Source organism: Sparus aurata, chromosome 10, assembly GCF_900880675.1.
Source record: "Sparus aurata chromosome 10, fSpaAur1.1, whole genome shotgun sequence".
In the NCBI taxonomy this organism is placed as follows: domain Eukaryota; kingdom Metazoa; phylum Chordata; class Actinopteri; order Spariformes; family Sparidae; genus Sparus; species Sparus aurata.
In genome coordinates, this window is record NC_044196.1 from 7,788,412 (window position 1) to 8,076,769 (window position 288,358).

General features: G+C 41.0%; 2 protein-coding genes and 4 long non-coding RNA genes across 7 annotated transcripts; all 6 read left to right on the top strand.

Moving 5' to 3' along the window:
• The first annotated feature begins 43,870 nt into the window (after positions 1-43,870).
• Positions 43,871-44,274, top strand: LOC115589908 (uncharacterized). The gene is made up of 3 exons (XR_003985641.1): positions 43,871-43,924; positions 44,023-44,136; positions 44,259-44,274. It is a non-coding gene; the product is annotated as an uncharacterized LOC115589908 (long non-coding RNA).
• A 651-nt stretch (positions 44,275-44,925) lies between these two features.
• On the top strand, positions 44,926-49,726 carry LOC115589907 (uncharacterized). The gene is made up of 3 exons (XR_003985640.1): positions 44,926-44,958; positions 48,902-48,952; positions 49,225-49,726. It is a non-coding gene; the product is annotated as an uncharacterized LOC115589907 (long non-coding RNA).
• Positions 49,727-68,416: 18,690 nt separating this feature from the next.
• On the top strand, positions 68,417-85,314 carry LOC115589906 (uncharacterized). Its single transcript, XR_003985639.1, has 4 exons — positions 68,417-68,433; positions 68,527-68,600; positions 84,791-84,841; positions 85,093-85,314. It is a non-coding gene; the product is annotated as an uncharacterized LOC115589906 (long non-coding RNA).
• Positions 85,315-95,664: 10,350 nt separating this feature from the next.
• Positions 95,665-97,306, top strand: LOC115589904 (carcinoembryonic antigen-related cell adhesion molecule 20-like). Of its 2 annotated transcripts, XM_030431061.1 has the most exons (4): positions 95,665-95,908; positions 96,000-96,248; positions 96,743-96,865; positions 96,982-97,306. In XM_030431061.1, the coding sequence occupies exons 1-4, from the start codon at positions 95,902-95,904 to the stop codon at positions 97,059-97,061; spliced, it is 459 nt and encodes a 152-aa protein (XP_030286921.1). In that variant the 5' UTR covers positions 95,665-95,901; the 3' UTR covers positions 97,062-97,306. The 2 variants fall into 2 exon arrangements, with proteins under 2 accessions (XP_030286921.1, XP_030286920.1); XM_030431060.1 differs by having other exon boundaries at positions 95,902-96,248; positions 96,746-96,865.
• Positions 97,307-97,510: 204 nt separating this feature from the next.
• LOC115589333 (Fc receptor-like protein 5) lies at positions 97,511-194,000 on the top strand. Its single transcript, XM_030430177.1, has 6 exons — positions 97,511-97,581; positions 97,679-97,720; positions 192,633-192,896; positions 192,988-193,236; positions 193,682-193,804; positions 193,921-194,000. Exons 1-6 carry the CDS (start codon positions 97,551-97,553, stop codon positions 193,998-194,000), a joined length of 789 nt encoding a protein of 262 aa, XP_030286037.1. The 5' UTR covers positions 97,511-97,550.
• A 42,306-nt stretch (positions 194,001-236,306) lies between these two features.
• Positions 236,307-241,950, top strand: LOC115589905 (uncharacterized). Its single transcript, XR_003985638.1, has 4 exons — positions 236,307-236,356; positions 241,558-241,668; positions 241,789-241,804; positions 241,898-241,950. It is a non-coding gene; the product is annotated as an uncharacterized LOC115589905 (long non-coding RNA).
• The last annotated feature ends 46,408 nt before the right edge of the window (positions 241,951-288,358 follow it).

Sequence of the window (288,358 nt, forward strand, 5' to 3'; positions counted from 1 at the left end):
ATTGTGCGAGTAGAAAAAATAAAAAGGGAGCACACGTGCAAGTACGGATTTTTCTCAGTAACAGGTAATCTACTCATCTACTACTTACTATTTCCATCGTTACAACGCCGTTACCGTTACCGACTATTAAATGTGGTGCATTACAAACTGAAGCTGATCATTGAAGCTGTTTTCATCCGACTCGGCTCTCAGCCACCGGAGCTGCAGAGCTGTATTTTTTTTTCTCAGGTGAGGGAGGAGGGAGGGGCGGGACAACCGCATAAGTGATGATGATTGGCTCTCTAACGTTGAGTGAGAGTTCTTAAGCCAATCAGTGGCAATGTTCGGTTTACACACAAGTCACACACGCACTCAGCAGCCTCACACACAAACTAGCAGAGGTGAACTGCAGCAATGAAGAGTCCGGAGGGAAAGTTTACGTTTTCAAAGTGGAAGTACAGACACTACTTTAATCTCCTTTGTCCACGTCTGTTGTAAGCAACTCTGATCTAATGAAGCATCTCTCAACGGCACACGCTTCTACAAAACTAACACTGGCCAAAAACTGCATTGCTGACGCTGTTGATGATGACAGCAGGCCAGGTGTGGCTAACGTGAGCTCCGCTAACAGCTTCACAAAAACTTGTGACACAGACTGAACTGAATGCAATGATAGACAGGTATGTTGTTGAGAACTTGCTCCCGTTATCAACAGTTGACTCAGACTCCTTCAGAGCACTCATTGGCAAAATATCGGGGAGAACAGGAGCCGGTCCGCCATGCAGAAATACATTTTCTAAATACATAAGTAGATGCCGAGTACGCTAAAATGACTGCCGAGCTCAAAAGGAGGAAGAAATAAAAGTAACGCAATAGTTACTTTTCCTGGTAACTAATTACTTTTATAGTGGAGTAATTCAGTTACTAACTCAGTTAGTCAGTCAGTTTAAAAGTAACGTGCCCAACACTGGTCATAGCTTACAACTTTTTTCTTTTTTCACACGCTGGATAAACTCAGCCAAGAGTGCCAGGCGACCTGACTACAAAAAGATGCGGGACAGGGATGTTCTCTGTGTTTAATTGAGGGTTGTAGTAGGCCTTATGATGGCACTGTGTTTATATGTTTGAGTGCACATGTGTGTTACTGTGTACGTGATTTGAGTGTTAATAATAAAATTGTGTTATTTAAGAAATTTCATAGTGCTCCTAAATTTTTTCTGTGCTCCTAATTTAGGAGCACAGAAAAAATTTAGGAGCACTATGAAATTTGTTTTTTCTTAGCTTTTTCACTAGGAGCACCTGTGCTCCTAGTGAAAAAGCTAAGCGTACAGCCCTGTGATGGTGTGTTGAGGTGTGCAGACTAGTGGAGAACTATTATTATCTCATATTAGACAAAGTGGTAAATCAAAGGGAGTAATATTTAAGTATTTCAGACCAGTGTTCATGGTCTAGCTTACATACGAGGTGTCTCAAGCTTTAGGAAAATCTTTAAAACAATTATTGACAATAATTTAACAAAAAGTATATTAACAACCAACCATATACAATAAAATCACATAACACAAATACTAGAACAATCCAAAAGGTCTGTACCTCCAACCTCTGCATCTTCCCACTCCCTCCCCTGTCCCCATCACAATCCTCCCCTCCACCCATTGTTTACACCTCCGGCCCTCCCAACATTTCTACCGTCTCCCCTCCATCTCAGTCCCCTCCATTCCCTCCCTCCCACTTCTTTAAACTCCTTACCCTACCCTGCCCTTGTCCCTAGATTAACCACAGTTGGCCACCTATAGAGACTTTAAAGCATGTTACGCTATGTCTTGCAGCTGTTATCTTGGTTGCTTGGCAACTATCATTGTCTCTGTCAAAGAAACTTTGCAAGCGGTCTCCTACATACAAATCATCCAGATATACTGTTACCGGTTGATGCAGGTGATGCGCCGCGCTAAACTCCACTATTCCGTGCCGTGCTGCGCCGTCTCTCAGCACACACCACAATGGAGGTAACGTTAGCGCCAGGTTTGGAGAAGGTGCAACGAGAAACCTTGAGCTTACTTGAAAATGTCGGCACCAGAATTCTAACAAGCACCGGGTAGATCTCAACCATGAAGCAAGCAACACTGATCACGGATTCAGGATTTTCATTCGCCGAAGGGAAAACAGTCCTGCAACTTCACGTGAGTATTGCACAGTAACATTACAGGAAACCCAATCATTTGATGGAAATAGCAAGGAAACACATCATCTGGCTTATCTGTGAAAAAAACATCATTTGGAAGATCTATCTTGATACAAAGATTGTAGGTATTCCACATGCTTGTTTACTTTTTCCTGGAGCGGGCCTTATGCTGTGTTCCAGACAAAATCAGAGGTCTGGTTGAACTGAATAAAATGTACAAGCGATTGCTACTTACAAGGTCCAGATTCTGCAGTCAGACAAAGGGAAACACTGAGCACTGAGCTGTACAGGGAGTCTTCTTCTTCTTAAAGGACGGAAACACAGTGTACCAGTGTGAGGTTAACAGGTAGCAATGATAAGGACATGTGATTTAAGTTAATACAGAGACAGGTCAATGAAACGTCTTAAACTTTATTATAAATGAACACTATCAGGTGGATGAGTCAGTCAGTCAGTGTACTTGATAGACCCCAGTCACTGTGCAGGTGAAATAAAAGCTTCTTCCACAGATCACCACAGGGGGCGCCAAACCACACTAACTGATGCCGACACAATGCATGTGCTCCTTTTTACCTCTGAGACGAGGACAGCTGTAGAGTTACCTGAGAGCCTCATTCTCATAAAGTTGTTGTACTCTCTAAGTAATAGTCATCAGATTTTACACTTTTCATGTTCTTTGACTCTTTTGCAGCTGAAAATGTCACCCTGCTTTACTCGGCTCAACTTCTGCCACAAGAGGAAAAAACACTTATGAGGTGTGAATGGGGAACCTGTCAAAATCTGTCCATCACAGCATCACATCTATGTGTGAAACTGAACTGGAAACACATTTCAGTCATGCTGATCACGTGTTCTTCTCACTGTAAGACACAGGCAGGTTATTTTAGTATTTTGTTCATATTTTATTTTCCCTCTTGATGATCCACTTTGAAAACTTAAGAAATTCCTTATTTTCTGAAGCCAAACAAGAAAACAGCTGTTTTACTCTGGTGAGAATTTGCTGATGTAGTATTTAAAAAAAGATTGTATTGGTGACATAGCGTACACATAACACAGTCCCACACCAAAACACAGGCAGTGTGGATGCGCAAACATACCTGTAATATAATGTTAGTATATGGTCTGATATGATTAATAATCATGTTTCATGTATGTGCAATAATTACTGTTAATGCCTCTTTTATATTTCACATTTAAGGGACCAGCAAGAAACCTTTACATGTCGTAACTTTATGGTGGTTGTGTCCCAATTTCAACCACAGGAAGTTACTGAGCTCAGAGAAGCTCAGTTCTTACGAACAGAAGTGAGCATAAAGAGAGCAGAAAGCCGTCTCTCACAGCTCCTCTCTGTTTCTTTGTCTCTCATCAGTCACTACTGTACATGTTCTTTCTGTAATAACGTCCCATTATGTCGACCAGAAGGAGCCCGACTGCCTTTTTGGTGTGACATCATGAGTTACTGAGTGTACATTGATGAGGGAAAATGGAATTTATTTGACTTTATGTTATGCCAACAGTTCTTGAAACCACACTGCCTGTATTTCAATGAGGGTGCGTGTTTTGTGTCGACACAGTGCAGTCAGAAAGTATTCTGGTACCTCCACCTTTATCACATTTTGTTATGATGCAGCCTTATACTACAGATTAGCTCTTGAAATGTTATTGTGATGTAATATAATTGATCCAATGATTTTATGATTGTATGTGAGATGAAGATGAGGAACAAACCTTTGTCAGGGAGATGAGCTTATAATTTATTCACAGTGGACCAGAAATGTAAATATGTCAAAATCTCCTGCGTTCAACACGTCTGCAGTGGTTTGAGCTTCATGTTAAAGTGAAGCAAGAACAGTGTCAGACAGACATTCTGAAGAAGAAGATGATGAAAATCTCTGCTCTTACATTTCTAAGAAATGTAACTTCTCTTTTTTCTCTGCTGCATATTAATCAATACAAAGTAGGAAGTTTGATCAGAAGCAGAGTGACAGTGTCGGTGCTGGATGTGAAGATGGGTCACGCTCTGCTCGGTGTGCTCGGGTTATTCTGTGAGTACATCTGTGACTTTCTATGTGATTGTCAGTATTTATATCAGTGTAGTAGTTGTGTAGTCATGAACTTTGTGGCTGTTTGTCTTGGTTCAGATTGGAGGATTATGTTAAGTTACTTACGCACTAGTTTTTGGACATGTACCTGGACAATGCATGTAAAGTTGATCTTAGTAGGGATGTCTCGATCTGATCAGTAGGATCGGAATCAGCACTTTTGAACTTGGACCCAAGTCTGAATTTTTCATTGATTTATTTTTGCGTCAGTTTTGCACAATTTGTGGCAGAACACAGACACGTGCGTAGCGTTACTCTGGCAAACTTGTGGATAAATTGTCTGCAGTGTGGAAATAACTAGAAAGCGAAAGCAGTCCAACGGCGACATGTAACATCTGCAATACGACCATTTTGCGGAGCTGCATTTAATACTACTCATTTGATGCGGCAAATAAAAAACAAACACTCAAAGAACACAATGAGTTCAGTCAAGCAATACAGGCAAAGACACTAAAGCAGCAAACTCACGGATACTCTCAAAAGTCAAGAGAAATATCCTTGAGACAGCAACAAAAACAGAGAAGGTCATTTAATTAATCACTCTGGATAACCAGCTCATCTCCCTGCTGTCACAGTGCGGCTTCACAGACTCACCTGCTAACACAAGGAAGGTGGTCGGCCAATGTTGCTATAGCATATGCAGAATAAGAAAGAGCCATATGAAAGTATGTACTGTCATTTAAGAGAAAATATATTATAATCATTTTTGTTATCATTATGAATGAAATGTTGAAATAGGAAGTGAAGAGGAAAGGGCAACACGGGGTGTCTGTGAAAAAGAGGAAGTGTTACACTCAAGGCTCTGTCTGTCATTCTGTCTCTGATGATCATTTTTGACTTAGTATTAACTTTGCAAAGTTAAAGGAGGTGTAAGGGGTAACCATGATGTACTGAAGTTTAGAGATGTAATGAAAATCAGTAAAGAAACAGTGTTGAGCTGAGGTCATGAGAAAGTGTTCAAGAACTGGTCAGGTCAATGTGAGGCCAAAAGGATGTGTCAAAATCTGATCACGCGTTGGGCACGGGCACAGACCGTAACAGAAGTTACGAGACCTTGGCCAGGGTGGTGATTTGCCTCATGGACTTGGACTTTCAGCAGGAAGGGAAAGGCAAGCCATTGGATAGACCTGACCCTCTCCATCTTACCTAAATTTAAGTATTTCTAACCAGGCCTCAGCTCTTTTAGATTAATTGGTTATTTAAAGTATTGTGATTTATCAAGAAGTATTTTTGATAATGAGTGATAGTAATTGAAATAAGTATTGAGCTGTATGCTTTGCCCTTGCTAAAATCTATGCAATAAAACCTACATAATATAGTTAACGTTAAAGTTGTGGACATTGATTTTATGTCTCTTTGATTGGAAGTAAAAGTCAGTTGTTAAGTGTGCATAATATCTTGAAGGTTCTTAAAGGTTACTCTAGCCTAAAAAATTGAAACAGTCCCTTAGGGTTTACCAAAAGCCCTTAAAATCAAACCTAGCACCCTACCAAGAGCCCAGATCATTTAGAGGAGAGCTGCCATTAACGGGCGTGGCTGGTGGCCGTATCTGACTCAAGGGCTATTCATGTCAGGTGCCAAACCAGAGGAAGCAGGGAAGGCATTCGGATTCAGGCAGTTAGAAGCTAGGCGAGTCTCCTCATTACCAGCTTAAAATCCCTATTTAAAATTCCCACTTTTTAGCAAACTTTTATAGGTTATAGGGATCTAACCCTTTATAACGGAGAGCTGGTCGAGTACCTCCTGGACAGGGGTAAAGCTCGGGATCTAACAGTACTCTGTTTCGACAAAATAAAAATACTATTAAGGAACAGCTTGGATGCAGTTACGTTTTTTTCTTAATTTAGCTGTATCATCCAGGAAAATAGTAGTTAAGGCTAGGTATCGGATCGAGACTCGATATATCCGATACTCCCGGATCGGGATCGGGGTAAAAAATACCTGATCGGTACATCCCTAGATCTTAGGTACTATGTATAGCTGTAGAATTACATGTATTGCTTATTTACCAGGCTTTTATATATTGAAGATGTTTTTAAATGCGTTTCCCACCTCTGTAGCTCCTCTGGTACATCTGCTAGCCATTTTGGTGCCCTAAGCTTAATTCCTTTAGGACCCCCCTTAAGTGACATTCCTGGCAGCGTCCTGGCTTCGTTTTCTCAGCTATGAAGCCCAAACCCACACCTCAACCCTAGTCCTGCTACCAGCCCAGGCCTCAGCCTCAGCCCCAGACAAGCCCTCTGCAGACCCTTTTTGGGGAACCCGCCTTGCCTATAAAGTGCCCCACCAAGAAAGCGACATTCTGGGCCATGTCCTGGCTCCCTGAAGTCTGGTTCTGGAGCCCCAGTTCCATTGTTGGCGGCCCGGTTGACATCTGCCAGTGGTTTCCAGTCGGCGGTCCAGACGGCGCCTATTCCTGTTCCTCAGTCGGAGGCTTGACCGACACCGGTTCCTGTCCCTTACCCCTCGGTCGGAGGCCCAGCCGAGGCCTGTCCCCGCCCCTTGGTCAGAGGCCTGGCCGAGTTTGGTTCCTGCCACCGACACCTCTTAGTGGTCCTCCTCCACTGGGTCCCAGCCTACATCAGCCTCCTGAGTGTCTCAGCCATCGCCCCCGTCGTCGGCTTCATGATTTTTGTATATTGGAATTAAAGCTCACTTTTTGTTCTCCCAATCTTGGCTCCTGCTTGTCTTCATTTGGATTCACATTTTTCCCCTGTGAGAGATTCTGGTCTAATGAAGTTTTTATCTTTTTTTTAGTGTTGAATACACTCCTATGCGGACATGCTGAAGGTGACTAGATATCTTTTCTATATTTACTGATTATGTTTTCCTATATGTCACCTGCTGTTTCACTCTTGATCACTTGTTTTAGCAGCTGTGTTTTTACATGTGTCATTTTACTCAGTTCACATTATGAAATGACTGGATTAGTGTTCAGTTGTTCAGGGAAGCTACTTGGAAAGTGTAGCTCTGCATTATGCCACTGACTTCCCACTGGAATAAGTTTAGCGACTGTAAAGCTACTTTAGTTTGGTTCACTAAAGCTGTGTAGAAGCAGCTTTTCAAACTGTGAAAAATTAAAATATTAAATCTAATCCTAAATTATTACAGAATATTACATAATAAAATAAAAAGAATGCCATTCAGTTGAGTTTTACTACAAAATAGTCCACTTGTTCATAGTTTAAACAAAGAAAATAACAAAACAATAAAGCTCACTATTTATAGGGAAGTGCAGAATGTCTGGTTTTGTAATGTCCAACAGACACTTGGCTTCCAAAAACTAGAGTCCAGATGAGTTTTTGCCTCAACAAGCCTTCACTGCAGTCAGGATCAAAGAAACAGTGAGAGCAGGGCTGGTACAGTAAAAGAGGACAGAGAGGAGAAGCAATGGTGAAATAAAAGAAACACTAAATTATTATTATTATTATTATGGCCCAACACTGTGTATAGTTGTGTGATACAGTCACTTTTTACAGTATGTCACTCACTCAGTCATTGTGGGCATTGACGTGGTGTGTTTGCTGCCACACTGTGTTTCTCGTTATGACCTCTGGGAGCTGCAACAGTCACAATTTGTCAAATGCTTCACAAACAGATGATGACAAATTAATAACCAAACCGAAGTGTCTGATGTAATCAAAGTAATCATAAACTACAAACCTGCAGAAGAGTTTCACTGCTCTTTGGCATAATTTCTGTACGTTTTTAAACTTTATTTCTCTATATATTCTATGTATGAGTAATAAAATCACTCTTAACTGTATCCAGCAGCTCTGTAAAGTACTTGTTACTGTCACTGAGTTCAGCAGCAGCAGTATAACTTATTTATAAGCCATGTTGATGTAATCATGTTTTGCGCCGTGTGATTCAGTACATGCGTAGTGGTGCACTTCTGCCTCTGGTGGACAAAATGAGTATTACAGAAAGAAACACTGAATTTCCATTATGAACATTTCTGCACAGTTATTCACACATGAAAAAAGAAAATGAATGTATAACTTAGAAAATGAAGCACCAGAATAAAAAAATTCTCACTTGGCCCTCTGGGCTTCTGTACATTTTTGTTTCCTTTCTGTGAATTCTTGAACATGAACAGTTCCAAACAAGGCTGTTGTGACTCTGCAGCCAAACTGGACTGAAGTATACAGAGGAGAGAGGATCACTCTCAGATGTGAGATCAAAGATGGAGGAGACACTGAGTGGGAGTATGAATGGAGAACAACCAGCTCAAAAAAACCTTCAGATCAAAATGAACACAGTATGAATGTGACTGAATCCCACAGTGGAGACTACAGGTGTAAGGGCAGAAAGAAACATACGCAGCATTCTTCAACAGATTGGAGTGATCCCATCAAACTGAAAGTATCATACCGTAGGTCACATCACATTTCTTTCAAAGTGAAGATTATACAGCTCATTAAAGTAAATCTTTAGTATGTGCTGATTGTGCGGAATGAATCTGATCCACTATCAATACATGTTTTCACTTAAAAAATCATTTTCCAACAGATCCCCAGCCTGTCCTCACTGTGTCTCCATCATGGCTGAGTGCTGGAGCCTCAGTAACTCTGAACTGCAGAGTTAAAGATCCATCTGCAGGATGGAGGTTCTACTGGTATAGGTTTATTCCTCGTCCATCAGACAACTCCACCTCGTTCTCATATAGCCTTGAGCAGCTACCTGGCAGCAGCAGTGGGACTGAACAGGATTCCTACATTGTTCATGGACAGACACACACAGCAGGATATAGTTGCAGAGCTGGAAGAGGAGATCCAGTGTATTTGACTTATAACAGTGCCCCTAAGTATGTCTGGTCTGCAGGTCAGTTTGTTTTTTATCTCTTAATAAACAGATGTTATATCAGCTCTGTTTATCATTTTTCTAAATGATGATGAACAAACAGTATCTTGAAAAAAAACATTATTTTACAGTGGTCTTGTGATCTTGTCTTTCTCGCTAACGTCAAGCTAAACTTAATGCTTTCCACCTTACTGGGTGGAATTTACTTGTTTCCTTCTGTCCTCACTCTTTAACACAACACACAAAAAGACATATGATATCTTGGCTAAAACTCTGCTCTCATTTACAAAAACTACTTTTAGTCTGGATACTTAAGCTCTTCTTCTGCTTACAGCAGCTGAAGTCACTTGAATCATTTTAAAATGTACTCAAAATTCTAACAAGAGGTCAAAGTAGAAATCAGAATGTATTTTACCAAAATACTGAACTTTGTTACAATAAAAACAAAGCTAAGGACTATTTGAATGGAGGCATTTTCTATCTGAAGATCTCTGTGCTCTGTTTAGTCTCTTATCACATGTTGTATTTCAGATATTCACTCATCAGCATCTCTCACAGTGAGTCCTGACAGAGCTCAACACTTCACCTCTGAGTCTGTCTCACTGAGCTGTGAGGGAAACTCTGAGTGGAGAGTGTGGAGGTTTTCAACTGAGGGAAGCTACCCATCAGACTGCAAATGGTGGGGGACAATGACTGGATCAACATGCAACATTGACACTAACAGGACCAGTGATGCAGTGTACTGGTGTGAGTCTAGATCAGGAGACTCCAGCAATGCAGTCAACATCATTGTACAGGGTATGATTTCATTACATTTAGTTTTTCTTTGACTTATTATTTCAATCATCCCGTTGTGTGTTGAGGAGAAATTTGGATAATTATTATTTTCCTATTCATTCCAACAGCGTCCAGGCCTGACAGCTCTTCATTTCCTGTACTGTTGATTGTTGGGCTGGTTTGTGGAATCGTTCTTGTTATTCCTCTGCTCGTTTTGTTTTGCTACAGAGTGTCCAAGAGTAAGATGTTCTTCTTCTATTATTACATGTTCTTTAATTATTCTAATACACTCACATACTCTGACCTCATGAGAGAGAACAGCAGTATAACAACCATCTAACAACAAGTGTCTCTTTCACAGATTCAGGCTTCGTCAGGTAGGTGCAACACTCTCACTCTCATCTCATGTTGAACGTAACATCAACACATTTTTATGTTCCTGTTTAAATGTTCTGTATCTGATACGTGTTGTAGACCAGTCCAGTCTGAGAGCACCAACGCAGATCGTGTCAACTACGAGAATGATCATTACCCTGCTCTTCACCATGGTAAGCAATTACACTAATCTTTATTTGTTACATATTATATTTTAGATCATCTAATGACATCTACCTTTGTTTAATAAGTATTGTAAACTCACCTTGAACCGCTTAAAATGTATTTCTCTATAGTTGATGTTTGTCTCTATGACACAATCGGAGACTGTCAAGAAGCTGAACATGGTACAGTTTATACCTTTTATTCACCATAGAGCTGTAAGAAATACTGGAATAAGACAATTTGATTTAACTGTAAGTTACTTATTGACAATCATTGAGCATATTTATTTGTCTGAATTTACATATTTTAGACAGAGTTACAGATCTAACAACAAGTGTTTCTTTCACAGACTTATGCTTCGTCAGGTAGGTGCAACACTCTCTCATCTCATGTTGAAGGTAACATCAACACATTTTTATGTTCCTGTTTAAATGTTCTGTATCTGATACGTGTTGTAGGCCAGTCAAATTTGAGAGCACCAATGCACATCTTGTGGACTACGGAAATGATCATTACCCTGCTCTTCACCATGGTAAGCAGTTGCACTAATCTTTATTTGTTACATATTATATTTTAATTAAACTAATACAATCTTAGTTTGTTTAATAATTGTTTTAAACTCACCTTGGCTTGATATTTATTTCTCTGTAGATGATTTTTGTCTCTATGACACAATCGGAGACTGTCAAGAAGCTGAACATGGTACAGTTTATACCTTGTATTCACCATGGAGCTGTTAGAAATACTAGAATGAGACAATTTAATTTAGCTGTAATAAACTCATTGGCGATCATTGAGCATATTTATTTTTCTGAAATGACATATTTTAGACTAAGTTACACATCTAACAACAAGTGTCTCTTTCACAGACTCATGCTACGTCAGGTAGGTGCAACACTCCCTCATCTCATGTTGAACGTAACATCAACACTAGGGCTGTCAAACGATTAATTTTTTTAATCGCGATTAATCGCATTTTGTCCATAGTTAACTCGCGATTAATCGCAATTTTTTTGGCACATTTTTTTCTGTTCTAAATGTACCTTGATGTATTTTTTAATGTTCTTAATACTTGTAACAACATAAGAAAGGGCAAATATGCTTGCATTATGAACATTTTTGGCGGGGGGGGGGGGGGCTCTCTGCATCTGCCCTGTGTTTGGCTTGCAAGTGATATTTGAGACTCAATGTACTTCGATGGTAACTCATTTCATGTCGATAGTACATGCAGATTACTTTTGTCCTATCGACCGAACCATCTGGCAGTGTTTCGAAAGTAGTTTGCCGTTCACACCGTAAATGACCAAATAATATACGGGTTTCAATTATCCACAGGGTCCCTTTAAACGCCGGTGCAGATGTATATTTTGGTAAATAACCGCCGGTTCCAAATAAATGTTGGGTCTAATTTTTTATTTTTTTAAAAATTAAGGAAGAAGAGGTGTCCACTGACACTGCACGTTTTTCTTCTTCGCCTTTTTCACGCAGTGTGCTGCTTTCTGTCAGTCAGTATCACACTGATGATCGCCATGGCTCCGGTGCAGCAAAACAATAAAAAGTACCACTTGAAATTCAAACTTTCTGTTAAAATATGCAGAGGAAAACTCGGGAGAAGCAGCCGCTAGATGCTTCTCTGTCGACCAGAAGAGAGTGAGAGAAACGGAGCTTCAGCGTCTGTCCGAGGAGGACATCAACAGGGCCAGGCTGCCTGCTGGAGGGAGGAAGAAGGCTAGCGAGGAGCCTGAGATAAACATGCGGGGATGAGTTATCAGCAAACGGGCACGCCACGAGAGAGTGTCCCGCAGAATGATCAGGACGATGGAGAAACAAATGTCCGCCACCGTGAGTGACAGCAGAGATGAGGAGTTTGCAGCGAGTGCTGGTTGGCTGAATCGTTTCCTCCGCCGCAACAACTTCACTTACAGGAGGATGCCAGAGAATTCACCGAGAAGCTGGAGAAGTTTGTACTGTTTTCATCCAGGATTATTGTGAGGAAGGAATTAAACGCCTGTCCCAAATTGCCTTTTGGTCTGTTAAGAGATTGAAACAACTAAACCCCCCGGCTATTATTTGGTATTTTACGGTAAGTCCTTTCTCCATTTCCTCACTTTTCAGTCCACCGTGTTTTTCCCGAACCGCCAACCCTGCTGCATCTTCTTCTGATTCCCTTTCTGCCACCCTCTGGATCAAGACTACAGGTGCCACTGACGGCCGTAAATCTTTCAATGCGCGTTTTGTTTTTTGTTTTTTTATACCGAGCGTTAATCGCGCGTTAAAAAAATTAACGGCGTTAAGAGGATGTTGCGTTAACGCGTTATTAACGCGTTAACTTTGACAGCCCTAATCAACACATTTTTATGTTCCTATTTAAATGTTCTGTATCTGATATGTGTTGTAGACCAGTCCAGTCTGAGAGCGCCAACACAGATCGTGTGGACCACAAGAATGATAATTACTCTGCTCTTCTCCACGGTAAGCAGTTAAACTAATATCATAAATCTTACCTCATAAACTTTTACAGTCGGGTCCAAAAGTCTGAGACAATTGAAAATCTCTGATATTGTCACGTGAACCTGGAAATAATCAGAAAGTGCTCCGAAAATCTGAGTCTGAGCATCAAACCATTTCCAGACTCAAGGTTTCTAAAGGGGCAGTGCATGTAACAATATAAACTGTGAAACCATCTGAGAGTGCACCTGAATGCATCGTTAGTTCTGCAGTGACTGGATAAACAGAGAAAATAAGCTGATTGCCCATTTTTAATGCCAGTTCCAGAGTTACTTGTTGCTGGAAGCTTCGGCTTTCGTCAGCGCAACCATTACACAGGGAGCAACCAAATGTCTGGATTTTAACCACCAAAGGCTGCAGTGTTTCTTCTCACTGGACAAGTCAAACTGCCCCGTGTTACCCAACACTCTCCGGATCTAGAATAAGTAGCTGTGAAACCAGCCGCTTTCACCGCCTGCAGAAGGAGGATTTTTCCAAATGCCCATGTCGAAAATGCTGTTTTAACACCAACGCATGACGCTGCAACCGCCACACCTGCCCTACCGTCAATTACCTATAATGGTGCCCCATGTGAGGACATCTTAAACCGATCTATTGCAGATTAAGCACTCACAACTTGCCAAATCTTTAATTGTGGTTTATAGATTGTTGTAGTGTACTATTGGTTAGTTTTCTTTCAACCCTAAATAGCTTGCATGCTATTTAGATTCTGTGGTCACTAACACAACTTAGCTATTATATCTCCAGAGGTGTCGAAACCACCTCATTAACATTCTAACAGGATAGGTTGCATGAGAGTTATTAGCATAACACCTCCTAACATGTAGGATAGTAAGTCAAAGGTACAACCGCTCACCTGTGCATCCGCAACATAACAGCCTCTCACTGAAGTTATTGAATCCATTGGCTGTCGCCGCTACCTCAGGAAAATGAGTAGACGGAGACCCCAGTGTGACAGGAGCCAGAGCTCCTTATGAGACGACACAGCCCTGCAGGATGCGATCACTGTCTCCTTCGCCTCTCCATAAAGGAGAGAGGCCACCTTAATAGCTATGACATTAGCACCTGTGATGAGAAAATACAGGAGCTAATAAGCTGTAAAACCCGGTAAGCTGCAACGCACCCTACCCAAGGCGCTTGGTCAAATATCGCTTCTCACCCAGCGCAAAGCCAAGCTGCAAGCGGCAGCGAGCCAAGATCGGCTTGCCCAGCTGCAGAACAGCTACCAGGCTGTGTAGTGTGATAACTCTCGCCTGCAACGCGATGTCCAGGTCGGGAAAAGTAAGTCTTCCTGTACACAGGATGGTCGGTTTGTGGTTCAACAGCCAGTTGAACTCCAAACCACACACAAGCAGGCCACCTCAGTCAACTCAGGGTTCACAACTGCTCCCAGTCGTGTCACCCCCAACCGGTTGACCGGCCATCCAGCACCACCAAGGGCCTGCTTGGTGGTCACTGGTCCTTCACCCAAGTGGAGGGTATTCCAGTCCAGGCGCAGCTGCACCACCATTTGATGTGACACTGCTGCCCTTGCCCAAAGGGACCAAGGTTATCACAGTGTCTGGAGCAGCATCACTGGTTCTGGACCCTATTCATGTGCGATTTCTATGCACATTGCAGTTCACATCCACCTCTTGAATGGACTTCATCCCCACCGGGAAGGGGGGACCACCATTCTCATCGCTTTAGCGATATAAGGGAGTCTAGCAGTTCAGGCGTCTCAGATGACACATGTCCAACCTGGGAACATGGCCTGCACATTCATGAGAATGAGTCCCTCGCAAGAGACATAGACTGGTCTGGATGTCGTCAATGAAGAGCGTCCATGTCTTCATGGAGACATTCCCACCAGGAACCAAGGACCACTATTCTGCCCTTTGTCATGCTCTGTTTGATGAGTACTCGGTGTACACTGACTCTGCCTCTGCCAACCTTTCTGCCTTAGCCTTCTTGCAAGAGAAGTATGAATCTCCCAACGCTGAGGTGGAGGGAGCTGAGGTGGAGGCTGTGCAGTCATACAAATACCTCGGACTGTGGCTGGATAATAAACTGGACTGGACAACACACACCAGCCACCTGTACAGGAAGACACAAAGCAGGTTGTACTTCCTGAGGAGATTGCGGTCTTTCAACATCTGCAGCAAACTGCTGTGGGTGTTTTACCAGACTGTGGTGACCAGCGTCCTCTTCTACACTGTGGTGTGCTTGGGGGGCAGCATATCCAAGACACCTCCAGACTGGATAAACTGATCAGGCGGGCCAGCTCTTTGGTCGGCATGAAGCTGGACTCACTGGTGACGGTGGCAGAGAGGAGGACACTGGACAAACTGTTGGACATTATTGACAATGCCAGCCACCCCCTGCACACCGTCATCAGCAACCAGAGGAGCCTGTTCAATGGAAGGCTGCTCCTTCCCAAGTGTAGGACCAACAGACTCAAGAACTCCTTTGTCCCTCATGCCATCATACTCTACAACTCCTCACTCGGGGGGAGGAGGAAATAGGGTAAAGAGGACAGAAGGGAAGGACTGGTAGCACTGTGCAATTAATAAATCTACTCATACGTACCTGGACACTCTTTTTGTGCAATAACTTGATCCACCACTTAAGTGCAATAATTTAATGTAATTTAACTGCTAATTTCTGCTAATGTCATTTATCCACTGCATAAAAACACAATGTCATATAGTCCATATTTTATCGTTATTTATCTATATTTATCCTCTATACAGTTCTCTACAGTTGCATGTCTTATTTGATTTTGTTTTCCGTGAATTCTATTTTATTTACTTTTATTCTTATCTCTACTTTATATATTTTATATATATAGCTAAGAGTTTATTGTTTACTGTTTATTCTAAGAGTTTATTGTTTATCTTATACTGTCTAAGAGTTTATTGTCTATTTTATACTGTATTTTTATACCTCTCTATTTTCTACTTGTAAGCTGCTGGAAATCCAATTTCCTTGCGGGAGTCAAAGGATCCAAAAGGATCGATAAAGAGAAGTCTAAGTCTCTCTAAGTCTAAAAAAAAAAAAAAAGAAAAAAAACTATAGGCACATAATTTCTGCATATTTCCAGGGATACAATACACCAGGGCTGGAGGAGGAATCCGCATTCAAGTAGTTTTTACACAACCTCCAGACCGAGAAACCTCAACATGCAGGAAATCCGAAAATATGGTAAAATGGGAGATACACATTGGCCCAGCCAGTGAGCCAGTGGACGATGCTGGAGTTTGGTGATTGAAGCATTAGATAACTCAACACAACCCAGAGCTAGGTAAGACAAAGACTTTAGAAATGCTGTCCTCTGACAAGGGGACACCTCCCCTCCTATTTCCACACAGTCTTCCAACCCTCTTGACCGCTTTCTTTCTTGAAGTCAGCATCTGCCACACACACACCTCAGCAGTGGTAAGGGGGTGTGTTAGAACCCTTGTTCTTGATGTCAGTCTGCTAGTCCCCGATGGACCAGTCACCTTGCCCAGGAGTCCAGAGGTCTCCCACCAAGGTCACTGTCTCTTTTAGAGTATGAGTCCAGTTCTGACCTTTCTCTACTGCCTGTGAGCACAAAGCCTCCACCGTCTGGCAGTCACAACTCATTTGACCACATCAGGTCTATTTTGTGCTCTTTTCTTGAGCTGAACACTTGTTCAGCTCACTTCTTAAGTGTGGATGTGATCTACAGTTTTCTGGACCACAACCGTCACCGGCCTCCTCATTGGCAACAGCCGGTACAAAACGAGGATAGCTTGTTTGACAGTTGTGCTGTTATTTTGTTCCTCCATGATCATGTAACACAGGAGTTTTATGATGTGTGTTTGAAAAGTTAAAATTGATTATGTTTAAAATCAGGTGGAAGAGCAGTCGTTAAAACCAAGAAACCACAATGTCAAACAGGATGCACACTGATATTTATTCACTGAATAAAATCAGGTTAAAATCACAGGTGAAAGTCCATAAAAACGTTAAGACGTGGGAGCTAGTAAAAGGGGCGCTGGAAAGTTAAAATGAAGGAGCTAAAACCTAAGGGGCGATAAAAGTCCAGTTCAAAGTCTTATCTGCAGGCGGAAGGCGGCAGCACACGTACAGCCACCAGTGGGGTTGGCTCTGTCGCTGGGGAAGGGGCACCAACACTTCCTTGGTTCGGTCCATAATCTCCAGGCCAGCGCCCACCGTCCCGAAGTCCTCGGTGCCACGGCGTCCGCCGTCCTCGGCATTCCCGGTGTCCTCGGTGCCATGGCATCCGCCGTCCTCGGCATTCCCGGCGTCTCGGTGCCATGGCGTCCGCTGTCCTCGGCATTCCCAGCGTCCTCGGTGCCACGGCGTCTGCCGTCCTCGGCATCTCTGGCGCTCACTATTCCAGGCCCCCGCCTCTTGGCATTCTGGTGCCGTTGGCGTTATGGCGCCGCCGTCCCCGGTGCTGCCATTCGCCCTCATGCCCTGTTGTCACGCCACCTCTGCGTTCATTTCTTCTCTCTTTCTTCTCCTTCTTTAGGTCCTTTTTAAAGACCGCCAATCTCTCTCAGGTGTAGTGATTAAATTGAGGGGTGTCAATCAGGATATGATTTTCAAAATAAAAGCACAACACAATCCCAGTATACACTTCATGCAATAAGAACAAAATAAAATCACACACTAAAAATAAGAATATACAAGTTAAAAACACTGGGAGTTAAAAATACACAAAATAAAATTACATGTGACAATCATGTTTGTATAAACTGCTGCAACGTAAGTCATCAGTGTCTCTGAGTTTTCTTCATATCTCAAGATCAATAAATCAAGCTTAGCTCCCTGAAACATAGAAAAGCAACTTCATCACAGATACAGAATTTGAACACACACAATAATCCAATCAGGTGAAGTGTGATAAAGGAAAGCTGTCTTGTAGTCGTCTCGAGGAGGATCAGCCATTCCTAAAACACTTCTTAGTTGGTGAACAAGACAAATGACTAGAGGTGGGTTAAGATATACCAGAATTCTGCAAAGAATCAACTTTTAACTCAAGCTGTTAAGGTGATTTTATCATTTTCAGAATAGAATTGTTATTTGTTATGTGGAATTTGAGGTCTCACATGATTCATTACTTGTTACAGTTAAAGTGATTAAACTCACCTTGTCTTGATTTTCATTTCTCTGTAGGTGATGTTTGTCTCTATGAAACAATCAGAGGCCGTCAAGAAGCTGAACATGGTACAGTTTATACCTTTTATTCACCATGGAGCGGTTAGAGATACTAGAATAAGACTTAACTGTCAATGATTTACTGATCAGTCCTTTCAGGTTAATCTAGTAATCTCACATATTCTTTCATTGATTGTAAAAACAGACAGCGAGTTCTTTATTGGAAGAGTGTGGGGGGAGAGATAGAGTGAAATGTGATAAAACTAGGGCTGTCAAAGTCAATGCGTTATTAACTTGTTAACGCAACATCCTCTTAACGCCGTTAATTTTTTTAACGCACGATTAACGCTTGGTATAAAAAATAAATAAATGCGCATTGTTTGATTTATGGCCGTCAATGGCACCTGTAGTCTTGATCCAGAGGGTGGCAGAAGAATAAGAAAGGGAATCAGAAGAAGAAGAAGCAGGCTTGGCGTTCGGGAAAAACACGGTGGACTGAAAAGCGAAAGCGAAAGTAAATGGAGAAAGGAATTATGAACGGCAAATTCACTTTCAAACCACTGCCAGATGGCTTGGTCGATAGGACAAAAGTTATCTGCACGGACTGTCGACATGAAATGAGTTACCATTGAAGTATGTCGAGTCTCAGATATCATTTGCAAGCCAAACACACGGCAGATGCAGGGAGCACACCGCCCCCCCCTCACCAAAAGCAGACATCACCATGTTTTGATCCCATTTAGGGTAAGGGGATATTTTTTGAGCTTTTTGTTTTCCCGCATGATTTGAAGTGTTGAATAAACATTTTCATAAAGCAAGCATGTTTGCCCTTTCTTATTTTTTTAAAAGTATAAAGAACATGAAAAAAACATACATTAAAATACATTCAGATCAGAAAGAAATGTACCAAAAAAATTTAGATTAATTTGCGATTAATCGCGAGTTAACCATGGACAAAATGCAATTAATCGCAATTAAAAAAATTAATCGTTTGACAGCCCTAGATAAAAAATGTTGATCGTGACGTCGACCTGAATCTTTTTGTTGACTTTCTGTTTCTTTCAGCTCAATAAAGAAATCTAAACCAACAGAACGGACGACAACATGAAAAACTCCGTCTGTACTTTGACAGCTTCTCTGTGATCACTGTGTGCAGCTGTGCTGAACAAATAACACACAGCATTTTGTAAAGTTAATCTAACAGCAGCTCATTTAAAATAAGTGTATCATATGGTTTTAATCTTCTGCTGTATTTGGTATAAAGAGTTTAGATCATCACATATAATCATTGAAATGTTTTGTTGTTTACGTCCGGAATGTTCAACACCTTTGTTGTTGTTTGTTGTCGCAGAGAACAAATATTATGTGTGGACACTTGGTACGAGGTGATAGTGCTACTTTAAAGTCAGCTTCTTTTGTAACTTCTGATTAAAAAGATTTAAAGATTTATAACATTTAATGTATTTTATGTAAAAAACATCCTGTTAACATACAAGCTTCTTGTGTCATTTTAAAAATGCTTAATATTCTCTATATTTTATGTTTTTATATATATAAATGCATTTTAAAAGGTGGTTGACCATTTTCTGCATCAATAAACTTGTTCCATCAATAAACTGTCAGCAGTGTTCCTCATAGATTTAGAGGGAACAAAAGGAATATAACTGGAGTTACTTTAGTTTGAAAAGTCTCTTCCTCTTTGTGTCACTACTCACTCTTCATCATGTGAATTAGAGTCGAGCCCGTTCAGACAAATGTTGTCCTGCATGTCAGTTATCTTCATGTCTCAACATGATGCTTCATACTGTGGAACTGTTTTATATCTCATTTACATTTCTTTATGTTTTTACTAAACTGGCACTAGAGGTAGTTTCAAAATAAAAGTCAGGAGACTAAACAAAACCATTTTAGGAGGTTTGAACATTCTTTGAAACATCTCTCTATAAAAGCAAGGAATCTCTGTCTGTGTGTGTGTGTGTTTATCAAATATCTCTGCGGATCAGGATCAGACTGACCTGAGACAACATGGCTGCTGCGTGTTTCAAGGGTGTGTGACTTCGCATTTGTTTGGAATGCAATGACACCGTTAATAAATTATTTCATAAATGCTTTCAAATTCGCGAGCATTGTCCACCGTGCCACCACAGTCACGTGCGCACCAGAGCCAATCACTGCAGAGCCCACCGCGACTCCCCACCTTAAGAAACAAGCAGATTTATACCTGCAGCTGCGCAAACTGGACTGGGATTTTGCCGGTGGTTCGGTCCCGTTCTGGTCAGTGCATCTAAACTGACTGTTGTGTATTAATGAGACTAAACGAGTCCGGACCGAGTCTGTTCGGGTCTGAGGAGATCCGGAGACGCGCGAACAACAAAGTGGAATCGGAATCTGTGGATGTTCGTGTGTAGCTAGCCGCTAGCTACACGGCCCACCTCCCGAGGCGACGGACCGGACCAACCGGCACGTCCAAAACCGGACTTGGGGTAAATAATGTCCGCCACGCTTTTTCGCGAACATTGCCATCACGTTTGCTTTGTGTCTGGTGCAGGAAGAAACGGTAAAAACGGGCTTTTGTCACGAAAGTGTCCAAGCAGCAAGTTTGGTTGTTGAGGAACAGGAAGTTATGTGAGGGACGGAGGCGGTGATGCAGACAGCGACAGAGATAGCGAGTTTTGAGAGTTGAGAGATTTGTGACATATAGCGTGTTTGGAGTGTATAGCTAGTATGTTATATAGTGTTTGGTGTGGTGTGTTTAGTGTGTAGTGGAGTCGTTTTTTGTGTTGTGAGTCAGAACAAGGAGGAGACGGCTGAATGTGGAGCAGGCAGTACAGCTCTTCATTGCTCTAAGGTGAGCGAGCCTGAGGCATTGCCTGCATTTAAATGTAAATAGTTACATATAACTTTGTAAATTCCAAAAACTTATGAAAACATTTAGCAAACAATTTATATTTGCATTATAACTAATGCAATTGGTTCATCAAACTGTTTGTGATTTTCACAGTAAAAAATGACTTTTTCCTACTCTGATTTTATGTTATTTTGTGATTTTAGGTCTGTAGTGTTAATATGATATGTCAAAATAAAAAAAATAACTGTACTGTCACATATGTGAGATTGTGCTGAAAATAATTACACCAAACAAGACAAGGTAAATAGTTCTTAAGGTGAAATAAAATAATGGTATAATCAAAAGTAGTCAAAAACAGTCAGTTATATCCCTGACGTCCCACCTTCAAACACAACCTCATTTTGCCATCCATGAAAAAGCTACTGAACCTCCCACTTTTCTATAGGAATACATGCTTCCTACGGGCAATGCACTAGTTTAAGATAATATTAGAACAAAACTTAACAAAGTATATGTAAAAGGTCAGTTCAGACATTTTAATGTGGAAATGTTTCATATTATTATATAAACTCGACACCAAATAAAAGTTCTGAGCTCATTTTATATTAAATCCAGTTTAGAGAGTATGAAGCTCACATACAGGATGTACAGACCTACACAGTGTAATCATACAACAACAACACACACATGAACACAATGAAATGTTACTGAGTTTATGATATGATGTAATGCACTCATGTTTCCTGGATGTGATATAATGACTTATTTTTTATTTAAATTCTTTGATTTTGGTAGGAAGCCTGACAGTTTTTTGAGACTTTAATCTATCTATAAATCCACCTAATGAATAACTTTAAAGTGCAGAGCGCCCTCTGCTGACCGTCATGTTAAAAACCTCTGAAGGACTTGATAAAGGAGTTTTTGGTCATAATGTCCTTTGAAGTCCAAAGTAGAGAGGCTAAAGTCAGTGAGAAGACTGAGGTGAGAAGAACGAGGACCACGGGGCTCATGGTTTATAAAAATATAAAATGTAATTATTCAAATAAACACAATAGATAAAATATACACTATAAATGTTGCGTATACATCGTAGTCATGTTTCTCAGCAGTATTTCAATAAAGTGACAAAGAGCAGATTTCAGATCAGTCAAGTTTGAGTTTGATGAGACATCCTGTCAGAATAATGAACAACATGAAGTAGGGCTGGGTGATATGGCCTCAAATCAATATCACGATATATTGAGCAACTCACCTCGATAACGATAAATGAACGATAAATAAGTAACCCCCCCCCCTCCACTTTGAAGGACTGTAGAACTACACTGTAGTTAAGATTTATATTATTTATTTAGTAATTAAAAACAACTGATAAGCACACGATTGAACAGCTGAAAAGCACAGATTACTTGAAATGACAGCTGAACAAGTTTAAAAGTATAAAATAACTTAAATTTCCTTCAAAGACAAAGTATTAAAAATACAGTCTCTTATAAACAAATTCTAACACTTTTAGCTGGTCCTGATCGCTTCTCGCTTTTTTTATTTCTTCGAACTGAATCACGTGGTTGTACTGCAGGTGGTGGAAGAGGTTGGATGTGTTATCTTGACTTGTCGCAACAGTCTTTTGGCACAGTTTACATTTGACATTTTTTTATTTTAGATTTCTGTATATTAATATTCATATAAAATAGAGGAAGCACTAAAGTACAATAAACATAGCTGGGTCTCATTCGTCCAGTTTACTAATACAATCTGCTGCTGGAGTCACTGGGCCCCATGACATGGAAGATATTGAAAGAACTGCAATTATTTTGTATTAACATATTTATGCTAAGTAATTTGATGAAGTTCCCTAAATCAGTTTCCAGCGATTCAGTGCCATGTTCTGGGAGGTGAGCTAACCGTCCTCCTGCTGCTCACACTGGGTGAACCTCAGTAAAGTCGCGGCTGGACCCGAGTAGAGCTTAGAATCAAGCCCGACCCGAGCCCGTGCACGTTGTGTCCGAACCCGGCCCGACACACTGAATGTAATTATGAGCCCGAGACCGATTTAAACCCGACAACAGTTTAATACGTGGGCTGTTATAACTGACGTTCTCGACTACAATTCCGAGTTGTTTGAACTACAGAAATCTTAATGAATAATGCAACAAGTGCCGCACTTAATGCACTCGACAAAGCCGACAAATGTTATTATCACGGCCCACGACTTGTTTAAAATGGGTCCACACCTCCGACTTTCCTCCAAACTTGCTCAAAGTTAATTCTACTGTTTTTATTTTTTTCTTTACATCTTCATGCTCCATGTTGCACTTAAGCTACACAATCAGTGATGCCGGTAACGCGTTACTAGTTTTGTCATTTTCCTTAGTAAAAATATATATTTTGCTTTCTTCTTGCGTCTCGGGGAGTGACGTCACGTACGCGAGAAGTCACGTTTTCCAGCATGAGGACACTCACGTGTCAGACCACGCAGAGACACAAATGCAAACAACAATGGAGGGAGGAGAGAGATGCGCGTTTTCTAGCTGGAAATACAGTCATTATTTTGAGTGAATAAAAAACAAAACACAAATGTTTGATCAATGGACCGGCCGGCCGAAGACAGTGGCCTGTTGCAGCCTTTGAACGCAGCATCATTACACAAACTGTCCGCGTCTCACAGCGAGAGTGGGTTCACTTGATTACTAACCTGGCATAGCTGGTGTTGCATCAGCGGGCGGAGTTTGCCATCAAATTAACGTAAAATAAGCACATAAACTGGGTATATTAATCAAGTAGACCTAATGTTTGAGTATCAGATGCTTGAGAGCTACTGCTCCGCTGGATTAAATAAAAGTGGGGGGGACAAAAACGGGATTTCGGAAAGTGGGGGGGGGGACATGTCCTCCTGTCCCTAGTGGATGTTAGGCCTATGACACCGAATATACCGACATGGGCAAAATGACGTCAGTTATCGTTGTAAATTTCGGTATCGGTAAATTTTCGGTTTATCGCCCAGGCCTAGCATGAAGGTGAAGAACATCATTTCCTCCGTCAGCTCCATCATTGTTGTGTCCTCTGACTCTGGACACTGAAGAACGTAAAGGCAGGATGTGTTTTCAACCATCAGCAACTTTTGCAGTTTGTAGCTGTTTTTTTTGTCATGTGTGTTCACAGCATCACAGTTGTTGCTATGGTTACCTGCTGGCCCTGATATAGTTTAATTACCTCACAAGTCTTTTCTGTGTCCATGGTGTCACACAAAGTGCTGTATCGTAGACAACTGGACTTTTTTCAGCTTCTTGAAGACACTCTGCCTTTCATCCAAGACGGTTCCTCAGTTCAGACTAACTGGAGGGGAGTTGCAGGGTTGACCAGGACCTGGATGACTGAGAACCTTCATCAGCATCCATCGTCTTACATAATCTCATCTACAGAGTCGAGTCTGACCAGAAATCTTGTTCATCAGGCAGACAGTGACTGAAGAAAACGTAACAAACAACAATCAAAACTACTGCTGCTGCTGTCAGTCAGTCAGTCTGAAGCATCAGAATTAAATCATAAAGAAGCTGCAGATGTTTCTCTTCTCTCCACAGAACACAGTGCATGATGGGAAACACTCCACTTTTCCCCTGATGGAAAGATGTTTGAACTTAAGTTTTATTTATGTTTAAATGTAACTACATGATTTTATTTGACCTATTAAATGATGCCATGTTAATAAATGTTCAGTGGTTGATGACCTCACATCTGATCCAGAGCAGGTTGTGAGCAGTAAAAAGTCCCTGAGGCTTCACGTCATTGATGTAGAAGATGTCTTCAGTGGACTGGAGGCCTCTCTGTCTGATGACTGAGCTCAACTACAACTGAGTCTTCCTGCAGTTTGCAGCTCATTGTTCTCTTCTCAGTCTGGTTCTGACCTCTGTCTGTTCAGGCCTGAAGAGAATCTTTAACTGGACTTGTCTGTCTCTTGAGTTGTGCTTTAGGAACGTTAACATCACTGATGTTTGGACACGCAGCAGTAAAATGTTGGTTTATAAACCTGCAGTCTTCACCACTGTGATGTCACTAGTCATTCATGTGGCCAGTAAAGCAGTTTTGCATCTGACTTCAGTTTATGTTTTCTCAAGAAGACTCAGAGAGACTCTGTGTCAAACTGGAAACACAAAGTGATGTTTTGGAAAATCAACTGCAGGCCTACAAACAATACAGGTCATGTTTTATAAGACTCTTTAATAAAGTGCAGGATATTGTCAGCTGTCATTAAGGTGAAGAAACCAAGAGCAACACACTCTTTATGTTTCACTGATCCTCCTCTTCCTGCACAGACTGAGAGTAAATCAAAATGAAGCTCACTGCTGATGATGTATCTGATCTTCTCTACAGCAGCAGCACCTGATCCACATGTTGTCACAGGTTGGTAACCACTGGAGCCCCCTGCTGACATTAATACATGACTGCAGCTGAGGAGGATTCATTTTACTCTCATGTTAGATGTCTGCAGCAACAACAACAGAGACAAGCAGAGATCCTTTATCTTCCATTACAGTGTTATTGATTAACTGTTTATACTTTTAATACCTCATACCAGCTACACAAACCTGCCTCCTGTGAAAGATACTCAGCTGTTTGACTCTTTAACTGGAGGAAAACTACATCTACTAAAAGCTGGAGTTGGTAATTCTGTTCAGAAGCATTTTTATTATATCTGTATAAAATCTCTCAACATCCAGACAGCCATCAGAATATAAGATAATGTGGAGAAAAACAATCCATGTTCTCTGTCAGTAACAGGTCCGTAATAACTTCATCCAATCAAATTTAGGGCCCGAAGATGTTGTATGGACAGACTACCTGTCAATCACTCTGTCCTGACCCGCCCCCAACAAAATGCTCATATATCAGAATACGAATAATGATAATATTACATATGAGGTCATAGCCTAGAATGTAAATCTTTGAGGTGACTTGCTGATAATACCCAGAACTCCAGCTGTGACACTGAGGGCAGGCTGGTGCCATGTTTGACATATTCCTCACCAAAAGAAACATGACAGTCATGTTACATAACTTATTAATATGCAATAGATGCACAGTGTTTCTCCTAGGATGGAGTTGTAGCAGTAGAGGTGAGTGTTAGCCCGCTTGCAAAAGCAAAGCACAAAGTGCACCCTGCAGGGAGGTTTCTATGTGTCTGCCGGCACCAGAGGGGCTCTTCAGGCTTAAGTACATAACAATACATTTGTGCACAGTAATGAGCAGGGAAATGTCTGTCTAGCTTACATACAAGGTGTCTCAAGCTTCAGGAAAATACACTTTTATTGAACACAATAAAAGTATAATTTGTAAAACAATTATTGACAATAATTTAACAAAAAGTATGTTAACAACCAACCATATACAGTAAAATCACATAACACAAATACTAGAACAATCCAAAAGGTCTGTGCCTCCAACCTCTGCATCTTCCCACTCCCTCCCCTGTCCCCATCACAATCCTCCCCTCCACCCATCGTTTACACCTCCACCCTCCCAAAATTTCTATCTTCTCCTCTCCATCTAAGTCCGCTCCATTCCCTCCCTCCCACTTCTTTAAACTCCTTACCCTACCTTGCCCTTGTCCCTAGATTGGGCCACCTATAGAGACCATGAAGTCTGTGACACTACTGCATGCAGCTGTGAGAATAACGAGCTTTGCCAGTATCCATGGTTCTATTGTTATATTATTTTGGTTGCTTGGCAACTATCATTGTCTCTGTCAAAGAAACTTTGCAAGCGGTCTTCTTTGCTACATACTAATCATCCAGATATACTGTTACCGGTGGATGCAGGTGATGCGCCGCGCTAAACTCCGCTATTCCATGCTGCGCTGCGCCGTCTCTCAGCATACACCACAATGGAGGTAACGTTAGCGCCAGGTTCGGAGAAGGTGCAACGAAAAACTTTGAGCTTACTTGCAAATGTCGGCACAATGATTTTAACAAGCACCAGGTAGATGTCAACCCTGAAGCAAGCAACACTGATCACGGATTCAGGATTATCATTCGCCGAAGGGAAAACAGTCCTGCAACTTCACGTGAGTATCGTACAGTAACATTACAGCAAGCGCAATCATTTGATGGAAATAGCAAGGAAACACATAGGCCTATAGCAGGGATTTCCCTGCCATTATACGGCTTAGGCGCGGCGCCCAAGCATTTTTGCCTCCTGCCTAAGCAGGGTTCTCCCCAGACGGTGGAACAGCAGCACTGCGCCGCTATACCGCTAGGTAGGTCAGCGCTGCTATACTCCCCGCGTGACGGCGATGAGCGTGCGTCCGTCCGTCCGTTCGTCTGTCCGTGCGCCGCTACACAAAAAATTTCTGAGGAGAACCCTGCTATAGGCTTATCTGTGAAATAAACATCATTTGGAAGATCCATCTTGATACAAAGATTGTAGGTATTCCACCTGCTTATTTGTTTACTTTTTCCTGGAGAGGGCCTTATGCTGCATTCCAGACAAAATCAGAGGTCTGGTTGAACTGAATTAAATGTACAAGCGATTGCTACTTACAAGGTCCAGATTCTGCAGTCAGACAAAGGGAAACACTGAGCACTGAGCTGTACAGGGAGTCTTCTTCTTCTTAAAGGATGGTAACACAGTGTACCAGTGTGAGGTTACCAGGTAGCAATGATAAGGACATGTGATTTAAGTTAATACAGAGACAGGTCGATGAAACATCTTAAACTTTATTATAAACAGGGTTGGGAGGGTTACTTTAAAAATGTAGTCCAATACAGTTACTAATTACCTGTTAAAAAATGTAGTCAGTAACGTAATCCAAGTACCACAATATTAAAGTAATGTAACTTGATTACTTTAAATTACTTTTGGATTACCTCAATGCACATGCAATTAAAGACTTCCTCTAAGGAACACATAAAGCAAATTAAATATTTAATTAATTGTAGGGTATGTTAGATTTATTCAGTTTTATTCATTGACTACTAACTATTCAGCCGTATTCAAGAATTACATGACATATTACAATAATAATAATAATAATAATAATGGTAACAGTTATTATTAGTGTTATTGTAACTACTAGGCCTATTTCTAGTAATAGCAGTAGTAAAATACCCCCACATATACAAGATTTCCACGATGAAGTCCGTGCAAATGTTTCACAATAAAAGCCTACTAAGCTATTTATGCTGGAGGACTTTAAATTTGAGACGGACACAGGAAGTGTTGAGTTTGTATTAACAATGTAATGTCTTAATTTTAACAGGGCAAACGGGAGCGAACCAAAACGAGACTTCAAAACTACCAAAAAACCTAAACACGTACCATCCCGGTCACCAGCAGCACCACCCACAGACCCAGTAGTAGTACCTAGTAGCAGCAGCAGCAGCAGCAGCAGTAGTAGAAACAATGACAGTCCGAGTCTGGTTAGCAGGCTAACTAATGTTAACTTTAGCTAACAGAATTTCTGTGTAGCTAGCTAACGTTCGCAGTTTCGCTTACCATTAAATGTTTCTTTAAATTAGATGTGGAGTCCTTGGACGATGGCACTGTGTGCACAGCTGGGAGGCATAGCTTGCACTGTGCAGTGATGTTGTTCCCTCTTACTTCTTTAGAAACAAAGTAATGGCGAAATTTCCACGCAGTGAAAGCATTTTTTTCTCTAGCGCTCGAGTCCATAATGAGCCGTCTGGCTTCACCTGAGAGCAGAGCGTCGTTGTGACTGACTTGTCTGAAGTGTAGTAATGTGTGCATGCGTGCATACGGCATTGCCGCATTGGCAAGTGTTAGATTCATTCATTAACATTTATTCATCATATATTTTAATTGTAATCCAACTAATAATCCCAATTTTTTTCCAAATGTATCTGTAATCTGATTACGTCTTTTTTTTCTGTAACTGTAACGGAATACAGTTACTGTTTTTTTGTATCCTAATTACGTAACGCCGTTACATGTAGTCCGTTACTCCCCAAGCCTGATTATAAATGAACACTATCAGGTGGATGAGTCAGTCAGTCAGTGTTCTTTATAGACCCCAGTCACTGTGCAGGTGAAATAAAAGCTTCTTCCACAGATCACCACAGGGGCGCCAAACCACACTGACTGATACCGACATGATGCATGTGCTCCTTTTTACCTCTGAGACAAGGGTGGCTGTAGTTGAGTCCCAGGATGCCAAGTCGAGGTTACCTGAGAGCCTCATTCTCATAAAGTTGTTGTACTCTCTAAGTAATAGTGATCTGATTTTAAACTTTTCATGTTCTTTGACTCTTTTGCAGCTGAAAATGTCACCCTGTTTTACTCGACTCAACTTCTACCACAAGAGGAAAAAATTCTCTGAGGTGTGAATGGTGATCCTGTCTAATTCTGTCTATCACAGCATCACATCTATATGTGTGAAACTTAACTGGAAACATATTTCAGTCATGCTGATTACGTGTTCTTCTCACTGTAAAGACACAGGCAGGTTATTTTAGTATTTTGTTCATGATATTTTATTTTCCCTCTTGATGATCCACTTTGAAAACTTAAGAAATTCCTTATTGTCTGAAGCCAAACAAGAAAACAGCTGTTTTACTCTGGTTAGAATTTGCTGATGTAGTATTTTAAAGAGGATTGTATGGGTGATATAGCGTACACATAACACAGTCCCACAACAAAACACAGGCAGGGTGGATGCGCAAACATACCTGTGATATAATGTTAGTATATGGTCTGATATGATTAATAATCATGTTTCATGTATGTGCAATAATTACTGTTAACCCGTTTGTGCCCAGATTTTTTCCAGATTTGTAAGGCATATCATTTTATCAGTTGAGTCCCTCTGAATCATGTTATGTATTTATTTTTTCCATTTTGTACATAAATAGCATTTTTATGACTGGCAACAATTGTTGCCAGTGGGCACACAGCTTGTCACTAGGTCAAATGTCACGTAATAATAACATAGAAATAATAATAATAATAATAATAATAATAATAATATAGTAATAACAAAATAATAATATAGTCATAATGAATAATAACAAAAAGATGGAGGGGGGTTTTGGGTGTAAAACAAAAAAAAAATATATAAAACTGTACATGGATACCAATGGATATACATCCCAGGAAGGTAGCTAATGATCATGGTTCAAACCTTGGTTCCCCCTGTATAAAATTCAAAAGAAACAATTTGAACTAGTTTCTTAATTTAAAATAACCTTTTTATCAGATATACATCTCAGCAGTGGCGTGCACAGACTTTTCGAAGGGCAGGGGCGAAAATACAGTGCGTTCTCGCCACTGAAGAGGGCACTTTAGCATGCGTTTTGGCTCCCAAGAGGGCACTTTTGCCCGCATTCTTGCCACCCAAGAGGGCAGTTTATCATGTTTTAACCAGCCAAGGGGGCAGTTTATTGTGTTTTGCCAAGCAAGAGGACACTTTAGCACGCGTTTTGGCTCCCAAGAGGTCACTTTAGTACTTGTTTTGGCTCCCAAGAGGACACTTTAGCGTGCTTTTTTGCTCCCAAGAGGGCAGTTTAGCGCACATTTTTGCCACCCAAGAGGGCAGTTTATCATGTTTTAACCAGCCAAGGGGGCAGTTTAGTGTGTTTTGCCAAGCAAGAGGGCACTTTAGCATGCGTTTTGGCTCCCAAGAGGTCACTTAAGTGCTCGTTTTGGCTCCCAAGAGGGCACTTTAGCGTGCGTTTAGGCTCCCAAAAGGGCACTTTAGCACGCGTTTTTCAACAATTGGGCCACGAGGGGGTGGCGACCGCCTAAAAATCTTATAGACACAGGCCTTGAATACCTGTGAATTTATTTAGCTAGGAAGAGTATTCTAAGAGGACTAAAATGAGCCGTTGTACATCATTCTACAATTTGAAATTATTAGTTAATTATGAGCAATCCTGCAGACAGTGTTTTCCTTTAGTTAGCGACAAGCTATGTGCCCACTGGCAACTTTTGTTGCCACTCACAGAAATAAGCCCATGAACAAAAAAATATTCATCCCAGGTAACATTTTTTGGGGGAGGGTTAATCTAGAGACTTAAATGATTAAATAATTATAAACATCTTCGGAGGGAAAATCATAAGAAATTTATGAAAATTGTCTCTTTCCAGGAGGATTTGCATCAACCATGTCTTCAGTCAGAAGTAGCAGGAAGCAGATGATGTCATGTGATAGGAAGCACTTGGAAACAATTTTTTATAAAACAAAACTTTTGTCTAAGTTGTCTACTAGCATATAAGTGGAAAAAGTTGCATAAGTACCTTTGAGATTTTTTATTATGAGTAGAAAATGACAGTGATACACTTTGGCAACAATTGTTGTTGCATTTCATGTTTAAGGGACCAGCTAGAAACCTTTGCATGTCTTCACTTTAAGGTGGTTGTGTCCCAACTTCACCCACAGGAAGTTACTGAGCTCAGATAAAAACAGTTTTGATGAACAGAAGTGAGCATGAAGAGAGCAGAAAGCTGTATCTCACAGCTCCTCTCTGTTTCTTTGTCTCTCATCAATCACTAGAAGAACTGTTGGATGGCATAACATGGACAGATTAGCTGACAAAATGTTATTGTGATGTAATATGATTGAATCCAATGATCTTATGTTTCTTGTATGTGAGATAAAGATGAGGAACAAACCTTTATGAGGGAGATGAGCTTTTAATTTATTCACAGTTGACAGGAAATGTTATCTTGTCAAAATCTGCTGTGGTCAGCACCTCCAGTAGTTTGAGCTTCGTGTTAAAGTGAAGTAAGAACACACTCTAAAGAAGAAGCTGATAAAAATCTCTGCCCTCACATTTCTAAGAAATGTAACTTGTCTTTTTTCTCTGCTGCATTTTTTTCAATACAAAGTAGGAAGTTTGATCAGAAACAGTGACAGTGTCGGTGCTGGATGTGAAGATGGGTCACGCTCTGCTCGGTGTGCTCGGGTTATTCTGTGAGTACATCTGTGACTTTCTATGTGATTGTCAGTATCTGTATCAGTGTAGTAGTTGTGTAAGCACGACTTTTGTTGCTGTTTGTCTTGGTTCAGATTGGAGGATTATGTTAAGTTTATTACTCAACTGGTTACTTATGCACTAGTTTGTGCATACTAGGGATGTACTGGTGTGAAAATTTCACACCGCGGTAATAGTGACCAAAATTATCACGGTTATCGGTATACCGGGGTATTTTTAAAATGTCTTCAAAATGTTGAAAAAACACTGATAAATTGAAATAATTTTACCAAGATTTATATTGAAGTAGTAGAAGTAATTATATATTAAAATAGTCCAAATCCAAACCCTTAACAAAACACTGCAAAATCAACATAAAATAAATATAAAAGAATGTATCAGAGCTGTGCAAAATAGGTCATTGGCTTTCTGTGATGGGGGCGCATAAGCAGCCTGTTTTTGAAACGTGTCCTTTAATGTCTGCGTTACAGAGGTAGAATGAAATGTACTGGCAGCAGCACTTGATTGGCCAGCAGATCCTCTCTGTGAAGAAATGAGTACAACATATAATTATTAATTATTACTGTCATGGAGAAGCAGGTTGGATATTCTTTAGATCAAACAAAAAGGATTATTGTTAAATGAATTATGAATATTTTGGCTCTTATCTCTATCTAGACACTTGTTATATTCACCATGTTATATTATTCTTTATATACAGTTTATTCTACAAATAATCCACATCATATATTTCTGATATTACTTATATATTGGCTGTCTGTCTCTCTGTCTGCCTGCTCGTCTGTTGTCAGTGGACTTGGTCAGTCTGATTGGTCAGATGGTTGCTGAGCCACAGGTAGATGCTGCTCCAGTGAACGGAGCTGAGATGAAAGTCAGTCATCTCAGTCAGTTTGTGTTCACTAATTCAGTCCACCCAGCTCACTGCAGCTCTGCATCGATGTTTGGGGAATTATTAGGTCGACTTTAAAAAGTGAAATCTACATTTAATAAGAGGTTCAGATAACGTGCCAAATCACAGATCAACTTCGTTCAGTTATACCACTATCTGGTAAGTTTACAATAGTGACAGCAGCAAATTGGACAGAGAAAACTTGACATGCATCATGCACCCAAGCCTAAGGTTAGCTTACCTTGCATTTGCTGAACAGTCGCGGGTGATGGTCGCACAAATAAATAAATAAAGTAAATTGGAGGTGTTGTCGCCCCTCACAACAACTTTCTTCTTGCAGCTCCTGCAGATAGGGCTGCCATCCTCGACCAGCTGTCCCTGAGCATTCTTATAATAAGCATGGCGGCGGTTACCATGGTAATTAAAACTTAAACGGTAACCTTCACCTTCGGGAATTTTACCATGGTTTATATATTACTGTGACACCGGTAACTGTTACATTCCTAGTGCACACTGCACACGTACCTGGACAATGCATGTACAGTATATGATCACAGGTATTATGTATATGGCTGTGGAATTACATGTATTGCTTATTTACCAGGCCTTTATATATTTTTTTTTTTGTGATTAACAGTTTTTATTGATTTCTTTTAAAACATTACAATGCAATATACTTAACATCACAATTACTTAACCCCCCCTCCCCTAACCCCACAAACCTGTTGTCACTACCCACACAGTCAGCCTTGGTTGTTAACACAAATACATTTTATGCAATAGGCAGAGAAGACAAGGGGAAAGCAAAAAAAAAAACAAAAACAAAAAGATGAAAATAAAAATAACAAATAAATAAATACATTGGTAGACTCTATCAACCTTCCTCTGCAGCAGGAGTCCAGACATGAACACAGTTCAAATATGCGTATTCCCCCCACATAGATTTATACAGCCATCACCTCGCTCAACACTCCCGCATGGTACATCCCAGGTCATTAGTCCTCTAGAGAGGTCAGGTATTTGCCCCACTTTTCAGCATACACACTCATTCTTCCCGACCGTTTGTATGACATTTTTTCGAAAGCTGCAACTCTTGCCATCTCTGCAGACCATTCTCGGAAAGGCGGAACCCCCTCTGTCTTCCAATTCCTGAGAAGAATCTGTCTGCCTATCATAAGACTAGTTTGAACCCAATTTTTAATGTATTTATCTCCCCCTGGTAGGATCGAGCCCTCACCTAGGACAAACACTCTTGGGCTAAGAGGAATTTGAGTCCCTGAGACCTGACAGATATTCTCACATATCCTTTCCCAAAATTCTTGAACCTTATCACAGGACCATAAAACGTGAATTAAATCACCTTGCTCCGACTTGCATCGCCAGCAATTTGGTGTTTGACTTAACCCAAGTCTATACAACCTAGAGGGAGTCCAATAAAAGCGGTGCATAATCTTAAACTGCATTAAACGAATTTTGGCATCCCTCGACATTAATTTAATATTTTTAAAAATATTCTCCAGGCCTTTATATATTAAAGAGGTTTTTAAATGTGTTTCCCACCTCTGTAGCTCTGTATATCACAGAACTGTGTGATACTGTTGATTGATAAACAATAGTTGTCACTGATGAAACTCCAGCTGGATTTTGTATTTGATTCTGGTCTAATGAAGTTTTAATCTTTATTTTAGTGCTGAATACACTCCTGTACGGACATGCTGAAGGTGACTAGTTATCTTTTCTATGTTTACTGATTATGTTTGTCCTGTATGTCACCTGCTGTATCACTCTTGATCACTTGTTTTAGCAGCTGTGTTTTTACATGTGTCATTTTACTCAGTGCACATCATGAAATTACTGGATTAGTGTTCAGTTGTTCAGGGAAGCTACTTGGAAAGTGTAGCTCTGCATGATGCCACTGACTTCACACTGGAATAAGTTTAGTGACTGTAAAGATACTTTAGTTTGGTTCACTGAAGCTGTGTAGAAACAACTTTTCAAACTGCTTTGTTAGAAATGAAAATATCATATCTAATCCTAAATTATGACAGAATGTTACACACAAGTCGCAAAAATGCCACTCAGGTGAGTTTTTCTACAAAAGAGTCCACTTGTTCACAGTTTAAACATAGAAAAGAACAAGACAATGAACCTCACTATTCATGGGGAAGTGCAAGAATGTCTGTTTGGTTTTGTATCTAATGTCCAACAGACACTTGACTTCCACAAACTAGAGTCCAGATGAGTTTTTGCCTCGACAAGCCTTCACTGCAGTCAGGATCAAAGTAACAGTGAGAGTATGGCTGGTACAGTAAAAGAGGACAGAGAGGAGAAACAATGGTGAAATAAAATAATCATTTAATCATTATTATTATTATTATTATTATTATTATTATTATTATTATTATTTAGGGCTGGGACGACGCGTCGACGTAATCGACGACATGAATTCATCAACATGAATAATTTGCGTCGACGCGTCGTCCCAAACAGGAAGTGTAAGTACCTGCGGAGGCTGAGAATAGCCCCTCTATCACAGAGATGCTGCATTAACGCAGCAGCGGCGGTTCATCAATTCTCCACCATTGGTCATTCACACAGGGCGAAGCACCGCTGGAATAAAGACGAGCCGCTGTGTAATTCACACAAGGCAAGGCAAGGCAAGGCAAGGCAAGTTTATTTGTATAGCACAATTCAGACACAAGGCAACTCAAAGTGCTTTACAGGCACACACAAATTACATTAAAAGACAAACATTTCATTTAAAAGACATTAAAAATTGCATTATAAAAAAAAAAAAAAAAAACAACTCAGAGTAATAATGCAGTTCAAAGACTTCAGTTAAAAGCAGTGGCAAAAAGAAATGTTTTAAGTCTTGATTTAAAAGAGGTGAGTGTTGGAGCAGACCTGCAATTTTCAGGGAGTTTGTTCCAAATATGTGGCGCATAGTAACTGAAAGCTGCTTCTCCATGTTTACTTCTGACTCTGGGGACTGAAAGCAGACCGGTACCTGACGATCTCAGAGGTCTGGATGGTTCATAACGCGGCAGCAGATCAGAAATGTATTTTGGCCCGAAACCATTCAATGCTTTATAAACCAACAACAGGACTTTGAAATCTATTCTTTGATAGACAGGAAGCCAGTGTAAAGATCTAAGAACTGGAGTGATGTGATCTACTTTTTTGGTTCTTGTTAGGACTCGAGCAGCAGCGTTCTGAATCAGCTGCAGCTGTCTGATGGAGTTTTTAGGGAGTCCTGTACGGACACCATTACAGTAGTCGAGTCTGCTGAAGATAAATGCGTGAACAAGTTTCTCCAAATCCTGCCGAGACATAAGCCCTCTTATCCTGGATATATTCTTAAGGTGATAGTAGGCTGACTTTGTAACTGTCTTAATATGGCTGCTGAAATTCATGTCTGAGTCCACAGTCACACCAAGGTTTCTGACTTGGTCTGTAGTTTTCAACATTACAGACTGAAGCTGAGCAGAGACTTTAAGTCGTTCTTCCTTGGATCCAAAAACAATTATTTCAGTCTTATCTTTGTTTAACTGAAGAAAACTCTGACACATCCAATCATTGATTTGTTCAATGCATCTACTCAGGGTATGTATGGGATTATAGTCCCCTGGTGATATGGTTATGTAAATTTGTGTGTCATCTGCATAACTATGGTAGCAAATTTCATTGTTTTCCATTATTTGAGCTAGAGGGAGCATGTAAATGTTGAATAGTAGAGGCCCCAGAATGGAGCCCTGGGGTACTCCGCTTGTCATTTTCATCCGTTCAGATGTGTAGTCACCAATAGACACAAAGTAATCTCTCTCATTTAGATAAGATTTAAACCACTTTAGTGTTGTACCAGAGAGTCCAACCCAGTTTTCCAGTCGGTCCAGTAGTATATTATGGTCGACTGTGTCAAACGCAGCACTGAGATCCAGTAATACTAAGACTGAGATTTTTCCGCTGTCAGTGTTTGAATGAATGTCGTTGAAGACCTTAACGAGGGCCGTCTCAGTGCTGTGATGTGGTCGAAATCCTGATTGGAAAGCATCAGAACAGCCATTTATTATTAAGTAATTGTTCAGCTGTTGAAAGACAGCTTTTTCAATTATTTTACTTAAAATTGGGAGGTTTGAAATGGGCCTATAGTTATTCATTACTAATGTGTCTAGAGTTCTCTTCTTCAGGAGTGGTTTAATGACTGCTGTCTTAATGGCTTGGGGGAAGACACCTGAGAGAAGAGATGTGTTAACAATCTGTAGCAGGTCTGGAATCATGCAGTCTGAAACTTTTTTGAAGAACCCTGCTGGTAAAATATCCAGGCTGCAGGAGGAAGACTTCAAATGCTGTATAATGTCTTGAAGGTTTTTGTCTTTAATTGGATCAAATTGTGTCAGGGTATTAGAGTTGGGTTTAGGTGGACAAAACGACAACACACCTCCAGTACCTGGTAGAGTGGCACTGACCGCTTGTCTAATGTTCTGAATTTTGGCAGTGAAGAATGATGCAAATTCATTACAGGCCCTGGTAGACAGATGTTCAGCTGCTACTGGCACAGGAGGGTTTGTTAACCTGTCGACAGTAGCAAACAAGGCACGAGCATTATTTTTGTTCTTGGTGATAATGTCTGAGAAGAAGGACTGCCTTGACTTTTTTAATTCTAAATTAAAAATGTAAAGTCTCTCTTTATAAATGTCAAAATGAACCTGGAGATTTGTTTTTCGCCACCTGCGCTCAGCTTTTCGACATTCCCTTTTTTCCATCTTGACAAGCGTGGCGTTTCTCCAAGGAGATTTTTTCTTACCAGAGACCACCTTCACTTTAGTGGGTGCAATGGCATTCATGACATTTGTAATTTTGTAATTGAAATGAAGTACAAGGTCATTGACAGAGAACCTAGAGAGGGGTGGTGTGGAAGAGAAAGCATCAATGAATATGTCACCAGTGTTTTCAGTGATGTATCGCTTTGAGACAACCTGAGTTTGAACATTTGTGTGCACTGATATATCACTCTCAAAGAAAACACAATAATGGTCGGAGAGAGCGACATCAGATACCAGAACCTTAGAAATGTTCAGACCCTTTGAGATAACTAAGTCCAGGATGTGGCCCCTGTTGTGTGTGGGTTGTGTCACATGCTGAGTGAGTCCAAAGTTATCAAGGACACAGCACAGTTCTTTAGTCCATCTGTCCTCAGGCTTGTCGACATGGATGTTAAAGTCACCAACAATTAACACACAATCAAAGTCAGTGCAGATAAGAGATAGTAACTCAACAAGGTCATCAAAGAAATATGTGCAGTATTTAGGTGGCCTGTAGATGTTTAGAAATATAGCTCGAGAAGATGAGTTTACCTGAAGAGCAACATATTCAAAAGAAGTAAAACTTCCATAAAACATCTGCTTGCATTTGAGTAACTCATTAAACAAAATACTAACACCTCCTCCTTTTTTATGCATTCTAGTTTCACTTATGAAAGAGAAATTTGGAGGACTTGATTCAATGTGAACAGCTGCACTGTTATCCTGGTCTAACCAAGTTTCAGTTAAAAACATAAAAGTAAGATTGTGTTTGATGATAAAGTCATGTATTAAAAAAGATTTTCCTGCTAGAGATCTGATGTTTAATAGAGCTACAGTTACAGTATCAAAACCAACTGTGCAGTTTTTTGCGACAGTTAGTGGCTGACGAGGAATGGGAGCTAAATTGAATGGATTGGCAGATTTAGTCCCGCATTTCCTGTTTCTCAACAAATTCACAATTTTTCTATTACCTGTAAGCACAGGAATTGAGGAGGCAGCCTGAACTCCAGGGGGCCCTGGCTTTTCTCGGGGGAAAACAGTAGTAATATCAACTTCATAGCCCGGACCCGGCACATATCAGTAAGCGTTAATTGTACTGTCAGCATGGACAGGATGTACTTCGCTGTTTTCAGACTGTAGAGGCCAAAGATTATTCAGAGGGGGCGGAGGGGCACGATGACGTTTTGGCGATGGTGGTTTCAAGCGTGGCAGATTTGGGCGGGGTGTGAGTCTGAGTCCAACATTGACCAGCTTTTTCATCTCATCCGTGAAATCGAGGAGGGGGGAAGAGGGGGAGAGGCTGAGGCTGAGGCTGGCTGGAGAGGGCGGAGAGTTGGTTGGGGTTGGTGGAGAGTGGATGTTCCCTCTTGTTGCGACTGGGGGGGACTCCTCCTTGCGGAGCGAAGATGGCAGCAAGGACTCCTCCTCCTGGCACAGCTGACTTGTCTGTTCGAAGCTTATCTCAGGCACAAGTATTTCTTCTTCCAAGGGCTGTCTTATCAGTTGTTTTAGTTTGTTTTGCCTGGTGTCCTTGAAGGGAGGAACTGGTGTGTGGTGCACAGAGTAGAATATGTTGGAGGTTAACAACCTTACTCCTGACTTGTTAAGGCAGAATCCATCTGCCTTAACGAGGTGTCTGCGTTCCCAGAAAATGTTAAAATTGTCAATAAAGTTCACCGATTGAGCGGCACATGTAGCTTTGAGCCATCTGTTCAACATCAACAACCTGCTGAATCTCTCATCACCTCTACGGACAGTTGGTAGAGGGCCACTGACAAACACCACAGTATCGAGAGATCTGACTTTGTTCAACAGATCAGTGAAGTCTTGTTTCAATACCTCAGATTGTTGTTTCACAACATCACAGGCCCCTGTGTGTAAGATGAGAGATTTCACTGTTGGATGTTCAGCGACAATGTCCAGAATTTTTTCTGAGACGTCAGAGACCATATCGTTGGTAAAACAGAGTACTTTGGTGTTCTTCTTGCTGCAAAAGCTGTTTACCTCCTTCACAGCAACATCACCCACAATCAGTGTTTGTGGTCCAGTCATTAGCTCTTTCTGTGGTCTTTTACTTTTGAATTTGGTCTCATAACTCTCCTTGTTCATTGACGGAGAGCTTGCACGGTCTTGATAAAGTGGAGCAAATCTGTTCTCCAGTTGTATTTTTGTTATTTGCGTAGGTACGCTCTTACTTTTTGTTTTCACCATTGTCCACGGTTGTTTCCGCTTTGGTACGGGCGTTGAGGAGGCACTCTTTTCCGAGGAAAGTGCAGGCCAACCAGTTGCATCACAGATCTCAGGACGCTGGGCTCTGCCTGTTACTCGTTCTCCCAAAAATGATTTAACTTTAGGCTTTGCTCCAAGAGTATTCCAGCAGGGATGATTGTTCCTGGGCTTTTTATCCAGTCCCCTGAACTCCTGTTTTGTCGAGTCATTGTCGGGGCTAATTAGCCGTGTGTTAGCAGGCTCTTGTCTGCTGTTTTGATTCCATGGGAGAGTAGTTTCGTTCCCAGATAGTCCATTCACTTCCACATTTACTTCTATCCGGTGGATCTTGGTTTCCAGCTCAGCAATTTTCTGTAGGATGCTCTGAAGGTTCAGGTTAACAAGAGGCATTTTGGTGCTAGTTAGCTTTAGCTGCTAATAGGCTTTAGCTGCTAATAGGCTTGTGCTACTTCGAAGGCCTCGTTCTGAAAGTGCGGAGTTCGGAAGAAAATTTTTTAAAAAAGTGAAATAAGGCAGCAGCAGTCAGTTAATTGTTGTCCCAGTGGTTTGTAAATATCCAGGAGTTGCTGCCTGTAATCTTTCAGTGAAGAAAAATAATAACAGTGGAAAAAAATAGCAAGCAGAAGCGAGAGCAAGCAGAAAAGCGTCTGCACCCAAGCAGATACAGGAAGCAAAGCAGAAAGCTGCGCTGCGGCTCCAAAAGAGACGTGATGGTACACATCATGATGATGCCGTTGGGGTGTTTCCAGGTGTCCCCCTGTCAATCTAAAACCACGGACCGTTTATAATGTGTAGTGATTGAGAACCCGGCCCCCTAAACATCCTGGAAGGAGTTACGTTTTTCGCGCTAAATTCCATAATTCCATAATTGCCATCAGTAAACTGGACGCTGTCTGACTCCCTCACTCACGGGACGGAGGCTGTTTTCTGGGCGAAAGTTCACTGAAGTCTCGGTCAGGAGGGCTGACCATCGCAGTGATTTATATCAACACAACCACTTGAGTGAGTTAAAGGTTTTTGCCGGTGACAGACGCTGTTTTTCGGGCAGAAATGCAACAAAGACTTGGTAGGACAGGCGGGAGGACGGACGCTGCGCCCCCTACAACTGCGGTATTTTTTCCTCATATTAGTTACCAACGACAGTTACAGTTACTACATTACTTTTGTTTGGCCATGTAACGTTAAATTAATCGTTAGATTAGTGGACTAATCGAAATAAAAATCACTAGATTAATCGTTTGAACAATGTGTTAGTTGTGTGATACAGTCACTTACAACAGTCTGTCACTCACCCAGTCATTGTGGGCGGTGACGTGGTGTGTTTGCTGCCACATGCTGTATTTCTCGTTATGACCTCTGGGAGCTGCAACAGTCAAAAGTTGTCAAATGCTTCACAAACAGATGATGACAAATTATTAACCAAACTAAAGTGTCTGATATAATCAAAGTAATCATAAACTACAAACCTCCATAACAGTTTCACTGCTCGTTCGCATAATTTCTGTACGTCTTTAAACTTTATTTCTCTATATTCTCTATGTATGAGTAATGAAATCACTCTTAACTGTATCCAGCAGCTCTGTAAAGTTATTGTTACTGTCACTGAGTTCAGCAGCAACAGTATAACTTATTATAAGCCATGTCGATATCATCATGTTTTGCACTGTGTACATGCACATGTATGATGTGTGATTCAGGACATGAGTAGTGGTGCACTTCTGCCTCTGGTGGTCAAAATGAGCATTACAGAAAGAGACACTGAATTTCCATTGTGAACATTTCTGCAGTTTTATGCACACATAATAAACGAAAATGAATGTGTAACTAAATTTAAGAATTCTCACTTGTCCCTCTGACCTTCTGTACATTTTTGTTTCCTTCCTGTGAATTCTTGAACATGAACAGGTCAAAACAAGGCTGTTGTGACTCTGCAGCCAAACTGGACTGAAGTATACAGAGGAGAGAGGATCACTCTCAGATGTGAGATCACAGATGGAGGAGACACTGAGTGGGAGTATGAATGGAGAACAACCAGCTCAGAAAAACCTTCAGATCAAAATGAACACAGCATTTATGTGACTAGATCCCACAGTGGAGACTACAGGTGTAAGGGCAGAAAGAAACACACGCAGCATTCTTCAACAGATTGGAGTGATCCCATCAAACTGACAGTATCAGACAGTAAGTAACATCACATTTCTTTCAGAGTGAAGATTATACAGCTCATTAAAAGGCTGTTTTGTTCATATATATATTTAAATTAAATCTTCAGTATGTACTGATTGTGCAGAATGTATCTGATCCACTATCAATACATGTTTTCTTTTAAAAAATCATTTTCCAACAGAACCTGATCCTGTCCTCACTGTGTCTCCATCATGGCTGAGTGCTGGAGCCTCAGTAACTCTGAACTGCAGTGTTAAAGATCCATCTGCAGGATGGAAGTTCTACTGGTTTAAGATTGTGCCTCGTCCATCAGACAAATCCTACAGAGCTGAGCAGCTACCTGGCAGCAGCAGTGAGACTGAACAGGATTCCTACATTGTTCATGGACAGACACACACAGCAGGATATCAGTTCAGAGCTGGAAGAGGAGATCCAGTGTATTACTCTTATTACAGTTACTCTAAGTTTGTCTGGTCTGCAGGTCAGTTTGTTTCTATCTCTTAAGAAACAGATGTTATATCCGCTCTGTTCATCTTGTTTCTAATTGATGATAAACAAACAGTATCTTGAAAAAAGAAGAAAATGAATTTACTGTGGTCTTATGATCTTGTCTCTCTTGCTAGCGTCAAGCTAAACATCATGCTTTCCACCTTACTGGATGGAATTTACTTGTTCCCTTCTGTCCTCACTCTTTAACACAACACACAAAAAGACAGATATGATATCTTGGCTGAAACTCTGCTCTAATTTACAAAAAGTACTTTTAGTCTGGATACTTAAGCTCTTCTTCTGCTTACAGCAGCTGGAGTAACTTGGTTGTCTATCATTTTGAAATGTTCTCAAAATTGTAGCAAGAGGTCAAAGTAGAAATCATAATTTTACCAAAATACTGAACTTTGTTTCAGTAAAAACAAAGCTAAGGACTATTTGAATGGAGGCATGTTCTATCTGAAGATCTCTGTGCTCTGTTTGACCTCTTATCACATGTTGTTTTTCAGATATTCACTCATCAGCATCTCTCACAGTGAGTCCTGACAGAGCTCAACACTTCACCTCTGACTCTGTCTCACTGAGCTGTGAGGGAAACTCTGCTGAGTGGAGAGTGATGAGGTCATCACCTGAGGAGAGATACCTGTTAGACTGCTCTGACTGGGGGACAATGACTGGATCAACATGCAACATAAACACTGACAGCACCAGTGATACAATGTACTGGTGTGAGTTTGGATCAGGAGAGTTCAGTAATGCAGTCAACATCACTGTACAGGGTATGATTTCAATACATTGTGTTTTTCTTTGAATTATTACTTCAAACATCCCGTTGTGTGTTGAGGAGGACAGCACACTGACATGTTAAGAGTTCTGCCCAACACTCTGCTTCATCATCTCTCCACTAATTAATGGTTTTCACTTAATAAACATAGTTGAGTATTTGATCACACTGTGATTTGAACCATGTATAAATATAGAATATAGATTTGTGGCTGATGAGTTATTCAGTTTTTAGGTCCATGATCACCATTTAAAGTCCAGTGTGAAGGATTTAGTGATATTTAGCTGTGAGTTTGCAGATTCAGCCAACTGAAAGGGTTCTTGAAAATTAGACACACAAGGTGTATGAAGATGGAACGGAAGATTTTATGATCATTGTTAAATCAGTGACAACAATGTAAAAGAAAAAAACCCAGTATGTCTTTTCTCATCTCTCTACATCAGCTCATTCTCAAGTTCCTCAACCAGCTGATCTCTGACTGAAACCTGGTATTCTTTGACTGTTTAACAGATGGAGATATGATCCTGCTGAGCCCTGCCCGTCCTGTGACTGAAGGACATTCTGTTAGTCTGAGCTGCAAATCAAGAAATCAAACATTTGACTCCATTGTGTTTTTCTATCACAATGAGAAGGTCATTCAAAGTGACAGCAGATGGGAGTTAAATATCTCTGCAGTGTCAAATTCAGATGAAGGATTCTACAAGTGTCAACACTCAGGACGAGAGTCAGCACAGAGCTGGATGTCAGTTCAGGGTGAGTAGGATTAAAACAATTGCTGCATTTTCTTATAAACTGTTTGTTTTTGACTGAGAAATAAATTTAGACAAATGTCTTTTTCCCATTTATTCCAGCGGTGTCCAGGCCTGACAGCTCTTCATTTCCTGTAAGGTTGATTGTTAGGCTGGTTTGTGGAATCGTTCTTGTTATTCCTCTGCTCGTTTTGTTTTGCTACAGAGCGTTCAAGGGTGAGACCTTCTTCTTCTATTATTACATGTATCTTACATATTCTAATACAATCACATACTCTGACCTCATGAGAGAGAACAGCAGTATGACAGCCATCTAACAACGAGTGTCTCTTTCACAGATTCATGCTTCGTCAGGTAGGTGCAACACTCTCTCATCTCATGTTGAACGTAACATCAACACATTTTTATGTTCCTATTTAAATGTTCTGTATCTGATACGTGTTGTAGACCAGTCCAGTATGAGAGCGCCACCGCAGATCATGTGGACTACGAGAATGATCATTACCCCACTCTTGTCCACGGTAAGCAGTTAAACTAATCTTTATTTGTTACAAATTATATTTTAAGTTATCTGATAAAATCTTAGTTTGTGTAATAAGTATCGAAACTCACCTTTGCTTGATTTTCATTTCTCTGTAGGTGATGTTTGTCTCTATGACACAATCAGAGGCCGTCAAGAAGCTGAACATGGTACAGTTTATACCTTTTATTCACCATAGAGCTGTTAGAAATACTAGAATAAGACAATTTCATTTAACTGTAAATGACTCATTGATGATCCATGAGCATGTTTATGTGTCTGAAATTACATTTTATACTGAGTTACACATCTAACAACAAGCGTCTCTTTCACAGATTCAGCCTTCTTCAGGTAGGTGCAACACTCTCTCATCTCATGTTGAACGTAACATCAACACATTTTTATGTTCCTATTTAAATGTTCTGTATCTGATACGTGTTGTAGACCAGTCCGGTCTGAGAGTGCCAATGCAGATCATGTGGACCAAGAGAATGATCATTACTCTGCTCTTCTCCACGGTAAGCAGTTAAACTAATATTATAAATCTAATCTTACATACTTATACAGTGGGGTCCAAAAGTCTGAGACCATTAAAAATCTCTAATATTGTCACGTGAACCTGGAAATAATCAGAAAGTGTGAGTCTGAGCATCAAATAATTTACAGACTCAAGGTTTCTAAAGGGGCAGTGCATGTAACAATATAAACTGTGAAATGCTTGGTCTGAGAGCGCACCTGAGTGCATCGTCAGTTCTGTAATGACCGGATGAACGGAAAAAATAAGAGGAACAAATTGCCCGCTTTTATCACCAGTCGGAAAACGCCGGCTTTGCTGCTTTCTCAATCTCCATGTAGACCACGCTGTTTTAACACCAACGCAGGACACTGCATCTGCCTTTTATCCATGCTGAGAAAACAAGCTGGATTATTGAAGACTTCAAGTTAGGCTTATGTAGTGTCTGGGCAAATACTAGAGTTTGTGGACCGCAGGGTCAGTTTTTCATTCACTGTTCCTTGAACTGTAAATAATTCAGGGTGGTGCCCCGTTTTAATGATTGAATCATGATTTGTATTTATTTGTAATGATTTATTTTAATGATTATTATCAATAATTATTCATTTCTTATAACCGCACCCTACCATCAATTACCAGCAATGGTGCCCCATGTGAGGACATCTTAAACCAGACGTATTGCAGATTAAAGTGAAACACTCGCCAACAAGCAACCAAGGCTTTATTTGTGGTTGAATATGAGTCAAACCTTCATGTAAATGCATAAATACGATAAAAGAGACACTTGGGATTGACACTTTTTGTCTGCCATGACGGTGACAAGCCAGAGATCCAGCTCCTATGGTGAGTACTTAAAGAATCTTATTTTTAGTAAACTCTGTGTACACAAACAATGTTCTCAATGTTCGTGTTCATGTGTAGAGACCCTGGTGATACTACGAGCAAAGTTTTATGTTGTGTCGAGCCCTCTTAGTGTTTTGAAAAATGTGATTTTGATGCTAGCATAAGAGTGCCCCTGCACTCCATTGAAAATTAGCGAAACTACGGTAAATCTTAAAAGTGCCTCTTTCGTCGTATTTATGCATTTACACGAAGGTTTGACTCATATTCAATCACAAATAAAGCCTTGGTTGCATTTTGGTGAGAGTTTCTCTTTAAGCACTCACAACGTGCTAAATCAACTGTGGTTTGTAGATTGTTGTAGTATACTATTGATGAGTTTTTTCTTTTAACCCTAAAATAGCTTGCATGCTATTTAGATTCTGCGATCACTAACACAACTTAGCTACTACATCTCCAGAGGTGTCGAAACCACCTCATTATTACAATCCTACTTGTTTGTAGGTGTGAGAGTAATTAGCATAACACCTACAAACAAGTAGGATTGCAAGTCACAGGTAAAGCCTCTCACCTGTGCATCAACATCATAACGGCCCCTCACACAAGTTATTGAACCGACTGGCTGTGGCCGGCACCTCAGTAAAATGAGTAGACCGAGACCTCAGAATGACAGGAGCCAGAGTTCCTTATGAGTCAGACGATGCAGCCCTGCAGGATGCGATCACTGGTCTTCTTCGCCTCTTCTTAAAGGAGAGAGGCCACCTTAATAGCTATGACATTAACACCTGTGATGAGAAAATACAGGAGCTAATAAGCTATGTCAACAACCCAGCTGGAAAGCTGCAACGCACCCTACCTGAGGTGCTTGGTCAAATAGCGCTACTCACCCAGCACAAAGCCAAGCTACAAGCCGCAGCAAACCAAGAACAGCTTGCCCAGCTGCAGATACCTCCTGCCTGCAACTCGACGTTCAGGTCGGAAAGATGAGACCTGCTGTACACGGGAAGATTGGTTTGGAGTTCAACAAACAGTTGAACTCCAAACCTCACACAAGCAGTCCACCTCAGTCAACACAGGGTTCACAACTGCTACCAGTGGTGTCACCCAGTTGACACTTTAAGGCCATCTAGCACCACCAAAGGCCCACTTGGTGGACACAGGTGCCCCACCCAAGTGTAGGTTGCCCCAGTCCATGCACAGCTGTGCCACCGGATGCTGTCACACTGTGGCCCTTGTCCAAAGGCAGCAAGGTTACCACAGTGTCAACTGCATCACTGGTTCTGGACCACCATTCATATGCAATTTGTAATCGCATTGCGGTTCACACCCGCCTCTTGAACAGACTTCATCCCCACCGCGAGGGGAGGCACCATTCTGATCGCTGATATCTTTAGCAATATGAGGGACTCTAGCAGTTCAGATGACATAGGTCCAACCTGGGAACATGGCCTGCGCATTCATCAGATTGAGTCCCTCGCAAAAGACATAGAGCACTTTGACTCAGACAGCCCTGAGTCAAACATTGTTGACTGTCTCCGGGAGGGTTGTCTCTTTGCTCTTCCTCACGCCTCAACACATAAGAAACTTAAGCTGGTCTGGAAGTCGACAACCAGGAGCATCCATGTCTTCATGGAGACACTCCCACCAGGAGCCCAAGACTACTATTCTGCACTTTGTCATGCTCTGTGGGATGATTACTCAGTGTACACCGACCCTGCCTCTGCCACCCTTTCTGCCTTAGCCATCATGCAAGAGAAGCATGAATCCCCCAAAGAATACTATAAGTGCCTGAGGGTCGCATATTTCCAGAGATATATTGCACCAGGGCTGGAGGAGGAACCCGCTTTCAAGTCGTCGTCCCTACAAAACCTCCATGAAACCGTATGCAATAGCATCATCATGCACCGCAGACTAAGAAACCTCAACATGCAAGAAATCCAAAAACTATGCAGAGGTAATATGGGAGATCCACCTTGGCCCAGCCAGAGAGCCTGTGGACGATGCTGGAGTTTGGTGATTGAAGCATTAGATAACTCAACACAACCCAGAGCGAGGTAAGACAAAGACTGCAGAAATGCTCTCCTCTGACAAGGGGACACCTCCCCTCATACTTCCACACAGTCTTCGAGCCCTCTTGACTGCTTTCTTTCTTGAAGTCAGCATCTGCCACACACACCTCAGCAGTGGTAGGGGGGTGCGTTAGCACCCTTATTCTTGATGTCAGTCTGTTAGTCCCAGACAGACCAGTCACCTTGTCCAGGAGTCCAGAGGTCTCCCACCAAGGTCACTGTCTCTTTCAGAGTCTGATTCCAGTTCTGACCTTTCTGTACTGCCTGTGAACACACAGCCTCCACTGGCTGGCAGCCACAACTCATTTGACCACAGCAGGTCTATCTTGTGCTCTTTTCTTGAGCTGAACACTCGTTCAGCCTACTTCTTAACTGTGGATGTGATCTACAGTTTTCTGGACCACAATGGTCACCTCAGCTTGTCTGTGCAAGCTGGCCTCCTCATTGGCAACAGCCAGTACAACATGAGGATAACTTGTTTGACAATGCTCTGTGCAGACAGTTGTGCTCTCATTTTGTTCCTCCATGATCATGTTTGTATAAACTGCTTCAACATAAGTCGTCGGTGTCTCTGAGTTCTCTTCATCTCTCCTGAAAGTCCACACCACAAACCATCAGAAGATCAATAAATCAAGCTTTGCTCCCTAAAAGATAGAAAAGCAACTTCATCACTGGTACAGAATTTGATAAACACATATACAAGAATGCAATCAGGGGAACAAAGCTGACAAAGGAAAGCTGTCTTGTGGTCGTCTTGAGGAAGATCAGACGTTCCTAAAACACTTCTTTGTTGGTGAACAAGACGAAAGGCTGGAGGTGGGTTAAGAAGTACCAGAATTCTGCAAAGAATCAACTTTTAACTCAAATTGTAAAGCTGATTTTATCACTTGCAGAATAGAATTGTTATGTGGTCTCAGTCTTTTTGAGCCTATAAACACATTTTAAATGATCCAAAGAATCTGAGGTCTCACATGATTCATTACTTGTTACAGTTAAAGTGCTTAAACTCATCTTGACTTGATTTTCATTTCTCTGTAGGTGATGTTTGTCTCTATGACACAATCAGAGGCCGTCAAGAAGCTGAACATGGTACAGTTTATACCTTTTATTCACCATGGAGCTGTTAGAATTACTAGAATAAGACTATTAACTGTCAATGATTCACTGATCAATTCTTTAAGATTAATCCAATAATCTTACATATTCTTTGATTGATCATAAAAACAGACAGAGGAAGCTCTTCATTGGGAGAGTGTGGGGGGAGAGAGAGAGAGGAGGGGTGGAGACAGAGTGAAATGTGATAAAACATGTTGATCGTGACATCGCCCTGAATCTTTTTGTTGACTTTCTGTTTCTTTCAGCTCAATAAAGAAATCTGTATCAACTAAACCAACAGAACAGACGACAACATGAAAAACTCCATTTGTACTTCAGCTTCTGACAGCTTCTCTGTGATCACTGTGTGCAGCTGTGCTGAACAAATAACACACAGCATTTTGTACAGTTAATCTAACAGCAGCTCATTTAAAAAAACTGTATCATATGGTTTTAATCTTCTGTTGTATTTGGTATGAAGAGTTTAGATCATCACATATCATCATTAAAATATTTGGTTGTTTACGTCCAGTATGTTCTGACAACTTTATTGTTGTTTGTTGTTGCAGAGAACAAATATTATGTGTGGACGCTCAGTACGAGGTGATAGTGCCACTTTAAAGTCAGCTTCTTTTGTAGCTTCTGATTAAATAGAGTTAAACATTTATAACATTTCATGTATTTTATGTGAAAAACACATCCTGTTAACATACAAGCTTCTTCTGTCATTTTAAAAATGCTTGATATTCTCTGTATTTCATGTTTTTATATATATTAATGTATTTTTAAAAGGTGTTTGACCATTTTCTGCATCAATAAACTTGTTCCATCAATAAGCTGTCAGCAGTGTTCCTCATAGATTTAGAGGGAACAAAAGGAATATAACTGGAGTTGCTTTAATTTGAAAAGTCTCATCCTCTTCATTATGTGTATCAGAGTCGAGCCCGTTCAGACAACTGTTGTCCTGCATGTCGGTTATCTTCATGTCTCAACATGACGCTTCATACTGTGGAACTGTTTTATATCTCATTTACATTTCCTTATGTTTTTTACTAAACTGGCACTAGAGGTAGTTTCAAAATAAAAGTCAGGAAACTAAACGAAACCATTTTAGGAGGTTTGAACATTCTTTGAAACATTCAAGATAATATTAGAACAAAACTTAACAAAGTATATGTAAAAGGTCAGTTTAGACATTTTAATGTAGAAATGTTTCATATTATTGTATGAACTCAACACCAAATAAAAGTTCTGAGCTCATTTTATATCAAATCCAGTTTAGAGAGTATGAAGCTCACATACAGGATGTACAGGCCAACACAGTGTGATCATACAACAACAACACACATGAACACAATGAAATGTTAGTGAGTTTATGATATGATGTAATGCTCTTTTGTTTCCTGGATGTGATATAATGACTTGTGTTTTATGTAATTTCTTATTCTTAGTAGGAAGCCTGACAGCTTTTTGAGACTTTAACCAATGGGAAACTAAACACACCTAATGAATAACTTTAAAGTGCAGAGCGCCCTCTGCTGACCTTTATGTTAAAAACCTCTCAAGAACTTGATAAAGGAGTTTTTGGTCATAATGTCCTTTGATGTCCAAAGTAGAGAGGCTAAAGTCAGTGAGAAGACTGAGGTGGGAAGAACGAGGACCATGGGGCACATGGTTTATAAAAATATAAAATTTTATTATTTAAATAAACACAGTAGATAAAATCTACACATAAATTTTGTGTATACATGGTATACATCGTAGTCATGCTTCTCAGCAGTATTTCAATAAAGTGACAAAGAGCAGATTTCAGATCTGTCCAGTTTGAGTTTGATGAGACGTCCTGTCAGAATAATGAACATGAAGGTGAAGAACAACGTTTCCTCCGTCAGCTCCATCATTGTTGTGTCCTCTGACTCTGGACACTGAAGAACATAAAGGCAGGATGTGTTTTCAACCATCAGCAACTTTTACAGCTTGTAGTTGGTTTGTTTGTAATGTGTGTTCACAGCATCACAGTTGTTGCTATGGTTACCTGCTGGCCCTGATATAGTTTAATTACCTCACAAGTCTTTTCTGTGTCCATGGTGTCACACAAAGTGCTGTAACGTAGACAACCGGACTTTCTTCAGCTTCTTGAAGACGCTCTGCCTTTCATCCAAGACGGTTCCTCAGTTCAGACTAACTGGAGGGAAGTTGCAGGCTTGACCAGGACCTGGATGACTGAGAACCTTCATCAGCATCGATCGTCTTACATAATCTCATCTACAGAGTCAAGTCTGACCAGAAATCTTGTTCATCAGGCAGACAGTGACTGAAGAAAACGTAACAAACAACAAACAAAACTACTGCTGCTGCTGCTGTCAGTCAGTCTGAAGCATCAGAATTAAATCATAAAGAAGCTGCAGATGTTTCTCTTCTCTCCACAGAACACAGTGCATGATGGGAAACACTCCACTTTTCCCCTGATGGAAAGATGTTTGAACTTAAGTTTTATTTATGTTTAAATGTAACTACATGATTTTATTTGACCTATTAAATGATACCATATTAATAAATGTTCAGTGGTTGATGACCTCACATCTGATCCAGAGCAGGTTGTGAGCAGTAAAAAGTCCCTGAGGCTTCACGTCATTGATGTAGAAGATGTCTTCAGTGGACTGGAGGCCTCTCTGTCTGATGACTGAGCTCAACTACAACTGAGTCTCATATATATGTGACTGTTCTCTTCTCAGTCTGGTTCTGTCCTCTGTCTGTTCAGGCCTGAAGCGGGTCTTTAACTGGTGTCTCTTGAGTTGTGCTTTAGGGACGTTAACATCAGTGATGTTTGGACACGCAGCAGTAAAATGTTGGTTTATAAACCTACAGTCTTCACCACTGTGATGTCACTAGTCATTAATGAGGCCGGTAAAGCAGTTTGTAAAAGACTTCAGTTTATGTTTTCTCAAGAAGACTCAGAGAGACTTTATGTTTGACTGGAAACACAACGTGATGTTTTGGAAAATCAACTACAGGCCTACAAACAATACAGGTCATGTTTTATAAGACTCTTTAATAAAGTGCAGGATATTGTCAGCCGTCAGTAAGGTGAAGAAACCAAGAGCAACACACTCTTTATGTTTCACTGACCCTCCTCTTCCTGCACAGACTGAGAGTAAATCAAAGTGAAGCTCACAGCTGATGATGTATCTGATCTTCTCTACAGCAGCAGCAGCTGATCCACATGTTGTCACAGGTTGGTAACCACTGGAGCCACCTGCTGACATTAATACATGACTGCAGCTGAGGAGGCTTCATTTTACTCTCATGTTAGATGTCTGCAGGAACAACAACAGAGACAAGAAGAGATCCTTTATCTTCCATTACAGTGTTATTGATTACATCATGACATGTTTATCCTGTTTGCTCCCAGTCAGCTCCAGTGGACGGCCTCATACCAGCTACACAAACCTGCCTCCTGTGAAAGATACTCAGCTGTTTGACACTTTAACTGGAGGGAAACAACATCTACTGAAAGCTAGAGTTGGTAATTCTGTTCAGAAGCGTTTTTTGGTGTCATCTGTATAACATCTCTCAACATCCAGACAGCCATCATAATATAAGATAATGTGGAGAAAAACAATCCATGTTCTCTGACAGCAACAGGTCTGTTAGAACTTCATCCAATCAAATTTAGGGCCCGGAGATGTTGTATGGACAGACTACCTGTCAATCATCCTGTCCTGGCCCGCCCACCCTGCGCTGACTCCGCCCATCGCTCACTGTGCGTGACCGGAGTGTCCTCACCACTGCGGCAGCCGTTAACGGACCAGAATGAGAGAGAAAGTACAGACACACTTTTCATTAGCAGCTGTAGCTACAGCAGCTTGTACTGACAAACAGAGCAAGAAAAGAAAGACGAGCTGGAGAAGCTACAGACAAAAAGACGTTGGTGGCTCAAGAGTTGAAACCAGAGTCAATGTTGGAGTAACTGTTCAAAGATGGCGAGTCGAAGTCCTGAAGACGGACGCCATGTTAGCTGTTTCTCTGTTGGACAGGTAATGAGCTGCTTTGTTTTGGTTAAGGAAATGTTTTATTACTCTGCAGTATGTAGTCAACGTAGCTAACGTTAGCTCTTTATGTTGCTTCGTGTGTATTAACCCAATACTGACATGTTAGCATCGTCAGTTTGTAGCTAACGTTAGCTAGCTAGCCAACGTATTTCCATGTGATGTCACCGTTTCCACGCAGACAAACGTTCACACGTACTGTGGCTCTGATCTATACAGCAGTGTTCACACATGCTCTGCTTCTCTGGACTGTTTTTACATTATCCAGATGAGCTGTGTGTGAGAGGACACTAATTCATGTGTGTTACACGTGTGAAAGGTCAAGTCCACTGTTCAGAGGTCATGAGGACATTACATATATCTGTGAATATGGTTGTGTTATATTTGTAAGCTGATGTCGTTAGATGGTGTGTAGCACATTCATATAGACCAAGTAATGTTGCCTGTGTTTAATTTCTTGGTTTGTGCAGTGGCAGTAAATAAAAAAAGGTAAATTGCCCCTCTGAATATTTAACAGCCCCACAGTCACTTCATCCTGCCACCAGGCCTGACCTCACACCGGTAGGATCAAACTGTTGGACACACAAGTCAAATGTGGACGTCCCTCTGGAGTGTTTAACAAGATAAGATGAGCTAATGGGCCTCAGTGGTGATTTAGATCTATCTAGGTGGTTCAGCTGTTAATTGAAGGACTGATTAAACAAGCATTGCATTATAATTGCTGTATACAATAAACAGCATCCAATTATATATCATAACTATGAATTATGTATATGTTATTTTTATTATTATACACATTCTCCTAAAGCACAGGTAAACCATTAACCCTTATTATAACAGCTGTTTGCTCCCCCTGCTGGAGCCCGCTGGTAACTACTACTGTTGATGTTAAATTGGCATTTTGATCATAAAACATGAGAAAACACAAACACACTGTACTCTAACTGCTGCAACTGACACTGAACACTATGACCATTAACTATTGTGTAACAACAAAATGCTCATATATCAGAATACGAATAATGATAATATTACGTATGATGTCATAAAATCTAAATCCTTGATGTGACTTGCTGATAGTACCAAGAACTCCAGCTGTGACACTGAGGGCAGACTGGTGCCATGTTTGACATATTCCTCACCAAAAGAAACATGACAGTCATGTTACATAACTTGTTAACATGCAATAGATGCACAGTGTTTCTCCTAGGATGGAGTTGTAGCAGTAGAGGTGAGTGTTAGCCCGCTTGCAAAAGCAAAGCACAATTTGCACCCTGCAGGGAGGTTTCTATGTGTCTGCCGGCACCAGAGTGGCTCTTTAGGCTTCAGTACATAACAATACATTTGTGCACAGTAATGAGCAGGGAAATGTCTGTCTAGCTTACATATGAGGTGTTTCAAGCTTTAGGAAAATACACTTTTAATGAACACAATAAAAGTATAATTTTTAAAACAATAATTGACATAATTTAACAAAAAATATTTTAACAACCAACCATATACAGTAAAATCACATAACACAAATACTAGAACAATCCAAAAGGTCTGTGCCTCCAACCTCTGCATCTTCCCACTCCCTCCCGTCTCCATCACAATCCTCCCCTCCACCCATCGTTTACACCTCCACCCTCCCAACATTTCTATCTTCTCCTCTTCATCTCAGTCCCCTCCATTCTCTCCCTCCCACTTCTTTAAACTCCTTACCCTACCCTGCCCTTGTCCCTAGATTGGGCCACTAGAGACCATGAAGTCTGTTACGCTATGTCTTGCAGCTGTTAGAATAATGAGCTTTGCCAGAATCAATGGTTCTATTGTTATATTATCTTAGTTGCTTGGCAACTATCATTGTCTCTGTCAAAGAAACTTTGCAAGCGGTCTTCTTTGCTAGATACAAATCATCCAGATACACTGTTATGGTTGATGCAGGTGATGCGCCGCGCTAAACTCCGCTATTCCGTGCCGTGCCGTGCCGCGCCGTCTCCCAGCATACGTCTCAATGGAGGTAACGTTAGCGCTAGGTTTGGACAAGGTGCAACGAAAAACCTTGAGCTTACTTGATAATGTCAGCACAACGATTTTAACAAGCACCAGATAGATGTCAACCATGAAGCAAGCAACGCTGATCACGGATTCATGATTTTCATTTGCTGAAGGGAAAACATTCCTGCAACTTCACGTGAGTATTGCACAGTAACATTACAGCAAACGCAATCATTTGATGGAAATAGCAAGAAAACACATAGGCCTATAGGCTTATCTGTGAAATAAACAACATTTGGAAGATCCATCTTGATACAAAGATTGTAGGTATTCCACATGCTTGTTTGTTCACTTTTTCCTGGAGCGGGCCTTATGCTGCATTCCAGACAAAATCAGAGGTCTGGTTGAACTGAATAAAATGTACAAGCGATTGCTACTTACAAGGTCCAGATTCTGCAGTCAGACAAAGGGAAACACTGAGCACTGAGCTGTACAGGGAGTCTTCTTCTTCTTAAAGGATGGTAACACAGTGTACCAGTGTGAGGTTACCAGGTAGCAATGATAAGGACATGTGATTTAAGTTAACACAGAGACAGGTCAATGAAACGTCTTAAACTTTATTATAAATGAACACTATCACGTGGATGAGTCAGTCAGTGAGTGTACTTGATAGACCCCAGTCACTGTGCAGGTGAAATAAAAGCTTCTTCCACAGATCACCACAGGGGGCGCCCAACCACACTAACTGATACCGACACAATGCATGTGCTCCGTTTTACCTCTGAGACGAGGGCGGCTGTAGTTGAGTCCCAGGACGCCAAGTCAAGGTTACCTGAGAGCCTCATTCTCATAAAGTTGTAGTACTCTCTAAGTAATAGTCATCAGATTTTAAACTTTTCATGTTCTTTGACTCTTTTGCAGCTGAAAATGTCACCCTGCTGTACTCGACTCAACTTCTACCACAAGAGAAAAAAACACTTATGAGGTGTGACTGATGTCATTGTCTAATTCTATCTATCTCACCATCACGTCATTATGTGTGAAACTAAACTGGAAACATATTTTAGTCATGCTGATGAGAACTGGCTTCACATGTTCTTCTCACGCTAAGACACGCCTCAGTTTATTTCAGTATTTTGTTCATGATATTTTATTTTCCGTCCTCATGATGATCCTATTTGATATCTTGAGTCATTGTAGTAACATGAGGCAAAAACAAAGTCATCTCAGTTTACAGATATCTTTACTCCATCTTATCAGGACTGCAGCTCACAGGACAGGTCACGTCTTACAGAGTAAAAGTTGTGGAACATTGATAGCTAATATAAAACTCTGCCTGAATAAAAAAGCACTGATATGTAATATGATTGAATCCAATGATCTTATGTTTTTTGGATGTGAGATAAAGATGAGGAACAAACGTTTATGAGGGAGAAGAGCTCTTAATTATTCACAGTGGACAGGAAATGTAACATGTCAAGTGTGCTGTGGTCAACACCTCTGCAGTAGTTTGAGCTTTGTGTGAAGGGGAAGTAAGAACAGAGTCAGGCATCCTGAAGAAGAGGCTGATGAAAATCTCTGCTCTCATGTTTCTAAGAAATGTAACTTCTCTTTTCTCTCTGCTGCATATTAATCAATACAAAGTAGGAAGTTTGATCAGAAGCAGAGTGACAGTGTCGGTGCTGGATGTGAAGATGGGTCACGCTCTGCTCGGTGTGCTCGGGTTATTCTGTGAGTACATCTGTGACTTTCTATGTGATTGTCAGTATTTATATCAGTGTAGTAGTTGTGTAGACATGAACTTTGTTGCTGTTTGTCTTGGTTCAGATTGGAGGATTATGTTAAGTTTATTACTGAACTGGTTACTTACTAGGGCATTAACAGAAAAGTCAACTTGTCCAATTGTCGACGTCAGTGGCACAGGTCGACGACCCCTGAGTGGGATCAACAAGTCAACAACTCTCTCTCTGTGCGCTTTGTACAGACTCAGTAGCCCTTTCTACACAGCCTCTCTGCATTATCTCCGGAGCGGTGGTTCGGCAATTCTCCGCCGATGGTGATTCACACAGAGCGAAGCATCTCCGCCTTGACGTGTGTAGTTCACACAGAAAGCTGCGCAGCGGCTCCTAAAGAGGCGTGACGGTACACGTCATGTTGATGACGTCGGTGTTTCCCAGGTGTTCCCCTGTTAATCAAAAACTGCAGACAGTTTATAATCATATGGATGCTGTTATAATGTGTAGTGATTGAGATCCTGACCCACCAAACATCCTGGAAAGTGACGGGGTGAAGTTTTTCGTGCTAAATTACATAATTATACATAATCACCATCAGTAAACAGGACGCTGTCTGACTGTCACTCGTGGGGACTGAGGCTGTTTTCTGGGGGAAAGTTCCCTGAAGTCTCAGTCAGGAGAGCTGACGGTCGCGGTGATTTATTTTCATCACAGACGCACGGTGAGTTAAAGTTTTTTGCCGGTGAGAGACGCTGTTTTTTGAGCAGAAATGTGACTAAGAGTCGTTAGGACAGACACACATCACATATATGGAGGTACTTCATTCTAGACCACACAAAACAGCACGGTGACCTGCACAATCTGCAAGTCGGTCTAAAAGTACAATAAAAATACTAGTGTTATGCACGGCCATCTGAATCGGCATCACTACAGGGAGTCGTCCAGTCCAGAGGTCCACTGTGTCAATGTGATGACGTCATCAAACGACTTGTTGACTCGACTTCGACTTTATTAACAGATAAGTCGACCTGAAAAAAAACTGAAGTCATTAATGCCCTATTACTTATGCACTAGTTTGTACACACGTACCTGGACAATGCATGTACGGTAGTGGTGGGAATCTCTTAGCAGCTCACGATTTGATTCGATTCTGATTCAGAGGTCAACGTTTTGAATCTAAACCGATTCTCGATGCAGCAATTGTTTTATGTACATTGCCATGCATGATTAAAAAAAATAATATTATTCAAATCTGAGTTTGCTAATCACTTCCTACTTTTTTCTCACTGTGTGAGTACTTGGTACTTCAAAGCGAAGTATTTGTAATGATCCATACTTAATTTACGTCCAATATATTTAATTAATACATCAAATGAAAGAAATGTCGCAAGTCAACTGAAAGGTTACATTTGCTAGCAAACATCCAGCTTTGCAAAGAACCAAAAGGAAAAGAAAAGTGTTCCTGTAGCAACACACATGTAGTACATTAATACAGCTGCAGCTGGTCGACGGTCGATACAGGTGTTTGTATCACAGGTTGATCAGGACGTCTCACACTTTGCCACAGCTGACTGACCTCACGCTGAGTTCGGGCTGGATTTCAACATACTGTGCGGGCTGTATGACCGTGTACAGTTTTCACATCGACTTAGATTCAGCTTAATAAAGATGTATGCGGCTGGGAACGCTGGCTTTAAGTAACCATTTTAACGCAGTACAGAATGACAAAAATACCCGATGGTAACTGGTGTCACAAATTAACCTGGACGCTGCGCACTAGGGCTGTCACTTTTTCAAAAAATCAAGTTTGGACAAATTTGAAATGACACACAATTTATTCGAATGAATTCAAATAAATCTTGTCAGTGATGGCATTTTTATGAGCTGCTCGCAAGGGGCCTAATGAAGCTGAGTGTGCCGAGCAGTAGGCAGTCAGACGAGGTTGTACACTCACCTGCTAACGTTAGCTTACGATGTTGTAAGCTAGCAGGTGAGTCCGCAGATTCGTTGTCATTGTAGAGTAAGACAGCTGCTTTGTACAAAGTGGACAAACAGCTTCGTTAGTTACTTTGGTGTCCTTTCTATGGTGTAGAACCCTAAATACTTCCATACACTACTTCACAGATGCTTTTGTGTCGTGATTGTCCACGCAGAACGGCTTTGCTCACTTGTATCCTCCATTTTCGTAGTGTGGTTTCTGGGCTCCCTTTCTTTCAGTGTCGGCGTGTAGTTTGATGATAAAAAGGAGTCTTAGGAGGCAAGGCGGGTGGAATGAAGAAGCAATCTTTATTGAACCAAAATCTAGCGCCTTGAGTCCTGATCAGAAGCGGCCGCATTCTGATATTATCAAATCTGTGGACAAAACAATGCCAAAATGCTCTGCCCTCTGCTCCCTCAAAACCTCAGCCTTTGCACCGGCCTTTAGAGCCTCTTTCCCAGTAAACACCCACTTCTTTTAATTGGTCATTTTGGCATATTATCCAATAGCCTAAAAGAGGAGTTGACCTGTTTCCCTACTCTTCTCCCCTAACTCATCTGACCTGGCTGCGGTCAACTGTAGGTCTTGTCCCCAAAATGACCCAAATAGGTTCCCCATCCCTCTATGGGAACATAAACGTTTGGGCATCTCCCACCATTTGGCGGGGGCCAACCTCAGGTTTTAGTACTTTATGATGGCCTGCCGTCTGCTAACCTTTAGCCTTCACCAGCTGAAAAACTACTTTAGGACCCCTGGGGCTGTGAGCCTTACTCTGTCTGCACTCTTTAACTCACATGAGGAGAGACAATTAGTCATCATTTAATCTACACTAAGTAAATTCAAAAAACAGAATGTGTTGCCATCGAGATACCTCAGTAGCAAACAACATAATATTACTAGTTGAATTGATAGGTCAAGAGTTAATAGGCTGTGTAATAGGTCATTACATTCGACTGAGAACATTTCCCTCCCACATTCGAACGAGTATTCGAATTTCTAATAAAAAGTGACAGCCCTACTGCGCACTCAACGCCACAGCTAACAGCTGACAGCCAACAACGGTCTCCACGCTGCTCTCGGGCTGCTCGGTGTGAACAAATGCCTCACACTGTTCCACTCATGAGTTGTTTGTGAGTACAGACATTCACGACACATCCCATGTTTTTTGTTGTGTGCATGCCGTCGACTGTCCGGGCGCTTCACTTCAGCACTTCTGAGTTCTGAGTTCCGCTTCTTGCGTTCCGTCAACATTACCTTGTTAATTAACATGTAGAAAATAGATTTTTGACATTTGTGAATTGATTCAGAATCATCCACGTCCAAATCGCGATTCATCTAAGAATCGAATATTTTTCCCACCCCTAATGTACAGTATATGATCACAGGTATTATGTATATAGCTGTGGAATTACATGTGTTGATTATTTACCAGGCCTTTATATATTGATGAGGTTTTTAAATGTGTTTCCCACCTCTGTGGCTCTGTATCATCACAGAACTGTGTGATACTGTTGATTGATAAACAATAGTTGTCACTGATGAAACTCCAGCTGGATTTTGTATTTGATTCTGGTCTGATGAAGTTTTCATCTTTATTTTAGTGCTGAATACACTCCTGTACGGACATGCTGAAGGTGACTAGTTATCTTTTCTATATTTACTGATTATGTTTGTCCTGTATGTCACCTGCTGTATCACTCTTGATCACTTGTTTTAGCAGCTGTGTTTTTCCATATATGTGTCATTTTACTCACTGCACATGATGAAATGACTTGATTAGTGCTCAGTTGTTCAGGGAAGCTACTTGGAAAGTGTAGCTCTGCATGATACCACTGACTTCATGATACTATTATTATCATTATTATTATGACCCAACACTGTGTATAGTTGTGTGATACAGTCACTTATAACAGTCTGTCACTCACTCATTCATTGTGGGCGGTGACGTGGTGTGTTTGCTGCCACATGCTGTGTTTCTCATTATGACCTCTGGGAGCTGCAACAGTCGCAAACTGTCAAATGCTTCACAAACAGATGATGACAAATTATTAACTAACTAACTAAATAACTAAAATGTCTAATATAATCAAAGTAATCAGAAACTACAAACCTCCAGAACAGTTTCACTGCTCTTTGGCATAATTTCTGTATGTCTTTAACTTTATTTCTCTATATTCTCTATGTATGAGTAATAAAATCACTCTTAACTGTATCCAGCAGCTGTAAAATTGTTGTTACTGTCACAGAGTTCAGCAGCAACAGTATAACTTATTTATAAACCAGGTTGATGTGTGATTCAGGACATGAGTAGTGGTGCACTTCTGCCTCCGGTGGACAAAATGAGTATTACAGAAAGAAACACTGAATTTCCACATTACCACAGACATTTTTGCAGTTTTATGCACACATGAAAAATGAAAAAAAAAAAGTATAACTTATAAAATGTACCACCAGAAGAAAATAATTCTCACTTGGCCCTCAACATGAACAGTTCCAAACAAGGCTGTTGTGACTCTGCAGCCAAACTGGACTGAAGTATACAGAGGAGAGAGGATCACTCTCAGATGTGAGATCAAAGATGGAGGAGACACTGAGTGGGAGTATGAATGGAGAACAACCAGCTCAGAAAAACCTTCAGCTCAAAATGAACACAGTATTACATCTGTGACTGGATCCCACAGTGGAGACTACAGGTGTAAGGGCAGAAAGAAACATACGCAGCATTCTTCAACAGATTGGAGTGATCCCATCAAACTGACAGTATCAGACAGTAAGTCACATCACATTTCTTTCAGAGTGAAGATTATACAGCTCATTAAAAGGCTGTTTTTGTTCATATACATGTTTAAAGCAAATCTTCAGTTGACTGATTGTGCAGAATGTATCTGATCCACTATCAATACATGTTTTCATTTAAAAAAATCATTTTCTTAACAGAACCCCAGCCTGTCCTCACTGTGTCTCCATCATGGCTGAGTGCTGGAGCCTCAGTGACTCTGAACTGCAGAGTTAAAGATCCATCTGCAGGATGGAGGTTCTACTGGTATAAGATGGTTCCTCATCCATCAGACTACAGCTATGAGCAGCTACCTGGCAGCAGCAGTGGGACTGAACAGGATTCCTACATTGTTCATGGACAGACACGCACAGCAGGATATCAGTGCAGAGCTGGAAGAGGAGATCCAGAGTATTTGACTTATTACAGTTACTCTAAGTATGTCTGGTCTGCAGGTCAGTTTGTTTCTATCTCTTAAGAAACAGATGTTATATCAGCTCTGTTCATCTTGTTTCTAAATGATGAGACACAAACAGTATCATGAAAAAAAGGAAATTAATTTACTGTGGTCTTATGATCTTGTCTCTCTCTCACTAGCATCAAGCTGAACTTCATGCTTTCCACCTTACTGGGTGGAATTTACTTGTTTCCTTCTGTCCTCACTCTTTAACACAACACACAAAAGACAGATATGATATCTTGGCTAAAACTCTGCTCTCATTTACAAAAAGTAGTAGTAGTCTGGATACTTAAGCTCTTCTTCTGCTTACAGCAGCTGGAGTCAATTTGTTGTCTATCATTTTAAAATGTACTCGAAATTGTAGCAAGAGGTCAAAGTGGAAATCATAGTTTTACCAAAATACTGAACTTTGTTACAATAAAAACAAAGCTAAGGACTTTTTGAATGGCGGCATTTTCTGTCTGAAGATCTCTGTGCTCTGTTTGACCTCTTATCACATGTGGTTTTTCAGATATTCACTCATCAGCATCTCTCACAGTGAGTCCTGACAAAGCTCAACACTTCACCTCTTACTCTGCCTCTGTCTCACTGAGCTGTGAGGGAAAATCTACTAAGTGGAGAGTGAGGAGGTTATTAACTGAGGACAGATACTGGTCAGCCTGCTCCACCTGGGGGACAATGAGTGGATCAACATGCAACATAAACACTGACAGGACCAGTGATGCAGTGTACTGGTGTGAGTCTAAATCAGGAGAGTTCAGCAACGCAGTCAACATCACTGTACAGGGTATGACTTCATTACATTATGTTTTCTTGGACTTATTATTTCAAACATCCCGTTGTGTGTTGAGGAGGACAGCACACTGACATGTTAAGAGTTCTGCCCAACACTCTGCTTCATCATCTCTCCAGTAATTAATGGTTTTCACTTAATAAACATAGTTGAGTATTTAATCACACTTCTATTTTAACCATGTATAAATATAGAAAACCCAGTATAACCTTCCTCATCTCTCTACATCAGCTCATTCTCAAGTTCCTCAACCAGCTGATCTCTGACTGAAACCTGGTATTCTTTGACTGTTTAACAGATGGAGATATGATCCTGCTGAGCCCTGCCCGTCCTGTGACTGAAGGACATTCTGTTAGTCTGAGCTGCAAATTAAGAAGACAAACATTTGACTCCATTGTGTTTTTCTATCACAATGAGAAAGTCATTCAGAGTGACAGCAGATGGGAGTTAAATATCTCTGCAGTGTCAAAGTCAGATGAAGGATTCTACAAGTGTCAACACTCAGGACGAGAGTCAGCACAGAGCTGGATGTCAGTTCAGGGTGAGTAGGATTAAAATAATTGCTGCTTTTTCTTGTAAACTGTATTTTTTGACTGGGAAATACATTTAGACGAATATTGTTTTCCTAGTTGATCAGTTGTATCTAAAGCACGATCAGACAGACCCAAAGTGACGACACTGTGGGAGACACAAGTCTGTGCTATGAGTTCACTCTGTGATGGACTGACAGTCTGTCCAGGATGTAACTTCGCTCTCATCACATGTGAGCTGGATAATCACCCTGTGACCTTGCAAAGGATAAGAGGCCACTGATAATTGATAATTTAACATTTGTCTTTCAACAATTAAAACCACAGTGAAAGAGTTCAAGTCGGCTCTTCAACAATTAAACAAGGTTTTGCCTTCACAAATGTAACATTCAGTAGTGGAACTTAAAAATTAGGCAAAGAAACACAGAAAAGAGAGACATGAGATGTAAGAGAGATCATTGACCAAGATTAAACTAATACCTCTCCAGTATTTATAAAGTAATTCAGTATTAATATTAATTTACTGTTTAAGTATTTCTGACCTGTGTGTGCTGCACTATATAAACTGGACTTAATCACAGTGACATTAATTTCCTTTTTTCTGTCTTTGTTCTTAATCAAACAACAAAAGTACCAAAGGCTGAACTGAGGGCTGATGACAGAGACATTCCTGTAGGGGGCAGTGTGACCCTGACCTGCTCTGTGAACCCATCATCATCTGGTTGGAAATACTTCTGGTACAGAGGAGAGAAAACCTCTGAACCTCTGACCTCTCAACTCTCATCTGGACCAATCAGAGTCTCAGAGGAAGGAGTCTACTGGTGCAGAGGAGGAAGAGGAGAGCCAGTTAACTACACAGAGTACAGTGATTCAGTCACTATCTACAAAATCAGTGAGTTTGACTTTTGTATTGGAAAGAGAATAAGAGATATATGTTGTATTCACTGATTGAAAAACATTGTATGTTTGATGTTGATTTAACTTTTCTTAATTTTTGTTTCCTTCCTGTGAATTCTTGAACATGAACAGGTCCAAACAAGGCTGTTGTGACTCTGCAGCCAAACTGGACTGAAGTATACAGAGGAGAGAAGATCACTCTCAGATGTGAGATCAAAGATGGAGGAGACACTGAGTGGGAGTATGAATGGAGAACAACCAGCTCAGAAAAACCTTCAGGTCAAAATGAACACAGTATTACATCTGTGACTGGATCCCACAGTGGAGACTACAGGTGTAAGGGCAGAAAGAAACATACGCAGCATTCTTCAACAGATTGGAGTGATCCCATCAAACTGACAGTATCAGACAGTAAGTCACATCACATTTCTTTCAAAGTGAAGATTATACAGCTCAGTAAAAGACTGTTTTTGTTCATATATATGTTTAAAGTAAATCTTCAGTATGTACTGATTGTGCAGAATGTTTCTGATCCACTATCAATACATGTTTTCATTTAAAAAATCATTTTCCAACAGAACCCTGGTCTTTCCTCACTGTGTCTCCATCATGGCTGAGTGCTGGAGCCTCAGTGACTCTGAACTGCAGTGTTAAAGATCCATCTGCAGGATGGAGGTTATACTGGTATAAGTTTGTTCCTGATCAGTCAGGTAACTTCTACAGACCTTAGCAGCTACCTGACAGCAGCAGTGGGACTAAACAGGATTACTACATTGTTCATGGACAGACACAAACAACCCGATATAGTTGCAGAGTTGGAAGAGGAGATCCAGTGTTTTACTCTGAGTACAGTTACTCTAAGCATGTCTGGTCTGCAGGTCAGTTTGTTTCTATCTCTTCTATCTCATCTCTGTTAATCTTTTTTCTAAATGATGATAAACAGACAGTATCTTGAAAAAAAGAAAATTAATTCACTGGTCTTATGATCTTGCCTCTCTCTCTCTCTAGCATCAAGCTAAACTTCATGCTTTCCACCTTACTGGATGGAATTTACTTGTTTCCTTCTGTCCTCACTCTTTAACACAACACACAAAAGACAGATATGATATCTTGGCTAAAACTCTGCTGTCATTTACAAAAAATACTTTTAGTCTGGATACTTGAGCTCTTCTTCTGCTTACAGCAGCTGGAGTCACTTGGTTGTCTATCATTTTAAAATGTACTCATAATTGTAGCAAGAGGTCAAAGTAGAAATCATAATTTTACCAAAATACTGAACTTTGTTACAATAAAAACAAAGCTAAGGACTATTTGAATGGAGGCATTTTCTATCTGAAGATCTCTGTGCTCTGTTTGACCTCTTATCACATGTTGTTTTTCAGATATTCACTCATCAGCATCTCTCACAGTGAGTCCTGACAGAGCTCAACACTTCACCTCTGACTCTGTCTCACTGAGCTGTGAGGGAAACTCTACTGAGTGGAGAGTGATGAGGTCATCACCCGAGGACAGAGACTGGTCAGTCTGCACCACCTGGGGGATAATGACTGGATCAACATGCAACATAAGCACTGACAGGACCAGTGATGCAGTGTACTGGTGTGAGTCTGGATCAGGAGAGTTCACCAACGCAGTCAACATCACTGTACAGGGTATGATTTCATTACATTGTGTTTTTCTTTTACTTATTACTTCAAACATCCCGTTGTGTGTTGAGGAGGACAGCACACTGACATGTTAAGAGTTCTGCCCAACACTCTGCTTCATCATCTCTCCAGTAATTAATGGTTTTCACTTAATAAACATAGTTGAGTATTTAATCACACTGTGATTTTAACCATGTATAAATATAGAATATAGATTTGAACTGCATGTTCATATTTAATAAATCTTTAAACTGTATTATGCCGGAGCCTGTCCATTGACAAGTATTGACCAAAGAGATTTGAGTGTTAAGGTCTGGATTTTGAAAGACTGGGGAGTGTATAGAGGTACAAGAGACTATTCCAATTTTTTTTTTACAGTCTTTCCACGTTTGAAGGGTGTTAGTTACCGTGAAACATTTGTCCATATTTTTTATCTTTTATCTTTTCATGTTAAGAGTTCTGCCCAACACTCTGCTTCATCATCTCTCCAGTAATTAATGGTTTTCACTTAATAAACATAGTTGAGTATTTAATCACACTGTGATTTTAACCATGTATAAATATAGAATATAGATTTGTGGCTGATGTGTTCTTCAGTTTTTAGGTCCATGATCACCATTTAAAGTCCAGTGTGAAGGATTTAGTGATATTTAGCTGTGAGTTTACAGATTCAGCCAACTGAAAGGGTTCTTGAACATTAGACACACAAGGTGTATAAAGATGAAACGTCAGGTTTTATGATCACTGTTAAACCAGTGACAACAATGTAAAAGAAAAAACCCAGTATGTCTTTTCTCATCTCTCTACATCAGCTCATTCTCAAGTTCCTCAACCAGCTGATCTCTGACTGAAACCTGGTATTCTTTGACTGTTTAACAGATGGAGATATGATCCTGCTGAGCCCTGCCCGTCCTGTGACTGAAGGACATTCTGTTAGTCTGTGCTGCAAATTAAGAAGTCAAACATTTGACTCCATTGTGTTTTTTTATCACAATGAGAAAGTCATTCAAAATGACAGCAGATGGGAGTTAAATATCTCTGCAGTGTCAAAGTCAGATGAAGGATTCTACAAGTGTCAACACTCAGGACGAGAGTCAGCACAGAGCTGGATGTCAGTTCAGGGTGAGTAGGATTAAAACAATTGCTGCTTTTTCTTGTAAACTGTTTCTGTTTTTGACGGAGAAATCAATTCAGATGAATATTGTTTTCCTTTTATTCCAGCGGTGTCCAGGCCTGACAGCTCTTCACTTCCTGTACTGTTGATTGTTGGGCTGGTTTGTGGAATCGTTCTTGTTATTCCTCTGCTCGTTTTGTTTTGCTACAGAGCGTCCAAGGGTGAGACCTTCTTCTTCTGTTATTACATGTTCTTTAATTATTCTAATACACACACATACTCTGACCTCATGAGAGAGAACAGCAGTATAACAACCATCTAACAAGTGTCTCTTTCACAGATTCAGTGCTGCACAAAAAATTGTTAAAAAATCGCGATCTCGATTCACACATACACGTGATCTCATTTCTACACACGGCGATTCTGAAGCATTTTATATCTCGAGCCGAATCACAAACAAATGCTCCTATTTTCCTCCCGGATTTTTTGAAGCGCCCCCAAACGCAGCACGGCCGCTGCCTCCGCCCTCAACCTGTGGTAAAGCGTCTTTACAACACGTGATTCAGTGGAGGAAGCACACTTGCAGTTAAGTGTTTGGAAGGAGTGAGTGAGAAGCCGTTTTTAGACGGGGCAACAAGCCGCCAATCTCCCCGTCCTATTGATGGCTAGGTCCACGGTTTTAGACAGAGCTAGGAACTGTCGCTACTTTCAAATTAAAAACCCCCCGCTAAGAACCCAGTTCTAAACTCCAATGGGGTGCAATGTAAAGCTCTTATTTTGAAGACAAATTCGTTGTCAACTGTTCGCAGCCCAACTTCGGGCTTCACGTCACGTCACATGTTTACGCCTACCTCAGAGGCAGCTTTTGGAAAAGGAAGAATATTATGCCTCCGTTTTAGAAAGCCGATCACAGCAGCTAACACATATCACCTAGCCAAAGATACGGCCCCAATAAACACTGTACAACATGAGGTATTAGAGGATGCCCTCTCATCTTGGAGACTATTTTTTTTTTTACTTTTGTAAAAATCATTTCTCATCCAATGATAGAACTAAGTTCATCAGTGCAATAAACATTTTGTGAAAAAAATCGTGCCAGAGAATCGTGATCTCAATTCTAAGCAAAAAAAACGTGATTCACATTTTTTCCAGAATCGTGCAGCCCTAGTAAGCAGTTAAACTAGTCTTTATTTGTTACATAATTGTATTTTAAGTTATCTAATAAAATCTTAGTTTGTTTAATAAGTATTGTAAACTAACCTTGGCTTGATTTTTATTTCTCTGTAGGTGATGTTTGTCTCTATGACACAATCGGAGACCGTCAAGAAGCTGAACATGGTACAGTTTATACCTTTTATTCACCATGGAGCTGTTAGAAATACTAGAATAAGACAATTTAGTTTAACTGTAAATGACTCATACGATCCTTGAGCATATTTATTCGTCTGAAATTACATATTTTAGACTGAGTTACACATCTGACAAGTGTCTCTTTCGCAGATTCAGGCTTCGTCAGGTAGGTGCAACACTCTCTCATCTCATGTTGAACGTAACATCAACACATTTTTATGATCCTGTTTAAATGTTCTGTATCTGATACGTGTTGTAGACCAGTCCAGTCTCAGAGCGCCAACGCAGATCATGGGGACTACGAGAATGATCATTACTCCACTCTTCGCCATGGTAAGCGTTTAAACTCTTATTAAAAATCTAATTTTACATGCATGTACAGTGGGGTCCAAAAGTCTAAGACCATTGACAATCTCTAGTATTGTCACGTGAACCTGGAAATAATCAGGAAGTGTGAGTCTATATAAACTGTGAAACACATTTATTTCATTTTTTTTAATATATTTTTGTTTCTCAAGAGAAAATCATTCATGTAATGTACAAACATACTGATAGTCGGTCTAACAGTTTTCAATTTTCTTTTGAGCAGTGTTTCCAGCCCCCCATCCTTAAAGGGATAAACCCACAAGCACACAAGCATAAAATTACAAATATAAATATAAATGAGTACAAATGAATGAAGAAGAAAAAAAAAGAGGAAGAAAAGAAAGAGAAAGTAAATAATATATAATAACAAAAAATAAAAGGAAAAAATAACAATAAAAGTAATAGTAATAGTAGCAATAATAAAAGTAATGATATGGAGCAGCAATATGAAAGTAAGCATCAGCAGAGTGATGCGTACAAACAAATTTGAAAGATTTTTTTTTTTTTAAAAAGGGGGGGGGGCAGCAGTAGCTCAGTCAGTAGAGACTTGGCTTGGCGACTGGAGGGTGGCTGGTTCAAGTCCAGCTACAGACCACAATATGGAAGTGGACTGGTGATACAATAGCATACAGCATTTGGCGTGCAGGTTCATGCTCTCGCCATGCCCAAGAGTATAGGGCACCAAAATTCCGTAAAGAGATGGCCACGATTATATTTCTCCAAAGTCAGTTTTTCTAAAGGTAAAAATGAAGACAGCTGATCAAGGAAAATCTTAAAAGATGGAGGGGAATCATTCTTCCAAAATATAAGTATACATTTCTTTGCGAAATAAGTTATCAAAATTAGTATCCTGCATTTTTTATGATCTAACTGTAAATTATTTGTTTCGTTCAGTAAATATAAACTGCTGCTTGAATCAAATTGTGTGTCCATAACTGATTGAGTCAAATAATGGATTGAGCTCCAATAGCTTTTTAAATGGACGCAGTCCCAAAACATATGCAAGAATGTCCCCTCCACCTTTTTGCATCTCTGACATACTGCTGAAATGTCTTTTGATATTTTATGCATTTTTATTGGAGTTAGGTAGGTTTTGTGAATGAATTTGAAATTAGCTTCCTTGATTTTATTACTTGTAAATGGAAAATGAATTTTATTACACATATTTAACCAGACATTGTCTTCAAAGGTTCTCCCCAAGTCCTTCTCCCATATCTTCTTTAGCAATTGGAAAGAAGATTGACCTTCTCCTGTCTGAATATGATAAAATTCTCTAATCTTTCCTTTTATTGTGTCTGAGGATATTAAGGTGTCTTCAAGTTCAGATATCCCAAGCCGTAATTTTGTTTCCTTAATGAGAGCAGTTGTAACGCTTCGAATTTGTAGATATTTAAAAAAGTGTTTATTAGAGATGTTATATTCTGATCTTAAATCAATAAATGATTTGAACTGCATGTTCATATTTAATAAATCTTTAAACTGTATTATGCCGGAGCCTGTCCATTGACAAGTATTGACCAAAGAGATTTGAGTGTTAAGGTCTGGATTTTGAAAGACTGGGGAGTGTATAGAGGTACAAGAGACTATTCCAATTTTTTTTTTACAGTCTTTCCACGTTTGAAGGGTGTTAGTTACCGTGAAACATTTGTCCATATTTTTTATCTTTTCAAAGTGGTTTATAAAGTGGAGGGAGATTAGAGGCAGTGGTTCGAATGGTTTTGATTCCATCTGCACCCACAAAGACTCTTGTCTATCCATTGACCATGAAATCATGTTCCTTATTTGGGCCGCCCAGAAATAGTATTGGAGATTGGGTAAACTCAGTCCTCCCATAGCTTCGGGCTTCATGAGAGTCATTAAACTGATCCGAGGCTTTTTATTTTTCCAAATGAATCTTTAGAGACAACTATTAATTGATTTGAAAAACTCTGCTGGTGAAGAACATGGAAGCATCTCGAAAAGAAAAATGAATCTCAGAGGAACATTCATTTTGATTACAGTTATTCTACCTAAGAGTGACAATGGCAGAGAGGATCACTTAAGCAGCTCTGATTTAACCTTAAGTGAGAGGGGGTTGTAATTTCCGTTAAAAAAATCATCCAAATCTGGAGTGATGAATATACCTAAATGTTTGAAGCCTTTTGGAGTAAAGTTAAAACCACAGGAAGAAAGCATTTTCTCAGTTGGTGTCATGTGCAAGAAAACAGCATTAGACTTGTTAAAATTGATCCTGTATCCTGAATATCTTTCAAATTCTTTAATTTTATTTAGAAGACTAGTGCAGTGCCCGTAAGAAAAGTGTATTCCTATAAAAAAGTGGGAGGTTAAGGAGCTTTTTCATGGATGGCCAAATGAGGCTGCGTCAGGGATATTTAGGTTTGTTGTGAAATCTGATATTCCAGGGTATAATTGGCTGTTTTTGACTATTTTTGATTTTGCCTTTATATTTCATCTTAAAAGCTATTTACTTGGTGTCATTATTTTCAGCACAACCTCACATATGTGACTGTACAGTAATTCTTTTTATTTTGACATACTGTATTAACACAATGGACCTAAAATCACAAAAAAAAACATGAAATCCGAGTAGAAAAAGTTCGATTTTTTTTAACCACAAATTTGTTTAACAATCCATTTTTTTAATTTTTTTTTTTACTTATAATGCAAAATAAATTGATCTAAATGTGTGCATACATTAAAAAATTTACAAAGTTATATGTAACTATTTACATTTAAATGCAGGCAATGCTCAGGTCTGCCTGTGCTCCTTCCAGCTGAATGAAGAGCTGCACTGCCTGATCCACATTCAGCTTCTCCTCATTAAACAAAAAAACGACTCCACTACTCACTAAACACACTACACCAAACACTACATAACACACTAACTACACACTCCAAACACGCTAAATGTCACAAATCTCTCAACTCTCACACACACCGACCGTCGTTGCATGTCAATCATCCGCCTAGGTCCCTCCCACAACTTCCTGTTCCTCAACAACCAAACTTGCTGCTTGGACACTTTCGTGACAAAAGCCCGTTTTTACCGTTTCTTCCTGCACCAGAAACAAAGCAAATGTGACGGCGATGTTCGCAAAAAAAGCGTGGCGGACATTATTTACCCTAGGTCCGGTTTTGGACGTGCCGATGCTTCCTGTCCGTCGCCTCGGGAGGTGGGCCGTGTAGCTAGCTAGCTACATCCACAGATTCCGATTCCACTTTGTTGTCTGCGCGTCTCCGGATCTCCACAGACCCGAACAGACTCGGTCCGGACTCGTTTAATCTCATTAATCCACAACAGTCAGTTTAGATGCACAGAACAGAACAGAACGGGACTGAACCGCCAGCAAAATCCCGGTCCAGCTCGCGCCGCTGCAGGTATAAATCTGCTTGTTTCTTAAGGGGGGGGGGGGGGTCGCGGTGGGCTCTGCAGTGATTGGCTCTGGTGCGCGCGTGGCCACGGTGTGCAGTGATTGGCTCTGGTGCGCACGTGACTGTAGTGGCTCCGGTGGACAATGCTGTGGAATTTGTAAAGCATTTATGAAATAATTTATTAACGGTATCATTGCAGTCCAAACAAATGCAAAATATCACACCATTGAACCACGCAGCAGCCATGTTGAAACTCTCATGTCAGTCTGATCCTGATCCGCAGAGATATTTGAGGAACACACATATACACACACACACACAGAGACAGACAGACAGAGGTTCCGTGTATTTATAGATAGATGAGGAATAGAATTCTCAAGATCAGTGATATATAAGAGAATGTCATCCGCATATAGGGACATTTTATGTTCATTATTATCAAACTTGAAACCTTGGATGTAAGTGTTGTTTCTAACAAGTGCAGCCAGTGGTTCAATCGCCAAGGTGAAAAGTAAAGGTGACAAAGGGCAGCCCTGCCTGGTTCCTCTGGTTAAGGAGAAGAAGTCAGAGCAAAAGCCATTCGTTATGACTGCAGCTTTAGGGCTATTATAAATAGTTTTAATCCAATCAGTACAGTTAACACCCATTTTAAATTTGTCTAGAACAGAAAAAAGACAACTCCACTCAACCCTGTCAAAAGCCTTCTCTGTGTCTAAGGATAGCAGAAGAGAAGGCTTCCGCTGGTTGTTAAATGCAGTTTATTACATTCAGGGTTCTCCTTATATTGTCCGCTGCATATCTCCCCTTTATGAACCTGACTGGTCTGGGTTGATAAATGTAGGTAGGATTGACTCCAGCTTTCTTGCTAAGAGTTTGGTGATAATCTTATAGTCATGGTCCAAGAGACTTATAGGCCTGAATGATGAGCACTGCTGGGGGTCTTTACCACCTTTAAGTAGAATACTAATGTGAGCCAGGTTCATTGTCTGAGGGAGTATTTTTTTCTTACAGAAGTTATTCACCATTGCCATAAAGATAGGACGGATCTCAGGCCAAAACTCTTTATAAAAGTCTACTGAGAAACCGTCTAGTCCTGGGCTTTTATTTAACAGCATTGAGTTAATTGTAACCAGTATTTCTACCTCTGTAAATGGTAAATTTAAGGAATGTTGGTCAGGGGCAAAAACTTCAACTTGATTTTACTGAGGTAATCTCCAATTTTTCCTGTGAGTGTCCTCTTTGTGATTTGTAAAGATTATTATAGAAGTTAAAAAAGGTTTGAATGATCTATTTAGGGTGATAGGATGTTTTATTATCCATAAAGTATACTGATTTTATAGTCTTTTCAGCTTGCTCCTTCTTTATTCTAATAATTTACCTGGTTTGTTACCAAATTCATAATCTTTTTGTTTGATAAGATTAATTTTTTGTATGATCTCATCTGATATCATAGTATTTAGTTTTGCTTTGGCAGCGGCTAGTTGTTTCCAGTTGTCCTCTGTAGGAGCTTTTTTATGAAGGTTTTCACTTTGTGTTACTTCTCTCTCTAGTTCTTTTCTTTTACTACATTTTTCACGATTTTTAATGAGATGTATGAGATAAGAAGTCCTCTTAATGTCGCTTTTGCTGCCTCCCAAATAATATTGGGCTCTAAAGAGGGGTCATTGTTTTCTTTAATAAAATGTAATATCCAGACACGTATGGTTGATTGAAATTTGTTATCTTTAAGAAGAGAAGAATTAAATCTCCATCGCTTAGAGATAAACTCTTTCTGATCGCATTGGATCATTAGGTGGATTCTGGAATGGTCTGAGAGGATAATTGGATTTATTCTACACTCTACAGATATTGTATACATATAATTGGAGGGAACAAAAAAGTAATCTAATCGAGAATAAGAGTTGTGAACATTAGAAAAAAAAAGTAATCTCTAACACCAGGATTTCATTCCCGCCAAACATCAGTTAGACCACAATCCGCACTCAGTTCAAAGAGGACCTAAGCAGATTTAGGTTTGGAGGCATTAACTTGATTAGATTTATCTCTTGAACACAAAGTTATGTTGAGGTCTCCCCCTAGACACCCTGCCCTGTACAATTCTCGTTAAACAGTAGTACCATATCCGAAATAAAGGACGGCTCATCTGAGTTAGGAGCATTAATGTTTAAGAAAGTCATTGGGGTACCATTAAGGGTGCCTGAAATCATAACAAACCTGCCATTTGGATCCGTAATTAATTTACCCAAAATAAAATGTACATCTCGATTCAATAAAATACATGTTCCTCTACTGTGAGATTTGTACAATGAAAAATAAACTTGACCAACCCAATCTGTTTTAAGTTTAATATGTTCATTATCATATAGGCAGGTTTCCTGTAAGAAGACGACATCTGCTTTATCGTCCGTCAGGACCGATACTATTTTCATCCTCTTAGAGAGGTTACCTAAACCTTTAACATTGCAAGAGATGATATTCAAGTCATTCATATTAGCTGCTATTCGACCTGGGTATCGCTGTTAGTACATACTGCTAAGAACAAATAACTATGTTGCAGTTTTTATTACTATTATTTGTTGCCCAAATAAATAAACAAAAATTACAGTGCAAAAAACGAAGACATATATAGGAAAATCCCTAACCCACCCCAGTTGTGAGGAACACAACAAAAAAATTCTGTTAGGCCAAAGGAAGTAAAGATCACGTAGAGACCAACCAAGAGAAGTAAACTAAAAAAGAAAGGAGACAGACATATCTTCCTAAGGCTCTGGCAACTTGGAGCACCCTTCCTCAGTGCTTTTTTTTTTATTCTCCCCTTTTTTTCACCCATTTAGACGAATGTGTGGGTAGAGCAGGGAACAGAACAATTAAAAAACAATATCATACTATGTTCCCCAGAAGACTGAAACTTTTACTGTTTGAAAATAATAGGTCATGATCGATCTTGTAAATGCAAAAGAAATTAAAGCTGCAAGCAGTGTTGAATGGGCCCTTGCAGTCCACGCGCGTCGGGGCATGCTGCCGTCGATGCATGCTGCCGCCGGGGCATGCTCAAGCAACACCTTCCATTGAGGACGTTTTTCCTGTGATTTGGTGGACTTCTCCCCCTGCCGGTATTAAACAATGTATGCTGAAATCAGAAGAACTCTCTTCAGTCTACATAAAGAACAAATAATGAGAGGAGTACAGTGTTTGGTCCTATAGACTGCTAAACAACATGATAGCTTTATATACTGACTGTTAACCACAGTAAATAATTCAACCTTTAAACTCTAATAAGCATGGTCACAATCACAACAAATAGACTGAGTTGCAAAATCAGCATTACAAATGAAATATTCATCATTAAGTCCTCACTATCCAAATGTAGCTGCAGTGCAAGCAAAGTGTAGCTAACTACTACTGAGACACAGGCTACTGAACTAACTCAAACTCATACAACATATTTCCATGTAAAATAACACAAACTGCAATAGTGATCAAATTATCCATAACTACGCACACATCATTAGAGAAAAACACAAATTCCATGCAGCTTCACAGGGTCTGCTCACTGACTGGTCTGCTGCATTTCAGTATGACTGACAGTGTTGCCAGATCAGTTTGACAGTTTCCAGCCCAATCACATCTTAGAACCCGCCCAATCCACTAAAAACCAGCCCAAACCACGAAGTTGCCAGACACCCTTGTGTGTGTGTGTGGGGGGGGGAGCCGCTCCTCGCCGTCAGCGGGGGGGGGGGAGAGAGAGAGAGAGAGAGAGAGAGAGATGCTCCTCACCGTTAGCTGGGGGGTGGGATTGTCGCTTTTTTTTTATTTAACTTGCTCCTCCGGCGCACCTGATGGGCTCCCGCAGTTCAGAGTGCTGTGTCACAATATTTAAATGTGGACAAAAGCAGCCCAAATTTTATTCACCCGCCCAATGTATTTTTTTCCCACCTGGCGTCAACAAAAATAGCCCAATTGGGCGGAAAACCACCCAATCTGGCAACACTGATGACTGAGCATGTCCTGACTTGTTAACTGCTAGTTGACTTTGCACCAGTAAAGGGTGCTTTAGGACCTTTACCTGTAGAGCTTTCTTACAGTTGCTGTGGCTGCACACATACTGGAGCAGTGGCAGAGGCAAAGCAGAAGATGTCCCCATAAGAATGAGTGGAAAATGCCCCCTAAACTCCTGCCATTTTTGTAGTGGTTATTGCCAAAATATTTTTTTTTCTAGCTGCTCTCCACTCTAGTGATGATGTCACGCACTCTAGCTCACGCAATACACACCCATTATAAAATCAGACGATGGCCTAAAAATCCGTAAAACTAAAACTGTGATGATTTCAAAATGGTAAAAGATTTTAAATAGCTGAATACATGCCCAATAGTTCAAGGTCTTCTGACTCTTTAAAAGGTGGAATGATGTCTGTAGCTCAAAGCATGAGGGAAAAGGAGAGGTTGAAAGTCGATGTGTTCGGAAGAGGATTTGAAGATTTTCCCATTGACTTTCCATTCACACTAATTAGACTGCGACCAGAGCGCCACCTATTAGCCGATTTGCACCAAATTTTACAAAGACCATCATTAGGCCATGGGACACATTGAATTGAATAAATTGAACATTTATGTGATAATCAGACAGTACTTTGTAAAGATATGCAAGATTGTCTGTTTTCAAGACACTATGCAGGAATTTGTCATTTTATATTTCGGGCAGTTTATGGACTATTAAAATTCTTTTGACAACTTTTTGTCAGGAGGGTCTACAGATGCTACATGCAAAGTTTGGTGCAAATTGGTCAAATCATCTAGGAGGAGTTCGAAAAAGTAGGTTTTTCATTGTTTGCAATTTTGCTGATGGAAAGTTACTGCAAAAGTGGGCGTGGCCTACATCAAACAATTCAGCTGAATTCAGGGAACAAATAGGTATGAGGTTTAATAATGTGCAACATATTAAGTGGGAGTTATGAGCGAAAAAGGCTTTTGCATTGAAAATAGCGCCACCTGCTGGTAATTTTTGGTGAGTGAGTCACAGGGGCCATTCTATAGCACCTCTATGAATTTCATTTCCATAAGTGTTATGGTGTGGGCACAGTGCCAAATATTAAATTAAACTGGCACCACAGCGCCATCTAATGTCAAATCCGTAAACCCTTCATCAGCTCTCCTCAGGAGGGCACTGACAATAAATGTACCAAGTTTCGTGTTAATCTGATGAACCAATGTGGAGATATAAAATACTTGAATTTAAAGAGCGCCACCTTGGGGTCATCGCATAGAATTTTGCACAGGGCCTCAGGGGCTCATGGGTAAGTAGTGACCTAAGTTTCATGTCATTAGACCACACCGCTGTGGAAATATCCAACACTTCCTGTTTTGAACCAAATCTGCAGGAAGTTGTTATTTAATAACTTTGAAATAATTTGTTCTAATAAGAATCCTTTAATAACTTTTCGTCAGGAGGGTCCACAGATACTGTGTGTCAGGTTTCGTGCAAATTGGTGAAATCGCCTGGGAGGAGTTCGAAAAAGTAGGTTTTTGACATTTTGCGATGTAGCGAAAAAAACCAATATGAGGAAATGGGCGTAATTTCATGGCCTATACCCCGAGATTTAGCACAATTCACTGAATGCGTGGATATAAGGTTTTTGAATGTTATTAGCCAAAACGCACTTTCCTTAATAACAGCGCCACCTAGTGGTGGAAATTCAGGACGACAATAGATTATAAAAATTTTCGCCAGGTGTGACTTATATTCCAAGTTTGGTGAGTTTTGTATATATAATATATAATGGAGTTCTCCCCAGACCAGTCTCTCTCGTGGAACCCCCTCCCCCCCGCAAATGGAACCGTCTGCTTTGACATCATGATATGTTTCCAGAAATAACCCGGTGCAGGCGTGGGTATCAAAGTTCTAACAGACTTCTTAACAGATTTGCAACTAAACAAAAAGTCGGGGGTTCGCCTCAGGTCATATTCCAAAGAATGATGATCGATCGTCTGTTACATCAGTCATTAAATGGGGAAGAGAACTTGTCTTACCTCCGCTCGATAATGAACTTTTAATTATCAGACTCCACGGAGTCTGTTTCAACTGGTCGCCTTTTTTAACTTGTCGATAAGAGCTTTTGCTTCTGAAGGGTTGTCAAAGAGTTCAATAGTGCCATTATGGTGAATCCGAAGAATTGTGAACGAAACCTCTGAACATGTCCTCACGGAGATTCGATCACTCCAGCGAATTTCTTAGGTTTGCGGCGAACCTCTGCTGACAGATCCTGGCGAAAGGTAAGATTAGCCTCACCCTCACGTATTGGAGCTGTCTTCTTTTTTGCTGCTTGGAGTATTATATCCCTGTCTCTGAACCGCAGTAAGCGGATCAGAATTGGTCTCGGTGGTTTACCCGGTTCTGGACATGGTTGTAGTAAGCGATGTGTGCGTTCAATCTCAAGTGGTTGATCCATTGGTATATTCAGCCATTCCAGTATCTTCTGTTGGATGAACTCGGGAAGGTGTTGGTGTTGAGATTGTTCAGGAAGTCCCATCAAAACCAAATTCTTCCTCCTCCCTCTGTTTTCTAAGTCATCTGTCTTAGCTTCGAGGGTTTTAATCAGCTTTTGGGCTCGGTACAAGTCTCTGTTGGTAGTTTGCAGAGTATCCTCAAGATCTGAGACCCTTTGTTCGGCTGCGTCCAGGCGCTGATGTTGTTTATTGAGTACCTCATTTGTTTGAGATGGTGCGCCCTTCATTGGCGCTGGGTTTTCGATTGAGCCATAATGTCAGCCAAGTCAAACTCACCCTCCGCGTTGTCTTCGCCTTGTTTGTTCTTTGATTTACCTCTCCTGGGTTCTCTTTTACTTTTCCCTTCATCCGGCATGATCCTTGCTGTTTAAAGAGCAGTGTAGCAAGAATAAGCTCTAATAAATTGCTGGGTGAAAGTATAAAACTTCAATTAGGCACTGAGGAAATGTGAAGCTCTGAGCTCAAGCGGCCATCTTCCTTCCACTGTGAAACACTTGACAGAACCTGGATCAGTTGTATTCAAAGACAGGCACGAAGTGACCACACTGGGAGTAAGATGTCGTACATACCCCGCATAAAGGTTAGCCCCGATAACGTATGGATGAGGACATAGTAACATCTGATCTATGGGTTGTCAAAATAGTTGAGATCCATTTACTCCTGTCTAATATAATTACCAGTATGTACACACATAGGGACAGTGTCAAGAAAGTTGGGAGTCATACACTCCTGTCAGACACAGATACAAGGAAGGGACATTATACTTAGCCCTAAAATGATTCTGCAATATATCAAAACTTTGCTTGCTGCATTGTGTTTGCCATAAATTCATTGGAAAGTGTTAAACCATTACATTAAAGATGTGGTGAAATAGGAAGTGAAGAGGAAAGGGCGACACGGGGTGTCTGTGAAAAAGAGGAAGTGTTACACTCAAGGCTCTGTCTGTCATTCTGTCTCTGATGATCATGTAAGGTGTAACCATGATGTATTGAAGTTTAGAGATCTAATGAAAATCAGTAAAGAAACAGTGTTGAGCTGAGGTCATGAGAAAGTGTTGAAGAACTGGTCAGGTCAACGTGAGGCCAAAAGGATGTGTCAAAATCTGATCACGCGTTGGGCACGTGCACGGACCGTGACCAGAGCGTGTTGGATCATTATGAAATCGTCAGCCGTCATCAAGGGACTATTAGTCATTGAACGGAGAGATGGTGGGAAAATGTCCTAATAAGGACATAAATCCGTGCCACCGTCCAAAGCAAGAGAGAAGCGTTATGAAATCTTAATCAAGGGGTTATCAACCAGTGAATGGAGAGATGCTGAAAACATGTCCTAATAAGACACAAAACCAAGCCAGTGTCCGAAGCAAGAGTCAATATAACCTGAGGAGCACGGACTAAAGTTCGTTCTTCCAATCGCTCAAGCCTTGAAGAAACACCTGAGATGGAGAATGTGAGCAGCCTAAACATCGCAGAAAGGACTTCAAGAAATCTTCAGCAGAAACAGACCAAGGAATTAAGAGCACAACGGATTAACCATTTTTGCCAACATGCTGTGGATTACAATTTGGATATTGGAGTACTTTTGTTCACGCTGCTGGCGTGAAGTTTGGACTTTGAGGAAGTTACGAGACCTCCGGCTGGGTTGGTGATTTGCCTCAAGGACTTGGACTTTCAGCAGGAATGGAAAGGCAAGCCATTGGATAGACCTGACCCTCTCCATCTCACCTAAATTTAAGTATTTCTAACCAAGCCTCAGCTCTTTTAGATTAATTTATTTAAAGTATTGTGATTTATCAAGAAGTATTTTTGATAATGAGTGATAGTAATTGAAATAAGTATTGCGCTGTATGCTTTGCCCTTGCTAAAATCTATGCAATAAAACCTACATAATATAGTTAAAGTTAAAGTTGTGGACATTGATTTTATGTCTCTTTGATTGGAAGTAAAAGTCAGGTGTTAAGTGTGCATAATATCTTGAAGGTTCTTCAAGGTTACTCTAGCCTACCAAATTGAAACAGGCCCTTAGGGTTTACCAAAAGCCCTTAAAATCAAACCTAGCACCATACCAAGAGCCCAGATCGTTTAGAGGAGAGCTGCCATTAACGGGCGTGGCTGGTGGCTGTATCTGACTCAAGGGCTATTCATGTCAGGTGCCAGACCAGAGGAAGCAGGGGAGACGTTCGGATTCAGGCAGTTAGAAGCTAGGTGAGTCTCCTCATTACCAGCTTAAAAATCCCTATTTAAAATTCCCACTTTTTAGTAACCTTTTATAGGTTATAGGGATCTAACCCTTTATAACGGAGAGCTGGTCGAGTACCTCCTGGACAGGGGTAGAACTCGGGATCTTACAGGGTTTATACTAGCAAACATTGCAGTTGGAAGTTGCTGTTGAAACATCTACAAGACGGATCTCTGACAAACCAAGGCTGCTGTTTATGTAAACTCATAGGATGGCCTTCGATCTATCTGCAGTAGCAGACTGACTGTCTTCTAGGTGTTTTCTTTTTATTCCTCACTAAGTCAGAGGTGAGAAGCTCTGCAGTAACTTCCCACTTATTTGTTGTTAACAAATTACCATGTATGTTACGGCTGCCTCCTGAGCTTAGGAACTTATTTCGACTTTTGTCAGCGCAGCCGTTACTCAAAAGGAGCAACCAAACATCTTGATTTTAACTGCCAAAGGCCGCAGTGTTTCATCTTGCCGGACGAGTCAAACTGTGTTACCAGAGCTGAAACAATTACTCGAGTAACTCGAATAATTCGATTACAAAAAATGGTTGCAGCAAAATCTCTGCCTCGAGGCTTCGTTTTATCCCTATCACCCGCGTTATGTGGCCTGCTTAGCTCAGGGATCATTTTTCCACATGGACTGTTATTGCGGACACACACCGCTGCGTTCAGAACTGAGTTAGCGCGATGGTGGAGAGCCAAGAAACCGTCTGTAAAAGACAGAGAATGTCCAAAGTTTGGGATCATTTCACACTTAAAAAAGAAGATAACAAAGTGCATGCGTCTACTGCAAGCTAGAATTGGCGTACCACAACAGCACATCAACAATGATTCAACATCTGAACCGAAAGAGAGTAATAGCCTACATCAAATAACTCCTTTCCACACACAGACACTCATCTCATCTCTCTCACTCTCCCTCACGCACGTATGCACACATAAACAAACACACCCCCTTACTCCCGATGTTAAGAATAGTTGGAATAAATACCTGTATGTTTTTTCCAGGAATAAAAGCCAATAGCTTGGTCTATTTAACAGGCCTGTCATTTACGTTCTGCACTATTTTGAATTGTTGTTTAATAATGCAAAATGATTTTTTATTAGATTACTCGATTAATCAATGGGATAATCGGTAGAATACTCGATTCTAAAAATATTCGATAGCTGCAGCCCTGTGTGTTACCTAACATGCTCCCGATCCAGAATAAGTAGCTGTGCAACCAGCCACTTTTACTGCCTGCAGAAGGAAGATTTTTCCCTCAGAAAATGCCCGCTTTGCCGTTTTCTCAATGCCCATTTCATTTCCTATAACCACACCTGCCCTACCATCAATTACAAGCAATGGTGCCCCATGTGAGGACATCTTAAACCAGATGTATTGCAGATTAAGCACTCACAACTTGCCAAATCTTCAATTGTGGTTTGTAGATTGTTGTCGTGTACTATTGGTTAGTTTTTCTTTCAACCCTAAAAAGCTTGCATGCTATTTGGATTCTGCGGTCACTAACACATCTTTGCGATTACATCTCCAGAGGTGTCGAAACCAACTCATTAATATCCTAACAGGATAGGTTGCATGAGAGTAATTAGCATAACACCTACTAACAAGTAGGATTGTAAGTCACACGTAAAGCCTCTCACCTGTGCATTGGCAACATAACAGCCACTCACATGAGTTATTGAACCCACTGGCTGTCTCTGCTACTTCAGTAAAGTGAGTAGACTGAGACCCCAGTGTGACAGGAGCCGGAGCTCCTTATGAGACAGACGACGCAGCCCTGCAGGATGCGATCGCTGGTCTGCTTTGCCTCTTCTTAAAGGAGAGAGACCACCTTAATAGCTATGACATTAGCACCTGTGATGAGAAAATACAGGAGCTAATGAGCTATATCAACGATCCAGCCGGAAAGCTGCAACACACCCTACCCGAGGTGCTTGGTCAAATAGCACCACTCACCCAGTGTAAAGCCAAGCTGCAAGCAGCAGTGAGCCAAGAACGGCTTGCCCAGCTGCAAAACAGCTACCACGCTGTGCAGCGTGATAACTCCCGCCTGTGACGCGACGTCCAGGTCGGGAAAGATAAGACACACAGATTGTTGAACTCCAAACCACACACAAGCAGGCCACTTCAGTCAACTCAGGATTCACAACTGCTCCCAGTGGTGTTGCCCAGTTGACACTTTAAGGCCATCCAGCACCACCAAGGGCCCGCTTGGTGGACACAGGTGCCCCACCCAAAGGTAGGGTAGGGTGCCCCAGTCCAGGCACCGTTGCCCAAAGGCAGCAAGGTTATCACAGTGTCCGCAGCATCACGGGTTCTGGACCCCCATTCCTGTGCGATTTGTATGCACATTGCGGTTCAAACCTGCCTCTTGAACAGACTTCATCCCCACCATGAGGGGGGGACCACCGTTCTGATTGCTTTAGCGATATGAGGGACAATAGCACTTCAGACGACTCAGATGACACAGGTCCAACCTGGGAACATGGCCTGCGCATTCATTTGTCTCTTTGATCTTCCTCCCGCTCAACACATCAGAAACCTAAGCTGGTCTGGAAGTCGACAACCAGGAGTTTCCATGTCTTCATGGAGACACTCCCATCAGGAATCCAAGACCACTATTCAGCACTTTGTCTTGCACTGTGGGATGAGTACTCAGTGTACACCGACCCTGCCTCGGCCCCCCTTTCTGCCTTGGCCATCATGAAGAGAAGCATGAATCTCCGAAAGAATATGTTAGGCGCCTGAGGGCCGCATATTTTCAGGGATATAATGCACCAGGGCTGGAGGAGGTACCCGCTTTTAAGTCGTTCCTACACAACCTCCATGAAACTGTACACTATAGCGTCATTGTGCTCCTCAGACCAAGAAACCTCAACATGCAGGAAATCCAAAAGAATGCACAGGTAGTATGAGAGATACACGTTGGCCCAGTCAGAGAGCCTGTGGACGATGCTAGAGTTTGGTGATTGAAGCATTAGATAACTCAACACAACCCAGAGCTAGGTAAGTCAAAGACTGCAGAAACGCTCTCCTCTGACAAGGGGACACCTCCCCTCATACTTCCACACAGTCTTCTAACCCTCTTGACTGCTTTCTTTCTTGAAGTCAGCATCTGCCACACACACCTCAGCAGTGGTAGGGGTGTGTGTTAGCACCCTTATTCTTGATGTCAGTCTGCTAGTCCCCAGCGGACCAGTCACCTTGCCCAGGAGTCCAGAGGTCTCCCACCAAGGTCACTGTCTCTTTCAGAGTCTGATTCCAGCTCTGACTTTTCTGTACTGCCCGTGAGCACACAGCCTCCACCGGCTGGCAGCCAGAACTCGTTTGACCACAGCAGGTCTATCTTGTGCTCTTTTCTTGAGTTGAACACTTGTTCAGCCTACTTCTTAACTGTGGATGTGATCTACAGTTTTCTGGACCACAACAGTCACCCCAGCTTGTCTGTGCAAGCTGGCCTCGTCATTGGCAACAGCCAGTACAACATGAGGATAGCTGCATTTGACAATGCACTGTGCAGACAGTTGTGCTGTTATTTTGTTCCTCCATGATCATGTTTGTATAAACTGCTTCAACATAAGTCATCGGTGTCCCTGAGTTCTCTTCATCTCTCCTGAAAGTCCACACCACAAACCATCAGAAGATCAATAAATCAAGCTTCGCTCCCTAAAAGATAGAAAAGCAACTTCATCACTGGTACACATGCACATACACAAGAATGCAATCAGGAGAAGTGTGACAAAGGAAAGCTGTCTTGTAGTCGTCTCGAGGAGGATCAGCCGTTCCTAAAACACTTCTTAGTTGGTGAACAAGACAAAGGACTGGAGGTGGTTTAAGAAATACCAGAATTCTGCAAAGAATCAACGTTTAACTCAAACTGTTAAGCTGATTTCATCATTTTCAGAATAGAATTGTTATGTGGTCTCAGTCTTTTTGAGCCTATAAACACATTTTAAATGATCCAAAGAATCTGAGGTCTCACATGATTCATTAGTTGTTACAGTTAAAGTAATTAAACTCACCTTGTCCTGATTTTCATTTCTCTGTAGGTGATGTTTGTCTCTATGACACAATCAGAGGCCATCAAGAAGCTGAACATGGTACAGTTTATACCTTTTATTCACCATGGAGCAGTTAGAAATACTAGAATAAGACTATTAACTGTCAGTGATTCACTGATCAGTCCTTTCAGGTTAATCTAGTAATCTCACATATTCTTTCATTGATTGTAAAAACAGACAGAGCAAGCTCTTTATTGGGAGAGTGTGGGGGGAGAGAGAGTGAAATGTGATAAAACATGTTGATCGTGACGTCATCCTGAATCTTTTTGTTGACTTTCTGTTTCTTTCAGCTCAATAAAGAAATCTGTATCAACTAAACCAACAGAACGGACGACAACATGAAAAACTCCATCTGTACTTTGACAGCTTCTCTGTGATCACTGTGTGCAGCTGTGCTGAACAAATAACACACAGCATTTTGTAAAGTTAATCTAACAGCAGCTCATTTAAAATAACTATCATATGGTTTTAATCTTCTGTTGTATTTGGTATAAAGAGTTTAGATCATCACATATAATCATTGAAATGTTTGGTTGTTTACGTCCGGTATGTTCCGTCACCTTTGTTGTTGTTTGTTGTTGCAGAGAACAAATATTATGTGTGGACGCTCAGTACGAGGTGATAGTGCCACTTTAAATTCAGCTTCTTTTGTAGCTTCTGATTAAAAATAGTGAAACATTTATAACATTTAATGTATTTTATGTAAAAAACATCCTGTTAACATACAAGCTTCTTCTGTGCTTTTTAAAAATGCTTAATATTCTCTATATTTCATGTTTTTGTATATATAAATGTTTTTTTAAAAGGTGTTTGACCATTTTCTGCATCAATAAACTTGTTCCATCAATAAGCTGTCAGCAGTGTTCCTCATAGATTTAGAGGGAACAAAAGGAATATAACTGGAGTTGCTTTAATTTGAAAAGTCTCTTCCTCTTCATCATGTGAATTAGAGTCAAGCCCGTTCAGACAAATGTTGTCCTGCATGTCGGTTATCTTCATGTCTCAACATGACGCTTCATACTGTGGAACTGTTTTATATCTATATCTTTTACTAAACTGGCACTAGAGGTAGTTTCAAAATAAAAGTCAGGAGACCAAATTGAACCATTTTAGGGGGTTTGAACATTGTTTGGAACATTTAAGATTATATTAGAACAAAACTCAACAAAGTATATGAAAAAGGTCATTTTAGACATTTTAATGTAGAAATGTTTTATATTATTATATAAACTCAGCACCAAGTAAAAGTTCTGACCTCATTAAATCCAGTTTAGAGAGTATGAAGCTCACATACAGGATGTACAGGCCTACACAGTATAATCATACAACAACAACACACACATGAACACAATGATGTTAGTGAGTTTATGATATGATTAGATTTAATGGTCTTATGTTTCCTGGATGTGATATAATGACTTATTCTTAATGTCATTTCTTATTTTTAGTAGGAAGCCTGACAGCTGTTTGAGACTTTACTTCTAGGAAACTAAATCCACTGAATAGAATAACTTTAAAGTGCAGAGCGCCCTCTGCTGACTTTTTATGTTAAAAACCTCTGAAGGACTTGATAAAGGACTTAGTTTGTTCATAATGTCCTTTAAAGTCCAGAGTAGAGAGGCTAAAGCCAGTGAGCAGCACCAAGGTGAGAAGAAGGACGACATGGTTGATAAAATAATAAAATGTTATTATTTAAATAAACACAATAGATGAAATATACACTATAAATGTTGTGTAAACATGGTATACATCGTAGTCATGCTTCTCAGCAGTATTTCAAAAAAGTGACAGGTGAGCAGATTTCAGATCAGTCAAGTTTGAGTTTGATGAGACGTCCTGTCAGAATAATGAACAACATGAAGGTGAAGGACAATGTTTCCTCCGTCAGCTCCATCATTGTTGTGTCCTCTGACTCTGGACACTGTGTACGTAAAGGCAGGATGTGTTTTAACCATCAGCAACTTTTACAGTTCGTAGCTGGTTTGTTTGAAATGTGTGTTCACAGCATCACAGTTGTTGCTATGGTTACCTGCTGGCCCTGATATAGCTTAATACCTTACAAGTCTTTTCTGTGTCCATGGTGTCACACAAAGTGCTGTATTGTAGACAACCGGACTTTTTCAGCTCCTTGAAAATGCTTCGCCTCACATCCAAGAGGGTTCTTCAGTTCTGACTAACTTGAGGGGAGTTGCAGGGTTGACCAGGACCTGGATGACTAAGAACCTTCATCAGCATCTATCGTATAACATAGTCTCATCTACAGAGTCGAGTCCGAAGTCTTACCAGAGACGTTGAGCCGACATTCACCATAGTTCCCATCATAGTTTGTCCTCACATCACACAGGTACTGTCCTGAGTCCTCAGTCCTGAGTCTGGACACATAAAGTCTGAGTCGTCCGTCTCTGAGGACGTCTTTGTCCCACTGGACTCGTCCTACAAACTGTCGATCCCGAGACTCTGGGACCTCAACACCTCCACGTAGACGAAACACAACTGAGCCTTTGTGATCAGTTTTCATCTGACAGAAGATATAAAGTGAGTCGGGGGAAGTGTCAGCTGTGGTTATGAACGTCCATTCCAGTGTGATGTTGTGGTTCTCCTCTGCCTGATAGGAGGTCTGTGTCACATTCACTACAAATGTTCCTGTTGAGGAGACAGAGAGGGAAAGTGAGGAGCAGACACACTGACAGCTTTAACATGGCAGCCTTTAAACTCCATCTCCATGTTTGTGTGGACAGTTTAGTGACGTCTCAGAGCTGCAGAGGCTCATCAACATCAGCTGTTTGCTCACATGTGGGCCACTTTAACTGCTTCATTGAATCACAGTGTCAGAAAGTGAAGCTGTAAACTGACCACAGACACAGTTGAGGCTGATGAGCAGCAGGATCCTGCAGATCATCTTCTCCCTGTGAGAGGAGACAGAGGTGAAGAGTCATGTGATCACAGTTCAGTCCTCACATGTACCACAACCAACATCTACAGTCTGTCTTTAGTCTTCTAAACACTCCTCTGTCTTCATCATCCTCATCATCACACACAAGGACTTCCTGACTGGACACAGTCTGGATGCTAACACTAAGCTGCTGTGTTATTCTTCTGACACAAGATGGCGCCAGTGGTCAAACTGTGAAGATGAAGAGTTCAGTCCAACAGTTTTGACAGTGACTCAGTAAAAACACATGAGAAGCTGTTTATTTCAATAGATTAAAATGAAAGAACAGAACATTTTAAGCCATCATAACCATTTTTGTATTGTGTTCGCTAGTATGTATAGAATCAAATCAATTCAAATCAATTTTATTTATATAGCCCAAAATCACAATCACATTGTCTCAATGGGCTTTACAATCTTGTACAGTGAATAACATCCCCTGTCCCTAGACCCTCAACTCGAGTGAGGAAAAACTTCACATGTGGTGTAGAAGTAGAAGTGGTGTGTTTGTGTGTGTGTGTTCACTGGCTGTAATTCCTTGGTTGTGCAGAATGAGGACAGGTACGAGTTGATGAGCAGTCATCACAGAGCAGGTGAGAAGCACCTTTGACCTTCAGAAGTATCACGCCATGAGGTCATTTGTTTGTTTTCACTCAAGTTACCAGTTAATATAAGTGAGTGTGGATCCCTATCTACGTTGACTGGACCTGATGGTGTACAAATAAAAACACCCAAGTATGACTGGATATTTGTGATCGTGGATTATTTAATCGATACATAAAGGCGACGTGTTAACTAGCTCCACGTGGCTTGTAGGTTTTTTGTTTGGTTCAGTTATTATAGAAGCTGTTTCTAGCATAAAGTCCATCACACAGATGACTGATCACAGTGACACCTGGTTCAAAAGTGATAGAAAAAGAGTTTTTGTTGTCAGGCTGCAACATGATGATACCCTCTTATTGACACATCAGATGATGAAAGTTGTTTGGAATAAAATAAATCTCTTTGATGGTACAAGAACCATCAGTGTTATATGAAAAACTCAAACAGGAAACGTTTTACAATCTGATTACCAAAGATCTTAAAATTATAATATCAATATAATACTATCCTTAACAAACACGTTAGCAACCAATTACTAAAGCTCAAACAGACACAGAAGATGATATACCAGAGAAATTACTAGCAAGTCAGATTAGAGGTGAGCAAGCTAATCAAACCATTCATAGGACTGAATCTAAATCAGGGACATTGGTTACCAAACCAAAGCAGATAAATGCCTGCTTCACTGACTTCTATACAGAACTTTATTCCAGCAAATTAAGCCCATTGAAATAGATTTCTGTCATTTTTCACTAACCTAAATATTCCACAACTAGATGGCGTATCTAGAGATGACACTGAAACCCCAATCTCCAAAAATGACCTTTTGGAAGCTATTCGAACGTTCCCTCTGGGAAAGCAGCAGGCCCAGATGGCTTTGGCTGTAAATTTTTCAAGGTGTTTCATGAACGAATAGTCCTTCTCATGTAAAGAATGTTTAATGATTCAGTGAAAAATAAGAGGCTCCCCAGCTCGCTCTATGAAGCTAGTAGGGTGACAGGGTGACCCCCTTTCCCCCCTGCTGTTTGATATTGCGTTGGAACCTCTTGCAATAGGAATCCGGGATCACCAAGGTATCCACAGTATAAAAATTAACCTACTGTCAGGATATACAATAAATTGGAATAAGAGTGAATTTATGCCCCTGACGAACAATTTGAGCCCTGCTCTCTTGAAATCCCTGCTATTTAAATTAGTTACCACCCACTTTTCCTATCATGGACTGAAGATCTCTTGAAACCCGATTTTTTATTTCAGTTGAATTTCCTGGACATGGTAGACAAATTAAAGGGTAACATCAGGAATTGGATTGTGCTTCCTCTTCAATGATCAGCCACATAAATGCTATAAAAATGGTTCCAAGGTTCTTGAACCTTTTTCAAAATCTTCCAGTCTATTTACCATTGGCTTTTTTTTTAAACACCTGGATTCAGTTATCCTTCTCATTTGTCCTGGCAGCTGAACTACCTCGCATTTCTAAAGCCCACCTGTAGAAGGATGTGAACAGGGGTAGCCTCGGCCTTCCAGTATTTAAACATTATTACTGGGCTGCGAATGCGAGGGCTCTCATTTTCTAGCATTGGGGCCTTCCTGAGGATGACTGGCCCGCACAGCTATCCTACAAATGAGTTGGTCGTAACCTCGTTCTCAAAAACTCCCTGAGGATTTAAAATCAAATAGAAAAATTCTTTGGACTGATAAATGTCTCAGTACACAGCCCTAAAGCATACAATCACTCTTTTAAGACGGCAATGATGGATAAAGTTTTTCTGGACTTGGGGGGAAGGAGGCTGTGTTTTATTGGTGGTTTTTACATAGATGATACATTTGCTTCATTTCAACAGCTCCAAACCAAATACCGCCGTCTCCAACAACACTTCTATCACTTCCTTCCAGTCAGGCACTTTGTACTGGAGCGTATTCCAGAATTCACAGTCAAACCGAACAATCAGATTTTTTACGATTTACTTCTTTCTCAGCCTGACTCTAAACATTAAATCTCCCACTTTGTTGCCGCCTGTATGACACCAGTGGAGGCCGGTCATCTCAGGGAGGCCTGGGCTGTGGAGCTGGGTACTTCCGTGTCGGACGAGCTGTGGGAGGAGGGTTTATCCAGTATACAGAGTCGCTCTATTAGCTCTAGATACAGATTAATCCAGTTTAATGTCTTACACTATTAATAAAACAAACTAAACAGGATTTCTTTATCAGTTTCCTCCCTGTGTTACAGATGTGGTGCTGCAGAAGGATCACTATCACATTCATTCTGGTACTGTCCGGTGGTCGAATGTATGTCTAAACATTTTCAAATGAATATCCAGCCAGATGGTAATCTAAAAAAGCTAGATGGTAATCTGGCTGGCATTGGTGACATTGCTAAGATGGAACAGATTTGTTTTAACAAAGGAAATTTTAATTTAATTTAATTTTAAATTTTTAAAAAACTACTTCCTGAAGGTGTGGAAACCATTTTGTTATTGCTGGACGAGACTTAACTGTCAGATATACAATATGTTTTGCTGCTATGCTATATCCCTAATCTGAACTAAACTCTGATTTTGCATTGTGGTTGATACTCTGTCTGCTGTCCTTCCTTGTGTATTTTGTTTGTGTGTTTCTTGAGTGTTGTTTTTTGTTTTCTTGTCTACTGTATTAATAAGTCCTCCATGTTATGTCATATTGTGAGATCGACACTTCTCGGCTGGCAGGAAGGCGGTGAACCAAACAAGCTACTGCTAACGTAAGTAGTTAGAAAACTCTCTTTTTAGTAAACTCTGTGTACACAAACAATGTTCTCAATGCTCGTGTTCATGTGTAGAGACCCTGGTGATACTACGAGCAAAGTTTCATGTTGTGTCGAGTCTTCTTACTGTTTTAAAAATAGAGATTTTGATGCTATCGTAAAAGTGCCCGTAGCACTCCAATTGAAAATGAGTTTGACCCAAAAAATTAAAATAAGGTAAATCTTGAAAGTGTCTCTTTCGTAATTATGCTTTTACACGAAGGTATGACTCATATTCATTCACAAATAAAGCCTCAGTTGCATTTTGGCGCGAGTTTCACTTTAATCCAAATTCAAGATTTTACTGTAGTAAGTAATATTAGTATGTTTTCTGTAACAGGAGTGTTGCAAAAAAATGTTTTTTTTTTTTAAACAACTCAAAATAAAACGAAAAGAGCAGTTAACCTAAGTTCACATAAAAGGTGATGTGAATATAAATAGCTGGCTAGTATCAAGATTTTACCTTTACCAGACATCCAGACAACCATCGAAGTCTGTCAGAAGTCCGAGGACAGTGAAAGTGCTTTAAGTGAAGTATTACATACTGGAAAGCCAGAGGAAAACTGCCGTGGGACGTTAATCAGACAGGTGCTGGAGTGTCGAGTGAGTCGTGTCAGTCCACAGCCTGACATCCTTATTTAAGAGGGAGCGCTGGAGAGTCGTCATGCTCAGTATCTGATTGATTACATTGTTGGTCGCTCAACGAGGAGAGCCAACCAGAGGCATAGAAGGGTGGGTCTTAACGAAATATACGGTGAGTTCTATGGTAGCGGCAGAGTAGAGTTTTTAAGTCTTTTTTCCATACGTTTTTTTTTTACTATGAACTGGATGATTCTCACTTAATATATGAAAGAACATGTGTTTTCTGTGTAAAGGCTTCCTCTCAGTGTATTTACTGAATATGTACCATTCCTTCATACTCTTATACATTCTAAAATGATTTTGTGTTCTTTTTTGTATGAGAGAAGAAAAACGAACACCATATCAAATCCCTTGGAAGAGAAAATCAAAGTTACACTGATCCTGTGAATGTGCAACTAATGTGTCAAAGCACAGCTTATAGACAAAGACTCGTTTGATTTTCAGTTCATCATTCAGTTTTTCTTGACGACCTTTGGTCTCTCATGCAAGAGGCGTCTTCAGTTCTGACTAACTGGAGGAGAGTTTGCAGGCTTTAACACTCTGGTTGGGAGTGGCCTTCATGAGAGTTGTTAGGGCTACAGGTATTTTTTTCATTCTTCACTGCAGTCACCATGAACTCCTTCCTCATACCTTAACTAGACACATAAATACACTGAGTCAGCAGTACAGTCCGTCCTGAAAGGAATATAAACATCTGAACCAAATTTCATGACAATCCTTTCAGTAGTTGTTGAGATATTTTACTCAAAACCGCAAAGCATGAACCTCCTGGTGGTGCGAGAGGTAAATTGAAGAGGATCGTCAAGTAAATCAGATTGATCCTCTCGGGAACATGAATGTCACCCTGATTGAATGTGTTTCTCATGTTTTTTTCTGATTGTCATTAAGCAGCAAAATACTAACAAGAGAATAATAAATAATGCATTAACTTTAAGTGCCAGTGAGCAGGTTTTTTCATCCAAAATATAATCATAAAGGTCTAGGATTAAGGTCTTTTAAGACTGTTTTTTGCTCTTCTTGGAAATGAGTTTGCTGACCTAGAAACAGTGGTCTGAGCATCACATCTCTCAAGGTGAAGAGGAAGTGGTGTGCAGAGGTGGTAAGTCAGTCATTTTCCATCCAGCAGTGAGAAGATGAAGTCCGCTGTGTTGCACCTCAGCCTCTGTGAGTATAACTTTGTCCTTTTTATATGTGCTTTGTCTTCTAACTCACCAGATGTCATCGATCATGTCTTCCTTCTCTCTCTGCTGTGTGTTTTTAGATGTGTTACTAAAGTTTGTTTCATCTGACACCAAACACAAAGGTAATGAGCTCTCTATCTCTGGATTTATTCACTTTCAGGGCTTTTAAGTGTAAAACTTGATTCATGTTTTGTCAGTGACGCTTTTATATGCAACAACTATACAAACAAAGTTGCCCACATGAAGAGAAGCAATATATTAAGAGCAGTTAGTTATTGATAGGGTTAGGGTTAGCTAATGTTATGCTAACAAAATGTCTTCCATTTGTGTCTATCTGATGATTAGTCAACAAAACAACTATAAAGAGACACAAAAAGACATTCAGCAACTACAAAGATCATTTTAAACTACTACAGAGACATGAAATGACTTCAAAGAGATTCAAAATGTCTACAAAGAAAAATAGTAAGACTACAAAGAGACAAACAACCAGTGTTGGGGAGTAACGAATTACATGTAACGACGTTACGTAATTTAATTACAAAATGTACGTAATTGTAATCCGTTACATTACTGGGAGAAAATATGTAATTAAATTACAGTTGCTTTTGGAAATTTCAATGATTACAACTTAAGTTACATTTGAAAAATCACAGCAAAAGCTCGGATTTATCAAATAGTTTTTCGCCCCTCCTGGATTCATGTTTGTTTTTAGTTTTTTTCATATCAATATCCTCCTTCCAAAACTGACGCTTGTGATTGGCTCTCTCTGGTCATGTGCCATTCGACTCAACCTACAAACCGTACGGCGGCAGTCAGACTCAGCAGCAACATTGTCGGCGGCGCACAAGATGTTCCTGTGCTGGAAACACAGAAAACACTTCATACAGACAGAGGCCAGGCTTCCCTGTATACAAAGGTGGCTCTCTGTTAACCCGGCTAGATCACCATGGTAACTTATGCTTAGCTCATAACCTGGTCCCGACCAGGTTCTGTTCAGAGTTTAATCATAAAATCGGCTCTAAAAGCGCCGCTGTTTCACTATTTAACTCATTTACAGCTGGCGTCACCTTTCCTTTGAAAGTCCAGTGGAGCTGGATCAGAACATTTGTACGGAGGGAGAGATCGCACAGATCCGCTGCTGTTTACTTTCTCTCTGAGCGTCTCCGCCTACAGATGTTCAGCTGAGGGGAAACGCTGCTCAGCTGATGATCCGACTCGCGTCAGGAGGTCATTTATTAGGCTGTAGCCTGTTTACTTTATATACAGTCAGTCACCACTGAAAGAAGTTGTGCGCTCGCAGCAGGACAGATAATTTAACTTAATGTGGCCATGAATAAATGAATAGTTTCGCCTGTTATGTGTTGCCCAAACGCAGTAAATCTTGAGTAGGTCTTCTCTGTTTTCTCACATTTAAAAAGGTCTTTGTACAGAGACAACATGAGATTTGCTTGTAGCTACAGCACCTAAAAAACCCACTGTAACCTATTTTCATATGCACACCAGCCTCGCTTTCAATAAAACACACACTGGCATTTTATAATTGCGATCAGTGAAATATATGAAAACAATATAAAACACAGTTTAAAACAACAGTTGTTGTTGCTCTAAAGCTTCATATTTAAAAGCAGCTCAGTGTAGAGCTGTCAGAAATTAAAATCAGCCTCCTCTTGTCATATTTGCAGCAACACTGTTGCTTCAGGCTGTGATCAGGCTTTTTATATCGCTCATACTCTCTCCATTAAAACAACCTGCTCCTCTTGGCTGAAATCAGCCCGTTGTCGCTCCATTTAGTGAGGAAGTGAGCCTCCTTCAGTACAGGCCGAAGGTCAGACTCATAATATATGGTTCAACCTTTGAACTGAAAGGTCTATCACACTATAGGTCTTAAAATGTGAAAATTCTAAATTAAGAAAAGTAATCAAAATGTAATCAAATGTAATTAGTTACATTACTTTGAGAAAGTAATTGAAATAGTTACACTACTATTACATTTTCAACAGGGTAACTTGTAATTGTAACCAACTACATTTCCAAAGTAATCTTCCCAACACTGCAAACAACAGCTACAACGAGATTCAAAACATCTACAAAAAGACATAAAATAACCATGGAGGGGAGTCGCAGGCTTTGAAACCCAGATGTGAATGGTTGTTAAGCTGTCTGGGGAGAGAATTTAGGACAACAAATTGTAGTTGAGTGATAAGTAATGTCGTAGGTCACTTCCTTTGTTCAAAGACGGTCATTGTAGTTTGACATAGATGGATTTAAAAGGATTTAAAACCCTGCAGCTCTCCTCCAGTTAATTAGAAATGAAGAAGAAACCTACGATACAGCAGTTAACATTTAACATGACCTGGATGACTGAGAACCTTCATCAAAATAAATCATATCTGGATGTCATATGAGACGTTTAACAGTGTAAATGGGTTCACTAACTATCATCATACATAGGTTATACTTACCATTCTGTCTGACAGCCAGCAGGTGGCTCTAACACCCTTTTAGATAATGATATTGTCTCTCACTGTGCAACAAATACTACTTTATATCCTACATAATTAGTTAAATGGATCATTTTAATTACCTACCTATATATTTTTAATATGTTCAATCTGCAGTGACACATTAAATCTTCTATTTGTTCGATGTGCATTCATGATGAAAATCTCACTTTGTCTCCATCTGTTTGTGTCTTGCAGCCGTTCTCAGAGTCGTTCCCAACAGATCCCAGTTCTTCTGGTATGAGTCTGTTTCTCTGATCTGTGAGCTGCAGGGAAACTCATCTGAGTGGACAATTAAGAGGAACACAACAAAAAATATTAATGAGGAGTGTCCCCCGTCTTTGAATAGAATAAATAAATCTTACTGCTACTTTGATGACGTCTACTCACGAGACACTGGAGTGTACTGGTGTGAGTCTGTAGCAGGAGAGAGCAGCAACACAGTTACCATCACTATGACTGGTGGGTTTGAACAACACAAACTGCTGCACACAAGAGACTTTGTTCACTGTAGCTGTTGCATTACATAATATAATGATGATCTGTCTCTCAGCTGGTGATGTGATCCTGGAGAGTCCTGTTCTTCCTGTGATGGAGGGAGATGATGTCACTTTGAGCTGCAGATCGAAGAAGACTGTTTCCTGTAATCACACTGCTGATTTCTATAAAGATGGACTTCTGATCAGAACCAGCTCGACAGGAAACATGACGATCCACAGCGTCTCAAGATCTGATGAAGATCTCTACAGGTGTAACATCTCTGGAACTGGAGCATCAATAGAGAGCGGGCTGAATGTCAGAGGTGAGATTGTGATTTGTAGCTGTCATTAATCATAAAACGACTACAAGGAGACACACAATGACTACAAAGAGATTTGAAATGACTACAAAAAGACAAAATGGCTAAAAAGAGACAGAAAATAGCTACAGAGACAAAATTACTGCAAAAGACATGCAAAGACTACAGAGAGACAAAAGGTTTAAAAAGAGACTCACAATAACTACAAACATTTCAAGTGACTACAAAAAGACAAAAGAACTACATAGAGACATAAAAGACTTCAAAGAGACGTTAAAAGGCTATTAAGAGATGTAAAAGACTACAAAGAGACAAAACAGACTACAAAAAGACAAAACAACTACAAAGACACAACAATGCCTGAAAGAGACATAAAATGACTTAAAAAGACACTGAATAACTACAAAGACACACAATAACTACAGACATTTCAAACGACTACAAAGATGAAGATATTATATATTTGTACGATGAAATCAAACTCTCTTCCTTGTCAGCAGTTGATGCTCCTGCAGCTCAGGTGATGTCCGTCTTCAGACTCATATGGCACGTCGTAGTGGCGACTCCATACCTTCTGTCCACCATCTTGTTGATACTCATATACAGAGACAACAGAAGAGGTGAGAACAAACAGTAAGGATCCAGGTTGGTCGCTTCGTCTGAGCCTGTTCAGGTCTGTGATTATTTCTGTGCTCATGACTTCTGTTTTTCTGTTTCTTCTTCCTTTTTGTTGCAGCTGCTCGGCTTGTTAGAGGAGACAGAAGCTACGATGTCGTCATGGAGACCGAAGAGGACAAAACCACATACAGATATTGAATATCATAGTGTTTATGTTCGTTTGTGTTACATTTTTATTGGTGTATATTCTCATTTCATGCTCATTAAAGAAAAAAATGGTTTTCTATTTGATTTAGTTGCCTGTGACAAAATACATTTCAATCATACAGCACAATTCATCACAGGCTAACTTAATGTGCTTTACATTACAGCGGCAATATGTAGGAATCACCCTGTAATGTAGCTGCTGTTAGATTAATGTTATAAACTATATAATGAAAGTTTCCGCCCCCTGGTGTCACATCACTGGTGTTACGTGTGAAGACGATAAGACATGGTTCAGACACTGTCACTGTCGGAAATAAAAGCTGTTAGAATGAAGATAACCTATCGTTAAGTATGTTTCTCTCCTTGGAAATGAAGTCAGATGATCTAGAAACAGTGGTCTGAGATTCACATCTCTCAAGGTTAAGAGGAAGTGGTGTGCAGAGGTGGTAAGTCAGTCATTTTCCATCCAGCAGTGAGAAGATGAAGTCCGCTGTGTTGCACCTCAGCCTCTGTGAGTATAACTTTGTCTTTTTTGTATGTGCTTTGTCTTCTAACTCACAGGATATCATCCATCATGTCTTCCTTCTCTCTCTGCTGTGTGTTTTTAGGTGTGCTTCTAAAGTTTGCCTCATCTGACGCCAAACACAAAGGTAATGAGCTCTTTATCTGTGGATTTATTCACTTTTACGTCTTTTAAGTATAAAACTTGATTTATGTTTTGTCCTTGACGCTTTTATATTTGGCAACTATACAAACAAAGTTGCCCACATAAAGAGAATGAATATAATAAGAACAGTTAGTTAGTGATAGGGTTAGGGTTAGTTATGTTATGCCAACTGGGTGCTAACAAAATGTCTTTCATTTGTGTCTATCTGATGATTAGTTAACAGAACAACTGCAAACAGACACAGAAAGACATTCAGCAACTACAAAGATCATTGTAAAATACTTCAGGGACATACAACAACTTCAAAGAGATTCAAAACATCTGCAAAGAGACATACAATAACCATGATGGGGAGTCGCAGGCTTTTAAACCCTGTGTGGGAGTATTCTTACAGAGTCGTTAAGGACACTTGTGAGTCGTTGATTTAAAGGGATATTCTGACGTAAATTTAATCCATGGTCTAACACACCGTGACACCTCCGACCGCTAGCTTATGTAGTTTTAGTAACCTCAGAAAAGACCGCACAATAACAATACATTGCAGTCTATGTACAGGGTATGTTTAATCCAGATTGACCTTTTCTTAATTTTTGTTTCCTCTCTGTGAATTCTTGAACATGAACAGTTCCAAACAAGGCTGTTGTGTACTGATTGTGCAGAATGTATCTGATCCACTATCAATACATGTTTTCATTTAAAAAATCATTTTCCAGCAGGACCCCGGCCTGTCCTCACTGTGTCTACATCATGGCTGAGTGCTGGAGCCTCAGTGACTCTGAACTGCAGAGTTTAAGATCCATCTGCAGGATGGAGGTTCTACTGGTATAAGATTGTTCCTGATCCATCACACAACTTCTACAGCTATGAGCAGCTACCTGGCAGCAGCAGTGGGACTGAACAGGATTCCTACATTGTTCATGGACAGACACACACAGAAGGATATAGTTGCAGAGCTGAAAGAGGAGATCCAGAGTATTCCACTTATTCCAGTCTATCTAAGTTTGTCTGGTCTGCAGGTCAGTTTGTTTCTATCTCTTAAGAGACAGATGTTGTATCAGCTCTGTTCATCTTGTTTCTAAATGATGACAAACAGTATCTTTAATAAAAAAAAGAACATTAATTTACTGTGGTCTTATGATCTTGTCTCTCTCTCTCTCTAGTGTCAAGCTAAACTTCATGCTTTCCACCTTACTGGGTGGAATTTACTTGTTTCCTTCTGTCCTCACTCTTTAACATAACACACAAAAAGACAGATATGATATCTTGGCTAAAACTCTGCTCTCATTTACAAGAACTACTTTTAGTCTGGGTACTACGGCTCTTCTTCTGCTTGCAGCAGCTGGAGTCACTTGGTTGTCCATCATTTTAAAATGTACTCAAAACTGTAACAAGAGGTCAAAGTAGAAATGAGAATTTCACCAAAATACTGAACTTTGTTACAATAAAAACAAAGCTAAGGAATATTTGAATGGAGGCATTTTCTATCTGAAGATCTCTGTGCTCTGTTTGACCTCTTATCACATGTTGTTTTTCAGATATTCACTCATCAGCATCTCTCACAGTGAGTCCTGACAGAGCTCAACACTTCACCTCTGACTCTGTCTCACTGAGCTGTGAGGGAAACTTTACTGAGTGGAGAGTGATGAGGTCATCACCTAAGGGCAGCTACTGGTCAGACTGCTCCACCTGGGGGACAATGACTGGATCAACATGCAACATAAACACTGACAGCACCAGTGATGCCGTGTACTGGTGTGAGTCTGAATCAGGAGAGTTCAGCAATGCAGTCAACATCACTGTACAGGGTATGATTTAATTACATTATGTTATTTCTTGACTTATTACTTCAAACATCCCGTTGTGTGTTGAGGAGGACAGCACACTGACATGTTAAGAGTTCTGCCCAACACTCTGCTTCATCATCTCTCCACTAATTAATGGTTTTCACTTGATAAACATAAGTGAGTATTTAATCACACTGTGATTTTAACCATGTATAAATATAGAATATAGATTTGTGGCTGATGTGTTCTTCAGTTTTTAGGTCCATGATCACCATTTAAAGTCCAGTGTGAAGGATTTAGTGATATTTAGCTGTGAGTTTACAGATTCAGCCAACTGAAAGAGTTCTTGAACATTAGACACACAAGGTGTATGAAGATGAAACGTCACATTTTATGATCACTGTTAAATCAGTGACAACAATGTGAAAGAAAAAAACCCAGTATGTCTTTTCTCATCTCTCTACATCAGCTCATTCTCAAGTTCCTCAACCAGCTGATCTCTGACTGAAACCTGGTATTCTTTGACTGTTTAACAGATGGAGATATGATCCTGCTGAGCCCTGCCCGTCCCGTGACTGAAGGACATTCTGTTAGTCTGAGCTGCAAATCAAGAAATCAAACATTTGACTCCATTGTGTTTTTCTATCACAATGAGAAAGTCACTCAAAGTGACAGCAGATGGGAGTTAAATATCTCTGCAGTGTCAAAGTCAGATGAAGGATTCTATAAGTGTCAACACTCAGGACGAGAGTCAGCACAGAGCTGGATGTCAGTTCAGGGTGAGTAGGATTAAAACAATTAATGCATTTTCTTGTAAACTGTTTGTTGTTGACTGGAGCAGAAATTTAGATGGATATAGTTTTCCCAGTTGATCAGTTGTATCCGAAGCACGATCAGACAGACCCAAAGAGACGACACTGTGGGAGACAGAAGTTTGTGTTACGAGTTCACTCTTTGATGGACTGACAGTCTGTCCAGGATGTAATGAGAGGCATTTGTTAATTGATCACAGTTGTCTTTCAACCAATAAAACCACAGCTAAAGTGTTCAACTTGGCTCTTCAACAATTAAACAAGGTTTTGCCTTCACAAATGTAACATTCAGTAGTGAAACTTAAAAACTGAATAAAGAAACCCAGAAAAGAGAGACATGAGATGTAAGAGAGGTTAGTGACCAAGTTTAAACTAACACGTCTCCAGTATTTATAAAATAATTCAGTGTTAATATTAATTTACAGTTCCAGTATTTCTGACTTGTGTGTGCTGCACTATATAAACTGGACTTAATCACAGTGACATTAGTTTCCTTTGTTCTGTCTTTGTTCTAAATCAAACAACAAAAGGACCAAAGGCTGAACTGAGGGCTGATGACAGAGACATTCCTGTAGGGGGCAGTGTGACCCTGACCTGCTCTGTGAACCCATCATCATCTGGTTGGAAATACTTCTGGTACAGAGGAGAGAAAACCTCTGAACCTCTGACCTCTCAACTCTCAGCTGGACCAATCAGAGTCTCAGAGGGAGGAGTCTACTGGTGCAGAGGAGGAAGAGGAGAGCCAGTTAACTACACAGAGTACAGTGATTCAGTCACTGTCAACAAAATCAGTGAGTTTGACTTTTGTATTGGAAACAGAATAAAGATATATGTTGTATTCACTGATTGAATAACATTTTATGTTTGATGTAGATTTAACTTTTCTTCTTTCTGTGAATTCTTGAACATGAACAGTTCCAAACAAGGCTGTTGTGACTCTGCGGCCAAACTGGACTGAAGTATACAGAGGAGAGAGGATCACTCTCAGATGTGAGATCAAAGATGGAGGAGACACTGAGTGGGAGTATGAATGGAGAACAACCAGCTCAGAACAACCTTCAGATCAAAATGAACACAGTATTACATCTGTGACTGAATCCCACAGTGGAGACTACAGGTGTAAGGGCAGAAAGAAACATACGCAGCATTCTTCAACAGATTGGAGTGATCCCATCAAACTGACAGTATCAGACAGTAAGTCACATCACGTTTCTTTCAAAGTGAAGATTATACAGCTCATTAAAAGGCTGTTTTTGTTCATATATATATTTAAAGTAAATCTTCAGGATGGACTGATTGTGCAGAATGTTTCTGATCCACTATCAATACATGTTTTCATTTAAAAAATCATTCTCTAACAGAACCTCTTCCTGTCCTCACTGTGTCTCCATCGTGGCTGAGAGCTGGAGCCTCAGTAACTCTGAAGTGCAGAGTTAAAGATCCATCTGCAGGATGGAGGTTCTACTGGTATACAAGGGTTCCTGATCCATCATATGGCTCCTACAGAGATGAGCAGCTACCTGGCAGCAGCAGTGGGACTGAACAGGATTCCTACATTGTTCATGTACAGACACACACAGCAGAATATTGGTGCAGATCTGGAAGAGGAGATCCAGAGTATTCCACTTATTACAGTGAACCTAAGTATGTCTGGTCTGCAGGTAAGTTTGTTTCTATCTCTTCTATCTCATCTCTGTTAATCTTTTTTTCGAAATGATGAGAAACAAACAGCATCTTGAAAAAAGAACATTAATTTACTGTGGTCTTATGATCTTGTTTCTCTCTCACTAGCATCAAGCTAACCTTCATGCTTTCCACCTTACTGAGTGGAATTTACTTGTTTCCTTCTGTCCTCATTCTTTAACATAACACACAAAAAGACAGATATGATATCTTGGCTAAAACTCTACTGTCATTTACAATAGTACTCAAAAATGAAAAACAGCTAAGGAATATTTGAATGGAGGCATTTTCTATCTGAAGATCTCTGTGCTCTGTTTGACCTCTTATCACATGTTGTTTTTCAGATATTCACTCATCAGCATCTCTCACAGTGAGTCCTGATAGAGCTCAACACTTCACCTCTGACTCTGTCTCACTGAGCTGTGAGGGAAACTCTACTGAGTGGAGGGTGATGAGGTTTTCAACTGGGGACAGCGACTCATCAACCTGCTCCACCTGGGGGACAATGACTGGATCAACATGCCACATAAACACTGACAGGACCAGTGATGCAGTGTACTGGTGTGAGTCTGGATCAGGAGAGTTCAGCAATGCAGTCAACATCACTGTACAGGGTATGATTTCATTACATTATGTTTTTCTTTGACTTATTACTACAAACATCCCGTTGTGTGTTGAGGAGGACAGCACACTGACATGTTAAAAGTTCTGCCCAACACTCTGCTTCATCATCTCACCACTAATGAATGGTTTTCACTTGATAAACATAGTTGAGTATTTAATCACACTGTGATTTTAACTATGTATAAATATAGAATATAGATTTGTGGCTGATGTGTTCTTCAGTTTTTAGGTCCATGATCACCATTTAAAGTCGAGTGTGAAGGATTTAGTGATATTTAACTGTGAGTTTACAGATTCAGCCAACTGAAAGGGTTCTTGAACATTAGACACACAAGGTGTATGAAGATGAAACGTCAGATTTTATGATCACTGTTAAATTAGTGACAACAATGTAAAAGAAAAAAACCCAGTATGTCTTTTCTCATCTCTCTACATCAGCTCATTCTTAAGTTCCTCAACCAGCTGATCTCTGACTGAAACCTCGTATTCTTTGACTGTTTAACAGATGGAGATATGATCCTGCTGAGCCCTGCCCGTCCTGTGACTGAAGGACATTCTGTAGGTCTGAGCTGCAAATTAAGAAATCAAACATTTGACTCCATTGTGTTTTTCTATCACAATGAGAAAGTCATTCAAAATGACAGCAGATGGGAGTTAAATATCTCTGCAGTGTCAAAGTCAGATGAAGGATTCTACAAGTGTCAACACTCAGGACGGGAGTCAGCACAGAGCTGGATGTCAGTTCAGGGTGAGTAGGATTAAAACAATTGCTGCATTTTCTTGTAAACTGTTTGTGACTAGGAAATACATTCAGATGAATATTGTTTTCCTATTTATTATAGAGGTGTCCAGGCCTGACAACTCTTCATTTCCTGTACTGTTGATTGTTGGGCTGGTTTGTGGAATCGTTCTTGTTATTCCTCTGCTCGTTTTGTTTTGCTACAGAGCGTCCAAGAGTGAGACCTTCTTCTTCTATTATTACATGTTCTTTAATTATTCTAATACACACACATACTCTGACCTCATGAGAGAGAACAGCAGTATAACAACCATCTAACAACAAGTGTCTCTTTCACAGATTCAGGCTTCGTCAGGTAGGTGCAACAATCTCTCATCTCATGTTGAACGTAACATCAACACATTTTATGTTCCTATTTAAATGTTCTGTATCTGATACATGTTGTAGACCAGTCCAGTCTGAGAGCACCAACGCAGATCATGGGGACTACGAGAATGATCATTACTCCGCTCTTCGCCATGGTAAGCAGTTAAACTAATCTTTATTTGTCACATATCATTTTTTAAGTTATCTATTAAAATCTTAGTTTGTTTAATAAGTATTGTAAACTCACCTTGGCTTGATATTTTTTTCTCTGTAGGTGATGTTTGTCTCTATGACACAATCGGAGACCGTCAAGAAGCTGAACATGGTACAGTTTATACCTTTTATTCACCATGCAGCTGTTAGAAATACTAGAATAATACAATTTAATTTAACTGTAAATGACTCAATGTTGGTCATTCAGCATATTTATTCGTCTGAAATGACATGTTTTAGACAGAGTTACACATCTAATAACAAGTGTCTCTTTCGCAGATTCGGGCTTCGTCAGGTAGGTGCAACACTCTCTTATCTCATGTTGAACGTAAAATCAATACATTTGTATGTTCCTGTTTAAATGCTCTGTATCTGATACATGTTGTAGACCAGTCCAGTCTGAGAGTGCCAACGCAGTTCGTGTGGACTATGAGAATGATCATTACTGTGCTCTTCTCCACGGTAAGCGGTTAAACTCGTATCAAAACTCTAATCTTATATACTGATACAGTGGGGTCCAAAAGTCAGATCATTGACAATCTTTAATATAATCACATAAACCTGGAAATAATCAGGAAATGCTTAGAAAGTCTGAGTCTATATAAACTGTGAAACACTTGACGGAAACTGGATCATTTGTATTCAAAGACAGATCCAAAGTGACCACACTGGGAGTAAGATGTCATACATACCCTGTATAAAGGTTCAGCCCGATAATGTATAAATGAGGACATAGTGACATCTGATCTATGAGTTTATATTAGAAAACTTAGCAGTTGGAAGCTGCTGTAGAAACGTCTACAAGACGGATCTCTGATAAACCAAGGCTGCGGTTAATGTAAACTCATAGGGTGGCCTTTGATCTATCTGTCTTCTGCATGTTTTCTTTTTATTTCTCACTAAGTCAGAGGTGACAAACTCTGCAGTAACTTCCCATTTATATGTTGTTAACAGATTACCATGTATGTTAGGGCTGCTTCCTGAGGTTAGAGGACAGAATCTAAACTAATGAAGGTTTGGGAGGATTTACTTGTGTTGGGACCGTCCACATGGTTCTGACATCAGAGGGGACTCATTACACTAACACAGGGGTTCTCAACCTTTTGCAAGCTGGGCCCCCCCCCCCCATCCCCGGTACACTACCTTGCATAGAAAGATAGATAGATAGATAGATAGATAGATAGATAGATAGATAGATAGATAGATAGATAGATAGATAGATAGATAGCCAGCCTAGGCTAGGCTAATATTATTATCATTATTATTATTATTATTATTATTATTATTATTATTATTATGAGTAGTATTAGGCCTATTATCATTACTAGGCTATTGCTATATACTTATATGAGGTTACATGCTTTATTATTATTACTATCATTATTATTATTATTATTATTATTATTATTATTATTATTATTATTATTATTATGAGTAGTAGTAGGCCTATTATCATTACTAGGCTATTGCTATATACTTATATGAGGTGACATGCTTTATTATTATTATTATTATTATTATTATTATTGTTATTATTACTAGGCCTAATAGCATATCATCTGCATTTTTTTACAGAAGCCTGCAGGTAGGCGATGTTAATGTGAGACCTGAGCCTGCTTTGCCTTGCAAAGATCATCAATTCTTGGCTCAATGTGTGATAAACATAGCCTCAAATCATCCTCGATTTGTGCACGGTTGCGGTATTTTGTTTTGAGTGCAGTCATTTTTGAGAATCCTGCCTCACACAAATATGTCGACGCGAAAGGGAGGAGAATCTTCAAGGCGACGTCACAGAGTTGTGGGTATTCCTGCATCAACGCTGCCCAGAATGACGAAAGCGGGCAGGAGGTGAAGAGTTCCTTCAGCCTACTGTCACTCTTCAGCTCAATAAGCTGTTCCTGCATATCAACTGACAGCTCGTTTGCTGCGCACACAAATGGGTCTCGAACCCACGCAAAAGAGCGATAATCCTCTTTAAAGTACATCGCAAACTGTGTTCTCATTGCTGACAGGTGCTCAGACGCTGATCGAAATAGAGAGGAGAAATCGTGTGACGTGCCTGCATCAGTGATGAAGTCTGCAAGGCTGGGGAACATGTCGCAGTTCCCTCGACTTATGCGGCCGTGCCAGAGGTCAAGTTTTTGAGTGAAGGCGTCCACTTTGTCTGCCAGGAGCAAAATATGAGTTTCACGGCCTTGCAAAGACAGATTGAGGCCATTCAAGCGGTCAAATATATCGACCAAATAGGACAGAGACGCAAGCCACATAGTGTCATCCAGATGCTTCGCCAGATCTGATTTGATTTCTGTCAAAAACAACTTCACCTCCTCTCGCAGCTCATACAACCGCTGTAACACCCGCCCCATGGAGAGCCAGCGAACTTCAGTGTGCAGAAGCAGCTGTTCGTGCCCTGACCCCATTTCCTGGCAGAGGAGTCCAAACAAGTGAGAGTTTAGCGGCCGTGATTTGATGACATTTATAATTTTCACGGATTGTTTCAGCACGGAGTCAAAGAGAACCGGCATGTTTTTAGCAGCTAGTGCTTCGCGATGGTCCATGCAATGTGTCCATTTCACAAGTGGAGCTACTTGCTGAACGCGAGCAGCTAGGCCACGCTCACGGCCCGTCATTGCCCGCGCACCATCCGTGCATAGGCCGACGCATCGGTCCCAAGCCAAACCATTTTCACGGAGAAACATATCAAGGACATTGAAGATGGCTTCTCCAGTAGTGTGCGACTGAAGAGGCCGGCAAAAGAGGACATCCTCCTCAATCGCCTTGTCCCGCAGATACCTGACATACACGAGGAGCTGTGCCTGCCCAGCAATATCAGTGGATTCGTCCAGCTGCAGCGCGTAGTAAGGACTCTTTTTAATGAACTCTATCAGTTGCTCTCTGATATCATTAGACATGTCTGAAATTCTCTTAGCGACTGTGTCATTGGACAGTGGTACTGCACTGAGTTTGGCTGCTGCACTATCTCCTATCATTATTCTGCACATGTCTTGCGCCGCCGGCAAAATGAGAGTCTCGGCAATTGTATGTGGTTTACCCAGCTGACCTATTCTTTTGGCCACTACATACGACGCCTCCAAACACTGTTTAGACATAGTGCTGTGCACTGACATGGTTGCCTGTTGCTGATGGAGGCCATCAAGCTTTCTTTTAAAATATTCAGCCGGTTTATCTTTAATGCCTGCATGCTTTGTTTCGAGGTGCCTTTTTAGTTTGCAGGGCTTCATGCTGTCGTTTGCCAGCACCTCTGCACACACGACACACTGGGGTCTCAGATCAGCCGTGACTGTGAACCCAAACTGCAGGTATGATTCATCGTACCTTCGAAGCTTTTTTGCAGCTGGTGGTGTGTCGGTTGCCTTGTTGGTCCTCACTAGAAATCTCTCCATTTCTGTTTGATTTTGAAATAATTTGAATGTGGATTAGTTGTGTGTTCAATAAAGTTATGCTATGATGTAACGATGTATGCGTGTGTTTGGCTATGTTGAGAGACTAGTATCGGGGTAATCAGTCTGGACTTAGGTACGATCTTTAATAAAAACGAACAAAATAACAGGCAGGCAATGCAGATTTTATTTTAAGACTTAATGACAGTAGTGTGTGTGTGTGTGTGTGTGTGTCTTAGTCGCATGGGTGTTGCAACACGGTGAAAAAGGTTAGCTAAATGCACTGCCTAGCTAGCAGTTAAAAAACTACTGGCTAGGGCTGAGATGGAATAATCTTTAAAAAGACAGTGGGATTAGTCTTTAAAAAGACTGTTTGGGTGTTTAAGTATAGACCTAAATAAATCGAGATTGACGACAGATAGACTAGCGAGAGCTGGCACAAGCGAACTTGGCAAGAGACTAGACTAGAGTGAATGGAGCTGCGTGAGTCAAATGCAGTGATTTATTTTTGTGTGAGAGTGAGTGAAGAAACTTTTTAATTTACACCCACTCTGTAAGCCACGGCGGGAACGGCGGCGGCCAAACGCATGCGCGATTCATTTGCATCCTGGACGCAGAGTGGCGTGTGTCTCCTCTCTGCTCTGGCTGCAGGCTGGACTGCTGCGCGAGGTACTGAGAGACTGACCGCCTGTCAGTGCTAGTGGACGGGGGAGGGACTCACGGCAGCACCCGCTGCTCGTTGAGCACAGTGACTGCAGATTGATACGTGCTTTCAAGTCAGCGTCTCCAAACACCACAAAAGTCTCCAATAACACCAGTTAAAGTCGCTAGATTCATCGCTAGTCACTTTTGACAAAACATTTCGACACAGGGGGAGGGCGGATTTTCGTGATTTTTTTTTTTTTTTTCAGATTTTTTTTTTTTTTGTCCAGATTTTTTTTTTTCCTCCCGTCCTGTTGCCTACTCACGCCCCCCCGGGGGAGTGTCCGCGCCCCCCTGGTTAAGAACCACTGCACTAACAAATGAAAGCGCATTGACCCTAACCTCCAGTTGGTGGCGCCTGCTTGATACAGCCCCCACAGGTTTGACAACTCCCATCTCCCATTGTCTGAGAGCGCACCTGAGAAAATGAGAGCAACTGCGTGCCCGTTTTTAACGGCAGTCCCAGAGTTACGAGTTGCTGGAAGCTTCGGCTTTTACTCAGCGCAACCGTTACTCAAAGGGAGCAACCAGACATCTGGATTTTGCCGTTTTCTCAATGCCCATGTCGATCACGCTGTTTTAATACCAATACAACCACCCTCTATCCATGCAGAGGAAGCACATGTATTGTATGCTTGTATTGTATGCTTGTGAGCTACAATGTTTTGTGAGTTTGTGGATCACATGATAATGATTTAATCATAATTTATATTAATTTTATTGATTTACTTTTAATAACTGTTATCAATAATGATCAATTTCTAAAAACTAGACCTGCCATACCATCAACTACCAACAACGGTGCCCCGTGTGAGGACATCTTGAACCAGATGTATTGCAGCGCTCACAACTTGCCAAATCTTTAATTGTGGTTTGTAGATTGTTGTAGTGTAATATTGGTTAGTCTTTCTTTTAACCTTAAATAGCTTGCATGATAGTTAAATTCTGCGGTCACTAACACATCTTAGCTATTACATCTCCAGAGGTGTCAAAACCACCTCATTAACATTCTAACAGGATAGGTTGACTGAGAGTAATTAGTATAACACCTACTAACATGTCGGATGGTAAGTCACAGGTAACGCCTCTCACCTGTGCATCCGCAACACAACAGCCACACAGAAGTTGTTGAACCAATTGGCTGTTGCCGCTACTTCAGTAAAATGAGTAGATGGAGACCCTAGTGTGACAGGAGCCGGAGCTCCTTATGAGACGACACAGCCCTGCAGAATGCACTCACTGGTCTTCTTTGCGTCTTCATGAAGGAGAGAGGCCACCTTAATAGCTATGACATTACCACCTGTGATGGGAAAATACAGGAGCTAATAAGCTACGTCAACAACCCAGCTGGAAAGCTGCAACACACCCTACCCGAGGTGCTTGGTCAAGTAGCGCTACTCGTACAGCGCAAAGCCAAGCTGCAAGCGGCAGTTAACCAAGAATGGCTTGCCCAGCTGCAGAACAGCTACCATGCTGTGCAGCATGATAACTGCGACAGCCAGGTTGGGAAAGATGAGACAGACAGATTGTTGAACTCCAAACCTTACACAAGCAGGCCACCTCAGTCAACTCAGGGTTCACAACTGCCCCCAGTGGTGTTGCCCCCAACCGGTTGACCGGCCATCCAGCACCACCAAGGGCCCGCTTGGTGGACACAGGTGCCCCACCCAAGAGTAGGGTGCATGAGTCCAGGCACAGCTGCGCCACCATTGCCCAAAGGAGCAAGGTTATCACAGTGTCAGACTTCATCCCCACCATGAAGGGGGGACCACCATACTGATTGCTTTAGCAATATGAGAGACTCTAGCAGTTCAGATGACTCAGATGACACAGATCCAGCCTGGGAACATGTCCTGCACATTCATCAGATTGAGTCCATCACAAGAGACATAGAGCGCTTTGACTCAGACAGCCCTGAGTCAAACATTGTTGACTATCTCCGGGAGCTTGTTGTCTCTTTGATCTTCCTCACGCTTCAACACATGAGGAACTTAAGCTGGTCTGGAAGTCGACAACCAGGAGCATCCTCATGGAGACACTCCCACCAGGAACCCAAGACCACTATTCTGCACTTTGTCATGCTCTGTGGGATGAGTACTCAGTGTACAACAACCCTGCCTCTGCCACCCTTTCTGCCTTAGCCATCATGCAATAGAAACATGAATCTCCCAAAGAATATTAAAGGTGCCTGAGGGCTGCAAATTTCAGGGATATAATGCACCAGGGCTGGAGGAAGAATCCGCTTTCAAGGCGTTGTTCCTACACAACTTCCATGAAACTGTACACTATAGCGTCATTGTGCACTTCAGACTAAGAAACCTCAACATGCAGGAAATCCAAAAGAATGCACAGGTAGTATGGGAGATACACGTTGGCCCAGCCAGAGAGTCTGTGAACGATGCTAGAGTTTGGTGATTGAAGCATTAGATAACTCAACACATCCCAGAGCTAGGTAAGTCAAAGACTGCAGAAATGCTCTCCTCTGACAAGGGGACACCTCCCCTCCTAGATCCACACAGTCTTCTAACCCTCTTGACTGCTTTCTTTCTTGAAGTCGGCATCTGCCACACAGACCTCAGCAGTGGTAGAGGGGTGTGTTAGCACCCATATTCTTGATGTCAATCTGCTAGTCCCCAGCGGACCAGCCACCTTGCCCACGAGTCCAGAGGTCTCCCACCAAGGTCATTGTCTCTTTCAGAGTCTGATTCCAGCTTTGACCTTTCTCTATTGCCTGTGAACACACAGCCTCCACCGGCTGGCAGCCAGAACTCGTTTAACGCATCAGGTCTATCTTGTGCTCTTTTCTTGAGCTTAACACTTGTTCAGCCTACTTCTTAACTTTGGATGTGATCTACAGTTTTCTGGACCACAACGGTCACCCAAGCATGTCAATTCAAGCTGGCCTTCTCATTGGCAACAGCCAGTACAATATGACAGTAGCTGCATTTGACAATGCACTGTGCAGAAAGTTGTGCTGTTATTTTGTTCCTCCATGAGTATGTTTGTAGTTATCTGAGTTCTCTTCATTTTTTCTGAAAATCCACAACACAAACCATCAGAAGATCAATAAATCAAGCTTTGCTCCCTGTAAGATAGAAAAGCAACTTCATCACAGATACAGAATTTGATAAACACACACAAGAATCTAATCAGGTAAAGTGTGACAAAGGAAAGCTGTCTTGTAGTCGTCTCGAGGAGGATCAGCTGGTCCTCAACTACTTCTGAGTTGGTGAACAAGACAGAAGACTGGAGGAAAGACTGATTTTATCATTTTCAGTATAGACTTGTTGCGTGGTCTCATTCATGAGTTGTTACAGTTAAAGTGATTAAACTCACGTTGTCTTGATTGTCATTTCTCTGTAGGTGATGTTTGTCTCTATGACACAATCAGAGGCCGTCAAGAAGCAGAACATGGTACAGTTTTTACTTTTTATTCACCATGGAGCTGTTAGAAATACTAAAATAAGACTATTGTCTGTCAGTGATTAAATGATCAATCCTGTAAAAATTAATCCAATAATCTCACATATTCTTTTATTGATCGTACACTGAGAGAGAGTTCTGTATCGGGGGGGGGGGAGTGAAATGTGATAAAACATGTTGATCGTGACATCGTCCTGAATCTCTCTGTTGACTTTCTGTTTCTTTCAGCTCAATAAAGAAATCTGTATCAACTAAACCAACAAAACAGACGACAACATGAAAAACTCCATCTGTACTTTGACAGCTTCTCTGGGATCGCTGTGTGCAGCTGTGCTGAACAGATAACACACAGTATTTTGTAAAGTTAATCTACCAGTAGCTCATTTGAAATAACTGTATCATATGGTTTTATTTTCCGTTGTATTTGGTATTAAGAGTTTAGATCAGCATATATAATCACTGAAATGTTTTGTTGTTTACGTCCGGTATGTTCTGACACCTTTGTTGTTGTTTGTTGTTGTAGAGAACAAATATTATGTGTGGACACTCGGTACGAGGTGATAGTGCCACTTTAAAGTCAGCTGCTTTTGTAGCTTCTGATTAAAAAGAGTTAAAGCATTTATAACATTTAATGTATTTTATGTGAAAAACACATCCTGTTAACATACAAGCTTCTTCTGTCATTTTAAAAATGCTTGATACTCTGTATTTCATGTTTTTACATATATGTATGTATTTTTAAAAGGTGGTTGACCATTTTCTGCATCAATAAACTGGTTCCATCAATAAGCTGTCAGCAGTGTTCATCATAGATTTAGAGGGAACAAAAGGAATACAACTGGAGTTACTTTAGTTTGAAAAGTCTCTTCCTCTTTGTGTCACTACTCACTCTTCATCATGTGAATTAGAGTCGAGCCCGTTCAGACAAATGTTGTCCTGCATGTCAGGTATCTTCGTGTCTCAACATGATGCTTCACAATGTGGAACTGTTTTATATCTCATTTACATTTCTGTATCTTTTTTGCTAAACTGGCACTGGAGATAGTTTCAAAATAAAATTTAGGAGAATAAGTGAAACCATTTTAGGCGGTTTGAATATTGTTTGGAACATTTAAGATAATATTAGCACAAAACTCAACAAAGTATATGAAAAAGGTCTTTTAGACATTTTAATGTAGAAATGTTACATATTATATAAACTCGACACCAAATAAAAGTTCTGAGCTCTTTTTATATTAAATCCAGTTTAGAGAGTATGAAGCTCACATACAGGATGTACAGGCCTACACAGTATAATCATACAAAAACAACACACACATGAACACAATGATGTTAGTGAGTTTATGATGTGATTAGATGTAATGCTCTTATGTTTCCTGGATGTGTTATAATGACTTATTCTTGATGCCATTTCTTATTTTTAGTAGGAAGCCTGACAGCTGTGTAGACTTTAACTTCTGGGAAACTAAATCCACTTAATAGAATAACTTTAAAGTGCAGAGCGCCCTCTGCTGACTTTTTATGTTAAAAACCTCTGAAGAACTTGATAAAGGAGTTTTTGGTCATAATGTCCCTTGAAGTCCAGAGTAGAGAGGCTAAAGTCAGTGAGAATACTGAGATGAGAAGATGGACAACATGGTTTATAAAAATATAAAATGTTATTATTTAAAAAAACACAATAGATAAAATATACACTGTAAATGTTGTGTATCATTGTCATGCTTCTCAGCAGTATTTCAATAAAGTGACAAAGAGCAGATTTTAGATCAGTCCAGTTTGAGTTTGATGACACGTCCTGTCAGAATAATAAACATGAAGGTGAAGAAGAGCGTTTTCCTCCATCAGCTCCATCACTGTCGTGTCCTCTGACTCTGGACATTGACGAACGTAAAGGCAGGATGTGTTTTAACCATCAGCAACTTTCACAGTTTGTAGCTCGTTTGTTTGAAATGTGTGTTCACAGCATCACAGTTGTTGCTATGGTTACCTGCTGGCCCTGATATAGTTTAATTACCTCACAAGTCTTTTCTGTGTCCATGGTGTCACACAAAGTGCTGTATCGTAGACAACCGGACTTGTTTCAGCTCCTTGAAAATGCTTCGCCTTACATCCAAGAGGCTTCTTCAGTTCTGACTAACTGGAGGGGAGTTGCAGGGTTGACCAGGACCTGGATGACTGAGAACCTTCATCAGCATCCATCGCATAACATAGTCTCATCTACAGAGTCGAGTGTGAAGTCTGACTAGAAATCTTGTTCATCAGGCAGACAGTGACTGAAGAAAATGTAACAAACAACAAACAAAACTACTGCTGCTCCTGTCAGTCCGCAGTAGAATCTTAGTTGATCTTTGCTTGACTTCCTGTGTTGGGTCTCTCCGGTTCGGGTTGATCCCTCGCTGCTGTAGAGAGACCAAACCCATCACATTTCATGACTAGGGCAAACAAAACATCCAGAACAAATTAAGTTGTAATTTATAGTTCCCAGATACTTGTGAGAAGGAAGTGGAAGGATAGAGTGCAACAATGCTTTTGTCATGTAAGCACCGACTCAATGTTAATTTTCATGACTTCTGATTGCTGTAATTCTGTGTATATTCCATATTTATCCATAGCCAGCAGTTTTAAGTTTGATTCTACGTCACCCGCTCTGACTCCAAGAAAACGTTGAAAGAAAGAAAGTGTCGTATTTTGAGATACAATCATGTTTTTCTACCATTTAAAACGCAATACTGTATATTAAAAAGTAAAATAAAGTTACTGCTGATGAAGATTACCTTTGACCTATTTTTTTCCTCATGACTTCACTTCTTTATCACATGATCACTAAAAAGCAACAGTCATTGTTATTATTTGCTGACTGCGGTTTGTTTGAGTCACCAAGTTTCTTGTCCACCAAAATGAAAGTACCCACAATCCCTCTGGTGACTCCTGGTAAAGCCCACACAGCTGAATTAGCATCTCATTTCATCGTCAGTTCATCTTTTGGTTATCTCAGCAGTTGTGAGTCTGCAGGCTAAAGATTAAAGGAGTAGTAACACAACCATGTGCGGATTAATGCACAGGCTTCCCTAGGCTGCAGCCTAGGGGCCCCACCCATGGAGGGGTCCTTGAATTGGTCAGATTATTTTTTAGAAATTTGAATACACTTTAATGGAAAAATTAATTGACCTCTATTAGAGCTGGGCGATAAATTGTCAAAAGCGATTACTTCTAGTTTGTGGTTCAGGACAATAAAAAAAGAAACATCGATTTTCTCTTTATTTTGCTCCACCACCGCTCCTCATGGGCTTCAGTAGTTCATAGTGGGCTCCGCCCTCCCCCCGCATTGACTTTCCACAGTGAAACAAACACAACATGCAACAAGACAAGTTTGCTCCAAAAAAATCATGACGTAAAGGTAAAACATGACCACAAAGACCGGGTCATTTGAGGGATGCAGACCCTGAATTGAGACAGCAGGGGTCTGCATCCTTAAGGGACTTGGCCTTTGCGGTCTTTGAAAGCGAGTCCTTCAGAGTGATCTTGTTAACCACGTCAGCTGTGGGACAGTCTAGCCTTTTAGTCCATGAGCCAGACCAGATTTTGGTACCACTCAAGGTGGCAAAACCAAGTAAAAAATTTTGAAATGGTACATGTACACAGATGATATTTTGGTATGATAACCCATCCTAAGAGGTAGCTTTGTGACAGTTATCAGCACATGAATTTAAACACCCCCTACTATATATAGGCCTCCAGATGCGGGTGCATATCCTACTTTATGCTCATTTTTCAGAGCTTTACTCATCTTTTATGAGGGCATTTTTGGTAGCATTTTAAAGGGTAGATTCAAAGCTTTCATTTAAACCAGGTTTTGGGCCTGTCTCTTCAAACTGTCAACAACAACTATTTTTCCACAATTTTCGCCTAAACTGTTGTGTTTTTCATAGCATTGTGACATGTAGGAACAACACTGACACAAATAACAAACACTGAAATAATCACAGGACTATAGCAATTCAGGAAATATAATCCTCCGATATTATCCTACTATGAGGGGTGATTGTGGGCCTTAAAGTGAAACATGGGCCAGGCGAGAATTATCAATAAATGCTGATTGTTTGGTATTTTCAAAGAGTCTTTATTTAGCAGGCAGATCAGATCTAGATTTTTGTCCTAATATTTAATATTTAAAGACTGCTCATCAGTTAAAATAAGTGGGTGTCCAGTTGGGTTGTTTTTCAACCTTTCAGGCGTTCTTTTTTTTCTTTTTTCGGTGTAATCCTTGGCATATGGGATAAAGTTCTGTGGTGGAGGAAGGCAGTTCAGGGCCTTGGCTGCTGCTAGTTTGCCTCTCAAGTTGCCTCGAGCCTGGCATGCTCCAGAAGATAAACGGGTATGGTTTATGATAGGAAGGACCTGATGAGTTTGTTCTTGTCAGGCTAGGAAGTTAACAATTGTGTGTGGCATCGGGCTTCAGTATTATCAAGTTTGCTGTGGTGATTGTGATTTGTTTTCCTTACCAGTCAGGTGTAGGAAGTTGGAGCTTAAAGGTGGGAGGCAAAGACTGCCTTTAAGATGAGCCAGCCAGAACTTCAGAAGGCCACAGTCTGTTTTCTTGTCGGTGCCCTGTCTTTTTCCTTATTCCTAAGTATTTATTTGGTCCCTGTGTCCGTGAGTGTTAAGTTGACATTTACATTTACCTTTAGGGCTTTTAGCAGATGCTTTTGTCCAAAGCGACTTACAATGAGAACATTTGTCACAAGAGAGAAACCAAGACATATCAACGTCGATGGAGTAAAAAGAAATATAGAAACAATTTTCAAGCCGTCATCTGCTATTTGTCAAAGATTCTTTAAGTGCATAAGTACTATGATACCAACATACAAGAGCATACATTTTCAAATGTTTTAAAACATTTTCGAAAGGGGATTTGGAGGGAGTCATGCTATGTGGGGTTGAGGTGAAATCTGAACAAGTGAGTCTTGAGTCTTTTGTGGAAGATGGAGAGTGACTCTGCTGTCCTGACATCGGTCAGTAATTCGTTCCACCACTTAGGTGCCAAAACATTTAAGAGTTGCGGCTTTGCTGAGTGGGCTTTGTTTGCGCTCAGCGATGGGGGTAACAACTGGCCAGCTGATGTAGAAGAGCAAAGTGCTCTCGCTGGGGCCAGTGACCAGTGTTTGGAGGTTGACAGGTGCCGTTCCGTTGATGTTCTTGAAGGCCAGCACCATCGTCTTGAATCAGATGCGGGCCGCTACAGGAAGCCAGTGGAGGTCACAGAGGAGGGGGTCACATTGGAGAATTTGGGAAGATTGTAAATGAGGCGCGCTGCAGTTTTCTGGATACACTGCAACGGTTTAGTCACAGATGCTGGGAGTCCAGCCAAGAGGGAGTTGCAGTAGTCCAGGCAGGAGAGGACCAGAGCTTGGACCAGGAGTTGCGTCGCGTCTTTTGTAATTAAGACCAGATCCTGCAGATGTTGTGCAGGATCAGGCCACAGTAGTGATGTTGTAGTGCTGAGGCTCCTTGATGTTGACGAAGGCCATACCGTGACATCCTCAACAGTGACTGACAGGTCTACGTGAGGGCAGTCTTTCCAGGGGATGAAGAGGAGTTCAGTTTTTCCAAGGTTGAGTTTGAGGTGATGCGCAGCTGTCCAAGTGGAGATGTCTGACAAACATTGCAAGATGCACATCAAAACGTGGGTGTTGGAGGAGGATGGAGAAAAGAGAGGAACAGTTGGGTGTTGTCAGCATAACAGTGGTAGGAAAATCCATGCGATGTGATTGAATCTGGTGATATAGTGTATAGTGAAAACAGATGCGGTCCTGATACTGAGCCTTGGGGACACCAGTTTCCAGAAAGTAGTTTTTGGACAAGGAGCCATTCCATGTGAGCTGACAGGTGCGATGACGTGAACCAGGTTAGAGCGGAGTCAGCAATGCCAAGTTCAGCCAAGTGTGGAGTGGAGGATTTGGTGGTTGACCGTATCAAACGCGAAGAATAAGTCGAGGAGAATGAGGACTGACGAGTTGGACAAAGCTCTGGCGGCACAAAGCGACTCAGTCACTGTGAGGAGGGCCTTTTCAGTGGAGTGACCAGTCCTGGAGTGGAGTGGTAGGGTGTCGTGAGAGATGTCTTGAAGAGGGGAGGAGGGAATTGGGTCCAGGGAACAGGTGCTGGCACGGTAAGACGTGACTAGTGTGAGAACATCTTCAGAGGGGAGAGGGCTGAAGCAGGTAAGGCCATCGGAGGTGAGGGTTGGAGAAGGTGCTTTCTGGATGGACATCAGAATATAGGTAAATGGAGTGCGAAAAGGAGTAGGCAGATGAGAGGGCAGCTGGAGTGGCAGTGTTTTCTGGGTTGATCCAGGTCTCAGTAAGGGCCAGGATGTGGAGAGTCTGCAGGGAGGCATAGGCAATGGTGTCTGCCTTCTTGACCACAGACAGGCAGTTCCATAGCCCACCCTAGTACTTCAAGTTCAGTACTGGTGGAGAATGTCGGATAGCAGAGATTGGCTGGGTTACAGCCTTAAGGAATGTGTCTGTAGTGAAACCTTATCTGGTTTGATGTCCTGACTGCAATTGGATAGACTTCATGGCTACCATAGGTGGTGGACAGTGAGTTATTTTGACTTCCTTGATAGACTCATATTTTAGTACATTTGAGCCTATTGCAGTTGCTTTGCAGTGGCCGAGGGATGTGTTATGCGGTTTTGTTACAGTGTAAATTAATTGGTAAGACTCAAGAGGCTTGTTCAGTGGAGTACACTCTGGTTTATGATAAGGTAAAGAGCGCTATCCTCTGTGTGTATGAGCTTGTGCCTGAGGCGTATAGGCGGTGTTTTTGTAACTTTAAATAGACATTAGACCACTGTCATGGGTGTGTGTGACACTAAAACAATAAAATAACTGGACTTCCGTTTAGGTGAGCATGTGAACGGCAGGGCGATCTCGCACTCCCGCATCTTAACTCTAAAAATCTACTCTTTCATCGATGTAAAATTTGGGAAAAATACTAAAAAGGCAATCGAGGGAAAGACATTAACCTCAACCTCATGCAACAACACCTGTGTAGCTAGCATTGCTAGCTTACTGGAGGACCACGGAGCTAGCTTATCTGCCGACTTCAAAACTCTGTTGTGGCTTTAGAAGCGAAACTGGACTGTACACAGGCTGTGGTGACGGAGCACGGCCAACGGATTGACTAGCTGGAGGCTAGTGCTGAACAACAGGACCAAAGGGTTCAGGCACTGGAGGACAGGTGTGCGATGCTAGCCGAGAGCAATGCTAGTCTAAAGGTGAAGACAGCGGACTTCGAAAGCCGCAGCAGCAGAAACATTAGGATAATCGGACTCCCGGAGTCTATTGAAGATCCGCGACTGACAACATTTTTTGCGGACCTCCTCATTGAATTACCTGGCCAACAGACTCTCTCGTCATCCCCTGGAACTAGCCAACCACGGTCACGGCTGTGGCGGGTAATAATTCGTCTCCACCAGTTCTAGACAAAGGAGATGATTGTATGGGAAGCCCGCAAGAGACAAGGCAGCCTCCAATACAGAGGACCGCTGGTGCATATCTACAAAAACTACACTCTGGAGGTCTTCAAGCAACTAGCCAAGTACTGTGACACCATGTCAACATCTTGGCCTCAGACTGTCTCTCCTATTTCCGGTCTGACTACAGATTACACTGGCAAACGGAGCAAAAAAGAGGTTGGTGCGGCAAATTATCAGCAGAGACCGGACATTGAAGCTGACTCATAAACTCCAGCTGGACTGATGGTAGGCTGCACTAACTGCGCTGTCTAGCCTTTTCCAGGGCTGGACCCACTTCGCTTTGCTAGGGATTACGGATCCTGGGCCTGCATACAACTGAGACATTGTCCAGCAGGTGAGCTCCCGGATAGCTCCGGCCTACCTGGCAGCTAATTGGTGGCCCAGTGGATGACTTTTCATAACCTTTGAGGGACAAAAAACAGAAATGTTGCATTGAAACCTCTGCCTCGACAGCTGCCAATTACACAGTAGCGTGTACGTTCTGCGCTTGCGCAAGATCAGGTGGCACTAGTCTCGTGCCAGTAATCCAAAACATGAAAACAGGAAATGACGGAACGGAGTGCATAGAAAAACAAAGTGCACACCATTGAGTTCAGCGGCACACACAGAATTCAACCCCTCCCACACACCATGCTGATTTGCTAGCACACCGCCAATCAGAATGGTCATACAGGTAGCACACAACCAATCAGAGTATCCAAAGGCTCAGACGGACAACAGCCAACGTTCTCAGACTTCACAAATTGAATCGGAGCAGACGCTGTCCATGTGGTCTGTCACGGTCCTTGGCTGTTATGCCCTGCCCCGGTGTCTGTCATCATGTTCTAGTATGCAGATGGCTTGTGCCAGCCCTTGCTCCTGATTGGTGTCTCTGGTTCCTGCCTGGTCTTCCTCTACCTATTCATCTGCCTGCCTAAGTCTGCCTGCCCTTCTGCGCTGTGATTGGGTAGCTCTGCTCCAGTTCAACTGCCCAATCCTGCCTCAGTTGGTTGCCAGTCACACCTGTTAAAAATCAGCAGCAGAGAGTCACTCGAGGCCGCTGTGATTTGATGTGAGCAGTTGGCCCCCTTTGTCGCCCTGTTTGTTTCTGCCTTGAGCATTTGTTTGGAGGTTTGACTGTCTTGTGAGCGTGATCGCTAGCTATTGTTTGCTAGCCATTTTGGCTCGGCCTGCACGCTGGCCCTGAGCCAGTATTTGATTCAATTTCTGTGAAACATTGTTCTTCCTACGTCGGACTTAAGGGTGCTATTCCAGTTCTGTATTTTGGTTTGTTTTTTGTATTTTTATTTGGGAATAGCCCCCTCCTCCCTTAGTTTATCGTGTTTGATTCATGTTAAATTTACCTTCACCAATAGTCACCCAGCTGGTTGAACCACAGAAAGACGTTGGACGGACATTAGATTTTAGTTTGAAATTAAAACTGAGCTGATATCCAAACCTAATGTTGTTTGCCGTCAACATCAAACCCTGGAGGACGTTGAATCTTGGTCACTTGACACCCAAATATCAACGTCTAACGATGTGAGAGTTTGACATTATGAGGTTTGGCAGACATTGGGTTTCTTGTATCAAAAAGACGTCAGCTCAAGAAGTCTTCAAGAATTTTGGTTGCTTAACATCACGACTTAAAAACCAACCAAATATCTACATCAGCTGTTGTCAGTATACTGTAAGTCTTGACATTAAACTTTGGTAACCCAACGTCACAACCTCTAGTCAGATATCAGCGTCACATCATTTGTATATAAACTAATTACATTCAACAGCAACATCGACCTCATTCTTGTCTGTATCAAGGTGAAGACGTCCCATGAAACCAGACAGAGGAACCTCCCACCTGTCTGCACAGTGCTGAGAGGTTTCACAACCGGGCTGACACTGTTCTGGTTTCTGTACTGATATTAGAAGCACTCGTTTTGAAACAATCAGCCATTTATCTCAGATGTATCACTATAAAACTGCATGTCATTTAGATCAGGAAGTATTTGATCAAAGACAGCATCAACGAGACTGAGAAGTTTTGGTAATCGAAGCTAAAGTCAAGTTGTGAAGCAACATGATGAAAAACCTGTCTGATTTGATAACAGCATGGGATGAATTCGTTATGTAGAAACACTTGAGGGTGCAGCTTTAACTCAGAGTTGAGTCAGCTTCTCATGAATGAGTATTGATTATCATTGATTGACATCAGCCTCACATTGGAAAGTATTTGTGTGTGTATTGTCTCCTATTAATGGCCAAAAAACAGGTATTTCTTCATTCCTTGTTGCTGGCAGTCGGCCACAGGGAACTCCTTCCTCTTCACATCTTAACACAGTCAACATACCTAAACACTGAGTCACACTCATAACCTGTCACCGAATAGTTGTCTAAAATCAGTTTCTGCCACACTGGCATCTAAAAAACTTAGTTAATCCAACCATGACATCATCCTGATGAAAGGATGCTCATAACTGCCTCGAGCAAATGTCAGCAAAACCAGCAGAGGATAAAACAGTGAATGATAAAGACGTGTTCCCCTCAGTAGTATCCAGTTGTTCCAGAACATTTGGGACATTTTTTATTTGTATTTGTGGCGACAAAGTCAGGAATAAGCTGCATTCGAGCCTGATCAGGTCTGTGTTTATTTAGATGCTCATGACTTCTGTTTTTCTGTTTCGTCTTCCTTTTTGTTGCAGCTGCTCGGCTTGTTGGAGGAGACAAAAGCTACGATGTCGTCATGGAGACTGAAGAGGACAAAACCAGATACAGATATTGAATATTATAGTGTTTATGTTCATCTGTGTTACATTTTTATTGGTGTATATTTCCATTCCATGCTCATTAAAGAAAAAATGTGATTGTGTTGCCTGTGACAAAATAAATTTTATTCATACAGCACAATTCATCACAGGTTAACTTAGGCCCCGTCCAGACGACAACGTCTTTTTCGAAAACACACACGTATTGCATCGTTTTGGCCGACCGTCCATACGGATCCTGAAAACGCAGCGCTTGAAAACGCACTTTTTTGAAAACGGGTCTCAGGGTGGAGAAATCCGAAAACGCAGCCCTCCCGTTTTCATGTGGACGGCGAATCCGCATACTTTCCAAAACGATGACGCGATCGCCCCACCCCGCGACGTCCCATAACAACAACAACAACAATGGCAGCCTACATGCTCGTGCTCGTGCCGCAGAAGATATTGAGCCTTTCTTGCAACTTACTCTCCTTGTAGTTGAGTGTGAGTCCCAGCATCAGTTCGACCTCATTACCGATCCACACAAACGAGTCTGGTTTCCTTGCACTAGCCATTTTCATCATCTTCTTGTTGTGTTCGGTTTCTCCGTCTACTGTCCGTTTGTTTAAGCTTAATGCGCATGCTCCGTGTCTTCTTCTCCATTTTTGGTGAATGTCAAGCGCCACCTAGAGGCCTGGAATATGAACTACAGCGTTTTCAGTCGTTTTCAGTGGAGACGTGTGGACACAAATATTCTTAAAACGATGACGAGGAAGACGGAGAAAAAAAAGATCGTTTTCGCCCGTCTGGACAGCCCCTCAATGTGCTCTATATTACAGTGGCAATATGTAGGAATCACCCTCAAATGTAGCTGCTGTAAATTAATATTATAAACTATATAATGAAAGTTATCGCCCCTGGTGTCACATCACTAGTGTTATGTGTGAAGACGATAAGACACGGTTCAGTCCACTGTCTCTTCTCAGTGTTAAGACATTTAAACATTTATCTCCAGTTTTCATTCGAGCTTTTAGTTGACATCACTGCTGTAAAAAAAAAGTCAGAGAAGTCTGGTGAAGTAATTGGATATATCTAATATTTTTAAAAGGTGTTAGAATCGCTCCTTGGAAATGATGTAGGGTGATCTAGAAACAGCGGCCTGAGTTTCACATCTCTCAAGGTGAATGTGTTCGCACTTTTAAAGAGGAAGTGTTGTGCAGAGGTGGTAAGTCAGTCATTTTCCAGCCAGCAGTGAGAAGATGAAGTCCGCTGTGTTGCACCTCAGCCTCTGTGAGCACAAGTTTGTCTTTTTTATATGTGCTTTGTCTCCTAACTCACAGGTTATCATCGATCATGTCTTCCTTCTCTCTCTGCTGTGTGTTTTTAGGTGTTTTTCTAAAGTTTGCCTCATCTGACACCAAAGACAAAGGTAATGAGCTCTTTATCTGTGGAATTATTTACTTTCAGGGCTTTTACATATAAAACTTGATTCATGTTTTGTCAGTGACGCTTTTATATTCAACAACTATACAAACATAGTTGCCCACATAAAGAGAATCAATATATTAAGAACAGTTAGCTATTGATATGGTTAGGGTTAGCTAATGTTATGCTAACTGGGTGCTAACAAAATGTCTTCCATTTGTGTCTATCTGATGATTAGTCAACAAAACAACTACAAAGAGACAGGGCCGTAGCCAGGATTTTTGAAATACTGAGGTCCTCCACCACCACCACCAGCCTCCCCCCCCCCCCGAAACCAAAAAACACAACTAAGATGAACTATAACTGTATACATTAAGTGTTTGGTATAGGCTATGGTGAGAGATAGATAGAGATAGAGAGAGAGAGAGAGAGAGAAAGAGAGTGAGAGAGAGAGAGAGAGAGAGAGAGACGTAATAACAAGTACACTAATACCAAAGCTTACAAGAACTCTTACCCTTTTCTTCATCAGAGCAGTGACTCTGGCCTTTGTATGTAGCTGGTCATGGGCTGATAATGGACCTGACTCCACATGCATCTCACTGGTTCCTTCTCCTGCTCTCTCTCTCTCCTCTCCTCCTGTCTCTGTCCCTTCAACCTCTTCATCTCTCTCTCCTGTCTCATCCTCTGTTGAATTTTGAAAATGAAAAGTCTAAGTGTACTACTGAGTCATGACCTAATATTTTAATGCCATGTTTAGTCACAGTATTACTTATCCATCCAAACATCCAAATAATATTATTGATGGATAATTCATACTGTGACTGAACATGGCCTTAAAATATTCTGATTCATTGCATGTCCTTTCATTTTTGTAGCCTAGGTTACATTTACAGTAGGTTACAGGTTAGCATCTCTATTGGCTATCTGTTGCAGCTGTAGGCTAGTTCACTATTTTTATCATTCTCTTAGCTTAGTACAGTTCTCACCAAAAATCTTTTGACTGAATGTTTTTTCGAGCTGTAGCCAAGTCATGTTACCAATTTGTAATTTGTGAAACATGTTACAGGGCATTTTACTTGACACGTGCTAAAAAAAGATTTACAGCCTCACCACACACCATGTTCTCTAATGCAGACATCAAGTTTAAATATTTGACCAACAGTGTTTTACAGGAGGAGGATGATCTGAACAGCTGTTATATTCTCACTTAAAATGTTTTTTGTCTTTTCCGTGTAATTTTCAATCTATAAAATCAAACCATGCCATTTTCGCTCAAGTTTTACTCTTTCAAATAATCAGCCATCTACAGAACTTTTCAGTACACTATTTTTCTACTTCTTCTTCTCATCATCATTATCATTAATTATTATTGTTATTAATAATATTGTTTAAAGTGAAGCAGCACACGCTGGTAACGATACCATTGGCTGTAGAGTGTGACAATCTGTCAATAAAAATCAGCCACATGTTCTCCTATGACCTACACTGATCTCATAAGTCGCCTCTGTGAAGTTTGAATGACGGAAATCAGTCGTAGCGCCGGAGAACTTTAATCCATGCAAATGATAACTTGGGTTGATGCAGCCTCTTACCACTACGTTGCATCTTTGCTCCGATTCATTCAATTGCCGTTCTAAAAATAGACCTGCAGACCTCACCTCGCAGTATCGTTATCTTCCTCCTGTCAACTGAAAATGTCCCGCGATTTCCACCGGTACATCGGATAACTTCCTGCGTGCGGTTTCAAAATAAAAGCTGTCCGGTGTGTTAATATGTTTAACATGATGCTGTTTGGGGCTTCTTCTATTTTATTCTCTCAGAAATTTTTACCTAGGTCCGGACCTCGGTGACCTCATAGCTGGCTACGGCCCTGCAAAGAGACACAAAAAGACATTCAGCAACGACAAAGATAATTTTACACTACTATAGAGACATGAAATGACTTCAAAGAGTTCCAAAATGTCTACAAAGATACATAATATATAACTACAAAGAGACTAACAACAACTACAAAGTGACTCAAACATCTGCAAAGAAACATAAAATAACCATGAAGGGGAGACGCGGGCCCTGTGTGGGAGTGTTCTTAGTTCTTACAGAGTCGTTAAGGACACTTGTGGGTCAATAACTTAACTAGCGTTCATGTGGGTTGCTTGGACTAGGGAGCTCAGGTGTGAATGGTTGTTATGTATGGAAGTAGAATCATGTCATTAATCAAGTGCATAGATTTTCAGTTTGAGAGCATGATTTCATTCCTTTTCAGTGACACAGCTCCTTCGCGTGCTCAGATTTTTTCTCCTCATGCTCACATTTTGTGCTTGCATTCAAATTTCTTCTGCTTTCTTTCAAAATGTCTGCTTGAAGTAAAAAATCACATGCCTGTGCTCACATTTCTCCTTCTTGCACACAAAAATGTCGCTCGCATTCAAATGTGCCCTCTGCGCGCTCAGATCTAAAGTGCACGAGCTCAGAACACACACCTGCTCACAGGTCAAGTTCTGCTCTCGGATCTCTCCTCTGCTCACAGATTTTTCTTGTGTATCAACACTGTCAACCAATAGAGGGCCGGCTACTGTTGACCAATCAGATTATCCCTGCTTCTTTGCGGGTGCGTTTGTTGTATTTCAAGGAGCGTCGCATACGTGCGGGCACTCTTTCTACCGGGTTTATCTACTTCCGTCCTCCGGGCTGTTAAATGTGGTGGTTCCCTTTATTTTATGACGACTTTTGGAATAAAATATCAGTTAATCAATACACGAGCGCCCGTGCTTTTCATTACAATAGCTACATCAACATAAAGTAGAACAATAGCTGCTGTACTTTCACCATATCAGCCAATAGCCAGCTACCCAGGCAGTGGGATATGTTATATAGTATAAATACGGAGAAGTGAGTATGACTGTGATGATAGTACAGTGTTTAAAAGTTCCTGTTTATGTTGCTTTTTGCATCATGGGACGCTGGTTCGCATCCCGGCCCGGCCGGCACCCTCGCTCGTGTAATGAATGAAAAATACTCTATCATAGCGTATTTTTCACCTTGTTTACCCATCATCTCTTGTTAAGCGTTTCAATGACATCGTCAGGGGGCCCATGAAGGAAGAAGAAGAAAAAAAGAAGAAAAAAAAAAACAGCTGTCCAGAATTGCCACAGGCCCTGTTTTTGTGAATGAAATATCTGGGGGCGGGTCGGTAAGGTAACGCTGAGTGGCCTTGATGCCTGTCAGTCATGATGAGTCGCGTCTCGTCACCTCTCTGCTGTGTCTGCAGCTGAGCACTGTGGGCCATGTCTCTCTTCCCGGCCGGGAGAGTTATCATACCGGTTAAATACCAAATAATAGCCGGGGCGTTTATTTGTTTCAATCACTGAACAGACCAGGCGTTTATTTGGGACAGGCATTTAATTCCTTCCTCTCAAAAATCGGGAATGAAAATGTCACAAACCTTTCCAGCTTCTCTGTGAATTCTCTGGCATCCTCCTGCAAGTGAGGTTGCGGCGGAGGAAACAATTCATCCAACCAGCACTCGCTGCAAACTCCTCATCTCTGCTGTCACTCACGCTGGCGGACATTTGTTTCTCCATCAACCTGATCATTTTGCGGGACACTCTCTCGTGGTGTGCCCGTTTGCTGATAACTCATCCCCACATTTTATCTCAGGCTCCTCGCTAGCCTTCTTCCTCCCTCCAGCAGACAGCCTGGCCCTGTTGCCAGGTGTCGACAGAGAAACTTCTAGCAGCTGCTTATCCCGAGTTTTCCTCTGCATATTTTACGACAGAAAGTTTGAATTTCAAGTCATACTTTTTATGTTGTTGCTTACCAGAGCCATGGCGATCATCAGTGTGATACTGACTGACAGAAAGCAGCACAACGCGTGAAAAAGGCGAAGAAGAAGAAGGCGTTTAAAGGGACCCTGCGGGAAATTGAAACGCGGCTTTTATTTGGTAATATACGGTACATTTACACCCCACTCTGTACACCGGGCCGGGATGCGAACCAGCGTCCCATGATGCAAAAAGCAACATAAACAGGAGCTCTTAACTGCTGTACTACCGTCACAATCATACTTGCCCCTCAGTATTTACACTATATAAGATATATCCCGCTGCCTGGGTAGCTGGCTATTGGCTGATATGGTGAAAGTACAGCAGCTATTGTTCTACTTTATGTTGATGTAGCTATTGTAATGAAAAGCACTGGCGCTCGTGTATTGATTAACTGATATTTTATTCCAAAAGTTTTCATAAATAAAGGGAAGCACCACATTCAACAGCCTGGAGGACAGAAGTAGGTAAACCCGGTAGAAAGAGTGCCCACCTGATGCGACGCTCCTTGGTTGACAGTGTTGATACACAAGAAAAATCCGTGAGCAGAGGAGAGATCCAAGAGCAGAACTTGACCTGTGAGCGTGTGTGTGTTCTGAGCGCGTGCACTTAGACCTGAGCACGCAGAGGGCACATTTGAATGCGAGTGACATTTTTGTGTGCAAGAAGGAGAAATGTGAACACAGGCATGTGATTTTTTACTTCAAGCAGACATTTTGAAAGAAAGCAGAAGAAATTTAAATGCAAGCACAAAATGTGAGCATGAGGAGAAAAAATCTTAGCACGCGAAGGAGCTGTGTCACTGAAAAGGAATGAAATCATGCTCTCAAACTGAAAATCTATGCTCTTGATTAATGACATGATTCTACTTCCATAGTTAAGCTGTCTGCGGTGAGAACTCAGTACAACATTGTAGGTGGTTGTAGTAACATTGTAGTAATGTCGTAGGTCACCTCCTCCGTTCGAAGACGGTCGTCCAGTTTGACACAGATTCAAAAGGATTTAAAACCCTGCAGCAGTTACCTGCTGGCCCTGGTATAGTTTAATTACGTTACAAGTCTTTTCTGTGTCCATGGTGTCACACAAAGTGCTGTATAGAGCTCTGTAAATAGCTGCAACAGTCACAAGTTGCCAAATGCTTCACAAACAGATGATGACAAATTATTAATCAAACAAAAGTGTCTGATATAATTGTAAACTACAAATTACTGCCGCTCGATTATGGGGAAAATCATAATCACGATTATTTTTATTAATATTGAAATCACGATTATTTAAATATTATTTTTGAGTTCGCATGATGCATTTATTCAGCATTCCTCTACAAAAATAAACAAAACAACAACAAAAAAAACACTGAGAACTTTGAAATTTCCCCTTAAATAGGCAGATCCAAATACGCAGAATGTTCCAATCGAAAATAATGTACAAATATGTATCCAACTATTCTGCAATTTCTATAAAACATTTAATGAATAAATTAAATATACTTGAAAATCTAAAAATATCTTTTTGCCAGAGATCGCAGGCGGTGCGCACAACTTTGTCTGCTCTTGGGTTGTGAGGTTACCATAATTATGTTTGTGCACATTAAATTTATAAAATCCCAATAACACACCCAACTGGATAGTCAAAATTCTGCATAATCCAAATTGAAACATATTTTTGGTCCACATTTAAATTTATTAAGCTATTTATCATCCACACCCTTATGAGGTCGGCCTATTCTGGTCAAAAATTAAACTGTGTGTGTGTAGTTGTGTGTGTGTATGTTTGCGTGTGATACACCTGATGACACAAAAAGGAAGAAATGTACCTATATACATTGTAAAACAAGGAGAATAAGAGCAAAAACCTACAACTGTTTATTTTTGCATATGAAAGTTTGTAATTAATTACTTTATTCTTTTAGTGTATGCAGGTTGGGGTTGGGGGGCCTGGCTCGTCTTGGACACAGGAAAGGGGGGCTTCAAGGAAAAAAGGTTGGGAACCACTGGACTAGAGTGAAACCTATCAGCTTCGCTGACGTGGTGTATCTGTAACGCAGAAGACACGTATCTGTGCCAGTCAGCAGGACTGTGTTGAATATTTTGAGAGAGGGACTGAATTGTGCATCCGCATCCTTTTCAGAAGATCTCTAGGCCTACCGTACCACGAAAAATGCCAAATAAGTCGCTTCAACTCGATTATATTAGTTTGAGATTTTTCGTCCCAAAAATTTAAATCACGATCAAAATTTGATTAATTGCACAGCCCTCACTACAAACCTCCAGAATAGTTTCAATGCTCTTTGGTATAATTTCTGTGCGTCTTTGACTTTATTTCTCTATATTCTCTATGTATGATTATTAAAATCCCTCTTAACTGTATCCAGCAGCTCTGTAAAGTTATTGTTACTGTCACAGAGTTCAGCAGCAACAGTATAACTTATTTATAAGCCATGTTGATACAATCATGTTTTGCACTGTGCTTGTATGATGTGTGAACTTAAAACCTTTCACTGGTTTAGACAGTACTGGCTCACAGCTCAGTACACATTGTCATTTGAGGTGATTTGCTTCAAATCACAAACGATCTCAAAAACAATCAGAGAGGAAAAGTGAGAAAAGAAAGGCAGAGTTCAGCTGTTCATATCAAGATATTCATATAAATACATAAAAGCTGGTTTTTCACAACAAACCATCGGACATCATTTCTTTATGACAGCCAAATACAGAACTCAGCTACAGAAATAACCTGTCCACTGTTTACCCTGCAAAGGCTCAGAGGTGATAATTGATCATTTAAAATTCTTGAACAATTAAAACCACAGTGAAAGGGTTCAACTTGGCTCTTCAACAATAAAACAAGGTTTTGCCTTCACAGATGTAACAGTCAGTAGTGAAACTTAAAAATTAATAAAAATAACTTTATTTATATAGCACTTTTCAAAAACAAGTTACAAAGTGCTTTACAATAAAACAGATAATATAATAAGTTACACATCCAAAAAAAGATAAAACATATAAAATAATTTAAATAGTTACAACAATACCAACAATTAAGAAAAAAACACAAGATAAAGGTCAGTTTTAAGAAGGGATTTAAAAGAGATACTGAGTTAGCCTGCCTGAGATCCCCAGGCAGAAAGTTCCATTGCCGAGGGGCACAATCAGCGAAGGTCACCTTTAGTGACAATTCGAGATTTTGGAACCATAAGAAGGGCCCTGCTGGAGGATCTCAGGCGGCGATCAGGCTCATAAGGAGTAGATCACAAATATAGGCAGGAGACTGACCATTCAAGGCTTTAAAAACAAGCAGTAAAATCTTAAAATCAATTCTAAAACTCACAGGTAATCAGTAGTCGTTTTTAGACAGAGCACCAAGCCGCCAATTTGCCTGTCCTTTTGGCGGCTCGGTCCGCAGTTTTAGACAGAGCGCGGCAAATTGGGGGTCTATTGTGGTCTGCCAATTTTCCGCCTTGAAGGGTACATCTATTGCCACCTCGCCTGCTATCTAAAAACGAGGCGGCAATGTGCCGGCCTCTGCGTGAGGTGGGTGGAGGTGTTGATGACCTGCACTGTTGTGCGACCCACAGCCGGGGAGTTTTAAAACCAAGAAACAGCTGATCACAGCAGTCAGTCCATCATTTCATCCTCGGACATTAAGATGAGCAACTGGACAGCTGCTGAGATCCAGGAGATGCTAGCGTCTCCTCGGTCTCTGTAGCTGTTTGGTTGTGTTAGCTTGTTGTTGTGTTGGCAAGCGAAGGACGGTCGCTACTTTCAAATTAAAAGCCTCCGCTAAGAACCCAGTTCTAAACTCCAATGGGGTGCAATGTAAAGCTCTTATTTTGTAGACAAATGTGTTGTCACGGTTCACAGCCCAACTTAGAGCTTCACGTCACGTCACATGTTTATGCCTACCCCAGAGGCGGCTTTTGGAAAAGGAGGAATATTACGCCTCCGTTTTAGAAAGACAGGCCGGCACATTGCCGTCCTTACCTTGGAGCAAATGTGCTGCCTTTTCTATCTAAAAAGGGCTAGTGAAGGGCAGCAAGGATTGGTGTAATCTCTTAGTACGTGTTAAAAACCTAGCAGCAGCATTTTGTATCAGCTGCAGTCTTTGGATGTTTCCCCTGCTGATACCACAATAAAGTGCGTTACAGTAGTCCAGTCTGGAGGAGACAAAAGCATGGATGACCTTTTCTAAGTCAGCAGAGGACAGGAATGACCTGATCTTCGTTAGCTGTCTCAGTTGGGCAAAGCAGGACTGCACCACTTTAGTCACCTGAGTATGAAAAGATAATTCTGAGTCAAAGATGACACCGAGATTGCGGGCCTCTTTTTGAACATTGTTAGATAAGGTGCTCAGACTGGAGGAGAGATTGGTATAGTTACTAGTGCTTGGGCCAGAGGGGCTCATTATAACAATGTCTGATCTGAAGTCATTCAACTGCAGAAAATGTTCAGACATCCAATTTTTTTTATCTTAGCAAGGCAGGACAAGATACGAGAAACATCACTTTTACCAGGCTGTAGTGGGACATACAACTGCATATCATCTGCATAGCAGTGGAAATCAATATTGTGTCTACGCATGATTTGCCCCAGGGGTAGCATGTAAACAGTGAAAAGGAGGGGACCCAAAATAGAGGGACTGAGGGACCAATCCAGAGCCACATCGATGACACCAACATAATTTAGAAATTAAATAAAGAAACCCATAAAAAGAGAGACATGACATGTAAGAGAGCTCCTTGACCAAGTTTAAACTAATATTTCTCCAGTATTTATGAAATAATTCACTGTGGGAGACAGAAGTTTGTGTTATGAGTTCACTTTGTGATGGACTGACAGTCTGTCCAGAATGTAACCTCGCTCTCATCACATGTGAGCTGGATAATCACCCTGTAACCCTGCAAAGGATAAGAAGCAACTGATATTTGATAATTTAACATTTGTCTTTCATCAATTAAAACCACAGTGAAAGTGTTCAACTTGGCTCATCAACAATAAAACAAGGTTTTGCCTTCACAGATGTAACAGTCAGTAGTGAAACTTAAAAACTGAATAAAGGAACCCAGAAAAGAGAGACATGACATGTAAGAGAGGTTAGTGACCAAGTTTAAACTAATATGTCTCTAGTATTTATGAAATAATTCACTGTGGGAGACAGAAGTTTGTGTTATGTGTTCACTTTGTGATGGACTGACAGTCTGTCCAGAATGTAACCTTGCTCTCATCACATGTGAGCTGGATAATCACCCTGTAACCCTGCAAAGGATAAGAAGCAACTGATATTTGATAATTTAACATTTGTCTTTCATCAATTAAAACCACAGTGAAAGTGTTCAACTTGTATTTCTGACCTGTGTGTGCTGCACTATATAAACTGGACTTAATCACAGTGACATTAATTTCCTTTTTTCTGTCTTTGTTCTAAATCAAACAGCAAAAAGACCAAAGGCTGAACTGAGGGCTGATGACAGAGACATTCCTGTAGGGGGCAGTGTGACCCTGACCTGCTCTGTGAACACATCATCATCTGGTTGGAAATACTTCTGGTACAGAGAAGAGAAAACCTCTGAACCTCTGACCTCTCAACTCTCAGCTGGACCAATCAGAGTCTCAGAGGAAGGAGTCTACTGGTGCAGAGGAGGAAGAGGAGAGCCAGTTTACTACACAAAGTACAGTGATTCAGTCACTATCAACAAAATCAGTGAGTTTGACTTTTGTATTGGAAACAGAATAAAGATATACGTTGTATTAATTGACTGACGCACATTGTATGTTTGATGTAGATTTAACTTTTCTTCATTTTTGTTTCCTTCCTGTGAATTCTTGAACATGAACAGTTCCAAACAAGGCTGTTGTGACTCTGCAGCCAAACTGGACTGAAGTATACAGAGGAGAGAGGATCACTCTCAGATGTGAGATTACAGATGGAGGAGACACTGAGTGGGAGTATGAATGGAGAACAACCAGCTCAGAAAAACCTTCAGATCAAAATGAACACAGTATTACATCTGTGACTGAATCCCACAGTGGAGACTACAGGTGTAAGGGCAGAAAGAAACATACGCAGCATTCTTCAACAGATTGGAGTGATCCCATCAAACTGACGGTATCAGACAGTAAGTCACATCACATTTCTTTCAAAGTGAAGATTATACAGCTCATTAAAAGGCTGTTTTTGTTCATATATGTTTAAAGTGAAACTCTCGCCAAAATGCAACCTAGGCTTTTTTTGTGAATGTATATAACTCAGACCTTTGTGTAAAAGCTTAATTACGATGAAAGAGCCACTTTTAAGACTTGGAAGTGCCTCTTTCGTCGTAATTATGCTTTTCTTCAGTATGTACTGATTATGCAAAATGTTTCTGATCCACTATCAATACATGTTTTTTCATTTAAAAAATCATTTTCCAACAGAACCCTGGCCTGTCCTCACTGTGTCTCCATCATGGCTGAGTGCTGCAGCCTCAGTAACTCTGAACTGCAGAGTTAAAGATCTATCTGCAGGATGGAGGTTCTTCTGGTTTAAGACATTTCCTCATCCATCATACAACTTCTACAGATATGAGCAGCTACCCGACAGCAGCACTGGGACTGAACAGGATTCCTACATTGTTCATGGACAGACACACATAACAGGATATATGTGCAGAGCTGGAAGAGGAGATCCAGAGTATCTGACTTATAACAGTGACTCTAAGTTTGTCTGGTCTGCAGGTCAGTTTGTTTCTATCTCTTAGGAAACAGATGTTATATCAGCTCTGTTCATCTTGTTTTTAAATGATGATAAACACACAGTATCTTGAAAAAAGAACATTAATTTACTGTGGTCTTATGATCTTGTCTCTCTCTCGTTAGTGTCAAGCTAAACGTCATGCTTTCCACGTTACTGGGTGGAATTTGCTTGTTTCCTTCTGTCCTCACTCTTTAGCACAACACACAAAAAGACAGATATGATATCTTGGCTAGGGATGTCCTGATCCTTTCTGTAGGATCGGGATCGGGGCCGATCTGGGCATTTTTCCGCTGATCGGAATCGGCAATTTTGAACGTGGACCCAAGCCCGTTTTTTGTTTTGTTTTTTTACGTCAGAGCACAATTTGTGGCAGAACGCAGGTTTTCTTCGTCAGCTGGAGTTTTTGAATCCCCGGTATGCCCAGCCATCTCTGCATTACATTTACTCCACTTTCGAGTTACAACTTCCCGGTATGCGCACTAGTTCCGTGGGTCTCATACAGCAGAGCATGTAAAACAGACAGTCGAGGAGATGCTGAACACGTGTGAAATAGACAAGCAACGTGTCCACGTCATTTTATGTGACAACGTAAAGAATATGAAAAAAACAACGATGATATGGAGGAACCAGGTGTGAGCTCCGTCTCACACACACCTAAGCTGGCTGCCCACGAGGTTCTGCTGTCACAGTGCAGCATCACACACTCACCTGCTAACACAAGGAAGGTGGAGGCCAATGTTATAATGGCATATGCAGAATAAGAAAGAGCCATATGAAAGTATATTCTTTGTTTCAACAAAATAAAAAAAACTATTAAGGAAGAGCTTGGATGCAGGTACTTTTTTCTTAATGCAGCTGTATTATCCGGGAAAATATTAGTTAAGGCTAAGTATCGGATTGGGAATCGGTATCTGCAGATACTAACTATTATAGGACTCGGATCGGGATCGGGGTAAAAAAAAACCTGATCGGGACATCCCTAATCTTGGCTAAAACTCTGCTCTCATTTACAAAAAGTACTTTTAGTCTGGATACTTTAGCTCTTCTTCTGCTTACAGCAGCTGGAGTCACTTGGTTGTCTATCATTTCAAAATATTCTCAAAATTGTAGCAAGAGGTCAAAGTAGAAATCATAATTTTACCAAAATACTGAACTTTGTAACAATAAAAACAAAGCTAAGTTGAATGATCTCTGTGCTCTGTTTGACATCACATGTTGTTTTTCAGATATTCACTCATCAGCATCTCTCACAGTGAGTCCTGACAGAGCTCAACACTTCACCTCTGACTCTGTCTCACTGAGCTGTGAGGGAAACTCTACTGACTGGAGAGTGAGGAGGTTATTAACTAAGGACTGGTTCTCAATTGAGGACAGATACCCATCAGTCTGTTCCTACTGGGGGACAATGACTGGATCAACATGCAACATATACGCTTACTGGACCAGTGATGCAGTGTACTGGTGTGAGTCTGGATCAGGAGAGTTCACCAAAGCAGTCAACATCACTGTACAGGGTATGATTTCATTACATTGTTTTCTTTGACTTATTATTTCAAACATCCCGTTGTGTGTTGAGGAGGACAGCACACTGACATGTTAAGAGTTCTGCCCAACACTCTGCTTCATCATCTCTCCACTAATTAATGGTTTTCACTTAATAAACATAGTTGAGTATTTAATCACACTGTGATTTTAACCATGTATAAATATAGAATATAGATTTGTGGCTGATGTGTTCTTCAGTTTTTAGGTCCATGATCACCATTTAAAGTCCAGTGTGAAGGATTTAGTGACATTCAGCCAACTGAAAGAGTTCTTTAACATAAGACACACAAGGTGTATTAAGATGAAACGTTAGATTTTATGATCACTGTTAAATCAGTGACAATATTTTAAAAGAATAAACCCAGTATGTCTTTTCTCATCTCTCTACATCAGCTCATCTCAAGTTGCTCAACCAGCTGATCTCTGACTGAAACCTTGTATTCTTTGACTGTTTTACAGATGGAGATATGATCCTGCTGAGCCCTGCCCGTCCTGTGACTGAAGGACATGCTGTCAGTCTGAGCTGCAAATTAAGAAGTCAAACATTTGACTCCATTGTGTTTTTCTATCACAATGAGAAAGTCATTCAAAGTGACAGCAGATGGGAGTTAAAAATCTCTGAAGTGTCAAAGTCAGATGAAGGATTCTACAAGTGTCAACACTCAGGACAAGAGTCAGCTCAGAGCTGGATGTCAGTTCAGGGTGAGCAGGATTAAAACAATTGCTACTTTTTCTTGTAAACTGTTTGTTTCTGACGGAGAAATAAATTCAGATGAATATCATTTTCCTATTTATTCCAGCGGTGTCCAGGCCTGACAACTCTTCATTTCCTGTACTGTTGATTGTTGGGCTGGTTTGTGGAATCGTTCTTGTTATTCCTCTGCTGGTTTTGTTTTGCTACAGAGCGACCAAGAGTGAGACCTTCTTCTTCTATTATTACATGTTCTGTAATTATTCTAATACACACACATACTCTGACCTCATGAGAGAGAACAGCAGTATAACAACCATCTAACAACAAGTGTCTCTTTAACAGATTCAGGCTTCGTCAGGTAGGTGCAACACTCTCTCATCTCGTGTTGAACGTAACATCAACACATTTTTATGTTCCTATTTAAATGTTCTGTATCTGACACGTGTTGTAGACCAGTCCAATCTAAGAGTGCCAACGCAGATCATGTGGACTACGAGAATGATCATTACTCCGCTCTTCACCACGGCAAGCAGTTAAACTTATCCTTGTTACATAATTGTATTTCAAGTTATCTAATAAAATCTTGGTTTGTTTAATAAGTATTGTAAACTCACCTTTTCTTGATTTTTATTTCTCTGTAGCTGATGTTTGTCTCTATGAAACAATCAGAGGCCGTCAAGAAGCTGAACATGGTACAGTTTATACATTTTATTCACCACTAAGACAATTTAATTTAATTGTAAATTACTTATGACTATCCTTGAGCATATTTATTCGTCTGAAATCACGTTTTAGACTGAGTTACACATCTAACAACAAGTGTCTCTTTCACAGATTCAGGCTTCGTCAGGTAGGTGCAACACTCCCTCATCTCATGTTGAACGTAACATCAACTCATTTTTATGTTCCTGTTTAAATGTTCTGTATTTGATACGTGTTGTAGACCAGTCCAGTCTGAGAGCGCCAACGCAGATCGTGTAGACCACGAGAATGCTCATTACTCCGCTCTTCTCCACGGTAAGCAGAACTAATATTATAAATCTAGTCTCATATACTTATACAGTGGGGTCCAAAAGTCTGAGACCATTAAAAATCTCTGATACGTGATCCTGGAAATAATCAGAAAGTGCTCAAAAAGTGTGAGTCTGAGCATCAAATCATTTCCAGACTCAAGGTTTCTAAAGGAGCAATGCATGTGACAATGTAAACTGTGAAACACTTGACAGAAACTGTAGCAGTTGTATCCAAGGAGAAGGTTTGGGACGATTTACTTGTGTCGGGACACATGGTTCTGACATCAGAGCAAGCTCATTGCAATAACAAAGGAAAGTGCGTCGACCCTAACGTCCAGTAGGTGGTGCCTGTTTGACACAGCCCTCACAGGTTTGACATCATCTCCCATTGTCTGAGAGTGCACCTGAATGCATCGTCAGTTCCGCATTGACCGGATAAACGTAGAAAATAAGAGAAACTTTGTGCCCGCTGTAAACGCCAGTCCCACACAGAGTTGCGTGTTGCTGGAAGCTTCGGCTTTTGTCAGCACAACAATTTCTCAAATGGAGCAACCAGATGTCGGATTTTAATCGCCAAAGGCTGCAGTGCTAGCTGGGCGATTCAAACGGCCGTGTGTTACCAAACACGCTCCAGATCCAGATCCAAATAGCTGTGCAACCAGTCGGTTTTACTGCCTGCAGTAGGAAGATTTTTCCCTCAGAAAATGCCCACTTTGCCGTTTTCTTAATGCCCATGTCAACCACGCTGTTTAAACAGCAACGCAGGATGCTACAACCGCCTCAGTGTACAACAGCCCTGCCTCTGTCACCCTTTCTGCCTTAGCCATCATGCAATAGAAGCATAAATCTCCCAATAACTACTCTAGGCATCTATGTGGCCCTCAGGCTGCATATTTCCAGGGATATAATGCACCACGGCTGGAGGAGGAAGCTGCTTCAAGCCATTGTTCCTACACAACCTCCTTGAAACCATACGCTATAGCATCATCATGCACTTCAGACCAAGAAACCTCAACATGCAGGAAATGCGAAAATATGCACAGGTAGTATGGGAGATACATGTTGGCCCAGCCTGAGAGCCTGTGGACGACGCTGGAGTTTGGTGATTGAAGCATTAGATAATTCTAAAGAACCCAGAGCTAGGTAAGTCAAAGACTGCAGAAATGCTCTCCTCTGACAAGAGGACACCTCCCCTCCTAGTTCCACACAGTCTTCTAACCCTCTTGACCAATTTCTTGCTTGAAGTCAGCATCTGCCACACACATCTCAGCAGTGGTACAGGGGTGTGTTAGCACCCTTCTTCTTGATGTCAGTCTGCTAGTCCCAGACGGACCAGTCACCTTGCCCAGGAGTCGAGAGGTCTCTCACCAAGGTCACTGTCTCTTTCAGAGTCTGATTCCAGCTCTGACCTTTCTGTACTGCTTGTGAGCACACAGCCTCCATCAGCTGGCAGCCAAAACTCGTTTGACCACATCAGGTCTATCTTGTGGTCTTTACTTGAGCTGAACACTTGTTCAGCCTACTTCTTAACTGTGGATGTGATCTACTGTTTTCTTTTTAAGCCTATGAACACATTTTAAATGATCCAAAGAATCTGAGGTCTCACATGATTCATTAGTTGTTACAGTTAAAGTGATTAAACTCACCTGGTCTTGGTTTTCATTTCTCTGTAGGTGATGTTTGTCTCTATGACACAATCAGAGCCCGTCAAGAAGCTGAGCATGCTGCAGTTTATACCTTTTATTCACCATGGACCTGTTAAAAATACTAGAATAACACTATTAACTGTCAATGATTCACTGATCAACCCTTTCAGGTTAATCTAGTAATCTCACATATTCTTTCATTGATTGTAAAACCAGACAGAGTGAGTTCTTTATTGGGAGAGTGTGGGGCGAGAGAGAGAGTGAAATGTGATAAAACATGTTGATTGTGACGTCGTCCTTAATCTTTTTGTTGACTTTCTGTTTCTTTCAGCTCAATAAAGAAATCTGTATCAACCTAACCAACAGAACAGACGACAACATGAAAAACTCCATCTGTACTTTGACAGCTTCTCTGTGATCACTGTGTGCAGCTGTGCTGAACAAATAACACACAGCATTCTGTAAAGTTAATCTAACAGCAGCTCATTTTAAAATAACTGTATCATATGGTTTTAATCGTCTGTTGTATTTGGTATAAAGAGTTAAGATCATCACATATAATCATTGAAATCTTTGGTTGCTTACGTCCGGTATGTTCTGACACCTTTGTTGTTGTTTGTTGTTGCAGAGAACAAATATCATGTGTGGACACTCGGTACGAGGTGATAGTGCCTCTTTAACCCTCTAAGAGCCACTGTTGTAATATTACAACGTTACCTTTAGCCACCCTAAAAAACAATCTGTTATATTTTATCTTGTTTTTTACCACATTTACATAGTCATGGGGTCCTATTGTTAAGTCTCACGATGCTATTGGATAGTACATTTGTTTATAAGTCCCACCTCATGGCCATGAACTCACACAACCTCTCATGGTTTCCTTTGGACAACAATGCTTTGTTTCATTCGACTAAGTTCATCAGATTCAAGTGAGTAAAATGTCTTTTATATATTTTTTTGTTGTTATTACAATGTCTAGAACATGTACATATGTAGTTTTTGTAGAATAGATTCATCATATTTCATTTAGAGCTTGTTACATATTTATTTATATTATTATAAGAAGTAAGAATTTGATACATTTAGTAAATTTTTATGTTTTTTTTATTGTTGTTGTTTTTTCTTCCTCTTTGTATTACTGATACTTTGGGTTATTTCATGAATTGCACAGGCTAGGCAAAAATAAGCCTTGGCTTCAGCCTATTCCTTTTTCGGTTACAGAGTTTGTTTAATATTTTTTTGGTGAGAAAATGTTGGGTGGAAGTCTGTATGATAATATTTGCCAGTTGATTGCACATGATTTAAGTATTTTTTATTGTAACCGAAATAAAACTATTCATTCAATAAAACTATTCATTCATTCATACATATTTGTTGCAATATTACAACGTTGGGTGAGTGTGGTAGTCAAAATGGCAGGCTTTTTGCAGTGGCAAACCGGTTGTATTCCCTCCACTACACCACTGCCTGAAACAGAGTGTTTTTGTTATACATGGAAAGGATACATACTACCCTTGTGTTGTGTTCTGGTCAAATTTGATTGATTTAAAAGTTTTATCTCTAAAAATTGTAGTTAATTTGATCAGACTGACCTAAAATTCCACGACTTTGTCCACAAAGAGGATATCAACAGACATCAAGTTCTGGGAAAGGTGAACATTTTCCTGAATGTGGGGGTGTGCATGTTTTCCTTTTAGTATGATAATTAGAGGGCATAACAAGCAGTATTGTCATTTCAAGGCAGTATTGTGTGACTGAATGAAAAAAAAATTCTTCATAAAAATATGAATGTGTGATTATTATTAAGGTTATATACCTTTATGGAGCTAAGTAAGCAATCAACTCTGCAAATGAACCCTTAGTTGTTCTGAATTGTTGTTCAGAGAACATGAGTACACATACAGAAATTCTGCTCCCACCTAAGCCCAACGTTGCAATATTACATTTCTCTTTTTTTTTTAAACTCTTTCATTTCTGAATCAGAGGCTTCCTACAACAACATCTGAAGAGTCAAAACATTTTTTTTTTTTTAGGTTTTTCTATAGTGGGTCTTACAGAGTTAAAGTCAGCTTTTTTTGCAGCATCTGATTAAAAAGAGTTAAACAATTAGAACATTTCATGTATTTTATGTGAAAAATATCCTGTTAACATACGAGCTTCCTCTGTCAATTTAAAAATGCTTGAATCAGAATCAGAATTCCTTTAATGTCCCGCAGATGGGGAAATTTGTATGTTGCAACAGCAGAATATTACAAGACAGAGAAATAGAAAAATAGACAAAAAAATTAAAATAGAATAGACTCGACAAATGTACATACTTACATGGATAGTGCAGAAATGAGCAACACATATTTAAATACAGATTTTAAATATAGGTAATAAATATAGGAGAGGAAATGAGTTTGTACAGACGTATTGCACAGTGCAGAGTAGGGGGTGAGGTCTACATGGAGCAGGGCTGGTTGTAAAGTCTGACAGCAGCAGAAAGGAAGGACCTGCGATACCTCTCCTTCACACACTTAGGGTGCATCAGTGATGTTCTCTATATTTCATTTTTTTTTTATAGATAAATGTACTTTTAAATGGTGGTTTACCATTTTCTACATCAATAAACTTGTTCCATCAATAAGCTGTCAGCAGTGTTCCACATAGATTTAGAGGAACAAAAGGAATATAACTGGAGTAACTTTAGTTTGAAAAGTCTCTTCCTCTTCGTGTCACTACTCACTCTTCATCATGAGTATCAGAGTCGAGCCCGTTCAGACAAATGTTGTCCTGCATGTCAGTTATCTTTGTGTCTCAACATGACGCTTCATACTGTGGAAATGTTTTATATCTCATTTACATTTCTTTATGTTTTTTACTGAACTGGCACCAGAGGTAGTTTCAAAATAAAAGTCAGAAGAATAAGTGAAACCATTTGAGGGGGTTTTAATATTGTTTAGAACATTTAAGATAACATTAGACCAAAACTCAACAAAGTATATGAAAAAGGTAATATTTGATTTATAAATGTTACATATTTTTATATAAACTCGACACCAAATAAAAGTTTGTCTTAACAGTTGTCTGAATGAGTAGCATAGTCGAACTGTGGCTGTAATCGGACTAAGCTGTGCATGTAAACGTACTGAGTCAGTCAGTGTACTTGATAGACCCCAGTCACTGTGCAGGTGAAATAAAGCTTCTTCCACAGATCACCACAGGGGGCGCCAAACCACACTGACTGATACCGACACAATGCATGTGCTCCTTTTTACCTCTGAGACGAGGGCGGCTGTAGTTGAGTCCCAGGACGCCAAGTCAGTGTTACCTGAGAGCCTCATTCTCATAAAGTTGTAGTACTCTCTAAGTAATAGTGATCTGATTTTAAACTTTTCATGTTCTTTGACTCTTTTGCAGATGAAAATGTCACCCTGCTTTACTCGACTCAACTTCTTCCACAAGAGAAAAAAAAACACTTGTGTGAATGATGTCACTGTCTAAAACTATCTATCACAGCATCACATCTATATGTGTGAAGTTTAACTAGAAACATATTTCAGTCATGCTGATGAGAACTGGCTTCATGTGTTCTTCTCATGCTAAGACACGCTGCAGTTTATTTTAGTATTTTGTTCATGATGTTTAATTTCCCTCATGATGATCCTATTTGATATCTGGAGTCATTGTAGTAACATGAGGCAAAAACAAAGTCATCTCAGTTTACAGATATCTTTACTCCATCTTATCAGGCTGCAGCTCACAGGACATTTCACGTCTTACAGATTAAAAGTTGTGAAACATTGATAGCTGATATAAAACTCTGCCTTTTTAGATTTATATCTAAAGACACCCGACTGACGATCTTTTCTAGTTGGTCAAATTTAATTCTTTAACTGAATAAAACACCACTTTGATTTTCTGAAGCCAGACAACAAAACAGCTGTTTTACTCTGGTGAGTATTTGCTGATGTAGTATTTTAAGGAAGATTGTGTGGATGACATAGTGTACACATAACACAGGCCCACAACAGAACACAGGCAGTGTGGATTGTTAGGATTCATATATTTTCATGATGACCCCCCAAAGTATTGCCTGTTCTGTTGGCCACTTAACATATGGCCCTGTTTTCCTAAATAGTGTGTGCCCATATAACCTGCACATCACTCATTTCCCATTGGAATGTGTCCTTACAATGCCAAGGAAAGGGTATGCATGCTCATTGAAACACATTATTAAAAGAATTGTACATATCCTGATGACAAATGAGATAGGTCAGAAGCGTTAGTCCTTTTTATAATGGGCTAATACATAGGAGAGCAAAGCCAGGGTATGCAAGAGAACACATTCACTACATTCATACACATTTTGACACATTCACTGCAGAGGCCTCAAGGCCAGAGATAGAGGCCCAGAGGAAACGAAAAATGGAAAAGAGATCTCAGTAGTGTCTCATTAATTTCTCCTAGATAACTATGATATCTATGTGAGACCAAAGTGAGGCTGTGGCTGATTTCTCCTGTTTCTCAATTGTTTCTCCTGAGAAACAGGTGCAGAAAATCTCGCTTGGGCTCCCTGTAAGTTTCAAAGGAGATCTCATCAAGCTCTCAATGAAGTTTCAAAATGTCTCCCCAGTGCTGGAAAGGAGCAAGGTTTAAGCGGTAAAGTCTCAAGTCTCACCTGTTGCTCCTAAGGAATTTTAGGAGAAACAAATTAGAAATGTTTGAGACCAAAAAAGACTACAACGAGACTGAAATGAGAACTCTCATTGAGCTCCTTTACAGCTCCATAGCCATAAAGGAGCAAGCTCTGAGCAGTAAAATTTTCCTCTGGGGAGGTAGCCATAACAATAAAGCATGGGCAGACTTGCTTGAAGACAGGACAAGGGCTTTCTCTCTCTCTCTCTCTCTCTCTCTTTCTTTCTTTCTCTCTTTATTTTTCCTCCAACAAGGGTGATGTCTCCAGGGGATCAGGTTTCATGTGCCAAGAAAGTCGGACCAGTTTATAGTAACAGTATGTCGTAGTCTGTCTTCTCTTATAGTCTGTCTATTCTCAAACTCAAACAAACGAACATGCCTGACATACCTACAATAAAATGTTAGTATATGGTCTGCACTAGTGTTGCACGGTAAACCAATACTAGAAAGGTACCGCGGTACCCAGGCATTAAGAACAATACTTTTTAACATTTTATTAGTATCGGTACTTTATGAACTTTGTGCGACAGCTGGGCAGCGTGTCTGTGTGCAGCTTCTCTCTGCTTCCTCACTGCCTGCAGCCAGTGGGCGTGGTTTCACAGTGACGGACAGTCACAGGGCAGAGCGACACAGACATGTTGGTTCTCTTGGTCATTACGGATTGAAAGTATCTTTACAGACGGGCTTTGTGGTATCTGTGGGCTTGCCCTTACTGTCGGCAACATCCATGCGTCTGCTTTTTCAGCAAGCCTAGGACGGTCAGCAGGAGCACTCATGCCGCTCTCAGCTGACAGACATGCTGACTTGTTCATAGATTTCAAAGAGCTGCAGGTTGGCGATAGATAACGTTAAATATCCCCCTGATGGAAGTCAAGCGAACTGTTTTCACCATCAGAGTTGCAGGAGGCGGTCAGGGGTAAAGCTAACTGTTTAACAGTCCGATGTGGTTCCACACATCTCTGTATGCAAACACAACGTTCACACTGGTAACATGAACAATACTAGAACATAAGCAGGTGTTCACAAGTATGCTGATCAACAACACCACTTATAAATTATCTTTTTTAAGTCAATCAGTACTAGTAATATAATCATAGCATGTACATTTTTGTCGATGATTTATAACATATATTGTAATTTATATTATTATAAAATGGTCTGATTAGAGCACAGAGCTCCACCAGGTCTGGATCATTTGTGTTGTACTTTAGCGCACTAATGTAGTTTGCAGGCTAATAATCCAGGGTTTGAACTTTATCAACATGTAATGCAAATTGCAAATTTCCCCTTTGTGGGACAAATAAAGTATTGTCTTATTTTATGATCTGCCAGACTTACAGTTAATGTCATTTATGTTCATTATTTTTATGCTGAATAAAATTGTAGTTAATGTGCTGTTGTTAATGCTGTTGATGTGCTACTGCAAGCACTGAGCACTTTTAATGGAAAATCAGGTTATTTAATATTCTGTGAGAGCAAACAAGACAAATGAACAAAACAAGAAGACACTTGTCTTCTTGAATACAGAAGTTATAAAGCTCAGCAGTTTTTACAAAAATAGATATTTTTATTTTGACTTTTTAAGTTTAAGTGTTTTAATTAACAAAAAGAAGTAAATCATTTTAAGTTCCACATTCTGTCATCTAATATTTCTATTCAATTACTTTTGATGATGTCTTTTAGGCAGGTATCTTACCGAAGTCATCATTTTAGCATCGGGCAGTAGTCTGATATGATTAATGATATGTTTCATGTATGTGCAATAATTACTGTTCATGTCATTTTTTAATTTTTACATTTTGGGGACCAGCTAGAAACCGTATCATGTCATCACTTTAAGGTGGTTGTGTCCCAACTGCACCCACAGGAAGTGACTGAGCTCAGATAAAAACAGTTTTTATGAACAGAAGTGAGCATGAAGAGAGCAGAAAGCTGTCTCTCACAGCTCCTCTCTGTTTCTTTTTTTCTCATCAATCACTAGAAGAACTGTTGGATGGCATAACATGTACAGATTAGCTGACGAAATGTTATTGTGTTGTAATACGATTGAATCCAATGATCTTATATTTCTTGTTAGTGAGATAAAGATGAGGAACAAACCTTTATGAGGGAGATGAGTTCATAATTTATTCACAGTTGACAGGAAATGTAATCTTGTCAAAATCTTCTGTGGTCAGAACCACTGAGCTTCATGTTAAAGTGAAGCAAGAACAGAGTCACACAGACACTCTGACGAAGAAGCTGATAAAAATCTCTGCCCTCACATTTCTAAGAAATGTGACTTCTCTTTTCTCTTTGCTGCATTTTTTTCAATATAAAGTAGGACGTTCGATCAGAAGCAGAGTGACAGTGTCGGTGCTGGATGTGAAGATGGGTCACGCTCTGCTCGGTGTGCTCGGGTTATTCTGTGAGTACATCTGTGATTCTCTATGTGATCGTCAGTTTTATATCAGTGTAGTAGTTGTGTAGACATGAACTGTATTGCTGTTTGTCTTGGTTCAGATTGGAGGATTATGTTAAGTTTATCACTCAACTGGTTACTTACGCACTAGTTAGTCCCCCCAGGAATCCGTGATTCCGCGATCGCGGAATTTACCGCAGATTTCTCGGCCGTCCGCAGATTTCAAAGACCCTCCACGGGATATCACAATTCGCATAGTTTTCATCCCGACCGCTAGATGTCGCTGTCAGATAGACTGGGCTCTAGACTCACAGTAGAAGAACACGTTGATAATGAGAATAACTTTATTATCAACGTGCAGTGAAGCGACATACTCAAGTTTCCATCCACCAGGTGAGTGAAGAACACCTGAATCATCGTCAAGCAAACGTGTCGCAGCTCTGACTGTACAGTCACAGTTTGAATTGCTGTCGAGCTCGTGTTAATCACATGCTGTCAATCACTCCACCGCAGGAAGGCTGACTCAATGTGTAGAGAAATGTTCTGACGAGCAGCTCAGTCTGGTTCTGTGTTCACTGACACCAGCTCTCCTGCTGTGACACCAGAACTTCAGAGGAACTGGTTTCACTGCTAGTTCCTAAACCTTCACCCGTAGTTTGGTGAAAAGTTTTGCACTTTTTATGTTGCAAATAAATCTGCCCAACAGGGACAAAGAAAATGTTGATGATGATTATTTTAAAACCAGTAATAGTAGGTTACACTATTTTTTGCAGTGTTCTGGTATTGCAATTAATTTTAAAAAAGAATACTTAATTCATTATTACATTAAAGAAGTATGTTTTTTAAAAGAAAGTATGTTTTTTTTAATGTTTGCAGAATTTTCACTTTTAAGCCGCGGAATCAAGAATTGCTCTCCGCAGAATCAAAATTGCTCTCCGCGGAATTTAAACTTTTTCTCTGCAGATTCCTGGGGGGACTAACTAGTTTGTGCGCACTAGGGATGTAACGGTGTGAAAACTTCACACCACGGTAAAAGTGACCAAAATTATTGTGGTTATCAGTATACCGGGGTATTTTTATGTGTATGCTGTCTGTCTCTCTGTCTGATTGCTCGTCTGTTGTCAATAGACTTGGTCGATGTGATTGGTCAAATGGCTGCTGAGCCACAGGTAGACACAAGTGCCCGACCGATAAAGGATTTTTAAGGCCGATACTGATACAAATATTTGGTGATTTAAAAATCTGATATTCCCATATATTTGCAGATGTATATATTTTTTTAAATCAAGAAACGTGTAACGAAACATAAACAGATTTCTGTATCATTAGTTATTTAAGCAATATCACACTTAAGGGGGAGTGAGGTTGTACTGTATAACAGCACTGGTGTGATTTGTGTAGGCACGCGGCCGCAGGAGGGGCCGCGGGGCTGTTGCAGCTCTGGCCGTTGCGGCCGGTGTGGCTGCTGCTGGGAGCGCTGGTGCTCCGCCAGCTGCCTGTTGTGGGTGACCAGGAGGGTGCTGGGGCTGCGGAGGGTGAGGTAATGGAGGCTGAGCCATTGCCCAGTAAGCAAAGCAGTAAGGGCTTATCCAATAGTCAAGTATTAAGTGAGGATGAGGAGGAGGAAGAGGAGGAAGAATCTGGTACTGAGAAGCTCACTGGGGTTGAGAAGGGGCTAAACAGCAGTGTTGGGTATAGTTACTTTGGAAAGTAGTTAATTAGGTTACAACGTTACCATCAATTAAAAGTAATCAGTTACGTTACAGCGTTACCTATGAATGAAAGTAACGCGTTAGAGTACTCATGCGTTACCAAAAATTAAAAGCCGTTTGCAGTGCCTCGCACATGCTGCAACTTAACTGACACACACACAGCCTCCTTTAAATGCACCGAGAAGTCGTGATTTTTTACGGTCGACAGAAGCTTTTCACCAACGCAGAGTGTGCATTTTACCGTTATGTTGTTCTTGTCCTTTTCACTGGCGAATTGAAAATAATGTGCGTACTTCCACGATGCAAAAGCTGTCCTCTCTGCCATCTTGACAGGGGTTCGAAAACACTCACACACACACACACACACACAGGTAACGTAGGTCAGCAGCAGGGCACAGACACATCACAGCGCTGCGCCTCCGCTGATACATCCGCAGGTGGCACAGTACTGTCTGACAAAAAGCAGGCTGCAGTCGGGAGTTTCCTTTCCTTATCTGGAGAAATTCTTAAAATAACGGATTACTTTTTAAAGAAAGTAAGTGAAGAAGTTACTTATTGCTTGACGCACGAAACTAACGTGTTACGTTACACGTTACAAGGAAAAAGTAATAAGACAGTGATAAACAGTGATATTTATTCACTGGAGGAAATTTATGTTTTACTTGATGACACGTTTGGGAAATCTGTGAAAGTGACAGGTTATTTTCAGGATACTAACACATTTCTCAGTTCTGCAGAAGCAGGTTGGATTTGAAGAATTAAATGAAAAGAAACGCTACAGGCTGAACAAACATAACGGCACTGAAGAAGACTTCTCCGAAGAGGAGAAACGTTAAGAAGAAGGTCTAACATCTAACATTATCATCATGCATCACAGGGTGATTCTGCAGGTTTACTGTCTGCTGCTGCTCTTTTCTCTCTCTTATTCTATGGATGGGCTCAGGGTGGCTTCTTTAAAGATGAACGGAGGGAGGGATGCAAAGAAAAGAGCAGTAACTAAAGAACTGTTTGAGCAAAAGAAGTTGGATGTAATTCTGCTGCAGGAAACACACTCTGACTCTGACAATGAGACTGACTGGGCTCGATGGACTGACCTCTCACGTGTCTTAAGCCACGGAACCAATCTTAAAGGGGGGGTAGCCATTTGTTTTTCTACACGTTTGGATTACATCTTGTCCTCTGTGGAAATTGTAAGAGGACGGGCCTTGGTGGTCGTGGTGGAGATAAAGAAGGTCCCTTTTTCTTTTATTAATGTCTACGCCCCCAGCTCAGGACCAGAACAAGTGCTTCATGGGCGGAGACTGGAACTGCACACTACAGTTCACCATGGACAGAATGAACAAAGAGCCTCATCCAAAGTCTGCCATTGCATTGAACAGTCTGGTGGGCCTTTTACATAGCCTCAGACCAACACTCAGCGACAGCTCCATAACACCAGTAGGTGTCAGATCACCACCCCATCACAGCAACTTTCATCTCCTCTCACACAGAAAGAACAGAGTCATTTTGGCATTTTAACAACAAACTCCTGCAGGAGAAGGCATTTTGCCAACGTTTTTCTTTCTTCTGGGAGAACTGGAAAGGAAAGCAGGCTGCTTTTGAGTCTTTCGGCAAGTGGTGGGAGATCGGTAAAGCTCAGATCAGGGTATTTTGTCAGGAATACACTTATTATTCCACAGCTAAATCTAAAGCAGCTATACAAACACTAGAACAAGAAATAAGGCAGTGTGGAGAACACATTGATGTTCCTTCAAATAAGGACATTAGAAAAGAAAAGAAAAGACACTTGAGTGCTTTCTTGCAGGAGAGAGTGAAGGGGGCACTGATGAGATCCCACTTCATTGCTCTGAAGGACATGGATGCTCCAACTGCCTTCTTTTTTAACCTGGAAAAGAAGGAGGCAAAGAAGAAACTCATGGCCAGTCTGCGTCTCCTGGATGGAAGGATGACATCAGATCCAGGCCAGATGAGACAACACGCTGTGGAGTTTTATTCCTCTTTGTTTATGGCTGAGGACTGCTACCAGTGCTGCACTGCAAGGGCTTCAACCAAGGGCTTCCTTGGTTAAGCGATGGAGAGAGGAGCTGACCACGGCGGCCCAAAAGCTCTCTAAAGGACGGGCTCCGGGATTAGATGGGCTGTTTGCTGACTTCTACCAGCAGTTCTGGGGCTTGCTGGTTCCGGATCTTCACTTGGTTTTTATGGATTGCCTTAAAAGAGGGGAGCTGCCAGCCTCGTGCCTGAGCGCGGTTGTCTCCTTATTGCAAAAAGGGAGATTTGGCGTCACTTAAAAACTGGAGGCTTGTGGCACTTCTGTGCTCAGACTATACAATACTTTCCAGGGCACTCATGCCCTCATGTACATGTCTCAAACAAAGAGACCAAGAGAGGCCTGTAGTTGAAACCAGAAGCCTAACTACTAGGGCCTCACAAGAGGAATTACCAAACAAAGAACAAGGAAAAAGACCGACCAGGTGAAAAACGTGACCAGATTGACCTGCCCCAAGACGTCACCCGGTCCCTATTGGCTGTGAGCCCGGAAGCTCTGCCAGGATCACAATGACGTCACCCCCACGTTAAAAGGTCACGCACCCCTCCTGCTCTTTCTACTCGGCAGCGTCCGTTGTGAAGAGACTTCGGTTTCACGCAACTGCGGCCATAAGGGTACAACTCCGAGAAACGTTTTTCATTTCCCCTTTTTGCTTGAGCTAATTTCAGTTCCCTCCTCGCTGGACGAGACAGAGACTGTTATTGTTTCACTTTCATTTTTGTTCGGACGTTCGTGATTATTGTTTTGGATCCCGAGAGGAACGCTGTACAACCCAGCCGTTCCCTCACTACCTGCAGAAGGAAGAAAAGAATCTTCAGAAGGAACGAAACCGTCCCTTCCATCGAGTCGACATATCGCTGTGTCACAGCCTGCCGTCAGCTGTGAGGACGCTCCAGTCTGATCCCGCGCTCGCCTCCTGAAGGAGTTGGAGTATACGAGTTAGCCGGGCATTCCACGCTACCGCATCCCGCGGCATCCAAAGTAAGAGGCTTTTGTTTGGGCAGAAACAGATAGTATATAGCGTGTTTTTCTTTGTTGTGCTTTTATTCTGTTGTGAAAGGACCGCCGAGTCCGATTTATGGTTACCCGCACTGTGTGCTAACTGTGTTTGCTACGCTCGCTAGGAGCTCATTCAGGCTAATCCAGCCTGTACGGTCTTGCCGCCGTGTGTGACCACAAGACGTCGTATTCCGGCTCGATCAGCGGACGCCAAACGAATCTAGATTCGCTTGCCGGCCACTGTTCGAGGGAGAGACGACCGCTGTGCGCCACATGGTTGTTTGTGTTTGTTTCTTTGTCGTCTGCTAAGCCCCGCTTAGCTTCTTCCCTCTTTTACTAACACACACACACACACACACACACACACACACACCGAGATACACGCACTCTTTGGCGATCTGTTGTGAACTCATAGTTAACAACCCCGCTATAACATAAGACGTATGTCCAGCATTTTCCCTTTATTGACTGAAAAGACGGACTTCCCCGGTAGCACGGCTACCTTTTTGGGACAGTGGGTATCATCCTTGTAAATTCACCCCTTGTGTGACCAAACCGCACACGAGAACAAAGACGGCGCAACCGCTGACTTTGTTCAAACCTCGCGCGCACGTGTAGTGATCACCTTTGGTCGATACAGTTACAGCCGCCATTTTTGAGTTCCAGGTATATGAATCAGTGAATCTGAATTCATCATCTCGGAATTCGCGCTCTCGCGTGACACTAAGTCACATCCGGTGTTTCCCTGTAGTCTCTCAGACGAGACTTCCCAAGTCACGCCCACCAATTCGTAGTCCGGCGAACGTGACTTTCCAAGCCACGTTCGGCCATCTTTGTAGTCTTTATTGGGGACTTCCTGATACATATACACACACACACACATACACACACACGCCTCCACCCAGGTACCTGTTTGGCTTGCGTATGCTTCGATGTTGTTAGCTTTGTGAAGGAAATTGTTGTTTGTTAAAGTAAGTGGTTTGTTCTGTGGAGAAAGCTTTAATAAACACTGTTGACTTTAACTGAGCAGCATCTGTGATTATTTTGCACAATCCCATATTGTAATAACTGCTGGTTGAGATGGCCAGTGCTCGGATTCACGCCTTCCCTCTTGTCTAATTATTGATAATTCCATAATATTGACAAGTTGACTATTTTTCAGGCTATGAGACTCAAAGGTAAATCATTTGATTATTGATCCCTGATTTCAGGGTGGTGCCCCGTGTTCATTAATGACTCATAGTTACCTAGGTTTCATTAATCAACTATAATAAATGTGATTAATTAATAACAGCATATTAATTAATAATTAATAATTAATAATCAATAACGATTCCCAACAGCTCTGTCCAACAGACTCAGACTGAGCATTAAACTAATGGTGCACATGGACCAGAGCTACTGCATCCCAGGAAGAACGCTGATGGACAACCTCTTCCTGCTGAGGGATGTAATAGACATCTGCAATGTGTCGGACACGAACATCGGTATCCTGTCATGGGACCAAGAAATGGCTTTCGACAGGATTGACCACACATATTTGTTTAGTGTTTTTCATGCATTTGGTGTTAGGGATGTGTTCACATCATGGGTGAGACTGCTGTACGATGGTGCAAGCTGCATGGTGAAAGTTGCGGGGGGCTATGTAAGTGCTTTAAGTTTGAAAGGGGAATAAGGCAGGGCTGTCCCCTGTCAGGTCAGCTCTATAGCCTCGGGCCAGTTGTTCAAAGGTAATCTGATCGGATTTTGGTTATCAGATTGGATCAAATCTTGAAAATGGGTTGTTCAAAAGGGAAAGAAGGATTCTGAAATCGGATTGGAACACGAAATCCAATCCTAGTTTGAATCTGGATCAAACCTTCACTTTGTGTTGTTCAAAACGTTTCAGGAGGATTTGGACAACTTTGATCCAAAAAAACAGGATTATCCTGATCCCAACAGAGGGTAGGATTTCAAGGGGGATTTCAGGAAGAAAACGTAGTAAAACTGTAAAATTGGTCAAATAATACATTTGTATCATTTAGTGTGTATACTTTTATTTATATTTTGCACTTGACTTGTATAACCGTTACAGTGACAAAGTAAATAAAGTAGACATAGGCTACCAAATAAGCCATTCAGTATAGTAAAGTCAAAATAAAATAAAATAAAAATTATCTTGTGAAAACAATGAAACCGTGAAACAATCCCCCGGATTTCAATAACAAACAAAAATAATACATAATTTTTTTCTGTCATCGCTGTATATTAATTTCAAAGAAACAATCATCACAGATGAAACCGTCAAAAATAATGTCTAACAATTGCATCCCTGACTACACGTCCAGTCAGTCCCTCATTCTGACAGAACGCCAGAGGTTGGTCTGGTTCTTCAACAGGCTCAGGTGCATCATAAACATCATCACGGAGGGGGACATTGCACCTGGTAGCGATGTTGTGCAGGACAATACACGCAAGTATTATGTTGCATGCTCCCTGTGGTTCCACTCGCAAGTAGTTAAGGCATGCGAAGCGTCTCTTCAGAACTCCGTTTAAACGCTCAATTGCACATCTTGTTTTGCAATGAGCAGTGTTGAAGCGTGCCTGCGCAGGTGTGGCTACTGCAAGGACAGGAGTCATCAGCCATGGTAGAAGTGGATAGGCTCTGTCTCCTAATATTATGCCATCCGATCGGTTGGTTTAGAGCACTGGTAATCCGGATTTGGTAATCTTGAAAACTGTGTATCTGGATCAGGGTGATCCAATCCAATGTTGCTTTGAAAAACCGGCATAAAAGTAAGCAGGATTACCTGATCCTGGATAGCAAAAAATGGGATTTCCAAATCCGGATCATTTTGATCCAGATTAAATGTTTTGAACAACTGGCCCCTCGTTATTGAACCCTTTCAGTGTAACATCAGGAACAAACTCAGAGGATTTCATCTGCCCAACAGCTCTCTTAGCGTGCCTCTCACAATAGCTGCTTATGCTAATGATGTGAACATTTTTATCTCTGAACAAGCTGATGTGGTTGTTTTAAAAGAAAGTATTCGCTTGTATGGAAGAGCTTCATCAGCCAAGGTCAACTGGGCAAAATGTGAGGCTCTGTACTGCGGCACGGGGAACAGTGGGATGCCCACTCTTCCATCAGGGCTACAGTGGCAAAGAAACGGGATGAAGGTGCTCGGGGTGTATCTGGGAGATTCGCTTTTTGAACAGCAGAACTGGAAGGGTGTAGTGGTGAAGTGTGTGCGCGGTTGTCTAAATGGCATTGGCTGCTGCCTCAGCTGTCATACAGGGGACAAGTCTTGATCATTAATAACTTGGTCGCTTCGACACTGTGGCATAGGCTGAAAGTCTGGACTGGTGGACATAAGATCTAAAATGATGTCCTTCAGACTGCAGACTGTCCAGAAGCTGCTGTATCAGTGTGGTCTCCAGTGGCAGGAGACTGCAGAGCAGCTTCTGCAGAGGGTAAGCCGACTAGGATATTACAAACCGCTATTCCTGGTCTGGCTGGATGAAGTGGACCTTACTGGCCTGTCATCCTTCTACACATCTGTCCTGGAAGTATGGAAGTGTTTGAAATACACCAGTTGAAAATCAAACCTGTTGTGAACAGTGGGAGGACGGCGGTATTTGCAGCTTTCTGGTCTAACTGTCGCTCCTGTGGTAGGAGACTGGCGGGAGGAGAGGGATGAGCTCTTAATCTTTGTTACTCCATGGCTTGGAAAATTTGAGACTGCGCAGAAGAAGCCACTGTACCAGCTGTGTGTGAAGGTGTGTCGTCTGAACTCCCTGGTTGGAGTGAAGATGTCGAAGTGGACCAAGTCGTTTGGCCAGGATAAGTCCCCGACAGGCAGCTGGAGGTCCTTGTATAAGCTGCCTGTAGAAAAGCGTTCAGCTGATCTGCAGTGGAGGATTATAGCTACGAACAGGCACATAGCACACCTGGACCCTGGTCATGGGGAGGGGCTGTCTGTTCTGTGCGCAGGATGAATCTCTAGTTCACCTGTTCACTGAGTGTCCCCGTCTAGCTGGTCTGCTTGGAGTGTTAAAGTCGTGGTGCCCTGGTTTTGGGGAACAGTTTTCTTTGGATCTGTTTATTTATGGTCCAAAATACAAGGTGAGAAAAAAGAAGTTCTATATTTTGATGAATGTTGTGTTAGAGGTGGCTAAATTTGCAATCTGGATCTCCAGGAAGAATAAAGCAAAGGTTTCAGGGTGCACTGAGGGTGAGGAGGTGATGAAGGGGCTGCTGGCTTTCACGTATCAGGGTTGAACATGCTTATTATCAAACTGTTGATGATCTGGGGGCGGGGCGGGGCAGGAGAGCTGCTGCTCTCTTTCTGATTGTCACACATTGTTGATTATTATGGTTTTGGGTTTTTTTTGTGGTTTTGTTTGTTTGTTGATTTGTTTGTTTTGTGTTTCATGTTTATGTTTAAATAAAGTTAATTTTAAAATCTTCTTTTTCTTCTTCTTCTTCTTCTTCTTCTTCTTCTTCTTCTTCGTTTTAAGGCAGCCGGCATCCCAAAGTTGCTTTGCTGCCATCTATGGGACTAGCACCTTAGTGCACTATACCCTGCCACATAGACCAATGTCTTTTAAAGGCGCCATATGTAAGAATGTGGCCAAAAATGGTTACTACACTCAAATTCAAAATACTGCGGCAAGTCGTATTCCCCCCCCCCCAAAAAAAAATCGACGTTGCCAGAGCGGTTGGCGTATCCTCCGTCAGCCTACTTTTCCTTCCTCAATAGAAAGGGTATCAGATGATGGCCCTCCAATACTTGACAGTGATGGAGTTGCCAAGATTTTTTTCCCCAGTCTGTGCCTCTTACTGGGGGTGGAGGTGCTCGAACCCATGTAGCTAAAGAGATGAGCGTTTTATCATAAATGAGTGGCGCTAAGACACATTCTGTTCTCTCAGTAAAGATCAAGATATATTATTATTTATGGTAACGTTAGCTGTTGACTCGGGATGGACATATCAGATGGAATAACGTTATGCATGATATTTGACAGAACTGTCATTTGACAGAACTTCATTTTTACCTCCCCTTTTCTCACGTTATATAGTATATGGCGATATAGATACAAAGACCTAAAGAGGACTGGAATTTGGCTAAGTATCAAATGTAAGATTTCGTATTGTCCAGAAGCTGGCAAACACGCCGACAGCGGCTGGACATCAAGTGGACAGTTACTAGAAATCGACTGGAAGAATCAAATTATGAAAATATAACAATTTTATTTAAGTATTCTTTTGTAAACACAGTAAAATTTTCTTTTTTTAAAACACATTCCAAAAACAAAAAGAGTGGACAGAAGAGGTTTTTATATGTGTTTCCCACCTCTGTAGCTCTGTATCATCACAGAACTGTGTGATACTGTTGATTGATAAACAATAGTTGTCACTGATGAAACTCCAGCTGGATTTTGTATTTGATTCTGGTCTAATGAAGTTTTAATCTTTATTTTAGTGCTGAATACACTCCTGTACGGACATGCTGAAGGTGACTAGTTATCTTTTCTATATTTACTGATGTGATGTGTTATGTTTGTCCTATATGTCACCTGCTGTATCACTCATGATCACTTTTTTTAGCAGCTGTGTTTTTCAACATATGTGTCATTTTACTCAGTGCACATTATGAAATGACTGGATTAGTGCTCAGTTGTTCAGGGAAGCTACTTGGAAAGTGTAGCTCTGCATGATGTCACTGACTTCACACTGGAATAAGTTTAGCGACTGTAAAGCTACTTTAGTTTGGTTTACTGAAGCTGTGTAGAAACAGCTGTTCAAACTGCAGAAATGAAAATATTAAATCTAATCCTAAATTGTAACAGAATGTTACACAAAACTCACAAAAATGCCACTCAGGTGAGTTTTACTACAAAAGAGTCCACTTGTTCACAGTTTAAACATAAAGAAAAGAACCAAACAATCAAGGTCACTATTCATGGAGAAGTGCAGAATGTCTGTTTGGTTTTGTATCTACTGTCCAACAGACACTTGGCTTCCACAAACTAGAGTCCAGATGAGTTTTTGCCTCGGCAAGCCTTCACTGAAGTCGGGATCAAAGTAACAGTGAGAGCAGGGCTGGTACAGTAAAAGAGGACAGAGAGGAGAAGCAATGGTAAAATAAAATAATCATTTAATTATTATCATTATTATTATTATGGAACAACACTGTGTATAGTTGTGTGATACAGTCACTTACAACAGTCTGTCACTCACTCAGTCATTGTGGGCGGTGACGTGGTGTGTTTGCTGCCACATGCTGTGTTTCTCGTTATGACCTCTGGGAGCTGCAACAGTCACAAGTTGTCAAATGCTTCACAAACAGGTGATGACAAATTATTAGCCAAACTAAAGTGTCTGATATAATCAAAGTAATTATAAACTACAAACCTCCAGAACAGTTTCACTGCTCGTTGGCATAATTTCTGTACGTCTTTAAACTTTATTTCTCTATTCTATATTCTCTATGCATGAGTAATGAAATCACTCTTAACTGTATCGAGCAGCTCTGTAAAGTTATTGTTACTGTCACTGAGTTCAGCAGCAACAGTATAACTTATTTATAAGCCATGTTGATATAATCGTGTTTTGCACTGTGTATATATGATGTGTGATTCAGTACATGCGTAGTGGTGCACTTCTGCATCTGGTGGTCAAAATAAGTATAACAAAAAAGAAATACAGAATTTCCATCATGAATATTTCTGCACTGTTATGCAACACATGAAAAAATAAAATGAATGTATAACTTAGAAAATGAAGCACCAGAATTAAAAAATTCTCACTTGTCCCTCTGGGCTTCTGGACATTTTTGTTTCCTTTCTGTGAATTCTTGAACATGAACAGTTCCAAACAAGGCTGTTGTGACTCTGCAGCCAAACTGGACTGAAGTATACAGAGGAGAGAGGATCACTCTCAGATGTGAGATCACGGATGGAGGAGACACTGAGTGGGAGTATGAATGGAGAACAACCAGCTCAGAAAAACCTTCAGATCAAAATGAACACAGTATTACATCTGTGACTGGATCCCACAGTGGAGACTACAGGTGTAAGGGCAGAAAGAAACAAATGCAGCATTCTTCAACAGATTGGAGTGATCCCATCAAACTGACAGTATCAGACAGTAAGTCCCATCACATTTCTTTCAAAGTGAAGATTATACAGCTCATTAAAAGTCTGTTTTTGTTCATATATATGTTTAAAGTATGTACTGATTATCAATACGTGTTATCATTTAATAAAATCATTTTCCAACAGAACTCCGGCCTGTCATCACTGTGTCTTCATCATGGCTGAGTGCTGGAGCCTCAGTAACTCTGAACTGCAGAGTTAAAGATCCATCTGCAGGATGGAGGTTCTACTGGTATAAGATGGTTCCTGAGCCATCAGACAACTTCTACAGATATGAGCAGCTACCTGGCAGCAGCAGTGGGACTGAACAGGATTCCTACATTGTTCATGGACAGACACACACAACAGGATATAGTTGCAGAGCTGGAAGAGGAGATCCAGAGTATTACTCTTATTACAGTCTACCTAAGTTTGTCTGGTCTCCAGGTGAGTTTGGTTCTATCTCTTAAGAAACAGATGTTGTATCAGCTCTGTTCATCTTGTTTCTAAATGATGATAAACAAACAGTATCTTGAAAAAAGAACATTAATTTACTGTGGTCTTATGATCTTGTCTCTCTCTCTAGTGTCAAGCTAAACTTCATGCTTCCCACCTTACTGGGTGGAATTTACTTGTTTCCTTCTGTCCTCACTCTTTAACACAACACACAAAAAGACAGATATGATATCTTGGCTAAAACTCTGCTCTCATTTACGAAAACTACTTTTAGTCTGGATACTTAAGCTCTTCTTCTGCTTACAGCAGCCAGAGTCACTTTGTTGTGACATGTGAAAATTGTAGCAAGAAGTCAATGTAGAAATCATAATTTTACCAAAATACTGAACTTTGTTACAATAAAAACAAAGCTACGGACTATTTGAATGGAGGCATTTTCTATCTGAAGATCTCTGTGCTCTGTTTGACCTCTTATCACATGTTGTTTTTCAGATATTCACTCATCAGCATCTCTCACAGTGAGTCCTGACAGAGCTCAACACTTCACCTCTGACTCTGTCTCACTGAGCTGTGAAGGAAACTCTGCTGAGTGGAGAGTGATGAGGTTTTCAACTGAGGACAGATACCTGTCACACAGCTCCTATTGGGGGACAATGACTGGATCAACATGCATCATAAACATTGACTGGCCCAATGATGCAGTGTACTGGTGTGAGTCTGGATCAGGAGAGTCTACCAACGCAGTCAACATCACTGTACAGGGTATGATTTCATTGCATCTAGTTTTTCTTTGACTTATTACTTCAAACATCCTGTTGTGTGTTGAGGAGGACAGCACACTGACATGTTAAGAGTTCTGCCCAACACTCTGCTTCATCATCTCTCCACTAATTAATGGTTTTCACTTAATAACCATAGTTGAGTATTTAATCACACTGTGATTTTAATCATGTTTAAATATAGAATATAGATTTATGGCTGATCTGTTGTTCAGTTTTTAGGTCCATGATCACCATTTAAAGTCCAGTGTGAAGGATTTAGTGATATTTAGCTGTGAGTTTACAGATTCAGCCAACTGAAAGGGTTCTTGAACATTAGACACACAAGGTGTATGAAGATGAAACGTCAGATTTTATGATCACTGTTAAATCAGTGACAACAATGCAAAAGAAAAAAAAACAGTATGTCTTTTCTCATTTCTCTACATCAGCTCATTCTCAAGTTCCTCAACCAGCTGATCTCTGACTGAAACCTGGTATTCTTTGACTGTTTAACAGGTGGAGATATGATCCTGCTGAGCCCTGCCCGTCCTGTGACTGAAGGACATTCTGTAAGTCTGAGCTGCAAATTAAGAAGTCAAACATTTGACTCCATTGTGTTTTTCTATCACAATGAGAAAGTCATTCAAAATGACAGCAGATGGGAGTTAAATATCTCTGCAGTGTCAAAGTCAGATGAAGGATTCTACAAGTGTCAACACTCAGGACGAGAGTCAGCACAGAGCTGGATGTCAGTTCAGGGTGAGAAGGATTAAAACAGTTACCGCATTTTCTTTTAAACTGTTTGTTTTTGACTGGGAAATGAAATGAGATGAATTTTGTTTTCCTAGTTATTCCAGCGGTGTCCAGGCCTGACAGCTCTTCATTTCCTGTACTGTTGATTGTTGGGCTGGTTTGTGGAATCGTTCTTGTTATTCCTCTGCTCGTTTTGTTTTGCTACAGAGTGGCCAAGAGTGAGACCTTCTTCTTCTGTTATTACATGTTCGTTAATTATTCAAATACACACACATACTCTGACCTCATGAGAGAGAAAAGCAGTATAACAACCATCTAACAACAAGTGTCTCTTTCACAGATTCAGGCTTCGTCAGGTAGGTGCAAAACTCTCTCATCTCATGTTGAACGTAACATCAACACATTTTTATGTTCCTATGTAAATGTTCTGTATCTGATACGTGTTGTAGACCAGTCCAGTCTGAGAGTGCCAACGCAGATCGTGTGGACTATGAGAATGATCATTACTCTGTTCTTCAGCATGGTAAGCAGTTAAACTAATCTTTATTTGTTACATGATTGCATTTTAAGTTATCTGATAAAATCTTGGTTTGTTTAATTCGTTTTGTGAACTCACCTTTGCTTGATATTTATTCCTCTGTAGGTGATATTAGTCTCTATGACACAATCGGAGACTGTCAAGAAGCTGAACATGGTACAGTTTAAACCTTTTATTCACCATGAAGCTGTTAGAAATACTAGAATAAGACAATTTAATTTAACTGTAAATGACTCGATGATGATCACTGAGCATATTTAATAGTCTGAAATGACATATTTTAGACTGAGCTCCACATCTAACAACAAGTGTCTCTTTCACAGATTCAGGCTTCATCAGGTAGGTGCAACACTCTCTTATCTCATGTTGACCATAAAATCAACACATTTTCATGTTCCTGTTTAAATGTTCTGTATCTGATATGTGTTGTAGACAAGTCCTGTCTGAGAGCACCAACGCAGATCGTGTGGACCACGAGAATGATCATTACTCCGCTCTTCTCCACGGTAAGCAGTTAAACTAATATTAACAATCTCATTTTAAATGCATGTACAGTGGGGTCCAAAAGCCTGAGCCCATCGACAATCGCTAGTATTGTCACGTGAACCTGGAAATAATTAGGAAGTACTCAGAAAGTGTGAGTCTATATAAACTGTGAAACACTTGACAGATCCTGGATCAGTTGTATTCAAAGACAGACCCAAAGTGACCACACTGGGAGTAAGATGTCATACATACACTGTATAAAGGTTCAGCCCGATAATGTATAGATGAGGGCATAGTGACATCTGATCTATGAGTTTATATTAGCATACTTAGCAGTTGGAAGCTGCTGTAGAAACCTCTACAAGACGGATCTCTGACAAACCAAGGCTGCGGTTTATCTAAACTCATAGGATGGCCTTCGATCTATCTGTCTTCTGCATGTTTTCTTTCTATTTCTCACTAAGTTAGAGGTGACAAGCTCTGCAGTAACTTCCCATTTATTTGTTGTTAATAGATTACCATGTATGTTAGGGCTGCTTCCTGAGCTTAGAGGACAGAATCTAAACTAATGAAGGTTTGGGAGGATTTACTTGTGTTGGGACCGTCCACATGGTTCTGATATCAGAGCGGACTCATTGCACTAACAAAGGAAAGTGCATTGACCCTAACCTCTAGTAGTGGTGCCTGCTTGACACAGCCCCAACAGGTTTGACAACTCCCATCTCCCATTGTCTGAGAGCGCACCTGAATGCATCGTCAGTTCCTCAATGAACAGATAAATGGAGAGAATAAGAGTGTTTTTAACGGCAGTCCCAGAGTTACGTGTTGCTGGAAGCTTTTGCTTTTCTTAGCACAATCGTTACTCAAAGGGAGCAACCAGATATCTGGATTTTTTCCGCTTTGCCGTTTTCTCAATGCCCATGCCGATCACGCTACAACCAACTTTTATCCATGCAGAGCAAGGAAGCATGTTGGATTATTGAAGACGCAACTACGCGTGTATTGTATGCTTGTGAGCTACAATGTTTTGTGAGTTTGAACACATGATAAGGATTTAATCATAATTTGTATTAATTTTATTGATTTACTTTTAATAATTGTTATCAATACTTATTCATTTCTAATAACTAGACCTGCCCTACCATCAACTACCAACAATGGTGCCCCGTGTGAGGACATCTTAAACCAGACGTATTGCAGATGAAGTACTCACAATTTGCCGAATCTTTGATTGTGGTTTGTAGATTGTTGTAGTGTACTATTGGTTAGTTTTTCTCTTAACCCTAAATAGCTTGCATGCTATTTAGATTCTGCAGTCACTCATACATCTTAGCTATTACATCTCCAGAGGTGTCGAAACCACATCATTAACATTCTAACAGGAGTTGCCTGAGTGTAATTAGCATAACACCTACTAACATGTAGGATTGTAACTCACAGGTAAAGCCTCTCACCTGTGCATCAACAACATAACAGCCACTTATATAAGATATTGAACCCACTGGCTCTCGCCGCTACTTCAGTAAAATAAGTAGACAGAGACCCCAGTGTGACAGGAACCGGAGCTCGTTATGAGTCAGACGACGCAGCCCTGCAGAATGCGATCGCTGGTCTTCTTTGCCTCTTCATAAAGGAGAGAGGCCAACTTAATATCTGTGACATTAGCACCTGTGATGGGAAAATACAGGAGCTAATGAGCTATGTCAATGACCTAGCCGTAAAGCTGCAACACACCCCACCCGAGGTGCTTGGTCAAGTAGTGCTATTCACCCAGCGCAAAGCCAAGCTGCAATGGGCAGTTAACCAAGAATGGCTTACCCAGCTGCAGAACAGCTACCATGCTGTGCAGCGTGATAACTGCGATATCCAGGTCGGGAAAGATGAGACAGACAGATTGTTGGACTCCAAACCTCACACAAGCAGGCCCCTGCCCCCAACAAGTTGAGCGGCCATCCAGCACCATCAAGGGCCCGCTTGGTGGACACAGGTGCACCACCCAAGAGTAGGGTGCCCGAGTTCAGGCACAGCTGCGCCACCATTGCCCAAAGGAGATAGGTTATCGCAGTGTTCGCAGCATCACTCTTGAACAGGCTTCATCCCCACCATGAAGGGGGGACCACCGTTCTATTTGCTTTAGCAATATGAGGGACTCTAGCAGTTCAAACGACTCAGATGACACAGGTCCAACCTGGGAACATGGCCTGCACATTCATCAGATTGAGTCCATCACAAGAGACATAGAGCGCTTTGACTCAGACAGCCCTGAGTCAAACATTGTTGACTATCTCCGGGAGCTCGTTGTCTCTTTGATCGTCCTCATGCCTCAACACATGAGATACTTAAGTTGGTCTGGAAGTCGACAACCAGGAGCATCCATGTCCTCATGGAGACACTCCCACCAGGAACTCAAGACCACTATTCAGCACTTTGTCATTCTCTGTGGGATGAGTACTCAGCATACACCGACCCTGCCTCTGCCACCCTTTCTGCCTTAGCCATCATGCAAGAGAAGCATGAATCTCCCAAAGAATATTATAGGTGCCCGAGGGCCGCATATTTTCAGGGATATACTGCACCAGGGCTGGAGGAAGAACCCGATTTCAAGTCGTTGTTCCTACACAACTTCCATGAAACCATACACTATAGCATCATTGTGCACTACAGACCAAGAAACCTCAACATGCAGGAAATCCAAAAGAATGCACAGGTAGTATGGGAGATACATGATGGCCCAGTTAGAAGTCCTGTGGACGATGCCGGAGTCTGGTGATTGGAGTACTAGATAACTTAACACAACCCAGAGCTAGGTAAGTCAAAGACTGCAGAAATGCTGTCCTCTGACAAGGGGACACATCCCCTCGTAGTTCCACACAGTCTTCTAGCCTTCTTGACCGCTTTCTTTCTTGAAGTCAGCATCTGCCGCACACACCTCAGCAGTGGTAGGGGTTAACTCAAACTGTTAAACTGATTTTATCATTTGCAGGATAGAATTGTTGCGTGGTCTCAGTCTTTTTGAGCCTATAGACACATTAAATGATCCAAAGAATCTGAGGTCTCACATGACTCATTAGTTGTTACAGTTTAAGTGATTAAACTCACCTTGTCTTGATTTTTATTTCTCTGTAGGTGATGTTTGTCTCTATGACACAATCAGAGGCCGTCAAGAAGCTGAACATGGTACAGTTTATACCTTTTATTCACCATGGAGCTGTTAGAAATACTAGAATGAGACTGTTAACTGTCAATGATTCAATGATCAATTCTTTAAGATTAATCCAATTATCTCACATATTCTTTCATGGATCATAAAAACAGACAGAGCAAGAGAGTGAAATGGTTATCGAACATGTTGATCGTGACGTCATCCTGAATCTTTTTGTTGACTTTCTGTATTTTTCAGCTCAATAAAGAAATCTGTATCAACTAAACCAACGGAACAGATGACAACATGAAAAACTCTGTTCTTTGAGAGCGTCTCTGTGATCACTGTGTGCAGCTGTGCTGAACAAATAACACACAGCATTTTGCAAAGTTAATCTAACAGCAGCTCATTTACAATTACTATCATATGGTTTTAATCTTCTGTTGTATTTGGTATGAAGAGTTTAGATCATTACATAAAATCATTGAAATGTTTTGTTGTGACGTTCGGTATGTTCTGACACCTTTGTTGCTGTTTGTTGTTGCAGAGAACAAATATTATGTGTGGACACTCAGTACAAGGTGATAGTGCCACTTCAAAATCAGCTTCTTCTGTGGCTTCTGATTAAAACATTATAACATTTATAACATATTATGTATTTTATGTAAAAACGCATCCTGTTAACATACAAGCTTCTACTGTAATTTTAAAAATGCTTGATATTCTCTGTATTTCATGTTTTTACATATATAAATGTATTTTTCTGCATCAGTACATTTGTTCCATAAATAAGCTGTCAGCAGTGTTCCTAATAGATTTAGAGGGAACAAAAGGAATATAACTGGAGTTACTTTAGTTTGAAAAGTCTTTTCCTCTTTGTGTCACTACTCACTCTTCATCATGTGAATTAGAGTCGAGCCCGTTCAGACAAATGTTGTCCTGCATGTCAGTTATCTTCGTGTCTCAACATGATGTATCATACTGTGGAACTGTTTTATATCTCATTTACATTTCTTTATGTTTTTACTAAACTGGCACCAGAGGTAGTTTCAAAATAAAAGTCAGGAGACTAAATGAAACCATTTTAGGGGGTTTGAACATTGTTTGAAACATTTAAGATAATATTAGAACAAAACTTAACAAAGTATATGAAAAAGGTCATTTTAGACTAATGTAGAAATGTTACATATTATTGTATGAACTCGACACCAAATAAAAGTTCTAAGTAAAATTTTTTTTTAATCCAGTTTAGAGAGTATGAAGCTCACATACAGGATGTACAGACCTACACAGTGTAATAATACAATAACAACGCACATGAACACAATGATGTTAGTGAGTTTATGATGTGATTAGAGTTAATGGTCTTGTGTTTCCTGGATGTGTTATAATGACTTATTCTTGATGTCATTTCTTATTTTTAGTTGGAAGCCTGACAGCTGTTTGAGACTTTAAAGGATGGTAACACAGTGTACCAGTGTGAGGTTACCAGGTAGCAATGATAAGGACATGTGATTTAAGTTAATACAGAGATAGGTCAATGAAACATTTTAAACTTCATTATAAATAAACACTATCAGGTGGATGAGTCAGTCAGTCAGTGTACTTGATAGACCCCAGTCACTGTGCAGGTGAAATAAAAGCTTCTTCCACAGAAGACCACAGGGGGCGCCAAACCACACTGACTGATACCGACACAATGCATGTGTTCCTTTTTACCTCTGAGACTAGGGCGGCTGTAGTTGAGTCCCAGGACGCCATGTCAAGGTTACCTGAGAGCCTCATTCTCATAAAGTTGTAGTACTCTCTAAGTAATAGTGATCTGACTTTAGACTTTTTATGTTCTTTGATGCTTTTGCAGCTGGTAATGCCACCCTGCTTTACTTGACTCAACTTCTACCACAAGAGTAAAAAAAACAACCACTTCTCAGTTGTGAATGATGACTGTGTGAAAGTGTGAAACTGAACTGAAACATATTTCATGCTGATGAGAACTGGCTTCACGCGTTCTTGTCACTCTAAGACACGCTGCAGTTAATTTTAGTATTTGTTCATGATATTTTATTTTCTCTCATGATATTCCTATTTGATATCTGGAGTCATTGTTATAACATGAGGCAAAAACAAAGTCATCTCAGTTTACAGATATCTTTACTCCATCTTATCGGGCTGCAGCTCACAGGACAGGTCACATTTTACAGATTAAAAGTTGTGAAACATTGATAGCTAATATAAAACCTCTGCCTTTTTAGATTAATATCTGAAGACACCCGACTGACAATCTTGGCTGAGTGCTGGATCCTCAGTAACTCTGAACTGCAGAGTTAAAGATCCATCTGCTGGATGGAGGTTCTACTGGTATAAGGCTGTGCCTCATCTGTCAGACAAATCCTACAGAGCTGAGCAGCTACCTGGCAGCAGCAGTGGGACTGAGCAGGATTCCTATATTGTTCATGAATTCACAGCAGGATATAGTTGCAGAGCTGGAAGAGGAGATCCAGAGTATTCCTCTGAGTACAGTTTCTCCAGGTATATCTGGTCTGCAGGTCAGTTTGTTTCTATCTCTTAAGAAACAGATGTTATATCAGCTCTGTTCATCTTGTTTCTAAATGATGATAAACAAACAGTATCTTGAAAAAAGTGAATGAATTTACTGTGGTCTTATGATCTTGTCTCTCTCTCTCTTGCTAGCATCAATCATAATTTTACCAAAATACTGAACTTTGTTACAATAAAAACAAAGCTAAGGAATATTTGAATGGAGGCATTTTCTATCTGAATATCTCTGTGCTCTGTTTGACCTCTTATCACATGTCGTTTTTCAGATATTCACTCATCAGCATCTCTCACAGTAAGTCCTGACAGAGCTCAACACTTCACCTCTGACTCTGTCTCACTGAGCTGTGAGGGAAACTCTGCTGAGTGGAGAGTGATGAGGTTTTCACTTGAGGACAGATACTACTGGTCAGACTGCACCACCTGGAGGACAACTACTGGATCAACATGCAGCATCATCACTGACAGGACCAGTGATGCAGTGTACTGGTGTGAGTCTGGATCAGGAGAGTTCAGCAACGCAGTCAACATCACTGTACAGGGTATGATTTCAGGGCCCGAGCAGGGAAACCCGCGAGGTCCCTATTGTTTTTCCAATGAAGACTTTTTGTCCCAAATGATCACATTTTTCATTGCCTGAACATACCCCCAAATTCACCAAACTTGGAATGTACGTCACACCTGGCGAAAAATCGTGAATATCCACCACTAGTTGGTGCTATAATCAAGCCTTATAACTCTGATATACTTTATCGCAAAACTTATATCTACGCGTTCCCTGAATTGTGTTGAATCTCGTCATATAGGCTACGGCCATTCCTGCCTAGGGATGTATACCGAGGACCGGTACTTTTTGATACTGGCTCCTAATTGGGTTGGTTAAGATTCTGGACAAACGGTACTGTTATTGGTACTTCTGTTTTTTTATGATTTTTTTATTGGCTTTTGACATGGATGGTTTTTGAACGTCTACCCAACTGTAATGACAACAAACCTGACAACAAACTCCGAGACTTGAGGTCGCAGAAACGAAACCGGGTGCTGCTGCCACGGCGCTGCAGTCTTTAGCATTAGCCGGGCTGCTAACTTTATTTTGTTATAGCAATCAAACATGCCGCCCTACTTTAGCTTCATACTATGCGATCGCTCCAAGTGTTTGGTGATGATGCTTACCCCGAATTTCCACTGGATATTGTCCGCTGCGTTACGGCTCCGATCTGGTTTTGCTTCACCGTCCGCCGTCCTGTAATGTTTCCGCGATAATCACATAATCACTCGCGACCGCAGTTAACGGTTGTGTTATAACAACAACAACAGGAAGTGTTCCCGACCGAAGGATTAGCAGAAGACCTTGTGTTTGTCTCTTTTTTGAGATTTGTGTGCCGGCGTAAACACGGAGTGTTTTATTTTGAAAAGTAACCAGATGTTATATTGTTATTTCTGTGCTTGACTTCCTGTCAGCTCAGTGCTAAATTCAGCTGAATTGCTGCATCGTGCTCCGGCACCCGCCTGATTTTTATATCTGGTTCTGGTCCTGGTTATCTGTTCAGGAGTATTTGTAATTGCATAGCTTCTGTTCTGCTGAAGCTTTATTATTACTTTGTGGTAATAAAAAGAGGGTTGAATCTTTCAACATTTTGTAAAGTCTTTATTTTTGTTTATACAAAATTACATGTTGTAGTATCAATAAGAGTATCAATAAGTATTGATACCGATAAGGAGTATCGGTATCGGTATCGATAAAATCCTAACGATATCCATCCCTATTCCTGTCTACCTTTTTTTCCCCCACAAATTCACAAAATGTAACAAACTTACTTTTTCAAACTACTCCCAGGCAATTTCACCGATTTGTTGTTAGTTTGAAGGATTTTTCACCTGTGGTCTATTTTGTATTTATGTAGACTGCAGGGAGTTATTCTGACTTTAGCGTACATTATTTAATACCAGATGGAGCAGGCCAACAAATCATAGAGGAACAACTTCCTCATTCCGATCTGGCCCAAACTTAACATGTTTGATAAGAGACCAGCCTTGAACACATAGGCCAATATACAGTCGTAGTCACAGCGCCACATGTTGGACACAGGAAATGACATTTAACCCCTTCCTGCACTGTCCGAAACACGGACAGTTAAGAGATGCTTACAAAATAATCAGGCAATGGGGCCGCGTACATGGCACGCCCCCACAGCAGCATGCCCCTACACACGTGGACTGCGAGGGCCTGTTCATCGCTGCTTGCAGCTTTAATTATATTTAGTTTTTCTTTGACTTCTTATTTCAAACATCCCGTTGTGTGTTGAGGAGGACAGCCCACGGACATATTAAGAGTTCTGCCCAACACTCTGCTTCATCATCTCTCCACTAATTAATGGTTTTCACTTAATAAACATAGTTGAGTATTTAATCACACTGTGATTTTAACCATGTATAAGTGTAGAATATAGATTTGTGGCTGATCTTTTCTTCAGTTTTTAGGTCCATGATCACCATTTAAAGTCCAGTGTGAAGGATTTAGTGATATTTAGCTGTGAGTTTACAGATTCAGCCAACTGATACAGTTCTTGAACATTAGACACACAAGGTGTATGAAGATGAAACATCAGATTTTATGATCACTGTTAAATCAGAGACAACAATGTAAAAGAAAAAACCCAGCATGTCTTTTCTCATTTCTCTACATCAGCTCATTCTCAAGTTCCTCAACCAGCTGATCTCTGACTGAAACCTGGTATTCTTTGACTGTTTAACAGATGGAGATATGATCCTGCTGAGCCCTGCCCGTCCTGTGACTGAAGGACATTCTGTTAGTCTGAGCTGCAAATTAAGAAATCAAACATTTGACTCCATTGTGTTTTTCTATCACAATGGGAAAGTTATTCAAAATGACAGCAGATGGGAGTTAAATATCTCTGCAGTGTCAAAGTCAGATGAAGGATTCTACAAGTGTCAACACTCAGGACGAGAGTCAACACAGAGCTGGATGTCAGTTCAGGGTGAGTAGGATTAAAACAATTGCTGCATTTTCTTGTAAACTGTTTGTTTTTGACTGGGAAATACATTTAGATGAATATTGTTTTCCTAGTTATTCCAGCGGTGTCCCGGCCTGACAGCTCTTCGTTTCCTGTACTGTTGATTGTTGGGCTGGTTTGTGGAATCGTTCTTGTTATTCCTCTGCTCATTTTGTTTTGCTACAGAGCGTCCAAGGGTGAGACCTTCTTCTTCTATTATTACATGTTGTTTAATTATTCAAATACACACACATACTCTGACCTCATGAGAGAGAACAGCAGTATAACAACCATCTAACAACAAGTGTCTCTTTCACAGATTCAGGCTTCGTCAGGTAGGTGCAACACTCTCTCATCTCGTGTTGAACGTAACATCAACACATTTTTATGTTCCTATTTAAATGTTCTGTATCTGACACGTGTTGTAGACCAGTCCAATCTAAGAGTGCCAACGCAGATCATGTGGACTACGAGAATGATCATTACTCCACTCTTCACCATGGTTAGCAGTTAAACTAGTCTTTATTTGTTACATAATTGTATTTTAAGTTATCTTATAAAATCGTAGTTTGTTTAATAAGTATTGTAAACTCACCTTGGCTTTATATTTATTTCTCTGTAGGTGATGTTTGTCTCTATGACACAATCGGAGACTGTCAAGAAGCTGAACATGGTACAGTTTATACCTTTTATTCACCATGGAGCTGTTAGAAATACTAGAATAAGACAATTTAGTCTAACTGTGAATAACTTATTGACGATCCTTGAGCATATTTATTCGTCTGAATTTACATATTTTAGACTGAGTTACACATCTGACAACAAGTGTCTCTTTCGCAGATTCAGGCTTCGTCAGGTAGGTGCAACACTCTGTCATCTCATGTTGAATGCAAAATCAACACATTTTCATGTTCCTGTTTAAATGTTCTGTATCTGATACGTGTTGTAGACCAGTCCAGTCTGAGAGCACCAATGCAGATCATGTGGACTACGAGAATGATCATTACTCCGATCTTCTCCACGGTAAGCGGTTAAACTCATATTAAAAATCTAATTTGACATGCATGTACAGTGGGGTCCAAAAGTCTGAGACCATTGACAATCTCTAGTATTGTCACGTGAACCTAGAAATAATCAGAAAGTGCTAAGAAAGTGTGAGTCTGCGCATGAAATCATTTCCCGACTCAAAGTTTCTAAAGGGGCAGTGCATTTAACAATATAAACTGTGAAACACTTGACACAAACTGGATCAGTTGTATTCAAAGACAGGCACAAAGTGACCACACTGGGAGTAAGATGTTGTACATACCCCGTATAAAGGTTCGCCCCGATAACGTATGGATGAGGACATCATCTATGGGTTTATACTAGCAAATTTAGCAGTTGGAAGCTGCTGTAGAAACATCGACAAGACGGATCTCTGACAAACCAAGGCTGCTGTTTATGTATACTCATAGGATGGCCTTCGATCTATCTGCAGTAGCAGACTGACTGTCTTCTAGGTGCTTTCTTTCTATTCCTCACTAAGTCAGAGGTGAGAAGCTATGCTGTAACTTCCCACTTATTTGTTGTTAACAGACAACCATGTATGTTACGACTGCTTCCTGAGCTTAGGAACTTATTTCAACTTTTGTCAGCGCAACCGTTACTCAAAAGGAGCAACCAAACGTTTGGATTTTAACCGCCAAAGGCCGCAGTGTTTCATCTTGCTGGACGAGTCAAACTGTGTTACTAGAGCTGAAACGATTACTCGAGTAACTCAAATAATTCGATTACAAAAAAAGGTTGAAGCAAAATCTCTGCCTTGAGGCTTCGTTTAATTCCTATCATCCGCGTTATGTGGCCTGCTTAGCTCAGGGATCATTTTCCCCACATGGACTGTTATTGCGGACACACACCGCTGCGTTCAGAACTGAGTTAGCGCGATGGCTGAGAGCCAAGAAACCGTTTGTAAAAGACAGAATGTCCAAAGTTTGGGATCATTTCACACTTAAAAAAGAAGATAAAAGTGCAGTGTGTCTACTGCAAGGCAGAACTGGCGTACCACAACAGCACATCAACAATGATTCAACATCTGAACTGAAAGAGAGTAATAGCCTACATCAAATAACTCCTTTCCACACACACACACACTCATCTCATCTCTCTCACTCTCCCTCACGCATGTGTGGCGGCACGAGGAGCGTGCTCTGGGCAGCACTTGGTTAAGAATACATTTTATGCCAAACAACGCCACCCTGGGGGTTTCACCCAGGGACCTTTTTATCTTTTAAAGGACAACTTGTCAACTAAAGACACTCAGGTCCGTTTTACAATGAGGCAGAGACAGCATATCTGGGTACAAAGCATTTATTAATTTCGGTTTTAACAGTCTTAAAAACTTATTAAGAAGTCACTCACTGGGGACAAAAACAGGGACCAATCAGGGCTGAGACTTAGTGGGGGGAGATAGGTCCAGAACAAAAGGGGATCCCAGGAACACCACATGTGAAGTAAATAAAAGTGAAGGAAAATCAACCTAAAAGTGCAAAACACAAGAGGGACACCGCCATCAGGACACCAATCCACCACCCGAGGCTCAGCACCTGAATGGGGGAAATCAGAGGACCGCAGGTGAGAACACAAACAAAATTAGATGCAACTAATCACAAACACAATAAATCAGGACTTAATTCTTAGATATGTGATAAATTAACACAATATCAAATCAAATAGAATTAAGTATTACATCAAATGAAATTCACCTGCAACCTGCAAAGACCAAAGTAACCATAAAGCTAACATAAATCAAAATTACAGGTTCCATTGAAACCAATTGTTACAAAAGAAACTAAAGAAAATGTCATAAACTACTAATCACAAAGAGAATGTCATAAATGTAGGAACATCAGCCCTTATGTCTCCATCACGAGGCTCTGCTCCCTTTCCCCGTCCTCTCACCTCTCAACCACAAGACAAGATTAACTTAACAAACAAAGCCTATCTGTTTGACTGAACATTCGCTTCTTCCCCCCCTCCAAGGAAGATGAACTCCTTCTTCCTCAGGCCAAACGAGTAGGTCGATGTGTTGCTCTCTTGCTATAAACAGATCACCGGAGACCTTCTCTTACTAATTTAAAGACTAAGCACAATAGAGTCCTCTCTCTCCACATCAGATGACAGGAAGTGGGGGTAGATGTTGGTTGGGATAAAGATGACCCAGTCCCCCCCCTCACTGGCCAAGCCGTTTTTATGACCCTGTCCATGACATTTCAATTTTGCTTCAGTCTCTATACTTATCCAAGTTCCAACACGTTCTGAATAACTACTTAACTACAATCTCATTCTTAATGTTAACATATTCCCAAATAGCCTAAGAAGGCCATACACTAGAGCTTTCCCATGTTATTGTCAAGCCCAAATGAAGTTTATTACTTAATGAATTTAGGGTTTGAGAGAAACCAGCCCCCACCTTTGCGATGGGCACATACTTGCATATCATGATCCTCTTTGTGTGTAATGATTGTGTTATTTACCAGTTAAATGTCTGATATGTTTTGTTAAGATAGAACTACAAGGAATATGACAAAAATTCGACTTTTAAGATGATAAAGTTTTTGGGAAGTTAAAACACGATTTCGAAACATTAAAGCAATAGTTTAAAGTGTTGTGGGTCAAAACTCGGATCACAGAAGGAGTATTGTCAGTCAGCCCCACCCCTGTTTTCAGTCTGCCTGCTGTAGCTCATAAAAACAGAGAAGATGCTCTGCACGCCACCTTGGGTCCTGACTTCGGTCACTTCTTCCTGTTACTACACTTCTGTCCTCTGTTTCTCTGACTTCGGTCACCACTTCGGTCCTGACCTTCGGTCCTGACCTTCGGTCATGACTTCGGTCATGACTTTGGTCACTGCTCTTCTTTCACTACACTTCTGTCTTCTTCTCTCCTCTCTTCACTTCTTTGCTTTTTATTCTTATTTTTATATTTTTAAGTAATCTTTACTTTTATTTTTGCAACAAGCTCTAAGAAAGCGAATTGAATAACTACTTTAAGTGCTCTAATTTTACCCAAGTCTTTAATAGAACAAATTCTTTTCTTTTTGATTTGATTTTAACCCTCTGAGGTCGATTGACGCGCCGGCACGTCAAAATCACGTGACTAATTTAAGATGACGTAGCAGCGAGACGGAGCCTCTGTGAGTCTCTGTTCTGACTCTATATGTTAGAGCAACCTTCAAACTATATGCCAGTTTTTAAATCGTGTTGATAGGCCAAGTAAAACCGGAGTTACGATGTATTATGTACGCCACACTTTTTCGCTAGTGTTGCCGTCACGTTTTCTGCGCGTTTGGTGCAGGAAGAGACGATAAAGAGATCGGGCTTTCCTCACAAACGTGTCCGCAAGCAGGAAGTGCAAGCAAAAAAAACCCTTTCCTATTGGTGGAAAAAGGCACCACATTAGCCAATCACAAAATTACATGGCAAACCATGTGATTTGGTTGCTAAGGGAGGGGGGAAGATTTGGAAGGGACGGGGCGGAAAAGTGAAAGCAGCAGTGCCGGTCAGAGAGGCAGCGACAGAGATCGCGAGTTTTGAGAGTTGGGAGATTTGTGACATTTAGCGTGTTTGGAGTGCTTAGTTAGTGTCTTATGTAGTGTGTTTAGTGTGTAGTGGAGTTGTTTTTTTGTTTAATGAGTCAAAACAACAAGTAGAGTGCCGAATGTGGAGCAGGCAGTGCAGCTTTACATTGAGCTGGAGGAGCTCAGGCAGACCTGAGCCTGAGGCATTGCCTGCATTTAAATGTAAATAGTTACATATAACTTTGTAAATTTCAAAAACGTATGCGCCAATTTAGCAAACAACAATTTATATTTGCATTATAAGTAATAAAAATGGTTCGTTGAGCATATTTGTGGTTTTCACAGTAAATAAACTAACTTTTTCCTTCTCGGATTTTATGTTTTTTTGTGATTTTAGGTCCATTGTGTTAATACAGTATGTCAAAATGAAAAAATAACTGTACAGTCACACATGTGAGGTTGTGCTGAAAATAATGACACCAAACAAGGCAAGGTAAATTGTTTTTAAGGTGAAATATAATGGTAAAATCAAAAATAGTCAAAAACGGCCAATTATACCCCAGACCCCAGAGGGTTAATATAACGTTAAAGTATCACCACCTGATCCAGAAGAAGTTGAATTAGTGAAAGGATCAGAACTTGAGAACCACCTTGAAACAGCAAAGAAACACTCTTTTTCAAGACTGTGATCATCTGATGAAGAACATTGCAGTCCATCGTCTGCCTCAGAAGCCGTGCAAGGAGTCTCCAACAAAAGAGACTTTGTGTGCACCCAGCCGAGATTGACTCTGCCCCCAGTGCTCCCAAGGCGGGAAACCCGCTGGGCCTCCAGACCAAGAGTTCCTCAGCAGAGTACCGGCCTTCCCTCTGGCTATTGGACCGACGCGCCGTGCCGTGGTCCAACCCAGAACTCTCAAAGAGACCAAGCTTCAGTGCCTCCTGACACCCAGACAAAACAGGCTGAACGTCTTCATACAGCTGGATCCACATACGTGAGAATGAGTGGTGTCTAAAGTGCTGACCTCTGTCTAAAGTTCTGACTTCTATCTTATGAACGTTGAATTAAAGGTGAGGTTAGGGTCGTGTCAGTATGAAAAAATTACTCACGTAATATTTAATATATAAAAACCCGACCCATTAACTTTACCATCTGCCGACGGTAACATAACTATTACTTTGCTTATTACAGTCTTTACCTTTTCTGTTATCTGTTGTTCGTCTAAAATTGTCAGTTCATGTTACCCCAAATTATTTAGTCAATAAACATATATAATCATTCGTCTTTGTCTGGAACTTAATTTTAATGTGGAGAACCGATGGATACGTGCAAAGAATTCACTGCTTCAGAATATTGAGATCGAATAAATTGATTTGAAATTGATACTCTAGCTGTCCAAGTCAAACTTGTACAGTTAGATGTTTGGAATAGTTCCCTCCGGCCTATTCCAGTAAATCAAACAACGGAGGTGGTGCCCCATCTACGAGTGTAAAATTAATCACCAGTGATTAATGACCTTTATTATCAAGCAGTGATTGTCCCCTACATTTATATTTATGCGTCCATGTGAGGCCCGTATAGTCTCCTACATAAACTCCCACTGCGCTCTCTCGTGCACACACACACGTGACAGGGTTGACAGAACACAGATCAGTATGGCGTTTAGGCTACAACAATGCTTAAACAAAGCCTGGACGAAGGCTAACACTTTTAGCCAGCTGTAGTGAGCAGCAAGGAGCCAGGCAAACAGCGTTGAAGCACCGCAACCGCGGATGCACATAAAAGTCTGTCAACGCAGTGTGAGGCCAAGCTATGAGTCAAAGCAATAGCTACAAGGCAAAGCAGCTAGCATTGAGCAGCAAGCAACGCAGCTGTTGGCAGCAGAGCAGCTAGCGGTGAGGCAAAGCAGCGAGGCAAAACAGCGAAGCAAAGCAGCAGAGCCGTGAGGCAAAACGGCGAAGCAAAGCAGCAGTGATTTCTTGCAGGTTAGCGGTTGCTATGCTCCTACACAGGTGTCTTTACCCTACAATAAAAGAACAGATATTAGCAACTTACGAGTGGCTGGAGGAGGAAGCTACAGTCACTGTGCTACACCGGTCAGGCAATCACGGTCGGCACGATGTGGAACAACGCGATCAGCTACACAGCAACCAGTAGCGGACAGTAAGCAGCACACAACCAGCAGCGAGCAATGTGCAGCCAGCAGCAACACCCAAGCGAGCCACTGAAATAAATTAACCAAAATGAAAACAACTGGAGGGACAGCGTGAGACCAGACTATAGTTGCCGCCGGCAGCCTACCTGCTACCAAGCGAGGCGGAAGTGAAGGGCGCCAGGAAGTGACGTGAACCAGGCTCCATCAGGCAAGAGGACAACCAGTTGCCTTATGCCTGACTTTATAAGGTGCTCCCCACAGTGATTGGCTGGAAAGAGCCACACAGCTGAAACCCATCAAACAGTCCTTCATACTGCTACACACGTATGCACACATAAACAAACACACACCCTTACTCCCGATGTTCAGAATAGTTAGAATAAATACCTGTACAATTTTTCCAGGAATAAAAGCCGATAGCTTGGTCTATTTAACAGGCCTGTCATTTTCGTTATGCACTATTAGGAATTGTTGTTTAATAATGCAAAAATATTTTTTATTAGATTACTCGATTAATCAATGGGATGATTGGTAGAATACTCGATTCTAAAAATATTCGATAGCTGCAGCCCTGTGTCACCTAACACGCTCCCGATCCAGAATAAGTAGCTGTGCAACCAGCCGCTTTTACCTCCTACAGAAGGAAGATTTTTCCCTTTGCACACTTTGCTGTTTTCTCACTGCCCATTTCATTTCCTATAACCAGACCTGCCTCACCATCAACTACCAACAATAGTGCCCCGTGTGAGGACATCTTGAACCAGATGTATTTCAGATTAAGCACTCACAACTGCCAAATCTTCAATTGTGGTTTGTAGATTGTTGTAGTCGACTATTGGTTAGTTTTTCTTTCAACCCTAAATAGCTTGCATGCTATTTAGATTCTGCGTTCACTAACACAACTTAGCTATTATATCTCCAGAGGTGTCGAAACCACCTCGTTGACATTCTAACAGGATAGGTTGCATGAGAGTAATTAGCATAACACCTACTAACAAGTAGGATTGTAAGTCACAGGTAAAGCCTCTCACCTGTGCATTGGCAACATAACAGCCACTCACATAAGTTATTGAACCCACTGGCTGTCTCTGCTGCTTTAGTAAAGTGAGTAGACGGAGACCCCAGTGTGGCAGGAGCTGGAGCTCCTTATGAGTCAGGCGAGGCAGCCCTGCAGAATGGGATTGCTGGTCTCCTTTGCCTCTTCTTAAAGGAGAGAGGCCACCTTAATAGCTATGACATTAGCACCTGTGATGAGAAAATACAGGAGCTAATGAGCTATGTCAACGATCCAGCTGGAAAGCTGCAACGCACCCTACCCGAGGTGCTTGGTCAAATAGCGCCACTCACCCATCGCGAAGCCAAGCTGCAAGCGGCAGTGACCCAAGAATGGCTTACCCAGCTGCAGAACAGCTACCACGCTGTGCAGCGTGATAACTCCCGCCTGCGATGCGACGTCCAGGTCGGGAAAGATGAGACACACAGATTGTTGAACTCCAAACCACACACAAGCAGGCTACTTCAGTCAACTCACGGTTCACAACCGCCCCCAGTGGCGTTGCCCAGTTGACACTTTACGGCCATCCAGCACCACCAAAGGCCGGCTTGGTGGACACAGGTGCCCCATCCAAACGTAGGGTGCCCCAGTCCAGGCGCAGCCGTGCCACCGTTGCCCAAAGGCAGCAAGGTTATCACAGTGTCCGCAGCATCACTGATTCTGGACCCCCATTGATGTGCGATTTGTATGCACATTGCGGTTCACACCTGCCTCTTGAACAGACTTCATCTCCACCACGAAGGGGGGACCACCGTTCTGATTGCTTTAGCGATATCAGGGACATTAGCAGTTCAGACGACTCAGATGACACAGGTCCAACCTGGGAACATGGCCTGTACATTCATCAGATTGAGTCCCTCACAAAAGACATAGAGCTCCCTGAGTCAAACATTGTTGACTATCTCAGGGAGCTTGAGCATTGTCTTTTTGATCTTCCTCACGCCTCAACACATGAGAAACCTAAGCTGGTCTGGAAGTCGACAACCAGGAGTGTCCATGTCTTCATGGAGATACTCCCACCAGGAACCCAAGACCACTATTCAGCACTTTGTCATTCTCTGTGGGCTGAGTACTCAGTGCACACCGACTCTGCCTCTGCCACCCTCTCTGCCTTAGCCATCATGCAAGAGAAGCATGAATCTCCCAAAGAATATTATAGGTGCCTGAGGGCCGCATATTTTCAGGGATATAATGCACCAGGGCTGGAGGAAGAACCCATTTTCAAGTCGTTGTTCCTACACAACTTCAATGAAACCATGCACTATAGTGTCATTGTGCACTTCAGACCAAGAAACCTCAACATGCAGGAAATCCAAAAGAATGCAGAGGTAGTTTGGGAGATACACGTTGGCTGTAGAGTCTGTGGACGACACTAGAGTTTGGTGATTGAAGCATTAGATAACTCAACACAACCCAGTGCTAGGTAAGACAAAGGCTGCAGAAGTGCTGTCCTCTGACAAGGAGACACCTCCCCTCCTAGTTCCACACAGTCTTCTAACCCTCTTGACCGCTTTCTTTCTTGAAGTCAGCATCTGCCACACATACCTCAGCAGTGGTAGGGGGTGTGTTAGCACCCTTATTCTTGATGTCAGTCTGCTAGTCCCAAGTGGACCAGTCATCTTGCCCAGGAGTCCAGAGGTCTCCCACCAAGGTCACTGTCTCTTTCAGAGTCTGATTCCAGCTCTGACTTTTCTGTACTGCCCGTAAGCACACAGCCTCCACCAGCTGGCAGCCAGAACTCGTTTGACCACAGCAGATCTATCTTGTGCTATTTTCTTGAGTTGAACACTTGTTCAGCCTACTTCTTAACTGTGGATGTGATCTACAGTTTTCTGCAACACAATGGTCACCCCAGTTTGTCTGTGCAAGCTGGCCTCCTCATTGGCAACAGCCAGTACAACATGAGGATAACTTGTTTGACAATGCTCTGTGCAGACAGTTGTGCTGTCATTTTGTTCCTCCATGATCATGTTTGTATAAACTGCTTCAACATAAGTCGTCGGTGTCTCTGAGTTCTCTTCATCTCTCCTGAAATTCCACAACACAAACCATCAAAAGATCAATAAATCAAGCTTAGCTCCCTGAAACATAGAAAAGCAACTTCATCACAGATACAGAATTTGATCTCCACACACGCAATAATCCAATCAGGTGAAGTGTGAAGAAAGTGTGACAAAGGAAAGCTGTCTTGTAGTCGTCTCGAGGAAGATCAGCCATTCCTAAAACACTTCTTAGTTGGTGAACAAGACGAAGGACTGGAGGTGGGTTAAGAAATACCAAAATTCTGCAAAGAATCAACATTTAACTTAAACTGTTCAACTGATTTTATCATTTGCAGAGTAGAATTTTTGGGTTGTTTCAGTCTTTTTGAGCCTATAAACACATTTTAAATGATCCAAAGAATCTGAGGTCTCACATGATTCATTAGTTGTTACAGTGTAGGTGACTGAACTCACCTTGTCTTGATTTTCATTTCTCTTTAGGTGATGTTTGTCTCTATGACACAATCAGAGGCCGTCAAGAAGCTGAACATGGTACAGTTTATACCTTTTATTCACCATTGAGCTGTTAGAAATACTAGAATAAGACTGTTAGCTGTCAATGATTCACTGATCAATCCTGTAAGACAGATAGTGAAAAACAGATAGAGGGAGTTCTTTATTGGGAGAGTGTGGTAGGGGAGAGAGAGAGTGAAATGTAATAAAACATGTTGATTGTGACGTCGACCTGAATATTTTTGTTGACTTTCTGTTTCTTTCAGCTCAATAAAGAAATCTGTATCAACTACACAAACAGAATGGACAACAACTAGAAAAACTCCATCTGTACTTTGACAGCTTCTCTGTGATCACTGTGTGCAGCTGTGCTGAACAAATAACACACAGCAATTTGTCAAGTTAATATAACAGCAGCTCATTTACAATTACTATCATATGGTTTTAATAATATGTTGTATTTGATATAAAGAGTTTAGGTCATCACATATAATCATTGAAATGTTTGTGTTGTTACGTCCGGTCTGTTCTGACACCTTTGTTGTTGTTTGTTGTCTCAGAGAACAAATATTATGTGTGAACACTCTGTAATTTGTGTGTGCCTGTAAAGCACTTTGAGTTGCCTTGTGTCTGAATTGTGCTATACAAATAAACTTGCCTTGCCTTGCCTTGCCTTACAAGGTGATAGTGCCACTTCAAAATCAGCTTATTTTGTAGCTTCTCATTAAAAAGAGTTAAACATTTAGAACATTTAATGTATTTTATGTGAAAAACACTTCCTGTTAACACACAAGCTTCTTCTGTCATTTTAAAAATGCTTGATATTCTCTGTATTTCATGTTTTTATATATATTAATGTATTTTAAAAGGTGTTTGACCATTTTCTGCATCAATAAACTGGTTCCATCAATAAGCTGTCAGCAGTGTTCATCATAGATTTAGAGGGAACAAAAGGAATACAACTGGAGTTACTTTAGTTTGAAAAGTCTCTTCCTCTTTGTGTCACTACTCACTCTTCATCATGTGAATTAGAGTTGAGCCCGTTCAGACAAATGTTGTCCTGCGTGTCAGTTATCTTCATGTCTCAACATGATGCTTCATACTGTGGAACTGTTTTATATCTCATTTACATTTCTTTATGTTTTTACTAAACTGGCACCAGAGGTAGTTTCAAAATAAAGTCAGGAGACCAAATGAAACCATTTTAGTGGGTTTGAACATTGTTTGGAACATTTAAGATTATATTAGAACAAAACTCAACAAAGTATATGAAAAAAGTCGTTTTAGACATGTTAATGTAGAAATGTTACATATTATTATATAAACGTGACACCAAATAAAAGTTCTGAGCTCATTTTATAATAAATCCAGTTTAGAGAGTATGAAGCTCACATACAGGATGTACAGACCTACACAGTGTAATAATACAATAACAACGCACATGAACACAATGATGTTAGTGAGTTTATGATGTGATTAGAGTTAATGCTCTTTTGTTTCCTGGATGTGTTATGACTTATTCTTAATGTAATTTCTTATATTTAGTTGGAAGCCTGACAGCTGTTTGAGACTTTTAACTTGTGGAAATCAAAATCCACTTGATAGAATAACTTTAAAGTGCAGACCGCCCTCTGCTGACCTTTATGTCAAAAACCTCTGAAGAACTTGATAAAGGAGTTTTTGGTCATAATGTTCTTTGAAGACCAGAGTAGAGAGGCTAAAGTCAGTGAGAAGACTGAGGTGAGAAGAACGAGGACCACGGAGCACGTGGTTTATAAAAATATGAAATGTAATTATTTAAAAAAACACAATAGATAAAATCTACACTATAAATGTTGCGTATACATGGTATACATCGTAGTCATGCTTCTCAGCAGTATTTCAATAAAGTGACAAAGAGCAGATTTCAGATCAGTCCAGTTTGAGTTTGATGAGACGTCCTGTCACAATAATGAACAACATGAAGGTGAAGAACAACGTTTCCTCCGTCAGCTCCATCATTGTAGTGTCCTCTGACTCTGGACACTGACGAACTTAAAGGCAGGATGTGTTTTCAACCATCAGCAACTTTTACAGTTTGTAGCTGGTTTGTTTGAAATGTGAGTTCACAGCATTACAGTTGTTGCTATGGTTACCTGCTGGCCCTGTTATACTTTTATTACCTTATAAGTCTTTTCTGTGTCCATGGTGTCACACAAAGTGCTGTATTGACACACCCAGACTTGTTTCGGCTTCTTGAAGACGCTTCGCCTTTCATCCAAGAGGCTTCTTCAGTTCTGACTAACTGGAGGGGAGTTGCAGGGTTGACCAGGACCTGGATGACTGAGAACCTTCATCAGCATCGATCGTCTTACATAGTCTCATCTACAGAGTCGAGTCTGACCAGAAATCTTGTTCATCAGGCAGACAGTGACTGAAGAAAACATAACCAACAACAAACAAAATTACTGCTACTGTCGTCAGTCCGAAGTAGAAGCCGATGTTTGCTTGACTTCCTATGTTGGGTCTCTCCGGTGTGTCAGTGTTGGGTCTCTCCGGTGTGTCAGTGTTCGGTCTCTCCGGTTCAGGTTGATCCCTCGCTGCTGTAGAGAGACCAAACCCATTACACAAAGAAAAAACATTTCACGACTAAAGAAAACAAAACATCCAGAACAAATGAAGTTGTAATTTATAGTTCCCAGATATTGTGAGAAGCAAGTGGAAGGATGGAGTTCAACATTGCTTTTGTAATGTAAACACAGACTCAATGTTAATTTTCATGACTTCTAATTGCCGTAATTCTGTGTATATTTAAGCAATACTACCCGAGAGGGTGTACGTCATTTGAGCACGACAGTGATGTGGTTCGCAAGCAGCACTGAAGTGCTCAAATGACGTTAAAGCACACCCATGAGGGTAAGATTGCAATTATACAACTAATACCAACAAAATTAAAATGTATAATCAAAATATATCTACGTTGATGGACATTTGCTCTCAAATTTTAAAGGTTTTTGCTAGTGTGCGTCGTGTTTCCATGGAAACACATGGGGTCTGACCAATAACTGACACAAAATCAGTCACGTCAGTAGACTCATATGTAATGGAACGTAGTTTACCATTCCAGCAAATAATCCAGCCCTTAGTAACGACCTAGCAACAGAAAGGATGTTCTAGTCCCAGATGATGAACTCTGAGCTGACGTGAATGTTTTATCGCAGTCTCGGAATTTCCCGAACTAAATCAATACTGCACAGATAAACAGAAGATGCTTTTTTTATCGCGCAAGTTATAACAAAGACGTAGATTTTTTTTTCTTTTATATTTTTTATAAAACGTTTTCACCACAGTCACAATAGTGTCTCTCACACTGAAGGGAAAATCACTTAACAGACCAGACGTTTATTTAGGACCAGGGGGCAATTCGGGACAGGCGTTTAATTCCTTCCACACAAAAATCTGAGATGAAAATGTCACAAACTTCGCCAGCTTCTCAGTGAATTCTCCAGCATCCTGCTGGGCAATAGTTGTCTTCTGCAAGTGAAGTTGTTGCGGTGGAGGAAACGATTCAGCCGACCAGCACTCGCTGCAAACTCCTCATCTCTGCTGTCAATCACGGTGGCGGACATTTGTTTCTCCATCGCCCTGATCATTTTGCGGGACACTCTCTCGTGGCGTGCCCAATTGCTGATAACTTATTCCCGCATGTTTATCTCAGGCTCCTCGCTAGCCTTCTTCCTCCCTCCAGCAGGCAGCCTGGCCCTGTTGCTGTCCTCCTCAGACAGCTCCGTATTTTTTTATCGCCAATCTCTCCCTCTCTTGGGGTCGATAGAGAAACGTCTAGCGGCTGCTTCTTCCGAGATTTCCTCTGCATATTTTACGGCAGAAAGTTTGAATTTCAAGCCGTACTTTTTATTTTTTTTTTGCTCCAGCTCTGACAGTTACTGTGTTGCCATGGAGATAGATACACAGTCTTGGCGGAGTAATATTTTGAGTAATGAGTCAGGCGTGCTGTCATGCTGATTCGAGCACGGTCTAAATGTCTTGTTGACCAATCAGATTGCTTGGTCAGAACCACTTGTTGTATAATCCATATTTATCCATGGCCAGCAGTTTTAAGTTTGATTCTACGTCATCCACTCTGACTTCAAGAATACGTTTCATTGATGTCTCCAACTTCATGTTCCTACAAATTAAGCCACCAATAATCAGAGTCGGGTGTCAGCGGGTGTCTCTGAGTGGAAAGACCTGGTGCACGTGTTGTTGTTGAACTGTGGGCTTTTTCTTAGTTAGTACTATGCTTCTATGGGACAGGCTCCCAGCTGCTTGGTAGCCAACGAGGGACGTCTAGCAGGACTGGCTTCCTTAAGGTTACCGGGTTTAACAATTAGTTTTCATGGTGCTGTGACGTGTTTCACCTCAAACACAACAAGTAAATATTTATGATAGATGAAGTTGTGACATATTTCTCAGATACTGTGATAATGAAGTGAAGGATTGTGGTCATCCTCAATACTTTTCTTCAGGTTCTAATTGATCGAAAAAAGCTGTTCAATTGAACCTGTTAATCAAGTTCCACTGGCTTCTACTCAACCAACTTACCAGAGACGTTGAGCCAACATTCACCATAGTACCCATCATAGTTTGTCCTCACACCACACAGGTACTGTCCTGAGTCCTCAGTCCTGAGTCTGGACACATGAAGTCTGAGTCGTCCGTCTCCGAGGACATCTTTGTCCCACTGGACTCGTCCTACAAACTGTTGATCCTGAGATTCTGGGACCTCAACACCTCCATATAGATGAAACAGGGCTGAGACTTTGTGATGATTTATCAGCTCACAGTAGATAAAAATGGAGTCTGAGGAAGTGTCAGCTGTGGTTGTGAACGTCCATTCCAGTGTGATGTTGTGGTTCTCCTCTGCCTGATAGGAGGTCTATGTCACATTCACTACAAATGTTCCTGTTGAGGAGACAGAGAGGGAAAGTGAGGAGCAGACACACTGACAGCTTTAACATGGCAGCCTTTAAACTCCATCTCCATGTTTGTGTGGACAGTTTAGTGACGTCTCAGAGCTGCAGAGGCTCATCAACATCAGCTGTTTGCTCACATGTGGGCCACTTTAACTGCTTCATTGAATCACAGTGTCAGAAAGTGAAGCTGTAAACTGACCACAGACACAGTTGAGGCTGATGAGCAGCAGGATCCTGCAGATCATCTTCTCCCTGTGAGAGGAGACAGAGGTGAAGAGTCATGTGATCACAGTTCAGTCCTCACATGTACCACAACCAACATCTACAGTCTGTCTTTAGTCTTCTAAACACTCCTCTGTCTTCATCATCCTCATCATCACACACAAGGACTTCCTGACTGGACACAGTCTGGATGCTAACGCTAAGCTGCTGTGTTGTTCTTCTGACACAAGATGGCGCCAGTGGTCAAACTGTGAAGATGATGAGTTCAGTCCAACAGCTTTGACAGTGACTCAGTAAAAACACATCAGCTGTTTGTTTCAACCTAACGTGCAGAGAAAGAAGGGTTTCCACTTTCTAATATTTACGATAATCATAAACATCCTCAGTGTGTGACGGCTGACCTGCAGCGCTCTCTGCTGGTCGCTCACACACATTTCACCCAACAATGACCAGTTCACTGAGTCCTTCAGTACGTTTGGAGTCAGTGTGAATTTACTTTCACTATCAGTAGTAATAAAAGGACACTGAATGAAACCTGTGGAAAATATACTGTCACTAACATGTAGACGGATATTAGCAGTGATAGTGACAGCTGTCACTCTAACAGGAAGTCTTCTTGTGTATTGAGGAGCTGCAGAGTTTATTCAAGGTCAAACTGTCACCGTGTCTTGAAGGAACACTGTCAACAGCATTGTAAACATTTACTTTAGTAGCTGTTCCAAAAAATCATGTTTTTTCTGCCTTTTTGTCATGAATGATTGATGTTAACTAGCTATAAACTGGGGAAACACATTTTACACAGGCTGCAGAATCTTTTAAGGTGGAACACTTTCTTAAATATCAACAACCATCTTTGATCATTCTGTTTGTTGCTGTTTAAGTAATGACTTGATCTTTAAGTGTTTAAAAATGTATATGTTTATTATGTGAACCTTTGATGACCAGCCAATGTGTAACATAAAGTACAAGCTATACATGTGTGCAAGGTAACTAGTAGTGATAAAAATATTTACAGTACTTAGTTACATTTCATCACTACAGATAATTCTCTAAAAATAGTGATACAGATTAAAAGTAATAGAGTATGTTACACAAAGATTTCATTAAATCTACCTTGCCTATTCATTCTGAAGCCCCTAATATCAATCCAAATTCAACATTATACTGTAGTAAGTAATATTATAATAAAGTTCTAGAAAACTATAATAATATTAGTTTTCTAGAACAGGAGTGTTGGTATTTTACGGCAAAAATAAATAAATAATTTAAACACATCAAGTTAAAAGAGCAGTTAGTTTAACGTCACATAAAAGCTGTTATGAACAGAAATACTGATTTAAACTCACAGTACAGCTGACACAGTAGTAATCACAGCAGCAGTAATCACTCTGAGCAGAGCAAGCTACTCAGAGCTTCTCCCAATGTTGCCCATCGACAACATAGTTTTTTACAGGAGTACTGAAATTCTCAGAAAAGACAGAGGCAGGGCGCTGGCCGGCGCATGTTAGTCCCCATCCCACCGCCCACGTGCTTGCATGACCCATGACAGAGGAGAGGAGAACAGATAGAGGGAGAGTAGGTGTCCCCCAGGCACACCTGTTATACCTGAATCCCTCCCATCAGCCAAGACACCAGTGTCACACCCAGCCCCCACGGGGGATTTGGCTGAATGCGTTTGGTGTGCAGAGCCCCAGGAGAGAATGTGGTGGGTGCAAGGAAGAGCTCAATAATAACGGAAGGCAGGAGGAATAGCCCCACTGCACCGTGACAGACATTTACTCCATCTTGTCTGAATTTAAGGGAACGTGGGCCTGTATGTCGGCCCGCGATGCCCCAATAGCGAAAAACCCTTGGGGAATTTCGATTGATGACGTGCAAAGCCTGTATTTACTGGGACACATCTTCAGTTGTGCGCCTCGAGGTCCAGTGGTGGTTCTAGACCAGTTTTAATAGGGGGGCCAGGTTGGGGCCGGCTTTTTTGTTAGGGAGCCCATACAACCCGGAAAAAAGGATAAATCCCTCATTCAGACAAAGCAGTGTTTACAATTTCAGCAATTTTGATTGGGTAGTAAACTGCTGAGACACTTTATTTCTGCCTTTCCCTTCAGAACAAAATTATTGCAAGAAATCTGTCATTGTGTTATTAATGCAGACTCCCTGTCAGGGGGCCACAGGGGGGTCCAGACTCAGAGTTGCAGGGGCACTGGCCCCTGTTGGCCCCCCCCCAGAACCGCCCCTGTCGAGGTTTCAGGGCGTTTCGACGGCTTACCACAAGACACCCTCACCTAAGTCCCGCCGCAGTTGCGCCAGCTGCGGAGTGTGTCCCTCCTATGCTGCACTACACTAGCCACTTGTCTTTTAAAAGCTTTTGTTCTTAGAAGAGTTACATATTTTAGAGATCGTTCAAAACGCCTATTTTTTTTACCTTAAAGATATTTAAAGCATTGATTTGGGGGGGCTCCCAAAAGCAACCAGCACAGTGTCATTGTTAGTCACCCAGAATGGCCTGTAGCACACCGTCAAATCACACCATGTCTTAGCTGTTGTTTAGCAGGCAGGACCAGAGAGACACTGTAGACACGGTTAAATTACACATGTTGTCAGTCTCTCTACTATAACTGAGCCATGCTACAAGCAGCATATGAATTAATATAAGCAGAGTTTACCTTTAGCAGAAGTCCAAACAACCGTCAAAGTCAAGTGTAGGGTGAGGGCGAAGAGTCCGGAGTCATGTTGGACACAGCCTGACATACTTATTTATCAGCAAGCACTGAGAGTCCTCCTTCTTGTCTCTGATTGGCTCACGTTAATTATCACTCAACGAGGAAAGCCAACCAGAGGCAGAGAAGGGCGGGTCTTAGCGAAATAAACAGTGAGTTCCTTGGTAACGGCTCTCGTCTCACAGCGTTGACATCCCTGAAAAAGTCATCCTTCTAGAGTTTCTCCGACTGCTTATTGGTTCAGCCACAACACTCCACTAATGCACCAGCCAACCAGAGGCCACGGAAGAGTAGGCCATGGGTGAGACAAATGTCAGGAGGAAGTTTTTTATTTTCATTATGCACCTCAAGAAATATGGAGAATGAAGTGAACATTTTAAGAGGGAAGTCAACTTTGTGAGACGACACCAATCAGCTCAACAAAATGTCTTGTGTAGATGAACTGGTGAAGCTACCTCAGAATCAGATTCAGTTACAATTTAAGATATTATTTCTTATAAACACAGTGTAGTTGTCAGTATCAGGACTTTGAAGACTTAATCTTTAACTTTTTTGGGTGTAGATGCAAAAAGTCTTCTTGTGTGAATAAAACGCTAAAGATAAAAATAAGTCCAGGAGAGATTTGTATGTGGATTGTTTAAAAGATGCAACTTTTAGAACAGGTTGCAGGACTTCACTGAATGAGGATTCAACTGTAGATTCCAAGCCCAGTTGGTTTATGGTCCAGAAGGTTCTCACTGTTTTACTGGAACTCACATAAAACATCTGGGTTTACATGTTGAGATGCAGCTGATGTGTAACACTGAGGAGCGTTGTGTTGCAGGTAAAGTTGACCCGGATGTGCCTTACTCTGATGTCGTCGTCTCACAGGAAGTGCAGCCACGGAGGTTTGGAGGTAAATAGAAGTTCACTTAAATAGACTTTTCAACCCAATCACCAGATTAAATGTTATGCGTGTTGAAACTTCACATTTCTTCCATCGTTTTTCAATGATTTTAAAATGTTACATTGTGAAAATGATGTTCTTATATGTCTTGTTAGGTTTTGACAAAAAAAACAACTTAATTAGGTTTAAGAGAAGATCATGTTTTGGGTTATAATACCTGTATTGGTCACTACAAACACCACACAGAATATGTTCCAGTGTCTTCTCAGAAATATTTGTTTTGGTCAACACAAACTCAGCTCTAAACATCTTGACATCTCATTCAAGCTGTTTAGCTCAGTGTGTAGAGTGGGTGCCCCACATACAGAGGCTTTGTCCATGCTGCAGTGTGCCTGAGATCGAGTCCCAGCCTGGGGCCCTTTGCTGTGTCACTCCCCCTCTCTCGACCTTTTTCTGTCGGTAAAGCTAAAACAATGCTAAAACAACAAAGCTAAAAGGCAATATATATATATATATATATATATATATATATATATATATATATATATATATATATATATATATACATATATATATATATATATATATATATATATATATATATATATATATATACATATATATATATATATATATATATATATATATATATATATATATATATAAAGCTGAATTTGTTGCCTCAAATACGGCTTAGAATGTCTCCTCAAAAACACTTATTCTTTCACAACAAACACTTCAAGTTGTAACACTCTTTTAAAACAAGTGTTTTTGCCACAACAAAAACAGCTAGTAGTGTCCTGACACCTCGTCAATTATAGCACAAATTTGTCATCACAAACACTTCATTCCTTCCTACACAGTCTGTTTTGTAACACTCAGAGCCATGTGCGTTTGTTATTGTCTGCCTGGAGAGGGAAGTCCCGCCCTCCTACAGAGCTCCTATTGGTCCAACACTAAGGTAACCTGTAAACAAATAGTTGGCGCGATGCCAAAGCTCCGCCCCCTGAACTTCAGCCTGCACTGCCAGGAAACTTATTACAGACGTCATCAGTTTACAGTTCTACAGCTGTGAGACTGACCGAGTTTCTATTTTTACCTCTAATGATTTGTAGACATGAATGAGATAAAAACCCATAGATACAGAGCAGAATACGTCTAAATATTATGAGTATACAACAAACCAACAGCAGATTACAGCTCCACTATAAAACCTGCAACTAAAGGAGAAACCCCACACATCTCCTACTTTGGTCTTTTCATTCAACCTTTATTTAAATCTCAAAAAATCATTTGCAATGATGTCAAGACCACAAATAAAAAAAACAGAATAGGTGCAAAAATGTGATAATAAACTGAAACAACAAATATAATAACAGAGTAAACAGAATGTGTACATACACATAATAACAGATAAGAAGCAATCTGACAATACGCCCCTGCGCTTACACTTACAGACATCACTCATTTACAATTGTGAGACATCTATTTTTTTTACCTCTGATGATTTGTAGAAACAAATAAGATCAAACCACATGGATACAGAGTAGAATACGTCTAAATATTGTGACAATAAAACAAACCAACAGCAGACTTCAGACCTTTCTATAAGAATTCAAATGTCAGACAACCATACAGGACAGCACAGAGTTAAAAACAGTTCCATTCAAATGCTGAGTGGTTTGAAATCAAAGTCATAAACTGATGAAGAGTTGTTATATGGCTGCATGTCACCCTTCAAGGCTAAGAAAAAGAAACATACAAATGAATTTTGGTCACCCGACGTCACAACCTCTAGTCAGATATCAGTGTCAGATCACGTTGGAGGCCATCTGGGTGTGGACTGAGGTTTAACTGCCGTGACGTGGATCCTTTGAGTGCTCTATGTTGGGGGTTGGGCCTCCATGGATCAGATTTCTTCCTGCATGTCCCACAGATGATTGATTTGATTGGGATCTGAGGAATTTGGAGGCCTTGACGAATCTAGTTATTATGTTATGAATTTGTTATTTAGAAACAGTTGAGCAGCTTTATCTCAGAGTTGAGCTTGATTATCATTGATTAACATCAGCCTCACATCCTAAAGTATTTGTGTGTAATGTGTCCTATTATTAGCCAACAAACAGGTATTTCTCCATTCCTTGTTGTTGGCAGTCACACCCATAACCTTTCAACAAATAGTTATCAGCCACACTGGCATCTAAAAAACTTGGTTTATTCAAACCTGACTTCATCAACTTGTTGTGAGCTGATACAGTTATGAGAAAACAACCACCTGGTCTGGCTGTTTCTATGCAGAATAAAAACATACTAAGCTTTTAAGGAACAACCAAAGTTATCACAGTCCACCCTGAGAGGAACATAAACGTCTGAACCAAGTTTCACAACAATCCTTTCAGTAGTTGTTGAAATGTTTTACTCAAAACAACAAAACATGAACCTCCTGGTGGTGCGAGAGGTAAATTGCGGAGGATCATTAAAGTAAGTCGAATTGCTCCTCTGGGGAACATGAATGTCACCCTGATTTAATGTGTTTCTCAGGTTTTTTTCTGATTGTCATTAAACAGCAACATACTAACACAAGGATTATAAATGATGCCTTAACTTGAAGGACCAGTGAGCAGGATTTTTAATCTAAAATATAATAATAAAGGTCTAGTTTAAGGTCTTCTTAGACTGTTTTTTGCAGAAATCATGAATGAGGATAACCTTTTGTTACGTATGTTTCTCTTCTCGGAAATGAGTATGCTGACCTACAAACAGCGACCTGAGCATCACATCTCTCAAGGTGACGAGGAAGTGGTGTTCGGAGGTGGTAAGTCAGTCATTTTCCATGCAGCAGTGAGAAGATGAAGTCCGCTGTGTTGCACCTCAGCCTCTGTGAGTATAACTTTGTCTTTTTTATATGTGCTTTGTCTCCTAACTCACAGGATATCATCCATCATGTCTTCCTTCTCTCTCTGCTGTGTGTTTTTAGGTGTGTTTCTAAAGTTTGCCTCATCTGACACCAAAGACAAAGGTAATGAACTCCTTATCTGTGGATTTATTCACTTTCAGGGCTTTTACGTATAAAACTTGATTCGTGTTTTGTCAGATGTTTTTATATTCAAAAACTATACACACAAAGTTACCCACATAAAGAGAATGAATTTATTAAGAAAACCAAACTTAGTTATTGATAGGGTTAGGGTTAGCTAATGTTATGCTAACTGGATGCTAACAAAATGTCTTCCATTTGAGTCTACGTGATGATTAGTCAACATAACAACTACAAAGAGACACAAAAAGGGAGTCGCAGGCTTTTAAACCCTGTGTGGGAGTGTTCTTACAGAGTCGTTAAGGACACTTGTGGGTTGTTAACTTAACCAGCATTCATGTTGGTTGCCAGGACCAGGTGAGCTCAGATGTGAATGGTTGTTAAGCTGTCTGCAGTGAGAACTCAGTACAACGTTGTACAGGGTTCTCCCCAGAAATTTTTAGTGTTGCGGCGCACCGTCTGTCGGGGGGGGGGGGGGGGGCGAACGCTCGTCAACGTCAGTCCAGGGGGGTGGACGGACGGACGGACAGAAGGTCATCAACTCCGTCACCCAGGGGACGGACGGACGCTCATTGCCGTCAGCCGGGAGCTCCTAGCCGTCAACCGGGGTACGGACGGACGCTCGCCACCGTCACGCGCGGAGTATAGCGGTGTAGCGCCGCTGTTCCACCATCTGGGGAGAACCCTGCTTAGGCGGGAGGCAAAAATGCTTGGGCGCCACGCCTAAGCCGTATAATGGCAGGGAAAACCCTGGTTGTAGGTGGGTGATGAGTAATGTCGTAGGTCACCTCCCCCGCTCAAAGATGGTTGTTCCAGTTTGACATACATGGATTCAAAAGGATTTAAAACCCTGCAGCTCTCCTCCAGTTAATTAGAAATGAAGAAGAAACCTACGATACAGCAGTTAACATTTAAATGACCTGGAAGACTGAGAACCGTTATCAAAATAAATCATATCTGGATGTCATATGAGACGTTTAACAGTGTAAATGGTTCACTAACTATCATCATACAGAGGTTATACTTACCTTTGTGTCTGACAGCCTGCAGGTGGCTCTCTCAGCCTTTCAGATATAGATATTGTCTCTCACTGTGCAACAAATACCACTTTATATCCTACATAATTACTTAAATGGCTCCGTTTAACTACCTACCTATATATTTTTAATATGTTCAAACTGCAATGACACATTCAATCTTCTATTTGTTTGAGGTGCATTCAAGATGAATATCTCACTTTGCCTCCATCTGTTTGTGTCTTGCAGCCGTTCTCAGAGTCGTTCCCAACAGATCCCAGTTCTTCCAGTACGAGTCTGTCTCTCTGATCTGTGAGCTGCAGGGAAACTCATCTGAGTGGACAATCAAGAGGAACACAACAAAAAATATTAATGGGGAGTGTCCCCCTTCTTTGAATAGAATAAATAAATCTTACTGCTACTTTGAAGACGTCTACTCACCAGACACTGGAGTGTACTGGTGTGAGTCTGCAGCAGGAGAGAGCAGCAACACAGTTACCATCACTATGACTGGTGGGTTTGAACAACACAAATTGCTGCACACAAGAGTCTTTACTCACTGTAGCTGTTGCATTACATAATAAAATGACGATCTGTCTCTCAGCTGGTGATGTGATCCTGGAGAGTCCTGTTCTTCCTGTGATGGAGGGAGATGATGTCACTCTGAGCTGCAGATCGAAGAAGACAGTTTCCTCTCATCACACTGCTGATTTCTATAAAGATGGACTTCTGATCAGAACCAACTCGACAGGAAACATGACGATACACAGAGTCTCCAGATCTGATGAAGGACTCTACAGGTGTAACATCTCTGGAGCTGGAGCATCAATAGAGAGCCGGCTGATTGTCAGAGGTGAGATTATGATTCCTAGCTGTCATTAATCATAAAACGACTACAAGTAGACACACAATCACTACAAAGAGACTTGAAACGACTGCAGGAAGAGACAGAAAATGACTACAGAGACAAATAAAATACTGCAAAAGACATGCAAGGACTACATGAAGTTTAAAAAGAGAATCACAATTACTACAAACATTTCAAGTGACTACAAAAAGACAAAACAACTACATAGAGACACAAAAGACTACAAACAGACAAGAAAAGGCCACAAAGAGACAAGAAAAGGCTACAAAAAGACAAAATTGCCCGAAAGAGACAGAAAATGACTAATGGGACATAAAATAACTTCAAAAGACACCAAATAACTACAAAGGCATATTTACAGACATTTCAAATGACACAGATAAAGATATTTTCAACTTGTACGATGAAATCAAACTCTCTTCCTTGTCAGCAGTTGATGCTCCTGCAGCTCAGGTGATGTCCGTCTTCAGACTCACATGCCACGTCGTCGTGGCGACTCCATACCTGCTGTCCACCATCTTGTTGATACTCATATACAGAGAAAACAGAAGAGGTGAGAACCAACAGTAAGGATCCAGGTTGGTCGCTGCGTCTGAGCCTGTTCAGGTCTGTGTTTATTTCTGTGCTCATGACTTCTGTTTTTCTGTTTCTGCTTCCTTTTTGTTGCAGCTGCTCGACTTGTTAGAGGAGACAGAAGCTACGATGTCGTCATGGAGACCGAAGAGGACAAAACCACATACAGATATTGAATATTATAGTGTTTATGTTCGTTTGTGTTACATTTTTATTGGTGTATATTCTCATTTCAAGGTCATTAAAGAAAAAATGGTTTTCTATTTGATTCAGTTGCCTGTGACAAAATATATTTCATTCATACAACAGACTTCATCACAGGCTAACTTACTGTGCTTTACTTCCAGCGGCAATATGGAGGAATCACCCTGTAATGTAGCTGCTGTTAGATTAATATAATAAACTATATAATGAAAGTTTTCGCCCCCTGGTTTCACATCACTGGTGTTACGTGTGAAGACGATAAGACATGGTTCAGACACTGTCACTGTCCGAAATAAAAGCTGTTAGAATGAAGATCACCTATTGTTAAGTATGTTTCTCTCCTTGAAAATGAGGTAAGATGACCTAGAAACAGCGGTCTGAGTTTCACATCTCTCAAGGTGAATGTGTTCGCATTTAGAAAGAGGAAGTGGTGGGCAGAGGTGGTAAGTCGGTCATTTTCCATCCAGCAGTGAGAAGATGAAGTCCGCTGTGTTGCACCTCAGCCTCTGTGAGCATAACTTTGTATTTTTTATATGTGCTTTGTCTTCTAACTCACAGGATATCATCCATCATGTCTTCCTTCTCTCTCTGCTGTGTGTTTTTAGGTGTGTTTCTAAAGTTTGCCTCATCTGACGCCAAACACAAAGGTAATGAGCTCTTTATCTGTGGATTTGTTCACTTTCAGGGCTTTTACGTATAAAACTTGATGCATGTTTTGTCAGTGATGCTTTTATATGCAACAACAATACAAACAAAGTTGCCCACATAAAGAGAATCAATATATTAAGAACAGTTAGTTATTGATAGGATTAGGGTTAGCTAATGTTATGCCAACTGGGTGCTAACAAAATGTCTTCCATTTGTGTCTATCTGATGATTAGTCTACAAAACAACTACAAACAGACACAAAAAGACATTCAGCAACTACAAAGATCATTTAAAACTACTACAGAGATATAAAATAACTTCAAAGAGATTCAAAACATCTGCAAAGAGACATAAAATAACCATGATGGGGAGTCGCAGGCTTTTAAACCCTGTGTGGGAGTATTCTCACAGAATCGTTAAGGACACTTGTGGGTCGTTGACTTAAAAGGATATTCTGGCGTAAATTCGATCCATGGTCTAACACACCGTGACACCTCCAACCGCTAGCCATTAAAAGCCACAAATAATGCCCAGAACAAATATATATGTTGTATTAATTGGTTGGAAAACATTGTTTCGTTAATCTTAACTGTTCTTAATTTTTGTTCCCTCTCTGTGAATTCTTGAACATAAACATGTTCCAAACAAGGCTGTTGTGTACTGATTGTGCAAAATGTATCTGATCCACTATCAATACATGTTTTCATGTAAAAAATCTTTTTCCAGTAGATCCCCGGCCTGTCCTCACTGTGTCTCCATTATGGCTGAGTGCTGGAGCCTCAGTAACTCTGAACTGCAAAGTTACAGATCCATCTGCAGGATGGAGGTTCTACTGGTATACAAGGGTTCCTGATCCATCATATGGCTCCTACAGAGATGAGCAGCTACCTGGCAGCAGCAGTGGGACTGAACAGGATTCCTACATTGTTCATGGACAGACACACACAACAGGATATCAGTGCAGAGCTGGAAGAGGAGATCCAGAGTATTCAGTCTGCCTAAGTATGTCTGGTCTGCAGGTCAGTTTGTTTCTATCTCTTAAGGAAATGATTTTATATCAGCACTCATCAATTTACTGTGGTCTTATGATCTTGTCTCTTTCTCTTGCTAGCGTCAAGCTAAACTTGATGCTTTCCACCTTACTGGGTGGAATTTACTTGTTTCCTTCTGTCCTCACTCTTTAGCACAACACACAAAAAGACAGATATGATATCTTGGCTAAAACTCTGCTCTCATTTACAAAAAGTACTTTTAGTCTGGATACTTAAGCTCTTCTTCTGCTTACAGCAGCTGGAGTCACTTGGTTGTCTATCATTTTAAAATGTTCTCAAAATTATAACAAGAGGTCAAAGTAGACATTATAATTTTACCAGAATACTGAACTTTGTTACAATAAAAACAAAGCTAGGGACTATTTGAATGGAGGCATTTTCTATCTGTAGATCTCTGTGATCTGTTTGAGCTCTTATCACATGTTGTTTTTCAGATATTCACTCATCAGCATCTCTCACAGTGAGTCCTGACAGAGCTCAACACTTCACCTCTGACTCTGTCTCACTGAGCTGTGGGGGAAACTCTGCTGAGTGGAGAGTGGTGAGGTCATCACCTGAAGGCAGAGACTGGTCAGCCTGCTCCACCTGGGGGACAATGACTGGATCAACATGCAACATATACACTCACTGGACCAGTGATGCAGTGTACTGGTGTGAGTCTCAATCAGGAGAGTCTACCAACGCAGTCAACATCACTGTACAGGGTATGATTTCATTATATTATGTTTTTCTTTGACTTATTACTTCAAACATCCCGTTGTGTGTTGAGGAGGACAGCACACTGACATGTTAAGAGTTCTGCCCAACACTCTGCTTCATCATCTCTCCACTAATTAATGGTTTTCACTTAATAAACATAGTTGAGTATTTAATCACACTGTGATTTTAACCATGTATAAATATAGAATATAGATTTGTGGCTGATGGGTTCTTCAGTTTTTAGGTCCATGATCGCCATTTAAAGTCCAGTGTGAACGATTTAGTGATATTTAGCTGTGAGTTTACAGATTCAGCCAACTGAAAGGGTTCTTGAACATTAGACACACAAGGTGTATGAAGATGAAACGTCAGATTTTATGATCACTGTTAAATCAGTGACAACAATATAAAAGAAAAAAACCCAGTATGTCTTTTCTCATCTCTCTACATCAGCTCATTCTCAAGTTTCTCAACCAGCTGATCTCTGACTGAAACCTGGTATTCTTTGACTGTTTAACAGATGGAGATATGATCCTGCTGAGCCCTGCCCGTCCTGTGACTGAAGGAGATTCTGTTCGTCTGAGCTGCAAATTAAGAAATTAAAAATTTTACTCCATTGTGTTTTTTTATCACAATGAGAAAGTCATTCAAAATGACAGCAGATGGGAGTTAAAAATCTCTGCAGTGTCAAAGTCAGATGAAGGATTCTACAAGTGTCAACACTCAGGACGAGAGTCAGCACAGAGCTGGATGTCAGTTCAGGGTGAGTAGGATTAAAACGGTTGATGCATTTTCTTGTAAACTGTTTGTTGTTGACTGGGAAAGAAAAGTATTGTTTTCCTAGTTGATCAGTTGTATCTAAAGCACGATCAGACAGACCCAAAGTGACGACACTGTGGGAGACAGAAGTTTGTGTTGCGAGTTCACTCTGTGATGGACTGACAGTCTGTCCAGGATGTAATGAGAGGCATTTGTTAATTGATCACAGTTGTCTTTCAACCAATAAAACCACAGTGAACGTGTTCAACTTGGCTCTTCAACAATTAAACAAGGTTTTGCCTTCACAAAGGTAACATTCAATAGTGAAACTTAAAAACTGAATAAAGAAACCCAGAAAAGAGAGACATGAGATGTAAGAGAGATCATTGATCAAGTTTAAACTAACACGTCTCCAGTATTTATAAAATAATTCTGTGTTAATTTTAATTTACAGTTCCAGTATTTCTGACCTGTGTGGGCTGAACTATATAAACTGGACTTAATCACAGTGACATTAATTTTGACCTTTTTTCTATCTTTGTTCTAAATCAAACAGCAAACAGACCAAAGGCTGAACTGAGGGCTGATGACAGAGACATTCCTGTAGGGGGCAGTGTGACCCTGACCTGCTCTGTGAACCCATCATCATCTGGTTGGAAATACTTCTGGTACAGAGGAGAGAAAACCTCTGAACCTCTGACCTCTCAACTCTCAGCTGGACCAATCAGAGTCTCAGAGGGAGGAGTCTACTGGTGCAGAGGAGGAAGAGGAGAGCCAGTTAACTACACAGAGTACAGTGATTCAGTCACTGTCAACAAAATCAGTGAGTTTGACTGTTGTTTTGGAAACAGAATAAAGATATATGTTGTATTAATTGATTGAAAAACATTGTATGTTTGATGTAGATTTAACTTTTCTTCTTTTTTGTTTCCTTCCTGTGAATTCTTGAACATGAACAGTTCCAAACAAGGCTGTTGTGACTCTGCAGCCAAACTGGTCTGAAGTATACAGAGGAGAGAGGATCACTCTCAGATGTGAGATCAAAGATGGAGGAGACACTGAGTGGGAGTATGAATGGAGAACAACCAACTCACAAAAACCTTCAGATCAAAATGAACACAGTATTACATCTGTGACTGGATCCCACAGTGGAGACTACAGGTGTAAGGGCAGAAAGAAACATACGCAGCATTCTTCAACTGATTGGAGTGATCCCATCAAACTGACAGTATCAGACAGTAAGTCACATCACATTTCTTTCAAAGTGAAGATTATACAGCTTATTAAAAGGCTGTTTTTGTTCATATATATATTTAAAGTAAATCTTCAGTCTGGACTGATTGTGCAGAATGTTTCTGATCCACTATCAATACATGTTTTCATTTAAAAAATCATTCTCTAACAGAACCTCTTCCTGTCCTCACTGTGTCTCCATTATGGCTGAGTGCTGGAGCCTCAGTAACTCTGAAGTGCAGAGTTAAAGATCCATCTGCAGGATGGAAGTTCTACCAGTATACAAGGGTTCCTGATCCATCATATGGCTCCTACAGAGATGAGCAGCTACCTGGCAGCAGCAGTGGGACTGAACAAGATCCCTACATTGTTCATGGACAGACACACACAGCAGAATATTGGTGCAGATCTGGAAGAGGAGATCCAAAGTATTCCACTTATTACAGTGAACCTAAGTATGTCTGGTCTACAGGTAAGTTTGTTTCTATCTCTTCTATCTCATCTCTGTTAATCTTTTTTTTTTCGAAATTATGAGAAACAAACAGTATCTTGAAAAAAGAACATTAATTTACTGTGGTCTTATGATCTTGTTTCTCTTACTAGCATCAAGCTAACCTTCATGCTTTCCACCTTACTGAGTTGAATTTACTTGTTTCCTTCTGTCCTCACTCTTTAACACAACACACAAAAAGACAGATATGATATCTTGGCTAAAACTCTACTGTCATTTACAATAGTACTCAAAAATAAAAAACAGCTAAGGAATATTTGAATGGAGGCATTTTCTATCTAAAGACCTCTGTGCTCTGTTTGACCTCTTATCACATGTTGTTTTTCAGATATTCACTCATCAGCATCTCTCACAGTGAGTCCTGACAGAGCTCAACACTTCACCTCTGACTCTGTCTCACTGAGCTGTGAGGGAAACTTTACTGACTGGAGAGTGTGGAGGTTTTCAACTGGGGACAGCGACTCATCAACCTGCTCCACCTGGGGGACAATGACTGGATCAACATGCAACATAAACACTGACAGGACCAGTGATGCAGTGTACTGGTGTGAGTCTGGATCAGGAGAGTTCAGTAATGCAGTCAACATCACTGTACAGGGTATGATTTCAGTACATCATGTTTTTCTTTGACTTATTATTTCAAACATCCCGTTGTGTGTTGAGGAGGACAGCACACTGACATGTTAAGAGTTCTGCCCAACACTCTGCTTCATCATCTCTCCACTAATTAATGGTTTTCACTTAATAAACATAGTTGAGTATTTAATCACACTGTAATTTGAACCATGTATGAATATAGAATATAGATTTGTGGCTGATGTGTTCTTCAGTTTTTAGGTCCATGATCACCATTTAAAGTCCAGTGTGAAGGATTTAGTGATATTTAGCTGTGAGTTTACAGATTCAGCCAACTTAAAGAGTTCTTGAACATTAGACACACAAGGTGTATGAAGATGAAACGTCAGATTTTATCATCACTGTTAAATCAGTGACAACAATGTAAAAGAAAAAAACCCAGTATGTCTTTTCTCATCTCTCTACATCAGCTCATTCTCAAGTTTCTCAACCAGCTGATCTCTGACTGAAACCTGGTATTCTTTGACTGTTTAACAGATGGAGATATGATCCTGCTGAGCCCTGCCCGTCCTGTGACTGAAGGACATTCTGTTAGTCTGAGCTGCAAATCAAGAAATCAAACATTTGACTCCATTGTGTTTTTTTATCACAATGAGAAAGTCATTCAAAGTGACAGCAGATGGGAGTTAAATATCTCTGCAGTGTCAAAGTCAGATGAAGGATTCTACAAGTGTCAACACTCAGGACGAGAGTCAGCACAGAGCTGGAAGTCAGTTCAGGGTGAGTAGGATTAAAACAATTGCTGCATTTTCTTGTCAACTGTTTTTGACTGGGAAATGAATGTAGATGAATATTGCTTTCCTATTTATTCCAGCGGTGTCCAGGCCTGACAGCTCTTCATTTCCTGTACTGCTGATTGTTAGGCTGATTTGTGGAATCGTTCTTGTTATTCCTCTGCTCGTTTTGTTTTTCTACAGAGCGTCCAAGGGTGAGACCTTCTTCTTCTGTTATTACATGTTCTTTAATCATTCATATACACACACATACTCTGAGCTCATGAGAGAGAACAGCAGGATAACAACCATCTAACAACAAGTGTCTCTTTCACAGATTCAAGATTCGTCAGGTAGGTGCAACACTCTCTCATCTCATGTTGAACGTAACATCAACACATTTTTATGTTCATATTTAAATGTTCTGTATCTGATATGTGTTGTAGACCAGTCCAGTCTGAGAGCGCCAACGCAGATTGTGTGGACTACGAGAATGATCATTACTCCGCTCTTCGCCACGGTAAGCAGTTAAACAAATCTTCATTTGTCACATATTTTATTTTAAATTGTCTAATAAATTCTTAATTTGTTTATTAAGTATTGTAAACTCACCTTGGCTTTATATTTATTTCTCTGTAGGTGATGTTTGTCTCTATGACACAATTGGAGACTGTCAAGGAGCTGAACATGGTACAGTTTATACCTTTTATTCACCATGGAGCTGTTAGAAATACTAGAATAATACAATTAAATTTAACTGTAAATGATTTAATGACGATGCATGAGGATATTTATTTGTCTGAAATGACATATTTTAGACTGAGTTACACATCTAACAACAAATGTCTCTTTCACAGATTCATGCTTCGTCAGGTGGGTGCAACACTCTCTCATCTCATGTTGAACGTAACATCAACTCATTTTTATGTTCCTGTTTAAATGTTCTGTATCTGATACGTGTTGTAGACCAGTCCAGTCTGAGAGCGCCAACGCAGATCGTGTGGACCACGTGAATGATCATTACTCTGCTCTTCTCCACGGTAAGCAGTTAAACTAATATTATAAATCTAATCTTATATACTTATACAGTGGGGTCCAAAAGTCTGAGACCATTGACAATCTCTAGTATTGTCACGAGAACCTGGAAATAATCAGAAAGTGCTTAGAAAGTGTGAGTCTGAGCATGAAATCATTTTCCAACTCAAAGTATCTAAAGGGGCAGTGCATGTAACAATATAAACTATGAAACATTTGACAGAAACTGGACCAGTTGTATCCAAAGACAGACACAAAGTGACCACACTGGGAGTCAGATGTCATACATACCCTGTATGACCCACATGGCTTTCTGACATCAGAGCGACTCACTGCAACTTTACAAGGGAAAGTGCCTCGACCCCTAACGTCCAGTAGGTTTGGCCTTTTGAACCGTCCCCCACAGGTTCGTCATCTTCCATCTCCCAAGTGTCTGATATGGGAATGCATCATCAGTTTCTACAATGACCGAATCACGTAGCAAATAAGGAGAAACTGCATTGCCTGTTTTTAACGCCGAGTCCCAGAGTTACATGTTGCTGGAAGCTATTCAGCTTTTATCAGCGCAACTATTCCTCAAAGGGAGCCAACCAGCTGTCTGGATTTAATTGCCAAATAATTAATGATCTTTTCCCTCAGAAATGGCCCGCTTTGCCGCTTTCTCAATGCCAATGTCCGATCACGCAGGTTTAAAAGCCAACACAGGAACAACTGCAACTGCCTTCAATCATCGCTTGTGGACTGCCGAGTCCTTTATCATTGCTGCTAGTTTTTCCTTCACTGTTCCTTTAATTGTACATTTTGCACAAATATCTACGCTTAAAGTGAACCCTTCTTTGAGACTATTTTGGTCTGGTTATTGGTCCATGATTCCAGAGGGGTGCCCCATTTTAATGATTGAATCATAATTTGTATTTATTTGTTTTGATTTAATTTTAATAATCATTATCAGTAATTATTACTTCTAATAACCACATCTACCCCACCATCAACTACCAACAATGGTGCCCTGTGTGAGGACATCTTAAACCAGATGTGTCGCAGATTCAGGACTCACAACTTGCCAAATCTTCAATTGTGGTTTGTAGATTGTTGTAGTGTACAATTGGTTGAATAGCTTGCATGCTATTTAGATTCTGTGGTCACTAACACAACTTAGCTATTATATCTCCAGAGGTGTTAAAACCACCTCATTAACATTCTAACAGGATAGGTTGCATAAGAGTAATTAGCACCTACTAACATGTCGGATGGTAAATCACAGGTAAAGCGTCTCACCTCCCCATGAGCAACATAACAGCCACTCACATGATTTATTGAACCCACTGGCTGTCGCCGCTACCTCAGCTACCCAGAGCAGCAGCACTGGTTCTAGACCCCCATTCATGTGCGATTTCTATGCTGTGGTTTACAACTGCCTCTTTAATGAATGTCATCCCCACCGCGAAGAGGGGGCCACCAATTTGGTCACTTTAGCGATATGAGGGACTCTAGCAGTTCAGATGACTCAGATGACACACGTCCACTTGGGAACATGGTCTGCACATTCATCAGATTGAGTCCCTCGCAAGAGACATAGACTGATCTGGAAGTCGACAATCAGGAGCGTCCATGTCTTCATGGAGACACTTCCACCAGGAACCAAAGGCCACTATTCAGCACTTTGTCCTGCTCTGTGGGATGAGTACTCAGTGTACACCGACCATACCTCTGCCACCCTTTCTGCCTTGGCCATCATGCAAGAAGAAGGATGAATCTCCCAAAGAATACTATAGGCGCTGCATATTTTCAGGGATGTAATACACCAGGGCTGGAGGAGGAAAGTTGTTGTTCCTACACAACCTCCATGAAACCATACGCCAAAGTGTCATCCTGCACTGCAATCTGAGAGTGCTCAACATGCAGGAAATCCAAAAGAATGCAGAGGTAGTATGGGAGTTACACGTTGGCCCAGCCAGAGCCTGTGGACGAGGCTGGAGTTTGGTGATTGAAGCATTAGATAACTCAACACAACCCAGAGCTTGGTAAGACAAATACTGCAGAAATGCTCTCCTCTGACAAGGGGACACCTCCCCTCCTAGATCCACACAGTCTTCTAGCCCTCTTGACCACTTTCTTTCATGAAGTCAGCATCTGCCACACACAGTAAGTGTTAGCACCCTTATTCTTGATGTCAGTCTGCTAGTCCCTGACAGACCAGTCACTTTGTCCAGTAGTCCAGAGGTCTCCCACCATGGTCCCAGTTTCTTTCTGAGTTTGATTCCAGCCCTGACTTCTCTGCTCTGCCTGTGAGCAGACAGCCTCCACCGGCTGGCAGCCAGAACTCATTTGACCACATCAGGTCTATCTTGTGCTCTTTTCTTGAGTTGAACACTTGTTCAGCCTACTTCTTAACTGTGGATGTGATCTACAGTTTTCTGGACCACAACAATCACCCCAGTTTGACTGTGAAAGCTGGCCTCCTCATTGGCAACAGCCAGTGCAACATAAGGATAGCTGCATTTGGCAATGCACTGTGCAGACAGTTGTGCTGTTATTTTGTTCCTCCATGATCATGTTGTATAAACTGCTTCAACATAAGTCATCGGTGTCTGAGTTCTCTCATCTCTTCTGAAATTCCACAACACAAACCATCAGAAGGTCAACAAATCAAGCTTCGTTCCCTGAAGGATTGAAAAGCAACTTAATCACAGATACAGAATTTGATAAATACACACACAAGAATCCAATCAGGTGAAGTGTGACAAAGGAAAGCTGTCTTGTAGTCATCTCGAGGATGATCAGCCATTCCCAAAACACTTCTTAGTTGGTGAACAAGACGAAGGACTGGAGGTGGGTTAAGAAACACCAGATTTCTGCAAAGAATCAATATTTCACTCAAAATCTTAAGCTGTTTTTATCAAATTCAGAATAGAAATGTTGCGTGGTCTCAGTCTTTTTGAGCCTATAAACACATTTTTAGTGATCCAAAGAGTCTGAGGTCTCACATGAATTATTACTTGTTACAGTTAAAGTGATTAAACTCACCTTGACTTGATTTTCATTTCTCTGTAGGTGATGTTTGTCTCTATAACACAATCAGAGGCCGTCAAGAAGCTGAACATGGTACAGTTTATACCTTTTATTCACCATGGCGCTGTGGGAAATACTACAAAAAGACAATTAACTGTCAATGATTCATTGATCAATCCTTTAAGATTAATCCAATAATCTCACACATTCTTTGATTGATCGTAAAAACAGACAGAGGGAGTTTTTTATGAGGACAGTGCGGGGGGGGGGGGGGGGGGGGGGGGGGGGGGAGTGAAATTTGACAAAACATGTTAATCATGATGTCATCCTGAATCTTTATTGTTGACTTTCTGTTTCTTTCAGCTCAATAAAGAAATTTGTTTCAACTAAACCAACGGAACATCTGTACTTTGACAGCTTCTCTGTGATTACTGTGTACAGCTGTGCTGAACAAATAACACACATCTATCAGGAGCTCATTTGAAATAACTGTATCATATGGTTTTAATCTTCTGTTGTATTTGGTATAAAGAATTTAGATCATCACATATAATCACTGAAATGTTTGATTGTTTACGTCTGGTATGTTCTGACACCTTTGTGATAGAGCCACTTCAAACTCAGTTTCTTTTGTAGCTTCTGATTAAAAAGAGTTAAAACATTTAGAACATTTACTGTATTTTATGTAAAACACATCCTGTTAACATTCAAGCTTCTTCTGTCATTTTAAAAATGCTTGATATTCTCTATCAACTGTATCATATGGTTTTAATCTTCTGTTGTATTTGGTATAAAGAGTTTAGATCATCACATAGTCATTGAAATGTTTTTGTTGTTTACATCTGGTATGTTCTGACATCTTTGCTGTTGTTTGTTGTTGCAGAGAACAAATATTATGTGTGGACACTCTGTACGAGGTGATAGTGCCACTTTAAAGTCAGCTTCTTTGTAGCTTCTGATTAAAAAGAGTTAAACATTTATATCATTTCATGTATTTTATGTAAAACACATCCTGTTTACATACACGCTTCTTCTGTAATTTTAAAAATGCTTGATATTCTCTATATTTCATGTTTTTATATACATTATATAAATGTTTTTTTGAAAGGTGTCCATCAGGCAGCAGCAGAGACATACAATCAGATGGCACCACTTCACTTTTTTGTGTCATATTTTATAATAAATCAACCGGTTGTTTGAACAATTACTGCCTCTTGGGCCATCAATTTGTCAATATTTGTTTTGTAATCAGCTATTTAATATTCAAAGCACCACAGAATGTCCCCACAGTCATGTTTAGATGGAAAGTGTCAGAGTTTAAGATCGATCATGTTTTCTACCATTTAAAAAGCAGTAATGTATCTAAAACAGTAAACAAAGCTCCAAATCAATATTATAAACTATATAATGAAAGTTATCACCCCCGGTGTCACATCACTGGTGTTAAGTGTGAAGACGTTAAGACATGGTTCAGTCCAATGTCTCTTCTCAGTGTTAAAACATCTTCACTTTTATCCCTAGATTTCATTCAAAGCTTTTAGTTGACGTCACTGCTGTGGTCCACTTTATTAACAGGGGACTGTAAAAGAAAAACAGCTTGGTGAATAAATGGAAATAAAAGCTGGTCAAATGAAGATAACCTATTGTTACGTATGTTTCTCTTCTTGGAAATGACATACGGTAACCTAGAAACAGTGGTCTGAGTTTCACATCTCTTAAGGTGAATGTGTTTGCGCTTAGAAAGAGGAAGTGGTGTGCAGAGGTGGTAAGTCAGTTATTTTCCATCCAGCAGTGAGAAGATGAAGTCCGCTGTGTTGCACCTCAGCCTCTGTGAGTATAACTTTGTCTTTTTTATATGTGCTTTGTCTTCTAACTTAACAGAATATCATCGATCATGTCTTCCTTCTTTCTCTGCTGTGTGTTTGCATCATCTGACACCAAACACAAAGGTAATGAGCTCTTTATCTGTGGAAATATTCACTTTCAGGGCTTTTAAGTATAAAACCTGATGCATGTGTTTTCGGTGGCACTTTTGTATTTGACAACTATACAAACAAAGTTGCCCACATAAAGAGAATGAATATATTAAGAACATTGCAGTTAGTTATTGGTAGGGTTAGGGTTAGCTAATGTTATGCCAACTGGATGCTAACAAAATGTCTTCCATTTGTGTCTATCTGATGATTAGTCACAAAACAACAAAGAGACACAAACAGACATTCAGCAACTACAAAGATCATTGTTTACTACTACAGAGACATAAAATGACTTCAACGTGATTCAAAACATCTACAAAGAGACATAATATAACCATGGAGGGGAGACACAGGCCCTTTAAACCCTGTGTGGGAGTGTTCTTACAGAGTCGTTAAGGACACTTGTGGGTCGGTAACTTAAGGTATGAATGGTTGTTAAGCTGTCTGTGGAGAGAACTCGGTACAGCATTGTAGGTGGGTGATAAGTAATGTAGGTCACCTCCTCTGTTTGAAGACAGTCATTCCAGTTTGAATCGGATTCAAAATGATTTAAAACCTTACAAGTCTTGTCTGTGTCCATGGTGTCAAACAAAGTGCTGTATAGAGCTCTGTAAATAGCTGCAACATTCACACGTTGCCAAATGCTTCACAAACAAATGATGACACATTATTAACCAAACTAAATTGTCTGATAAAATCAAAGTAATCATAAACTACAAACAAGGCTGCTCGATTATGGGAAAAATCATAATCACAATTATTTTTGTTAATATTAAAATCATGATTATTGAGTTATATGAGTTTATTCAGCATTCCTCTCCAAACAAATAACGTTGTAACTGAGAACACTGAAATTTCCGAAAATAATGTACAAATATGTATCCAGCGGTTCTGCAATTTCTTTTAAACACTTAGATATACTTAGAAAATCCAATAAGATCTTTTGCTAAAAAGTATCTAATGGCAGTTGTTATTTTCTTGTACCGCTGCTCCGATCCGATTATGCTCCGGCGTTTGACAACCCCCACCGGTTGTGTTCTGAGTCCGCCACGGCGCAGGACTAAAAACTGCCATTACAAGACCCAGGAGTTCCCGCTATAATCACATAATCACTCAAGATCGTTTGACCCAAAAATCTAAATCACGATCAAAGTTCGATTAATTGGGGGCGCCAGAGTGCCGCGTATGGAGTAAGACGTCTCTGCGTGAGCTACTCTCCATTCAGTATATTTATTTAAATTTGCCGTCTTTAACTAAGTTTGCTCAAAAATATCATCCCAATTCTCTTCCTATAACCCCGCATGACCATTTAGGACCAAGAAATGTCTACTACCGCTAACTCTAAATCCAAAGAAAAGAAAGACAAGCCGCTGAAGCCTAGGCTAGCTAGCAGCAGCGTGGTAATGGCTAGGGAGGACATCCTCGTTGACCAACACGTCTCTTCTATGGAGGACTTGAAAAACATGCAGGATACAATCCTGAAGACCATCAACACCCGGTTCGACCAACTAGATGAGAAGTTCACCTCTCTCCAGTCGTCACACAACAACCTGGTGACCCGAGTGGATGAAATAGATGAGACAGTCTCAGACCATGACGCTCATCTGCAGTCTATGGAGACGGCTATCAACAAGTTACGGAAGGAGAACGCTTTCCTCCGAGCAAAGACTAATTACTTAGAGGGCCGCTCAAGGCGCAGTTATGTCAAGTTTGTAGGGATCCTTGAAGGAGAGGAGAAGGGAAATCCGACTGAATTTGTAAGCACACTAATTCCTAAACTGTTAGGCGAGACCCACTTCCCAAAGCCGGTAATCGTTGAATGCACATATCGCTCTCAACAGCCCAAGCCAGCAGAGGGAGACTCCAGTCCTGCGGCCAGACCCCGCACGATCATCACCTGGGTCCATCATTATCAGGAGAGAGAGACGATAATACAGCTCGCTTGGCAACAGTCTCTGTACGGCAAAAGTACGGCACACAGAAGGTCTTCATATTTCCAGACTATACTACCGAGGTGATGGAGCAGCGACGGGGGTTCCGTGAGGCTATGACAGCCCTACGTGAGCTGAAAATCAAGCACAGCCTGCGTTTCCCGGCCAAGCCCCACTTCCAACACCATGGGCTTCAGAGAATATTCACCTCCCCCGAGGAAGTGATTATGTTTGTCGGCAACTAGCGGCAGGAGACTGGAAATGACTAGACACGGTCTGACCGGATTGTGAACTGGGGGGGGGGGCTTCATTTGGGGAAGTTTCTGTGGGGATGGAGGTGGGGTTTATTTGTGTTGTTTTATGTTTTCCAGAACTACCAGTATAATGATTGTAGATTTAACTTTCTTCATTTTTGTTTCCTGTCTGTGAATACTTGAACATGAACAGTTCCAAACAAGGCTGTTGTGACTCTGCAGCCAAACTGGACTGAAGTATACGTTGGAGAGAGGATCACTCTCAGATGTGAGATCAAAGATGGAGGAAACACTGAGTGGGAGTATGAATGGAGAACAACCAGCTCAGAAAAATCTTCAGATCGAAATGAACACAGTATTACATCTGTGACTGGATCCCACAGTGGAGTCTACAGGTGTAAGGGCAGAAAGAAACATACACAGCATTCTTCAACAGATTGGAGTGATCCCATCAAACTGACAGTATCATACAGTAAGTCACATCACATTTCTTTTAAAGTGAAGATTTTACAGCTCATTAAAAGGCTGTTTTTGTTCATATATACATAAATATATATATATAAAGCAGAGGAGGCTCGTCCATAGAGGCAGAGGAGGTTGGTCCTTCTCTATTTTTGAGAGGCAAGAGGAAGATCTTTTTTTTTTAAGAAAGAGTAACTTGTTGAAATGAATTATTACCAAATCTCAGTATCATTTATAAAATAATTTAAATACATATATATGTAAATTGTATTATAAAAAAAAGTTTCTTCTATAGAAGAAAAGCCACTTAAAACGGTTGAACACCGGCAGCTGCAGACGGAGGAGACAGAGCAGTCTGTGAGAGGAGCAGTGAGCAGGATGGTGGGGGCTAGAGGAGGACGAAGGGCTTCTGTCCTCCTTGGGAAGGATCTCCTTCCATTCACTCAATGCATTTAGGATTTTTTCATGCTGATCTAAGATTGGCTAAGACATGTAAAATGACGCACTTAGGGAGGACATCCTCCCTTACCAATCAGCAACCAGAATACAAGATTGACAGCAGGTTGGTCCAATAACAGTTCCCAAATTTCATTCTCACATTCATACAACCGTAAACAAAAAATACTTTTATGTATTTTACAGCTTTCACTGCCAGCCATGCTTGGACAAGAAATATGAAGTTTTCAGCGATATTGGAATCGGTTTCAAAGGAAATATAAGCACATTTCTGAAAGAAAGAAACTGTTCGGAGACATCAGAGAGAAGCAGTCAGAAAGATTATTCATAGTTTTCATTTCGTTCGTCCTGCTGGAGGACATAACGTTAGCGGCACAACCGGGACACAAAACAGAGTGATTGTGATGAGTGATGAGTGTGATGAGTGTGATGTCGTGTGCTGTCTGTAGTATGTACATTGACTGCTGCGGTAGCGCAGTGGGTAGAGCAGTTGCCTACCACACAGGTGACTGGGGATTGAATCCCGGAAGTGGTATACATTGGTATTTTTTTGTCTTGTATATTAGTCATTTAATAAAATTTTTTTTAAAGAACTCTTATAAGTCATTGTTTAATTGCTTAATTTTCATTGAATATAAGAAAGTAGGGATAAGCAGTTGACTTGTATAAAAATGACATGACACCGTGGACTGGTTGTCCTCCTGTCCTCCCCAATTTTTTCAGTCACCAGCCGCCACTAATATAAAGTAAATCTTCAGTGTGTACTGATTGTGCAGAATGTATCTGATCCACTATCAATAAATGTTTTCATTTAATAAAATCATTTTCCAACAGAACCCTGGCCTCTCCTCACTGTATCTCCATCATGGCTGAGTGCTGGAGCCTCAGTAACTCTGAACTGCAGAGTTAAAGATCCATCTGCAGGATGGAAGTTCTACTGGTATAAGAGGGATCCTCATCCATCATACAACTTCTACAGAGATGAGCTGCTACCCGGCAGCAGTAGTGGGACTGAACAGGATTCCTACATTGCTCATGGACAGACACAGACAACACGATATAGTTGTAGAGCTGGAAGAGGAGATCCAGAGTATCACTCTGTATACAGTGACCCTGAATTTGTCTGGTCTTCAGGTCAGTTTGTTCTCTTAAGAAACAGATGTTATATCACCTCTGTTTATCATTTTTCTAAATGATGAGAAGCAAACAGTATCTTGAAAAAAAACATTAATTTACTGTGGTCTTATGATCTTGTCTCTCTCTTGCTAACGTCAAGCTAAACTTCATGCTTTCCACCTTACTGGGTGGAATTTACTTTTTTCCTTCTGTCCTCACTCTTTAACATAACACACACAAAGACAGATATGATATCTTGGCTAAAACTCTGCTCTTATTTACAAAAACTACGTTTAGTCTGGATACTTAAGCTCTTCTTCTGCTTACAGCAGCTGGAGTCACTTGGATCATTTTAAAATGTACTCGAAATTCTAACAAGAGGTCAAAGTAGGAATCAGAATTTATTTAACCAAAATACTGAATTTTGTTACGATAAAAACAAAGCTAATGACATTTGAATGGAGGCATTTTCTATCTGAAGATCTCTGTGCTCTGTTCGACCTCTTATCACATGTTGTTTTTCAGATATTCACTCATCAGCATCTCTCACAGTGAGTCCTGACAGAGCTCAACACTTCACCTCTGACTCTGTCTCACTGAGCTGTGAGGGAAACTCTACTAAGTGGAGAGTGATGAGGTTTTCAACTGTCGGCAGACCCTGGTCAGTCTGCTCTAATTGGTGGGGGACAATGACTGGATCAAAATGCAACATAAACACTGACAGGACCAGTGATACAGTGTACTGGTGTGAGTTTGGATCAGGAGAGTTCAGCAACGCAGTCAACATCACTGTACAGGGTATGATTTCATTACATCATGTTTTTCTTTGACTTATTACTTCAAACATCCCGTTGTGTGTTGAGGAGGACAGCACACTGACATGTGAAGAGTTCTGCCAAACACTCTGCTTCATCATCTCTCCACTAATTAATGGTTTTCACTAAATAAACACAGTTGAGGATTTAATCACACTGTGATTTTAACCATGTATAAATATAGAATATAGATTTGTGGCTGATGTGTTCTTCAGCTTTTAGGTCCATGATCACCATTTAAAGTCCAGTGTGAAGGATTTAGTGATAATTAGCTGTGAGTTTACAGATTCAGCCAACTGAAAGAGTTCTTGAACATTAGACACACAAGGTGTATGAAGATGAAACGTCAGATTTTATCATCACTGTTAAATCAGTGACAACACTGTAAAAGAAAAAACCCAGTATGCAGTGTTGGGGAAGCTTCTTTGCAAGTGTTTGAAAAAACTACATTTCTACCCCTGGAGAAATGTAGTTTGTAAAACTACTGCTAAAAAAAAAGAAGCTTTAGCAACTACTAACACTCATTATAGTCATTCAACTCAGCGTTAAATAAATCAAGATATGGTGTATATGAAACAAAATTTAATAACCTACAGAAAATGCACATGCCAGCAGAAATATGCCTCTCAACTCAAGTTTTATTTTTCAAGGAACAAAAGCTGATCACATCAGAGGAACTTCAGAAGCACTAACACTGAGGCACTAGAACTAGATGCCATGGCTGGATCGCTTGTTGACACAACACATGAGCAGTCTCTCAAAGTTTTTATCAGACAGCCGGTTCTGTTTGGCACTAAAAAGACGCTCACATGCTGCACTGGCTGGGACACCAGTGTTGAACTTCACACACACTTTGGACATTTGGGTAGAGATTTGAAATCATTTTGTAGGGACTCATCTAGTGACTTCCACCTCATCCACTTTTTCATCAGAGGAAAAAAACATAAAATTCATATTATTTAGGTCTTTCTTTATAAGAAAAAACAAATATTTCATGTTATTTGCCAAAATTTTAGTTTGTAAAGTTAAACTGCAAAAATTGACCCAATAAGTAGTTGAAATACTTGACACACCACAAAATATGAATGTAGTTTAACTACCAGCAAGTTACAGCAATATGTAGTTAAGCTATGTAGTTCAACTACATGTAGTTTTAGTCTCCCCAACACTGCCAGTATGTCTTTTCTCATCTCTCTACATTAGCTCATTCTCAAGTTCCTCTACCAGCTGATCTCTGACTGAAACCTCGTATTCTTTGACTGTTTAACAGATGGAGATTTGATCCTGCTGAGCCCTGCCCGTCCTGTGACTGAAGGACATTCTGTTAGTCTGAGCTGCAAATTAAGAAATCAAACATTTGACTCCATTGTGTTTTTCTATCACAATGAAAAAGTCATTCAAAATGACAGCAGATGGGAGTTAAATATCTCTGCAGTGTCAAAGTCAGATGAAGGATTCTACAAGTGTCAACACTCAGGACGAGAGTCAGCACAGAGCTGGATGTCAGTTCAGGGTGAGCAGGATTAAAACAATTGATGCATCTTTCTTGTTTGTTTTTGACTGAGAAGTACATTTAAACAAATGTTGTTTTTTCTAGTTATTCCAGCGGTGTCCAGGCCTGACAGCTCTTCATTTCCTGTACTGTTGATTGTTGGGCTGGTTTGTGGAGTCGTTCTTGTTATTCCTCTGCTCGTTTTGTTTTGCAACAGAGCGTCCAAGGGTGAGACCTTCTTCCTCTGTTATTACATGTTCTTTAATTATTCAAATACACACACATACTCTGACCTAATGTGAGAGATCAGCAGTATAGCAACAATCTAACAACAAGTGTCTCTTTCACAGATTCAGGCTTCATCAGGTAGGTGCAACCCTCTCTCATCTCATGTTGAACGTAACATCAACAAATTTTCATGTCGCTATATAAATGTTCTGTATCTGATATGTGTTGTAGACCAGTCCAGTCTGAGAGCACCAACGCAGATCGTGTGGACTACAAGAATGATCATTACTCCGCTCTTCTCCACGGTAAGCGGTTAAACTCATATTATAAATCCAACCTCATATACTTTTACAGTCGGGTCCAAAAGACTGAGACAATTGAAAATCTCTGATATTGTCACGTGAACCTGGAAATATTCAGAAAGTGCTCAGAAAGTGTGAGCCTGAGCATCAAATCATTTCCAGACTCAAGGTTTCTAAAGGGGCAGTGCATGTAACAATGTGAACTGTGAAACAGCCTGAGAGTGCACCTGAATGCATCGTTAGTTCTGCAGTGACCGGGTGAACGGAGAAAAAAAGAGCAACTGATTGCCCATTTTTAACGCCAGTCGTTGTGTTGTTGGCAGCTTTGGCTTTCATCAGCGCAAACTGTTACTCAAAGGGAGCAACCAGACGTCTGGATTTAACAGCCAAAGGCTGCAGTGTTTCATCTCGCTGGATGAGTCAAACTGCCCTGTGTTACCAAACACTCTCCGGATCCAGAATAAGTAGCTGTACAACCACCCACTTTCACTGCCTGCAGAAGGAGGATTTTTCCCTCAGATAATGCCTGCTTTGCCGCTTTCTCAATGCCCATGTCGACTACGCTGTTTTAACACCAACGCAGGAAACTGCAACCGCCTTTAATCCTCGCTGAGGAAGCGAGTTGGATTATTGAAGAAGCAACTCCAAGACCAGACAATTTGGTCTGGTTATTGGCCACTGATTCCAGGGTGGTGCCCCATTTTTAATTATTGTATCTTTTTTTTTTTATTTTAATTTGAATATTATCAATATTTATTCATTTCTAATAACCACACCTGGCCTACCCTCACCTCCCAACAATGGTGCCCCGTGTGAAGACATCTTTAACCAGATCTATTGCAGATTCAGCACTCACAACGTGCCAAATCTTCAATTGTGGTTTGTAGATTGTTGTAGTCAACTATTGGTTAGTTTTTCTTTCAACCCTAAATAGCTTGCATGCTATTTAGATTCTGCGTTCACTAACACAACTTAGCTATTATATCTCCAGAGGTGTCGAAACCACCTCATTAACATTCTAACAGGATAGGTTGCATGAGAGTAATTAGCATAACACCTACTAACAAGTAGGATTGTAGGTCACAGGTTAAGCCTCTCACCTGTAGATATTGAACCCACTGGCTGTCCCCACTACTTCAGTAGAATGAGTAAAGGGAGACCCCAGTGTGACAGGAGCCGGAGCTCCTTATGAGTCAGACGACAGCCCTGCAGGATGTGATCGCTGGTCTCCTTTGCCTCTTCTTAAAAGAGAGAGGCGACCTTAATAGCTATGACATTAGCACCTGTGATGAGAAAATACAAGAGCTAATGAGCTATGTCAATGACCCAGCTGGAAAGCTGCAACGCACCCTACCAGAGGTGCATGGACAAATAGCGCCACTCATCAAGCGCATCAAGAACGGCTTGCCCAGCTGCAGAACAGCTACAATGCTGTGTAGCCTGCTAACTCCTGCCTGCGACACGACGTCCAGGTTGGGAAAGATGAGACCTGCTCTACACGGGAAGATCGGTTTCTGGTTCAACAGCCAATTGAACTATATGGACAACTTTTTCTTTTCATCAAGGACATGTGGATTATTCAACCTGCCCCACGTTATTAGGAACACACATGGACTGTTTGAACACCTTCCCTGTTCGGAGGATTCATGGACTGTGTATCCCCCAGGTTATCACCTACATGGACTGTTCGGCCCTTATTTGCTCCAAATCAATAATTATTAACCTTAACCATACCCTCAAACTGTTAAGCTCATTTTATCACTTGCATAATAGAAATGTTTCGTGGTCTCAGTCTTTTTGAGCCTATAAACACATTTTAAATGATCCAAAGAATCTGAGGTCTCACATGATTCATTAGTTGTTACGGTTAAAGTGATTAAACTCACCTTGTCTTAATTTTCATTTCTCTGTAGGTGATGTTTGTCTCTATGACACAATCAGAGGCCGTCAAGAAGCTAAACATGGTACAATTTATACCTTTTATTCACCATGGACCTAGATACTAGAATAAGACTGTTAACTGTCAGTGATTCACTGATCAATCCTGTAAGATTAATCCAATACAGTGTTTCCCCCCAGAATTTTTTTCAAGCCTGGTGGTACCCACCGAAAAAACCCTGAACAGATGAGACGCGTGGGATGGTGTATAGTTGAATGATATCACTTAAATGAAATCATTAGGCTTAATCTAACCTTTAATTAAAGTTGCATGGGCCTGAAAGGCTGCAGCGTGGTGGTCTGAACCCATATGAGCATCAAGCACATCTTTTCAATGAAAACCCTCTGGGATGGTCGTCTTTTAACGGGCTGCTTATGCTGACCGCATAAGCAACAAAACATCCCTACAAGATTCTATCAGTTATAAATATCTTTTTTAACAAACACGTTTTTTATTCATTTTATTATAACAGAGTTACATACTTTTGACAATGCCTGGGAAAACTAGCCTAATGTCTGTGTTATTTTCATCATTATTGCTCACCAAAGAAAAAAAAGAGAGAGAGAGAAGCTCCTTGATCAGAACAAAAATATAAGCTAAACAACAACTTGTAAACTCACCATGGGGAGTGTGGTACAACCAAGGGCTGTAGTTATGGTTATCAAGCCATTCGGGATCCCAGCCAGATGTTCTGTGTTTAGCTGTATTTTTTTTTTGCTGGGTCAACGTTACTAGCTGGTCCGGACCCGCGGTCACCTGTCGGACGGGGGTCGGCAGTCTGACTGGTGTCAGGGGCAGTAACGGTCCTCGAGCAGCCCCCCTCTCCACTGCAATCTGCCCCCCTTTCTTCTGTCTCACGTGCACCTGTCATTTTTTCTGGAGTTGCCTCTGTTACTCTCCCTTCATCTATTTTCCTTGGCTCCGGAGTCCGGCAGAAAATTTTCTTTATATTAAGTTGTCTGTCACCCGCGATATTTTTTCTTTTCTTCGGCGGCGCCATAGTTGGTTAGCTAACAAACCTTAAACATCCCAGAATATATGCCCGCGCTCTCAGCAGCGGTACTCGCATCGTTACTAGGCAACGAAGCAGGTTGACTCGCGTTGCGCTGCACAGAGGCGTTCCTAATGTAATGATTATTGATTTGTGAATGAATTGATAGGTGGCTTATTTTTGACATGTTGATTTTTTTTTTTTGGCCTGGCGGCCCGTCAGGCCTGTACAATGGTAGGGGAAACACTGCAATAATCTCACATATTCTTTGATTGATTGTAAAAACTCTGAGAGGGAGTTCTTTATTGGCAGAGAAAGAGAGAGTGGAGAGAGGGGAGGAGAGAGAGAGAGTGAAATGTGATAAAACATGTTGATCGTGACGTCGACCTGAATCTTTTTGTTGACTTTCTGTTTCTTTCAGCTCAATAAAGAAATCTGTATAAACTAAACAAACAGAACGGACGACAACATGAAGAACCCCATCTGTTCTTTGACAGCTTCTCTGTGATCACTGTGTGCAGCTGTGCTGAACTAATAACACACAGCATTTTGTAAAGTTAATCTAACAGCAGCTCATTGAAAATAACTGTATCATATGGTTTTAATCTTCTGTTTTATTTGGTATAAAGAGTTTAGATCATCACATAAAATCATTAAATGTTTGGTTGTTTACGTCCGGTATGTTCTGACACCTTTGTTGTTGTTTGTTGTTGCAGAGAACAAATATTATGTGTGGACACTCGGTACGAGGTGATAGTGCCACTTTAAAGTCAGCTTCTTTTGTAGCTTCTGATTAAAAAGAGTTAAACATTTATAACACTTAATGTATTTTATGTAAAAAACATCCTGTTAACATACAAGCTTCTTCTGTCATTTTATAAATGCTTGATATTCTCTATATTTCATGTTTTTATATGTATAAATGTATTTTTAAAAGGTGGTTGACCATTTTCTGCATCAATAAACTTGTTCCATCAATAAGCTGTCAGCAGTGTTCCTCATAGATTTAGAGGGAACAAAAGGAGTACAACTTGAGTTACTTTAATTTGAAAAGTCTCTTCCTCTTTGTGTCACTACTCACTGTTCATCATGTGAATTAGAGTCAAGCCCATTCAGACAAATGTTGTCCTGCATGTCAGTTATCTTCCTGTATCAACATGACGCTTCATACTGTGGAACTGTTTTATATCTCATTTGCATTTCTTTATGTTTTTTACTAAACTGGCACCAGAGGTAGTTTCAAAATAAAAGTCAGAAGAATAAGTGAAACCATTTGAGGGGGTTTAATATTGTTTAGAACATTTAAGATAATATAAGAACAAAACTCAACAAAGTATATGAAAAAGGTCATTTTAGACATTTTGATATATAAATGTTACATATTTTTATATAAACTCGACACCAAATAAAAGTTCGTCTCAACAGTTGTCTGAATGAGTAGCATAGTCGAACTATGGCCGTAATAGGACTAAGCTGTGCATGTAAACATGCTGAGTCAGTCAGTGTACTTGATAGATCCCAGTCACTGTGCAGGTGAAATAAAAGCTTCTTCCACAGATCACCACAGGGGGCGCCAAACCACACTGACTGATACCAACACAATGCATGTGCTCCTTTTTACCTCCGAGACGAGGGCGGCTGTAGTTGAGTCCCAGGATGCCAAGTCAAGGTTACCTGAGAGCCTCATTCTCATAAAGTTGTAGTACTCTCTAAGTAATTGTGATCTGATTTTAAACTTTTTATGTTCTTTGATGCTTTTGCAGCTGGTAATGTCACCCTGCTTTACTCGACTCAACTTCTACTACAAGAGGAAAAAACACCTCTGCAGTGGCGCCCCCAGGGGGGGCCATGGCCACCCCCTGGAAAATTGCTGGCCTCCCCACTGGCCCCCCCAGTGCTCCCACCAATTTCCCTGACTGACTAAGGTGCTGGCTCAATAGGGAACTGTAACTTAAACCTCCACCTGTGTGCTAATGTGCTGAAAGGTGTGCAGTCTGACGGGAAGTCAGCGCAAGAAGCAGAAGAAGAAACAACAAGATTTTTGTGTTTTTCTGAAATGTTTGTGTGTTTCTCAAACTTGAGGTAAATGTGTTGGATGCATATTGTCTTTAATGCAAAAGAGTCCAGGGGAATGCAATACGCAGCCACAGACTGGAGCTGAATCTGAGTTGCCACAAGAAGGACCATTTTGGTGTGCCACCCCAGGATTTTCACTGGCCCCATCTGGCCCCCCCAATGAAAATGTTCTGGGGGCGCCACTGCACCTCTGGGGTGTGAAAGATGACCCTGTCTAACTCTGTCTATCACAGCATCACATCTATAAGTGTGAAGTTTAACTGGAAACATACGTCAGTCATGCTGATGAGAACTGGCTTCATGTGTTCTTCTCACACTAAGACACGCTGCAGTTTATTTTAGTATTATGTTCATGATGTTTAATTTCCCTCATGATGATCGTATTTGATATCTGGAGTCATTGTAGTAACATGAGGCAAAAAAGTCATCTCAGTGTACAGATATCTTTACTCCATCTTATCAGGCTGCAGCTCACAGGACAAGTCACGTCTTACAGGTTAAAAGTTATGAAACATTGATAGCTAATATAAAACTCTGCCTTTTTAGCTTTATATCTAAAGACACCCGTCTGACGATCTTTTCTAGTTGGTCAAATTTAATTCTTTAACTGCATAAAACACCACTTTGATTTTCTGAAGCCACACAACAAAACAGCTGTTTTACTCTGGTGAGTATTTGCTGATGTAGTATTTTAAAGAAGATTGTATGGATGCCATAGTGCACACATAACACAGGCCCACAACAGAACACAGGCAGTGTGGATTGGATTAGGATTCAAAAATTTTCATTATGACCCCCCAAAGTATTGCCTGTTCTGTTGGCCACTGAACATATGTATATGTTATATAAATAGTGTGTGCCCATAAAACCTGCACATCACTCATTTCCCATTGGAATGTGAGGTCTGCCACACCATGACTCAATTACTATGATGCAATACTGATTGTCCTTACAATGCCAAGGCAAGGCTATGCACGCTCATTGCCAAACATTATTAAAAGAATTGTACATATCCTGATGACAAATGAGATATGTCAGAAGCGCCCTTTTTATAAAGGGCTAATACATAGGAGAGCAAAGCCAGGGTGTGAGAGAACACATTCACTACATTCATACACATTTTGACACATTCACTGCAGAGGCCTCAAGGCCAGAGATAGAGACCCAGAGGAAACGAAAGTTGGAAAAGAGATCTCAGTAGTGTCTCATTCATTTCTCTTAGACAACTATGAGATCTCTGTGAGACCAAAGTGAGGCTGTGGCTGATTTTTCCTGTTTCTCAATTGTTTCTCCTGAGAAACAGGTGCAGAAAATCTCAACTTGAGCTCCCTGTAAGTTTCAAAAGAGATCTCATCAAGCTCTCAATGAAGTTTCAGAATGTCTCCTCAGTGCTGGAAAGGAGCAAGGTTTAAGTGGTAAAGTCTCAAGTCTCACCTATGGCTCCTAAGGAATTTTAGGAGAAACAAATGAGAAATGTTTGAGACCAAAAAAGACTACAATGAGACTGAAATGAGAACTCTCATTGAGCTTCTTTACGGCGCCATGGACATAACGGAGCAAGCTTTGAGCAGTAAAGTTTTCCTCTGGGGAGGTAGCCATAACAATAAAGCAAGTGCAGAAGGGCTCGAAGACAGGACAAGGGCTCTCTCTTTCTTTCTCTCTCTCTTTATTTTTCCCCCAACAGGGTGATGTCTCCAGGGGATCAGGTTTCATGTGCCAAGAAAGTGGGACCAGTTTGCCCCCCCACGGGAGGGCTAAACTCTAAACCACAGCTCCTCTCCAACTTTTTTCGATACTGGACCAACTAAAGCGATTCATCTTTTCTATTTGTTAGACCAATGACAATTCACATTTGTTTCAACTGAAGTGATATAATGCATTGTAAACTGAAATTGTGCATCTTTTTCTGGGCGATTGGTTGCAGTTAACAGCTTTGCTGCCTGAATTTTTCAAACAGAAAAGGTCCTTGGTCTACCGAGCTATTGCTTTTGCTTAATTAAACAATTCTGAATAAATAGTTAATAGTACGTCGTAGTCGGTCTTCTCTTATAGTCTGTCTATTCTCAAACTCAAACAACAAACACGCCTGACATACCTGAAATAAAATGTTAGTATATGGTCTGCACTAGTGTTGCACGGTAAACCGATACTAGAAAGGTACTGCGGTACCCAGGCATTAAGAACAATACTTTTTAACATTTTATTAGTATTGTTACAACTTTGTGCGACAGCTGGGCAGCGTGTCTGTGTGCAGCTTCTCTCTGCTTCCTCACTGCCTGCAGACAGAGTGGCCGTGGTTTCACAGTGACAGACAGTCACAGAGCGAGACAGGTGTGTTGGTTCTCTTGGTCATTACGGATTTAAAGCATCGTTTACAGACAGGCTTTGTGGTATCTGTGGGCTTGCCCTTACTGTCGGCAACATCCATGCGTCTGCTTTTTCAGCAAGCCTAGGACGGTCAGCAGGAGCACTCATGCCGCTCTCAGCTGACAGACATGCTGACTTGTTCATAGATTTCAAAGAGCTGCAGGTTGGCGATAGATAATGTTAAACATCCTCCTGATGGAAGTCAAGCGAACAGTCAGCGGTAAGTGTTTAACAGTCCGATGTGGTTCCACACATCTCTGTATGCAAACACAACGTTCACACTAGTAACATGAACAATACCACAACATGCGCTGGTGTTCACAAGTATGCTGATCAACAACACCACTTATATTTTATAATTTTATTTTAAGTCAAGCAGTACTAGTAATATAATCATTGCATGTACATTTTTGTCAATAATTTATGATATATATTGTGATTTATATTATTATAAAGAGGTCTGATTAGAGCACAGACCTCCACCAGGTCTGGGTCATTTGCGTTGTACTTTAGTGCACTAATGTAGTTTGTTTATGGTGAATAAAATTGTAGTTAATGTGCTGTTGTTAATGCTGTTGATGTGCTACTGCAAGCACTGAGCTTTTATTGGGAAAATCAGGTTATTTAATATTCTCTGAGAGCAAGACAAATGAACAAAACAAGAAGACAGTTGTCTTCTTGGATACAGAAGCTATAAAGCTCAGCAGCTTTTACAAAAATAGATATTTTTATTTTGACTTTTTAAGTTTAGTGTTTTAATTAACAAAAAGTAGTAAATCATTTTAAGTTCCACATTCTGTCATCTTATATTTTATACCATTACTTTTGATGATGTTTAGTTTTCCACCGTGGTATCATTTCAGTATCGGTATCAAGATCTTTTAGGCAGGTATCGTACCGAAGTCATCATTTTGGTATCATGACAACACTAGTCTGATGTGATTAATAATGTGTTTCATGTATGTGCAGTAATTAATGTCCATGCCACTTTAATTTTACATTTTAGTAACCAGCTAGAAACCTTTGCATGTCTTCACTTTAAGGTGGTTGTGTCCCAACTTCACCCACAGGAAGTTACTCAGCTCAGATAAAAACCGTTTTTATGAACAGAAGTGAGCATGGAGAGAGCAGAAAGCCGTCTCTCACAGCTCCCCTCTGTTTCTTTGTCTCTCATCATTCACTAGAAGAACTGTTGGATTGCATAACAGATTAGCTGACAAAATGTTGTTGTGATGTAATACAATTGAATCCAATGATCTTGTTTCTTGTAAGTGAGATAAAGATGAGGAACAAACCTTTAGCTCATGATTTATTCACAGTTGCTAGGAAATGTTATCTTGTCAACATCTTGTGCGGTCAGAACCACTGAGCTTCATGTTAAAGTGAAGTAAGAACAGAGTCACACAGACACTCTGAGGAAGAAGCTGATAAAAATCTCTGCCCTCACATTTCTAAGAAATGTAACTTATCTTTTTTCGCCGCTGCCTTTTTATCAATAAAAAGTAGGAAGTTTGATCAGAACCAGAGTGACGGTGTCGGTGCTGGATGTGAAGATGGGTCACGCTCTGCTCGGTGCGCTCAGGTTATTCTGTGAGTACATCTGTGACTTTCTATGTGATTGTCAGTATTTATATCAGTGTAGTAGCTGTGTAGATATGAACTGTGTTGCTGTTTGTCTTGGTTCAGATTGGAGGCTTATGTTAAGTTTATTACTCAACAAGTTACTTACGCACTAGTTTGTGCACACTAGGGATGTACTGAAAGTTTCACACCGGCTAATAGTGACCAAAATTACCTTGGTTATCGGTATACCGGGGTATTTTTAAAATGTTGAAAATACACTGATTTTATATATATATATATATATGTATATATATATATATATATATATATACATATATATATATATATATATATATATATATATATATATATATATATATATATGCTGTCTGTCTCTCTGTATGCTTGCTTGTCTGTTGTCTATGGACTCGGTCAATGTGATTGGTCAAATGGCTGCCGAGCCACAGGTAGACACAAGTGCCCGTCCGATAAAGGATTTTTAAGGCCGATACTGATACAAATATTTGGTGATTTATAAATCTGATTCCCATATATCGGCAGATATATATTTTTTAAAGATCCAGAAATGTGTAACAAAACATAAACAGATTTCCAAATCATTAGTCATTTGTAGTTATTTGAGTCCTCACTGAAATAATATGATAATGCAATTTAAAAATAAACTTGTTTGTTTTATTGTCACAACAGAACAGAGGAACATCAAAATATATTATAGGGTTTGTTGCGTTCTAAACACCAGTGTAACCAACAGGGACGCTGTAGAGCAGGGTGCACACACTTTTTTAGCTTGCAAGCTACTTTTAAAATTGCCAGGTCAAAATGATCCACCTACATAAAAAATATTATACATCAATTTATTTATATATACACTGAGTATACTTTTTTATAACACAATGCATTACTGATATTAAGAGAGTAATGTAACCCTTGGTATTGCATATAAAAATTGACAGCAGTAATGCACATAGGTAACAAACAATGTTGCACACAGTTTACTCACCGGGAGCGGGTGGTTTTCTCCATAAAGTTTTGAATGCCTGAAAAATATCATACCATCACCATGGCAACCTGGATGCCCAAGGACGCTGGTGTGAATATTGCCGCTTCTCAAGCTTTAGCAAATCTGATTTTTTTCTCTTGGAAAAAGAAAGCCAAGTTGTCCCTACAAGCTCTAGGGCTGTGCGACTAACTTTGAACACCACACACCTGAACAATTGGCTCCGTGGACTCACCTTTCTCCACCGATCAGCTGTTAGCCCCGCTGATTAGCTGTTAGCCTAGCAACACTAACTTTCAAACAGACATACTCAATACTCTGTGGGATGTCCATCATCGCTCCGTTGGTCCTCCTTCCACCACAACCTTGGGGTTATTTACCACCTGGCTCCTTTGTCGCTCTCCACTGCTGCTGTGGTTTCCCTCGGCTTGCGGCGATGTTGGATGGTCGCTGCTCTGCCGTTGCTGGTGGGGCCTTAGCTCGTTTGTACATGCATGGTGACCTGTGATACATGACCTGTACAAGAGGAGATCTAGACTGGCTGTACTGTACATCAATTAGATGGCATAGAGTGCCCTCACACGCCAACACTCATAACATGGTTGGAAGGTGTTTCATCAGTTTTCTTTCTTTTGATTTTTAAAAATATTCATTTATTGGCCATTATAAATGTAGATACCGACCCAGTCCGTCAGGATAAAATTTCCCACGCCCAGGCTAAGCATTGTTAATTAATTTAAATGGCAACATCTTATGGTTAACATGAACAAAGGCGGAGACGTTGAACCCGCTGGTTCACTGGCAGCAGCGCGATGTCATTTGTCGGGTCGAAGAGGCAGCTAGCATGGATGGTAGCTTATCGTCCGCTGCAGTGGCAGAGCAGCCTTCTCCGTGCCGCGATGGGAAACTTAGAACCAGTGGATTTAATCAAAATTAGTTTGTACAGCGAGTGACTGTACCTGACCAATTATGGTAAGTTTCATATTGTTAGTTTTGCAATATGTGAAAATATTAACAATAATCAGTGCGCTAATTTCATAGTGGTTTAGTCGTAAAAACACTGCTATTAAATTCAACGTTAGATAAGCTCTGACGGTAGCTGTTTTAATCAAGTCAAAGTTTCGGTTTTAGGTATGTTTTGCCAAGGCTGTCGCAGCCAGCGGGCAACACAGGGAACCTCGATCAGAGTTGTTGTTGTTCTTCTTCTTCCTCCTCCTCCTTCTTCTACTTCTTCTTCCTTCTTCGTCTTCTTCCTCCTCCTCCGTCTCCTTCTTCTTCCTCCTTCGTCTTCTTCTTCTTCTTCTTCCTCCTCCGTCTTCTTCTTCTTCCATCGTTTTCTTCTTCCGTGTTCTTCATCTTCGTCTTCTTCTCCTGCCTCTGCACAAAGGGAGGTCGGCGGAGAGTTTTCAAAGTTTTCTACCTTTCTTTCTTCATCCGAAATCTTTTTTTATTTCTTTCCTTCCGTTTGCATGCCAGATAAGATCTGATTGTTTAGTGGTTTAAATGTTTGAAATCGAGCCGAAAATCAGCGTTGAGGTGGGCGAGATGGCGTCCACCGAGACACCGTCTCTGTCCCTCCAACATGGCGTGAGGTTGGTCCCCAGGCCCAGGGTGCTGGTGGAGGTGGTGCTGCTTGAGGCGGTGCTGCTGGCTGTGGGAGAAGTGGTCGTGCATGATCAGCTCGTATATGCCTCCAGAATTAATAAGGGCTGTGGTGGTGTTCTTGAAGGATGGGCAGTGTGCTCATATGTTGGTGGAGAGCGGGGTGACTATCGAGGAAATGTTTGTGCAGGTGTCTCCTCTGGCGGTACCATCCACCAGAGTCACCGTGTCCAGTGTCCCCCCGTCACCTCGAATGAAGTGCTGGAGAGGGAGCTTGGAAAGTTCGCCAGCGGGTTTGAAACAGTGGGTCTGGGTATCAAGGACCCGAAACTACAACATGTGATGTCTCTGAGAAGACAGGTATTCATGTTTTTGGAGATACAGAGTCTGGATATGTCATTCAGAATTAAACACAGTGACGGGTTCTATATCGTGTATGGCAGCGCAGGGCTCATGAAGTGTGTTGAGTGTGATGATGTTGGACACAAGCGGGTATTGTTTCCGCACCGGCAGATCGGGGTCAGCACTGCACAGCTGTTGCAGCTCTGGCTGCTGCGGCCGGTGCGGCTAATGCTGGGAGCGCTGGTGCTCTGCCAGCTGCCCGTTGTGGGTGACCGGGAGGGTGCTGGGGCTGCGGAGGGTGAGGTGATGGAGGCTGAGCTATTGCCCAGTGGGAAAAGCAGTGAGGAGATTTGGCATCACTAAAAAACTGGAGGCCTGTGGCACTTCTGTGCTCAGACTATAAAATACTTTCCAGGGCTCTGTCCGACAGACTCAGACTAAACATTAAACTGTTGGTGCACATGGACCAGAGCTACTGCATCCCAGGAAGAACGCTGATGGACAACCTCTTCCTGCTAAGGGATGTAATAGACATCTGTGTAGGAGACTATGCGGGCCTCACATGGACGGCCCCATAGATATAAATGTAGGGGATTATCACTGCTTGATGATAAAGGTCATTAATCACTGGTGATTCATTTTACACTCGTAGATGGGGCACCACCTCCGTTGTTTGATTTACTGGAATAGGCCAAACATCTAACTGTACAAGTTTGACTTGGACATCAATTTCAAATCAATTCAATCTCAATATTCTGAAGCAGTGAATTCTTTGCACGTATCCATCGGTTCTCCACATTAAAATTAAGTTCCAGACAAAAACAAATTATTATATATGTTTATTGACTAAATAATTTGGGGTAACATAAATGAACTGACAATTTTAGACGAACAACAGATAACAGAAAATGTAAAGAATGTAATAAGCAAAGTAATAAAGTTATGTGACCATCGGTAGATGGTAAAGTTAAAGGGTCTGGTTTTTATACATTAAATATTACGGGAGTAATCTTTTAATACTAACGAGACCCTAACCTCAACTTTCTTAAGTTCATAATATAGAAGTCAGAACTTTAGACAGAAGTCAGAACTTTAGACACCACTCATTCTCATGTGTGTGGATCCAGCTGTATGAAGACGTCCAGCCTGTTTTGTTTGGGCGTCAGGAGGCACTGAAGCTTGGTCTCTTTAAGAGTTCTGGGTTGGACCATGGCACGGTGCGTCGGTCCAGTAGCCAGAAGGAAGGCCGGTACTCTGTTAAGGAACTCTTGGTCTGGAGGCCCAGCGGGTTTTCCGCCTTGGGAGCGCTGGGGGCAGAGTCGATCTCGGCTGGGTGCACACAAAGTCTCTTTTGTGGAGACTCCTTGCACGGCTTCTGAGGCAGACGATGGACTGCAACGTTCTTCATCAGATGATCACAGTCTTGAAAAAGACTTTTTCTTGATGTTTCAAGGTGGTTCTCAAGTTCTGATCCTTTCACTAATTCAACTTCTTCTGGATCAGGCAGTGATACTTTAAAGTTATATTGAAATCAATTAAAAATCAAAAGAAGAATCAGAAGAATTAAAAGCAAATAAGTGAAGAGGAGGGAAGAGAGAAGGAGAAGAAGACAGAGAATTGTAGTGAAAGAATAGCAGTGACCGACGTCATGACCGAAGTCAGGACCCAAGGTCAGACCGAGGGTGAAACAGAGAGGAGAGAAGTGTAGTAACAGAAAGAAGTGACCCAAAGTCATGACCGAAGTCAGGACCCAAGGTCAGACCGAAGTCAGACCGAAGAGCTTTTTATGAGCTACAGCAGACAGACTGAAAACAGGGGTGGGGCTGGCTGACAGTACTCCTTCTGTGTTCGGAGTTTCAACCCACAACACTTTAATTTAACTAAACTATTGCCTTAATGTTTCGAAATCGTGTTTTAACTTCCCAAAAAACTTAACCATCTTAAAAGTCTAGTTTTTGTCTTCGTTAAAAGATGTAACATGGTTATGATCCAAGAATGAAAACATTAAAAACATGATTAAGGCATAAAACATTAACTGGTAAATAACACAAGCATTACACACAAAGAGGATCATGATATGCAAGTCTGTGCCTATCGCAAAGGTGGGGGCTGGTTTCTTTTCAACCCCAAATTCATTAAGTAATAAACTTCATTTGGACTTGACAATAACATGGGAAAGATCTATTGTATGGCCTTCTTAGGGAATTTGGGAATCTGACAAAATTAAAAAGATGAAATTGTTGTTAATAGTTATTCAGAACATATTGAAATGTGGATGAGTATAGGGAATGCAGCAAGGATTGAAATGTCACAGACAGGGTCATAAAAATGCGGGATACCGACTGCAGACTGATCAGAAGCTATTGTATCAATGTGGTCTGCGGTGGCAGGAGACTGCAGAGCAGCTTCTGCAAAGGGTAAGCCAACTGGAATATTACAAACTGCTATTCCTGGTCTGGCTGGATGAAGTGGACCTTACTGGCCTGTCATCCTTCCACACATCTGTCCTGGAAGTATGGAAGTACACCAGGGACACCTCTGCCTCACCTGGCAAGTTGCTCCTGGAGGAACCCCTGCTGCATAACAACTTTGTAACATCTCAGACACTGTCCTCCTCCAGTCTGTGTTGTGCTCTGCGGAGAGCTGGCTGTGCCAAACTGGGACATCTGCTACACAGTGCAGAAACATCTCTTTAGGGATCGGCTCGGGAGATGGGCATCAGGTCCTCCAGGGTCCTGGAAAGAATGGTAAAGGAGGTGTGTGCCTCCCTGCCAGGGCCTATGAGGACCTACGTTGAAAATCAAACCTGTGGTGAACATCGGGAGGATGGAGGTATTTGCAGCTTTTTGGCTCAAACTGTCACTCCTGTTGTAGGGGAGTGGCAGGAGGAGAGGGATAAGCTCTTAACCTTTGTTACTCCATGGCTTGGAAAATTTGTGCAGAAGAAGCCACTGTACCAGCTGTGTGTGAAGATGTGTTGTCTGAACTCCCTGGTTGGAGTGAAGGTGTCAAAGTGGACCAAGTTGTTTGACCAGGATAAGTCCCAGACAGACAGCTGGAGGTCCTTGTATAAGCTGCCTGTAGAAAAGCGTTCATCTGATCTGTAGTGGAGGATTATACACAGAGCAATAGCTACGAACAGACACATTGCACACCTGGACCCTGGTCATGGGAGGGGCTGTCTGTTCTGTGCGCAGAATAAATCTCAAAAAATCTAAAAATTCAAAAAAATGTTGTGGTTTGTTGATTTGTTTGTTTTGTGTTTCATGTTTATGTCTTTCTTTCTTTCTTTCTTTCTTTCTTTCTTTCTTTCTTCATTGTTAACTGCTGCCGATGCACTTTTGGTTTTGAGAAAAAATCAATGATAAATAAAGTTAATTTTAAAGTCGTCTTCTTCTTCTCTGTCTTCTTCTTCTTCTTCTTCTTCTCCTTCTTCTTCTTCTTCTTCTGGGTTTTACGGCAGCCGGCATCCCAAAGTTGCTTTGCTGCCATCTATGGGATTAGCACCTTAGTGCACAATATCCTACCACATAGACCAGTAGGGGTGGAGCCGAACCCGAATGCGGTATTCGAAAAGGCACAGAAAACGTGTTTTTTACGAATACTTACTTAGAACAAATACTTTAAAAATATTTGTATTCGGGAAGAAGAAAAACATTATATCAAAAAGCTGCATTTCCTCATGAGACCGCAGTGCATGCCCGGATGAGTGAGTGCGTGACGTTCAGTAGGAGACGGGGGGAGTAAAAGAGGTGACTGACACAGGCTGCCCCACACAGCAACAGAGAAGGCTCGGCTGAGCGAAAAAAGACTTAACTGCATCACTATTTTTGTTGAATAGATTGTTGTACCTTAACTGGGGGCAGTTTATAACTTTCGGGAAGCGGAGTTTGATCGGGAGATTATTCCATTACGCTGCATTAGTACTGACGTCTGCAGTCGGGTGCTCTCATGTTTGCTCTGTTTACGTAGCTCTGTTAGCTCGGTAATAGGCTGTTGACAGAGTAATGTTAACGTTCGATTAAAAAGGTAAAAACAAGGCTTGTGTAGCTGTGTCGAATTGTGTTGTTTATTATTTATTATTTTCTTTTTAATGATGTTCCTTGTTACATGTTCATTGCTGGATTTATGGAAAAACATCAACAAGTATTTTCTATATCCATAATTATTATAATGGATAATTAAAGAATACTTTCTATACTATAACGTAAATAAGAAGTGTGATCAGGGACGGACTGGCCATTGAGCAATGTGAGCACTCTAGTCTGCATTGTTTTGTAGCGAAATGTGTTATTCAGATGTTCAAAAACGTGCATGGTTTGAAATAAAACAAATCTGCCTGCATTTTTTATTTGAAAAGTTGTTTGCAAAAGTTAAAATGAAGCAATGCCTTCTGGGAAATTCAAGCCTGACTCAAGTGGAGTGTGGTTGTTAGAAGTTGGAGGTTGGAAGTTGGAAGTTGACTGAGTTTAAGCTAGCAAAAAAAATTAATTGTGGTATCAAGGGACACAAGGTGGGAGCGGAGAAAAAGAGAGAAATCTCAGAGAGCACTGTTGGTTGACGGTGAAAAATGCTGCAAACCGACTGATTTGTTTTTGAAATCAAGTGCAGCTTCAGCTTACACTAGTGCTAATACTGTTAGCACCAGCACACCAGGGAGAAAGACAGGACAGTGAGGATGAACAAGAGGAGGATGAAGAGGTAGACATGGATGACTGCGTGACGGTAAGACACGTTTGTATTATGGAGCAACTGGCTCTTATGATTTATTAATGTGTCTTATGTATTGGGGTGTAGTTGTTTATAGCTCGGGAATTTACGTTTACCATCACCAGGGTTATCAAAAAGGCCTGTTCTTTACGTGCGTCAAAAATTGCGTTTGCGCGCGCGCACCCCCCTTACTAGGGCCGCTGGTGGGTGAAAATGCCAGGGCCGTTTTTTTGTTCCCAGTCCGTCACTGAGTGTGATGCAAAAAAACTGGATTTTTACGCCTATTTTGAATTTTACTCACATACAAACACAAATACAAATACTTTTCCCCCCCTCAACAAATACAAATACAGATACAAATACCGGCTGCTTTGCAGACCCCTACAGACCATCGTCTTTTAAAAATTTGAAAAAACAGCATTTTCCCCTCCTGCTTGACCCTACTTCTAAAATACTTTTCAGAGATACATCTTCCAAGCCAATTTCTTGCAATTCTCTGAGTAGATCTTGTCTTCGGCGGTCATAGTTTATACAATAAATCACAACATGTTGCACTGTCTCAGGTTCCTGACATGAACACAAGCCATAGAGCTTTTATTGAAGCTTTTGCACTACTTATAGGCAAGAAGTACTAAACTCTCGTGTTGGGTCCACCATCACACCAGCATCAATATGGCAACAATGCCACATTGTTTCAAATGTCACTGATTATAATGAAATATCTATTATGAAATATCCGATAGTTAGCTTGCACTGGTGTCATGTTGTAGGCTTGTCAATCGCTGCAGCATTCGAGCCAGTGAATATATTTCATGCTTCATTATATATTATGGAGCATGAAGCCATAATTGGTGGTTTTAAATGCCTTTACTCGCTCCTAAAGCACAAAATTGCCCACAAATGAACTTTTAACACTGATTTAATGTAAGGCAGCATGGAACCACTCTTAACTCAACTACATCATGAATCTGTTACCTACAGGTCACTGCCACCAGTCAGTTGCTGGCCTGTGTCAGGCCCCTGTCACAAAACAAAAATGCTTCGCTGGCGGTGGGCCGCCCTTCCAACATACCACCGGGCTTAACAAGTTTTCTGGGGGAAACCCTGGATAGTTTAAAAAGGCCTAATATCGGCCGATAATATCGACCCACCAATAAAATGGTTGGGCTCAAGTAGACGCTGCTCCGGTGAACGGAGCTGAGATGAAAGATAGTCATCTCGGTAAGTTTGTATTTACATGTTTGTCTCAAATCCTCCTCAGTGCAGCTCTGCATCAATATTTGGGGAATTATTAGGTCGACTTTAAAAAGTGAAACCTACAATTAAAAAGCGGTTCAGATAATGTGCCAAATCACAGATCAACTTCCCTCAGTTATACCACTATCTGGTCAGTTAACATTAGTGACAACAGCAAATTAGACAGAGAAAACTCAAAATGCACATATATCTTGCACCCAAGCTTAAGGTTAACTTACCTTGCATTTGCTAAACAGTTGAGGGTGAAGGTCGCTTGAATTGGATTGAGCTGGTTGCCGCCCTTCACAGCAACTTCCTTCTCGCAGCTCCTGCAGATAGGGCTGCCGTTATCGACCGTGGCGGTTATCGACCGTGGCGGTTATCGATCGCAGCGGTTATCATGGTATTTCAAACTTAAACGGTAATCTTCACTGTCAGGAATTTTACTATAGTTTACCCTGACACCTAACCGTTACATCCCTAGTGCACATGTACCTGGACAATGCATGTACAGTATATGATCACAAGTATTATGTATATAGCTGTGGAATTACATGTATTGATTATTTACCAGGCCTTTATATATTAAAGAGGTTTTTAAATGTGTTTCCCACCTCTGTAGCTCTGTATCATCACAGAACTGTGTGATACTGTTGATTGATAAACAATAGTTGTCACTGATGAAACTCCAGCTGGATTTTGTATTTGATTCTGGTCTAATGAAGTTTTAATCTTTATTTTAGTGCTGAATACACTCCTGTACGGACATGCTGAAGGTGACTAGTTATCTTTTCTGTATTTACTGATTATGTTTGTCCTGTATGTCACCTGCTGTATCACTCTTGATCACTTGTTTTAGCAGCTGTGTTTTTCCATATATGTGTCATTTTACTCAGTGCACATTATGAAATGACTGGATGAGTGCTCAGTTGTTCAGGGAAGCTACTTGGAAAGTGTAGCTCTGCATGATGCCACTGACATCACACTGGAATAAGTTTAGTGACTGTAAAGATACTTTAGTTTGGTTCACTGAAGCTGTGTAGAAACAGCTTTTCAAACTGTGAGAAATTAAAATATTAAATCTAATCCTAAATTGTAACAGAATATTACATGATAAAATAAAAAGAAATGCCACTCAGGTGAGTTTTACTACAAAAGAGTCCACTTGTTCACAGTTTAAACAAAAAAAAAGGAAAAAAACAATAAAGCTCACTATTCATGGGGAAGTGCAGAATGTCTGTTTGGTTTTGTATCTACTGTCCAACAGACACTTGACTTACCAAAACTAGAGTCCAGATGAGTTTTTGCCTCGACAAGCCTTCACTGCAGTCAGGATCAAAGAAACAATGAGAGCAGGGCTGGTACAGTAAAAGAGGACAGAGAGGATAAGCAATGGTGAAGTAAAACAATCATTTAATTACTATTATTATCATCATGGCCCAACACTGTGTATAGTTGTGTGATACAGTCACTTACAACAGTCTGTCACTCACTCAGTCATTGTGGGCAGTGACGTGGTGTGTTTGCTGCCACATGCTGTGTTTCTCGTTATGACCTCTGGGAGCTGCAACAGTCACAAGTTGTCAAATGCTTTACTAACAGGTGATGACAAATTATTAACCAAACTAAAGTGTCTGATATGATCAAAGTAATCATAAACTACAAACCTCCAGAACAGTTTCAATGCTCTTTGGCATAATTTCTGTACGTCTTTAACTTTATTTCTCTATATTCTCTATTTATGAGTAATATAATCACTCTTAACTGTATCCAGCAGCTCTGTAAAGTTATTGTTACTGTCACAGAGTTCAGCAGCAACAGTGTAAATTATTTATAAGCCATGTTGGTGTAAACATGTTTTGCACTTTGTATGTGTGGTGTGTGACTCAGGACATGAGTAGAAACACTGAATTTCCATCATGAACATTTTTGCTGTCTTACACATGAAAAAAGAAAAAAAAGTGTAACTCAGAAAATGAAGCACCAGAAGAAAAGAATTCTCACTTGGCCCTCTGGGCTTCTGTACATTTTTGTTTCCCTTCTGTGAATTCTTGAACATGAACAGGTCCAAACAAGGCTGTTGTGACTCTGCAGCCAAACTGGACTGAAGTATACAGAGGAGAGAGGATCACTCTCAGATGTGAGATCAAAGATGGAGGAGACACTGAGTGGGAGTATGAATGGAGAACAACCAGTTCAGAAAAACCTTCAGATCAAAATGAACACAGTATTACATCTGTGACTGGATCCCACAGTGGAGACTACAGGTGTAAGGGCAGAAAGAAACATACGCAGCATTCTTTAACAGATTGGAGTGATCCCATCAAACTGACAGTATCAGACAGTAAGTCACATCACATTTCTTTCAAAGTGAAGATTATACAGCTCATTAAAAGCCTGTTTTTGTTCATGTTTATATTTAAAGTTTATATTGTTATGTACTGATGGTGCAGAATGAATCTGATCCACTATCAATACATGTTTTCATTTAAAAAATCATTTTCCAACAGAACCCCAGCCTGTCATCACTGTGTCTCCATCATGGCTGAGTGCTGGAGCCTCAGTAACTCTGAACTGCAGAGTAGAAGATCCATCTGCAGGATGGAAGTTCTACTGGTATAGGTTTATTCCTCTTCCATCAGACAACTCCAACTCCTTCTCATATAGACTTAAGCAGCTGCCTGGCAGCAGCAGTGGGACTGAACAGGATTCCTACATTGTTCATGGACAGACACACACAGCAGGATATAGTTGCAGAGCTGGGAGAGGAGATCCAGTGTTTTACACTTACTACAGTGCCCCTAAGTATGTCTGGTCTGCAGGTCAGTTTGTTTCTATCTCTTAAGAAACAGATGTTATATCAGATCTGTTCATCTTGTTTTTTAAATGATGATAAACAAACAGAATCTTGAAAAAAATAAGAAAATGAATTTCCTTCTGTCCTCACTCTTTAAGATAACACACGAAAAGACAGGTATTATATCTTGGCTAAAACTCTGCTCTCATTTACAAGAAATACTTATAGTCCTGATACTTAAAGGGATAGTTCAACATTTTTGAAAATTGGCCCATTGCCATAATCCCTCTAGTCATAGCTCAGTAGGTTCGTTACCTTTAATTGTCGGTCCAAGCTGCTTTTAGATCGGCGGAGCCGAGTACCGAGCGGCGCAGCTACGCTACAGAGGCTAATGGAATTTCTTGGTCTCCCTCATCAAACTCAGCAAATACACAACCAAAAAACTCTAAAACGCTGTGGTGGACAAGTTGTGACCTGCACCACGCTATGAGATAATAACGGAACGTTACGAGACGTGAAGCAAATACTCGGAACTACTTTCTTCAGTAAACCACTGGTCTGAGTGACACAGTGTGCGCACCTCAGGCAGAACCGTAGTTACCTGGGCTCGACTGGATTATCATTGCGGGACGTATTACAGAGAAAGCAGACGTGGTAAGTGACTACTGCGTTTTTCACTCACCAATCTCTCTGCTGTAGGCATAGGTTCGCATGCCCCACAGCTACACCACCAGTTCATGCCTGCTCTGAGTCTCTCCTCAACTCCTCGCTGTTCAGCAGCCTCAGCCTCTCTTCTCGCTCTCTCTTCTTCCAAAACCTGCAGCGCTTCTTCGGTGTGTTCTGGCTCAAATAAATACGGGCGTGGGTCTTGGTTGATTAAAAAGTCGTCCTTATTGTCCATCACAAAGTCTGCCATGATCACACTTCGCTTCGTCACAAGTGTTGTTGCGGAAGTATCTGCAGTAAACGTGCGCTTTTGAAATCACTCCGCCGAGCAGCCGTGTCTGGAGTGTAAAGTCCGACTTTACCTCTAAAACAACTCCGTCTCGTATCGTTCCATTATTATCTCATAGCGTGGTGAATGTGCAGGTAACAACTTGTCCACCACAGCGTTTTGGAGTTTTTGATTGTGTATTTGCTGAGTTTGATGAGGGAAACCAAGAAATTCCATTAGCCTCCGTAGCGTAGCTGCGCCACCTGGTACTCGGCTCCGCCGATCTAAAAGCAGCTTGGACTCACAAATAAAGGTAATGAACCTACTGCTATGACTAGAGGGATCATGGCAATGAGCCGATTTTCAAAAAAGTTGAACTATCCCTTTAAGCTCTTCTAATTACAGCAGCTGGAGTCACTTGGTTGTCTATCATTTTAAAATGTTCTCAAAATTATAGCAAGAGGTCAAAGTATAAATCAAAATTTGACCGAAAAACTGAACTTTGTTACAATGAAAACAAAACTCCAGACTATTTGAGTGGAGGGATTTTCTATCTGAAGATCTCTGTGCTCTGTTCGACCTCTTATCACATGTTGTTTTTCAGATATTCACTCATCAGCATCTCTCACAGTGAGTCCTGACAGAGCTCAACACTTCACCTCTGACTCTGTCTCACTGAGCTGTGACGGAAACTCTGAGTGGGGAGTGTGGAGGTTTTCAACTGAGGGAAGCTACCCATCAGACTGCAAATGGTGGTGGACAATGATTGGATCAACATGCAACATAAACACTGACAGGACCAGTGATGCAGTGTACTGGTGTGAGTCTGAATCAGGAGAGTCCACCAACGCAGTTAACATCACTGTACAGGGTATGATTTCATTACATTATGTTTTTCTTTGACTTATTACTTCAAACATACCATTGTGTGTTGAGGAGGACAGCACACTGACATGTTAAGAGTTCTGCACAACACTCTGCTTCATCATCTCTCCAGTAATGAATGGTTTTCACTTGATAAACATAGCTGAGTATTTAATCAGGCTGTGCTTTTAACCACGTATTTGTAAATATAGAAAACCCAGTATGTCTTTTCTCATCTCTCTACATCAGCTCATTCTCAAGTTCCTCAACCAGCTGATCTCTGACTGAAACCTGGTATTCTTTGACTGTTTAACAGATGGAGATATGATCCTGCTGAGCCCTGCCCGTCCTGTGACTGAAGGACATTCTGTTAGTCTGAGCTGCAAATCAAGAAGTCAAACATTTGAGTCTGTTGTGTTTTTCTATCACAATGAGAAAGTCATTCAAAGTGACAGCAGATGGGAGTTAAATATCTCTGCAGTGTCGAAGTCAGATGAAGGATTCCACAAGTGTCAACACTCAGGACGAGAGTCAGCACAGAGCTGGATGTCAGTTCAGGGTGAGCAGGATTAAAACAATTGGTACATTTTCATGTAAACTGTTTGTTTTTCACTGGGAAAGAAATTTAGACGGATATTGTTTTTCTAGTTGATCAGTTGCATCCAAAGCACAATCAGACAGGCCCAAAGTGACGACGCTGTGGGAGACTGCAGTTTGTGTTATGACTTCCCTTTTTTTGTTCATTTAATTGTTGTCTTTCAACAATTAAATCCACAGTGAAAGTATTCAACTGGGCTCTTCAACAATTAAACAAGGTTTTGCCTTCACAAATGTAACATTCAGTAGTGAAACTTAAAAACTAAATAAAGAAACCCAGAAAAGAGAGACATGACATGTAACAGAGATCGTTGACAAAGTTTAAACTAATATGTCTCCAGTATTTATAAAATAATTCTGTGTTAATTTACAGTTCCAGTATTTCTGACCTGTGTGGGCTGAACTATATAAACTGGACTTAATCACAGTGACCTTAATTTTGACCTTTTTTCTATCTTTGTTCTAAATCAAACAACAAAAGGACCAAAGGCTGAACTGAGGGCTGATGACAGAGACATTCCTGTAGGGGGCAGTGTGACCCTGACCTGCTCTGTGAACCCATCATCATCTGGTTGGAAATACTTCTGGTACAGAGGAGAGAAAACCTCTGAACCTCTGACCTCTCAACTCTCAGCTGGACCAATCAGAGTCTCAGAGGGAGGAGTCTACTGGTGCAGAGGAGGAAGAGGAGAGCCAGTTAACTACACAGAGTACAGTGATTCAGTCACTGTCAACAAAATCAGTGAGTTCGACTTTTGTATCGGAAACAGAATAAAGATATATGTTTTATGAACCAGTAGGTTCACCACCAGCAGGAGGGTTCAGAAGGGGCCGGTGCCATGTGATTTGGGTGGCGGACGTGGCCAGGGGCCCCGACGACCCAATCCCCGGACGGTGACTCTGGCCATGGGGACATGGAGTGTCACCTCGCTGGGAGGGAAAGAGCCTGAGCTAGTGCGGGAGGTTGAGCGGTACCAACTAGAGATAGTCGGGCTCACCTCCACGCACAGTCTGGGCTCTGGAACCCAACTCCTTGCGAAGGGGCTGGACGCTCTTCCACTCTGGAGTTGCCCACGGTGAGAGGTGGTGAGCTGGGCTTGCTTATTGCTCCCCAGCTCAGCCGCCATGTGTTGGAGTTTTCCCCGGTGAACGAGAGGGTCGTTTCCCTGCGCCTTAGGGTCGGGGATAGGTCTCTCACTGTTGTTTCGGCTTATGGGCCGAACAGCATTGCAGAGTGCCTGGCCTTCTTGGAGGCCCTGGGAGGGGTACTGGAGAGTGCTCCAACCGGGGACTCCGTCGTTCTACTGGGGCACTGCAGCGCTCATGTGGGCAGCGACAGTGTTATCTGGAGGGGTTTGATTGGGAGGAATGGACTCCCCGTTCTGAACCCGAGCGGTGTTTTGTTACTGGACTTCTGTGCTAGTCACAGTTTGTCCATAACGAACACCATGTTCAAGCATAAGGGTGTCCATCAGTGCACGTGGCACCAAGACACCCTAGGCCGGAGGTCAATGATCGACTTGGTCTTGGTCTTGTCATCTGACCTCCGGCCGTATGTCTTGGACACTCGGGTGAAGAGCGGGGCTGAGCTGTCAATTGATCACCACCTGGTGGTGAGTTGGATCCGCTGGCAGGGGAGGAAGTTGGACAGACTTGGCAGACCCAAACGTATTGGGAGGGTCTGATGGGAACGTCTGGCGGAACCCTCTGTCAGAGAGGTCTTCAACTCCCACCTCCGGGAGAGCTCTGACCAGATCCCGAGGGAGGCTTGGGACATTGAGTCCGAATGGACCATGTTCTCCTCTTCCAGTGTTGACGCAGCTGTTTGGAGCTGTGGCCATAAGGTCTCCGGTACCTGACGTGGCGGCCATGGAGGAGGACGCTACAAGAACTACTAGTCGGCCTCAAAGAAATTCTGGCAAACCATCCGGCGCCTCAGGAGGGGGAAGCATCCCTTCACCAACACTGTTTACGGTGGAGGGGGGAGCTGTTGACCGCGACTGGTGATATCGTCGGGCAGTGGAAGGAATACTTTGAGGATCTCCTCAATCCCACTGTCATGCCTTTCATAGAGGAAGCAGAGGCTGGGGACTCAGAGGTTGACCCATCCATCACCCAAGCCAAGTCACTGAGGTAGTCCGGATGCTCCTCAGTGGCAAAGCACCGGGGCTGGATGAGATCCACCCTGAGTACCTCAAGTCTCTGGATGTTGTGGGGCTGTCTTGGCTGACACGTCTCTGCAGCATCGCGTGGCAGTCGGGGACAGTGCCTCTGGACTGGCAGACTGGGGTGGTGGTCCCTCTATTCACGGGGTGAGGGAAGTCTGACAATTCGGCCGATAGTCGAACCTCAGAGTCAGGAGGAACAATGCGGTTTTCGTCCTGGTCGTGGAACACTGGACCAGCTCTATACCCTCCGCAGGGTGCTCGAGGGTTCATGGGAGTTTGCCCAACCAGTCCACATGTGTTTTGTGGACTTGGAGAAGGCATTCGACCGTGTCCCTCGTGGCATTCTGGAGCTTGGTTCTCATTGCTGGCAGTAAGTCAGACCTGTTCCTGGTGCATGTGGGACTCCGGCAGGGCTGCCCTTTGTCACCGGTTCTGTTCATTATTTTTATGGACAGAATTTCTAGGCGCAGTCAGGGGCCGGAGGGGGTGTGGTTCGGGAGCCACTGGATTCCATCTCTGCTTTTTGCAGACGATGTTGTCTTGTTGGCTCCATCGAGCCAGGACCTCCAGCATGTTCTGGGGCAGTTTGCAGCCGAGTCTAAAGCAGCTTGGATAAATATTAGCACCTCCAAATCTGAGGCCATGGTTCTCAACCGGAGAAAGATGGCTTGCTCCCTCCAGGTTGGGGGAGAGTTCTTGCCCCAAGTGTAGGAGTTAAAGTATCTTGGGGTCTTGTTCACTGGTGAGGGAAGGATGGAGCGTGAGATTGGCAGGGGGATCGGTGCAGCAGCCACAGTAATGCGGTCGTTGTGTCGGTCTGTCGTGGTGAAGAGTGAGCTGAGCCAAAAGGCGAAGCTCTCGATTTACCGATCAATCTACGTTTCTACCCTGACCTATGGTCATGAACTTTGGGTCATAACCGAAAGAATAAGATCCCGGATACAAGCAGCTGAAATGAGTTTCCTCCACAGGGTGGTAGGGCGCTCCCTTAGAGATAGGGTGAAGAGCTCTGTCACCCGGGAGGAGCTCGGTGTAGAGCTGCTGCTCCTCCACATCGAGAGGAGCCAGCTGAGGTGGCTCGGGCATCTATATCGGATGCCCCCAGGACGCCTTCCTTGGAAGGTGTTCCTGGCATGCCCCACCGGGAGGAGACCCAGAGAAAGACCCAGGACATGCTGGAGTGACTATCTCGCTCGGCTGGCCTGCGAACGCCTTGGGTACCTCCTGGAGGAGCTAGAGGAAGTGTCCGGGGTGAGGGAAGTCTGGCCGTCCCTGCTCAGACAGCTGCCCCCGTGACCCGGCCTCGGATAAGCAGAGGAAATTGGATGGATAGATGGATGGGTTGTATTAATTGATTGAAAAACATTGTATGTTTGATGTAGATTTAACTTTTCTTCATTTTTGTTTCCATTCTGTGAATTCTTGAACATAAACAGGTCCAAACAAGGCTGTTGTGACTCGGCAGCCAAACTGGACTGAAGTATACATTGGAGAGAGGATCACTCTCAGATGTAAAATCAAAGATGGAGGAGAAACTGAGTGGGAGTATGAATGGAGAACAACCAGCTCAGAAAAACCTTCAGATCAAAATGAACACAGTATTACATCTGTGACTAGATCCCACAGTGGAGACTACAGGTGTAAGGGCAGAAAGAAACATACACAGCATTCTTCAACAGATTGGAGTGATCCCATCAAACTGACAGTATCAGACAGTAAGTCACATCACATTTCTTTCAGAGTGAAGATTATACAGCTCATTAAAAGGCTGTTTTGGTTCATATATATGTTTAAAGTAAATCTTCATGACTGATTGTGCAGAATGTTTCTGATCCAATATCAATACATGTTTTCATTAAAAAATCATTTTCCAACAGAACTCTGGCCTGTCCTCACTGTGTCTCCATCATGGCTTAGTGCTGGAGCCTCAGTAACTCTGAACTGCAGTGTTGAAGATCCATCTGCAGGATGGAGGTTCTACTGGTATAGGTTTATTCCTCTTCCATCAGAAAACTCCAACCCCTTCTATAGCCTTAAGCAGCTACCTGGCAGCAGCAGTGGGACTGAACAGGATTCCTACATTGTTCATGGACAGACACACACAGCAGGATATAGTTGCAGAGCTGGGAGAGGAGATCCAGTGTTTTACACGTATTACAGTGAACCTAAGTATGTCTGGTCTGCAGGTCAGTTTGTTTCTATCTATCTTAAGAAACAGATGTTATATCAGCTCTGTTCATCTTGTTTTTAAATGATGATAAACAAACAGAATCTTGAAAAAAATAAGAAAATGAATTTCCTTCTGTACTCACTCTTTAAGATAACACATGAAAAGACGGATATGATATCTTGGTTAAAACTCTGCTCTCGTTTACAAGAATTACTTTTAGTCTGGATACTTAAGCTCTTCTTTTGCTTACAGCGGCTGGAGTCCCTTGGTTGTCTATTATTTTAGAATTTTCTCAAAATTGTAGGAAGAGGTCAAAGTTGGAATCAAAATTTCACCAAAATACTGAACTTTGTTTCGATAAAGACAAAGCTAAGGACTATTTGAATGGAGACATTTTATATCTGAAGATCTCTGTGCTCTGTTTGACCTCTTATCACATGTTGTTTTTCAGATATTCACTTATTAGCATCTCTCAAAGTGAGTCCTGACAAAGCTGAACACTTCACCTCAGACTCTGTCTCACTGAGCTGTGAGGGAAACTCTGAGTGGAGAGTGTGGAGGTTTTCAGCAGAGGGAAGCTACCCATCAGACTGCAAATGGTGGGGGACAATGACTGGATCAACATGCAACATTGACACAAACAGGACCAGTGATGCAGTGTACTGGTGTGAGTCTAGATCAGGAGACTCCAGCAATGCGGTCAACATCATTGTCCAGGGTATGGTTTCATTACATTTAGTTTTTCTTTGACTCATTATTTCAAACATCTCGTTGTGTGTTGAGGAGAAATTTGGATGAATGTTATTTTCCTATTCATTCCAACAGTGTCCAGGCCTGACAGCTCTTCATTTCCTGTACTGTTGATTGTTGGGCTGGTTTGTGGAATCGTTCTTGTTAATCCTCTGCTCGTTTTGTTTTGCTACAGAGTGTCCAAGGGTGAGACCTTCTTCTTCTATTATTACATGTTCTTTAATTATTCTAATACATTCGCATACTCTGACCTCATCAGAGAGAACAGCAGTATAACAACCATCTAACAACAACTGTCTTTCACAGATTCATGCTTCGTCAGGTAGGTGCCACACTCTCTTATCGCATGTTGAACGTAACATCAACACATTTTTATGTTCCTATTAAAATGTGCTGTATCTGATACTTGATGTAGACCAGTCCAGTCTGAGAGCACCAACGCAGATCGTGTCGACTACGAGAATGATCTACACCATGGTAAGTAGTTAAACTAATCTTTATTTGTTACATATTATATTTTAGACTATCTAATAACATCTTACTTTGTTTAATAAGTATTGTTAACTAACCTTGGCTTAAAATGTATTTCTCTGTAGGTGATGTTTGTCTCTATGACACAATCGGAGACTGTGAAGAAGCTGAACATGGTACAGTTTATACCTTTTGTTCACCATAGAGCTGTTAGAAATATTGGAATAAGACAATTTGATTTAACTGTAAATTACTTATTGACGATCATTGAGCATATTTATTTGTCTGAATTTACATATTTTAGACTGAGTTAGACATCTAACAACAAGTGTCTCTTTCACAGATTCAGGCTTCGTCAGGTAGGTGCAACACTCTCTCATCTCATGTTGAATGTAACATCTACACATTTTTATGTTCCTATTTAAATGTTCTGTATTTCATACATGTTGTAGACCAGTCCAGTCTGAGAGCGCCAACGGACATCGCGTGGACCACGAGAATGATCATTACTCCGCACTTCTCCACGGTAAGCAGTTAAACTAATCTTTATTTGTTACATATTATATTTTAATGTATTAGTTATGTGCATCCGCAACATAACAGCCACTCACTTAAGTTATTGAATCTATTGGCTGTCGCTGCTACCTCAGTTAAATGATTAGACAGAGACCCCAGTGTGACAGGAGCCAAAGCTCCTTATGAAACGACACAGCCCTGCAGGATGTGATCACTGGTCTCCTTCGCCTCTCCATAAAGGAGAGAGGCCACCTTAATAGCTATGACATTAGCACCTGTGGTGAGAAAATAGAGGAGCTAATGAGCTGTGAAAGCTGGAAAGCTGCAACGCACCCTACCCAAGGTGCTTGGTCAAATAGCGCTGCTCACCCAGCGCAAAGCCAAGCTGCAAGCAGAAGTAAGCCAACAACAGCTTGATAGATAAACTGATCATTAGTTCAGCAGTTAAACTAATCTTTATTTGTTACATATTATATTTTAATTAAACTAATACAATCTTAGTTTGTTTAATAATTGTTGTAAACTCACCTTGGCTTGATATTTATTCCTCTGTAGATGATTTTTGTCTCTATGACACAATCGGAGACTGTCAAGAAGCTGAACTCGGTACAGTTTATACCTTTTGTTCACCATAGAGCTGTTAGAAATATTGGAATAAGACAATTTGATTTAACTGTAAATTACTTATTGGTGATCATTGAGCATAATCTTTTGACTGAAATGACATATTTTAGACTGAGTTAGACATCTAACAAGTGTCTCTTTCACAGATTCAGGCTTCGTCAGGTAGGTGCAACACTCTCTCATCTCATGTTGAACGTAACATCAACACATTTTTATGTTCCTATTTAAATGTTCTGTATCTGATACATGTTGTAGACCAGTCCAGTCTGAGAGCGCCAACGCAGATCATATGGACTACGAGAATGATCATTACTCCGCTCTTCTCCACGGTGAGCAGTTAAACTAATATCATAAATCTAACCTCATATACTATTACAGTCGGGTCCAAAAGTCTGAGACAATTGAAAATCTCTAATATTGTCACGTGAACCTGGAAATAATCAGAGAGTGCTCAGAAAATCTGAGTCTGAGCATCAAACCATTTCCAGACTGAAGGTTTCTAAAGGGGCAGTGCATGTAACAATGTAAAATGTGAAACTGTCTGAGAGTGCACCTGAATGCATTGTTAGTTCTGCAGGGATCGGATGAATGGAGAAAATGAGAGCAACTGATTGCCCATTGTTAATGCCAGGTCCAGAGTTGCCTGTTGCTGGAAGCTTCTGCTTTCGTCAGCGCAACTGTTACTCGAAGGGAGCAACCAGATGTCTGGATTTAACCGTTAAAAGCTGCAGTGTTTCATCTCGCTGGATGAGTCAAACTGCTCCGTGATACCCAACACTCTCCGGATCTAGAATAAGTAGCTGGGAAAGCAGCCACTTTCACCGCCTGCAGAAGAAGGATTTTTCCCAATGCACAACGCTGTTTTAACACCAACGCAGGACGCTGCAACTGCCACACCAGCTCTAACATCAATTACTTACAATGGTGCCCCGTGTGAGGACGTCTTAAACCAGATCTATTGCAGATTAAGCACTCACAACTTGCCAAATCTTTAATTGTGGTTTGTAGATTGTTGTTGTGTACTATTGGATAGTTTTTCTTTCAAACCTAAATAGCTTGCATGCTATTTAGATTCTGTGGTCACTAACACAACTTAGCTATTACATCTCCAGAGGTGTCGAAACCACCTCATTAACATTCTAACAGTATAGGTTGCATAAGAGTTATTATCATAACACCTCCTAACATGTAGGATTGTAAGTTATAGGTAAAGCCTCTCACCTGTGCATCCGCAACATAACAGCCACTCACTTAAGTTATTGAATCTATTGGCTGTCGCTGCTACCTCAGTTAAATGATTAGACAGAGACCCCAGTGTGACAGGAGCCAAAGCTCCTTATGAAACGACACAGCCCTGCAGGATGTGATCACTGGTCTCCTTCGCCTCTCCATAAAGGAGAGAGGCCACCTTAATAGCTATGACATTAGCACCTGTGGTGAGAAAATAGAGGAGCTAATGAGCTGTGAAAGCTGGAAAGCTGCAACGCACCCTACCCAAGGTGCTTGGTCAAATAGCGCTGCTCACCCAGCGCAAAGCCAAGCTGCAAGCAGAAGTAAGCCAACAACAGCTTGCCCAGCTGCAGAACAGCTACTAGGCTGTGTAGCGTGATAACTCCCGCCTGCAACGTGACGTCCAGGTCGGGAAAAGTAAGTCTTCCTGTACACGGGAAGGTCGGTTTGTGATTCAACAGCCAGTTGAACTCCAAACAACACACAAGCAGGCCACCTCAGTTAACTTAGGGTTCACAACTACTCCCAGTGGTGTCACCCCCAACCGGTTGACCGGCCATCCAGCACCACCAAGGGCACACTCGGTGGTCACAGGTGCTCCACCCAAGTGGAGGGTATCCCAGTCCAGGCGCAGCTGCACCACCATTTGGTGTGACACTGCTGCCCTTGCCCAAAGGGACCAAGGTTATAACAGTGTCTGGAGCAGCATCACTGGTTCTGGACCCCATTCATGTGCAATTTCTACGCAAATTGCAGTTCACATCCACCTCTTGAACTGAAGCTTATGTGACGAAGTTTCAGGAGCAGGACCACACCTTAACAGCGCCAACTTCCGATATTCCTATAAATAACCACCTGACCCTCTCCTCGTCTTCGCTCTTGTATTCTGCACCCCTCCCCCCACCCAATTTCTCTCTTCCTGTTTCTTCTTTTCTTTCCTCTCCTTCGTAGGACCATGAGGGGGTCCGTCGCTGCCCGAGTGCAGCAGCGGATTCTCTACAGAGCTTCCCCACAACGCGCTTCCCCACCACTAGCAAGGTGTGGTCCTTGCTAGTGAATGGACTTCATCCCCACTGGGAAGGGGGGGACCACTGTTCTGATCGCTTTAGCGATATGAGGGACTCTAGCAGCGCAGGCAACTCAGATGACACATGTCCAACCTGGGAACATGGCCTGCACATTCATGAGATTGAGTCCCTCGCAAGAGACATAGACTGGTCTGGGTGTCGTGAATGAAGAGCGTCCATGTCTTCATGGAGACATTCTCACCGGGAACCAAGGACCACTATTCTGCTCGTTGTCATGCTATGTGTGATGAGACACAAAGCAGGTTGTACTTCCTGAGGAGATTGCGGTCTTTCAACATCTGCAGCAAACTGCTGTGGATGTTTTATCAGTCTGTGGTGACCAGCGTCCTCTTCCACACTGTGGTGTGCTGGGGGGGCAGCATATCCAAGAAGGACACCTCCAGACTAGATAAACTGATCAGGCGGGCCGGCTCTGTGGTCGGCATGAAGCTGGACTCACTGGTGACGGTGGCAGAGAGGAGGACACTGGACAAACTGCTGGACATTATTGACAATGCCAGCCACCCCCTGCACACCGTCATCAGCAACCAGAGGAGCCTGTTCAGTGGAAGGCTGCTCCTTCCCAAGTGTAGGACCAACAGACTCAAGAAGTCCTTTGTCCCTCATGCCATCATACTCTACAACTCCTCACTTGGGGGGGAGGAGGAAATAGGGTAAAGAGTACAGAAGGGAAGGACTGGTAGCACTGTTCAATTAATAAATCTACTCATACATACCTGGACACTCTTCTTTGTGCAATAACTTGATCCACCACTTAAGTGCAATAATTTAATTTAATTTAAATGCTAATTTCTGCTAATGTCATTTATCCACTGTATAAAAACACAAAGCCATATAGTCCATATTTTATCCTTATTTATCTATGTTTATCCTCTATACAGTTCTACAGTTACATTTATCTTATTTGATTTTGTTTTCCGTTAATTCTATTTTATTTACTTTTATTCTTATCTCTACTATATATATATTATACATATACACTACTCACAATAAGTTAGGTTAATTGATTAATTGATACCGACACCCGAAAGAAAATTGGACAGACGCAATTTTTAAAAGTGAAAACAGCGTGGGGAATGGGAGTGTTTGGAGGGCGCAAGGACGCGTGAATGAGCTCATATGAAATATAAATGCTTATTATTTGTGTCGCTAATTATGACAGACGATAAGTGACGCCTTGAAAATGGCAATCGTAAAACCCGACCCGTCTCTCCAGGCATCCGGCCTGACCCGCATCTGTGCATTGACACAGTACATTATTTTTCATCCGTGCAGGACTCAGACTTAGATAACTCCTCTCTTGAAACAAGTAATAAAATAAGTATTTCTTTACAATATTAGATGAGTCTTCATTCCAAGCCCATGATGGCTGTGTGAGATCATTATAACCAGAGAAAAAAAAAAAATGAAATTCCTATAGGTAGCCTATGACATGAGTTTAAATATTACAGAATGATGATCCAAACTGTATGAACTGTACCAGTTACGAAATGTGAGGGGTACTAGGGTTTCCAGACAAACCATTCGAAACCGACTCCACCGCTTTGGTTTGAATGCCAGACGACCGTTGCAGGTGACTCCACTGACACCAAGACACCACCGTGAACGTTTGCAGTGGGCACAAGACCATGTGACCTGGACAATGCAGCAGTGGTCTACCGTCCTGTTCACTGATGAGTGTCGGGTCACCTTGCACAGAAATGATGGTCGTCAGCGTTGCTGGCGAAGGCGAGGTGAGCGATACGCCGAGGTCAACATGGTCCCCAGGGTTCCCTTTGGTGGAGGAGGTGCAACAGTCTGAGCAGGCATCACCAGTCAGCGCAAAACAGATTTGGTTATTGTAGATGGCTCAGTCACTGCACGTTCTTACCTCAGAGACATCATAGAACCCATCATCATCCCCCAATTCTGCCAGCACACCCCCAACTTTCTGTTCTTGGATGATAATGCTCCATCACATCGTGCCAGAAATGTCACCGCTCGACTTCAGGAAGTCGGAGTGCCTCATATGGTATGGCCAGCAATGTCCCCTGACCTGAACCCCATAGAGCACGTCTGGGACCAGCTGAAGCAGAGACTGGATGATCGTACCCCACCCCCACGTGACCTGGCAGAACTGCGTGTAGCACTTGTGGAGGAGTGGAACGCATTGCCTCAGAACAACATCATGAGGCTAGTGAGGAGCATGAGACGTCGCTGACAAGCTGTCATTGCGACAAATGGTGGAAACACCCGCTACTGACATTGTCAATTTTTGTTATTTGGGGCTATCCTTGTTATTGTCTACATTTTTGGGGTAATAAATATTAAACTAATGAAAATGGTGTTTCTTCTCATTCATTATTAGTAATATCAAAGGGAACTTTTACTTATTTCATTAAAATTTAGACCAAATAGGAAAAGCAATATCCCTAACTTATTGTGAGTAGTGTATGTATAGCTAAGAGTTTATTGTTTACTGTTTATTCTAAGAGTTTATTGTTTATCTTATACTGTCTAAGAGTTTATTGTTTATTATTAACTATAGGCACATGATTGCTGCATATTTCCAGGGATATAATGCACCAGGGCTGGAGGAGGAATCTGTATTCAAGTAGTTTTTACACAACCTCCATGAAACCATATGCTTTCACATCATCGCTGTTATGTTGTTCCTCCATGATCATGTTTGTATAAACTGCTGCAACATAAGTCATCAGTGTCTCTGAGTTTTCTTCATATCTCCTGAATTTCCACAACACAAACCATCAGAAGATCAATAAATCAAGCTTAGCTCCCTGAAACATAGAAAAGCAACTTCATCACAGATACAGAATTTGAACACACACAATAATCCAATCAAGACAAGTGTCACAAAGGAAAGCTGTCTTGTAGTCGTCTCGAGGAGGATCAGCCGATCTTAAAACACTTCTTAGTTGTTGAACAAGACGAAAGACTGGAGATGGGTTAAGAAACACCAGAATTCTGCAAAGAATCAACATTTAACTCAAACTGTTAAGCTGATTTTATCATTTTCAGAATAGAATTGTTATGTGGTCTCAGTCTTTTTGAGTCTATAAACACATTTTAAATGATCCAAAGAATCTGAGGTCTCAAATGATTCATTAGTTGTTACAGTTAAAGTGATTAACTCACCTTGTCTTGATTTTCATTTCTCTGTAGGTGATATTTGTCTCTATGACACAATCAGAGGCCGTCAAGAAGCTGAACATGGTACAGTTTATACCTTTTATTCACTATGGAGCAGTTAGAAATACTAGAATAAGACTATTAACTGTCAATGATTCACTGATCAATCCTTTCAGGTTAATCTAGTAATCTCACATATACTTTCATTGATTGTAAAACCAGACAGAGCGAGTTTGGGGGAGAGAGAGAGTGAAATGTGATAAAACATGTTGATCGTGACGTCGTCGTGAATCTTTTTGTTGACTTTCTGTCTCTTTCAGCTCAATAAAGAAATCTGTATCAACTAAACCAACAGAACGGACGACAACATGAAAAACTCCATCTGTACTTTGGAAATGGATGGATAGGAGGGAAGATGGCGCCCCTGTGTTTGGCTGGCCGTCTCCCTCTGCTGAGTGTATTGCTGTTCTCCTTGTGCCTGCTGTTTGTTGCACGGATTGTTTCACCGCTGCAGGTGTATGATTGCCTGACACTTCTTAATATTCGTGACTCTTTCGAAAAGTTACCAATTTGTGGCTCTGATGGACAATCAAAGACGCCGCCGCCTCTCCTGGCGTCCATACCGCCACATCTACATCGTCTCTCCTGCTGGTTACCTCGCAACAGTCGCCGCAGAAGGCGCGGAAAGCGAGGAGGGATCCTTATTAAAGTGAAAACTTATCTGGCTTCTTCTTTCCAAGATCCCCGTCGTTTGCCAGCCGGATCCCTCACAGACTACAGCGGTTTCGATCTGCGGAGTTCCACGGAGTACAGATATCGATGGCTCCGGCCAGTGTTGCGGGACACCGGGGGGCCGCTCCCGTGTTGTCGGCCAGTGCGGATCTCCCAGCGGGGCTGTGAGCCGGGGAATCTCCCTGTTTTCTTTTTATATGCAACCTCTGGGATCAATTATAAAAAAACACAATCTGTCTTTTCATTTTTATGCTGATGATTTACAGTTATATTTGTCCATGAGACCCGATGAAAACACTGCACTTACTCAGTTACTGGACTGTATCACTGATGTAAAACAGTGGCTGGCTCTGAACTTTTTGCACTTGAATGACAGCAAAACCGAATGTATTTTGTTTGGCACGCCATCTATGTCAAATGTTTTAATAACAAACTCTGGGACTCTGGCACCCTTTTTTAAACCACATGTAAAGAATCTTGGGGTAACATTTGACAGTGGGCTCAGATTTGATAAACAGATTAGGTCTGTTGTCAGCACAAGCTTTTTTCAGCTGCGTCTCCTGGCCAAAGTGAAGCCTTTTTTAAATCGGAAGGACCTCGAGAAGGCGATCCATGCCTTCATAAGTTCAAGACTGGACTATTGTAATGCACTGTATGTCGGCCTTAGCCAGTCTTTAATTTCGCGTCTCCAACTTGTCCAGAACGCTGCTGCCCGATTTTTAACAGGCACGTCCAGGCGTGAGCACATTACCCCTGTGCTGTTGTCACTCCACTGGCTTCCAGTTCGTTTTAGAATTGATTTTAAACTTTTATTGTTTGCTTTTTACGCCATTAATGGCTTGGCTCCCTCCTACCTGTCAGAGATTTTAACTGTCCGTGATCATGGCAGGGCCCTCCGTTCTTCTGGCCAGCTCCTGTTAGAGGTCCCAAGGTCAAGACTTAAACAGTCGGGCGATCGCTCTTTTGCTGTCACAGCTCCCAGGCTGTGGAACAGACTGCCCCCTGACATTCGCACCACTACTGACCTCAGCCTTTTTAAATCAAAGCTGAAGACACACTTTTTTAGATTGGCATTTAACTCTGACTAAGGTAGTCCTGCTTTTAGGTGCACTTATTTTGCCTGTTTTTTACTTTATGCACTTTTAGAGGGCCTTTAACACCCTGCAGAACGAGTAGCACTTTCTTGTGTTTTATATGTTATTTTTATGTATTATTTTATTGCTTTGATGTAAAGCACTTTGGGTACCGTCTGGATATTGTAAAGGGCTATACAAATAAAATTTGATTGATTGATTGATTGACAGCTTCTCTGTGACCACTGTGTGCAGCTGTGCTGAACAAATAACACACAGCATTTTGTAAAGTTAATCTACCAGCAGCTCAGAGAACAAATATTATGTGTAGACACTCGGTATGAGGTGATAGTGCAACTTTAAAGTCAGCTTCTTTTGTAGCTTCTCATTAAAAAGAGTTAAACATTTCTAACATTTAATGTATTTTATGTAAAAAAACACATCCTGTTAACACACAAGCTTCTTCTGTCATTTTATTGTATTGTTTATTGTCTGTATTTCATGTTTTTATATGTATAAATGTATTTTTAAAAGGTGGTTGACCATTTTCTGCATCAATAAACTTGTTCCATCAATAAGCTGTCAGCAGTGTTCCTCATAGATTTAGAGGGAACAAAAGGAATATAACTGGAGTTACTTTAGTTTGAAAAGTCTCTTCCTCTTTGTGTCTCTACTCACTCTTCATCATGTGAATTAGAATCGAGTCCGTTCAGACAAATGTTGTCCTGCATGTCAGTTATCTTCGTGTCTCAACATGATGCTTCATACTGTGGAACTGTTTTATGTCTCCTTTACATTTCTTTATGTTTTTTACTAAACTGGCACCAGAGGTAGTTTCAAAAGTAAAAGTCAGGAGACTGAATGAAACCATTTTAGGAGGTTTGGACATTCTTTGAAACATTTAAGATAATATTTGAACAAAACTCAACAAAGTATATGAAAAAGGTCATTTCAGACATTTTAATGTAGAAATGTTACATATTGTTATATAAACTTAACACCAAATAAAAGTTCTGAGCTAATTTATTGAATCCAGTTTAGAGAGTATGAAGCTCACATACAGGATGTACAGGCCTACACAGTGTAATCATACAACAACACACATGAACACAATGGTGTTAGTGAGTTTATGATGTGATTAGATGTAATGGTCTTGTGTTTCCTGGATGTGTTATAATGACTTATTCTTGATATCATTTCTTATTTTTTGTAGGAAGCCTGATAGCTGTTCGAGACTTTGACTTGTGGGAAACTAAATCCACTTAATGAATAACTTTAAAGTGCTGAGCGCCCTCTGCTGACCTTTATGTTGAAAACATCTGAAGGACTTGATAAAGGACTTAGTTTGGTCATAATGTCATAGTGTAGAGAGGCTAAAGTCAGTGAGCAGCACCGAGGTGAGAAGAAGGACGACCACGGGGCACATGGTTTATAAAAATATTACATTTTATTATTTAAATAAACACAATAGATAAAATACACACTATAAATGTTGCGTATACATCGTAGTCGTGCTTCTCAGCAGTATTTCAGTAAAGTGACACAGTGCAGATTTCAGATCAGTCCAAAAAGAGTTTGATGAGAAGGTGAAGAACAACGTTTCCTCCGTCAGCTCCATCATTGTTGTGTCCTCTGACTCTGGACACTGAAGAACGTAAAGGCAGGATGTGTTTTAACCATCAGCAACTTTCACAGTTTGTAGTTGGTTTGTTTGAAATGTGTGTTCACAGCATCACAGTTGTTGCTATGGTTACCTGCTGGCCCTGATATAGTTTAATTACCTCACAAGTCTTTTCTGTGTCCATGGTGTCACACAAAGTGTTGTATTGTAGACAACCGGACTCGTTTCAGCTCCTTGAAGACGCTCCGCCTTTCATCCAAGACGGTTCTTCAGTTCAGACAAACTGGAGGGGAGTTGCAGGGTACACCAGGACCTGGATGACTGAGAACCTTCATCAGCATCCATCGTATAACATAGGCTCATCCACAGAGTTGATCAAACTGTTTCCTCTGATCCTGCCGAGCTGGGACATTTCCTAAATCCTCCACTGGACTCATCAGTTAAAAAACAACCAACACAACTCTCCATCTGACTCGGTCCACCTGTCCAGTGCAATAACCTGATCTGGGATGTTGTGGTGGAGACAGGTCTCTGTGGGCACACAGTAGTCCCAGATTTAACGTTGTTTAACCAGCCTGAGCCCCATTTGTCCATTTCCTTTATGGACTATTAGCCTGGAGCAGCCTTAAAACAGAGCTTGATCAGCATGAATCCCATCCTGGAACTCTCTCCTCTCCTCCCTGGTTCCCTGATTGTCTCAAAGTCTGCTGCTCTGTTCAGATCTGTCCATCGTATAAAACTGTTTCATTAAGTTTTGTTGATGGAACTATTTCCTCAGATCTTGCAGAGATGTATATTTCTTTAGATCCTCCACCAGAGTCTGAGCAGAAATATTGTTTATTAGACCTACTGTGAATAATTAAAAAGTAACAAATTACCAACACAATGACCACTGCTGTCATCAGAACCAGAACACAGTAGAAGCCGATCCTTCCTCGACATGCTGTGTGTCTGTGTTAGATCTCTCAGGTTTGGGCCAATCCCTCGCTGCTCTAAAGAGACCAAACAACAGAACAGCTAAATAAGCTGCTGAATCAACCTGTTAATAAAGTTCTACTGACTTCTACTCAACCAACTTACCAGAGACGCTGAGCCAACAATGATCATAGTTCCCACCTTAGTTTGTGTTCACATCACACAGGTACTGTCCTGAGTCCTCAGTCCTGAGTCTGTACACATTAAGTCTGAGACGTCCGTCTCTGAGGACGTCTTTGTCCCACTGGACTCGTCCTACAAACTGTTGATCCTGAATCTCTGGGACCTCAACACCTCCACGTAGATGAAACAGGACTGAGACTTTGTGATGATTTATCATCTCACAGAAGATATAAAGTGAGTCGGGGGAAGTGTCAGCTGTGGTTGTAAACGTCCATTCCAGTGTGATGTTGTGGTTCTCCTCTGCCTGATAGGAGGTCTGTGTCACATTCACTACAAATGTTCCTGTTGAGGAGACAGAGAGGGAAAGTGAGGAGCAGACACACTGACAGCTTTAACATGGCAGCCTTTAAACTCCATCTCCATGTTTGTGTGGACAGTTTAGTGACGTCTCAGAGCTGCAGAGGCTCATCAACATCAGCTGTTTGCTCACATGTGCGCCACTTTAACTGCGTCATTGAATCACAGTGTCAGAAAGTGAAGCTGTAAACTGACCACAGACACAGTTGAGGCTGATGATCCTGCAGATCATCTTCTCCCTGTGAGAGGAGACAGAGGTGAAGAGTCATGTGATCACAGTTCAGTCCTCACATGTACCACAACCAACATCTACAGTCTGTCTTTAGTCTTCTAAACACTCCTCTGTCTTCATCATCCTCATCATCACACACAAGGACTTCCTGACTAGACACAGTCTGGATGCTAACGCTAAGCTGCTGTGTTGTTCTTCTGACACAAGATGGCACCAGTGGTCAAACTGTGAAGATGACAAGTTCAGTCCAACAGTTTTGACAGTGACTTAGTAAAAACACATCAGCTGTTAAACCTAACGTGCAGAGAATGAACGGTTTCCATCATCTCTTTGATAATCATAAACATCCTCAGTGTGTGACGGCTGACCTGCAGCGCTCTCTGCTGGTCATTCACACACATTTCATCCAACAATGAAAACTTCATTAGTACATTTGTCGTCAGTGTGAGTTTACTTTCACTATCAGTTGTAACAAAAGCACACTGTGAATGAACCCTGTGGCAGATACACTGTCACAAACATGTAGATATGAATAGCACAGATATTAGCAGTGATAGTGACAGCTGTCACTCAAACAGGAAGTCTTCTTGTGTATTGAGGAGCTGCAGAGTTCATTCAAGGTCAAACTGTCACCGTGTCTTAAAGGGATACTGTCAAGTGAAGTGTCAACAACATTGTAAACATTTACTTTAGTAGTTGTTCCAAAAATCATGAATGATTGATGTTAACTAGTTATAAACTGTGGAACATACTTACACAGACTGCAGGAATCTTTCAAGGTGGAATACTTTCTTAAATGTCAACAACAATCTTTGACCATTCTGTTTGTGTTGTTGTTTTCATAATGACTGGATCTTTAAGTGCTTGAAAAGTATATGTTTATTATGCTGTGAACCTTTGATGAGCAGCTAATGTGTGACATGAAGTACAAACTATGCACATGTGCATATCTGGTTTTATTTTACCAGACTGAAGTCCAAAATAAAACAGAAGAACGTTGCTTTCCACTATGGACTATGCTATGCTGCACACTGTGCACACGTAGGGAAGCCTGTTAATATGAGACAAATCTGCACTTGAAAAGAGATGTTGTAACCGTATTCTAGCTGGTTGTTGCCAGACCAAGATGTACTTTTGTTCATCATGTGCCTCAGTTAAAAGGCTCTATTTATATGAATGAATGAGTGACAACCTAATTTAAGCAGAAGTCCAAACAACCATCAAAGTCAAGTGTAGAGTGAGAGTGAAGACAGTAAGACACATGGAGTCCTTGAAGTGAACCACAAAAAACTGGAAAGCCAGACGAAAGCTGGCATGGGACGATGTTCAGACCGGTGCCGGAGAGGCGAGTGAATCATGTTGGACACAGCCTGACATCCGTATTTATCAGTGAGCGCCAGAGTCATCTTTCTTGTCTCTGATTGGTTATATTGTTAATCACCAACCCCTAACACTAACCCAATGAGGAGAGCCAACCAGAGGCAGAGAAGGGCGATTCTTCACGAAATAAACAGTGAGTCCCATGGTAACAGCTCTGATTACGTTCTGTAAAATGACGTAATTACGCCCGCTGTAAACATGACTTTTTCCACATCTAGAACTTTGTAGTTTCAGAATCAGAATCAGCTTAATACTTGTTTAATTGTGTCACTGCTGTATCAATATATGAATTAACATGTTTCCTATAGAAAGGCTTCCTCTCAGTGTATTTAAGGAACTCATTATTATTTTCATCACTTTACGGCCACATTTTCAATTCTAAAATAACTTTTTGTGTCTTATTTTATAAAAAAAAACAACAGGTTATGTGAGCATTTTTTTAATCAGTTATTTAATATTTAAAGCGCCACAAACTGTCCCCACAGTCATGTTTAGAAGGAAAGTGTTGTATTTTGAGATCAAGCATGTTTTTCTTCCATTAAAAATGCAATAATGTATATTAAAAAGTAAAATTAAGTGGCAAAATGTCGGGAATCTATACAGAGGCTGACTACAAAAGCATGGCTAGAGTAAAAGTTATAGCAATGGAGAAAATAACATATTCACTGAAGGGAAAATATGCACTGTTTGAAGAAATGTGGACTTCCTTCTTGGATTTTGTAAAGGGCCCTCAATTTCTTAGGGCTCTACAGTGACCATATTATCTTTACTCCTTTACAACTATTGGCCATCCATGGCCACAGTACCCTTTATCTCTGTACCAATGAGTGTGCCATCTTGTTTTGAATGTTTTTTTAAATTTATTTTTATGATTCTGTCTGGTTGCATGTTTTATTTGTTAATGATATTTGTAATGTGTTGTCCCATGAAAGGGGAAAAAAAGAAAATCCAAGAAACATACTGGGGGAAAAAAGTAAAATAAAGTGTTACTGCTGATGAAGATTACCTTTGACTTATTTTTTTCCTCATGACTTTTCACTTCTTTATCACATGATGACTTAAAAGCCACAGTCATTGTCAGTCATCATTTGCTGACTGTGTTGTCCATCAAAATGAAACTACCAACAATCTAGCGACTCCTTGTTAAGCCCACACAGACAAAGTAGTCCCCACCAGTCATAATCTTTAAGATCTCCTTTCATCATCAGTTCACCTTTTGCTAAATTCAGCAGTGGTGACTCCTGAGGCTAAAGGTTAAAGGAGTAGTGACACATTCAAGAATGAGCTTCATGTCAAAAAACTTGAGCAGTTTTCTGTCCCAGTTGAAACATTTTCTACGAAGCCGTGGCCTCCGTCACAAACTTTCATCAAAGCGTGTGAACCAGGCAGTCAGACATTCAGTCAGCAGCCGAGCAGCATGGCAAGCAAAATATCTGGGATTATTTTTTGTGTTTTTTATGTTCAAGCAAAGTAGGAAGATTTTGGTGATGGGAGGTGGTGATGGAAGTGGGTGTAGTGATCTTAATCAATAGATAGAAGGAGTCTGTTTTTGGGTGTAGATGCAAAAAGTCTTCTTGTGTAAATAAAACGCTAAAGATAAAAAAAAAAAAATCCAGGAGAGTTTTGCACATGGATTGAAAATGCACATTATCTAACAAGTTTCAGGACTTTGCTGAATGTAAAAACCAAGAAAACAAGGTAAAAAGACTGATTGACATCTGGGTTTACATGTTGAGATGCAGCTGATGTGTAACATTGAGGAGCATTGTGTTGCCGGTAAAGTTGACCCGGATGTGCCGTACACTGATGTCGTCTTCACACAGGAAGTGCAGCCACGGAGGTTCGGAGGTAAACAGAAGCTCACTCAAATAGATTTTCCAACCCAATCACCAGATTCAATGTTATGCATGTTGAAACTTCACATTTCTTCCATTAATTTTCATTGATTTTAAAATGAAATGTTACATTGTGAAAATGATGTTCTTATTAGGTCTTGTTAGGTTTAGACACAAAAAACAACTTAGTTAGGTTTAAGAGAAGATCATGTTTTGGGTTATAATACCTGTATTGGTCACTACAAACACCACACAGAATATGCTCCAATGTCTTCTCAGAAATATTTGTTTTGGTCAACACAAACTCAGCTCTAAACATCTTGACATCTCATTCAAGCTGCTCAGTGGGTTGAGTGGGTGCCCCATATACAGAGGCTTTTCCCTTGCTGCAGTGTGCCTGAGATTGAGTCTCTGCCTGGGGCCCTTTGCAAAGTGTCACTCCCCCTCTCTCAACCTGTGTATGTCAGTAAAGGCAAAAAGATATAATATAAAAAAAGCTGAATTTGTCGCCTCAAATACGGCTTAAGATCTCTCCTCAAAAACACTTAACATTTCTAAAATAAACACTTCAAGCTGTAACACTCCTTTAAAACAACCGTTTTTGCCTAAACAAAAACAGCTAGAAGTGTCCTTAGACCTCATCAATTAAAGCACAAATATGTCATCACAAACACTTCATTCCTTCTGCTACAAAGTCCTTTGTGTAACACTCAGAGCCATGTGTGTTTGTTATTGTCTGCCTGGAGAGGGAAGTCCCGCCCTCCTACAGAGCTCCTATTGGTCCATCACCAAGATGAACTTCGAACAAAACAGCTGGCATGATGCCAAAGCACCGCCCCCTAAACTTCAGCCCGCACTGCCACAGAAACTCATTACAGACGTCATCAGTTTACAGTTTTACAGCCATGAGACTGACCAAGTTTATATTTTTACCTCTAATGATTTGTAGACACGAATGAAATACAAACCCATAGATACAGAGCAGAATACTTCTAAATATTCTGAGTATACAACAAACCAACAGCAGAATACAGTTACACGATAAAACCTGAAACTAAAGGAGAAACCACACACCTCTCTTCTTTGGTCTTTTCATTCAACCTTTATTTAAATCTCGAAAAAGTCATTTTCAAATGGTGTCGAGAGCACAAATAAAAACACAGAATAGGTGACAAATGTGATAATAAACCGAATCAACAAACATGATAACAGAGAGAACTAGACAATTCCCGCCGGGAAATCGCGAGAGTGGGCTGTGCGCTTCGCCCCGTGACGAAAAAGCAAACATGGCATCAGCAAAGTTTCCTCACCATCAAGCGGGAAAGGCCTTAAGGAACACACGCATCAAGTTTTGTGGTCCTAGTTTCAGAAATGTGGTAACAGGAGGAAGTTAAAAAAGGCCGCAGTTTTGCAAATCCTCTTTCCGATTTACATTGGAGTGAATGGAGCAGTTGAGAGCTACTCTTGTCGGTTAGAGGCAGATAGATCCAAAACCATAAATCCTACCGATAAAGTAGGCACATTGGGAGAAAGAAGACAAGTGTGGCTACAACTCTGGAAAGTATCACTGTTTTTGAGCCTAATTTGTGGCCAGGATCGTCACGGAAATAGAACATTTCTGAGCGCATTTTTGAGTGTCTCACCGTTCAAAAATCATAGGAAAAAAGTTCAAATACAACTCAAATACACAGGACTTGTGCCTACTTTTTAAAGTTTGAATGGTGTTTCTAGGTGAATGTATGCCAGAGCAGGAGATGTTCGAAAAACATCGCAGATTTGTGACTTTTTTGACCTAGTCCCATTCATTCCTTATGGGAAATTTTTCACAGTATGTCTGCCCGATGTATGTCTCCTGTCTGTCTGATGTGTGTCTACTGTCTGTCACTCTCTCTCTTGGCCCAGCTGATTTCGGTTGCTAGGTGACCGTTGGCAAATGCCCGTAGCAATGGACTGTGAGGGAGCTGATTTGAGAGCAATTTCTGCCTCACATCTAGGACGTCAAACTAGCTTCAGATCGAGCCGCACATTGAATGCGTAATCGATGAATGTAGTTTAAATGTTGAGAAATATACTGTGTGTGTGTGTTTGTGTGCATGTCAGTGCACGCTTAAGCATGGCTGTGTGTGTGTGTGTGTGTGTGTGTGTGTGTAGAGTTAGGGCTCCCTGTCTGTCTGTCTGTCTGTCTGTCTGTCTGTCTATCTCATGTGTGACTCCTGTCTGTCTGTCTGTCTGTCTGTCTCATGTGTGTCTCCTGTCTGTCTGTCTGTCTGTCTGTCTCATGTGTGTCTCCTGTCTGTCTGTCTGTCTGTCTGTCTGATGTGTGTCTCCGATCTAACTGTCTGTCTGTCTGTCTGTCTGTCTATCTGTCTGTCTGATGTGTGTCTCCTGTCTGTCTGTCTGTCAGTCTCATGTATGTCTCCTGTCTGTCTGTCTGTCACTCTCTCTCTTGGCCCAGCTGATTTCGGTTGCTAGGTGACCGTTGGCAAAGGCCCATAGCAACGGAGCTGATTTGAGAGTGATTTCTGCCTCACATCGAGGATGTGAAACTAGTGCTATTTGGTCAAAATCATACATGATATCGGCAATTTTTTCACAATTAAGCCAGAAAGGCCTTAAAGAACACACTCATTAAGTTTTGTGGTCCTAGCTTCAGAAATGTGGAAATGGCAGCGAGTTAAAAAAGGCCGCAGTTTTCTTGTCGGTTAGCTGTCGATAATTCAAAAACCGTAAATCCTACCGATAAATTAGACACATTGGGAGAAAGGAGACAAGTGTGGCTACAACTCTGGAAAGGGAGCTGATTTGAGAGTGATTTCTGCCTCACATCGAGGACGTGAAACTAGTGCTATTTGGTCAAAATCATACATGATATCGTTTTGCAAATCCTCTTCCTGATTTACATTGGAGTGAATGGAGCAGTTGAGAGCTACTCTTGTCGGTTAGAGGCATATAAATCCAAAACCATAAATCCTACCGATAAAGTAGGCACATTGGGACAAAGAAGACAAGTGTGGCTACAACTCTGGAAAATATCACTGTTTTTGAGCCAAATTTGTGGCTGGGATCGTCACGGAAAGAGAACATTTCTGAGAGATTTTTTGAGTGTCTCACCATTCAAAAATGATACATCTTAGGAAAAAAGTTCAAATACAACTCAAATACACAGGACTTGTGCCTACTTTTTGAAGTATGAATGGTGTTTCTAGGTGAATGTATGCCAGAGCAGAACGCAGAACGTCGCAGATTTGTGACTTTTTTGACCTAGTCCCATTCATTCTGCTATAGAGGTGTCCATAGTGGGCTGGCGAGCACAGCCCACTAATAAACAGAATGTGTACGCACAAATAATAACAGATTAGAAGCAATCTGACAGAATACCAATGAAACAGAAAAGGGGCTTGAAAAATGATAAACTGCAGAAAACGAACATGACAAAACACAAATAAAACAGGCATATAAAAGATAAATGTCAGACAACCATACAGGACAGCACATAGTTACATGATCAATGCTCAGTCAAATGCTGAGTAGTTTGAACTCAAAGTCTTAAACTGACCTATAGATGTAACTGTATCATGAGGAAATGTACGTTATAAAATATTCCAAGTGTTTGGATCACTGAGACTAAAAGCAGTTTTCCTAAATGGATTGTTCACCCTAACCCTACCCGGGGAACTTGGCGCATTATACCATCACATGTTGAACAGTGACTCTGTGAGCAGTTTGATAAAGAGGACAAAACCAGATACAGATATTGAATATTATAATGTTTATGTTCATCTGTGTTACATTTTTATTGGTGTGTATTTCCATTTCATGCACATTAAAGAAAGAAAAGGTTTTCTATTTGATTTAGTTGCCTGTGGCAAAATACATTTTATTCATACAGCACACCTCATCACAGGCTAACTTACTGTGCTTTACATTACAGAGGCAATATGTAGGAATCACCCTCAAATGTAGCTGCTGTTAAATTAAAATTATAAATTATAGAATAAAAGTTATAGCCCACTGGTGTCACATCACTGGTGTTACGATGTGAAGAAGATCAGACATGGTTCAGACACTGTCTCTCATCAGTTTTAAGACAATTTCACATTTATCTCTAGATTTCATTCAAAGCTTTTAGTTGACGTCACTGCTGTGGTCAACTTTATTAACAGGGTACTGTACAAAAAAACCCCCAAAAAAACAGTCTGGTGAACAAATGGAAATAAAAGGTGGGTCTTTCATTTGGAAATGAAGTACGCTGATCTAGAAACAGCGGTCTGAGTTTCACATCACTCAAGGTAAACATGTTCACACGTTGAAAGAGGAAGTGGTGTGCAGAGGTGGTAAGTGAGTAATTTTCCAGGCAGCAGTAAGAAGATGAAGTCCGCTATGTTGCACCTCAGCCTCTGTGAGTATAACTTTGTCTTTTTTATATGTGCTTTGTCTTCTAACTCACAAGATATCATCGATCATGTCTTCCTTCTCTCTCTGCTGTGTGTTTTTAGGTGTGTTTCTAAAGTTTGCGTCATCTGACACCAAACACAAAGGTAATGAGCTCTTTATCTGTGGATTTATTCACTTTCAGGGCTTTTAAGTATAAAACTTTATGCATGTTTTGTCGGTGACACTTTTATATTCAACAACTATACAAACAAAGTTGCCCACATGAAGAGAATCAATATATTAAGAACACTAAAGTTAGTAATTGATAGGGTTAGGGTTAGCTAATGTTATGCTAACTGGGTGCTAAAAAAATGTCTTCCATTTGTGTCTATCTGATGATAAGTCAACAAAACAACTACAAAGAGACACAAAAAGACATTCAGCAACTACAAAGATCATTGTAAACTACTAGAGACACATGAAATGACCTCAAAGAGTTTCAAAACGTAGAGAGCTCTGTAAAGAGCTGCAACAGTTATAAGTGCAAACAAATGCATCACAAACAGATGATGACAAATTATTAACCAAACAAAAGTGTCTGATATAATCAAAGTAATCAAAAACTACAAATAGGGCTGCTGGATTATAAGGAAAGTCATAATCACGATTATTTTTGTTTTAATTGAAATTACGATTATTTAAATGATTATTTTTGAGTTTGGAAACATGATTCATTAATTCAGCATTCCTCTACAAAAAGAAAAAAAAACGCAGAATGTTCCAATCGAAAATAATACAAATATGTATCCAACTGTTCTGCAATTTATATAAAACATTTAATGAATAAAACAAATATACTTAGAAAATCAAATAAGATCTTTTGCTAAAAATGTTCAATGGCAGCTGTTATTTTCTTATGCCACTGCTCCGGTCTAATTTTGCTCCAGCGTCTGGCAACCCCCAGCAGTTGTATTTTAAGTTAGCCAAACACAAAGTGTTCCCGACTGAGGGATTAGAAGAAGAGCTTGTATTTGTCTTTGTCTTTTTTTAAGATTTGTGTGCTTCCGTCAACACAAGCCCTTTTTAGATAGAAAAGGCGGCACATTTGCTCCAAGGTAAGGACGGCAATGTGCCGGCCTGTCTTTCTAAAACGGAGGCGTAATATTCCTCCTATTCCAAAAGCCGCCACCGAGGTAGGTGTGAACATGTGACGTGACGTGAAGCTCGAGGTTGGGATGTGAACAGTTGACAACGAATTTGACTTCAAAATAAGAGCTTTACATTGCACCCCATTGGAGTTTAGACCTGGGTTCTTAGCGGGGGCTTTTAAATTGAAAGTAGCAACAGGCCTCAGCCTGCTGACACAACATCAAGCTAACACAACAAAATAGCTACAGAGATTCATGTTCATCTTAATGTCCGCGGATGACATGATGGACTGACTGCTGTGATCAGCTGTTTCTTGGTTTTAAAACTCCCCGGCTGTGGGTCGCACAACAGTGCAGGTCATTGACACCTCCGCCCACCTCATGCAGAGGCCGGCACATTTCCGCCTCGTTTTTAGATAGCAGACGAGGCGGAAATAAGTGTACCCTCCGAGGTGGAAAATCGGCGGACCAGAGCAGACCCCAAATTTGTCCCCCTCTGTCTAAAAATGAGGACTGAGCGGCCAAAAGGACGGGCAAATTGGCACCTTGCTGCTCTGTCTAAAAACGGCTACTTGAAAAGCAACAGAATGTTATGTTTTGGTTTCAGTGCGTGACTTCATGTCTGCTCGGTGCTAAATTGCATCGTCATGGCTCCGACCTGCCAGAAACAGAAGTCCTGCACAGCGGACCTGGTGGAAGTCAACACATAGACTAAAGTGAAACCTATCAGCTCACCTGGCGTGGCGGATCCATAACGCAGCAGACATGTATCCGTGCCAGTCAGCAGGACTGCGCTGAATGCTTTGCAGAAGGGACTGAATTGCGCATGCGCATCTTTTTCAGAAGATCTCTCGGCCTACTGTACAACGAAAAATGCCAAATAAATGGTTTCAACTTGATTATATTAGTTTGAGATCGTTTGAACCAAAAATCTAAATCATGATCAAAATTCGATTAATTGCACAGCTCTACCTGCAAACCTCCAGAACAATTTCAATGCTCTTTGGTATAATTTCTGTACGTCTTTAACTTTATTTCTCTATATTCTCTATGTATGATTATTAAAATTACTTTTAACTGTATAGAGCAGCTCCGTAAAATTGTTGTAACTGTCACAGAGTTTAGCAGCAACAGTATAACTTATTATTAAACCATGTTGATATAATTATGTTTTGCGCTGTGCTCGTATGATGTGTGAACTTAAAACCTTTGACTGGTTTAGACAGTACTGGCTCACAGCTCAATAGAGGTTGTAATTTGAGTTGATTTGCTTCAAATAACAAACAATCACCAGAGTAGAAAAGTGAGAAAAAAAAAGGGCAGAGTTCAGCTGTTCACATTAAAAAATTCATTTACATACATAAACGCTGGTTTTTCAAAATAAACCATCAGACATCATTTCTTTGTGAAAGCCAAATACAGAACTATAGAAATAACCTGTCCTCTGTTTACCCCGCAAAGGCTCAGAGGTGATAATTGATAATTTAACATTTGCCTTCACAAATGTGACATTTAGCAGTGAAACTTAGAAATTGAATAAAGAAACCCAGAAAAGAGAGACATTGCATGTAAGAGAGTTTTGTGGTTTCTGGGCTTCCCTTCTTTCCGGTGTCGGCGTATAGTTTGATCAGAAAGGAGTCTGCGGAGTCGAGGCAAGTGGAATGAAGAAGCAATCTTTATTGAAACAAAATCTAGTGCCTTGAGTCCTGATCAGAACCGGCCATGTTCTGATATTACCAAATCTGTGGACAAAACAATGCCAAAAAGCTCTGCCCTCTGCTCCCTCAAACCTCAGCCTTTTGCTCTTAGAAGGTTTTCCAAGTGCCACCCCCCTGTTTCTTTCCCTGCAAAGGCCTTTAGAGTCCCCTTTCCCAGTAAACACCCACTTCTTCTCATTGGTCATTTTGGCATATTATCCAATAGCCTAAAAGAGGAGTTGACCTGTTTCTCTACTCTTCTCCCCTAACTCATCTGACCTGGCTGCGGTCAACTGTAGGTCTTGTCCCCAAAATGACCCAGATGGGCTCCCCATCCCTCTACGGGAACATAAACGTTCGGTCATCTCCCACCATTTGGTGGGGGCCAACCTCAGGTTTTAGTACTTTATGATGGCCTGCCATGTGTTAACCTTTAGCCTTCACCAGTTGAAAAACTACTTTAGGACCCCTGGAGCTGTGAGCCTCACACTGTCTGCACTCCTTCACTCACATGAGGAGAAACAATTAGTCCTCATTCAATCTACACTAAGTGAATTAAAAAATCAGAATGTGTTGCCCTCGAGATACCTCATATTCCCCCCTTCGAGACCTGCAGGGTCTCGAAAAAGTCGTACACATTCACAATGATTTTTATCTTTATCCAACTTCCTGGCGCCGAGCTTGTCTGTTTTCAACAAAGGGTCCTTCATCCAATATTGTTCCTAAGTTCAGAGTCCTATTTTGAACTGAAATTTAGGGAAAGCTAATTAATCAATTTCTTATTAGGTCTTATAGCACCTTATTTTAAATTACTTTATGACTAGATAACAATTATTTATCCTAGTTAGGTCGAATTTAGCTACTCTTAGCTTCTTGCAGGACTCCCCTCAGATACACTTTTTCCAGTAAACTCTGAAAGGTACTTCTTATTCTCGAAATCTTTGCTTATGGCTTCTCAGTTGTAGTTGTAAGGGAGTCCTACAATCTGCTGTTGCATCCAATTCCAAAACTCTACCCCTCCTAAGGAGTATTAAAAAGAAATAGGAAACCTTACTAATCAATTATAGAGGATCCACGCCTTCAAGCCAATCTAGGCGGGGGAAACTCCTTTTACAATTACCAATTAGCATTTATCGATCAATTGAATGACCATATGCCAATCGGCCATTTAACTCCAAACCTTTCACAGGTCCTATTTTCAACTATTAATGAAAAGTGTACATCGCTGTGCGACGGTATAAAGATTAAAACCTTATATAAAATATTATAATATTAAGATTATTGCTCATTCCTTGGTTCATTTGCAATTATTACATGGTTACAATAAAACACAACAATTTTCAAATCATGACATATGGATATACATATATATGAAAACACAGAATTTGTCCAATTCTATATAACATAACAAATCAACTGAATTCTTGCTCTTCTGCAGCATTGCCATCTAGAGCGGCATGTTGTCTGTAACACTCTGAATTGATGAATTCTCTCTTAGTCCTGTCCTGTCCCTGGGCAGGTTAATCTCTCCGCTGTTATCCTGAGAAGAGAAAATCAACCACTATCTTTGCAAACAAAAATCAGATACTATATATTATGAATACAACTTCCATCACTATGGTTGTGTGTTCTAGATCAGGCATGTCCAAAATCCAACTCCTGGATCCGAAATGGCTCTCAATTAATCTCCCCTTTACTTCTATTTGGCTTTGTATGGCATGTTATGTATGTCTGCTCATATACATCTGTCATGTCATACTAATCACCTGATGTAGCCTCGAATAACCACTGTGCAACCCCGATTTGCTTTGATTATCATACATTTTTCGAATTTCAAATTTTCTATCTTATATCTTACCCTCAGTCTACAGTTTTGCATTAATATCTTCTATTTATTTATGTTTTCTTCCATTCCCTTTTTTATCCATTCTGATCCCCATTCAAAGTTTGGACACCTCTGCTCCAGGCAACACTACTGCCTTCCTCCGTTCTTGTCATCAACACCTCATGTTATTTCATTTTATTCCCAAACTAATTATCATACATCAAACAACATTTTTATTCAATTGTATTTTGCTTAAACTCCCTGGAACAGCCTATTCTGCTGCCTCCGAACTATGGTATGAATTGATGTCACTAATCTTCTTTCTTATTCATTGCCTGTGATGACATTTCCGACATCTTTCCTTGGTGTTCCAGTACTTCCAACTTCTTGTCCCTGGAGAGATAGATGTAAGAGCAACTGCCTTTGGAGCTGCCTTGGGTCAGCAAACCTGTATAAATGTTATATACCGATACACAGACAGGTAGACGTTAATGTTATTTGAAATTTGGTGTTGACTGCGACGTCCTTTCCTGTTACTAGAAAGAAAAACCTCAAGTTATTGCTACATTTTTAGCTGCCTGAGCAGACATGTCATTACATATTGCTTACGAGACATATGTAGATCCATCGGTTGGATGTTTTACTAGCAGAATCATCTGAAAAGAAATCGAGTTCAGGTTAATGAGGGGTGTGTGTCAAACAATGCTGAGTTGGTTTGACGCAGTGTCGACCACTTCCAAACATGGATCCGGACCTGTAGGAAGCCAAACTAATGTGTTAAGGACTGTACATCATTTCAGAGTGACATGCAACATTGTTAGTAACACCTTTGTTAGTTCCACACTCATGCTTTGATTAAGTGAGTAATTAAGTCAGTAAATTTAAGTCAGTAGAGGTTATCTCTGCCTCACAAGTCAGTCAACGTCAGTCTTGTCAAATGTTTTCCCATGTATGAATGGGTTGGGAGATCTCCACAAAAGTATAAATCTATGGACAACAATAGCCTGTTAAATCCAATAAGGCAATCGTTTGTTTTCCTTAACAATTTTCGAACATCCAAGATTGTCTGGATGTAATCGGAACCCAATTCATGACCCTCCGGAGTATAATAGCGCCTTAAGTTTTTTGTGAAATAAGTTGCAACTTGTCCATCCAAACTTTAGGACTGTTTTCTGCCAGAAAACAAAGTAGAGACATTGTCTCAGTTTAACTATGCCTTTGTATAGTAATACCTATACACAACCATAGGCTATTTTAATTAGCTCCACCCCCCTTTGATTTATTCTCAGATAAGTTGGTACATGGCGAGATTAGTGATTCAACAATGGCACCTTGATTTATAATAGACTGAACAACAACGTCTCAAGACCACTCCAGTCTATTTTCACAATACTCATTCCAGTTTTTCCAGTTCCTCTATGTACCTCACCATCAGTACCTTGGCCTCTTCTGGTGATCCGTTAAGCTTGATGAATATTTTGCAGTTTCTCGTCCATGTGCTCTGGATTTTTTTCATTCTTCTCAGATAACGTGCTTTCTTTGCGATGTCAGCGTTGGTCTTGCCTACATAGTCTGCAAGTCTACAACATTAACACAATTTGCTTATATAAATCTCTTATATTTCCAGACTAAACTTTTGCTTAAGGCCATCAAATACTAAATGTTGTTAGAAGCAATGCTTTGTCTTTAGCAACCAATCACTGCTTCTGTGTACGTGCGTGTCTCATCATTATTTACATCTAATTGTGTACTTATCAAGGCGCCGCTCAATGCTCTGACCTTCTTTAAACGTTCTATACTTACTTTTACCTTTCAATGGCAACAACCCACTCGTCTGCCCCTATTTCAGTGGTTACTGTAAAAGGTCAGATAGATTTCCTAATTTCCCCTTTTATTCCACATGTTTCGGTGACTCACTGGGACAGATTTTCCTAAACTTTCAATGGGCTTATCATTCTGACAAACTTCACCTTCACTCTGATCTTCTTATATGCTTGATCTCTTCAAACAAACACTTTAAGTAGTCTATTTAGCCAAGTGGGTTGTTCAACACCTTCATTCTGAGCAACGCCAATTTATAGCCTGCAGGCTGTAAACTAGTCACTGAATGTCACCAGACTCACGCTGTTGGTCTTGTCGATTGGCCCAGACCACGTGCCTTATTCTCTTTCACTCTCAAGTTGTAAATCCTTATAACAACACTTATATTCTCCTTGGTCTTCTGGCTATACTCTACATATAGAGGTAAAGAGATTGTAGTCTCCTTCAATCTTCACCCACCTATGGTCATTGAACCGTTTCCTTCTCAACACTTTCACGAACACCTTTTCTCCAGGTCTCCCTCTGTCTCTTTTTTGCCTCTCAAGCCTCTCTAGCACCTTCTCCTGCTTTTGCCTGTCGGAGACATGCGTGAATATGCTACCATATTTAACATACACCTTCATTTTGTCCTCCAAAAGGGATAGATTCTCTTGTAATTTGCTTGCGCGATACCCAATTTAGATCTCTGTGTTGCCAGATTTTAACAATGCGGTTTTTCAGGACGCTATTAATTTTCGCAGATGTCTTGGTTATGAGGAGATGATAAACCGCTCCTACAAAATGTCGAATTCCGATTTCTGTAGAATCAAATCTGCAATTTTATCCACAAACTCTCTCCCATTATCTGTAAATATGTCATCTGGAAGTCCCCATCGACTTATGACCTCCCATAATAAGAACTTGGCAACCGACTGAGCATTCTTCTGCTTGGTAGAATAAACCTCAGGCCTTTGCAAAACTGTGTCTACACTTACTACTATGCATCTCTCTTACCTCCAATTGGTTTTATCCTATCAACAAAGTCCCTAACTAGCTCACATATATAATCTTTTGGAGTCCAAATATAACCAGGAGGGACCATCACCCCTCTCCTAACATCGTTTTTTAGACAGATTTTACATTTACCTATAACATGATCAGTCTGTTCAAGCACATATGGTGCCTAAACCTGGTCCTTTGGATTTTTTCCTCTCTTAACCTCCCCCCTTGCAACATGGGCTTGCCCATTTGCTTCTTGACACCATCATGTGGTACCTCATGTTCTGGGGTTGGCAAATGTTCAACACAATTCACTGCTGTGTTCCTTGTTAAAATGATACTCTCCTATTCCTATAGCCCACAATATTCTACAAATTTATCCTGATCCTCCTTTGCCATGTTTCTACTGAATATTCTATTATTTTACCCTTGCATTCTGACTTGGGAACTTCTGTTTGAAACATAAAAGCTCACTCACCCAAGTAGTAAGCCAGTTTAGCCAGCTGCTTAGTGAGCTGCAGTTCACTTTGGAGACCTTGTATCAAAAACCTGCGGCATGTATGTGGTCTAATTTAAATGACAGTTCATTTCTATCACACCCTGAACTTCAGTTTATCTTTCCTGAGTGCACTTCAGCTTGCTGCGTTTATTTACCCCTTGCTGTATTTATTCATTTATACAATTTGTTATATTTTACTCTATTTACTATTTTACAACCTTACATTTTGACTGTTTTATTTTGTTATATTTGGGGGACTTCCGCTTCCGGTATGCCCGAAGCAGACGCTTGATTTCAGCGCTCCGTCCGACCCAAGAATAAAAGTTCCCGAAACAAAGATAAACTTTACAGAAGAACACGCGATAGTGCTCCAAAATGAGCGCAAACCAGAGACAGAACAAGAAAGACACTAGAAGCGGAAAACAGGACGAAATCAAGTCTAACCAGAAGCAGCTAACGCTAGAAGCTAGCATGGCTAACTGCAGCAACAATGACGAATCGGAATTGCTAGTAGAGCTAAGGAAACTCAGGCGAGAGAATGGCGACGCCTTCCAAGAGACTAAACAGTCCCTAAACAGACTCGAAACATCTGTGGGGGAAATAAAACAACAAATGGAGAAGCTAGACGAAAGATTGACTATGGTAGAGCACAGAGTGAGTAACGCTGAAGACAGGAGTATTCGCCATGAGAGGGCTCTCGGCTACCTGTTGAGGAGGGAAGCCAGGCTCACCGCTAAACAGGACGACATGGAGAACAGACTACGGCGCAATAACATCAGGGTGTATGGGATCCCTGAAGAAGCAGAGGGGAAGGAAATGGTGCCATTCATGGTGGAGTTCTTCAGGACAACACTGACACTTAAAGATGACTTGGAAATTAAATTGGAACGAGCACACAGAGCTATTGCTCCAAAACCGAAGACGAAGGCTTCAACAAGATCTATAATAGTAAGATTTTTGGACTTCAGCGTGAAGCAAGCGGTGCTGCAGCAAGCCTGGAAGCAACGAGACATCACATTCCAGGGCCAAAAGGTCTACTTCGATCAAGATTACTCGCCAGATGTGCAAAGAAAGAGGAAACAAGTGCGGGAGGTGATTAAAAGGCTGAGGGAGAAAAACATAAAAGCTCAATCTCCGTACCCGGCCCAACTCAAAGTTTTTCTGGACACTGGTGTGAAGGTGTTTCCTTCCCTACTGGAGGCACAGTCGTTTTTGAAGGAGCTCGGAGTTACGGCTGAAATAGAAGAAAGAGATGTCCTGGAAAGAGAGCTGACCCAAGACACTTGGACGACACAGGACAACCGGAGGAAGAGGAAACAGCTACTGTCTCCCACAGAAATCAGAACCATTACTGAAAGACTGGACACACCAATGTGAGGGACGTGAGTAAAGTCAGTCCTGCTGGTAAATCACATCCCATATGCAAACTACACAGGCATTCTTTCTATAAGATAATCTTCTGTTAAGTGACATTTTGATTTTATGGACATGAATACTTCGGGCTACACACTTCTACAAGAAAGCAATGAACATGGCCGGGTCGGGGCGGGAATGAAGAATGAGAGACAAGCACGCTGACAACAGGGCGTTCAAGGCAACACAATCCCCACATTAGGGTAATCTGGGAGATTGTTGCAATTGCACTTTGTGTTTTTCACCCAGAGAGCTCAATCTCTCTGCTCATTTTAGATCGAGAGTGGTCTGCCTTTAGAAATCTCATTTGCAAAAACTGCAGGTTTTTTTGTTTGTATATCGAGCCAGACCACTGGTCAGTTGGAAGTTCTAAAATGTTCACAACATACTGTTTATTTGTCCATCATGTTCGACTGTTATTGGCAAACATAGGTATGAAAGTCGGAAGGCTCTTGGATGGTAATCTGAATTTAATTTTGGACTTGCGAAGCATAGTGTTCGTGCCACTGCAGCATGGGAAAATTAAGAACGGAACAAGAAGAACATGCTAAATGTCATAACTTACAATGTAAACGGGGTTAATCACCCTATAAAAAGGAAAAAAATACTTTCTCAACTTAAAAGATTAAATTGCTCGATGGCACTGCTTCAGGAGACTCATCTGGATGATAGGGAACACCAAAAATTGAAAAGAGAATGGGTGGGCCAGATTTTTAGTGCATCATATGAAAACAGAAAGAAAAGAGGAGTGGCCATTTTGTGCCACAAATCGATAGGCCTCATACCAGACAAAATACATGCAGATAAAGAGGGACGCTACGTGATGGTTGTGGGTGTGATTGGTGGTGTAAACCTAACTATTATGAATCTATATGCACCTAACGCAGATAATCCAACATTTTTCAAAGAAATTGCGTCACTTATAGCTGAACACTCTAAAGGGATAATTATAGTGGGAGGGGATTTCAATTGCGTAATAAATCAAAGAATGGATAAATGCCCCTTTGAATTAAGAGCTCAAACATCAAAATCTAAGTCACTATGCAGTATGATGGTAGAACTAGGGCTGGTAGATATATGGCGCTTGAAACACCCTAAAGAGAAGGACTACACACACTTCTCAGGAGTACATAAAAGCTACTCTAGAATAGACTTCTTCTGCATATCAAATCAAGACGCTTATAAAGTGGCTGGCTGCCATATTGAACCCACAACCATTTCAGACCATGGTCCTGTCATCTTGTCTTTGAGGTTAAGTCCAGAGAAGCCTGCTAAATTCTGGAGGTTAAATGTCTCACTACTAAACAACCCAAAGATAGTACAGGACATAAAAGATGAACTGAAAAACTTCCTGGAACATAATGATAATGACGAGGTGTCTGCATCGACATTATGGGATGCTGCTAAAGCAGTGCTAAGAGGGAAAATAATCGCCCTCTCCTCCAAACTGAAAAAAGAACGGGAGAGATTACAATCTGATTTGGAAGAGAGTATAAAAAACCTGGAGCAACAACACAAACAAACAAAAGATGACTCTATTCTAAAATCTCTAAGCCAAAACAAACAGAGGTTGAACGACTTGCTAACACATAAAGCAGAGGGTGCTCTACGATTCTCCAACCAAAAGTTCTATGAGCTAGGGAACCGAGCCAGCAGATTGCTGGCCTTTCAACTACGTAAGGCACAGGCAAGCCGAGTGGTTCATAAGATTGTGTGTCCCTCCTCTAATAAACAAATGTCCCACCCAAAAGACATATCAGAAGCCTTTGCAACCTACTATAAGAAACTATACGATTCATCAGAAGAAGAAAATAAAGAAGAAATTATTAGAAACTTCCTAGGCCCTCTCAAATTAACAAAACTAGATGAAATTGATGCCAAAGTGATGGCCGAGCCGATCACGGAAAATGAAATAAAAGAAGTTATAAAGAATCTAAAAAATAACAAATCACCGGGGACAGATGGGTACCCGGGGGAGTTTTATAAATGTCTTCAGGCAGAAATTACACCACTGTTACAAAGAGTTTTTAATTATGCCTTGAATAAAAAAGATCCCCCGAAAACCTGGTCAGAAGCAATTATATCTGTAATATATAAGGATGGGAAAAACCCTACAGAGTGTGCCTCATACAGACCAATTAGTCTGCTCTGTAATGATGTGAAAATACTAAGTTCAATAATGGCCAAAAGAATTCAGAAACACATTAACAAAATAATTAAATCAGACCAAACAGGCTTCATACCAGGAAGGCAGGCTTCAAACAATATTAGACGTACCTTGAACATTATTACAACAGCTAAGACTAGTGATCAATCTTCCATGCTTCTCAGCATTGATGCTGAGAAAGCATTTGATCGAGTAGATTGGAGATACCTGGAATATACTTTGATAAAAATGGGCTTTCATCTGGACTTCATTAGCTGGATTAAAGTATTATACACGAGTCCAAGCTCCAGAGTGAGGGTCAACGGACACACGTCGGAACAATTTGAACTTAAAAGAGGGACAAGACAAGGATGCCCGCTGTCCCCCCTATTATTCGCAATTAACATAGAGCCCTTAGCAGAAATGATAAGGGAAAATCCTTCGATCCATGGGATATCTGGTAAAGGAGGGATACACAAAATATCTATGTATGCAGACGATATAATATTGTATATAAGTAATCCTTTGAGTTCTATTCCTACATTGCTTAATTGCTTAAAGGACTTTGATCTGCATCAGGCTACAAGGTTAATGAGTCTAAGTCGGAGGCGATGATGCTGGTGGGGAAATGGCCATCTGAACTGGAAAAGATAGTCTCCTTTAAGTGGTCAGCTCTGGGATTCCGGTATCTGGGTGTTATGATCACTCCAGATATTACACAATTGTACAATGCAAATTATGGGAAACTAATTACTCAAATAAGAGCAGATTTAGAAAGATGGAATATACTCCCACTATCCTTGTTTGGCAGGATTGAAACAATTAAGATGAATATCCTCCCAAGGTTGCTCTACCTTTTTCAGACGCTTCCGGTTTGGATTTCATCTTCTGTATTCAAAATGTTAGACGGCCTAATATCTTCATTCCTCTGGCAAAAGAAAAAGCCCAGAGTTAGACTGAAACAACTAACTTGGCCCAAGAGATTGGGAGGTCTTGATTTGCCAAATTTAAAATTATACTTTTGGGCAGCACAACTTAGGGCAATGGTAGAGTGGCTATTGCAAAATGAAGAAACAAATTGGCTTGAGCTAGAAAAAGATTCATGTGCAACAATACCTCTTGAAGCATTACCTTTTTTGGATAATAAAACTCAAAGCAAATTTAAGATTAAAAATGACTGGATTAAGTGCACTCAAAGAGTTTGGAATACAGTTAAGAAAAAGATTGGAGCCCCTCTGGAGATTTCAAGAACTATGAAAATTTCTGGTTTAATGAATTTTGAACCAAACAAACTGGATGTTGGTTTTAAAGAATGGGGGAAAAAAGGGCTTATATTGATACACCAGATGTTTGAAGGGGAAATACTGCAATCTTTTAAACAACTGCAGGACAAATTTGGTCTGACAAGTAAAGATTTTTACAGATACTTGCAACTGAGAAGTTACTTGATGTCGCATAAAGAATGGGGTTTACTCAAGAAACAACCCACCCCTATAGAAGAGTTGCTTATAAACATCATAAAAGAAAAGACAGGTACTAAGGTTGTTTCTCGAATTTACAAATGTTTAAATTTATTGATGTCGGGGAGTGCTCTGGATATAAAAGGTAAATGGGAGTTAGAGATGAATGTTATTATCGAAGATACATGCTGGGAGGATGTGTGTGAGGAGGGACACAAGATATCCAGCAGCCCAATTTGGAAAGAGTTCAACTGGAAAGTAAAAATGAGATATTTTAGAACCCCCTCCATAACTTCCAAATTTGACAGTAGTAAAACAAATTTGTGCTGGAGGGATTGTCACCTGATAGGAGACCACACGCACATATTTTGGGACTGTCCAAAGTTGAAAAATTACTGGGAAGGGATTCAGAAAGAATTATTTGTAATATTAAACATTAATTTGCCTCTGACCCCGCAATTTTATATTATAGGAGCACTCCCTAAAGAAAGATGGGAAAAAAAGAAGCTGTATCTTTTACATGTCCTATTATTAATAGCTAGGAAGATGATAACTGTCCTGTGGTTAAAACCGCTCCCCCCTACTATACTCCAGTGGCAAGAGAGAGTAAAAAAGGTATATGTGATGGAGAAGATTACAGCACACCTTCATCTTAAGATGGGCATTTTCACAACAAGATGGGGTCCTGTAAGCAAATACTTAAACCTACCAATGTGAAATATGGTCAACCTATGCTATTTCAAAACTGTCCAAGTATATCAGTGATTTAGAAGGTCAGAGACGGCCCAGAGGGCCTAAGTTGTTTGCCAAGCTGTTATTTGTTCAAACATTGCATGAAATTCTTGCTTGTACGTTTTACATGTGTGTAACAGAAAGAAAGATTTGATGTAAACTAAAGGATTTGTGTTGACACATATAAACATCAATAAACATTTGGTTCAAAAAAAAAATATTTTGTTATATTTTCCTTTTTACTATGAGTGTTTTAGTTCCCTTCAGTATCTTAATATGATCGGGGCTTTTAAGAACTTTTTCTTTTAATTTCCACTCTACTAAATTAGGTATATGATGTGTGAGGTGTCTCTATGTTTTTTCCTGTATGTAAAACCGAACAATTCCTAAGATTTAGCACTAAGAGAACGCTGCAAAAGGTTGCACACAAATTTAACCCTGTGAAGTACATAGCTTTTGGAGGAATTTGAGCCACCAAGGCATGTGGATCAGGCACATCTGCTGGAAAGTCAGCCACCACTTTAGTCACCGCTCGTGAACCGTGCACAAAGTGATAAGACTCGTCTGGTTTCTTTACAGGCGGCAGTGTGTTGCCCTGGGAAGTTTGAGTTATCTTCACGACATTTGCTTGTAGCAGCCCTTTACTTTGTGATGAAATCCCCTTACATCGCTTCTTCCTTTAGTGAATATTGGTTCTTCCATAGAGGCCAGGCTCTGGTCTTGGTTGATTTCATGAGTCCAATGTCAGTGGTGTGTTGTAACCACAACATTCTGTCGCAACATTTTCTTCTTTCGGGCAACCCGACTCTGTCTTGACACTGAACATTGATTTGTGTGTCAGTTGTGCTGTCTGTGATTGTCTTAGTCCTTGGGTGGAGATCATATGTATTATGAACCTCTGGTCTTTACTTTCCCAAATGGCAGCGATTTCTTATTGTTGGAACACAAGTGACATCTCCCAATTCTGCCATCATTTCTCCCACATGTTCTTGTTCATAATCCTTGACTATCGAGTCGTGTGTTGGATAATCCCTTCAATGCTGTACTCTTTTCCCAGATACCCATCCTTGTTTGTTTTCACAGGTGCTTCCTTTGGTCCCACAATTATGCAACTGGAGCTGAGCAGAGTTTGTTTTGGTGGGCGACTCACCCCTTCATCTGACCCTGATTGAGCCGCACACCTAAAGGACCCAATTCCTCCGCAAGCTTCTCCTTCTTTTCTTTAGATGTCATTAGCCTTTCTATCCCTTGTTTTCAAACAACTCTACAATACCTAGCTCTATGTGCCTCTTCACTTATGAACAGTAGTATCTCTAGATTGTATGGGCCTCCTGTTGACAGGGTCCATAATTACAGATATCCCAGCATCTAGGTAGATGATGAGCCATCTTTTAGATTCCTATTTCTGAACCAACTAAGAACTAAAGAGTAAATGATCCCTTATTTATCATAACTGAGCTTGCTTTACTTTGAAATGTAGAAAATAACTTGCTCAAGTCATTCTTCTATTTGTTCTAGATTATACTGATGTCATCTACATTTATACTGCTCTCCCCCCTTTGAAACCCCTGGAGGCAGGGCATCACACTTAGTTTATTACAGGCAATGGGTTTAGAACTCATCACTGTGTCCTTTACGACAAAGTTGGATCACTATCTTTATCTGTAAGGAGGGAACAATACTGCATCATCTTAGTTAAAGGCCCCGCTGCATGTTTTATCTGCCTATCACGCCAATTTTATCTCAATTGGAAATTGTAATTTTTATTCTTGTTTTACTGGAGTCCTTAATCGTAGACATTCCCACTATACGAATTGTATTGGGGAAGAGTGCTTCTCAAGCTAGTGCTCCTCAGAAGTGGAATGGTTTTTAGTTGGCTCTTGAGCTCAACCTTCTTATCTCTTTGGATATTTCCAAATTGCCTGTTGTTCAATGTTCTGCAGTCTTAAGGTAATCGTGATTTATGATCATATTGTGGATATATATTCATGTCTTTTGTGCTCAGGGCGTCTCTGGAAAAGAGAGCTTGTTCTCAAGTGACCTTCCCTGAAAAGAATAGAGGATTAATTAATTCATCAAGGGTTTCATTCACAGGCTAGGGTTGATCAATTTATAGCCACGCTTATGCCATTTCTTTGATATTTCTGCAATCTCTATAACGAGGAAGTTGCTTTTCTGTACCGCACGAACAGGGGTAGTTGCTGGTAAAATCCAGAGCCCATATTTGGCGTTGTGTGGGTATTTCTTTCTACTTTCTTTTTCATAAACTTTTCGATACTGTAAAAATATCATTTTCTCCATCCAAAGAACTCACGTTTTAATCAAATCAATTAGAAATGTGTTTTCAGAACACCATGTCACCATTACCATTTCCCAAGAAACAATGGAGTAAATTTGCCAACCTCAGCGAAAGCCCGTAATGTATCGCCCTAAAACATTTGAACTTTTCTGGACCTGACTGTCTGTGAGGATACAAGAAAAGTCCAACAGCTCCCTCTGAGAACCGACAAACTATCTCTGATGTCTGCGCCAATCTCCTTACCGTTTTTGTCCTTCTGCAATTATAAACCAATTCTGACATCAGATACTAAATCATCCAAGATTAAATCAAATCCTATACTCAGATAAAAAATCACTATCAATAACTGATGATCTGTTATAGCTGATCAGTTAATTGCCAAGCTGTTCTTGTAATTTTTCTCTAATTCGTACTCCCCATACATGTGCAATAACCATTTGTGTGCATGTACATGTTGTAGCCTTAACGTATGTGAGTGTATGCGCGTGTGTGTTTGCATGGGATTGTGTTTGTGTGTGTGTTTCTGTCTTCTTAGGGATATCTTACAGGGCTGTATCCGTGTGTGTGTCTTCAAAGGGTTTGTGAATAAAATCGCGCTGGCCTGACAGGTTTAGTGTGGGTCACACAGGCGGATGACACTAACAGATGTAACGGGTGTCCAGTGACTCTTGTCCATCCCCCGACCTTAGATGTTATTCCTTTCTTTCTGAGACTTTTGCGTCCTCAATGTATAGAAAGACGAGGAAGAAAAATGAAGACTATTATTTCTTCCATACTAAGCGCAAGCCAAAAATGTCACTACTTTCTCATCACCCACATAATATATACATTACACAGGTTTAGCTTGACATCATTATCATGTCCTTAATGCAGCTCCAGTTTATTCCAACTTCAAGTTTTTCACAGTTATATTGGTTATCTGTATGTTAAGTGTGGGAGGGGGAGCATCTACACCCTTGCAGCGGTGCTGTCTCTGTGTCCGCGTGTTCACACTCCAGCTGCTCAGCCCCTCTTCTCTGCTTCTCTCTCTCTCTGCTCTGCGGACACGTGCACTCTGACCTCCTCACTCACAACTCCTCAACTCATTGTCGATCATGAATCAACTCTTCATCCGCTAATCTGCGAACAGGCATCTCTAGATCAAAGATCACGCCTTAAATAAAATATATTGCTAGACTCATGACAACAATCATTATTCATTAATTTCAATTAAATCATTTGCTCTGAGGTGGTGTCTTTAGAGCAAAATCAATGTCTATGATTAGGTTGTGCTCCTGGTACGTAAACATCTGAGCTCTACTACATATATGTCTAACTGCACAGCTTTAGGATAACCCCAAATTCCCCAATATATTTAAATACTCAATCTTGTCAGCCCTGTGGTTTGGTGTTTGTTACACCACCCAATCATGAATTTTTAGCTGTCTCCTGTCTTCAGATCTTTAACGGTTAATGTTTTAAATTTTACGTCAACTTTCTTGTACCGTTACTTTTGGTTTTTAACTTTTGCTTGCTCAATTCAATTAACTTTACTTTACCTCACGACTTCCCACTCTAATATGTGGGGGCAACAGTGCATAAAGGCCAATTTCATACTTTGACCAGCTACACCGGTCGAACAAATAAACAATTGTCCGTATGTCCACAAATGCTTACTTAGCGTACTCATTGAAATTCTCCCCCGTGAAACAGATCAAGCATCATCCCCAGGTGACTACATCTCCCCCACTTGATAACGACAAGGAACACCCCCTTGAGTTCCTCCGATCCACATTCAACAAGGATGCTTTGCCTTTAGTCCCACAAATCATGTATGTGTGTTTCAATCTTATATTCGACTTGCTGTCATTTTTATGAATACAACTTTCTTCATCTTCTCGCTGCATTTCCACTTAGCTTTTCCTTATCGTTCTACTCTTTCTTTTTTATGTGATCAATAGTGCTATTTAGGCATATAAATAATAACTTTACTAATAGGTACCGTTTCCTACCACCAAATCTTCATTTCCTTTATTAACCAGCCACTTTATAGCACTTAATAGTTCTTCTAGGTGAAATCCTTTATCTTTCACAGCTGTTCACCTCTGTTCTCATGTGACAGTGACAAGACTCAAACTGTCGCCTCTCAGTTGCAGGGCAAAAGTACATCCCCTTTAATCGCATCCCCTCTCTGAGAAGTTAGATGGCACATCCCTCATTAGTACATTCCCATAATTCATTTATCTATTATTATATCCGTTATACATCACGTTATCAATTACAATACTTATGCATTGTATATGATATATCCTAATAATGCGCATTTATATAGATTACTTATAATTCATTCCATGGACAAACAACCCGCTTTCACATCAACTGTGAGCTGAATCTCCAACCTCACACACAGCTTCAGAGGACACAATAAGCAACGATCAACACTGAACACTTAACACCACCGGGCCGGCCCCCCTTTTTTCCTTCTACTCACAAACACAGACACTTATTCAGCTGAATTTCATCAGAGCTCGTGCACATCACTGCAACTTGGTTTGTTGGACTCAGAGTACGGTAAACCGTCTAACAGCCCACCAAGTGCCACACCACATTTTTTATTTTAAAGTCCGCGAGCGTCCCGTGGACTCGTCGAATTTTCTATTGTCACAACCGCTTGGTTTGACATTTTCTCTCTCATTCTAAGTTTTCTTCGTGGTCTTCATCACTTTTCTTCTTTACCTGGCCAGGCTTTTCATACTCTTTTTTACTCTTTTCTACTCTTTGAGACTGAACCACGCAGAACAACGACTAATGCCTCGCAAGTCCGATAGTATAAGCTAAACGCCCTGCCTGTTACATATCTTCAGCGGCTGGTCACCAGTTCTATCACTTCTGCCACAGCAGTTTCTCTTCTTATCTTTTTTTATTCCTTATTTACTTTCTTCACTTCTCTATTTGAGACAACTTTAGCATGTAGGAAATAATGACCAATCTCACGCATGTCTTAGGACAATATAAGCTTAGCGTCATACTTTCTATTGCCTGCACCGTATTTCTAATTTATTCATAACTCTCTACCGCATAAGTTTCTCTTTCCCTTAATTTAGAAAATTTAGACAGACCCGCATCATCAAACTACACACCTATTGCCCGTTTTCCCCCCAATTTGGTACTTTTCAGCTTGACAGACATTGGAAAACACACACAGTCCCGTTCAGGGCCTGAGTTTGACCCCAAGAGTGAGAATGCTCACCTTGTTTGCCGGCTGGGGTGAAAGTCAGTCTCTGGACACCTGTCGTGTGTCCAAGTAGTCAAAAGCGATCCTGCCGACAACGCCATCTGTGGTTTCTGGGCTTCCCTTCTTTCCGGTGTCGGCGTATAGTTTGATCATAAAGGAGTCTGCGGAGTCAAGGCAGGTGGAATGAAGAAGCAATCTTTATTGAAACAAAATCTAGTGCCTTGAGTCCTGATCAGAACCGGCCATGTTCTGATATTACCAAATCTGTGGACAAAACAATGCCAAAAAGCTCTGCCCTCTGCTCCCTCAAACCTCAGCCTTTTGCTCTTAGGAGGTTTTCCAAGTGCCACCCTTCTGTTTCTTTCCCTGCACCGGCCTTTAGAGTCCCCTTTCCCAGTAAACACCCACTTCTTCTAATTGGTCATTTTGGCATATTATCCAATAGCCTAAAAGAGGAGTTGACCTGTTTCTCTACTCTTCTCCCCTAACTCATCTGACCTGGCTGCGGTCAACTGTAGGTCTTGTCCCCAAAATGACCCAGATGGGTTCCCCATCCCTCTACGGGAACATAAACGTTCGGTCATCTCCCACCATTTGGTGGGGGCCAACCTCAGGTTTTAGTACTTTATGATGGCCTGCCGTGTGTTAACCTTTAGCCTTCACCAGTTGAAAAACTACTGTAGGACCCCTGGAGCTGTGAGCCTCACACTGTCTGCACTCCTTCACTCACATGAGGAGAAACAATTAGTCCTCATTCAATCTACACTAAGTGAATTAAAAAATCAGAATGTGTTGCCCTCGAGATACCTCAGTTTCTAATACGTCTCCAGTATTTATGAAATAATTCCGTGTAAATATTAATTTACTGTTCCGGTAATTCTGACCTGTGTGTGCTGCACTATATAAATTGAACTTAATCACAGTGAAATTCATTTCCTTTTTTCTGTCTATGTTCTAAATTAAACAGCAAACAGACCAAAGGCTGAACTGAGGGCTGATGACAGAGACATTCCTGTAGGGGGCAGTGTGACCCTGACCTGCTCTGTGAACCCATCATCATCTGGTTGGAAATACTTCTGGTACAGAGGAAAGAAAACCTCTGAAGCTCTGAACTCTCAACTCTCAGCTCGACCAATCAGAGTCTCAGAGGAAGGAGTCTACTGGTGCAGAGGAGGAAGAGGAGAGCCAGTTAACTACACAGAGTACAGTGATTCAGTCACTGTCAGCAAAATCAGTGAGTCTGACTTGTGTTATGGAAACAGAATATAGATATATGTTGTATTAACTGACTGAAAAACATTGTATGTTTGATGTAGATTTAACTTTTCTTCATTTTTGTTTCCTTCCTGTGAATTCTTGAACATGAACAGTTCCAAACAAGGCTGTTGTGACTCTGCAGCCAAACTGGATTGAAGTATACAGAGGAGAGAGGATCACTCTCAGATGTGAGATCAAAGATGGAGGAGACACTGAGTGGAAGTATGAATGGAGAACAACCAGCTCAGAAAAACCTTCAGATCAAAATGAACACAGAATTACATCTGTGACTGAATCCCACAGTGGAGACTACAGGTGTAAGGGCAGAAAGAAACATACGCAGCATTCTTCAACAGATTGGAGTGATCCCATCAAACTGACAGTATCATACGGTAAGTCACATCACATTTCTTTCAAAGTGAAGATTATACAGCTCATTAAAAGGCTGTTTTGTTCATATATATATATATATATATATATATTATGTATATTAAATCTCCAGTATGTACTGATTGTGTAGAATGTATCTGATCCACTATCAATACATGTTTTTATTTAAAAAATCATTTTCCAACAGAACCCCAGCCAGTCCTCACTGTGTCTCCATCATGGCTGAGTGCTGGAGCCTCAGTAACTCTGAACTGTAGAGTTAAAGATCCATCTGCAGGATGGAGGTTCTACTGGTATAAGATTGTTCCTGATCCATCATACAACTTCTACAGATATGAGCAGCTACCTGGCAGCAGCAGTGGGACTGAACAGGATTCCTACATTGTTCATGGACAGACACACACAGCACGATATAGTTGCAGAGCTGGAAGAGGAGATCCAGAGTATCAATCTTCTATCAGTGCCCCTAAGTTTGTCTGGACTGCAGGTCAGTTTGTTTCTAGTTCAGATGTTATTTTAGCTCTGTTCATCTTTTTTCTGAATGATGATAAACAAACAGTATCTTGAAAAAAGAACATTAATTTACTGTGGTCTTATGATCTTGTCTCTCTCTCTCTAGCATCAAGCTAAACTTCATGCTTTCCACCTTACTGGGTGGAATTTACTTGTTTCCTTCTGTCTTCACTCTTTAACACAAAACACAAAAAGACAGATATGATATCTTGGCTAAAACTCTGCTCTCATTTACAAAAAGTACTTTTAGTCCGGATACTACGGCTCTTCTTCTGCTTACAGCAGCTGGAGTCTCTTGGTTGTCTATTATTTTAAAATATTTCAAAAATTGTAAAAAGAAGTCAAAGTAGAAATCAGAATTTGACCAAAATACTAAACTTTGTTACAATAAAAACAAAGCTAAGGACTATTTGAATGGAAGCATTTTCCATCTGAAGATCTCTGTGCTCTGTTCGACCTCTTATCACATGTTGTTTTTCAGATATTCACTCATCAGCATCTCTCACAGTGAGTCCTGACAGAGCTCAACACTTCACCTCTGACTCTGTCTCACTGAGCTGTGAGGGAAACTCTGCTGAGTGGAGAGTGGTGAGGTTTTCAACTGAGGACAGACCGTGGTCAGTCTGCTCTGACTGGTGGGGGACAATGACTGGATCAACATGCATCATAAACACTGACAGCACGAGTGATGTAGTGTACTGGTGTGAGTCTGGATCAGGAGAGTTCAGCAACACAGTCAACATCACTGTACAGGGTATGATTTCATTACATCATGTTTTTCTTTGACTTATTACTTCAAACATCCCGTTGTGTTTTGAGGAGGACAGCACACTGACATGTTAAGAGTTCTGCCCAACACTCTGCTTCATGATCTCTCCACTAATTAATGGTTTTCACTTAATAAACATAGTTGAGTATTTTATCACACTGTGATTTTAACCATGTATAAATATAGAATATAGATTTCTGGCTGATGTGTTTTTCAGTTTTTAGGTCCATGATCAACATTTAAAGTCCAGTGTGAAGAATTTAGTGATATTTAGCTGTGAGTTTACAGATTCATCCAACTGAAATGGTTTGAGGTTTCTGGACTACAACACATTCTGGTCTTTAATTCAACTCAGTTTAAATTTAAACTGTCCTTCCTCCTTGTGTGAGTTAAGGAATGGAGACGGTGTGGGGCTCGCAGCTCAAAGGGACCTTGGAGTCAGTATTTAGCTGTGTGTGAGTGTCAAAGGTTAGCAGAAGACAAGGCTACTGGTCTGACCTCTATGTCAGATGGAGGGAGATGTCTAAACGTGTACATCTCCAGAATAGGATAGAGGGATCATTTAGGTAATTTTGGAATACAAGACCTAATGAGAGACAGTAACAGACTTTGTCATATATGGGAGATAAGCAGGGAGATAGACCAACTCCTTTTTCAGTCTATTGGAAAGATGGACCCTCAACCCTTCACAGTGACCAATTACAAGTAGGCAGGTACAGCCCAAGGGACTTTAAAAGGCTCTTACAAGGAGAGAAGGTGAGTTGGTACTTGGTAGATGTCCTAACACTGAGAGCTCGATAGGATTTTCTGATAGGGCAGAGCAAGGACGAAATTTTGATTTCAGAGGTTGGGGGGGACACAAGTATTTTTAATAAAACTCCACCTCTTTCATTTCACTGTGTTTTCTGGTAGTTCTTCTAGTTTTCTATTGCTACTTTTAAGTTTACTGTTCCCTTTTTTGTTTGACTGGTTGTGAATCATGTAGCAAAACATTATCACCCAATTCTGTTTTTCACCTTGTTAGTCAACTTCACTCCAACTCACTAACACCAATTTTACACTTATTTTTGGTATAAATGGTGAACAGACCTAATTTTATGAGGAACAAACTTAGTTTCCAGATTTTCATGAGTTTGGATGAATAAAATCACATTTGTAATCTGAGGTTTTACTATATTTTTCCCTAAATCTTTCATTGTTGGTGTTTTTTTAAAACAGTTGCTGCCTTTCAACATAAAAATAATACATGAAAATAAGTGTATCTCTTTGGCATTAAATATAAGCTTTTTTAAAAACCGTTGCATTGTTAAGGCTCTACAGTTATAATAATGATAATAATAACAATAATACATTTTATTTATCAGCAGTTTCAATAAAACTCAAAGATACTTTACAAGATTATTGAGAGCTTTGTAATTGATGAGGAGGATCTTGAAGTGGATATGCTGCTTTATTGGGAGCCAATGAATGTTTTTGCGAGGTTGGGTATAACGCATTTCTTTGAGTACTGTAAATTACCAAATAATAGCCAGGTTTCAATTAACTGCAGGGTCCCCTTTAAACGCCAGGTGCAGGTGTATTTTTTTATACATAACCGCCACTTACAAATAAATGCAGGGTCTAATTCATTTATTTTTTTTACTCAGGGAAGAAGAGGTGTCCACTGACACTGCATGTTTTTCTTCTTCGCCTTTTTCACATATTGTGCTGCTTTCTGTCACTCAATATCACATTGATGATCGCCATGGCTCCGGTGCAGCAAAAAAAAAAAAAAGTACGACTTGAAATTAAAAATTTCTCTCATGAAATATGCAGAGGAAAACTCGGGAGAAGCAGCCGCTAGATGTTTCTCTGTCGACCCCAACGAGTGAGAGACTGGCAAAAAAATTAAACTGAGCTTCAGCGTCTGTCTTAGGAGGACAGGAACAGGGCCAGGCTGCCTGGTGGAGGGAGGAAGAAGGCTAGCGAGGAGCTTGACATAGACATGCGGGAATTAGTCATCAGCAAGCGGGCACGCCATGAGAGATTGTCCCGTAAAATGATCAGGGCGATGGAGAAACAAATGTACGCCACCGTAACTGATAGCATAGATGAGGAGTTTGCCGCGAGTGCTGGTTGGCTGAATCATTTCCTCGGCCGCAACAACTTTACTTGCAGAAGACGCGCAACTACTGTATTAAACACCTGGTCCCAAATAAACGTCTGGTCTGTTAAGTGATTGAAACAAATAAACGCCCCAGCACATGGACACCGATTCAAACATTTATGTAAATGAAACCTCTGATATTACAATCCTTATAGCGAACATGACCCAGAGAGGAGCGGCTGGAGATTAATAAGGACTCCTGGGCAACTAGCAGATCGGTGTACAAGCAAAATGGAGTGACAGCGGGGACGGCCAATCACACAAGAAACGGCAGAGCCAGTCGAGGAGCTTGTGGGCGGGTCTAAACTCAGAGAAACAGGCTTCAGCTTGAGTGGCCATTTTCTGCTCGGTCCTAGTGTTTGACGTGTCTCTGTTTACTAAAGTGCAACATTGTTTTTGGAAGGTAAAAACTGCAGGGGACCAAAACGGTCTTTTGAAAAAGTGCAGGGGACATGTTCCCTGTTTCTTCCCCCAAAATTACATCCGTGGGGCAGAAGGCAAAGCGTTTGGCATTACATTGCCATAGATTTGAGAACATCAGAATGCGGCTGATTCTGATTCGGACACTGGCTGGAGATCTGTTTCAATAAAGATTGCTCTATCATTCCACCCAGCCTGGCCTCCGCAGAATTCTTTTATCATCAAACTACACGCCGACGCCTTTTGAGGAAGGGAGCCCAGAAACCACAGTTCTTGAACATTAGACATACAAGGTGTATGACAAGGAACTGTCAGATTATGTGATTACTGTTAAATCAGTGACAACAATGTTAAAGAAAAAAACCCAGTATGTCTTTTCTCGTCTCTCTACATCAGCTCATTCTCAAGTTCCTCAACCAGCTGATCTCTGACTGAAACCTGGTATTCTTTGACTGTTTTACAGGTGGAGATATGATCCTGCTGAGCCCTGCCCGTCCTGTGACTGAAGGACATTCTGTTAGTCTGAGCTGCAGATTAAGAAGTCACACATTTGACTCCATTGTGTTTTTCTATCACAATGAGAAAGTCATTCAAAGTGACAGCAGATGGGAGTTAAAAATCTCTGCAGTGTCAAAGTCAGATGAAGGATTCTACAAGTGTCAACACTCAGGACGAGAGTCAGCACAGAGCTGGATGTCAGTTCAGGGTGAGTAGGATTAAAACAATTGCTGCATTTTATGTAAACTGTTTTTGACTGAGAAATACATTTAGGCAAATATTGTTTTCCTAGATATTCCAGCGGTGACCAGGCCTGACAGCTCTTCATTTCCTGTACTGTTGATTGTTGGGCTGGTTTGTGGAATCGTTCTTGTTATTCCTCTGCTCGTTTTGTTTTGCTACAGAGTGTCCAAGAGTAAGATGTTCTTCTTCTGTTATTACATGTTCTTTAATTATTCTAATACACACACATACTCTGACCTCATGAGAGTTAACAGCAGTATAACAACCATCTTACAACAAGTGTCTCTTTCACAGATTCATGCTTCGTCAGGTAGGTGCAACACTCTCTCATCTCATGTTGAACGTAACATCAACACATTTTTATGTTCCTGTTTAAATGTTCTGTATCTGATATGTGTTGTAGACCAGTCCAGTCTGAGAGCACCAACGCAGATCGTGTGGACTACGAGAATGATCATTACTCCAGTCTTCAGCACAGTAAGCAGTTGAATTAATCTTTATTTGTAACATATTATATTTTTAAGTTATCTATTAAATCTGAGTTTGTTTAATAAGTATTGTACAGTAACCTTGGCTTGATATTTACTTCTCTGTAGGTGATGTTTGTCTCTATGACACAATCAGATGCCCCCAAGAAGCTGAACATGGTACAGTTTATACCTTTTATTCACCATGGAGCTGTTAGAAATACTAGAATAAGACAATTTAATTTAACTGTAAATTACTCAATGATGATCCTTGAGCATATTTTTCTAAAATGACATTTGATGACAGTTACACATCTAACAGCAAGTGTCTCTTTTGCAGATTCAGGCTTCGCCAGGTTGGTGCAACACTCTCTTATCTCATGTTGAACGTGACATCAACAAATTTTATGTTCCTGTTTAAATGTTCTGTATCTGATACGTGTTGTAGACCAGTCCAGTCTGAGAGCACCAACGCAGATCGTGTGGACCACGAGAATGATCATTACTCCGCTCTTCTCCATGGTAAGCGAGTAAACTCATATTAAAAATCTAATCTGATATACTGATAGAGTGAGGTCCAAAAGTCTGAGACCATTGACAATCTCTAATATTGTCACGTGAACCTGGAAATAATCAGAAAGTGCTAAGAAAGTGTGAGTCTATATAAACTGTGAAACACTTGACAGAACCTGGATCGGTTGTCAAAGACAGACCCAAAGTGACCACACTGGGAGTAAGATGACGTACATACTCTGTATAAAGCTTCAGCCCGATAACGTATAGATGAGGGCATATTGACATTAGAGATGCACCAATCACCAAAAGCAGTATCTGCTGATCCCGATATTGCCAATCACCGATCCCAGCGTCAAATCCATAAATTCTTCTATGTTGTTGTCTTGTGTCACTTTTATATATTCAATTAATGATTCTTCTTACACAACATTGACATTGTATTATTATTATCATTATTATTCTATTAGGAGATGAGAGAGTATCATGAATTGACCACTGTTTTATTGCAGGCTCAGGCAATGTGCAATATTTCACACTCTAGAGACTATCTTAGAGACAACTTGGACTCAGCTTACATAGAGTAACTGTAGATTACTAGTGGGAATGCATGCAGTCAGGGTGGGAATTTCGTCATTTTAGGGGCAAGTCCATTTGGCCTTCACTTC

Bases quoted from the DNA above. Each gene is read 5' to 3' on its own strand.
- LOC115589904 (XM_030431060.1), top strand. From the start codon at position 95,981: ATGATGATCTGTCTCTCAGCTGGTGATGTGATCCTGGAGAGTCCTGTT. The intron at 96,249-96,745 runs GTGAGATTGTGA...CCTTGTCAGCAG, and splicing joins GAGCGGGCTGAATGTCAGAG to TTGATGCTCCTGCAGCTCAG. The intron at 96,866-96,981 runs GTGAGAACAAAC...TTTTTGTTGCAG, and splicing joins ATACAGAGACAACAGAAGAG to CTGCTCGGCTTGTTAGAGGA.
- LOC115589333 (XM_030430177.1), top strand. From the start codon at position 97,551: ATGAAGTCCGCTGTGTTGCACCTCAGCCTCT. The intron at 97,582-97,678 runs GTGAGTATAACT...GTGTGTTTTTAG, and splicing joins TGTGTTGCACCTCAGCCTCT to GTGTGCTTCTAAAGTTTGCC. The intron at 193,805-193,920 runs GTGAGAACCAAC...TTTTTGTTGCAG, and splicing joins ATACAGAGAAAACAGAAGAG to CTGCTCGACTTGTTAGAGGA.